The following is a 228,495-nucleotide window of genomic DNA, read 5'->3' as shown; positions in this document are numbered from 1 at the left end:
GCTGCTGATGGCATCCTAGAAAGGAGAAGAGTCCAATGAGCTCCCTGCGCTTGCTGCTGCCCTAGGGTTGGTCCTACTCTGGGCACAGATCAGGGCATTGTTGATGAGTGCGATGGCAGAAGACCTGGAGACACATCTCTGGTAATGCAGAAAGGTTAGGTTATTTGCAGACAACCAGCCACTCACTACTATTTATGAGTTATCCACCGAAAGTAACCCTGGATGCCAAGTTGTGTTTTGCTTTGCCACACTGGTAACTCCAGAAGAATTTTTGCAGCTGCTGCAATAATAACTTCTTGTTTCAAAATTTTTGCTCCTTTTTCTTAAGCCAAAAACCCAGCATCATTTGAGAAGGGAAATAGAGGCAGCATCTACACCAAGCAAACCCTTACAGAATTATTGTTTCAGCTTCTTGTGACTTGAGAGCTTGCCCAGTTTGGCCTGATTGCACCCAGCCAAAATTTTTCCAGCCTGGGTTTGGTTTGCCTGGTGAGAGTTTGGTGTGGTTTGACTTTTTGGTGCCACCTTTCGCCGGCAATACGCCCCTTTCACATCTGCTTCTGCACAGGCAAGGTGGTTTCCTGAGGAGCCAAGCTGATTGTTCCCCATTCATGCCTTGCATTTCTGAGGGATTCTGGTGAAGTTAGTGTTGTTTGGGGCAAGAAAGCTTCAATTTGAGAGATCTTTAAGATACGTATAAAGTAAAGTAACATAAGGACAACCTGCTCTCAAGCAGTCTTTATTGTTTGTCCTTCAACTGAAGATACTTCCCTATCTCACAGGCCTAAGCTAAACAGATAGCTTTCTCCTTAAGAGCTGACCTCCAATGCACAATTACCATAATTATTGTAGGTATTGTATGCTTCTGTCCGCAGAACTGCATCTAATCAAAATTATCCCATAAACTGTGTAAAGATTTGATACTCTTTACCAGCATTGAATGCAGATTGCCTTCAAAGCAAAGGTTTCTGAATACATTATCTACACTATGAAATTAAAAATAGCATCCAACTGCATAACATCTTCCTCTCACCCACATTTCATATCTTCAAGCAAGATATTTAAATTGGAAAAAGAGATAAAGCAGTTTAATCTCAGCATTCTAAAAAGTACAATTTACAACTGTGAAGCGTTAAGAGGCTCTTTTTTAACACTACTTAGAGATCTGCCACACTCTCACACGCACCCTGCAACCTCAAGGAGCCACTGTGAACTCTGGTCTTACAGCATCAGGTCTTCCTTGTAACAGCAAATGGGCCAAGATTTCTGTCTCTTCAGCTGTGAGAGTTTTGAACTAGAAAGTATATGCACAGGTGGAAGGCATAGCCGTGATGCAGGGAAAACACATGTGGTCCTCGCTTCATAGGATAGTACTTCCTCTGAAGTTTTACTGGGTAGTCTTTTTTTTTTTTAATTTTACTGTAGTTTTTAATTTTACTTTATTAGAAGTGAATAAACAAAAATTAAAAACGGACTACACAATCAAAGCTGAAGGCAGTCTTCTCACCACATATCCCTGGATTCCGCTCCTTACCCTCCTCCTCAATTTCTAAAAAGAAAAATGAGGGCACAAACTTAAAAGCTGTGTTAAATGACAGTGGAGTTAAGCATATGTCCAAATATTCTTTGGGATTAAGTTCCATACATGTGTCATCAGTCTATTTACGTGTAGCCACAAAATGAAAGCACACGAAGACTTTTCATGTATATTTAGGCTGAAGAATCAAATTTTAGGATGATTTAGAGAATAGGTTAAAAATGTATAATTTGAGTGGTGTATATTAAATTGTCTGGTAAAGGAGAGCAAGAAGAAAGAATGATGTGCAGATTTGCATCCCCTGTTGACAGTGTTTGGAATTCAGAGAAAAATAAGAGCCAGCTAAAGAAAAGATAAACTAAGTGCAGGTATCATTTAGAAATCAGAAACACAATAGGAATTACGATGTTTATATGCAGCACAAGCAAGTATCAGTTGAATTTAAATCAAGACATGGAAATCAATAGCTGTCTGTTACTGTAGTGACAGCAGCTGCCAAATTGGTTGAGCTGCTTTGGGTTAATTTATTGGGGGCTTATGGTTTGCAGCTAAATTAAAAGTGCAGTGGTGATGAAAAGAGTCTTTTAAGAAGCTGTTGCTAAGAAAAGAGGAAAGAAAAACACGCATATGCTATGAAAACAAACACGTACTTTAGTTATTGAGAAAATATCCTCTAGAATGAAAATAAAGGCTATGCCATGATATTAGTATGTACTTACAAAACAGACTTATTCAGAAAATTTGCAAACCACAAGGATACACTGTTTACATAGAATCATCATGTATGTGTGGACATTCTCTAAACAAGGCAACTAACTGGTATTTAGAAATTTTCTCTTTAGTGAGTTCTCTTAATTTATTGAAGCAAAGGTTGATTACCTATGACCATTATTTACAGTATGACAATACCTGAGGCAGCACGTCAGCCATGTATTCTTTCTGTCCCTTCATCTGCTCACTGATAAACAGGTTTCAAGAATCACTTTGTGAGTTAAAATTGATAATCTACTCATGATTTACATACATGAGCGGAATAGTGGTTCCATGAGGACCCCACTTTCCTACACAAACCTAGTAATGAGGCACATATCATCAGCCTGCCTAGCAATTGCTCCATCCTCCACCCCTGAAAGTCATCTCTTGTGAGGACTCAGTTGTACCTCCCCAGGACAGAGACACCCCATTCTGCAGCTGGCCCAGAGCTGTGCTGACTGGGTACCTGGTTGCAACTGCTGGTTTTTTCATAGAATCATAGGATGGTTTGGGTTGGAAGGGACCTTAAAGACCATCTAGTTCCAAGTCCCCTGCCCTAGGCTGGGACATCTTCCACTAGACCAGGTTGCTCAAAGCCCCATTCAACTCAGTCTTAAACATTTCCTGGGATGGGGCATCCACAGCTTCTCTGGACAACCTGTACCTGTGCCTCACTTCCCCCAGAGTGAAGAATTTTACCTGTCTCTTTCCCAGAGTGGGTATTTATGTCAGTCTACTTCTTCTAGTTGACTACCGACATTCAAAAACTTGAACAAATGTATTTACCTTTGAGACCTTTTCAAATTTCAGTGAATTTTTTCCCCAATCGCATACTGACTTACTGACTATTTTTGGTATTTTGTCAGGAAGGGCTGTGGAGGCAGTAGGCACAGTTAACATGCTAGCTTTATTTCCTTAGACAAAGAAGATAAAAGTGTTCTTTAACTGAGTGAGGTTCTTCTCTTTGAGTTGTCTTCACTGCTCCTGGCCTTCCTTTCTGATAATTTTCAATTCAGCCCTATGGCTACAGTTATTAAGTAAGATTTTTTAAAGAAACTAATGATTTTAGACACATTCTTAACGTCCTATTCAAAGCATATGATAGGGTCTGGTATTTCAGAACGTTGTTACTTCGATGTTTGTAAAAAATCTGTTAATGCCTCGTAAGCATGTTTTGCTCAGATAGAGCCAAAAAATTATAATAGTGGTTAAGGAAGATATGCAGGAGAGCAAACATCCAAGTATGATGTTTGGAGCTCTGTGATCTAATCCATGAGCCAAACATGAGCAATTAATCATAAATGGACTAGAGATATAAATGAAATATTGCCTACTTAGAGAAAGGATGACCAAAGGCAACTAGCTGATCGAAATTAAAGATAAAAAGCATTTGAATGTACTTACTGAGGACAGGCATTTACAGTCAATGAATTCAAGCTGCTGGATCAGCTGGGCCTCAGCCATTTTATCACCCCTGGTCGTGTTACACTTGACGTTTGTTTTCCTGCCTTATAAAGGCAATTCTTGTGATAAATTCAATATTAAGTCAAATAGAGTTGCATTGGTGGACAAGACCGAGAATGTGTGATTCTGGAAGAAGTGGGATGCTGGGATTTGAAACACCCCAAGGATCAAGCAGTTAGAGCAACTAGCTGAGGAGTCAGGCAACCCAGTGAGGATCAAGGTCTTGACATCTCTGCAATGGCAGGTGGCCAGTGAGACAGTGCAGCCACTTCACCAGAAGGAAATCAGAGAAAAAGCAATTAATGTGTCATCAAAGCCACAACACCATACTTTCAGGGAAATGAGAGGAAAGAGATCTACAACAATGATTCTAATAGATCCTGAAGTAATGAAATGCTTCCAGAAGTGCATTGCTTGGATAGAAAGTCAAAATGATAAAGTTTGTGCCATTTCTGTTATCAAGACAACTCCTTATGATGACTATAAATAAGTATTTAAAGAAACATATGTCATCTGATACTGTTCTTTTTGTTGTTATAGCACAGAAGATGTCAGAAGATGTGTAAGCACTTAGTGAGATCTATTTTTTGTAATGCCGTGGACTATCCTCTCATTTTGTAAGATTGGTGCTTTTCTGCATCATCTTTTTGAACAAATACATTGAGTAATTTGCAAATAGCTGGAGGAGCGTAGTTTGTGCTACCATATCTGTTGGGGTTCCACCCCCCTGGCGTGCGGTTCAGGGGGAGGGGATCCTGGAGTAGAGGCACGGGATTTCCCTACTCCCTGGTCAACCTCGTTCCCCATTGGTTGTTTTGTGTTCCCCTGCGCGGGAAAGGACCCTGCTGGTCCTGTGATTGCTCAGTTCTTTGGCAGATCCCGGCCATGCGGCTGGAGAATAAAGATCTCTAAAACATCTATCAAGAATCAGTCCCTAATTTTTTCCACAGGCCTTGCTGTCCTTTACATGCTGCAGAAGTCCCCGCTGCAACAAATGGTGTTGAATGCACGCATAATGATTCCCTGGAGTCAGTGACTGTGAAACAATCAAGATTTTGAAGATCCCCAAAAATTCGTGAGTAAAGAAACTTTCTGGATCTCTCTTCTTGCTTTTGTTTTGCTGCTCCATAAACTACGGAGGAACCGTGGACAAACTTGTGGCTTTCCGAGTCACATTGGGACATTTATCTTAAACTTGAAAATATTCTTGAACAACGATATGTAAATTTTAGCTTAATTCAAACTCAAAAAGAACTGCGACACTTCCTGGCATGGTTGTTTAAAAACTTCTTCTATGTTTCTTGGGACTTGATTCTTACTAAAGACTTTTGGAATACCGTTTGGACACAGTTAATATTGGAGTCAAAATATATGCCGATGGAAGAATATTTTCGTGAATATTATTTAATTACCGAGACTGTTGAGCAATGTCAGCTGTGTCCTGGCGAAGGGAAGCCTGGCGCAGGGACCGTGCGGCCCAGGCCCCGTGCACCGAGCGCTCTGCGAGCAGCAGCGAGGCAGTTCCCGCGTGCAGGCGGAGCCACGCGAGCCGCAGTGTCGGTGGCGGAGCGAGGCGCGGCGGGAGCGGCGGGACCCGGCGGTGCCCGCCCGGCCCAGCACAGCGCGTGGTGGAGCGAGCCCCGGGAACGCCCGACCGAGAGGGGCGGCGTGCGGGCGGCGATGGCGGCGATGGCGGTGGAACGGAGCCACACGAAGCCCAGGCACGTGCCAGGACAGAGCCGTCTGCAGGGCGCAGGGGGCCCGTCCGAGACATGGGCGCGATGCCAGGCGGCGGCAGCGCGGCTGAGAGCAGAGGCGGCAGCAGCGGCAGCGTGCAAGGAGCTGAGCAGTGCGACCCCGGGAAGCTGAAACCCCACGGCAGGAGCACACAGGCACGAGCAGCCCCGACGGCCCCGGCAGCACTGGCAGCACCCGCAGTTCCAACACAGGAGCAAGTGAAAACAGAAGTGAAACCAGGAACACAGCGAGACAGAAAACAGCAGCGACATGGTAAAAAGAAAAAACCATCGTAGCTAAAGTTTTAGGAATAGTAAAATGGTATAATGTCAAACAAAATTATGGGTTTATAACGAGATGTGACAACAAGGAAGACATATTCGTTCATTGTACTGCCATTATGAAGAATAACCCCCAAAAATATATCCCAAGCTTAGGAGATGGAGAAGTGGTAGAGTTTAAGATTGTCCAAGGAAGGAAAGGCCTGCAAGCAGCAAATGTTACCAGGCCTGGTGGTGTTTCTGTAAAAGGCAGTATATACGCTACAAATCATAGTCATGTCAGACAATATCCCCATTATAAGCAGCCCATACAGTCTCCCTTTCCTAATCCCACTTTTCCCTTTTACCCTATGTCCTATTACCCCCAATCCATTTTTCCACCCATGGTTTCCCTCACAAAACCATGCCTTTACCAATTGTTTCCCCAAAAATCCCTTTCCAAGGTCGAGTGGGGGATGACAAAGGGGGGAAAAAATTATCTATTGTTGTTTAGAGTTCCAACAGGTACAAATGGAAGAAACCCTCTCCTGCCTCAGTTTCCCCACAAAGCATGATCAGAGTGTCCAGTCTCCCTTCTGCTAGCCCTAAGATGTTCCAGAGAAAAAATCTGTTTGGACATTTAGAGACTCAGGAGGGTGGCTTGTTTTCTTTTGAAATTGTTCCTGTTATCTTATGTTTATCCAATTGTTTCCAATGTTAAGTTTTAAATCTCTTTCAGTTAAAACAAAAGGGTGAAATGTTGGGGTTCCTCCCCCCTGGCATGGGGTCCGGGGGCAGGGGCCCCAGGGTAGAGGTACAGCCTATGGGATTTCCCTGCTCCCTGGTCAACCTCATTCCCCATTGGTTATTTTGTGTTCCCCTGCACAGGGAAGGACCCTGGTTGTCCTGTGATTGCTCAGTTCTTCAGCAGGACACTGGCCATGTGGCTGAAGAATAAAGATCTCTAAAACTTCTGTCAAGAATCAGTCCCTAATTTTTTCCACAGGCCTCTCTGTCCTATACACATTGCAGAAATCCCTGCTGCAACACATATCCTCATTCTATTTCTGGGTATCAGATTCTTGTTGTGTATGTCTTGCTTTAAGTAATAACTATATATTACAAATAAATATGGTATTATTGGTATTTTATGAGAAAATTCATGGGTTAAGATGAAGTTCATTTATTAGGGGAAGTAAAAGCCATGCATGGAAGCAAAGCAAAATAAGGAATTCATTCCCTGCTTCCCATGGGCAGATGGGTGTCCAGCCACCCCTGGGAAAGCAGGGCTCCTTCACGTGTAATGGTCACTTGGGCAGAAAAACAACATTGCTCCAAATGTCTCCTCCTTTCTCCTTCTTGCCCCAGCTCTATATGCTGAGCATGATGCTGTATGGTTTGGAATATCCCTGTGGTCAGTTGGTGTCAGCTGTCCCAGCTGTGTCCGCTCCAAATTCCTTGTGCACCCCCAGTCTCCTCACTGGTGGGCAGGGATGAGAGGCAGAAAAGGCTTTGGCTCTGTGTAAGCCCTGATCAGCAGTAACGAAGACATCTCTTGTGTTATCAGCATTGTTTCCAGCACAAATCCAAACCACAGCTCTGCACCAGCTACTGTGAAGGGAATTAACTCTATTCCAGCCCAAACCAGCACAAATTTACATTATTTTATTGAGTAACTACACAATGATGTGCTGTTCTGTCCCATTACCTACATTTAGAAAAAAAAAATGCAAATAATGATTGTGAAACTAGAACAATAGGCTTGAAGTTCCCCTTATTGACAGCACTTCAGTTCATTTACAGCCAGGTGTAGCAAGAAAAAAGTGAGTAAAAGCTGACCAGTCTGCCGGCAGTGATTTTAAGGTATCCTTTCCATCCATCCTGAACAATTGCATAAAGAAGGTGCAGCGTAGAAAATGAGATCATTTCAGTTAAAGGTCACCACAAAATCCTACTAGTGTTTAAGGTATTCCATTCCTCCTTTTTTTTATTTGCTATTGAAGACTTCAAAAATAGGTATTTAGGGAAGCTAATAAAGTATCCTGTATACAGTGTTACATAAAAAATATTAGACTTCAAATGGGAAAATTAACATTTAGAGGAATTCAGCATGTTCATTTGGGATTTTTTTCTTTTTCTTTTTTTTCTTTTTTTTTTTTTTTGAGCACTGGAAGGGTTCTTTAAAGTATGTCAGATGTTTGTCACACATTGTTTGATTGCTAAACTTGTATTTGTAAGACTTCCTTTGATTCTTTAGTCATGTGTAAAAGCTTCTCATTTTGAAAAGACTGCTAGCCTTTTCCATCTCTGATATTTGTGATTTTTAATTTTTTTTTTTTTTGCTTTTTGTTTTACGAAATGTCTGTAAGGGCTCTATGTGGAGAAATGAAGGACACAAATAACAGCCAGTAAACACAGAGCTGTTTTCTTCAGCACTGACTGTAGTCATGGGGAAAATTTCAGAAATTACTAGCTGCGTGCAGGTTCTCTCAGAGCAGTGCAGAGATGTGTTGTTACATTGTACAGTTTGAGTAAACTTTTGATCTTCACAAGTTCCTTTCGTAACTGCAATCTGCAGCATGAGGTCTTTCTCACCCACGGCTGCAGCCTGAAAGCTGAGATGGCAGGAGAGAGCAGGAACACCTTTCCCTCATCTACACAGCAAGGACTTCCTTTCCACATGTAGGTGTTTCCAGTTTTCTGTGGTACCAGACTGGATTCCTGCAGATGGCTTTACACAGAGCCATCCTTGAAAATCACTAGAAAATTTGGCTAGCAGATGCTTCAGCTGCCATATTTCCCACAGAGTACCAAATCTGTCTCCATAAGGTATGGTGACTTCTTGTTAAATTCCTTGTCCTGTTAGTTACAATCTAATTAAGTAGACCTGTCTCATTAATCTGTATTAAATCCCATATATTCCAGGTACTATCTCTCCTTTCACACTTATATAAGTCCCTGTCTGGTGAGCTCAGCCAGAATGATTCAGACTGACATTTCCAAATTAAATTAGAAGTCTGGATTTTAAATGGAGGGTCTGAAGCTGGGGAACTGCGGACCTTTGACTTTGCAATGCACTTTTCTTTTTGGCCTGATGTAGTATAAGCTTGTTGGTATGCAAGTCCCAGCACAGATTTATCTGTTTAGTCATGTTGTTTCTCAGGGGATAATTTCAGGGAAACCAGGGGATTTCAGGGCAAGGGAGTTTTACCAAAATTAATTGAACTGGATAGAATTGGTGTAAGCAGATGTTGTAAACATTATGTAGTATCTTGGCCTAGGGGGCACCCTAAGTACATTTTTGAGGTTAAGAAATAAATACAGGAATGATTTTAAACATTATCCAGGACTGAACAGTCATGTTGTTTAGCAAAGAAGACATTCAGCTGACATCTCATTCACTCTTTGGGAGCATCCCCATTGCCATCAGATCACCAAAATTTGTCACTGGGTTTCACAAGGGCAGGTGCCCAGGAAACCTTCAAGATTTGAGACATGTGCCCTCTCTGTAGGGAATGGAAACCAGTTGCCTTTGACTATTGCATGCCATTACTTGGAGGGCACAGGCTTGTGGCAAGGAAACCATTTGTGAGATGAGTTTCCCCTGAGAAGAGACCAGGATCATTGTCTTCTGGACCATGTCTTCCAGTCTCTCTCCTTAGCAGTTGGCACAAAGCACTTCTGCTGAAAGTTTTTTTTAATATTGAATTATAAAATCAATCAGTTACTTGTTTTTAAATGTAGAAAGAATTACTCTTAGCTTATTAACAGTTTTGCTAGCCAGAGATGAAAACTGCTGAATGTCTGAATATATCTGCTCTATTCATCAATTCATGGAGTCTATAATCCTCAGAGAGTGTAAAACATTTACAAGACATCCCTCAATACTGAATTTTGCATTGACTTGGATCTCACATTTGTTTGAAAGACATCTGAAATCATAACCAGGCAGACACTTTCCTTCTGAGAAAGCCTCGGAGGAGGAACTTTTTTTAAAAGGATGTAAAATCACCTAAATCTGTAAAATATGCTGATGATATTGTGACTGGAGACAGTGGACAAGAGGGTGTTGGATGACTACCAATGCTAGTTTTCAAATTTCTGGGAATCCTTAGGTTTGAGGAGTGTCTATTCCTGTCCAAAAAAAAAAAAAAAAAAAAAAAAAGCAGAGAGGAAGTAACCCCATATAGTCATTGGTTTGTGTAGAAGCTATTGCGAGTTTCTAAGTATCTCAGAAGTGAGTCCTAAATTTCATGAGTTAATCCTATTTAATTTTAATGGCTCTACTAGTACAAGGAAGAGCTGAGCAATCAGACCTTTACAAAGCTCCATATATACAGACATCGATCCATTTATGTTCATTTCTTAGCAGTTGCAGCAAATAAGTGTAAGCAATCAAAACTTAAAAATGCTGTTGCTTTGTTTCTTACAGATAGGGCAACTTGAAAGCTTAAATACAAGAAAGGAGGTTAAAACAATGCTGTAGCTGGCACGTTTTAAACAAAAACCTATGAGAAATGTTTACTTTGCTAAAAGCAAAGGAGAAAATATGTTGAACATATTAGTAAGATTAAATCCCTGTTTTATCTGAACAAGCCTGATAGATGATGATGATGATTCTAAATCTTTGTTCACAAGCAAACTGTTCACTGTCTGTAACTGTGGGCTACCTATGCATGTTTTGCATGCACACTGTTTATATATAGCAGGTGGCTTTTGTAAATCATGAAAGGAAAGCAGCTGAGTGAGCAGAATAAAAAGGACTGGAGACAATTTATCAAATAGCTGCTATGTGTTTCAACTTACTTCAGACAGGAACACATGAGCTTTCTATTTGTTTCCAAGGCAGAATAAAATTGTATAATTTTGGCAGCATTGATCCTTGCAGAATAGCTTTATATCTCCCCAGTAATTTAGCTGGAGAGTCTGCACAACTAGACAGTCAATCTGACCTGTCTCTCTTGGCAGGAAGCAGATGAGGGAGTAGCCGTGTTAGAGAAACCAAAAGTGGAATTTCAACAAACCAGGTTTACAGGCTTCAACCATTGCTAATCCAAAAAAACCTAATTTCAAACCATTTTCTACAATATACTGGCCTTTTTTATAAGAACTGAACAGAACTTTTCCAGTAGAAAATCTTCTACTGGAAAGAGGTAATTCTGATGAAATAGGAATAGAAAAAAAGAATTTTATTTTAAGAAATACTGGAACATCCATTTTATGTTAATGATTGATTTTATCTGAAGTAAATACTGTTTGGCATTGTATAAAATGTTTAAAAAGAAAACAGAACACAACACTTTGGATGCCATCAAAACAGAATATTTCAATCAACCTCCAAGTGATTTTTAAACTGTGTAACATGGGAATATGAAAATTATTCACTTGTCCTTCATTTCAGAAAGAAAAATTATTCAACAGCAGGCAATTTCCCTTAGAAAGCAACCACTGCTTACAAGACAGCTCCAGCCCTGCTCTGCTTTTGCCCTGATTCCCTGCTTGATGGCAGCTCATATCTCTGCAAAAAATGCAGTCCCATGGAGTGCCTCAAGGATGGTTACCAGATGATAAAGGTACCATATGGTAAGAAATTTGTGAAGGTGGTAGGACTGGGGAGGTGGGCTGTTTCTGAGAGAAGAAATATTAGATCTGTGAGCCACAGCAGGATCAGGATGTGTAGGAGTCAGGGACAAAAGGCAGTGGGATGACTCTGGCCTCTTTGGTGAGACAAAGACAGCAGTGCTAGCAGTGCTATTTCCCGGTGGGGAAACCCTTTTCTTCCCCCATGATGGTCAGGGAAGATACAAGCCACTGCAGCCCCAGTGCTGTCTTTCCCTAGCCTTTCCTAAAGCCTCTTGATATCCCAGGTGTCTTCATATGAGCCCCAGACTTTTGTCCATTTCCACCTGCTCCCACCTGCTGCTGCAGGGGTTGGAGAGGCAGCATTTGCAGCCATGGCTGGGCATCAGGACCCAGTGACCTGCTTTCCCGTCTCAGCAAAACTCAGACCATCACAGAGGGAGAACAGCTCTGTGTGACAGCTCTGCATGAGCCTCAGCATAAAGACCAGCTGTCTTTGTGAGTGCCAGGTTAGAGGGGATGAAGGCTACGGGGTGCTATATGTTGGGAAGAACCAATTTGCAAATGCTTTCCCTGCCAAAGCCAGAGAAGCAGCCCCAAACTTAACCATTGGAATAATTTGCTGTCGTGCTGCAGGTTCATTGTGTCAAGGGCAGAAACTGAAGTTTAATCATTAAAACGTGGGTGAAGGGGAATTTGTTCCCCCTTTTTGTGCACATCTGAATGTCTTTCCACATCTGGCCCTGGCAGAACTGCCCTAGGCTGGCCTTGGGGAAGCTTCATGACCACAGGCAGAGGACAGGCAGCCCATCTGACCCTGGTTCCCTCCTTGGGAAACATTACCTGCAGGGAAAGGGGGCACCAGCAACCCCCTGGGCTGGGTCCTCCATAATAAACCCAGTTCATGGATAAACACAGTGCAGACAAATAACTAGGTGTGTGACAGTGGAAACGGCTCAGATATTGGCACAAGGAGAAGACACCCCTGAGGCAGCACTCACTGCAAACCCATCTCTGAATGAGCAATAGTTAAATGTTTGTCCTTGCCTCTTTCTTTCAAAAGTAGGGCAAATATCTATAGAGTTCCCAGCGGGGAGGTAATCTAACTTTAACTTCCATACAGTCAAGTAAAACACCCGAGACCTGTGTTAGGGATGCAAGCAGGTCGTCTGAATTATGATTATTCAATATGGTATTATTTTAATCTGGCATGCCTCTCACGTGCTTCATTTAGGTTCATCTTGACCTGAAAACTGCAATCTCAATGCCTTTTATGCCTTTATCCTTACAGGTGTTTTATCTTATTGCAGTGTATTTTTTTCTTTTTTGTTTTTTTTTTCTCCAAATATAAATATTTATTTCAGTAGTGAAGCCCTGCCCATGAGGCAGACCGGCACATTTCATTGTCTCGGGTCTTCCGAGGTTGGTCTGGGTCCTCTTCTATCAGCAGCCTCTTGCTTTAACTCTCCCTCTTGGTAATTGAGGCAGGAAGAATATGAAGTAAGAGCCACGGGAGGTGAGAGCAAACACCTCCCCTGCAGTCGCACCGTGCTCCGGGTGATGTTTCCTTACTAGTTTACAAGACAATAGCCGAAAAAATTAAGGAGGGGGAGAAAATGACTGATCCTTCTGTATGAGATAATGGATGAGCCCGGGATGACCTGTTTTTTTCCTTGCGGTGGAGCGGTGCTGAAGACAGAGGGCACCCGCGCCCAGCCCACAGCCGTCGCCCCGCCGCCAGCGCGCCAGCTCGGGGCGGCCGGAGAGCCGCCAATGCCCGCTCCCAGCAGGCAGGGAGCCACTGCCTCACCCGGCCAGGTACGTCTCCGGGGTGACCCTCCGAACCGACCGCGGGGTTCAGTCGTGGGACTGCCGGCGGGGCGGGCAGGGCAGGCAGATGGCACTGGGGAGACGGGTTGCGGGGCTGCCCGCGGGAGCCTGCTTCGGGCGGCTCTGCCTGCCTGCGGGTGCGGACGCGCAGCCAGGACAGCGGCTCCCCTCGGAGCGTCGCCTTCCTCGGGACCGTCTCCAGCGCCCCGCGCCGCTCGGCGGACACGCAGCCCCGCCGGCCCCGGCATCTCAGCCCGCCGGCACGGAGGGACGGAAGCGGCGGCCAGCCCGGGGCGGTGCGTGCCGCGGCGGTCTGCGAGCCCCGGGAGGGGCGTGCGTGTGTGTGAGTGAGTGTGTGCGAGCAGTATGTGTGTGTGAGAGAGAGAGCCACGGTGCTTGTGCGTGCGGGGACACCGCGGCAGCAGCGCCTGGCGGGGGGCAGAAGTTTTGGGGAAGCGCCCCGCAGTGCTGGCGGGCGGCCGAACCGGCGGTGGCGGGGCCGGGACAGCAGCACACTGGAGCACCGAGGCAGCGGGGTGCCGGGACAGCGCGACAGGAGGCTGCAGGCAGGGGCAACGGGACAGGGAGACAGCGGCCGGGGGGCAGCGGGGCTGGGCCCGCGGTCCGTCACTGCCTCGGCTGCCGGGCGCTGTCTCGGGTGCTGACGGCTCCCCGTGCAACAGGGACGCAGCCCGACCGCGCTCCCGGGCGGCGGCGGCCGCATCTTCCCTCCCAGCGCGGCGTTTCAAGCCGACAAGCCCTGTCGCCGGGCTCGCCGCTGCTCCCCGCCCGAAGCCTGTCTGCACGGCAGGCGTGCCGGTAAGGCACATCGGGGCTTTTGCCCGCGGTTGCCTTAGTAACTAATATGTATTTTCCCCTGATTTCATGTGTGTGTACCTGACTGAATTACAGTTTTGCCCCCTACACACGGAAAAGTTAATCTAAACTGTAGAGTGCTTCCTTTCTTCGTCCGTTCGCTGACCTTTAAATGACATTTCCCGTGGCTGGCAGGGCAGACTGCTCGCTTTCTCTTTTTACTCACATTATGGATGGAGAAAGGAAATGTCTAAACGGAGAAAGATGCCTTCAGGTAATCAGAATACAAAGGAAGAAGCTCTTGTCACCTGCTTTCAGGGCTGGGGCCGCTGGGGCCGGGCTAGGGCTCTTCTCCGACGAGCTACCTACCTCCTGAAACTTTTAAAACTTCCCGGGGGCAGAGGGGGTGTGTGTGCTGGCTGGAGGTGCGGGAAGTAGCCGCCTTGGCTTGAAAAGCAGACGCAAAAAGGATTGTAGACACTCAGCATATGTGAGTATGCCTGATCGTATATCAAGGCAAATAAATACATGTTTTAATCCCTCTTGAAACTTCTTGTTGAGAGGTTTATCGAAGCAAATTGCCCTGGGCATTTGCGAAGCAGCCATCTCTGTGCGGGATTGCTTTATCGAGCTCAGGTTTGACATCTATTTCCCGGTTAGCCCGTTTTATCCCCTATTTCTATGCCACCAGGTTAAAAGTCACTAGGATGATGGCCGTCTTGGCACCTTCAAGAGTGATGCTGTGAGGCTTCGCTGTGATGGTACTTGAAGCAACTTGGCCGTCGTCAGGGAGAAGCAGATGCCATTTCCTACATGTCCTTAAACCATGTGCAGGCAAGGGGAGCCCATGAAATTCGTAACCTGGGTCTGGATGACATCGTGCAACAAAATGATTGGTGTGCTGCTGGTCTTTTTCCCTGCTCTGCTCCTGGAGATGGACGTGCTGCCCAGGAGTGGTGGTCGGAGGGTTCTTCTCTCTGCAGCCTCCTCACAGCGGTCGGTGGCTCGGATGGACGGGGATGTCATCATCGGGGCCCTCTTCTCTGTCCATCACCAGCCGCCGGCTGAGAAAGTGCCCGAGAGGAAGTGCGGGGAAATCCGGGAGCAATACGGCATCCAGAGAGTAGAAGCCATGTTTCACACTTTGGATAAAATTAACGCAGACCCGGTCCTGCTACCTAACATCACTCTGGGCAGCGAGATCCGAGACTCCTGCTGGCACTCCTCCGTGGCCCTGGAGCAGAGCATCGAGTTCATACGGGACTCTCTCATCTCCATCAGGGACGACAGGGACGGAGGCACCCGCTGCATTTCCGACTCACAGACCCAGCCCCAGACCAGAGTGAAAAAGCCCATCGCGGGGGTCATCGGCCCCGGCTCCAGCTCAGTTGCTATCCAAGTCCAAAATCTACTCCAGCTCTTCGACATCCCCCAGATCGCTTACTCCGCCACCAGCATCGACCTGAGCGACAAAACGCTGTACAAGTACTTCCTCAGGGTGGTCCCCTCCGACACGCTGCAAGCCAGGGCCATGCTTGACATCGTCAAGCGTTACAACTGGACCTACGTCTCCGCCGTCCACACGGAAGGTGGGTATGGGGCAGCCCTCGCCTCCCCGGCCCGGCCCCGGGGCGCTGCGCCCTCCGCGGCGGCTCCGCACGGACGCGCTTGTGCCGGGTCATCCGCCGGGACCCGGGGCCGGGGCTGCGGCTCCGCCCCGGGAAAGCGCCGGCCGCTGCCACCCGCGGAGACCGTGAAGCGAACGTGGAAAAGCGGGGGGTGCGGGGGTGCCGTTCCGGCGGCGCGGAGGGGCCCCCGGCTGCGGGCAGCGGGAGCGGGGCTCGGCGGAGCAGCAATGCCCGCAAGAGATCGGGCGTCTCCCCGGCGGTCCCGGCCCTGTCCGCATTTGCACACAGAGTGGTTGTCGTGTTTCTAAATAAAAGTTAACAGATGTGAGCAGCTGGATCTGGGGCGGGCAGCCGCTCTCCTCCGGCTGGGCCCCGGCGGCTCCGTGGGGCCGGTCAGTCCGTGGGGCTTCATCTCGCGGGGGAGTTTGGCGAAACGGAATCAGGGGTCGGCAGGGACTCCGGGATAAGCTGCTGGCTTTGCTGCATGTGAACTGATTTTCTGGGTCTGCGAACAGAGAGGAAAGAAACCTGAAAATCCCTCCCCTGTCCAGGTAGCCCCTGCAAAACCAGGTGCTGTGGGAAAGGGCAGGCAGAGGCTCACCTGCCAGGAAGTCTGGGCAAGTGTGCTTGCATGCAGCTTGAGCAATAGTCAAAGCTATCACTCTGCACAATCTGTTCATAGTCAACAGGTCTTCTTCATTTTAAATATCAAAAGAAAAATAGCAAGAGTAAGGTTATTTTAAAGAGGAGACATTGGTTTATGGCCAGGCTAGGTGGACCAACATAAATTGCAGCAGTAATTGCATTTGATAGAAAACAAACTCTTGTGATATATTATTGTGATATTCCTGTAGTCCAGTTGTGGTCCTCAAAATGGGATTTTTAAGTATAAAAATGCAAATCTGACCACATTATTGCTATAGCTTTGCAACTATTCTGTTTATCTGAGTGTATCTCTTGTATAGATTTGATTTATGTTTCCCTCTGCTTACTGAGCTGACTCCACACCTTGCATTCTCACAGAGATGACTAAGTAAAATGAGGTAAGAATACATATTGTGACGAAAAAATAAAAGAATCTCCAGGAAGAGTTCCATATTTACATCATTCAGAAGGGAACTGGATTGATTTGGACACCAAAACCAGAAAGTACTGCAATTTGAGGGAGCTGGGGGACAAGTGAGAGCATGAAGCAATGACCTGACATTTGCAGTTAATTTATGCCCTGTTCAGATAAGAAAATGAGCTGCTAGTAAGACTCCAACATAAGCTATTAAGATTCTCTATTGTTGAGAGATATGATTAGATCCTGTGGAAGGCCAGGATGACGAATAAACATGGAAGGGGTAAATTCTTTGTTGATTTAAATAGCCATCGCTCCCTTCAAGGCACTCTGGGGAGCTCTGCTAACTCACTGTGCCTGAGGAGTTGCCTGGACTGGCTGCCTCTCTGTCCCACTCCTGTTAACATTAGTGGGCCTTACCTCTTTTGGAAAAGAGAACATCTTCTGAAGGTTCATTTTTAAAAAAAGATCAGTAAAAGTAGCAACCTCAGTCATTTCTTGTGAGCAATTTTAATTAGATACCTATTTTTATGAATGTTACTGACTGATGAAAAATAATTGTTGCAAGATTTTGAAGTGATACTTCTGAAAATAGGGATAGCCCACAAGGCAGCACTCTTCTCTTAGGAAAGGTCACAAGGATTTTGCAGATCATGCAGCTTGAGATTCAGATTTACTTTTTTTTAATTAATCTCTGTCTGTCATTCCCTTATTGTTAAATTCAAGCCAAAAATGTCACTGAAAATATGTAACAAGCTTAAACTTTTGCATTTCTTTCCAGAAAGACAAGTCATTGACCCCCACCCAATTGCTGTTCAGTAGATTCCAAAGATTATTTTTTCTCTTCTATTTAAAGTGAAATTAGTATTAATGAAAATCAGTGTAAATGGTTGCATTTCTGTTGTTTCAAACCCCGTGCATTCACTGTACTGTTAAAGGTGAAATCATTCTTTGCAGACAACACAAAGCCACTCCAAATAATAATCTGTGTGAGCAGAGCTGCTCCATCCACGCTATGTTTGGAAATACAGGGATAAAATGTAGTCAGAAACATTCCTCCTCCACAATTACTCATAGGCCTCTACACTGTCTTTACGGTGGGCAGCAAAATGTGCTGGGAGGAATTCTAGGGCATCACTGGTTGGAGAATCTCTTCAACAAGGACTGTGAGGAAGGGGTATGTTTCTAGGAAATGCATAAGTTGTCACTGTGAAGAAGTTAATTCCTTCCCCTTCCTGGTGCTCCAGATCCAGTTTGGCCCCCTCTCCAGAGAGAAAAGCTGCTTAGTTCTGCCCTGACCTCTGGTTCTCATGGGGATGGACAATGCTCAGCTCTTGCAGGCGCCCAGCCACAAGGGGTTGCAGTGAGACCACTGAGCTGACTGACCGCCTGTGTTAGCGAGCCACGCTCCTCAGTCCTCACTGACCCGGCGAAGGGCCACTGAAACTGCTCAGAGAGATGAGCCCTTTCCCAGCCTGAACCATCTAACTCCTCTGCTTACCCTTCCTCTACTCCTGCAGCCTAACTCAAGTTGGCTGAATGCCCAAACCAATACCTGGGTACACAATTACAGCTTTAATGAAAATCACAAATGAATACCACACAATTTGTTGCCCAAGTTTCTAAACATGAAGCCTACACGTGCCATAAGAATGAGCACAAAGAAGTCGTCCATATAGGAGGATGTCTTTAAGTAGTTTTCATTTGACATATAAGTTTATTCTTCCTGTGTCAATGTGGTAATTAATTAGTGATGACACTCAGTCTCTACACTCTGGTACATTAAGCTGCACGGAGATGTGCCAGACCTGTTGGGGTTTTTACACAGTGGTTTAAGATGTATAAACATTGCACCTGGGTAAAAACTTCTCAGCGAGTGAATAAAACCTGTTAAAGGTCCACATAGCATGGTGCTCCTTGTACATAAAAATTGACACATAAAACTCCACATTAAAGAAGAAAGAAAGTAGTTACTGTGCTTGGTTATTTTATTATGTATCTCAGGTGAGCATAGTTGCCCATTATGAGAGTCAGTGTTTTCCAGAGTGGGCAACAGTCATTAAATGCTGTAACAAATCTGTGCATCTGTCAGTGGAAGGCTGTATGACCATATAGTAGTTGCAAAGCATTTTCAAGGCTATTATTTTTTTAAGTTTTCTTCAAAGGTAATTCAGTGTTGGAGTTCTTGGTGAGTCCACATCTCAGGTTTTAGGCTTGAAAGTCATTCTTATCTTGAAATGCACGTAAGTGGATGCTTAACTTTGAGCCAAAGCTTCCTAAGGAAATCAAAGGCATCAGAAAGCACATATCTTAAGCTGGGCACAATCCTTAGTGTGATAAGGGCAGAAGGATCTATGCTTGCTAAGGGTAACTTTCCAAGTGAGATATTCTGGTCTTTTGCAAGATAACTTCAGAGTCAGGTATTATTCTCAAACCAGGCAGCCACTGGTGATTTGGTGAAGAATTACAGGGGACACTTTCTTCCTGGAGAAGAGCCTCCGGGCTGCCTGCGGAACAAGGCAAGAAATAGCAAGCACCACTGCTGTGCTGCTTTCATGCTGAAGGCACAGAAATTAATGGGGTTGCCCCCAGAAAATGCAGAATGGTTAGGAGATTGATGTAGGTTATGCTGACTTCCAAAACCCACAAGACACCTGCACCCTGGCTAGTGATCAGCATGAAGTCTCCACCAAATCCCTCACTTTTACCTGTTCCTCTTGTACATGGAGCAGGAGAGATGACGGTGTAAGTAGTCCTTTTATCACCTCTTCTTCTAAAGTACACCACTTCTGGATAAGCAAATAGAAATACTAGGCACCTGTACCTGGCTTTTCATTTAAATCATTACCTACATGTTAGCCACATAAAAAGTATGTGAGATTTTTGATTCTGTGAAAACAAATCTAAATGTACAGCACAGATTCCTTTGAATGCTGTTTGCAATGTATGGACCATGCTTACTCTTTATTGTACAAATACCCCTTTATAAACAAAATTTCCATTCCAACAGATTGACATGCAGACTTCGCAGAGGCAGCTTTGGAAATGGAATGATTAAGTTGCACCAAATTTGGACTGGTTAGAAATTAATTTTGGAGAAAAGTGAGATGTTTCTGGACTTGATTAAATTTTATCAGATTCGTATTGCCAGGCTGTTCCTTCTTCTTGAGTATAAGGCTTAAAATGAACTATGATGAAGCAGATGGCACAACTGTAAAGACTTTCACATCAAAGTAGATGCTAAGTATATTATATTCACAATGATTTTTGATAACCTGACTGCTGCACACTGTCCATTGTACAGGAAACTCATAAACATGGTTATATATGTTGGAAAGAGGGTGGAAAGGAGCGAGTCCTGCACTTTATTGCAAATCTCACGAGAAATAAATTCATTCAGTAGAACCCACTAAAGTAGCTTTAGATATGCTGGAAGATAATACTTCTTTTTAAAGGTAAGTGGGGCTATATTGATCAAATTGTTCAAAGGAATGATTTTCATAAAATTGTGTTTAAGTTCTCAGAAGGTGTTTCTAATGATGTTCTATTATTAGTTCTATGGTGTCACTCAGTGATTAATACTTTTTGGTAAAAATATTGTCAGGCAAGAGAGATAAGGAATTCCAGTTCAAATGCTTGAAATTTTAGAGTGTCCCAATATTTCTATAGACACCAACAATTACAAAAATGCTCTTAAAGGTTAAGTTCATGTAGTGGTATGAATTGTGCTGAGATGTGTGTTCATAGATGCATATTTCAATCTATTTTTTTCTGTGTTTAAGTTGGTTCACTAACCACCTTCAAAGGCTTTGTGACAAGAAAAAAGGGAGAGGCATATGTCCCAAGAAAAGCAGAAATTAGTTTCAAAACAAGTCTCTATACATTGGATGCATTAATTGTATTAATTAGAAGGTGCTGGGAGAATCATTTACATAGATTAAAGTTGAAAAAATTATGGTTGGTGACAAACACTGTAGAGACCAAGAGAAATTCCTTCTTGAAGATATATTGCTTTGCATTACTCCTAAATTCACAAATAGTATAACTTTTCAACTACACAACTGGCAGCTGCATGAGTTAAATAATCTCAAAAGGTTCATCGAACTCCTGTGCCTGCCTTCTCAGCAATACTGCTAGAGTTCATATTTATCAGTCAGCACAATGGGTTCATTTGTGCTTTACTTTTATTTTTTTCTACATTATGTCCTTGCCATCAGATTTCTATGTCCTATAATCCTTGTTAACTCTGGCAAGTTTCTTGTCTCACTGAAGACTTTTAAAAATCTTAAATGAACTTAGCTTTCTCAAAAAGCTATGAGAAAATGCCTCTAAAATACACCTTCAAACCTGTGGTTCATAACATGGAGGTGCTTGCACTAAGGTTTCTCAAACAGAAAACAGAAAGCTGGAGTAAAAATATAACTAGAAGCAGTGTCATCCATTGAGAAACATTCTTTAGGGGTCTGATATATCAGTGAGCTAGGAACCGCAGTGAGACCCCAGAAGTATTGCACCTGCCACATGCAGCCCAGAAAAATGCTGATCAAAGTTGTTACTAACTGGTGCTCACACAAAGCAATACAGGGATTTCAGTTTATCTTCTGGGTGGCAGGTGTGCTTGCTGCATTAGCCACTGTCACAGATGGCAGTAATTAACACCTGTGCCTGGAGTCTGAACTGGAGGGCCAGGAACTGACTGGACCTGATTGCACCTAAAGAATTGTCCTGTCACCTGTGGGTATCCAAGGGATGCTAAGGGTTATCACCAGAGATGGTTGGAGAGAGGTGTGCAAGGGACAAATGCCATCCAGCGGGTAACCAGCTCAGGTTTGCAGTCTAATTTTTCAATAGTGTTTCCTCAAACACTGTTATTACTATTAATGTACATTTTAACAATTTCTAAATCTGGTTTGCCATCAGAAAGTTGGCTGTTGAGAGAGAGGCTGAATATGAAAAGAAACAAGAGCAGGACAGAGCATACCTCCACAGTTCCAGTCTGTAGCAAGTTCCCAAGTCCTAGGTCTACCAGCCACCAGCAAAGGTTGCCTTTAGAAGTTTGTCCAATCCCATTTTGTATCATTTATACTTTGGTCTCTAGAGCATCACAGAATCACAGAATAATTAAGATTGGAAAAGACCACCGGAAGTCATCTCATCCAGCCTCCCTGCTCAAACAGGGTCCACTAAAGCGTGTTGCTCAGGATTTTGTCTAGATGGCTTTTGAATATCTCCTGGAGAGGAGATTCCACAATCTCTCAGCCTGTTCCCATGCTCAGTAACACTCACAGTAAAGTTCTCCCTCAATCTTATAAATTAATAAGTATCTTGTGTGAACAAATGTTTCCTGCTATTCACTTAAAACTATTCTTCAGAAGTTCATACAAAACTGTTCATCATTTGTTAATCCTGATCATTATTCTGTACTTCTAATTCCAGTATGTAATGTGGGCAAGCAGAGCTATTCAGTATTCAGGATGGGGGTACACCACGGTTAAACTCCCTTGTGAGGTAACAATTTCAGTATTGCTCTCAGACCTTTCCTGATAAACTTCCAGTAGTCCACTACTTTTTTAATTACCACCATGCACTGAATGGATGTTGTCAGAAAATATCTTAAAATTACCACAAAACCTTGTTCTTAAATGGTAAGGCTTACTTCAGAGGCCATCACACACAGGGTTATCCTCACGTGTGTTACCCTTAATTTATTAACACAAATTTTATTTCCTACACTTTGATTCCTATCTGTTAGCCAATTATTAATCCAGGACCTTCTGTTTTATCTCATATTACTTCTATTTCTGTCAGAGACTTTAGTAAGAGACCTCACCAAAAGCTTTCTTAAATCCTAAGTACTCTATAGTGATTGTATTATTCACAGGGTTACCTGCTCCAAAACAGAAGTCTAATTAGCTTCTGAGGTATGTGTTTTTTTCTGAAAAGTTATGTTAATTTTTCCCTGATATGGCATATTTATTTATTTGTACCTTAATACTGTTTTGTTGTTGTTCCTGCCAATTAGCTTTGTGAAGAAATATCTAAAGTCTGCAGAAATACCATGTCTGTTGTTCACTGGATTACATGCTATGCCTCTCTACTCTCCATAAATTCAGTTAAAAATGAAAACTGATACATGAATATATAAAATTGCTTTTTCTACTTTACCGCTTGTTTTTGTGCTAAGGCCCCTTTTACTGGTGTTAACATGCCACAATAGAAAATTAGCTGGCATTGGAAATTTGTTGAAGTCCACCTTATGAATTTGGATTTGTTCTAAAATACATTCTATTGACACTCTGAGACAATGGTTCATTTCTATCCTACATATGGAATGACCTTTGTGTGAGAACTGTCCTATCCGCCTTTTCAGGCAGTGCAGACTGAGAGAATTAATTTAACTTTTCTGTTGTGGTTTTATCTTCCCTGAGTGCTCTCTTTATATAATTAGTTATTACTGAATATCAGGCAAGTTTCCCATTTCTTGAATATTTGAAGAATGGTGGGTTACTAAATTCTATTCCTTTATGTCTCAGTATTGTTTCATCTTGGTTTTTTGTGGTTTTATATTTCAATAGTCAAGGTATACTCTATTCTCTTTCCCTCATTAGGACACAACTTAGACTTTTCAAAGTATTTGTTCTATTTATTTTGTTTTGTTTATTTTAATAGCATGATGAAATTTACTTTTCTGCTTTATCATGCCAGTTTTTTTGATCTTTTTGGAACTTTGGCTCTCAGCCTCTCATATACTCCTGACTAGTCTTCATGGGATTTGTTTATATTTCACTCTTTTGCCTATTTCTTTTAATGTCCTTGAAATTAGCTTTCTCATTCTGATATAATTTATTTTATTTTAATTAAACATTACTTTTACTGGGTTTTTTTTATGTCACGTGCAGCTTTTTTTTGTCGAGATATCACTAAAGTATAGTCAAAATTGCAGACTACTTTTTGGATAGTTAGGTCTTAACAATTTTTGTATGGCTTAAGACTAAATCAAGAGTTGCTTCTTCCTTTGTGAGTGCAATGAGCAAATGAGTAACACATGAAACACATAAAAAAGAAATCAATACTCAGTATGTAAGATTTGCCTTCGTTTTCCATTGTCTAACCTACAGTCTGGCAGTGCTACCTACAGAGCCAGAGTGTCTTAGTAACATTTTGTGGCATTGGTATTGTGCATCACAAGCCATCTTTTCCTCTTCTGCTGAGCCACTGCCTAGTGTCTTGTGTCTATCAAAAACCAAGGTGACAGATATTTCATTTTACTGAAAAGTCGTATTGTTATCTGTGGTGTTGCTGTCCTTTGTTCGAACAATTTTTATTCATAATCTCTCTTGAATATTTTTATAAACAAATGTATTTCTTAAAGGATATTTGAATTATGTTAACAGCCATCAATGATTTATAAGTCCCTTGGGAATTTGGCAATAATGTTGTAAGCATGGGCATTTGGCAGTTCTCGTAGACAAAGCAGAGAAGATCATGTCCCGTGCTGGTGCAGAGAGCAAGTGTAGCTGCAAGGCTCCTGATCCAATACCCATTGAAATTAATTGGTGGCCCTCTGTTGAGTCCAATGGATCCTGAATGGGGCTCAGCACGGACATCAGATGTTGTCTTTTCAGATTATTGAGCTGAAATTTCTCAGAAAGCCATAAAAATCCACAGGGGCTGTGAATCCCACATCTAGGTGTGTGCCATAATTAATTGAAAGTAGTGTAAAACTGTGCGAAAACAAACTGTGTTTATTGGATTTGCATAGATATTAGAGGATATTCAGATACATAATTTTTTCCTTCCAGCTAGAAGAAGGTTGAATCTAGTTCTTCCCATACAAGTTCCCCAGAAAATTTAACACTTGCTTCCCTTTGCAAAATGTTTGAGGAACAAACCTTCATTTTCTTAAATGCAGTTGTTTCACCAGCAACTTTCATCCTTATTCATCTGTGGATACAGATGGGTTTGTACAAGCTGGCAATTTCTCAAAAATTTATTCAAACAAAACTCATCCTGGAAAACAGCAATAAGAACCAGACATGAATATTGCTGAAATGACAACTATTGGAAATGTGAATAAGTGTCCATAAATACTCTCTTAAAATGTTTGGCCAGGCTCCATTGAACATTGAATATCTTTTCCTAGGTGGAGTAGAATATAAAAGATAAATTTGCAATTAATTGCCAGGAAGTGAGAAAACCTTTCAAGCTTGTTTATAAGCCTTTCTTACCCACCTAGTGTTGTGGAGCGGCTTCAGCAAATGGAAATTTGGCATGTAGAAGTTCGTGCTGGGTATTGAAATTGGTGATCCTCCTAATGAGAACATATTTCTCTGACTGCAAGATGCGCATGAGTACATCTCAGTCTCTTGCCAGAACAGCAAATATGTGAAAATGAATATTGGTAGTACTGTTAAGAAATGCTGTATTATGAGCACTGGAAAACTGTAGGATTATTTGAGAGACTGGAAAGTAAAAATCCACTCCTATTGAACTATTCAGAAAGGGTTTACAGTAGCAGGCTGACAGCATTCTTTTGGGGGATGCTCTTAGTTGCCAGGCCATGTTTCCTAGGAGGATAATTCAGGATCAAATTAAAAACTCTACAGCTATCAGCTGTATGAAGCAAAGTGCTGAGCTGGGACAGTTGCTCCACTGGAACAAAAGTGTTGAAGATTTTGAGAAGGGGGAATGAGCCAGACATCAGCCCTGACAGCAGTCCTGGCAGACTGGGTATCACTTAGTCCTTTCCTGTTCCTTTCCACCCTCAAGGCACTACACTTGTGGCTCTTAAGTGTCACTGCATTCCCTGTTAAATAGGCTTAGCCTTCCTCTTTTGGGTGGATACCTGCACAACTCAAACCATTCTTTGTCCACTGTCAAGTTTGCGCACCAACATCTGACAGCTCAGTCTTGGCATACTAAGTGACACGGTGCCAGTGTGTGTCACCTAGAGCCAGAATTCCTTCCCTTCCCACACAGTGCCAACCTGCAAATGAGATTACAATAACAGGAAAGTTCTCCAGGAGTTCCTTATGGATTTGTCACCAAACTCAGAAAGAGGTAAACAATACTCTATTAAACATATGCCCATAACCATGGCCCAATCATGTCCTTCAATGTTGGCATCCTGAAAAAGGGTAGGAGAAGAATGTAGTAAAAGTGGTGTTGAGACAGTAATGTGCAAAACTGATGCTGTGAAGTTGAGTGAGTCAACAAATATTGATTTCAATATATTACAGAACAGCCAAAAATGGACAGTGTTGAGTTATGCCAAAAATCCAAACACGAAAGATAAATGAGCTATGCCAGACAGCTCTGGCTACCAAGACAGCAATCCCCAAAAAAATAACAAGATGGTGATGCAGACTTCAGCTGACAAAACCTTGTAATTAAATTAAAACCAATCAGTGTGACACTGTGAAGAATAGCTCTTCTCAAACAAACCTGATTTTATTCCCTGATGAAAATGCAAACTTGGTAGCTACAGATTGAAAGTGCAGATGAAGTATCTTAGATTTCTTTTCAGGCACTGAATCAGTATTACAGAATATTTTTATTAAAAAAGCACTGTGCAATGTCAGAAAAACAGATGTCCCATAAATTTAAACTCCACACATTGATCTCAGGAAGTAAAGGGTGATCATCAAATAAGATTATGCAGAGAGCTTGACAAAGAGTCTAATACCTCACCGTCTTCATCAATGATATACTGAGCATAATTGCTGACAAGACATACAGATTTGTGAAATGGCAATTAATGGTGAGAAAAGGGAAGATTCAAATCTCTTGGCAAGGTAGGCCCAGTCTGGGAAAATGCATTCCAATGCAGTCAAATGTCAACCATAAATACAGAATAAAGCACATGTGCAGCTTACATAGGAGAATTGTGTCCTTGAAAGAAGTCCTAAGTACACTTTATGATTATAGAGGAACTACATAAAAATTTCCCTCATTTCCCATAAAAGCTAATGCCATCCTTGAGAAAGTGGGAACCTCAATCTAAGGATAATTACTTTTAATTCTGGTATTTGTTCAGTTCTGTTGTCAACTTTTGAAAACCAATATTAAAATATTGAAAAGAGATAGGGATAAAACGGAATGATTTGAGGGCTGAAAAAAGTGCTTAGTAGCAGGAAGCTAAATCAGCTTCATCTGTCTGGTTTTTCGAAAGAGATACAACTTGATTTATCAAAAATGCCTCATTTCCTCCAAGCAAACAAAGCCACTGGGAACTACAGGGCTCTTCATCCTAATGGCTACATGCAAAGCAAGCACCTATTGTTGGTAAGCCAACAAATTCCAATTAGAAAAAAGACCAGTGTTTTCACTCATGCTGGTGATTAACCACTGAGATAAATGATTGAGGAAAGTTCAAACTTTTGATGTTGTCTAATCAAATTTAGCTGCAGATATTCCAGAACAGTTTTATTTGAAATGCATCTCGCTGGACACAGTGCAGTTGCATCTGGAGCGAATGTATGGGCTGGGATTTGATTGGTGGTCAGATAATAAGAGCTGACAATTCTTTTGTCATTAAATCTTGGTCATTTGTGGATAGTTTTAATTATGTAAGGAGGTGAGAAAAATGTTTTATTTAAAGAGTAGCTTAATATTGGGCTTATTCAGCTGCCTAGGAACATCCAAAGTATCATGTGCTGTGGATACTGATTGTAGTGGAAGAGACACTCAGGACAAAATCATCCCGTAATTCAAATTCAGACCACTATTTCAGTTTACATGCAGTATTTGAAGTTAGTATTTGTCCTCTCATCAGCAGTTGGTGCCTGTAATGCATTTTGCCCTTAGACTACAGAGCCCCAGCTCCTATTGGTTTTGTTTGCTTGGGGGAAATTTCCATTTCCATGTGGAATTTATACTTCACTTATTCTCTTACTTGTGACATAGATGTTGGCCCCTGTGACTGAAGAAAACAGTAAGTCTTCTAAAAGGATGCAATGACATTTTCCAGTGGTCTCACTAATTAGCATACTGCTTTGTACCTAAAATGATTTAATTCATGTGACAGCCCATGCAAAGTAAATGAAAAAAGAAAAAAACCACTGTGAAAGAAAACAGGAAATTGATAGCTAGGTTAATTAACATTTTTACCCAGCAGTTTTTCTAGAAATTAATTCAGTGTTGAATTTCTGAATATCTGTTTTAATTTTAACAGATATAATATGAACATAAATATTTTCTGGTTGTTTCAGATCCCAACCAAGATGTTATAACACAATCCCTTCATGCAATGAACATCTTAATGTCCTTTTACAAGGCAACTTAGAGTCTAGCCATGTTTGTAAAATCCTTTGTCCTTGTCACATCTACTTCTGACTTTTCTACTGAGTCCAAATATATGTGAAATAATGCATTCTACATTTATCATAGATGTGTTGTTGTCTGTGAAGTGAGAAACCGAAATGTACTGGTACCACGAATATCCAAAGTCACATCACTGCTTTTTATAGTTCATATCCTGAGGACATCTTAATACTAGGAGTGTCTTCAAAGTTCTGGTAAAACATCTGTATTCAGAACTATGGTTTGGCTTTAACGAAGTCAATAGGAGCTATTGACTGAAATTTAGCTGTGATGATGCTGTGTGATGATCCTGTAAGGTGCAGAATGCTCTTGCTTGATCCCAAATGGCATGTGAATGTTATCTTAACTTTAAGCACTTGAATTATGGAGAGCAAGAATTAACCACACACTTAGACAATACAGTTTCTGGGGGTAGCTGGCATTGCAATAGTGCCCAGTGCTTTACAAGATGAGGCCTGGTGTGCTTATCTCACATTAAAGACAGGCTTTCTGCTGATAAAGCAGACATTTATAAGCCTTGTAAGGGACTCTGCAGTGGGTTAGTCTAGGGGGAAACCAAAGAGCCTTAGTACTTTGCATATCAAGGGATTATGAAAACTGATGAGTGGGCTAAATAAAGACAGGCTGCAACCCACTAGAGAAAAAGGGCAGGATTTTGGATGTGCTGTTTTGAAGTGACAGTTAGTTGCTGCTGTCTTTCTTAATTTAAAGTGGAGTGCCAAAATAACTGATTAGCTTGGCTTTCTAATTTCTAATTATTTTCTAATTTTATGAATAGAAGATCAAGGTAAGTAGGCAGCCAACTGAGTGTTGAAACTTAATTGTATTTAACCATGCAAAAAAACTACGATTTATTTTAAAGTATTTTGTTTGTTTTGCTCTAATTACTCATTTGCTATACTGGATTACACTACGGTAAATGCCACCTGGATTTTTTTCCTCTCTCTTTTATAATGAATAATTTTAGAGTGCTAATTTGTATGTGCTTAAATTTTTGACCTTAGACAGCTCTTCTATCATAATACATGCAGGAAAATAACACACAAAGCAGAAGAAGAAAGAAACTACTTCTGTGTCTCCATCACACAAAGACTTCTGACATAAAAGGCTATTGGCTTTTTGGTGTTGCCAGGCTTCTTTTATTTGTACGAACATTGACTTCCAAGGATACTATCTTAAATTGCCTAGCCTCTAACATATATGAATTTAAAACTCAGAACACACAATGTTTTGTGAAACAGAAATTTTAAAAAATATATATAGATCATATTTAGAATAAGCACTTTGTGTGCTTCATCTCTTAGTTGGGCAGGTTTCATTTTCTAGCCAGCAGCATGCAGAAGGTGACTGTGAGCTACCGTGAAAAGGCACTGGGCTGCCTTGTTTTGGGGAGAAATTTGTGGATATGATAGGATTTTTGTAGAATCATTTGGTGTTGCTGAATCAGCACCTTAGAAAAAGGAATATATCCTATAGGCATCTTCTAACTGGCTCTAGCTCTGACTCCTGGTCTCATCATCCTATCCCATAATACTCATAGCCTGTACCTTTCTGTATATTGCCTCCTAGTCTTTCCTACAACTTCCTCTCCCAGGCCTGTGTCTCAGAATCTATATTGAAACTTAGGACAGTCTCTCAACAGCTCAGTTGACTTTTCATTGTTTTCAGAATGTAGTGCTTCTAGAAAAGCACACAAGTACTGCAAAATCACTCATCTTCAGTGCTGTTCTTTTCATGTTTTTAACATAGTCCACCAGTTTGAAAAACTAGGCATAAGCATCTCTGAACCACACAGAATCATTCCCTAAGCCAATGGCAAGTGCATTTTCTTTAGACTGAAAAAAACTAAATGCCTGAGCTGACCTGCAAGATTAGTTTCCAGACAGGCAAAGAATTTGAAAAAAGCTTTGTAGTCATTACAATTAGATCATAATTAGCTTTTTATTTCTCTGTGTTATTTTAATATAAGAATAAAATTACCTTTCAATCTGATTTCGTTGATCATTGAAGATTTGCCACTGATTTCTGTAGGAAGAAGTTATGTTTTAATTATTATACAATTTCAAGGCAAATGTACATGCATATAAGTGAAATGTACATGTATATGAGGAGAGAGGGTTATAAAACACAAAACCTGAGGGAAGGTCTGTGCATCTTACTAATAGAAACAGTATTACTTCAATTTGCCTTATTCTTGTGGAGAAAGTCTTCAGGGATACATCCTAAAAATGTAAATCTTTATAAAGAATTGCTCTATCGTAATGTATATTTGAATTTGAAAGTCAGGGAAACTTTATGCTGCTACTAATGATCTTTGTGGTGACAAAGGCCATTGTTACTTAGAATAAAGGGAAAAGGGTGCTCTCTATACTGTACTCAGGAGCACCAATAGGCAAAAGCATACATTTTAATAAAAAGAGGAAAGGGGTGGAGCACATGTGCAAGCACAGATGCCTTACCCTTAATTTCTGCAACTTTGATTTTATTCAGAGCATTTAAGTTCTGTACGTAGCAAGAAGTTCTGCTTCACTGCTAATTAGGAGGAGACCCAGTAGAAAAGAGGGATCTAAATATGTGTCACAGTTACATGAAGAGAACAAAACAAAACAAGAAGTGTTTTACCTTAAGCCTAACACACCTTGAAATAGTGACTGTCTGCACCTTGGCTGTAGAGATAAATGATTCATTCATGTATTTATTATGGAAAAGTGCTTCGGACAACTGAAATTATTTCAACATTAAGAAAATGTTTTATCCTGGGGCACTCTCAAGAGGCAAGGAAGGAAACATAATAGGGGTTCTTATTATAAATGTTAACTCACATCACATTAACTGAAGAGGTTCTGGTTCAACTTTACCCTGAGAAGATGAGAATACCATTTTTTGAAGCATTACTGTCAAATGTGACACTGCTGTATTTTGCAGGAACTAATTCTGTGTTTGTTATTCCAAGTGGAGGATTGACCCTGAGCAGTGGCCAACCACCCACACAGTCACTTACTCCCTCCTCCCCCTCTGTACCAAGGGGACAAGGGGAGATAATAGGTAGAACTAGAGTGAATCCAAACAGCTGCAAATCCAAAACACAGCCCATACAGGCTGCTATGAGGAAAGCAGCCAGATCCAGTAGAGTCCAGCTCAAGAAACACCTTATTCAGTGATGTATTTTTTTACCCTCTCATGTTGAAATTGAAGCTATATTGCCCACTTCTCTGATGAGTGCTCTAAATGCTGAACTGCTTGATTTGAACTTTTATGTCTGCAGAGGCCTCATTGAGTTTGTAACATCACACTGAAACTTTCACAACTGATACCCTAGAGATAATGGCATTAGCATTTCAAACTCTAGCCACTCAAGGACTTAGAAGTGTAAAATTATTTAATCTTGATTTACAGCCTAGAGCACTCGTATGGACAATTCCTACATTGCATGCTTTGTGCTTAAGTAGCCTGGATACCTGTGTGACCAACTGTGCTGATGAGATATAGGAATATATTACAGATAAATGACATTTCATACACTTCAGTTGCAAAGTTTCTCCATTTTTTAAGATGTTCCCAAGCATTGTAGAAGTTGTGGTGTTACGAGAACTTCAACTGCTTTGAAATAGGAGACGTATTTTAGGAATGCAGAGTAGAGACAGAGGTATAGCCTTAGTGCCACTTGAGCAGAAGTTTCCCAAGACACAGTCCAACTCAAAAATCACACAGTTCTCCAAGCATCTTCTTCAAGGTTTCCTTACATTGTACAGTTGTATGTGTGCAACTTAATCCACTTTGAAATCATGCCTGGTAAGTTCCTTAATACCAGTAGTTCTCTTGAAATGCAGTTCTAGAATTTAATTCCTTTTACAATTAAAAGCTCCTTAATACTTTACTTTTGAATGTTGCTATGGAGTTTGTTTGGTTTTGATCTGAGAAGGAGACTCTGCCCTTGTATAGCTCACTTAAAGTCACATCTTCCTGTCTCTCATGATCTTGATAGTTGCTCTTTGAGATTTCACTATTGTTCCATTATCTTGTAATGCTGGATATCAGTGCAGAGGCAGTTGTAATACTGTGAAATAGAGTTAAGGTAGTATAGTCTCTCTGTTACTACAGTACTATATTTATTTACATAACTAAACCCCAATTCTATTGGTTTTTTAGCCACAGCATCACCTTTAGTGCTTATCTATTATAATTACCAAGCCAGTTATTGCATCCCATGATGGACTTCAAGATCCCATATGTGCAGCATTTGTAGTTCCTGAAAGTTTAAATTTATGTGTGTATTTAACTGTGCATTTCTTTGTCTATGTCCAGTTTACTGATTAACCTAGATCAGGCTGCATTGATAACTTGTCTCCCAATCTTTCGGTCATTTGCAAATGTTATTGGTAATGCTTTTGTATTTTTGTTTTTCCAGGTCACTGATTAATGTTAACCTGTAAAATCTAAGAACAGATCCTTATGGGACACAATAAAGAGACACCCACTCAATTAGTGTTCCTTTACTGCAAGTATATGTTGAAACCTACCAGCCAGACTTTAATCTGTTTTATATCTGCAGTACTGATTCTTGTCATTCCAGGTTCATAGCCAAGATGTCATGCAAGATGAAGGTAGATGTACTGTGGAAACTGAACCGTATTGCATTGCCAATATTACTTTTGATAACCAAGACTATAAATCCAGTGATGAAAGATAATTTGAATAACTGTATTGGAAACACCTAGTTTCCACATACACATAGTGATTGGCAACTCTTACATTGACCCATTGCCTTAATTTTTTTTGTAGACAAATTCCATGTCGGCTGACAAAATAACCTGTTTTTTTGTCCAAGATGGATGTCAGGCTGACAGACCTGTAATTACTCAGGTTAGCTCACTTATCCTTTTAAATATTGCACAACACTTTTTGTTGCAGTCCTCTGGCACTTCACAACTTCCAACAGCTATTGAAAATAGTTTCTAGTAGTTCAGAGGCTCGTCAGCAACTTCTGTCAGAAGTTATCTGAACACATCCATTTAAAAATGCCTGCCTTTTGGAGCTGCCACTTGATTTCCTTCTGAGTTGGGAAGGGAAATTGCCATTCATCATCCCCATCAACACCGTCATCATCTTCTGGTATGTATACATTATCTGTCTCTTTCCCAAGGTACAGAAAATAAAACCTATTAAATGATTCTTTCTGTTCTGCAGAATCCCTTCTAGCACTGATCCATCATCATGATCCTTTCTTTTTCTTTCTTTCTTTTCTGAAATTCCCAGCTTCTAAAGTTTCTCTGTTACCTTTTGGACTGCAATATCACCAACAAAATGGCATAATTTCATTTTTTCCATAAGAGGAAGGCCAGTTCAGATCTAAGCAAAGAAGGTGGCTGGGAGGGATTACTGGGAGACGCAGAGGAAGGCCCAGCTCTGTTGCCCAGTTTGACTATGCTTATTCTGGCAGGCAAAGCTGATTGATGTCATTAAGGGCAGGAGATGACACAAGAGGCAGTAGCTGCTGCTGTGGGAATGACAGCTCCTGAGAGTAGTGGTCAGGGCTGCTGGCATCCACATTTTAGGATCTGCCAGGGGCAATCAACCTGCTGCCCCAAAGCTTTCATCCTGCCCTGAATCCCAGGGCCCTTCCTCCCATCCACTAATGCTTTTGACTAACTTTGAGCCGGCTCCAGTTACAGAGCTCCCTGTGTAGCAGATGGCTCGTGGTGCTGTGTGTTCAGAAGATGGAAAATCTCTAATAGGGTTGCCCAGAAAGATTACCCAGTCAACATTTGACCACTTGAGTCATTGTTGTGCCTTTAGTTGTGCCTACAGTTGGGTTTTGCATTGGAGAAGCAATGGCATTTGTTTCCCAAGGATGGTAAGCACAGCAGTTTTCTCAGGGGAAGTGTCTATTCCAAGTGTAGTGTTCTGACATAACTCTATGAGAAAAGAAAGAAAAAATGGTCATTTGTGGTTAAAAAAACCAACTTCATAGCATCCCATCCCTAAGAGACAAAATCAGTTCATCTGTCTCTTGCTCTTTATACATACACGAACATACAGAAGTGCTCCAGATGCTTTTCATTAACACTGTGTTTTATGTTCATCAACATCTGTTAATATGAATATCCACTCAGAATAAAACATTGCTTAAGTGAGAAAGAACCCTTACTAATCCACTCAAATTAAGTTGTCAAGAAAAAAATGGTTTGCAGAGATCTCGAGAAACGTTAAGGAAACCAGAAAGCTTTCTGCCCTTGTCTTTTCTTCAGATTTGTTAAATCAGAGTGCAAGCATCATGTCGGATGAGCAGCAGTGCTTGTGAGAGTGCATTTATCAAGTCCTAACAAGAGGATGGAGGAAAATTGAAATGCTATTACAATCTTACTCCTGGTTAAAAGTGAACTACTAAATTTTGCACTAATTCATTTTGACAGATGATATTCTGACAGAACTGACATCTATAACAAAATGTGACTAAAGTGGATGCAATTCAGGAAGTGATGTTTCATTTTTTTTTCCTAGCACTGTGATGTCAAAGTAGTAGATAATTCAGAGTTGGATTTCTTTCGTCTTAAATCCATTTATCTTCAATCATCAATACTTTTTGTTATAGGCAGACATCTCCTTACAAAAATAGCAAAATCATTAGTTTCTTAGATTGTAAGAAAAATGAAGTAATTAGTCTGATTAATATTGCTAAGGAAAACTGTCACATCTCACCTGTATTCCTAGGTAATGTGTGTGATAACATTTTAAATTATGATATTGTTAACAGCCTTTCCTGTCTCAGGTTGGATTTTTTCATTGGAAATGCAAACATTATTTTATTTTACATGCTGATGAGACTTAAGAGAAGATCGAGTGCTGTGGGGGTGGGTAACTCTTGCAAGTCACTTTTCTATAAAACTTCAGTTACAGCTCTCTTTAGGGTGTAGGGTTGAAAGCAAGGCTGGCAGTGAGTGTTCCAACAAGATACTGCAGAGGTATTTCAGATATAATTATTACTCATGATTGTTTGCTGGTCATTGAGATAAACTCTAATCTTCAGCTGAAAGATGCCAAGTGAAACTCATCACACCAGGGTTTTAGTCCAGACAAAGGCTCTGCTGTTCCTGAGCTTTTCTTTAGATGCTATGATGAGCCTTCTCTAATGCTCACTGAGTGAATGGTTGCAAGGAAAGCATCACACACAACTACTTTTAGCAAGCAGTACAGGGCACAAAGCTGCCAGGCCAGTGCACTAGTTCAGAGGTCGATTATTGCTTACATGAAGAGAGGTAATTCTCCCTGGGCAGGTGTACTTGGAGTGTTCCACCAAACTTGGTCCCAGTGCCGCTGAGAAAGTAGCTACTCAGTTGTCTTTCTGAGAGTGTTTGCTTTTCCTCCACAACTGAACAATGAAAAAGTCTTAGTGAACAGAGAGGACAAAAAGGATAATCAGATACAGTTCCTTTGGCTGCAAACTGCTATGCAATAGATTATTTCAGAAGGTTCCTGTATGTGAATTCAGTAAGTAAAGTTTGCCTGTTTTTCCTTTTTAAAATAACTGCAGTAAGGTGTCAGATGATGCATTGAAAGTACTATCTTTAAATATCGTCATTAAATAAGAAGTTATCTTACCCCTAGCAGAGTCTGGTGATTTAAATTTTTTATCATATCCTATTACGTTCCCTCCCTAATCTCTTAATTTTGTTTTTAGCCTGTCTTATTAGTCTGATATGCCCTCTTTGTTAGCTAAGGAAGATGCAATAAGACAGTTTGGAAATACTGTCATTCTATATTGTAAGAATTCTCAGAGGCATTGTATAAGCCTGCAACCCTCATTTTTTTCAGCAATCATTTGCTTGAGACTCCGTTTTTGAAAAATAAAATCAATAGATATTCAGTCCAGATAATTTTAGACTTTTTTAAAAGGTGCACAATGGAAAAGTTTGTTTTAAATTTAATAAGAGCTTGAAATTTCTCAGAAAGCACTAACCTAAGATTAGGGCAGACAAACTATTTAAGTAAAAATGGAAATCCTTATGCAAAAATGCCATGCCTGTAAATCAGCCTTTATTATTGCTACAGAGTAAAGCTTTTTCACAGAATCACAGAATATTCTGAGTTGGAAGGCACCCACAAGGATTGTCCAACTCTTGAGTGAAAGGCCTATACACGGGTCAGAAACATTAATACATTGCTATATCTTTCACTTCAGCTGACCTTTAGCAACTTCAAAAGCTTTTTGCAGGATCATTTTTCTTTTCTGATTCTTTGGTAATCTTGCCTTGGCTCTTTCACTCATAAATAAGATGCATTTGATGGTTTTCCAGAGTTCAGTAACAATTTCTGGGGTTTTCTTATATTCCTCTTAGATTTTTCCACTCAGTACACTGAGGGTTCTTTTAATTAATCTCAGAAGATAATTGGTTTATCTCTTAGGTTCCCAAAAGCCTATAAGTGGGCCTTGTCAAGTATTCCTTTGTGCTTAACATGGCCCTGCTGTACTCTTCTATCTATCCTGGAAATACAGTCCCCTCGCATCTGTACAGACAACAGGCACCCAAGGAATATATAGAGGAATGTTGGAACCAAGAAAGGCAAAAGTGAGAAGACAAGTGTTGCTGATATTTATTAAAATCTCCAAACTTACACAACCTTCACCCTTTGGCCTTCCTTTGCATCAAATTGCAACAGCATTTGTAAAATTGTCAGAAATATAAGCCCCAACTCCCTGTTCTGTTTTTGCACTTGTATATGCATGTAACCCCAGATTCAATCAGTGAAATCTGCATCCTCAAAACAGTAGTTTTTTTGTCTTCACTCTGTCATTTAATATGCTTTCCAACATTTTATAAATAGTCATGTTATCAAAGCTGAAAATTGAGGTCTGCCTAGCGCATCTCCTTCTCATAATATCTTAATATGCATAACCATATGCTTTTCTGATTATATTAAAACCTGGACAGATGTATATGATAAGATTGTAGTTCATTTGGAAATACCATAGCGATGTAAAATATATTTTTGAGGATAAAGCTAATCTTAGACACAAAATCTCATACACATAAAATACAAAACCTAATTGTTGTTATGTAGGAGGGAGGATTATAGAAAAGTCTAACAAATGTATTTTAAGTTAATACAAATTCTGTCCATAATTTTTAGGTTCATTGTTGCCAGTGATTTTGCAGGAAAGGGCTTGCTCATGGTTGTGGCAGTAATTTCTGTCATCAGGCTGACATTTCAAGAGCAGCCTTCTGCATTTGTACCCACCCTCCCAGACGAACCAAAAACACATTCACACCCTCCCCTAAGCCCTGCCCCCGGTAAGGGGCTGCAGTGATAGTGGGAAAGAGGCCATTGCATTACCCAAATAGGCAGTCCAGACAGTCTTTGGTGGGCATCTTTCACACTCCATATGGGAGAGCAACAGCTTGGAATGAGCTGCTTTGCACTGCTCATGGAATTAGTGCATATTGCATACAAGAGGGAGTTTCTTATCTCCTTATTCCTCTGGGTAAGCATCCTAGAGGGGTTTAAGATGAATCCATGAAGAAAATAGGCTGAAATCTGTGACAACAATTTGTGTATGGTTTTATATAAAAGACTGACAGTCTTTTCTCCCTCCCTTCCCCACTGATGTTTTATCTGTGCAATCAGGAAGTCTTGAGCTGGATCCTGATGGCACCAAAGGAAATGAACAGTGGCTGATTTCCATATTACCTTCTGAGGCTCAAACAGTCTCAAAGGAGATAGAGAAAAATTTGCATTCAGACCACATTTTAAACAAAAACACTATTCAAAACCACTATTTTTTGAACACATGGATGGTGAAAAATATACCAGCATTTCAGAAACAGAGAAATACTGCTCATAAGGACACAGCTTAATGTGTTCTGCATCATCTAGGGGAATCCCTGTCATGTAAGTGGGATATGCCCAGTCCTTGAGCATCACTACTCTCACGTAGTGCAGACTCACAGATGCCCCAAAATTCCCTATTCCAAGCAGCTGTGAGTTTGTTTCCTTATACAACTACATACAGAAATATCACCCTTTTAATCCAATTTAATCATAGAGTCTAACAGGAGAGTGCTCTTCAAAATAGGGTAAGGCAAACCTCATTTAAAGGTGTCCTGTAAGATCACTGTATCATGATAAGCTTCTCAAAAGATAAGTGCATGCAAACCATAGAAACAAACTATTCAATTGCATGAAAAAGAAAACATTTACAATTAATAAAAGGGGCATATCAGTGCCACCCAAAGTAGTATATGACTTGTATATCTCTTAGTTACATCTTAAGAATCATTATTTTCTTTCTACAACAGCAGGTGAAGCATTGGTATTTTCTATGCTATTTTGATGAAATCTTGTTTCTGTACTAACAATCATCAAATCTAACAAATATTATGGAGGAGAGGAGATTATGTAAGACTTCTATAAAAGACTAACAGATCTTATTTTAAGTGCCAGAAATGCTTTGTTGGAGAGAGAAAGACTTTGTGTGAAACCTCAGTGGTATACAAAATTTGCAGTGGCCTTTGCACTGCTGATTTTTCCTCTAAGAAGACCCATTTTTTCTCTGCATCTATTTAACATTTTAATGAACCTTTTATGAGCTTGCTGTCATAAAGACCCTCTCTGTTTTTTTTGTTTTCTTTTCTTTTAACACTTGGCCAACTTAACACCTCTGCTTAAATTTGTGTTTCTGAAGGTTAATGGTAATTACATTAAATAAAAGAGAAAGTGAATTTTTTTTCTGGAATAAAAAAAAAGGAAAGAAAGGAACAAGAAAGGAAATTATAAAGTGTCCAATATAATAGAAACTGGAAAATTGTTTATTTCTTGATCTCACATGTGTTTTGCTATCAGCACCAATTCACTCATTTATATTTGGATTAGATACAAGAAGACGATGATATATGGCCTGAAAACATTCTATGCATCTGAAACATTCAGTATCTTCTCACTCATTGTTGCTCACATCTTGTCACAGAACATTATGTTATTTCATACCAAAGGCATGTTAGTGATGTCAGGTTATACAATGCCAAAATGGAATTGTAGTGTCTTGTGCTCTTGGATCAGAGAGAGAAAGAAACAGGAAGAAGAGAAAGAAGGTGGGGGAGAGAAATAAAAAAGTGACAGAGAGACAGATTAAGTAGAAAGATATTCACCACCCTTGTGGATCCAGCAGTGTCCTGTTTGTCCTTTTCTTCTGGTTTTGGTGGTGGGGGTACCAAAAAAACATACAGTTCAGTGGAATAAAGTATATTCAGCTATCTGTGGGAACGTGCCAAGCACCTCCCCTGTGCTGGGGAGTTTTACACTGTCTTTTTCAACACACCCTGGATCTGTTGCAATACTTGTGGATCAGGTGGAAGGCCTTAGGAATGAGTCTGGAGGACGTTTCAGGGGTCTTTGATGGTTTATGACCCTTTTTAAAACAAGACACCTGCCTCTTATGTGTATGTCCTGTGTGAATGTGACATTCCCAGGGGTTGGAGGAGTTTTACAACTGAGCCAGTTTGTGTGACGGAGGACTCTTTGTAGGGTCTGCTTCTTATCTGGCTTGTAGCCTCTGGTGATGGGTGTTCAACCTCTCTGTACCAGAAGTTTTGCCATCATACACATAAAAACTCTTCTCCTCCTCCTTGGTTGGTGGGGAGAGTGTGCAAACCTGACTTCAGCAAATGAGTCTGGCTGGGCTTGGGGCAGGCCTCCCTGCCCCAAGCCCAGCCAGAGATGATTTTCAGCACAGCTGCTGGGTTTGGCTTTCCTTGTGGATACATTCTCCTCCTTCAGCCTTGTTTAGTTCTCCTTAGACCTGAGATAATTGAACAATAGTGCCACCTTTATTCTATCTCAAGATCCCATCAGGTGACTCAATTCACAGTCCAAATTCCCAAAATCCAGGAGGCATATTTGGAGTGGGATGGTGGTGACAGTGATGGTGAGAAGGTGGACTTTGATGGTAGCGCCTCTTAATACAGTTTGCTCAAAGTCCTTTGGTCATCTTAATAGTGTTTAAGGCAATTATGGTTTTTAAGTCTCTTATATAACCATCCCATGGTGCCCAGTCAGCTTTAGGGATGAATTTTCTGACACTCCCAGTGGCAGAAGTACATCTGTTGAACTGCTCCATTCCTTCTTGTCAAAAATAGGTTTGTTGTTGGAGAGAAATATATGGAATACTTTAGCGTGCAGATCAGACCTACCACACGTTGTCCTAAGATCAAGAGGCACCTATGTCAATCATTTATTGGCAGAAACATTGAACGCACTGAAAATTGCTCCTAGATGAATATGTTCATCAAAACTCCTTGCACACGGCAGGCTGTGCTGTTTCCCAGTGCTGGAGCAACCACACAGACTGGCTGAGGAGTCCCCCATAATGTTTTTGCCAAGAAGATCACATCTGCACAGCTGCAGATGGATTTCTTCCTGGCTCTGAGCTGTGAGATCAGAGCCAGCCATGACAATGCTGCCCTTTTGGCCTCTGTCAAGGCTGAAAGCTTTGCTTCTTCACTGTCAGTGAAGTGCCAAAGCTGAGACCAGCAGGCCACCGAAATCTGCCTCACGCTCTGCCACCTCACAGCCTGCTTTGGCAGTAGTTAGTACAGGGCTCCTGGAGAGCTCGTACGCAGCCAACTGTGCAAGCACGGCTGCCTTGCCCTCCATGGCTGCTGCTTTTGGATGTGCTCAGGGTATGCACAGCCTTGGCCTCTCTCCCTCCATGTCACACCTGCCACTCCGACATCTGTGGTCACCTGCCTCCCTTTGCTCTCCTTCTCCTTCTCATCCTGGGTTTCCCTCTCAATAATTGGGACACGGTGTGGCAGAGGAGCCTGCCCCGCCATCAGCCTCCCCTGGGAGCCAGGGCCGCACAGCTGCCAGGCTGCCAGCAACCCCACCCTGGGCCAGCATGGCTGCTCTGCCAGCTCTGCTCTGTGCCCCGGGCATGGCACTGATGCCCTCTCCCCTTGGCCACTTTGCTGGTGCCCAGTTTCTTTGAGAGCTTTGGTCCTCAGAGGCGCGATTTGGAAAAAGACAATATGGTGGGAGCTGTGCCCAGCTTCCCTGGGACATGCAGGGGCCTGTGGTTATTTTGTGGGCCTTTGACAGAGAGCCACTCCTTGCCCTCAGTGCATCTTTCCAGGAACATTTATTTGAGGACAGAGCAGCTGAAGCCACAATGGAATGGCATGCTTGGGTTCAGATTGTTTTGAGCTGGGAAGAGAAGGCTGCTGGGACCTTCTGGATGAGATTACAATTTGTGAGTACCCAGAAGCCATTCCTCAGGAGGTGTCTGTAAGACCTGGCTGTAGAGGAGGCAAAACTTCAATGTCTGCACTATTTGGGAAAAAACCCCAATATTTTTGTCTTTCTCCATGAATTGTCTTTTTTTCTATTTCTTAACCCAGCAAAAGGACCTTCTGTTTTCCCTCCAATGAGCAATTTTACAGGCCTGCCTAGCAGCACTGCCCACATCTCCTCAAGGATGCAAAATGCTTTAAGAACTGCATCAGGAGTGCTGCAAGGGCCTCCTGCCAAGTCCTAAGGTCTCCCCCATTAGGTCCAGGAGCACAGGAGGTGACCTGGGAGCATTCCTGAATGTGGACATGGGTGAGGGTTTGGGAGGGCTCAGCCTGTCTGAGGTGTCATCCCTCGGGTGAAGCCTCACAAAGCTGCACAGATTCAGACCTGTGTGCAATATCTCACTATCTCACATGTTCAGGCTTATCACTTTCTCCTACTTGAATTTGGCCATTTTTTTCTAGCTCTCAAGCCTGTCCTAGAGTTTATTCTTCTGTATTACCTCTGTGGGATCTATTTAAAGTAAACTACGAATTTGTTCGTTACTTATAGTAATTCAGCTTTTACATTAATTTCCTGTACTAGCTCTGCCTGGATTCTCAACATTAAGTCACCTTTTCATATGCAGATACTACGGTAGCCTTTGGGAAAAGGTATTTCAACTGTTTCACCATTCAGCAGCAGACATGACATTTAACATTGTGTAACTCAAACAATTACATTGTGTTAATCTTTGCAGTTATGAACTCAATTGGAAATGCTGGAATGAGCATCTCTCCTCAACTTTATTACTGAGACAACCTTTCAAACTTAGGATTTGAATTTGGTTTTTGTTTTGAATTTATTTCAGATAATATTGTGAAATTATATTCATTTTCATCAAAACCTTTAATGGACAGGTAAAGCAAGGCACCCACTGTTTTTCTTAAACATATTTAAATTAAACTACAATTATTTCTAAAATATTATAATATTCTTTTGAATAATAACTCTACAGTATTCAGGGATTTTCTAAAGCATACATCAAAAAGTTTATCTTCTGATTTGTGAAAAACTGTAGGATTTATTCCAATTAGATGGACAGTTTCTCTTGTGATGGATAAGACAGGATTAGGTGTAATTTTTTAGTAAAAGGACTAAGAATTATTACTTAGATGTTATTCAAGATGCAGTATAATTCACATCTAGAGCTGTGACGCTCACAACTGGAATGTATCAGTGTGTAACAATCGTATATAAGCTAAAACTCCCTTAAAGGTCATGAACATTTAAGTCTGGGGTTGTACTTCAGTTCAGTAGCTTTTTAGATTTTTTTTTCGATGGTGTGTGATAACAGCCAGTAAAGAATAAAATTTAATAGTTATTTTGTCTCTCTTGAAACTTAATAAACATCTGACAGTTTAGCCTCTGAAATTGCACTTCAGTAGGAGTAGGTCCAAGCGCTAGCTCCTCTTTCATAAGAAAATGAGTACAAAATACTCCTCAGAAAGTAATCTCATTTCTAACATACTTTCCAGATACCTCCTGAAGCCACTGAGAGTGCAGGTTACTGGGAGGTGGTCATAGTATGGCTGACTCTTTATAGAGCATTTCATGATGTTTGGCCTTCTAAGTGCCAGCCCATGAAAACATACAATTTGTGATTATCTTGAGTCACTAAAATAAAATAGCCATCTTTAACTCTCAAAATTATAGGGAAAGGTCAGAAACTGATTATTGTATGTCCTCAGGTTCAGAAAGCAGATAACCAGTAGAAATATGTTTTTAAATTTTCATTAATTCCATTATGTTTAAATCCTCATGGTAGGATACTTGTATGCATGATTTTTGATTCCTCAAGGTTTTAAATCTTGTGCTTGAATGTGAGCTAACCTAATTGGAAGACTGCCAAAGCATGAGCAGAACCAAGGATATACTTCTTTCCTTCTTGAAATGTCTGCTCATATTAAAAAAAAGAAGCGGAATATTGTTCTCCTACTTTGATGTCACTTCTGGGTATCCTTGCTGTAACTACCTTTGCAAATGATTTTACTAACTGCAATATTCACAGAAAGCTTAAACCAAAAAGAGATTATTATGAAACTTTATTCTTACGTTTACTTTCCCCAGACTCATCATGAAGCATAAAAAAATGTGCAAGAATTTTTTCTACCTATGCCAACCAAGAGAAGCAACCAACAGTTAATGTTAGGCATTACTAGATTAATTTTAATACTTTCTGAAGAAAACTGGAAGTTCCTTGCTGATAAGTCATGATCAGAAAGATAAAGTTCAGCAAGCAAATTTGTTACAAGTACTGTGTGTCAGCTATATTTGGAGATGAAATAGTTTCATTAGAATATAAACCTCTCAAACTCCTCATTAGATACATAATAAATAATCACTGGGTGTATGCTTTGAATATATTTAGGGAAAAAAATGGCATGATACCACATTTTGGCATTTTTCTTATTAGGGAAGTGTCGTTTAGCACTAGTAGTCTCATTACTTCAGACTGACTTCACCTGTGGCTGTATTTCTGACAAGAATATCAATGAGTTGTTCCAGATATTGCACCTGCTGCTTTCAGGATGAAGGCTTAAATACAACCACTTTACTAAGTGGCAGAATTTTACCTTTTACTGTGTCCTCTTTACCAAGGTAACACATCACTATGGTGAGCTGTTAGTAAGATGTACTTACTTTGTAGTTAATGACAAGAAGTAACCTAGCATTTAATAAAATTATGTGCGTTTTCTTGTTTGAAATATAATCTCATTTCTCTAATTGCTTTAGGCACAGTGTATTGTTTAATGGATGTAATAATCATCTAATTCAGCATTTCAGCTTTTTAAAAAATATTTTTCCTTGTACTCAATTTTGCTTAACACTAGAAAATGAACAAAAGATTAGTCTGGCCTTAACAGCTCACTTTCTGCCTTTCTAGAAGGACCTGAACAAAACAGGCTGTAAGCACAGATGGCTGAGATCTGTAGTGTACCAAAGATGATTTCTGTCATTCATCTAATATATCCTTCTGGCCTTTGTAAGGCTAGCGTGCAGTTGCTTGGAAATCACGGATGAATCCAGAAACCTTTGCTAAGCTTGAATGAATACAGAGTGCTTACAGTGTAGTTTCAATTTTTAGTAATGAGCTTCCTTCTCCACAGCTAAAGGATGGGGAGGCCTCCATCCAATACAAGATCTTTTTGACAATGTCAAAGAAAAACAGCTAGGGAAATCTAAGGCAAATGCTGACTTCATGCTGAGAGCCATGGGTTGGTCTGGAAGACAAGGGATGGTGGTAAGGAGGACTTTGATACCTGTGTGTGGTAGCAGGCTAAAAGCAGCTTTAGAACTGAGGAGCTGGGTAGCTGGACCCAGTCTAAGCACCAAGAAGCAGTGACTAATCCAGTTGATCTTCAGGAGAGGAAGGCCTCTAGTGAGTAGTAGTAATGTTCAACCTCTATTAAAATGTCCTTAGGGGCCAATGTTTGCAGGACTCTTTTCTCTCTTCAAAGCCACTGTACTTTGAGAAATTGAAATAGCCACTTGAGCATTCTTTTTAAAGCAGTTTTTGGTTTGTTTCTTCCTCTGTAAAACACCTAGAATGAAATAAGAGGTTTTCCTTTAACTTTGCAGTTTTATTGGGGTTTTAGGTCTAGTGAAGTTTGTAATTTGGATGTTTTCTCTGCTGTTTTGTCCTGACTGGTAACAGATTCGGAGCCCATCACCATGCAGAATTCTACTTATTGTAAAGTAGCTAGTACTTTAGCGTTTGTGAAGTGCTCTCATAGTCTAACTCGCCTAATTTGAAGTTGTCCCTTAAAAACACCTGAGGTGAGATTTACTAAGTGAAGGAAACTTTCTCAATGTAATTTTCTATCTGAACTCTGAAAAGAAATTTTGTGGTAAAGACCAGCGAAGTAGGTAGCAAAGTCAACATTAAGTCTAGAGAGTTCACTGAAAAAGAAAAAGCAAATCCTATTTGGTGTAACTGATAACTGGTAAAATGTAGCTTCTCCTGACATCAGTGTGATAGCCTTGAAAAAGATATTCTGGGGAAACATGGAAGTGTTGGATCCTTGCCCTTTTCCCAGCAACAAAGAACTCTGGCAGGGGCTGCATGGTGTCAGTTCAACGGCCCTGGAAGCTGTGTGCCAGCAGGGCTGCTTTCTATGAACATTTATGTTTGGGATAGACCAAATTAACATACGTTGGCAGATCCATTTCTGCAACCTTTTTTTTTTTTTTTTTTTTAGTCTTCTACCTTCAGGGAATAAATATGGACTTTGACTTTTATTTGTCAAAGGTGAGGACAAATTTTTCTCAATCAAAGGTGTGGACAAATAGGTGTAAGTGGTTGAATTATTACAGCTTAGAAAGTGACTGCTTGTCATTTCGGATACATTAGCTGATTCTGTATGTACTCCCAGTTGTTGCTAATGTACTAGTTTAAATCTGATGGATGAACTTCTCTAGTTTGTAATTAACTAAGAGTATACACATGATTATTTTATACGGTTATTAAATTCATAAGAAATACATTAAAATTAGAGAACTTAATTTTTTCCTCTTGTTTACTGACCCTATTCAAAGATACTCCTGTGGTGTAGGGAAGCATACCATATTATAGGAGAGAAAACTGATGCTCTTTTTGCCTTTTTTTTTCTGTTCAAGTGGTCCAAAATTTTCCCGTCTTCTCAGACTTGTATTTGACAACTGGAAAGTTACTGTCTTATTTAATATTATTACTAGTTTTTGCAAATTATTTATTGCAATGTGTCAGGAACTAACTTGATAATCAGATCATGTCCTTGCTCTCCTCTTCCCAAATAATTTGCCTTTGCAGTAGCGAAGATTTTAAATAATTATTCTTTGCTGTTATGTCATGCAGCTTTCCTGTTCTCATCTTATTTTCTCTGCCAGAAAGCAGTTAATTAGCTGAATAAAAGAGATGTCTTGCTGTGAATCAATACTGAACACTGAAACAGACTTCATACCTCCAGCAATGTGTTTAGAAGCTTTGGAGAGGTGAGCAAACAGATCATAATGTTGAGAGAGGAAAGAAGAGGACAAAAAATAGTTTCTCACTTGTTAATTTGAAAAGGGGAACTTTCTTGCAATATGACTTGCCTCTATAGTACCCTGAGGTGAAACTGGATTTTGTGGTTGTCTTTTTTGGTGCATTACCTTTGTTGTGACCTTGCAAGGTATATGGGATTTTTTGTGTGTTCGCTTTTGATCCAGGTTGTGGTTGCCGTGGTTTAGAGGAATAAATGCAGCAAATAAGGCCCTAGTGGTGAATAATAGGTGACCTCAACTGAAGAGATTACTAATGGCCCAGGTAGGTGTAGTAACTCTTGCTCCCTAACTTTTGTCATTTTAAGTGCATTGGAGCATTCTTGCAGGCAGAGTTCTCTGCTGTGGGTTTTGTTGGTTTTGTAGGTGTTTCTCCAAATGTGTCTTAAAAGAGTAGTTGGTATTTCCTATCGACACTGAAAGCAGAGTGAGAAAGAACAGTCTCAGTCTTTCTCTTCAGCATTATGGTCTTTAAGATTTTTTTTTTAGACAGTTGTTAGCCTATATTTCAAGGAAATGTTCTTCCCAGCTCAAATATGAATGATTCATATTTCCTTAAGTTATTGCACAAATAAATCAATGACTGATTTAATTCAAAGATAGAGATTATGTGGGACACACACTTTTGTTTTTAAGCCCCCTGAAAACACACTGTTATGTGCCTTGGGAAGACCCACACAGACATTCTATGCATCCCTTAAGAAAACAACCTCCAGGATTCTCATAAGCACCTCATTGCTGAGCCACTTCTGCTCCATTTCATAAATGAAAAACTCTTGATAAAGAGAATGGGGAAAAATTTGCAAAACAGCTGTAATAATTAAAAAAAATAAATAAACCTTTTAGATGGAGCTCATGGGTTCTGCTCCCCACACTACTAGTGTGTTAATACAAGCAAGTAGTGCTAATTTCAATATAGCTGTGGCACAAATATAATACTGACTGGCTCACAGGGGCAATTTATGAGGCTGAATTTTTGTTAGTTTCTTCTTTTGTATGTCTTCTGTTGATCAAGATAACATGCTTGATTTTTACTACAGCATCTTCATGTTTTTGTTAAGATATTTAACGTATGGAATGCAAAGAGTGAGAATAATTGCCACTATATATAACCCTCAGCAGCATATTTAGATATTCAGATCCCTGTCAGAAATGGCCTTATCTGGAATTTTTGCAGTGGTGTAGCAAAGCTTCCTTTGGAACTGAGAGAAAAGTATTATGAAAATCCTCTTGGTAAAATTGCAGTCATGATAGGTTTAGAATTTACTTTTATACTGCTGTACAGACTCTACACAGATATAAGGAAAATATCTGTTTTTTTTGAATAAATAGTTGAAGAGACCTTAAAAAAAGTTAAAAAACTGCAAGGTATTGCGGGGCTCAAAGTATGTTACTGGCTCACCTACTTTTGGGTAGAGGTCAGAAAGAAAATCACAATAATAATTATTTTGCCTTTCACAGCTGATCCTGGTGGCAAAAGGCAGTTTCAGATAAGATTAGATCTTTTATTCAATGGCTCTTTCAAAGGAAGAAAAGGTCCTAGCCTGGGGCCCTGGCGTAACTCTTCACTGACTACAATCATGCAGAGATTTCTTTCATTACATGTTTCCCCTCTCAGTTGTTGTCTGTGTGTGGACTGAAATGGATGTACCCACAAAGCTGGTACAGATGGCTATGTTCTTGGCTGTTGCACAGACTTAATTGGTGTTTTCTATTCCATATATGCCCTTACATTGTCCATACCCCAGTATCTGAGTGCATTGAACGATCTATGTAACATATCTCACATGTTCTTTTTCTCCCTGATCCTTTTCCCTGGAGGGGAAGGATGTGCAGCATGTAGTCGTGCTCTGGGAGCATGGCAAACAGGTATTAAGAGAACCTCCTGGGTCACCAAGTCTCATCTCTGGCTGTTGCAGAAACCTACTTTATATAATGCTCTTGTGAGCTGAGAAAGCTCCAGTCAAACTTCAGACTTTGTGCTGCTACTGGAGAGCTGTTATGCTACTTTCGTATAAGGATTGGAAATCTTTCATTTTGAGCTGCAGATTTTCTGCCTTGTTTTTTGCTTATTCCATCTTGTGTCCTTGTTGATCTTGATCTTAATTAGCTTTTTTCCTTCTAGACTCTCTATCACACTTACTGAATTTATAGACACCAATCTTTCTCTTAGCATATGTTTTGGTAGGCTGTTGTACTGTTAGTACGGGTTTGACTGTGTTTGAGATAATCGTTATTTCATCAAAATTAAAGCTGAGAAAAATCATTCCAAATGGATTTAATTTTTCATTTCTTGCAACCATTAACTTGAAGTATAGCAGAATTAGTGCTGTACTTATGTATGACAAAATCCTTCCTTAAAGTTTGAGTAAGAAACCCAATATGTTTTTTAATATGCATTGCCTAAATATCTAATAGGATTCAGTTTAGTCTCCTGTCCCTCCTTAGGTAAGACTTTAAGAATAATCCTACTGGTTTAAAAGAAGTCTGTGTTGAACAAAGTTCCACATGAAATTGGGAAATATATCCTTCCAAAGCATTAAGTGCTTGCTAATGGCAAGTCAGTAATGAGGTTGTCCTGCCTCAGTCTGGGACCTGAGGCAAGTAATCAAAGCAGTACGGCTCAAACTGTACTGCTTTGGAATAAGTCCCTTGGTGACTGCAGGTCCTGGCCTATAAATACCTGGAAATGCCTCCATCTGTGACATTCTCTGCATATGACAAGGCCACAGTGTTTACCCAAGTACAGGGTTGTGGGATGGGGCCGCAGTGCTGAGCCTACAGGGTGGGCTTCTTGGTGGCAAGTTCCCACCAGGCACAGATCTTCCTCTCTTCTCTCCTCCCCACAGCCATGCAGGACTGCTGCTCCAGAGTATGTCTGGCTCTCAGAAAAAAAAAGCAGAATTGACCTAATTGCTGAATATGATGTTGAGTCACAGGCTAGAAAAGAGGCCATTCTGCTGCACTTCAAATTTATGAGAAACTAGGGCAGTTCAGTGCAAAGGGCTGGGGAATTTCAGTTTTGTGTTTGACACTGGACTTGTCAGGTTTGTCTGCAACTTAGTATGACAGTGACTGTCATAGTGTGTCTGCATAGTGTTGATCTGTGGCAAATGATCCATGTTTCTGGAAAAATGCACTTCATTCTACTGGATTTGCACAGAGTGACTAAACTGTCTCTTGCTGCATTTTCTTTCTGATGGCTAACTTTTGAGGAGTTTAAATTTTTTTTTCTGTGAAGAAATTTAGGCTGATCCAGAAGTCTTCCTCTTTGCAATTTGCTGTTTCAAACTCTTGCTGGAAACAGGGAACAGGACCTCTTCAGTCACCCCTCACTTGAAAAGGTCTGGGTCTAGAAGTGATCAGCATATCTGATTTTAGTCCCTCATTAAACTGGGGAAACATCATTGATATGGATAGCATCAAATTAATGATTCTTGTTTTGAACCATTTCTTGCTACTGTTAATAGATACAGGTTTTTCTAATCTATCTGTTCCTCTTGTGTGATGGGTGTTCATAAGTTCTGTGCTCAGGTCAGGCATAAAATATTCAAAGAAAACTTGGGGTTTCACCTGTCTCCATAGCAGAAGGCAGTTTGAGTTTTGTAAAACTGTTTTGGCTTGCATAATGTATAAACAGAAGCAAATTTGAGAATCAGTTTCTATATGTAGTTTGTATATAGTTTGGACCATACAGTTCAAATATTTCTGTCTTGGAAAGGGTTACTTCTGAAGTTCTTTCAGATAGGAAGTCTCCTTTTCTAAGAGAGACATCATCAATCCTAAATTTTAGCTGTCATGAACACTGCTTGGTCAAATTAGTATAAGTGATTTTGAAAATGTTACCAGATCAGTGTGTTTCAAATTTACATCCATCTTTCATTCACTTTTGTGGACATGGGCTGCATGTGATACAGATAGCTTGGAATTAAATCCCCTTTTCTCTTTCCAATGGCTGTTTTCCTAAAGTAGCTCAACTGCGGTTTTTGCCATAGAAATGTTGGTAAAACTTCATTCTTGCTGTCTGATCTGTCCCCTTTTCTTCCTATCCAACCCTTGTACAATATCCCCTTTACTATCCATTGTTAAGTCAATGTAAGAAAAGAAACTTGCAGTCTCCAGTTCTGTTAAGACCTACTGATACCTGGATATCCTTTTGCTCCACTGAACTCTGAGAGCATGTTCACTTTGATGGATCTCCTTTGCTCTTCCTTCTGCTAATGTGCTGATGCTACTTGATTTTGTGGGGAGAAATCTATCACTTTGCCATCACCATCCAACTGGTTAAATGCATGATATAATCTTTTTTTTTTTTTTTTTAACCAGGAAATTATGGGGAAAGTGGAATGGAAGCCTTCAAAGAGCTGGCTGCCCAAGAAGGTCTCTGCATTGCTCACTCTGACAAGATCTACAGCAATGCTGGGGAAAAGAGCTTTGATCGCCTGCTCCGCAAGCTGCGAGAAAGGTTACCCAAGGCTAGAGTGGTGGTTTGCTTCTGCGAGGGAATGACAGTGAGGGGAATTCTCATTGCCATGAGGCGCCTGGGAGTGCTTGGGGAGTTCCTGTTAATTGGAAGGTAAGGCTCTGAGTGTGATTTCTCTGCCTTTCCTCTCCCTCTCACCCTGTAGGTAGGCCTTTGATTTCAGAGCTGTGCAGTTCAGGCTACCGGTAATTTCCACAGTTACTCATCTAAGGACCGAAAAGAAGTGGCAAGATGGTAGAGCAGACTCTCAGGAAGGAGATATGAAGATGTATGCCAACTCGATCAATGGTGATAGCTTTTGCTGAAGTAAATGTTAATTACTATTTTATGAGAGTATGTAACATTACTGGTTTTGTGCTTTTGCCCACTTTAGAGGGACGTTTCATGGGCAGATTTTTAGACTTGAGTAGGGAGTGAAGAATTCTAGTTTCAGCATGTGATCTGTGACATGTGACAGAGTTTCATGTGTTTAACTAAAGATGGCCCCTCATAATTTGAAACCCCAAATAACCAAGTGTTTTTGATTACTGGAACTTTTTTCCAGTGTTATGATTACAACCTGGCATTCTCAGTTGTACACTGTATTTTACTGTGATCTTTGCTGTTGAAAGCTGGGGCACTGATATAATGCAAGTTGGTTTGTTTTTAAAGCATCAAACTTGCTGATGGCTAAATGAGTATGTATGTATGTTTTTGTATCACCAGAGTAACAGTGCAGATGTGTGTTGGATAGAAAAAGGCTGTTTTTATCAAAATGAGAATGGTTGTTTTCTTCTACTAGAGTTTATCTTCGTAGGTATTCACTGATATATGTTCATTTTAGTTCTACCACATGCTTTATCCACCTTTCCCTTTTTGTGATAATTCTTATTTTGAGGCTTCTTTGACTTTCACCTTGATTTCTGCAATGTCTTTGTCCATTTATCTGTCTTTATGGACCTTGCTCAGATGATGAGGATGGATATTTTCTGTCTTCTCTGTTAGACTGATGTCTGCTTTAATCCTCCTATTTACTCCCTTTCTTATTTGTAATCTTAACATTCCCTGAAGGAATGTTCAAATTAATTCCTTCAAGGCCTTTGACAGTTGTTTCCATGCCAACTTAGCTTCTGTTGTCACCTGATCTTATCAGACTTCTTTTTGTCCCATTCTTTCCCTAAAGTCTTTGTGCCTGACATTGTTGCGACTGGGATCCTCTCCTTTTGGTCTGTGCTATGGTATTGTCTTCCCCTGACTATATTGCTCCTCAAAACCCACAGTTAGGATTTCTACAAGTCAGACAGCTAATCTGGCCTAAGGAATAGACTGAAAGCAATCAGTCACTCTCATTATTTTTTTGTTGCAGTCTTTGTTTGTAATCTATTTGAAGCTGAGGTTGTATCTCTAGAAGGTTGTGAAGATAAGACATAGCACATTTGGAGAACCATCAGCACTAAAATGAAATAAAGAGTAAGGCTGTATTGAAAATGGTATGTTCTAGATCATGCACCTTGTGGTTCACATGCATCATTTAGTTTGCATCAATTGAAATGAATAATGGAAGGCTTCAGGAATGACATGTTTTAAGTATGGGTTTTCAGTGAGTAGAAGGAACTGAATATAATAAAATTAGTCTCAGTGACATCATCCCATGTGTTTTAGTAAAGCTTTAGGCAATGCTATGCTTTCTTCATGTATTGTCACTGTAGCAGTGTTTCATTGTACACTGATTTTGGTGCTCCCTCTTGATGCTGTCCATACAGAGAACCAAAGAAATTAACCCTGCTACATTAAGCCACAAACCTCAGTTTCCTATTAGACCACGTACTCCATCCCCTACTCCTTGGATGTGTGGAACATTTCAGCTTAAAATTGACTTCAAGCCCTTACCAAACATTACACTAGTCCATGAAGTTCATTTGTTTGTCTTAGAATTTGTCCAACAGTGTAGTTCTGAGCTTTTTTGGCAGAAATGCTCACCTATTAAATGCTAATAATGGAATTTCTTTGGAAATCACTATATATTTTTCAGGCAGATTTTTACATACCCTTCCTTCATGCTGGTAATTGAGTATGGGATACTCCTTTTTAGGGCTGAGTGGGTTCTGTCAATTGTAAAACAGGCTGCTTATTGCTTTGCATAGTCTGGATTGTGCACAACAGCTGGTTGAAATAAAAAGTATTATAGGGCTTGCATATATTCTTTTACGCTTGCAGAACTAAAAGAAAAGACATTTTCTTTGAATTGTCCTAATTAAGTGATTTTAAAAAATGGCAAATTTAGCAAACTTGTGAATAAGTAAGTTGCAGTGGAACTGCAGAGCTATGAATTTGGTCATCTATCTACAAACAGGAACCAAGGCACACATTAACGTTACTTTGATGTGCTATTTAGTCTTTTTTATTCAAGTACCCAGCTAAGCAAAAAGCTAAGAGCCTTTTAAGAACATTCTTTTAATTGAGGGAAGTGGGAGTGAATGTGAAATCAAGATTTTTTTTTTTTTTGCAATAATGAGCTAAACAAAGTCTTTAGTTTTTCCCACCGATTTATTATCAGCCACATGTTATCAACCTCATTCTCTGCTCTGACTCACTGTAAAGCGGAAGCCTTTGCAAAGGAACACCTGGCTAAATAGTTCTCTTTCTGCTACATCCCCAGTATTGCTTTTATCAAATCAGACAGGAACAGCTTAGCTTAACTAAATTCATGCTATCAGAAAGAGAGCTGGGAACTAAATTTGACTTCTGTTTAATCCGAAGTTCAGTCTCCTTTACTACTGCGAGACTGTTATCTTAGTGAGAAGGGAATTCCTCTTTCTGAATCTGGAGAGAAGCTGGAATTAAGACAGTACAATAGATGAGGTTACAATCCTGCCTGAGGCAGAATGGCAGATACCCTGAAATCTATAGTGTTGAAACGTAGTGGAGAATCAGTGAGAAAATTTCTTAAACTATGAAATTATGATGATAAATCTTAAAAGGGACTGATAATGAAAGGGAAAAAAGGCAAAACTTGTTCACGGCTTTTTGCATAAAAAGAAATACTAGAATAGAATTGGAGTAAGCAAAGGCAAAAATTATGCTAAAAATTTAACTGTACTCTTAAGGGAGTTCAGGTGATAGCTCTTTTAGCAGATATTAGTTTCAATGTGAAAAGATTATGTAGGAAGATGCTCAACCTCATGTGTCTAATCATGTTTATGCAGGCCACTGGGTTTTATATTACTTAATAAGCATCAATTAGATTTTGTGAGAATCTTGCAAGATGGATGAATCTCTTATATATCCCCTGAGAGAATGCATCAAGAAAAGGCATGTAATTTGACTTTACAGCATCTGTATGGGTAATGCAACGCAGATTAAAAACAAATGAAATAACTGATTTTAAGAGATACTCTGAGGTCATTGGAGAAGAGAAATTTTTAGATAAATAGTTGGAAATCAAAATGCTCTTTCCCAATTTGTTCTCTTAAACTCCTACACTCAATAGTTTGTGTGAAAGTATGAGGAACTTTATGAAGCAAGGGATATACTAGGGGATGGAGCACATGCTGTTTTTCAGCACAGCCCTTTTTAACAGACTAGGTAATGCTTCACTTCTGTAGGTTTTCTGATGCTTTATAGCCTCCATTAATGCTGCTATATGGGCTGTTGTAGAACTGTAAATTTTAAGTGTCAGTACAGTGATCTCTCCTGAAAGTTTGAATGCTTGGCAGTGAAGGTATGGTTGGATTCTCTGCTGCCAACCCAGGACATTACAGAGCGGAAGTCCGTTCTTTCTATGTATATAATAAAACTCATTTAGCATAGGATGACAGAGCTTTCAGGATGCATACTGTGGTGAAATTTTTTCTGACTGCCCTCCCTCCAAAAGCCAGTATTAGTAATGGTTTTTGGCATTTAAATTCACACTTTCTAAAATATTGACAAGGCGTTATCACTGTAAGCTGTTTGGTCCTGTTCTGAGGTGGCTGGATAGGTGGAACGTGATTGCATCCAAGTGCAAGAGTGAACAACTTGTTGGCAAGTTGACAGAGAAATGCAACCTGGTTTGGTCAATCCCTGGGCAGCACAGTTTGTGGGAGGATTTTGGCAGGTGACTAGGGCAGTTATTACCTTCCAAAGCCTGGGATTTTTTGGCGGAACAGACATGTAATCCCATTGAATCGGTATAGCACTTGGCAGAAGAATGCTTTGCCTACCCCAATCAGACCCATCAGTTCCTTAGCACTGAGACTACTGATCCTTTTTCAGCTCCATCACAGCAGAGGAAGGAGGGCCTCTGCACTTCAGGCCGCCATGCCTAAGGCAGGGACCCAAACTATCGCTATGTCAGGCACTGTGGCTTCTGTGCCATAGTGTGAGGTGCTGCGATCTTCCAAGAGTGTCTCCTTAGCGAAGCCACTCGGCAGGACCACCTCACGCTCACACACATGTGCACGCACAAACGCACTGATAGCTTCAGCAATATGGGTCGACAGCAAAGAGGGAGGAAGGGTCTCCATGTAGAGTTCCACGGACGACGGCTTATTGCAGCCGCACCATGAAGGAGTCCAGTGACAAAGACCAAAGACAATGGAGGGTCCAGGTTTAAGTACAGGAGCGGGGCAAGCATCAGAGACCAATGATCTGAGGGCATGGGGCGGTACACAGGCAGAACTAGGGAATGGGAACCAATGGGGAAGCTCTGGGGGAGCGGCAAGGGACAAGGGCCAATAGGGGGAACCTGGAGTGAAGAACTTTCTAGGGCATGGAACATATAAGGTAGCAAGGGGGGAGCCCTACACTAAGGTGTAGTGGAGGGGCCACAGGCCAACCAGGAAAGTGAAACTGGGGTACATTAACATAGCAGAACAATGCATGCTGGGGAAAGCCTTTTCTGTTCACCCTAACCTGGGGAGGATCCCTGATACCAGGGCCTGTCTCACCGCTGGACTTTCTTTGTCCCTTGTACCACTGGCTCACCGGCCACCACACCAAATCCTACAATAATTATATCCCAGTTGGCAGAAAATAGCAGAAATTGGCAGGTCCGTAACATCATTTAGTGAGGGAGGAAGAAGAATCTGATCAAGGAAGCTGGTCTTTCAGCAAGGAAGCAGGAGAAGGAAGTGACAGAAGTTTCTCACTATTTGAATCTATCTTAATTGGCAATAAATTGTTTTAGTTTGCCCCAAGTTGAGTCTGTTGCCTGTAATGGTATCTGTTAAGAAACCTCCCCTTATGCTAACTCGTGAGATTTTTTTCTCCATATTTTCTACCTTTGTCCTGTTCAGAGTTGTAGCTGGCAGGTGGCTGGGTGAGCATTTGGCTGCTGACCAAGGCTACAGATGACATAGTTTACACTGCCAAAAGCATGATGTTATGTATTTCTCTTTTATTCAGCTCTGACATCACAAATGGCATAAATAAGAGTATCACAAATACCACCTCACATATGTGGCTAACAAGACTGCCTGCCTCTTGCTCCCTGATGAGTCCCTGGTGCCAGTGGCTCATGCATTTCTTACAAAATGACAGAATATTCTACTGTTGATGGGAAGTTCTTCATAAAGGAGATGACCATTAGAGGATATGGCGGTTCTTTTAAGTTTAACTAGCTGAAAGAAAGATGCTGTATTCTGCTCTCCAATGCACAATGTCTTCATTTGTCACAGGGGCTGCCCCATATTTACAAAAAAATCAATGACAAATATCCACATTCTTCCAAAAGAGCTGAAATGTATTGCAGGGCCAATGTGTTTAATTCCATTGAGAAAAAAATAGCTATTTTTAGCTACTTAAGAGATTACAAAGAAATCAGTAAGAACCAACAATATGTTGTCAATGGGGGAAAAAACACTGCCTTGTGCTAGCACAGATTATCTAGGATAGGTTTGGGCCTTATAAAACTGACAAAAATAGTAGATATGGCACAGTGTTGCTCATGATACTGTTTTATCTCAGCTTTCTATGAATGGGAATGTGTTAAGAAAACTGGTAGTAATCCAGCACTGCTAAATGTATATGATTGAACCCAAATTCATATTCCATGTGCTGTTTTTTGAGAGGGCAGTCTGAGTGGTAAAACTCAGTGGTTCAAAGGTATAAAGTAAAGATGACAACATGATTGGCATGCTGAAAATAAAAAGAAAAATAGTAATTTAAGATCCAAAAGTTTACTTTCCATGCATTTTACTGCAGAAAGAGAACCATTTTTTCTTTCTGGTGCGTCCATGACCAAAGATGTTTAGAATGACTACTTTTAATATTTCTGTTGTTTTTGACACTCCAAGTTAGTGGAAGACTGTGTTTAAATAAGTGTTTAGATGTAATCAGAGGTTTAGCTGGGTTTGGATTCAAATTCCTGTATTAAAATTGAGGTAGATTCTGTGAAATGCTGAAATAATTCATTATAATTTTTCAAATGCTTTCAGAGTCTAACTGAAGTTGACATTTAAGCAAAGTATTATCAATTAAGATAGTCCCACCTGCCAACATCAGACCATTTCTTGAACATTATCAAGGTGTGTAATAGGATCCACTGCTAACTTTAAAGTCTGAAACCTCAGAACATGTCCCTAGGAAATTTTATACCTTATTCATGGTTCAGTTTTTAGTTGTAGTCTATCACCTGTTTACTATGACAGGAATTTATAATCTGTGTGGATGAAAACAGAATTATATGATGCAAGAACACTGAGCAAGCATATTTTGTTCACCTGCTAACCTACAATAACATCAATCCACGTAAAAATGTGATTGCATATTAAATGCCAATTAAACAGCAATATATTTGAGCAGAACTGCATTTTGAGCAATGTTCACTTTTGCAGAGACAAGAAAATACAAGAAGGGTACGTATTTTTTATGTTAAATGGGGTTTATGTATTACAGTGGGCAATTTTTTAAATATGGGGGTGTTCTTTTGTCTTTTCACTTGCTGCTATGTGATACGAGTTAAACTAAGTTTTGTATGTAATCAAACCTCTTTCATATGAGCATCCAGAATTAGTTTTAAAAACATGTATTAACCCTTAGCTTTCTGTGTATGCACTCAGTGCTTTAAATGAGGATGAAATTTACAGAGGTTGTAGGTGAGATACTGGTGCTTTTGTAAATATTACTCAGTTTTTTTAAAAAGCTGCCTTTTTTGGGAGGTTTGGGGTTTTTTTTGGTTTTTTGTAGCTCGAAATGAGAATTTCTGCTTAATGCAATAAAAACAGGTACAGAATAGTAAATTTCAGCCCAGGTATCTCTGTGCTATTCCTAGTTCTTCACAGAAGACTCTAACACGCAATTTTCAGTATGATGCTTACGAAAGTGAATCCACTTCAGAGGGAAGAGATCACATCACCAACAAGTGTGAGACTGTTCTATCAAGTCCATGTACATTCCTGCCCACACTTCCAAGAGAGGTCCCATACTGACAGACATAAAATACTAGGTCTCCAATAGCTTGAAGACGTAGGAAAAAGCCCAAACTATTCATCACCATCTTTCTGTGTTGGCTTTTCCTTATGATCTTTACAGTTTTCTGTCTTCAGGTTCCAATGTATCCAAAGACTTCTTGAAAGAATGTTGGTAGGGATTTAAGGTTGTAGGCAGATGTGAAATGGTGTGTTTAAACTGTACTTGAATGCTTGCAGACTACCTGTGGTAAGAAATAGAATATGATGTTTTTCTTCTTGGACAAGGGTTGTACATCACTCTGGGGTCTATACAGAAGCTTGGAAGAAAAAGCAATATCCAGGCTATTGTTCAGAAGACTAGATGTCACGTATTACAAAAAATAAATACGACATTTTACCAAAACCGGAATACATATATGAGACTAAAGTGGAAGCAGCATTGATTATTAAAATACAGATTTATAAATTAGGATGTTTTAATAAAGTAAATACTTACTCAATTTTTTAAAGTGATATGAAAGCTCAGTGGTTTAACAAACAGGATGTGAAAACATGTTTTAAAGCAATATACACTTTTTAATGGTAGCCATTAGTGTACCATTTTCATAAGCGAGAGGAGGTAATGGACTAGTGTTTCTGAACATGTAGTGCAATTGATTATCAATTATCACTTGCTTAAGTCACTGGAATAGGAGAGGGAACAAATGCATACAACTAGTGTCTTAAAAGCATTACAAAATGTGATGCTTAAACTTTATGGTGGTAAATCTTGTGGGGAAAAAACCCTCACATTTCTAGATTTCTTAAAATCTTCTGGATTCTAAGGCAGTTTATGCTCCTTACATAGCAAGGAAAGCTGAGTTCAGTTGAAATTTGAAAACACTTGGTTCAGTGTTTTCAAATTGTCTTGGCATGGGCTCTGCAGGAAGAGTTATCTAAGCTAGTAATGTCCATGTGAATTCAAGGAAGGACCAACCTGGACAGAAATAATTTACCTTTAGGTTTTTTGCAAAGTTTTCCAACACTGTAAATGTGCAAAAGTTCGAGATCTGCTTGTTGTCTATGAACTAATATGGATGTTAGATAATTGAGTTATTAAGTAGTGCTGTGTGTTGTTAATGGATTATTTATTAGGCAGAATATGTTTTATCATGCCCCTGTAGAAACAAGGTGCTGGATGGCTGCTGCTCGCCTGAAGCTGAAGATGATGCTGTACTTTTATGTGAATGAATCATATTGAATGATGTTATTTCAAGGGTCTTTGCATAATTTATGTAGGGCCAGGCTTTTTTCAGGCGTGTCTCTGTGAGGCTGGGATTCTTTATAAAGGGTTAAGAACCAAAGCAATGTTTATGTTTGTCTCACAACAGTTAAAATAAGACCCTAATACTCTGACCTTTCAAATTTCTGCAGTTTACTTCCGGTTCCTTTTAGTGCTCAAATAGAAATGAAACTTAAAGAAGTTCTGGTTAAAACATGGACAAAACCCTCCCTCAAAATATAAAACTCTATCATTTTTTGTCAGGTTTATTTTCTTAATTCTAAGCAGCAAATTAATAACTTTTTTTTTAAAGAGAAAAAAACAGAAATTGAAGAATAATCTTTCCTGGAATAATAATTATAATTATTATTCATTATTATTTAAGAGTAATTATTTTCATGTTTCCTGCCACATCTTGATATAAAAATAGATTTTCCTCTTGCAGTATTGGAATATATATCATCAACTGTTAGTAACAGTTCCAGTCTTTGGATCACTAGAAAAACATTGATAATAGGGTTAAGTTATTGACTGAAGTTAATGTAATTGTCTGAGCTGTGCCCATACAAACAACACTTATTTTGACAGGGACAAGCACATCAAGGGGAAAATAATTTAAGTTGCAATTAAAGCACCTTTCTACTGCATCCTGGAAATGAGGGAATGAAAAGCTTTAGAGCTCCTGTGAATAGTCAGTTGGCTGCACTTTCAGTGCAGAAACTTAGTGCTTGTTTAAACCTTTGGCTCATTGAGCAAAGAAGGTAAAATAAAGAGCAGGGTAGGATGCTGTGGAGAAAGGCCATGTATTTTCATATACTGCCTGATTTTCATTAATTTTTTTCTTTCTTTTTGCAAATGCCTTCAATCTAATGGCCTTTGCTGGAGAACCCTGGTACATTTCCAGGGCTAGAAAATGTGAAAAACTTTTAGCACTCTGAGGAGCTGAATTCATCTGAAGGGAGGCTAGCCCTGTATAGCATCTGTATGAACATGCACATGCTGTAATCTGGCAGCCAAATACATAATGTCTCAAAAGCAGAAGTTAAACTGGACTAAAGGCATTTGGCCCATGTTGGTAGATTATCAGTCTGTTGGTTTTCTGCTGAATTTTTCAGCCAAGAGAAATCCTTTCAATTTCTGAGGCACAGTAGTGCTTTAGGACCCAATGGTGTCAGGAACTTGTTTCACAAAGTCAAAGCTGGCTCTTTCTGTTTCACTATTGCCTCTTCAGCACCACTAGTCTGTTCTGGTGTAGGACTAAAAGACTGTGGAACTGGCAAGCTCTTGACCACATTTCCTGCCAGTCATTACTTACCTGCATCTTAGTTCAGTTATTTGTACCTCAGAGTGGGAGAATCAAAAGAAGAATTTTGTTTCAAAGCCTTGCAAATTCACTGCTGCCTGATAAGTGACCTGGCACTTATTTTAACTGACTTTAAACCATATGCATTATTCACTATGAGCTATTTGTGGGTAAGCTTTGATACCTAGGGCTCACACAGTTATTTTCCATGCTGGTGATTTGGCTGTATTCATTCATTCTGTGGGGAGTCAGTTTTAAGGTTTTTTTCCTCCTGGCCCTCTTTGAGGTTATACTGGAAGGATGCAATGCAAGTCAGAGCTAGAAAGAAAAATATACTACTGGTGTTTAGCTTAATAGAAATGGAGTGAGTTATTTTTTTTCTGCTTTGCAGAATAAAACTAAATTCTTTGGTTTCATTTCTAAGAAGAGGCTTAAAATCATCTCTTGCATGTCAACATGAGGATCAGGAAAACTGCATAATAGGTCAGATTTAAGCAATTCTGTATGCAGAAATAAGAACGTGAATGTGACTCCAGTTGTGGTTTCTGCTTATTTCTCACAGCAGGTTGAAACATTGTGAGTTGCCATTTATAATCTATACCTTTTCTCTACTCTTCCTTTAGTGTATCTCTGAATATATACTTTTAGCTGCTTCCTTTTTGTTATATATTACTTGCATTCTTCAGTTCCTTACATACTACATTTTGTTCCTTGTATCTTCACCCATCCTATCTCGGTCTTTCTGCCCCATTTACCTGAGTCTGGGCTTTCTTGAACTCTTCAGCACTTGCTATTTTTTTGTAGTAAAAAGTCTGCAGTGCAGGTGTAATTTCCTTTCTGTTAAGTCATGAAGAGTTTTAGCATTTCCTTAATCAGAAATGGAGATAAGCAAAACTTGCTGTTGAAAATCTTACTCACGTGAAGGAGATGCTTGAGGAACAGGTTATTTCATGACTCTTCTGCATCATTCTTTTGCTTCTTTTGTGTTAGACAGATGAACACCTTACACCTAAAGCCATAATTAAGTAAACCTACCAATTTAGGCATGATGTATCCTCTTTTTGTTTGTGGATGTGCAACAAGCATTCAAAGAAAAAAGGCCCTCCCCATCAAAAGTAGCTATGCAGCTGTGTAATACTGGTCCTTTTGTTGTTTTCAACTGTTCTTGATTGGACTTTGCATTATTGTTGCCCTTAAAAAAATACAGGATGGAGTATTTTTTATCATATTAACCACTGTTGCCTTACAGACCTGAAATACTGTAAAGGTAATCTGGTCTCACATGCTATCCCCAGTATTTTAAAACTAAGTTCTGAGAAGAGGCAATGGTATAAGGGAAAAAAACTAGGCCAGTGTTCTGACTTTGGAGGTTGGCAGTTGAGCACTTTAAGATTTGCAAACTGAGTACCTGTGAGGACTCACTAAGAGGTAGCATAATGTAGCAAACAACCTAAATGCCATAGTCTATTGAAAGTACCACTGCTAAGGCCAGCGCCCAGACTGATTTCCAGTGGAACACCTAGAGTACAAAACTAGGTGTTAATCTGCATGCATCTCAAAGGAATTTGTCTCAGCAGGGTGATTACACTGTATGTTGAAAGAACCTTGAATGGCAGTCGGGAGTTTTGAAGCATTTACAGGACACTCTCCACTGTCTCTAAGTTTAGTAAAAATGGAGGATGATAGAGAGCAATGTTTCTCGAGAGGTCTATGTCCAAGTATGACTGATTTCTTTTATCTGTTTGCCATTGTGTTTATGGGAAAACCTCTTAGATGGGAAGACTTAAGTAATTGCACAACCAGCTATTCCAGCAGGGTAAAAATTGCAGTTGTAGAGAGATGTAGGCAAAATTAAGAAGGAGAAAAGATAAAAGGCTAAGAAAGGAGAAGAGGTAGTGCTAAAATGCAAAAAAGAAAAACATCCATTATAGGAAAGCAAATAGAATGTGGAAGTGGGAGAGGATGAGTTGTGAGAGTCTGTATGTAAGACAGAGGTGGAGAGTGATAGAGTTTTGGTTACAGGTAATGATTATGTTTTTCAGGTCTAGACTAAGGTATGTTTTGATACATGAAAAAGCAGAACTGTGACTCCAAACTGAAAAAGTGGTGGACTGCTAGCCCATCAGGCTTCCATACAAGAATGCTTTTTTTGAACTAAACCTTTCCAGTAAAATATCAAGGTCTGAATTCCGTTTTCATGCTGCTGTGAATCATGAGTGACATTCTGGACAACAGTGCTCTTAAAACAAGTGTGAAATAAGAATGTCTTTCTGATATGAAGTGCTTACCTGTAAAAAAGAGAAATAGTATGTTCTAGGATCATGTTGGTCAGTGGTGAACATCCAGTGCCTGTGATTCAAATAAAGATATTTTACTTCCACTTTCCCCTCCCCCGCCCCCTCTGTGAAGCAATGTATCTCCTAGAATGCTGTCTGGCTATTTTGTTTTCAAGCAAGATGATTGACATTTCCTGTAATTTTCATGCTTGGTATAGAAATTCCATATGTTGTGCTTGTTTAGAGCTTCCTAAGCTTTTTTACTTTGAGAAAAACTAAGTGGTGTCTGTGAGTTCCCAACACTAGTCTGAATATAAGAGAATGTCTTTGTACTTTACATTTGCTGGCTTTTAATTGAATCAAGTCTTTCTAATGGAACGGGGAATATGAGTCTACCTGGATTCATTTTCATCATTTATGTTAAACATAGCATCATGTTTGTCCTCATGTCATTTTCTAACTAAATGCACTGGTTTTAAGGTTCTGCATGCTATAAATGCTTTGGGGAAGGGACAGTATTTTAGGTCTGTGAAGTGCCATACAAAGAAGGGTAACCTTGGTTCATAACTGAGTTTTCTGATCACTACTGCAACTCATGCAAAAAGTAACAATATTTAAAACTGAATAAAAATGTTTTAGGAAAGAATGTATAGGAAAGGCCAAACACCAAGCGGAAGAGAGAGATAATTTGTATGTACTTATGAAAATGTTATTTTAATGTTGCATGAGTGTCATGGCCCCACTGCTTAAGTGGAAGTGTTCAGCATCAGCATGAGCAGCTATGCCATGTGTCCTGATAACCATGGAAAGAGGTTGATAGGGAGCCTGGAGAAGAAAGTGTTTTTTTAAAGTGCTGTGGTTCTTTCAAACTGTATAGGCACACTGATAAAAGCTTCAGTTTCTCTGACAAAGCTCCAGAAACAGAGTCTGCAAGGCGATGGAGACCTACCTAAAGTCATACTCCTCCTTTTCCTGGCTTGAGGCAATGAAAGTTGTAGTACCAAATCTAGTTCTTCATCTTTTAAAAATCGAAGCTTTCCTTAAGCCAAAGTCCTTGGATTAGATAAAACTGGATTTGTGAGCCCCTTGTAATATTCAGAGTTCCTTGTAATCGTTGATTTTGAGATTGTAGTTTCCACTGAAGAACGTGGCTGTTTCATTGACAGGTGTTTTACCAGATTAAAGTTTTCTTTTCCAGTTAACCTCAAATCACTTCGAATCCCCAAACAAACAGACCTTCATATACTTACTCCTTACCTACCCAAATTCTCCATCTCTCTGCTCCTGGCAGCCTCTAAAATAAACTTCATAGATTGTTAATGCCTAAATCTGCAACACAGTGAAAGCTGAAATAGTGGAGACACTGCAAGAATAAATTTAATTTAACATGAAAATAAGACATCAGCTGTTGTATTGGCTGTGTTGTTACATGTTGTATGTAACTTAATATGAAGCTCTGGGATCCATTTAAATGAAACTGCCAGAAATTTTCAGACTGAGAAGCAGAAGGAGCCTTGCTGTGTAACTTAAGTATCCCCTTGAGGTAGGGAGTGATTTGCATACCTCTTGAAGGAGTCAGGTCTACTGATCCTTATGGAGTATATGGAGAGCTAAATGATAGGGGCAGATGTACAGGCAGAGAAACAGATGTACAGTGCTCCAAATGATATGTATCTGTTTTCTTGGGTTTATAACATAGGAAGTCAATTTATGCTGCAGTGGCAGGTAGCCAAGGAAAAACAAACCTCAGGTCCTTGGTCTTTGAAAGGTATGAATCTCCAGTTGCTTTTCACCCTGCTGTTCTTTCAAAGATCTGTACAAATGATCCATTTTATCATCTTTTTGAAAGTTAAGTGGCTGAACTAAACATTTGGGAAGTAATGCTTATAACAACCTGAAACAACTTTTAATGACTTTAATAGTTTGTTTTCTTTTCTCAGCAGGAAAGCATTGTCTTTGCCAACACAAACATTTTTGTTAAATGTAGAGCAATTTTGTGTCAATTTCAAAACAAATATGCTATTTCAAAATAGAAAGTCAGAATGCTCCTATTTTGAAAATGTTGAAACTATTTCTTCTAGAAAATGTCAAAATAAATTATCATAACATTTAACCCTCCATCATTTCCAAATTGGTGAATAATTTTGATCTCCCCACAAATGTAATTTCTAGCAGCTGTATTATTAATCCATTTTTTAAAGTTTTACTAATGCTTTTGAAATCCCAGCTGATAGCTACTCCACAAATCAAAATCTACTGCTGTTTTCACTAGTCTGAGACTTCATTCTGCTCTTATGGATAATGATAATAATACAAACCTCCTTTTTTTTTTTTTTTCTCTATAAACTGCACAAATGCAATGTAAGCTATGTAGACTCAAGTCCTTAGGAGCATGGGCCAGTGCTACATGCCTTCTCAGAATCATGGAATACCCTGTTCCTGGTAACCATCATCTGTTTTTTTGGCTCCCCATAGAATGGCTTGGCTTCAAAATCCTTGTGTAACGCCAGCTTTCCTTCCATCCTTAAGGAAAGTGTGGATATTTGAAAAAGCTATTTAGAAGATGTCTTTGGCCAAAATTCCAAAAGGGAGTGTTCTGTAATAGCATGAAACAGTGCTGTGAAAATACAAAACTTCTGTCTGAGACTGACCTTAGGAGATAGAGTATAAGGTATGCAGCTTAGCTGCTGGCTTCTCTTATCAATACTCATAAAAATATATGCATGAGAACACAGAAAGAACACTCTCTAAACTGCTCCCTAGAAAATAGCTGCAAACATGCACTGCAACAGGGAAGCTCCATGATGCATGCAATGCTCTATCAGCAAAAGGAGGAGAGACCCAAAGAGGAGTCCAGCTTCACAGTCCTCTTTTGAAAGGTTAGGATCTTCCTGCAGTATCAGAGCAAGAAGAGCAGTCATTCTGAGCTGTCTACACATGGCCAAGTTGACTTCTAAAGGCACCTCTCTGTCTGTCCATCCCCCTGTCTCCCTCCTCCCCTATTTCATTGGCTACAGGGATAAGATAAATGCAAAGTCATGCAAGGGAAATCCAGGAATTCCAGCATCAGGTAAGGAGGTGAGGAAGCATGTATACAGAAAGAAACAAAGGTTTTTTTTGTGAAACACTTCTGCCTTTCAGGACAGAAAATGATCCTGTGCTGGCACCATCCCTTCTGTTGTGGAGAAAATTTTGTCAGTAAAGAGACAATAATCTCATTTCTGTTACCCCTGGTTAATATAGAGGTCCCTGTGAAAGTAAATGAGAGCTGTAGGTCACCTTTTGGTCTAGGGTTTTTTATATCTTAGATTACTTTGGTCCTCTGGGATATGAGGTTGTTCTTCCCATGTAGGCTTCCCACTTTAGTCCTCATGTTTCTTAGTGAGGTTGTATGGGCAAGGGCAGGGACAATGTTTTGTTCTGCATAGATTTGCTTAAAAAAGGCAGTAAACATGAATTAGGCTCTGGCTTTAAATTATTATTCCAACAGTATGTGCTTATAATTTAACATTTTATTCTGGACTACTAAATAGCTATTTACTAGTATAGAATGTAAGCAGTAAGATTCTATTGCAGCTTAAGAAGTGACACAGAATAACATTTAATAGCAAAGAACGAGCATAGTTATTGTCAATATATCTTTAGCTTGACTCTAATCATGCTAATTAAAATGGCTACAACACAGAAGAGGATTCAGAAACAAGATGAGACTTGCAGGCATGTAAGTCAGAAAAGCAACTTGACTAAAAAGCCAATAGATGTATTTATAAGCGTTGTATAGAATAAAATGATGTTAGATGCAGTCATGGAGGAGAGTGACATAATTTTATAGCAGTGATAAAGTGTTAAAGACACTGAAAACCAGCATTCTTTGTGCTTTTGTTACCTGCATTTGTGCCTTGTTCCTTGTCTGGGAGTGCAGTAAGATTTTATTTGTAATTTTGTTTCTGAATTCAGTGTAATTGAGATAACAGTTCTTTCTAATAAATAGGCCATCTATTTGTGATTTTCAAGACAGAATATGTTCTTGCTCTAATCTTTATCTTATATTGTCTGTATAACCACTGACATACGTGATTTCCTTGTTGTAAGAGTCTGTTGTATCTTATTGTTATTTACTCACTCTATGCTATATTTGATGTTTTCTTTAATTATTTTTTTTGTCTCATGCTCTAAGAACTAATCTTTAATTGAACCACCACAGTTTCTCTTACAATTTCTGGAGCATATCTGGTAGCCAAAAAAGCTCTTGATGTTTTGAGAGGACAAAGGCATGTCTATACACCAAAATATTTGTTAACCAGCAGGTAAATTTGTGTCAATAGAATACCCAGCCAAACATTCAGAAGTGAGAAAGGGCCATTTAGTAGGTGTTTCCTTGCCATTTCTCTAGTCATATACTTCCTATTGTCTAGATTTTCATGCCCTTTCACAAAATAAGTTAAAGTTTGGAGAATACATGCTTATACAATTTACATGCATTTCTTTGTTAGAAGTAGCATCCAAACTCTTTACTCATACATAAAAAGAAGGTACATTTGTGGTGTTGAGGCATTTTTGTTCTGGGTAACTTTCCATTACCTGTGGACCTGTACTTGACAATTCCTGAAAAACTAGTTGAAGATGGGGCTCCTCAACTAAGAACTTGAAGAGTCTTCGTGGTTTCCCTTTTTAGGGAGAGAAAGGCCTGAAGTTGTCTCCAGTCTTTTTGGTACTGTTGGGGTGGGGACTACTTGACCTCAGGGTGGTGATTCAGAGAGCTATGGTTCATAGCTAGGGCCAGCAGTGCTGGAGGCTCGTTTGTTCTCACAGAACCTCAAGAAGGGGAATCTCTTGGGAGCGTGGTCTGTCTCTGGGTCCTTGGTCAACTGCTTTGATACATCTGGACTCCTTTTTGGTTTGTGGTTTCTGTTAAGTGGCACAAAACATCAGATTTCTCATATGTTGAAAACTAGATTTCTCCTGAAGCTTTACAGCCTGTAGAGATAGAACCTGTCACTTATGTAGTGCATTGAACTTTTCCTCAATTAAAAATTTTGTACTTTTAAGTGTTAGGCACTTTATACTGGCTTCTAAAAATTAGTATTTAGAGTTTCTCAAAGGGAATGAATGTCAGAAGGTATTTTTGGGCTATTTTAGAGAGAAAACAGGACCTAGATTTATGATTGGGTTTTTATCTATATTGAAGTTCAGGACTGTATCATATTTGTGATAATAGAATAGCAATTTGGCTTTACATCCACAATCAGTTTGGTATAAATACAAACTGCAAATTAAGCAGAACAGAGTCCTAACTTTTCAGTTTAAAATAAGACTAATTTCCCAAATCTATTGTTTGTATTGAAAAGTTAGATTATGTACTTTTCATTTACACCAGCCCTCAGACTAGGCATACATAATGCAATTGATACAGCTGGATGAAAGGGGGATAAATTTTAAAACAGAGATGTGAATTGGTGATTCTCTTTCACAGAAATATGTAATTAAGTAATCTGCTCTGATCTACGAGGGAAATGGAGCCTTGGCTGCAACATGTAAATAGCAGCCCTGTGTTTTGAGGAACAAAGGGTGATATGTACAAAAAAGACAGCATGCTATCAGTGTCATCATCTCTCTAGTTAACAACACCTGCTTCTGAAGGGTCCCTCAGTGTTACAAATTTTACCATATAAGATCTGTAGAACACTGAACATTTGCTTTTGTTTTCCTTTTTTTTAATAGAAAAATTCTCTCAATGGTCAGTTGTGTATTCTAGGCTGCCATCTGCATTAAATCTGCTGATGCCATTTTAAGTATCAGAGGCTGAGGTGTCAGGTAGAGCCTTTCCAGGTCCCACATCTCACAAGTGAGGTCTCCTGTCTCTGTTTTGGGTTTCTCTGCAGGACTAATGCACAGTCCTTTTTTCACTGCTAGAGCCAAAAGATATATTTGGTGGATACCTCTGGCTGGCTCACAAATACTTCTGAATAATCCTCTTCTACCCTGAGAAGGGAAGCCAGCACTATTTCTTCTTTTTCCATTTAATCAGTGTCACACTAGGTTGCACTAGTCTGGATTTTAGTGGTGCAGGAGAGCTTTCTGAACTGCTCAACATCCCTAGAGACAGGATTTTTTCTCCGTGTTCTCAGCTCAAGACTTCTCTATCTACTAAATTTCTTTTCTTCCATCTTCTTCCTTCTTGATCTCTCATCAGACAGCTCCTGTCTTTGTTGGAATTCAGTGCAAGTAAGAAAATCTTGCTGAGCACTTTCTTACCAACTGCCATGCTCCACAGCTGTATCAAGATGAATAACCCTGTTCATCAACATATTACAATTGATATTTGATACAAGATTCTTATTGGTTGGTTATTTAGTATAGCTACAAGGCTAGGATTAGGTTTATGTACTATGAGGTTACTCAACCCAAAAATATTCAAACAATGCCTCCCCCGTTGGGTACACGTTAATTTATAAGGTGAATTAACACTTATTTTCGTGTTCTTTTCCCTATGTGCTGAGAAAAGGAGCAGAGAGAACATACACTAATTAACATGTTCTAATAACAGAGTGAGCCTGTCAGAGTCTCAGGCACCGAGGTTTACATAACTATTGGTTTCTTTTGCAGTTGCAATTATTCTGCATCAGTTGTTCCCTACCTTTCCCTTTTCACCAGACCATCAGGTAGAAGCAGGACCTGATGCAAGGCTTGATCAGCCCAGAGAATCTGTTTGGTGTCTCAGTGTATGTGGTGAGGGAGGGGTTGCAATGCTGTGCTGGAGATACAGACACAGACTTGTCACAGTAGGTTATGGTGAAGTAATGGCTACTTACCATGCTTTGCTGACCAAATTTCAGGAACAACTACTGCAATGATCAGGCCTTGCTAAATGCATGTTAGATTCATAAAGAAAGTATATTTATGCCTTGCAGTCCGGGAAGTGTTTTGTTTATGGCAGGGTGGAGCACTTAGGTAGTGGACAACACATGCAATCAAATGACTCTTTTTGGCCTTTTAGTGTGTCAGGATGCACATTCTTTAGAGACTGTTTTTTGGGTTATGTTCACACACTGTGCCTTGTACTTGCTTAAAAGGTTAAAAGTCTGTGGCAACTGTGATTTCTGTTACTTCAGATCAGACTGAGAACTGAGACAAACTATATGAATCCTGAATTTTGTGGTTTTGGTCAGCTGCTGCTGAATTAGTACTGAATGTTTTTGAATCACTGTTTGACCTTTCTAATACAGCTGATTTTTGGAAGATTTAGAGTAAATTAAGATTGGTCACCAAAAATCATGAAGTAGGAGTTACTAAGAGAACAGAAACAAGTGTTGTATTTCATCCTTATTCCCATCAACACAAACACCTGTTTTTTATTTTTTCCAGCATGCTTTGAAATAATAAAGTTCAATGACTCTAGTTATATCAGGCCATGGGCTACATTATTGGCCTGTTTTTAACTCAGAGTTGTAAGGATTGTACTGCTACTTCTCGTTGACTAATTTTTCTGAGAGTAAACAGAGGAGTATTTGTTGTTTTCAGCTTAAAGAAGGGAAATTGTAATCTTTATCTAAAGCTTGATAGCAAGAAAATGCTGATTTATCACTATTATTTATGCTTTGTTACCCTGAACAGATGACCCCTGCAAACATCTGGTCTTTTTGTACTCTGTGAAATGAACATTGTAATGCTTTCTTGTCTTTTTTTCTCTGCAGGAGGGTTTTGAAAATTAACGTGTTGATGCTTTGCTGTTGTTTTATAGTTTAGAAGATCTGTGTATCCAGGTGTTATCTAGGAATACTGATTTTGAATGTATATTTCCCTCAGTTGTCCCAAGGTAAAAATATGCTAGAAGTCAAATGGTACTGTGGTTATATAAGGAAGATAACAAGGGACAAATGTGTACCGTCTAACTGGAATATATTACTAATTTTTAAATTATTTTGGGGCAAAAAGGGGAAGTTAGTTTTTGTATAGCATATTAGAGGGAAAACGGCAGAAATATACATCCTTTACAGGCTGAACAGATCTAGTGCAACACCCAAAAATATAATGCTCCAAATGAAAGAGGACAACTGTCTTTGTCTCCTGAATAGTGATACCAAGCGATATGTCAGCTACATTTGTGTTCTGATGTGACTGCTTTTTCTCATGAGAAACTGGATTCTCATCAATAACAGATGCTCACTGGTATGGTGATCTCAGTAATTCTTTATTTTCAGTTTTATGGCTGGACCTAAATACTGATAGAAGTCTTCACATCTCATTACCTGTTCTATAAACTATCCAGTTCTTATAGATATTGATTTTTAAAAAAATAAATTATTTGAAAGCACTGAGATGACTGTCTTTAACATAAACATTTAAGTGTTTGTCAGCTGTTATGTGGGTTTTTTGTTTGTTTGTTTTAATTTAAAAATCCCTTTCATCAAAGGAAAAAAGTGTGGAACTGAAGAAAAAAAGTATAGATATACAAGTTGGTTCTGAATTTGAAGTATCTGCTATTGGCAAGAAATGTACCATCAGTCAGTAATAAGAAATATAATGTAAAAAAAAATCTAATAAAAGCTACAGTTCTGAATAATGGTGAGAGATGCAAAAAGAAAAGAGGTCTATCATCCAGTTGTCTTTAAATATTACTACTACTAATAATATTAATAGGAGTTGGCTGTGTCCTGGGGAAGCTTAAGAATCTGGGACATTTCATTTGCAAGAATGATTACATTTCTAAGCTTGCTGAAGTTCTTATTTCACAGTCTTGCTGGAATGCTTTTAAACTTAACATACAGTTTGCTTTCACAAGGGAAAAAAAATAAGGGGGAAAAAATAGGAAAAAACTTCTGAGCGCACTCTTTAATAATGTAGTATAACTTTCTACTGGCAAGGCTAAATCTGGAAGAGCTGAACATCTGAATTCTTAGTTATTAAAATTTTAGTGTTGAAAATGAATATGAAAGGGAATGAATCTGGTCAAAATTCACTTTCCCTTACCCTAGCCTCTACAGAAAAAAAAAAGTGTAAAAAAGATTAAGTATTAAGACTCTTGGCCAATTTCAAATAGATTTGGCAGACAAGTAAAGTTCTTCAGAATTAAAGTTTCTATCAGTCTTACCAACAACTGACATCTGTGCAGAGGGGAAACCCCAAAGCAGTGTTCTTTAGATCCACAAGAGCTAAAGTGACCTCTTCTGCTTCCTGCAGTCAGCATGGACGGGGCCAGAGGGACTCCTGCTGAGTCTGAGGTCAAAGAAAGGAAGTGCCAAGTTGAGGGTCTGTGGTTATTCACTGGGGGTCTGTGTAGAAATGCAGAAACCAACTAGGTAGTGAATCAGTGCTTTCTTAGTTGTGGTACTTCTGGAATTCATTTGTTACTGAAACAAATTGGTATAAATGACTTAGTGCTGAATATCCATTAGAAAAGAATTCATTACAGTGAAATGAAAAATGCTGAGTTCTGGTGTAAGGAGGATGTAAGAAAACATAAAAGTGATACTGTTCTTTAATATAAGACAATTAGCATTGCACATGGAGTTTACTATTCCTTCAGCTTTTCAGCCTTGTATTTGCACTCAAACAAGTAAACACTGTTGAGAACACTTTTAACTCTTACAAAAAGTTAGATATTTCTTTCCTTTTACAGTTAGTATTTAAAGTCCTTAGTAAGACCTCTGAAATCTGAACAAGATTGGTTTCTGGACATAAGGACTGATACAAAGTGAAGTCAAATACAGTAACAGCCTTGGCCAAAGTAAAATAAAATTATTACTTTTGCCAAAACAAATGAGATTTGTTGGCTGCTCAGAAATTGTATTCACATGCTATGGCATAGTAAAATTAAAACATGATTTAATAAAGAAGGAGGTCTTGTATCAGAGAATTTTAGTTAAGCTTTTGGCTGAATTGCAGAGTGTAGTGCCAAGTGAATATACCAGAAAGCTGGTGGAACATACACATGCATGCACACATTTGGCATATACTAAGGCTGTACAGGAATTGAAATTAAATTCCTTTGAGCTAATGAATTCTGAAAGTGATGAAATGGCTGTTGTTTTGTTTGTTTTCTCTGAAGATGCATTGCCTTCACACACAGTGTTATCCTTGCCAAGTACCACAAATTACATCTTTTGCCAGTTTTCTTGGTGTGTTTCCATTAGTAGAGTAACCTACCAAGCAAATTCACATTGACTGTTGGATTTAATATGCTTTAGTAACTTATCTGTGAAGACATCTTCACATTGCACAAATACAAGTTGGAGAGGGCATAGTGTGATTAGCATGAGGTTACCTTTTATGGCACTAATAATACAGATGTGAAAAGTAAAAGTAGCTTCCAGTAAAAAAACAATGCATGGGAGTTTAGTTGCTTCAATAAAGAGTGTAGTTGACAATTTTGGGATTCTTTTTACCAGCATACAAGGACATGATAGATGCATCTAACAGATTTAAATGTCTGGCCATTTTATCAGCAGAGCTCAGATGTTGTATTTGGTATTTTATGTCTCCAGCTGCTCTCATGTATCAACAAGAAAAGATAGTGACCCGCGTAGCACCAGCCTTTTGGAAAATTTTTTTAAAATGGGACAGTATAGTTCCAGCCAAGCAGGGTGGTGGATGTCCTCTGCTCAGGACTGATGGGTGCTGTGGGCTAAGATCAACATGTGGAGTGCATCACAGATATGCCTTTTAATTTTGTATGGTGAAAATGAACCAAACTTCCTAGCATCTGTCAGTATGTGCTCTTGGTACAGCTACAAGCAACAAAATACTCAATGTTCTTCAATGTCAGAGGCCCAAATGATGCCTTGATGACATTTTTGACAAATTGTTGTTCAGTATGTTTAAGGCAGAATGAGTAAGATAGATAGATGAATGGAGCCTGGAGATGACTGCCCTATGTATCATTTATCTCAGAACATCTAGATGAGCCTCTTGCTTTATTATATAAAAAGGATTTTGCATGCCAGGCTATAACAGATACTATTTTGAGGTAAGGGGTGGTTTTCACTAATACAATTCTTATTTGATACTTGAAATTATATATTTGCACTTACAAGGTATCAGTGTTTTTGTTGTACCTGATACATTGTTACTTTAATGTCAGAATCCCCCACAGTGAAATTTCAGAAACTGTGTCAGGCAGAGAAGCAAAACAGTATATAAATTCTGTTCACAAACATGAGTAACTGAAATGATGTGGGACTGATCAGAAAACTACCTCTTTTCTTACTGCTTTTGAGGGAGTGGTAATTATTTATAATAATTTTTGGAAGAATTTTATCAGATCTATGTGACTTGGAAAACATATACCAAAGAGCATCCACTTTTAAAACTAATCAAATAACAGAGCTTCAAAATGTATTTTTGAACATGAATACACAATATATCTCACACTATCAATTCTGTCTTTGAACTATGAATGTCTTTTGTTGCCATACCAACAGTTTGGCTGGAAGCTGAAATCTGCTAGACATGTCTGTCTTGGGTGTGAAGGACTTTTCCTTTCAATAATTTTGGCTTCCTTTTCACTTTTTATAGGATAAAACTCATGTGAAATTCTGTATTATGAAGGGCAATATAATAATGTGAAAATAAACTGATTCTTTCATGTGGTATGAATAAAGGAAGGAACAAATTTGATATAATAATGAGTTGGGGGGGTTGCAGTGAACAATTTTTTTTTTTTTTACCCAGACCTCCCCTACATTCAAACTGAAAGCTTTCGTGAAACTTACTTTACGTTATTCTTACCTGATGACCTGTGGGTTTCCTTTCTATAAGGATTGCATTTTCCCTAAATCTCCTGCAGTCATCCAGTCTGTAAAGGAAAAGATGCTTCTTTGCTTAGCAACCTGGTGGATATACTAATCACAGCTTTCTTTTTTGGTTTCCATGATACCTATGCAACATCCATAAATATTTTAATCCCAGTCCTAGCACAGTGTGGGCTTGTTTTAAAATTTTATAAGTAAACAATGAAAATAGATATGGATGTAGATGGACGGTAGTTAAAACAGCAGGAAAGAAGTACTCATAGGGAAGAAATCACATGATGGTGTCAATGTGTAGCAATCAAGATAAGAAAAGCTTTGCATGAAAAATTGTAGATTTTGCCTGTCACACTGCAGAATCACAAAATCACAGAGTCAGCTGAGTTGGGAGGGACCCACAAGGATGACTGAGTCCAGCTTCTGGCCCTGCACAGCACCATCCCAATGAAAAGTCATGTGTCATTCAAGTGGCATCTTGCTGTGAAATGAACTGGTCTGTAAGGGACCAAATAGAAGATTAAAGTGTGTTTGAGACTTCTGAAGCCAGTGTTCAAAATTCTTTTTTAGGTTTTTCTTTTGGGATTTGGTCTGTTGGGTTTTTCATCTGAGCAGATGGATCAAAAGGGTTAGGGAAAGACTGGCATGTGCTTGAAAATATTATACATGTGCATCTTGTTACTCTGAAGTATAATATAGTCAACTGGACATACAAATACATCCTTGTGTATATCAGTTTGTAGGTGACTTACCTAATTTCCCCAATCTTGCATGGATGCGTAATTCAACCACAATAGACTTAACTTCAAGCATGTTACCCTCAGCTTTATCTCACATATGGTGTTCAGAGGTAGATTGCAGATGCACTTTTGCTGTAGAAATCTGTCACTGATTTTTTTTCTGTCCTAGAAACCACCAGCTAAGTTTATTTTTGTCTCTTCAAACGACATATGTAACCTTGTAGTCCAGTGAATTTGGGGACAGTTTTGCTTGTAATAGGCCACAGATCTTCCCCTAGGCTCCATCTTGGCCTTCCTGGAGATTTAAGTTGCAGCACTACTTACCTAATGGCCAGGTGACTATCACCTACTTTTTTTGGTGTTTGTTTGACTCTCTATGATTGTGTGGTTGTGATGATTATTGCTTTTTCTGCAACTAGTACACAATAAATAGTGTTAATTGTGTGTGGAATTAATTCCCTGTAAGGCTACAAAGAGCTGCAGCACAGAGAAATAAAGGCATGAGGTGACAGACACAGGTCTTAAAAACAGAGGCATAGATTTATTCTGGAGACTCTGGGCTGTTAAGTGGCTCTCCAGTCTCCAGCAAAGGAATGAAACCTTGGCAAGTTTGTTATATCATGGCAAGTTTGTTATATCAGAAACAGATTTACCAAAAGCAGTTAAAAAAAAGAAAACAAAACAACCCAGAGAATTGACTTGCTCTGTGGTCTTGCTGAACAATGAAGAAAAAACAAGGTGTGTAGAACATGTTATCAAACCTTAAAATTACTCTAAGTGAGGATGATAGCAGTCCACACTGCTATCCTCCTGGAAAAATTCTCTTCATACAGCAGACTCCCCTTCTTTCCTCCTCTCCTCTGCATCCCTTCATTTCCCCCCCTCTGCACCCCACCAAGTGTTTGACCTTAAGAAGGTCAATAAAACATCAAAAACATGAAGGTTTGGATATATATAATTTGAATTGTGTATAATATATGTATGTAATACATCGTACTACCTTTTATACCATATTATGTATGTAATAAAATTTTATTTGCAAGTAGGTTAAAAATAATGGATCAGATTGCTAAGGCTAATTAAGCTGCCAATAAATTCTTGGGTTTGCATATGAGGTATGTTCCTTTTGCCCTTAACAAAATTCTTTGTGTAACTGATGAGAATTAACAAATACTTACCTTCCAAACCACAAATGGGCACACACATCTAGAGAACATGGTATAACTGGTGGCATCCTCTCTGCACTGGAACCTTCTTCTAACCCTTTATAAAAGGGAAAATCTAAGTTCTGTGACTAAGGCCATGGCTCGAAGGCTGATTGCATTTCGATGGGATCTGAATCACTTCAGTTGAGTTCTCTATGGGCACAGGTGATCTCATGCACAATTCACTGCTAGTTCAGTTAAATAACTTCTGTTATAAATAAATTACCTGCACAATCCCATATAAATAAAAGATTTCAGCATTAAATAAATAATGTGAACAAATAAAAAGGAATGACTGAGATTTAGATGGCTTTAATTAAACTGGAGAGGAAATATGTTTTGCAAAAGGTTTTTAGAGGACAATGAATTATTTTTCACTGTGTCCTGCTAAGTCATTCAGTGCCATTAATTTTGGGAGATAGCATTGCTTAAATGCCATAGTAAATACATGGTTGCACAGAGATGGTACCACTGCAATTATGTGTGAGTTGGAATTTTCTCTAAATCTTTCTTCGGTAGTCACTTAGGATTTCCAAAAATATTTTCATTTGACAAAATTTATTACTTTCGGTGTCTAACCAAAACTGCTTATATTGTTAATTTTCATCATAGGAGAGTATACTAGACTATTAGCCAACAGATTTTACTTGTATTAATGTAAAAAGGAAAGGAAAATTAAATTACACAATCTGTCTCTTACTCATCTAGCTGAACACTTCATTGCTGAAGTTGGCAGGATGACTTCAGTGGAAACATTCATGTAACTGTTCACCAGTGCAAAAACACATCACCAATAAAATATAGGATATTGTTATTTGCATTTATTTGAATAAAAGCTCAGATATACTCCTTAACAAGGGAAATAATTACCTGATTCACTTTGCAGAATGGCTTAAATATTAATAATTTATTACAGACTAGTATACATGCATGCAAATCATACAATAATATATTTTTTGTTTAAAAATACTGATAAGTCTCTTTCTAGTAACTCAGTGGGTAAAAAAATGTAATGCTGCTTGCTCACTCTCAAAGTGGAGTAGTTCAACCTGGTACTACAATAGGAAATGTAGCCTTTCAACACTGCTGAGATAAAAAAAGATAGTGCAGATGTTCTAGGTTTGTTGTTGTGTGCAATTAATGAATGTTTCCTGTGGGTTTTGGATACATTTCTGATAAAAAGAGTCAGATAAAAACAGAGATAAAAAGCAGTGTCTGCTTTGGAGCTGTGTTTCTTCCTTAAAAAAGAAAAATGCACTTGGAAAATCTGTTTAATTTTTGTTCTAGGAAAAAGTACATTTGAATATTGTTATGGTAAAGTTTAAAATGCATTGTGCTTTTTTTTCCCACTGTTGCTCCTTTTTAAACTGAATTAAGCTATGGACATACATGAAATTTAACAAGGGCAAGGGCCTGATTCTGTACCTGGGATGGAACAATCCTGGTTGTGTGTACAGACTGGGGAATGAGATGCTGGAAAGCAGCACTGCAGAAAGGGACCAGGGGTTCCTGGTCGATGGCAAGTTGAACCTGAGTCAGCTCTGCCCTGGCAGCCAGGAGAGACAACTTGTCCCAGGGGGCATCAGGCACAGCATCGCCAGCCGGGCAAGGGAGGGGATTGTCCCGCTCTGCTCTGCACTGGGGCAGCCTCACCTTGGGTGCTGGGGGCAGTTGTGGGTGCCACAACATATAAAAGATATTAAGCTATTGGGGGGCATCCAGAAAGGGCCATGAGGATGGTGAAGGGTTGGAGGTGAAGCCATATGAGTGGCTGAGGTCTCTTGGTCTGTTCAGCCTGGAGGAGACTGGGGGGAGACTTCATTCAGCCTGCAACTTCCTCATGAGGGGAAGTGGAGGGGCAGGCACTGATCTGTTCGCTCTGGTGATCAATGACAGCAGGCAAGAAAATGGGATGAAGCTGTCAGGGGAAGTTTAGGCTGGATATCAGGAAAAGGCTTTTAACTGAGAGGGCTGTTGTGCACTGGAACAGGTTCCTCAGGGAAGTGGTCACAGCACCAAGCCTGAGAGAGTTCAAGGAGCATTTGGACAGCATTCTTGGGCACATGGTGTGATTCTCGGGGTGTTCTGTATGGGCCAGGAGTTGGACTTGATGATCCTGATGGATCCCTTCTAACTGACCATGTTCTATGTTCCTGTGTTTCTATGAATATGCCTGAGGTTGAGCTAAGCTGGTCTGTGCCATTAGAGAAGGGTGTAAGGACAGGAAGTCTCTCCAATAGATGATTTATTGCATGACAAATATTTCTTTAATAGCAGGGTTGAGTTGGATATTTTGCCAAGTAAATCCACCCCTGAGATAAGGTTCATTCCTTTGTAGGAGACCACACCAAGACCCTTTTACCTACTTTTCTGTATGAGCCTGGAGTTTCATATACTCAAAGCCAAGTTTTGGACTTCCAGATGAAAACATGCTGCCTTACTATGGAAGAGAAGAATAGTACCCAAACACAGCACTTGTCTTTGCTCCTACTGCCCTTACAACTGCCCCCTTTATTATGTTATTCTAATGTGTAATGATTATACTCTACTTTTCAGATACATGGTTGAGATTTATCTACAAATTAAGACATCTTAAATGAAGTGTCTCAGTTTAGGTGTCTTAATTGTGTTATATGACTGAGATCTCACTACAGTTACAGAGCAAGTCAAGACAATCTTTAAACCAGTCCAGTCCCCTGAAACAGACTCATGCTGCCTCAAACACCATCTAGTCTCTGTTGCCTGCATTTGATTATGTTTTCTTTGTAATTGCAACTTTGGCTCCTAACTCATAGGTATGTAAGTAAACATGCTTCCATGTATGCAAAGAAATTAAGGTTTCATGCTCTGAGTCTGAATCGTAACTGGTTTATCAGTTTTAAGATCATGTAGCATCTTGTGCAATGTGTGGCATATATTTTGCATTGATTTTAATAGAAGTATTTTTGAAAGATTTTTTTGAGACTGACAGTGGTGAAGTGACACTTTTCAGACCTTCTATGAAAGCATGGAGTCTTAGTTTCTCTTTCCAAAATAATCTTTAAATAACTGTTTCATACGAAATACCAAACCAAAAACCACACAAATAATTTTTACAGGATTGTTTTCATTGAAAGAGAACTTTTGTGTTTCTAAATTTCAAGCCTACATAAGTCAAAACCAAATTCTGAAATCTGTGTGATTGTCTTCTTTCACAACTGTGACAAAAATTTCTACACCAAAACATGCAAACATAAAGTGTGATTTCATTTATGAACATATTTTAGAAGGGGTAAACCCTGGTCTTGTAGTATCTTTATTGTGTCTTCCCTCCTGAACTGCAAATACCAAACGTTGCACACTCAGAATATGTGGCGTACTTAAGGAGTATAACCCCAGAGAATATGCAATGTGAGTTTTACAGAAATTCAGGGTCTAGTGTAGACTCAAATCCACAAAGATCTCTTAAGTATTTTCACTTTCATGTGAGATTTAAACAGGAGTCTATCTGCCTTGAATGCTTGCTTGGGGTTTTGTAAGGAATTGGAAAATATGCATGCAGCTGACAGCATCTAAATGTAAATGTGATGGAGAGGTATAAATACCACAACCCAGACTTGCTACTACAAGCCAGTGTGAGGATACTCAGATGTACTCAGTTCACTTCGTAGTAAGTCCTTCCCTAGCTGGCATCATGATCTGTTTAATATGGGTTGAACTGCAGAAAAAAACTATCATTTAGTAATGACCTTATTGAATCTACTCTTTTTGGGATATAGATGAACTTTGATACTTCTGTTCTCTGTCAGGTACAAGATTATAAGGTCTTACCCTTTGGCTGACAAGTCATGTATCAAAACCAGAAACATCTGCAGCTTTTCTGTTGCCTGGCCTGTAAAAAGCCCAGTTGTGTTTCTATAGCAACTGCAATGGGACAGTAATGATGTCATCACCCAACAACCAGCTAAAATGCATATCATCTTATTGCAAACACTGGATAAAGATAAACATTGAGTCATCTAATTGCTAGTATGGATAATTTTGCTGCCTTCTTTAACAATTTCCTAACAAAGAAGAAAATAACTCATACCTGACTGGTCAAAATAGGAACCACACAGAATAATTTGAAAGAGGGGGAAGGATTAAAGAAAAGAGTCTTTGTTGCCAAACTCTATTCTTTTCAAGCATGTACAATGCAGAAAATTACTGATAATATTTCTTTGTGTTTGTAGTCAACTTGAAAAACTTTGTGATACTAGTTATAAATTTTGGGAGATACTTGTACATCTTTGTCAAACTGAGTCATTGGCATACCTGTACCTGGCTGACACTGTAGAGTGGAGCTCTCTGCATGATGTACACGCCAAAACCAGGATACAATAGTTGCTGCTTGATATTCTTCTCTGCTGGCTAGGCTTGAAAGAAAGGACTTGGTGCATCTCCAAATTTTGGAAGGAACTATCATTTTCCTTTAATTATTCTCCAAAAGTCAATGAACAAGTGAAAAAATCAGTCAAAATTTCAAGCAGTGTTTATCATGCTTTATTAATTTATCATCAAGTTGATTGAATATTTTTCTGCTGAATTTGTATAGAAGAGGTGAATAACACTTTTGGTAGAAATTCTACCTTCTCTCCCCAAGTCATAGGCTTCACTGTTAGTTATATCTTGCTGCCTGATAAGGCTTCCACTGGACTGGATATCTGCAGGCCTCCATTTTCAAGCAGAGACTAAGACAAAGTTTCAGTCCTTCTGGTGGGAGTTGCTCACTGCTGTATGCCTATGCTTCTGGATTGGGAAATTACTACCTTTTTCTCAGATCTTCCCATAAATCTATTATGAAATATCTTGGTGTTTACGATCAAAGTCTGTTTGATGCTTCCAGACCCATCCTTCATTTGTATGTTAATTTCTAGAAAATTAATTTGTTACTTAATCTGTGGTGCCCTTAGCCTGCTTGGTAACTACAAATGATATTTGGCTCTCCTATTTGGACAGATTTTCTGTCCCCATTGTTCAAAGAACTCTGTTTTCTTTCATAGTGGGAGGAGAAGAAATGTGAATTATTCACTGGTATTTTTGTATTTCTGCTGACTCTCCCATAGAAGGTGATTTTGACAAGCTCTGATGCACGGTGGTACACAGACTTTCCTCTAACCACTGCAGTATATCTGCCCTCCTTCCTTGGTTCCATTTTTGGCCTTAGCTTCCTGATATTGCCTTTTCTTTATTCCTGCCTTTGATCCCTGCTTTGCACTTGCCTCATCTCCACAGCTCTTTACTTCTGTTCTAATCCTGAGTCTAATCAGTTTTCTCCAGCTTGGCTTTTCAGTGTCTTTCTCTAGCCCTGCCTTGACTCTCCAGCTGCCTTGTTCAGTTCTGCCTTGGTTTCTTTCTCTTAATGTTGAATGCAGGAACTATTGCCCTCTACATCCTCCCATTATGATTTAGAACTTTTCTTTATGATTATCTCAGAATTCCCATTATTGCACAAGTCTGAGGAAAAAATACAAGCAGGAATGACAAAGTGCAAATATAATCACATGATCTTCAATATAAAGGGCTTATTAAAAACAACCAGCCATTATGTAACAGGTACCTAGAAAAGATGTTCTGTAAAATTACAGAGATATCTGTAAAATTACTGTTTGTTTATCTAACTCATAGCATAGAGAGAGAGCTGCCTTATTTTCTGTATCCTGAGAATGTTGTGATTTGACCTGTGCAATTGCCAAGCCAGGGGCTTTTGTGAAAACAGACCCACATGGAAAAGTTGCTGCTTAGCAGGTGAATCAGAACTTGGGCTTTGTGAGCAGATGTGAAATGAATCCTTAGGAATGGTGTGTGAGTAGCAAAATAAAGGCAAGAGTTGAAAATAAACATAGACTGGCAACCAGGGCAGAAAAGAAATGTTGAAATACTAAATATCTTATGTTCTCACAATCTAAATTATAACATTGCTTCAGTTCTCAAAGTCCCAAGAACTGCTGCTTACAGCATGTCCCTGACCAAATCACAGAATAAAATGTAATCGTAGAATCATAGCATGGTTTGGGCTAGAAGGGAACCGTAAATATTATCTCATCCAATCTCTCCTGCTACCTCCTCCCAACAACTTCTAGATCAGCCTGCTCAAATGCCATTAGTATTTCACCCCTTACAGTACATCTCACATCTTCTATTTTCTTCCATATAGTTTTTATTTGAAAATGGGTGTTTTCTCTAGACATAATCCAATGCAGTTGCTCTTACCTTAAGAAGAAAATAGGTAAGAGGCATATTATTCCTAGTACTGATATTTTAATTTGGCCCTCATAATTGCTTCAGCAAGCTAAACAAACATTCCTCTGCCTAAGTGTCAGAGCCAGCTTTAGGAGAACTGTGAATTTGAGGATAAAGCTGAACATGTCTTCAGTATTAGATAGCCAAAGCTTGAATTGACTGTATAATTTTTACTGTTTCAGCTAAAAATATTGTCAGATGCTTTGTGCATTTATCTCTATGAGATACAAGGGGAGACACTGATGTATGTTCTCCCTCACTGTGGATATCTATGCTTGGGATCCTGAACCTTTATCTTCCTTCAAGTGGCATGTAAATCCCAGTTCAAAAGTTTTATGGATCAGAGCACAAATTCAAATTATATAAGTTTTCTGTACTTGGAAATTTTCACATGAATATCTCACAAGTCCACCCTGCTGTGAAAAAAAAATAGATCATCTAGAGATTGGGCTTCCTGACCTGTGCCAGAATTTTCTCTGTGCAGTCAGATACATCAGTGTTGTTCTAAGTTGAAGCAGAGTTAACCCAGTTGGTAAATTGAGAATGATTCTACCAATGTTAATTGCTTTTGCTAATTAATGTTTCAGTATTTTGAGCCAAAACACTTACAGGAATATTGATATGCTATTTTATTGTTATGGTCTGTATTGCATGAAGATTTTGTTTTTTCAGGTAAACTTTCTTATTCTGCTCCCATAAGAATCTAAAGAAATGAAAAGCCATGCACATCAAATGTCCATAATATGTGACATTTCCCATAAGTTCTTAAATGAAAAAAAAGCTGAAAATTATGTGCCTGGTAACTCATAACCAGCAGCAAGATCCTGTAATTCCTTCTTTTTCCAGAAATTCTCTTGACTTAAGATATTTAACGATACAAAGTGGAAGCTTGCTGCTTACAACATCCAGAACAATTTATAGTTGAAACGCAATTTTGATCAAAAATTATAGAGAAAGGATGAAGAAGTAATATGCGTCTGCATTGTTTACAACTGGACAAAAGAAGTAAGGATGAAGGATATTTCAAAAAACCCAAACCCAGTTTGTGGATTTTCCTCCACCCCTCCAATTCTCCCCATTGTCCTCCAGTTCTGCAGTCTTTCAAGGGGTTTTCAAGACAACTCTTAACGGTGTGTCCATCTATTTCTTAGTACTAAAGTGTAATTTCATCACACCTGGTAAAAGGGATACCCATAGTTTATCTTACAAGTCCAAAAGTTTCTCTCCTTTTCTTTTTTCCTTTTGTTAGAAAATTGTGGTCAGCACTGACTTATCCTTTACTGAAGGCAGAGGCCAGAAAAGTATTAGATGCCACATCATTTATTTGTTCTCTTTTGCTGTTTAAATAATGGTCTTAATCTTCCTTCAAATGGGCCTGTATAACCTTTATGTTTCTTTATCCTTTTTTTTTAAATTTTCATTTTTATCCCTTCATATCTGTGCTCCTCATTATATTTCCATATTTGACACCTGCCATTTATCTGTTTTTTCCCAGTTTCCACAGCACCAGAAGGTTTTGCCATTTTGTGTTTGATGCTGTCTCTCAGTAAATGGCACTTTTCCCACACATCTGTGCATTACATCCCCTTGCTGATACACCTCCGTGTTCCCTGAATTGACTGGGCGTCATTCGATGAGAGAGGCAGCTCTCGTTTCTTCTTTGTGTTGTTAGAGTGCTCTGTATCAGTTCATGAATGCTTGGTCCCAAGTTTATATCCCTGCATTCTCAAAAAATTCTTCATTTTTAGATGGAAACAACTTTAAAATGTCATTTGCTGAGTGACTTCATCCACTTTCCCAGGGAAAGAATACTACCTTTGCCTTCACCCTCAAAGAGTGTCTCAGCCACTATATTTTGTTCAAATGGTTTGTGGTTGTTAGGCTGTATCTGTATTGTTCAAGATCCTTTTATATCTATGCAAAATATTGGACAGTTCTTTCTCTCAGTGCATTTTGAATTTTACATACCATTCTCAGCCTGGCTAGAAATAGGAATTGTTTGTTGCAGTGAGATTTGCAGATCATTCCTGTAGCAGGTTTTGAGATTCAGCCATGCTACATCTTGACTATAAGTAGTTTAAAAAAAAAAAAAAAAGAGATTTTTATTAGCTTTTGAGCTGTTATTTTTTACTCACATTATAATGTCCATATGCATGAGTGTATTTGTTTACACAATGAAATAACACAGAATGGGAAATAACTCCCTCATTTCTGGAATACATTTTTCAGCTTAATCCCAAACCTGTCTCCATTAGAAATGTGAGATGTGGCAAAACTGATCAGGTATCACCTGTTTCAGTAGTTTAAATAAATTGTAGTTTCCCTTTCCCTACACAAAAAGCCCAAACCAAACTCCCTAATTTTGAACAGACTCTCTTTAATTAGTTTTCAGTAAATATTCAAACTTAATAATGCAGAAGTTTTAGTAAGCATGCTATGTTCCTGTATGCCAGTGACATTTATTCTAACCTGACATAATTTGATAGTTTTATAAGCTTCAACACAATGTCAGTCAGTTCCTGTTCTGTATTCTCATGTAAATGTTCCTGTCAACAGGAGAAATCCTTGAAAAGAGAAACAGAAGTAAGATGTTTTCTAATGGCTCATCCTGCAAAGGCAAAAAATACAGTAAAGAAAAACCTGTATGGTCCTTTTGCTGTATCATCTAACAGTGTTTCAAGCAATTAACTTTACGGGGGGGCTGAAACAGGAGAAATTCTGTTTCTCGAAGCACTTCAGCAACCTTTTCCAGGCAGGGATAGAAAAATGGCATTAACTGTTTTCTGTGAAAGATGCTTCAGGCTGGTCAAAGGCTAGTACTTTGCCAAGTTTTTAATTTTGATTTAAATGACTTACTTTCCAAATCTAGGTGCTATTAATCAATCATGCTGTTGTCCACTTTACTATAGGAAGGCTGGAGAGGGTTCACACAGCTTATTTCATGTTAGAAAACTGGTGCAAGTTTCTGATGTAGAAAGGAGGACTACAGAAAAGAAAAAACGTCCATGAAAGAGATAGCAAGAAGGAAAATTTCCTCTAGGGGTGTTTCCCAGTCTGGTCCAGCACTTAGAAGTCCTATCTGTTGTGGAGGCAATGTTGCTATGCCAGTATCCTGCTGTTGTCTGATGAAATACTAACCTGGGAGGCTGGAAACAGCTTTTTTTTGGCTTATATTTTATAGACAAACACAAGAGAGCTGACCCATTTCAATGGGTTGGATCAGCTCAGGCCTCTCCCTCCCCACTGCTTTATTCATTCATCATGTTGACTCAAGCATCTTTTTTCAGCACATGTTATTTTCATTATCAACAGATAATGCTAATTCCAACCTTTTAGTTTATACTGAACTACAAATCTGTGTTCAGTATAGGCTGTTACTGGAATGATAAATTTAACTGCCAGCTTACAGTCAAGGATGGCACTTCACTAAAAAATCTCTAATAAAAAGTCGGAATGTTATCCAAATATCAAAAGAGTATCAAAACACAAGTTCTTTATTTAAACCTCAGATGGAATTGCTGAGGTAGTGCAGAATGTGTTTGCTAATAGATGGGCCTCAGATTGTAAGAAGACTAAGTTAACTAAAAGTAATTAATAATTTTATATGAATGTTAATGTTTTGACATGTAGTACATATTGAGGTCTTATTATAATGTCAAAAATGATCTTTTGTAATTTTACTGCTACAATTTAGCTGCAATCCTTAGAACTAGGGAAGCCCCAAATGTTGATTGGTGATGCAGTTTGAGAGGTAATTGCAGATTTTTAAGCAGACAAAAAATGCTCCCTCAGTGAGAATGCAAAAAAAACCCAAACCGGAGTTCACACCTGTTATGGAAAACCAAGTGACTACCATTCTGTAATTTTTCTCCGTTAAAGTTCTGACAAAAAAAGAATCTTACATCCAGATATATTTTCTACCTCCAAAAAGGTGTCCCATGGTATGGAGAGTTCCATAATTTTTCTGATTTCCTTGTTCCACTTTAGTGAATATGCAATTGGAATGTACCATGCTGAATGGTTCTAATTAAGAATTTCCTGGCTTGTTTAATTTTTTGTTTGGAAAAAAAAACAGAAAAAGAAAGAAAAAAGATTCTTGCAAAATGTGTAAACAATCCAGGAAACAGTGAGTGAAAGCTACAAATTTTGCTCCTGACCTTGTAGCCTACTTCCAGGCTATGGAAATGGACTCCACTGCATGCTTTGCTTTTCAGCTTCTTTTCCACACTTTAGCCTGGCTGGGGCTACAAAAATTGAGACTGCCCTTTAAATTCACCAATGCCTTGAGACACCTGAGAAGGAATATGGGCCTTTCAAATTCCTTAAACAAAGAATGTAAACCCAAGTTTCTGGCTGTGGGAACAGCTTTACCAGTAAGTTAATGTGCAAAGTGAGCAATGTCCCTGCTTAATCAGGTGCTGCCATCCAAGTGCCTGCTGCCTGCCTTGAGAGGCCCAAAGTAGGTGCCCTCTGAGAAGACCAGATTGTCCGTTCCTGATCTAATGGCTTGGGAACCAAGCACCTTCAACTGCCCAACAGGGATGGTTACACCACAGCTGATAATGTTCAGATACTAACTTTAGAACTCAAAATCAGTCTGTTGATGGTTTTCACACCTTTTATCTTCTCTTCTGCAGTACAGAATTTGAATGACCACTATCATTGCTCTGAATCTGGCACTTATTATGTTGCACATGTGCTATAAAGGGCTGAGCAGTCTGAAGAGATGTGTATTTATTCTAATTCCAGCTCTGGGAAAAATCTTTAAATTGTTCAAGCTGATTCTGGCAATAATTGCAGTCTGAAATAAGTCAATAGATTGCTTTCTGAAAAAGTAACCACTGCACATATTACATGCTTCCTAATGGTATTGACAGTTTTAGGGGGAAAATGCATGTCTGGGGACTAAGGTGCCTGATACACAATTGGCTGACTCTAGGACCACATTGTGGGCTTTATTGGACTCAATTTTGACTTCTACGGAAGCAATACCAGCTCATTACTTCTCACCATATTCCCTTGTATATTGTTTTAGATTAAAAGAAAATTGAATTGAGACATGGTTGCAACTTTTCCATTGCTGTGTTGAGAGGTCTGGCAGTGCCCAGCTCCTAAGTTGCCCGTCTAATGGGTATTTGCCACCCCATTTTCTTAATGTCTCCTACAATCATTAAGGTCTTGCAAAACACCCCAGTAAATTAAAAGTTGGCTGAGATGATTACACATTCTGTGCTGTTAACAGTGTCCATGAAAAGTTTTTTCTAGTGCCACTACCACTGGTTCCACTGCTGGGGTTATGACAAAATTGTATAGGATCACAGCTGTAGAACGCCATGCATTTAGCTTTGTTGCTCTCTCTTGTAGTCACGAGACACTTATCTATACAGTGAGTTACAGAAAGTGATTTCTGAATGACAAGCAAAGGAAAAAATAATTTCCGCCCTTTTGGAATAAAATTGCATGTTTTACATGTGCTTCTTTTTGCTAGTGCTGTTAGGCATTCCTTTTATTTTTTCAAACAAAATGTAGAGACAGATCCCTAGGGCCATTAATTTAAGACCTGTTTTTAATGTATATAAGAAAAGATGTTTCTTCTTTTAGAGTTGGAACCACACCAGGAAAGGCATTTCACATAATCCATTTTCTGAGGTGAATATATCTTAGTTCCCCTCCTCAGAAGCAAATTTTATCCTAAAATGTCATCTCAAAATGAGAATATAAGATACTGAAAGCAAGCTCTGTTTTGGCGACCATCAAAGAAACTGCAAAATGCTTAAGCAATTATAGCTAGAACTGCTATTTTTTTTTACTGAACTTTTCCACAGGAAAATTACTTAAAAAAAAGATAAGAAAAATTCAATCCACATGCAGTTGAAGTGTCTTGTGCTGCTGTAGCTCGGGCTTGGACTTGAAAGAGATATAGATCCATCACTTGAACACAAATTTTTTCTGGTGCAACACAATTGGTATACTTAAGGATGCAAACTATTCAGACCTAATTGATGAGGTTTGGCCTCTTTATTGACTTATACATATGTCTTCATTTTTTTTTCTTTTTATTTTTGCCAGCTAGCAGATATTAAAATTCACTGTGTACAAAGCTTTCCAGGAAGATTAAATGAAACCTGCTAACTCTAGTCATACAGTGGTTTCAAGAGACTTAATCGTTCAGAAGATTAGTTGTTTTGTTTTGGCTTGGGAATCTTCACCATCTGCAAGGTATTCTTGACAGAAACCAGATTATTATTAACTTCTGTTCATCTGTCAGTATTAGAAGAATATTAAACCGCTGCATGGTCCATCTTCTTGCTAGTATATTTGATCCGTGGCCTGCAGTTTTAAAGTTCACTACTGTATTTACTCAGATTAATTTTTATTACCAATTTTTCTCCTTTCTATTTGTTCTGCAGAGACATTCATGTAGTTGACTCTTACCTCTGAGACAGTTGACTTACTTGCTTAGAGTAGACAAAATGTATATACATATGTATCTTTGAGCTGAAGGCCAGTTGAGGACATACATGCACCTTAAGAGCTTTCTTTTGAAATGTTTAGCCTCTGTAGTCTGAATTGGATCGCTGCCCTGAATAAATTTTCCTCCAAGAGAAGTAAGTATGCTTGTTTTATAAACCACACATTCTGTCATGCCAAGTTGCAACCCAAACTGCACATACCAAATAAATTTTAATCACTTTATGGATTTTTCAGTGTGCCTGGATTTTGTAATCTATCTGTCATTTTGCAGCTAAGTAATAGCTGATATTAATGATGCAACATAATACTCATTGTCTTCACAAAACCAAGACATGCAAAATTCAGCAAAAGCAGTTTTAAGATTTTGAATACTTGATAAGGAAGAAAAGGGAGGCAGGTGCAAGTGGTGGAATCTATGGACCCACTGTATTTTTGTCTTGAGCAGTCATTGCTAGCTTGTTTTTCTGGGCTTCAGTTCTTGAAAAGGTGTGAAAGTTTTCCAGATGGGGGATGTCCTCCTCGGAGCCCAGTGGTCCTGTCTCTTACAGCTCGGTCTCCCTAATTCTGCTCTGTGAGCTCTGTGGGCTTGGTGTTGCTGAGACTCTGCCCCTTCACAGCCTCTTCTAAACAGAGGATTAAGCAGCTGGGTTGGGGGGATATGCAGACAGGTTGTTACAGTTTTTCCCCAAGAGGCTGCTAGCAAGCACTTCTAAAAAAGAAAATTTTGAGCTGTTTTGACCTTGGTCTCTAACAGCTTTTTTCCCCTGTGAGATGCATTGTCTTGCATGTAATTTATTTTTCTGAGTTGGTATGAGATGTCAGTTCCATTTGGCTGTACTTCTTGTAGAAAACCACTTCTTTGCTACAGGTTCTCTGTTGGAAATCATATGATGGGGACGAGGAAGACCTTGCATGTCACCACTGTATGCATTTAAAGGAGCCATTTACATTAATAGATGGTGTAGTAATTACCTTTTTTCTTTCTCTTTTTTTTTTTTGTTCCATTTTTTCTTCTTTTATGTTTTTGTTTTAAAAGGCAAGAAATAACAGCTTGTCTCTTTGAGAGCAAATAGGACTCTTTAAAAGCAGTTGCCAAGCAACCTACATTTACAGTTTTACACTAAACTCTGAACAGCAAAGAACCCTCCCTATCCAGCCCCCAAAATAAAATAAAATTGAAATGACAGGCATACAGAAGACCCCCTATTCTAGTGCTCAACAGGTTTTTGGTACCACAAAGTGTCTTTTTTGTAGTGATATTCGGAGTGGAGTAACCTGCTAGTGTTTTGGAACAACACATTCAGGTCAATGAAGGAGGATTATTTTTTATTCCAAAATGCACTTGTTTACCACAAGTTTGAGAGGGAATGCAGAAAAACTGTTGATAATTTTCCAATCAAACACTCAGAAGGAAATTTCACACCAATCCCCAAGGAATGCTGTGAATCATGACTGTTTCAGTAAGGTATAGGTGCACACATTTTTCCCCAAGAGCCAATCTAAGCACCTTGCATGTTCTAGGGTGCTACAAGGGAGATGGCTGGAAGTCACCTGTGGTAGGGAACTGCTTCTCCCACTGTTTCACTTGGTTTTTTGGCACGTGAAATTTTTTAGTGAAGTTTTAGATGGAAATACAAACAGATATGTGAATAATGTGAGAGAAGTGTCAGGCTGAGGAAGTGCCAATGAACCCACGTACCCTAGCACAAAAATTGTCAAGATGGAGGTGCATGTACACACAAAATTCCTGTATCCAGTCTTTTAATTCTAGTGATTCAAATCTGTACATCACTGAGACATCACAATATGAGCAACAGATGTTAGTATGTGGGATTTTGCTTTTCCAAGAGCCAGATCAGAAGGAGTAAGAAGAGTTGTTAAGGTCAATTCTAGGCATTATCCCCACTGCAGAGTCAGCCACAAGGAGAACATTTACCTGAGCCCTGGAATTTTAAGACATTTCAGGACCTTGGAGTTCAGGTAGAGCTTTAAGTCTCATAGATTTATGACCTGATCTACCATTTCTCTGTTATTCCACGCAGAGTGGAATAAGCCTGTACAGAGCTCAAACTCTTCTTTGAACCTCTGTGTGAATCACAACATCATTTTGTGTAACTATAATACGCCTTTGGAATTTTGTCATTAATTGTAATTTTCCTTCTTAGTTTTCTCTTTTAATCTGCTGTATAATGCTTCTGTGTACAAAACTGTCTGTTGCATTCTAGAGGTACATTTCAGTTGGGAGGGAGTTTATTACAGCTCCTGACAAGTTCGTAGCTATTCTGGGCTGAGTGAGAAGTGAGCTCTCCAAAGATAATGGTTTTGAATGCCTTGAGTCTTCATACTGCCAGGAAAAAGACAATTAAATAAAAATATTGTAGGGGACTTTGACGGCTGAGTGCCAATTTCTTAATTTCATTTTACTATTAATTCTCTTTGCTTCCTCTTTACTTCCTTTCCCACAAGAGAAAGGTACACAGAACTGCACAGATTTTAGCGCTCTGTTGGATCGCTTTTGCCTTGTGGCTCAGCATTGAAGCTAAGGCTCATGGCCTCCATTTGGCATATTTTAAGATTAACAATACCTTGGGCCAAAGGGACCAGATGGACATAGTTCACGGAACTCTTCTTTTTTGAGACAGTTTTTTGTCTGTAAAATACAAGAAGCAAAAGCACATTTCTGTATTGGTGTCTCCTTTTGTTTCTGTCAGGGACCAGGAAGATTTTTGTTTTCTCAGTCACTTCAAGTTGAACTGCATTTTGCACAAAGCTTTCAAGCCTGTCACTGATGCCTTCTCCAAATGACTTCTCCTATGCATGGCAAATAACAACGGGATGGATCAAGACATGGGTCTGATAAAATATTTGAGCTTACCTGGCAATCTGTCAGTGAGCTCCCTTCAAGCACACAGAAGAGCTGTGCTCGCTTGCCTCTTGGTGTCAGCACCACAAAAGCCATTTAAGAGTTTGAGTGTTCCACATTCTTCATAGTATCTGTAGACTTAGGTAGCCTCTTGCTCAGGGGAAGAAGGAGGACATAAAATAGTAACCAAAGAGTGAATTTGTATTGTATGGCTAGGATTTTGTCCAAGAACTTTACAGGAAAGTTTAGTGGAATATTCAAAGTTAAAGAAGATAAGAGGAAAAACAATAAATTCAGAGTTAGCACAGAATCACAGAATGCCTGAGGTTGGAAGTGACCTCTGGAGGTCATTTGGTCCAAATCCCTTACTCAAGCAGGGCCACTTAAGGTTGGTTGCCCAGGACCATCCAGATGGCTTTTGAGTATCTGCAATGATGGAGACTCCAGAGCAACCCCAGGCAACCTGTGTAAGTGCTGGTTGAACCTTTTGTAGCACAACTCAGTCGTGAAGAGGACAACTCAGTGATTAAAAACTGTTGAATGGCACCTTTAACAACTATACAGCCTTGCTAATGCAAAGGCTTGGATTAAGGACAGCCTCTCAGAATTTCCTCTATCAAATGTTTGGTTTCTTCCTATATGTTATAATAATACTTATTAAAAAAAAAAAAAAGGGTCTTCTGAGAAGTTATGTGACATAGTTAAGACAAATAAATTAGTATTAATTTTATAAAAACATATCTCTTCTGTGCCTATAACATTAATTTTTCTATAATGATACATTTACAGAAAGTTCAAAATAAATTTAAACAGTGTTTTAGTTTGGTGTTTTTTTAAAGGCTTCCAGTGTTGCCAGTTCTATGTTAAAAATAATTTGAGGATATGGAGCTTTGACTGTCTTTTTCAGAATTAAACCAAATGTTATTATCAAATTTTCAACAGCTGAACTGTGTTTTATTTTGGCTAGGTTTTCTACAATTCTGGTAAGGCTGCCATAAGCACTGGTGTATTCCTCTTACCCTCGGTGGAGCTCATAATCAGCTGGCTACTGCTTTGGAGAACAGAGCCTGAACTTCAAACTGCTTTTGCTATTAATGTTGGTTAAAGTAAACTAAGGTTTTCCCCTCTGCTGTGAGTATAATATTGGCTGGAATATCAGATTTCTTCATGACTTTTCAACTCTACCTGCAGACTGCAAAGCCGATTATTAGCTCCACTGAAGCTTGCAGGGGTAAGAGGCTAATCACAGGGATTGTATCCTTCGCAGTCTGCATAATGCTTCTTGTTCTGAAAACACAGTGCAAAGTGTGCTGCCCTTATGTATAAATACAATCTACTAACCTAAAAGAAAAATGGAAAAGGTTTTTGCTAACATCACAATATTCTGTAAATATTTCACCCAAAGTTACCCTTCTGTTCTGTGGAAGGTGAAACAGCAGTTGCTGATACCCTCAGAGCAACATACAAGTTGCTGGTGGGGTTTCCTTCTGTCTTCTGGTAAGTGCCTTCAGTATGGACCCTGTGTGTCTCACTCAGATGTGACTGTCACACCAGTTTGTAACACCACTAGCAGTAGACACAAGAATATGACAACCTTCAACCTGCTTTAACTAGTTATGGGCCTTAGTTATTTCAAAATGTTTTTCTTTTCCTAGCTATTTCAGCTGACCCAGGTATTTATACGGTGTCATAAGAGTATCAGACAACTTGTAGTTCTGTGTGTAATTTGCTACTGCAAATACTACTGCAGCTGACATACTACCAAAACACAATCTAAACACTAACAATTCTAAATGTACAGAATTAAAAAGAGGCATTGAAATGCCTAATTGGATTTTAGGAATGACAACCCTTTCACTGGAAAGGATTTAGAGCAAAGAGAGATAAAACTGGCCTTTGGTTTGGGCTATGACTGACACAACTAATTTTTCTAGAGGCTTCAGCTATCAGATTGCATACAAGATGATAACTATTTTTGACATTTATTATGCACAAAGGATGGTTATTTTACTTTGTTCTACAGTTGGTTTTGATTTATAACAGAATTATCTTATCTTTCATTTTTTGTGATTTGTGGATTATTTGTCTTGAAAATTTTGCAGTATGTTATGTATCTTCCAGTTCCTTTACAAAGAGAAATAATGCTCTCTTCTTTCAACATCTAGATTTGGAGGCACAAATCTTATTTGAAAGACAATTTGTGGGTAAAGTTTTACCTAGCAGTCTGTTCAAAAGGAGTCATGTGAAAAATTAAAATGAAATATTTCACCTTTTTTTAATTCAGTAACTATCAAGACATAGGAAACACTTTTCAGGCTAACAATCCTAACTGTACTCTATTTACAGGTCCAGGTATTCTGCAGTTCTCAGAACAATTACTCTAGTTTAAAGCTAGTGTAAGTCACTATTAAATCAGCTTAAAACATCCTGATTTTTATTAATTTTTAATTATTTCCATGTAGTGCTAGGTTACAATGTAAGATGTAATCAAAAGTATGTATTCTATTATCTTCACAAGCTGTTAAAGCAGGTGGGGCAGTGTTCCTACCATGACTCATCCCTGATAACTCCCTCCGGGTGCTATCTCTATTAATGGGCAATCAAGGACCAAGAGCATGACTCATAGAATTACATCATCCCATTGTGAAATGCTCTGCCCCGGGGGAGAAGCCAAGCATTCCCACCTGGATATCATCTGGGGTTTGGAACAGCACAAGCAACCTTATCTACTGGGTTCCCAGAGGACAAGAGCTACCACTGGACCTTCAGGTGAAGGCCAGACCCTTTTCTACAGTATCACTGCTTCAACAGAACCACTTCATCTGGACTGCTACCACCACCCTGACAGGGTGTCAGGTTGTGTCCTGTCTCTGTCAGTGTTCTTGTACTATTGCACTTATTTTAATTTTCCTATTAAATCATAATTCTGATTTGCGACCTCCCACTGATTTGTTTCCAAACTAGTACACATGTACATTTGTCTCAAAAATTTTTGAGAGCTGGTGCTTGTTTTGAAGTGGGCAGTGAAAATAGGTGGGTCTTTCCATCTGTTTCTATCAAATTTGTCCAACACAGCAATGCAATAATAAACTTTATCATACTTGAGTCCTCTGAAAAATATCACAGAAATGCTGTATAAGACTTATGGTTCCAGCAAACTTTTTCAAAGGTAAAAATATAAATGTGTTACGTCAAATGTAATTTGCCAATTTTTTAACTACATCCAACAATTTAATAGTAGTGCGAGTCACAATAAATATTCTATATTCCTCGCTAGAGAAATGAGGTGTATATGGGCTGGCATACCCAGCCAGTGTCCCAGCTGAAATATCTACTCATAGTCAGTAAAATATTTAAGTCATATTGATTCTGCAGGGGTTTGAGTACATGCCTATAGTTGAGTACTCTGCTGAGTAAGTATGGATTTAAGTGTGCTCTTAAATATTCTGCTGAGCACGGACATGAACTTGTAATGCAGTAGTGATCTATTGAATAGGTCGCAGAGAAACTACTGAAATCAGCTAGACTCTGATGTGCCATAAAAGTCTGTCTTTGTGGAGGTTATTTGCGGGATTAGACCAATACCAGGAGTAACAAGTATTCAGCCTCAAATTAAATTCAAAGATGTTTTAATACTCATAATTTGAAATATGATTAAAATTTCCTCTAATAATAAAAAGCTATACTTGGAGAGAATTCTGCAACTGGACTCCTTAGAAATATACACATGTTCTAATTTTTTCTAACTCTTAAATTTGTTGATGTAAGGTGGGATTCCAGTTGCAGCTGTGGCACATCATTCAGCCAAGTCTCTTTTTGGTTTTAGTATTCAGCTTCTATTTTTGCATTCAACAGTTGTTAAAAGATGGAATGTGATATAAATGCGTCTATCTTTTAGCTACAGTTTTTGGTAGATGATGATATTTTTACCCTAATTTACAACTTTCCTTGGTTTTGTTTCCTTTTACTTCATTCCATGCGCTTTACCAGTGGCTATGTAATCTGAATATAACTTTCCATTCATTAGTTCTAGGTTGCTTCTCAGGTTGATCCAAACCTCTCTCAAGTGAATAAAAAAGTTATGTGAATTTTGAATCTGATCCAACATCTTCATGCTCTTTAAAGTTTGCTCCTGATTAGATGCTACTGTCCAGTTAAGATTTCCTGTACTGCAGGTTATTGCTAATCAATTTTTAAAAAATCATGACTTGTGTAAAGTAGGGAAGAACATCTGTCCAAAAGAGATATCTAATTTTCTCTCAATGAAAGTTGTCTAGAAAATGGCTATTTAAGTCAAATATTTCATGAATTCTAGCATTTCTATGATGAATGTTTTAAAACAGCTAATAGATGATGTTCCTTGTGCTGCAGGTAGTTGGGCATAATTATGCTCTGTTATATAATTGAGAATTATATAATAATTCTCAGGACTTCACTCAGATGAATTATTTATTTTTTTGGCATATGACGTTTTCAAACCTTGTGTATGGTGTATTTTGTATGTGCTCTAGAGTGTAATTATTGTTCACTGTTGTTTATTCCTTGTGCATTATAGTGTTTGCCAGCATATACAGTGAGAGCATTCCAAGGGAGGAGCAATCTCCCTACAACTGTAGGACCATATCAGTTTTCAAGATGTCCAAATTCAAGCAGAAGCAGATGATTCAGGCTTCTCTCTCCTTCACAAAAAGAAGTGATCCCCAGTTTTTCATGTAACAGTAGATTGCAAGGCTAAGTCCTCCTGGAAATCACTCTCTAAGTGTTCCTGGGACTTTAGTCTTTTCCCAGATAAAGAGAAGAATAGCTAGCAATAAATTTCTCTGTGCTGGTATTATCCAGAAATCATTTTCATCTGCTAGACAATTCTGTACATTTATCCCATTTGATAAATTGATTCTGGCTCACAAAAACCACTGCAGGGACTATAAAAGTGTTATGTGATTCAGTCATTTGATTGCTGAGCAGCAAGGGCGGGTCATAGAGGAAAGAGTTCCTATACTGGGGGTCATCCCAAGAACTAATTTTGTGGGATGGCCATTGCACTGGGTTAACTGTAATTTTGCCCATTCTAATTTAGTGTTGTAAGAATTCTTGCTCTACAAATAACCTTGAAATCCAGATCCTTTGCCAGATACCAGTGCTGCCCAGTCAATTGATGCTCATCCCAACATTTTCAAAGCTGTGCCCAAGGTATTAGCTCCTTGACTCCTGCTGATTTTAACTGAAGTACAATTGCTCAATTTCTCTTTACTTTCTATGTGTTTTTTTGAAAATCCATCTCTGTAGACTGAATGGTAAATATAAGACAAACCCTATTTGCTAGAAAATAGGCTATTCAAATTACTGGACATTGTTACTCTTGTTAGCAGGAGTGGGTTTGTGGTCATTACCATATGAAAAAGAAAAGATCAGTGTGAAGGGAAAAAAACCCGTAAACTCTGTTCTGAGTGGAACATACGCATTTTAGCCTGATATCTTTCCCTGACTTTTATCCACTTCAAGTGTTTGCTAAACATATATAAAAAATATATTAATATTGTCAGTGTTAGGTATGGAATGTACTGTTGGATAGTGTCAATATTTTTGCTTAGGAAAAAAGTTCTGAAGCTGAATATCACGTCTGGAAACTGACGTAGTTACCATTTAACTTGCAGAAAGTGTTTGGATTTTTTTTTGGCTGAGAACAAACAGAAAAAAAGTATTAAATTCTCTGGGTTTTAATGATTTCACTCACACATCTCACCTGAGAATCTGTTTCTTTATCATAACCATAAGCAAGTCCAAGGTGTGTATTTATCAGTTGTAATTTCCTGTTAAATCCCTCCCCTAAATATCCCCCTATTGAGGAAAGCAGCTGTGGAATTTGATATTCTTTTCACAATATTACTGAGTCAAGCCCAGCAGCTTTAAAATTATGCTGAGGAGGTGGAAGTACATAGCAACAGTGTCATGCAAACAGCCTGTAGCAGTCAATATAAGAAACAGAACATTCTTTCTGGACATTGCTAATTATTAATTATTTGGTATGAGTTTTATAAATTATCATACAAATTTTTCAGCCTAGGCATGGTATCAATTTTGCAGTCATTTACTAAAGCAAATATTTTACTCATTCATAGACAAAATTACTCATTAAGAACAAACAAAGCAGCAGAAAATAGGGGTAGAGTAACAGCAGATGCTGTAGAGAAAAATCTGAAAGCAAACTTCTTAATCCCATGGTCTATTCCAATAGCTAAGTTCTATTAAAAAAGAGAATCTGTTCGCTAGCATCTGCAGCAGTCAGATTTCATCTGAATGAGATAGGTCCCAACTGCACTGCCAACTCTAAGGTGATTTAAAAAACCCTGTAAGCTACATAAAGGATTGAAATAGTGTTTCCTTTTTTCTCCCTTACTGCACTTAGAATAAAAAGTTTGCTTATGTTTTTAAATGATAATCAAATTTCAACAATGAAAAGGAAGTCAAAAGAAGAAAATAAAACCCAACACAATTCTTTTTGTAATTGCTCTACCCTAAGCAATACTTTCTTTACAATGTATTTCTCACATGGATAATAAGAACCAACATTTTCCTAAACTGGGTAGATTTTCAGGAAAAAAAAAGCTTCCTTGAGAATTTTTGTATCTAGCTCAGAACATGAAACTAAATCTCCTGAGCTTAAGACCTGCATTTTGGTTTTGCACAGCACTGTTTTCCCATTTCATTTCACTTATATCTTTCAATCTTATTCTTTCTTGTCATCTGTGGCAGTCAGCACTGAACTTTTCTTCCACACTGTAGTGTTGAAAGCTTTGAAAGTGTCTCACGTGTTAGCAAAGACTTAAAAAATGCCTTTCAGTGAGGTGAAGCAATGAAGAGGGCACTAAGAGAACCTGCATTTACATAGGACCTGTCTTCCTGTAGGGACCTGTAGGCAGGCTGTGTATTCAAGGCTGGAAAGAACCCTGATGAGGCAATACATGACAACATTTTACACAAGACCAAATTAATGCACTTATCTATAAGAATACTTGGTCAGTCATGCTAGAATGGAACGCTGTCTGCTCAATAAATACCAAAATAAAGTGAAACCAAACCCAAGACCACTTGCTGGCCAGTGGGCAGATGCTATCTGTCAAGGGTAGGGATTAGCTACCCCCTACACCTTTCCCCAAGCATATCAGTACCTGTCGGCACTTCAGGAGGCATTTCATTCATGCAAAAACTTGAGAAAAGAACAGATATCATCATTATTCTATCCTGATAGACATTTTAATTGTACATGGACTTTCCATTTTAATTTTCTGAACTGCCAAACTCATCTTTTTCACCAAATTATTATATGTACAGATCAAATGCATTCCCCATGAAATATGGGACAAAATCTACATATTCAATGTTGTATACTTATTTATGCTGGCCTGCATATACTTGGCCTAATTTCTTGTTATGAGGACCTTTACTTTTTGGTGTAAAAATGATAGCATGAAAAGGATCTGGAACATAACTGTGTTAGGAAAAGAAAGATGCGTGAATCGTCAAACTTGTGTTCAGGTCCTTAATTTATTTTTTGCCTGATATAATTTCACGAGAGGAGATAACATACAGCTTATATTCTGTTGCAAGAGGTTGCTAGGAAAATAAGTTCTTAAAAAGAGAGGAAATAGTTGGAGGAAGAGGACATTTGTGATGCACACATGCATACACACACAGAGACGACTACTTCTTGACATTATTCCTAAAGTTATGAATAAATCACTTGGCATTTAAGAATGCAATGAAGCACTCCTTAATTAATTAACTGCAAGGTTCCTTCTTCATAAGACACTGCTTTATTCAGCACATGCTGCAGACCTCCTCTGGGTACAGGCAAGGCTGTGTCAGAAGGCAACTGCTGCTTGGAATAACTCTGCCTCAGGGAATACTGAAATATCACATATGCAGTAAACAAATCAGAGGGCAAGAGGACAAGAAGGACCAAGCTGGAGGATCATGACTGTAAGAATGATCAACTCCCAGTTGAACCTGAATTTGTTTGAGATCTACTGCTCCAGCTGGATCCCTACAAAGTTATGGGGCCTGATAAGATTCATCAGAGAATCCTCAAGTGCCTAGGTAATGCCATTGCAAGCCTCTCTCAATGATTTTTGAGCGGTCTTGGGAACCCAGAGAGGTTCCAGTAGGCTGGAAGCTGGTGAATGTTGTCCCAGTTTTAAAGAAGGGCAAGAAGGAGGACCTCAGAAACTACAGGCCTGTCAGTCTCACATCAGTAGCTGTTAAAATCATGGAAAAGATTACTGAGGGAAGTACTGGAAACACCTGGAGGACGACTCAGTCAAGGGTCACAACAAGCATGCCTGCATTTGGGCAAAGTCCTGCTTGTTTAACCTGATTTCCTTCTATAACAGGGTAACTGTTCCGGTTTGGCCAAATTTAGAAATATATCCTCTGAGAGAAGGCAGGTCACAACCAGCCCTCCCCCACCAGGTTCGGGAAAAAAATAAATTTTCCTCGAAGGAAAGTGAAGGAGATGAAAACTATAACTTTAACAAACACACGGGAAAAGGATAATAATGCTAAATAATAAAATCCCTCGCTGTGGAGAAAAAACCTGGGAAAGTGTCAGAGTCCTCCCTTTGGTCTCCTCAGAGCTGGGGCTTGGCCCAGGGCCAGGCCCTCTGTGCTCGGTGGAAAGTCCTCCCGATGTGCTCTGATATTGAAGCAGTCCAGCAGAAAAGGGAAAAAATCCGAAATTCCAGGGAAGGAAAAAAAAGTTCAACACTCAGTCTCTCTCTGGAGAAAAAGAAACTGAAAAACTGGCCAAAAGCTGACTGGAAAGCAGCCAGCCGGGTGCTTCCTCGCTCCCCTGCCGCAGCTGGAAAAAAGTCGCTATCTCTGTGTGACCTTGAACAAGCTGCAAACTGCTTTGAAGAAGTTTTGCTTAGGGTTTCCTCCCCCCTCTCAGGCTCAGTTTAAAGGCATAGAAAGGCACAAAATTAATTCCTGGGCATAGGGCAGCAATATGGGATACACATCATAAAGTAAGCCCAAGACAGTAACCCACCTAGTTGATCAAGGGAAGCCATTTGATATAATCTATTTGGACTTCAGTAAAGTCTTTGACACAATCTCTCACAGGATCCTTCTGGACAACACATCCAGCACACAGCTGGACTAACCAGGTTACACAGTGGGTGAACAGCTGGATCATGTGTCAGGTGCAAAGGGTTACTGTGAAGGGGGTGACATCAGACTGGCGACCTGTCACTAGTGGGGTTCCACAGGGCTCCATCCTTGCTCCTGTGTGCTTCAAAAAGGTTCAGTTCTTTTCATTAATGACTTGGATGAAGGACTTGAAGGAAAACTAGGTAAGTTTGCTGATGACACTAAACTGGGAGGTTTTTTAATGCCTTGAGGGCAGAGAGACCTCAAAAAATTAGAGGGCTGGGCAATCATCAACCATATGTAATTTAACAAGGGTGCGTGTCGGATTCTGTACCTGGGATGGAACAATCCTGGTTGTGTGTACAGACTGGGGAATGAGATGCTGGAGAGCAGCACTGTGGAAAGGGATGTGGGGGTCCTGGTCGATGGCAAGTTGAACCTGAGTCAGCTCTGCCCTGGCAGCCAGGAGAGACAACTTGTCCCAGGGGGCATCAGGCACAGCATCGCCAGCCGGGCAAGGGAGGGGATTGTCCCTCTCTGCTCTGCACTGGGGCAGCCTCACCTCGAGTCCTGTGTGCAGTTGTGGGTTCCACAACATATAAAAGATATTAAGCTGTTAGACAGTGTCCAAAAGAGGGCCATGAGGATGGTGAAGGGTTGGAGGTGAAGCCATATGAGCAGCGGCCGAGGTCACTTGGTCTGTTCAGCCTGGAGGAGACTGATGGGAGACTTCATTGCAGTCTGCAATGTCCTCATGAGGGGAAGAGGAAGGGCAGGCACTGATCTCTTCTCTATGGTGACCTGTGACAGGACCCAAGGGAATGGCATGAAGCTGAGTCAGGGAAGGAAGTATAGCTTGGATATCAGGAAAAGGCTTTTAAACCAGAGGGTGTTTGGGCACTGGAACAGGCTCCCCAGGGAAGTGGTCACAGCGCCAGCCTGTCCTGCGTTCTTGAACCTGAGTTCAGTATGTGTTTGGACAGTGGTCTCAGACACATGGTATGAGTCTTGAGGATGGTGCTGTATGGGGCCAGGAGTTGGACTTGATGATCCTGATGGGCCCCTTCCTAAGGAGAATGTGTCTGTTATTAAAACAGTTCAATATCACCATTTATGATAAATTTAAAAAAAATTGTGGTGGTGTTGTCTCTGCCACAACACCACGCTTACATCACATTCAGTGTGATGGTGACAAAGTCATTTCGCGTAAGGTTTTAGCAGGTGGCCAAGCTTTGAAGCCTTGAAGTATGATTTGCAAAACTGCTAAGTGTACTAATCTGTCATAAAAATTAATGTAAAATACATACAGAATCAATTAAATAAAATATTTCTAGGTAGTCTGAAAGACTGGGTTCTAGGTGTCCTTACTGGACTTTCAAATTAGTTTGTACTTACTGGTTTTCTCTCATGTCTCATTTCAGCTTCTATGAAGAAGAAATAACTAACCCTCTTCCCCCATCTTGCAAGTGTGTTCTGAAGTTAAATTCATTGTTAAGAAATTCATATTCTGAAGCTATGCAAGAAAATGCCTGTGTGGTGGCGAAAAGGTTGTTTCTAATTTTTAATACCTTAGCTGGCATATTGAAGGAACCAAAAATATATAGAAATTTGTGAGAGTGAACACTATTAGATAGTGTTTGTTTTGAAGACATAAAAGTATTTTTTGACTTTTCTAGCTGAAATATTTTCTCTAAAATACTGAATTATTAAAATTCAGATTCTTGTAAATGAAAATTCTATCTTTTGTACCTGAGAGGAATTTGCATTTAAAAAATGAACCATGTTAAAAAGGAGAAAGAATGAAAATGTTAACCTAACAGTGAAACAAATTATTTAAATTTGAACAGCATTTTAAGTTGACCTCACATAAGACTTTTGATCTTTTTGGTAGCCAAAAAAATCTGAGATCTGAGAGAGGAGAATGATAAAGTTTTAAGGTTTAGACACAACTGAAAAATGAATATTGTTGCTTGTGCCTAACCATTGGAAAAGTCACCATTCTGTCTTTAGACGCCTTGATTTTGCTGTTCTTGTCATAATTATTTTCCTGGGAAAAGGAAGTGTAGGTCTTAGGAATCTATACCAGCAATCTCTAGAAGCAGCAATAATGTCTAGGTAAATAATAGTGGCACTTTTGGAGCTGACTGTTTGGGCCAAAGAGATTTTCAAGCTGCCACAGGAGTCTCCTGTTTGATCTTGCTCTGACCCTGATTCCAACACTTTTTACCACGGAGCTCAGCCTGGTCTGACCTCAGAGCTGATCCTCTTTTGAGCATGAGGTTGGGCAAGAGCCCTTCCCTGGGCCCTGAACACTTAAAAGATGGGATGAGCATTGACTAAATATGCATTTTCAAAAGACAGTCTAATAAAAATTCTGTATGCCCTCACAAATTTCAGGATGGAGTTTGCAAGAACTTTTCAAAAGAAGGTCACAAGAGATTCTTTACAAAGGCAAAACAGTCTTTTGCTGCAGCTATGATAGTAGAAATTACAAAATTGTTCTAGATATTTTAAAAAGATATCAATAAAAAAGATCCTGAGGTAAACAGTAGGCAAAGAGACAGGTATTTTTCCAAGTTACAAATTACTGTAAACAAAATCTTACCCTAGGAAGTCAAAGGCAATTTTAGCAATAAACAGCAACATCCACCCAAGTTTTAGTAAATGTTTGGGATGTGCCAGCTCGGCAAAAATGTTAATTGGAGGCTGTTACCAGTGGGTTTCAAAAGTCTGAGATAATTCAAACAATCTGTATTCTTCAGTGGTGACCAATTCAGTAGGGTTTTCTTATGTTAAGCTTAGTCTCTTATATTTGGTTTATTTACTCATTTTTATTCAATTTATTATCTGTACGATTTGCCATATTTTTCATTTAAGCCTGGTCAAAATGAGACCTTGATGACTGGGGAGATTACCAATGACTCAGAGAGAAAATGAACTTGGTGTTCAGGAGAGAAGTGTCAGAAATGAGAGTCTGAATAAAAAGCAAAGGGTTAAGTAAAGTGTGGTTCCTAATACTAATACACTTATGATCTGGTGAATTTTTAGGAGGTGCTGTCAGGAAGCCATTAGAAATGTGTAACCACAGGAACTTTGCTGTCATTACAGCTTGATAAATTCAGTAAATACTTTTATAAATGTTCTTTTATAATGTTCCACTCATTAGTTATCTTCATAAATAATGGCTACTGCGTATCTGTGCACGCACCACAGTGCATGAAATCCCCAGGCAAGCATGGTGAACAGGGAAGACTTTTTTTCATAAACCCTTATTGAAATGACCATCAAAGACAAAAAAAAAAACAAAGCATCAAAGTACAAAGGATGTTTGTTATTTTTCTGTAAATTGAAAATACATTTTTATGGTCTAGAAAGGACAATATGGTTTTTCTTTGGATTCTTTTTTCCCTTAACACTTAATGTGATGGAAAATTACTTAAATTACTTGTTTTTCACTGTTCACAGCTCATATCTTTTTGATATGTCTACAGACCATTATTTTTAGAATCCACTATTATTATTGTTTATTTGCATCCTTTGTGTTTCATGTACTTGAAATAGGTTGGATGAGTCTCACATTCTGAGATCCCTGTTCTATTTTGCATCTTGCCAAGAACACTATATTTTGGTATGGCCCTCTCCTTTGCTTAGTGATGATGCTATCAGGTTCAGCTATGCAGCATTAAAAATAACAGTAATGTCACAATTTCTCTAACTCTGTCACATCATGCGTTTATTATGATGGATTTGGTCGGCAAACTTTCATTGTGTGAAGCTGTGGATGTCCCATAGTTTTATAATATTAAAACAGAAATAACATTGCTAATCTTTAAATATATGTGAGGCTTTTCCTCCAGCATCTCTCTCTATGCATGATTTCCTCTTTACGTGTTATTAATCTAATTATATTTGGTAACCTTGGGTCTACCAGTCCTGTTTTACTAACCTCTGTGATATGTAGGGTTGCAAAGCAAGATTCCTGGTGGTTAAAAATGACACTGTGAGTCAGTTAACACCCCTGTTTTTTAAAGGAAAGATCCAGGAAATTTTGTCTTTATATGTCTTTGTGATTATCTTGTTAATGAAACCCTGTTTATAAAAAATGGCAATATCTGAAAAATGTCAGTGACACTTGACTGTCTCAACACATTAGCACCATTTAAAAATCTTTACCTTGGCTTGATATGAACCTCATATTCACCTTAAAAACTTACAGATACTAGAAACAGGCCTTGTGTAGTTGTTCTCCTAATGGCTGACTGGCCTTCATTACCTTAGACTTGTGTAAGTTTTCTCTATGTTTTTTGGGGTTTTTTTTCAGAAATTACAGTTTTTCAGGCATGCTGTATTATCATCTTAGATACAGAGAGGGGTTTTTTCCTACAAAAGAAGTTCAAAGATGCATTTGTAGTTGATTTTTGAGTAGTGGCTGGTAAAGTAGTTCAGTTTAAATAAATTGTTATGCATTTTCATCATTCTCAGATTGGAAGTGGTTATTAAGTTTAACTGATGAATTATTTGCATGTTTCTGCAAATCTGCTTATAATATGAACATGTCAGAAAAGAGCGCTCATTTTGCTATATTTGCAATCAAACATATGAATAGATTCTGGAAAGTTCCTTTTCCTTCAGTAGGGCTTTGATACCCAGATTATAATATATACATTATTTTGGTAGACTTTAATCCAAGGAAGTACTGTATAACTGTACCCTCAAACTCTGCTGCTAGCATTTTTCAAAATTTTGGTTTTATTTTTTTTCATACAGCTAACAGAGATTTTAGTGAACTGCCATGTATATCAGCTATTTTCTGCTTGATCCTTGATGTGTCAGACAGGGATTTATCCTTGACTGTAAATTAGTGCAGTCTTGAAACTCACAGTGGTTCCCTGCACCATTCAGCAAAGTGATTACTACAGCTTTTCAGAAGAGTGTTCAGCATGAGATTGTATCTGGGAATAAATGAAGGAAGGGGAAAGAAAGAACACTAAAGCTCTCTCTAGCAAGATATCACACTTTTGCTTTCTGGGAAGTTAGTTCCGTTTAAAGATGAGTAAATGAATAATCATGTGGTGCCCCAGCATCTTGGATAAACTTGTGTGGGTGATCTATGTGTTTTAAATTCATTTCACTAAGCATATGTAACTGGTAACATGCATACATTCCGTATTTACTCCAGACTGTTTTAATGTTTCTTTCAGGAGTCTCTTCCTCTCAAGCATGCTTTCTATTTGATTTCACATTTCAGTGACTAGATTTAAGTACCAATGCAGTACCTTATAACATAATGTAATGTTTCTTAGGTCTGGGCAGGGCACAGTAGATCCTTATATATTGCAATTTTTTCTCTTCTCAGAGGGTGTATTTTATCTTCCTGTCCCTAGAATTCCCACTGAGAAAAGTTAAATAAACCAAGGTTTAAATTACCTAATTCTGGATTTAGTCTTTGTTCTTCAGATTAAAAGCACAAGGCTTTGCTTCCTTAACACAATAATTAGAAGTTTGGTTAGTCTTTTCAAACTCCTAACAGCCTCCATGAAAAAATTTTGGTTTTCTGATAGGAACACAGACACCTCTGAGACAGTGAATTCAGCACTGTCCCCTGAAAAGCAGCAGAAGTAAATTAGGCAGGCTCTTTCATGTACAAATAAGCTTTGAAAGATCCAGCTGAAAGAGAGAATGCAAATGATTAGGTTGGCTCACTCTAGAGGAATATAAAAACCTAGGATTAGAAGAAATATGCACATGTTTGAAAGATCTGGAAGTACAGCTATGGAGTAGCTCAAATGATGAATTCATGAAATTAAGTTAATTTGGTTTTGATCCACTACCTCACTTGTCTTTTTTTTTAGTTTGCTTCCTTTCATATGCTGTTACAACCTTCACTGGATGTCTCTAAGTGTCACAAACTGTCTTTGAATTTTATTTCATAAGGGAACAAAAATGCTGGAAGAGAGTTGCTTTCTCCTAATTTGTTGTATATGTCATATATCTTTAAATATAGCATCACTTCATGGATATTCTACCTGTTACTGCTGTCCTTTCACATCTAAAGCTTTTAAAATGGATTATGGCTTATTCTGTGAGTTTCCTCAGTCATGTATTTTAAGGTTATTAGTCCAGTACATACTCACTTATAGCTACATGCTGTCTTTCTAATCTTCAGTTACCTATGCTAAGATTTTAGTAACTCATCCTACAGGTCACATTCATAAAAGTGGGACACTTATTCCTGTAAGGTTATTCTGCTATTTTCAACCTTAGGGGATGGTATTTTTATCACTGATCTTTTATGAAGACTGGGTGGTTTTTTGACATTTAATCATCCTGACACTGCCCAATAAACCTTTATTCCTCTCTTTCCCTTTTTGTGTGTCTGGTTGCTATTTTTCATGATGCTGCAAGTAACACTGACCTGGATTCTTCTCTTGGCTTTTTAAGACAACACATTATTCTAACTTCAGATTTCATGCTGGTTTTATAACCTCAGTTTTATTCTTTTTTTACTTCAAGAACCGATGTAGTTCTTCAGGATGGCAATAGACATTTTCTCAAGATAATATCATTGTATCTCTCCTCTTCTACACATATTTGCCTCAGCACAGTATCCCCTAGGTAACCTAAGCTTATATTCTCCACAAAGGAAATTTTATGCACTTGGGGAAGAAAGGAGTTTTGAATGCTTGATCGGGCCCAAACAGCAGACTATCAGTAGCCATCGTAATCCAGCCCTGTGTCTCTTTAGTGTCTTCGAATACCAATTTCCTGCACTGTGCTACCCCTTGGCTCTGGGTTGTCCTGAGCAGAGACAGACTAGACAGCAGGTTAATGCTGAGTGCAGATGTATGCTGGGAGCTAATACCATCCTGGTGTATTGTTTCACCTTCATGTCAAGAAGCTTTTGGAACTCTAAAGTTAAAACAAGTCCAATTTTGTATTTAGATATAAGTCCTGATACAATTTCTTCTGGTACATGGTACTATAACTCTATTAGTTTCAGCTGCTTCTCATTGACTCTACTCTCAGCAAGGTGAGAAATCAGCTTACATGTTGGATACAAAGTTAAAATGGTTGCACAGATCATGGGAATTTTTCATCTCCCAGTATTTTTCAATGAGAACTGACTGTGTAATTATTGCAAGTTGTTTGAATCCAACTGGATTCACATTTCCACAGCTGCCTGATCCCTGTTGATTACATCACATCCATGAAGCTTGGTCAATGTACCCAATGGAGCTCTGTTGTACGTGGATGCTGGGGAGATTGTTGATGTGGTGGCAATTGTTTTACCTGCTGGGGATAAGGCATCTACTTGCAACCAAGGTCCAAGTGTCTCTGCAGCTATAGCTTTACACAAAATTATATGCTTATATTACATATTCAGCCCATGCTGGCAAGCCTCTTCCCTCCTGGTGTTTGGATGGGCCATATTAATAAGGACATTAGATAAGTATATTACTTAGCAAGCAAGCAGAGACATCACTGGGAAGCAGCAGAAACAGGTTCTTAAACCATCCCTCCCATTTTCATTGTTGCCTTAACACAGCTCATCTTCTTCTTCCCAAAGAATGGGAGTTGTTTACGCTTTCTCTTTGTGCCGGACTAGGGAAGAAATCAGGCTCAACTGGCAGCTGGCAACTAAAAGCCAGAAGATAATTGATGAAACTTTTCTTTGTCACCTCTTCTCTATCAGAGCTACTCTTCCCTATGAAATGTCACTGTATAAAGAGTATAAAGAGAGGGGGATCCAGATTTGCTCTTTTCTGACACTAACATGCTCAGAACTCATGGTTTCAATTTAATGGTTTTAGACCATACACTTTGTTATTTAACTCTCAAAGGGCCAGTACATAAATTCCTTAGTTTTCCTTTTCTTTTAGAAACCGAAGTTGATCTCACCCTAAATATTCCTTTACAGGGGTCATAAAAACCCCATTAGACCATTTTAGTAGTGCTCTACATATTCTCATTGGTCTTCTAAGAGCACTTCAGAATTTGTGCATTTTTCACCATTCTGCAATCCTCTAGTTCTTTATACAATTCTGCTTCCAGTTTGCTTTCAGGGTAAAGGAGTTTCTCTCTCCTCTTCTCTCCTCCCCTATCACTAACACATAGTCACAGAATATGCTGAGTTGGAAAGGACCCACAAGGCTCATCAAAGTCCAACTCCTGGCCCTGCACAGGACCATCCCCAAGAGTCACACCGTGCACCTGAGAGCATTGTCTGAACACTTCTTGAACTCTGTCAGGCTTGGAGCAGTGACCACTTCCCTGGGGAGTTTGTTCCAGTCCCCAAACACCCTCTAGGTGAAGAATCTTTTTCTAATATCCAACCTAAACCTCCCCTGACACAACTTCAGGCCATTCCCTCATGTCCTGTCACTGGTCACCAGAGTGAAGAGATCAGTGCCTGCCCCTCCTCTTCTGCTCATGAGGAAGTTGTAATTGCAATAAGGTCTCCCCTCAGTCTCCTTTTCTCCAGGCTGAACAGACCAAGTGACCTCAGCCACTTCTCATACAGCTTCACCTCCAAGCCCTTCATCATCCTTGTGGCCCTCCTTTGGACACTCTCTAATAGCTCTATGTCTTTCTTATATTGTGGTGCCAAAGGTGCCCCCAGGACTCGAGGCGAGGCCACACAAATCCAGAGTAGAGTGGGACAATCACCTTCCTTGCCTGGCTGGCCTGATGCTTTTTTTTTAATCAGAAAATCATTGTAATGGCTTCAAGCTTCCCATAAAATATGTTTCCAAGTTAATATAAGATGAACAAAGCACCGTTTCACAAGTCACTGTCCACTTGCATCCACTAAATGCCATTATGCATACAGTCTGTACCTCCAGGCTTCCAAAACTTTAAATATTCTAGAACTCCTGTCATACTATCATTGTATCATTTTATATTCAGAAACAGTTTTTTCTTTGATTTTCCTCCTAGTTGAGGAGGTCTGATCTTGATTTTTGAGTTAAACTAAATTTCAGCTACTGGTAGACAAATCTAGAGACAGTGCTCACACATTCATCAGAAGTAAGAATACATCTCTTCTAGACTTGCCTGTGAATAACCTTTATCTGTTTTAATGGCATTTTCCACCAGCCCATTCAGTTAAGGATGTCTGGAACTTGGCAGGTTAGGTGTTGAAATCCATAATCCAGTTCTGCCTATCAGGTGGTACACCAGGATAAGATCTAACAATTTCTAGGATATATCAGGCAAATGCAGATTTAATTCTTCCCATGAAAAAAATTGGAACAAATTTCTCCATGCAGCCTTATAGTAACACAAATAATAGTCCAACAATATAGTTTCTGAGACAGATTATTTTGTTACTGTTCCCATGTGCAATAACACACCTTTATTTCTGAGAATTCATCTTGTCTCTATCAGTATGTTTCCAGGTTCATGCTGTATTTTAAAATGGTATAATTGCAATTGGTAAAACCCTATTTTATTTTGTAGTTACACTTAACCAGTGACACCTTTGCTGTGAGCACAAATGTTATGTGATTATGTCTTGCTATTGCCAACTTTCTGTAAGTGAATATGTAAAACTTCTTTCACCTACCCTCTTCCTCTGCTAAAGCATAGGGACATTCTGATTTCGTAAGTGCTCTGTATTCAGCCTATTCTGTAAGCATCCTATCCTTCAGCAATTTTTCAAAGCACCTGAAAATGCCTAGGTCTCTGTACTGTTATCAAAATACTTAATAGGAACTTTATTAACCCTGTAAGCTTTGAAAGTCTCTGTCCAAGCTTGAATACCATTGTGCACTCTTCTTTCTAAGTGCTTGACAGCTACTAATAAAGACTGTCAAGCTTGGCATGAATTTTCCCACAGATTTTACCATCCCTCCCACTTTGCACACTCATTTGTCTTTTCATCTTTGAAGTCTAGAATAGCTAGGAATTGACTGTCTTCTTTAGGCCTTTTTTCAAACATTTCTGGAGCCTGAAGCTTTAAATTTGTTGTATAATTTGGGTCCTATTTCATAGTCCTGTCGAATGCACTTTTTAGTCTTTCATGATGTTCTGTTGCTGTACTCTCAAAAGTCAGAACATCATCTCTGTGCATTTCAATAGATTCAGCTCCTTCAAGAAATATGTAGCACTTAGTGAAAAATCTTAGGAATATATTTTAAGCCAAAGGACGCCTGTGAAACTAATACCTCCTGTACAGTGCATTGGAAGTGGCTTGCCTTGAATTCCTCTTATCTGGGGAGATTCGTAAAAGCGAAGCAGATATATATTTAAGTTAGTGAAAGATTAACGCATCACTTCATGGAACTTTTTTTCAATCTATTTAGTTCTCTTAGATCTAAACACAAACAATAATGCAGATTTTCTTTCAATGTTAGTGGTACATATTGAGAGGCCATTTCTAATACCTCTCATCACTTGTTAACTAAATGGTTCAGTTTCTGTTTCAAGCTTAGAGATCTGTAAATGATCAGGACCTATGGCCTGTGTACACATACCATTAAGGACAGCTGGTCTCCTACATTACCCTTTCTGGATTCTTTTGTGACATACAGCCTCTGCATCTCATGCTGGCTGCAGCACATTTTAAATTGAGTTTGGGCCAAAATATTTGTTCCCACTGATTTTAATTGAATTGTTTTAATTGTTGTTTTCAATTGAAATCTTCTACTTTAGCTTCCCATTATAAGGTCTCAATTGTGCTGAACTTTCCACTATGCATTTTTGTTTCTGATTCAGCTGTTTGGAGTGCCCCTTATATTCTGCTCTTACAAACTGACCCAAAGATTCTGTCCCATTACAAAGTCCATACAAGCACCTTCAAGATTACCTACCCAGACCTTGGGAACAAGTGCAAATTTAGAAAGCAGCAGGAAAAAGCCATATCAGATAACCAGCACATGTTCCAAAAGACACACTGACAAGGCACTGTAGATTAGGCCTATAGTGTATTTGAGTTTCACTGATTTAGCCTCCTGCTACACACACAACTGCCTAGCAGCCAACCCTGCAGAACTGAAAATGCCAGTGGTCAGTCATAGGAGGCCAGTGTAACCAGTGCCCTATATTTAGTGCTGCAATAACATCTTGGTAGCTATCACACCTGGCTGCTGCTTACTTGGTCACCTTGCCTGCCTCACAACAGAAGCCAGAACAGCCAGATGTACTCTGGTTTTGTTGTCATTCATAAAGGGACTGTGTTGTCCATAGGCAGGCATGCATGAGGGCACAAACTCTTAGCTAGAGATAAGGTAAACAAGAATGGACTTTATCTGGATAATCACTTTGCCCAAGATTGTCTCCCTTTGCACTACCTTCTGACCTTCTCTCGATTTCTCCTAATCTCTGAGTTGCACTGCCTAAATGCTGTGAAAAGGCCAAGTAGGTGACAGCCCCGCAAAACCCCGCACCTTGCTTTCCGTCTCTCTCAGGAAAGAGAAATAGACTGTGAGTGAGAAGGTCTGGGCTTCCTCCTGAATCCAGCACTACCCTAATGGGTTCTTTTCATCTCTGTGATCAAAGTTCTGAAGCGGAAATATTCAAAATCATTTTTTGAGGCCATTAACTCTAGCAATGACCTGGATCCACAAACCCCGTTTAAGGTAGTGATCTCCCAGTTCCCATGTGCAATACGTCTTCAACCAGGCATACCAAAAGTTCTAAGATACAAAAGTTCAGATCTTTTTCATCTTCCCCACCCCATTCCCCTATGAACCCAGACCTTTCTGTATTCATGGTGAGAGTTTAATGTATATTTTGAATTGACAGAGATGGGAACTGAGCTGGGTTGAAGTCTACAGCTTTGGCTGTCGCATGTTGTGTGTTGGAAATGCACTGCCAGAAATAATGTCCTGTAGTTCCTCTTTCCACTTCCCATATGAGAGCAAATCCATTTGAACACAGGAGAGGCATGGCAGCATGTGTGCTGGCACTCCTTCAGACATGGTGACTTTTCCTGCCAAGTCCAAGACAGGTACTGGGAAAGCTAACAGGAGCAGAGCTGAGTTGAGTGGTGAGGTCTCTGTGCAGCTGGGAAACACAGGGTCCGTAAGGAAAGAAATTACTATGGTAAATAGGTAACCAGTTTTTGATGTTTTTCATTAAGTACAGGTGCATAGGAATATGTATTCAAACATATATAACCATATAGAGAAATAGAAATATGAAAATTGTTAGGTTCTCTAAAGGCTGAAATGGATTTACAAAATTGGCTACTGAAAGCAAGCAATGCTTCTACAACTGTTGCATGCTCAGGATTCTCATCCCCTCAAATAGTAAGTAATATATGTCTGCCTGAAGATCAAATCAGGTAAGTATTAGAAGCACTGCTTCTGATTTGCATTACTTCAAATTATATACTGAAATTCCAAATATAGGTCTTTATTTTTTTCTTCTAGGAACTCACAGTATAAATTACAACTTTTTCAAAATTCATGTATGTAATGCATATCAATAAGGTGCTGTGCATAAAGAAGAATATGATTTTTTCAGCCTGGCTATTTGAGCATTCCTGTTTTCTGCCAAGTGGAAGGATATAACAGTAAGCCAAACAAGAACAATGGTGAAGAAAAGAAATTACAAATATATAAAAGGAGATAGCTGGTTTGTTAAGAGAAATCGGAGAGGCTTATACAATGAGAAAAAAAAAAATAGCAGGAAGGAAGTAAACTCATGAATAAAGATAGGAAATAATGAGTTTAAAATTACTAAACTAGATGCTGCTTAACTCTTTCTCAAGATAAATGAAGATGAGGCACACAGGCATCTAAAAAGTGTTGAACAACATTGCAAATACAGCTGCTGATATAAGAGAAAGAAAGCAAATATAGAAATGAACAAAGAACAAATAATGCCAAGGATGTAAACAGGCAGAAGAAAGATTCAAATTTATGTTTTGCATGTAAAGAAATTAGTCTAAAAGCATACTGAAGAAGATTGTTATATGTATAAAATTCTGGAAAGTGCATGTAAAAGGGGGGGGGGGGCGATGAAAAGAATTCTGGGTGTACTTCTATGTAGATGGGAAGTTTGAAACTAGAAGTAAATTTTCAGCATAAACTTTCCATCATGCAGCAGTAAGCAAGTCCCAGTAGTCTGAAGTGTAAATCCAATCACTAGTAATATTTCCATCTCCTTTTATTTTCTTCTGTCTTATTTTAGATATCAGATCTCAGATGCACTCTTGGTCCCAAAGACTTTTTGAATCAAGACAAAATAAATCCTTTGGTTTTTTTCAACTTCGGAAAAGAAATAATTTTACTCTTTATTATTTTTTTTAACTCTATCCCAAACATTCTTGGGATGTTGGAAGCTGTTTTCTTTCTGCAATACCAGGATAGCAGTGGCTGTTTCAGATGCATTCCCCAAAGGAGTAGACATTAAAGTGTTGAATAATTAGGGATTTAATATCTCACTAAGGAGTAGCTAGTGTCCTGTCTTTCTGGGCTACAAAATTCTCATGAGTCTGTAGGACCAGTCTAAGAACTCAAGAAGCTTTGTACTATAAAGATGTAAAGTTAAGATGGATTTTAAGTGACTTGATATTGCCAGTGCAGTACTGCGCAGCAGGTATATCTTGCATGAATATTTTCCAGTATTTTCCAGTATTTGTGAATAGTTTTTCTGAGAAATTAACTTGAACAAACTGTAGAATGAAACACGGTGGTTTCTCCTAGCCCTAGTGTCATGTGTGAACTTAGCTTACTAAATATGCTTCTCTGTCCTTGGAGGGGTGGGAAAGAGCAGCCTTTATTTTTTAAATTTAGGTTTTTTTCATTTTTGAATTCTTTTGTATTACTATTCAATTTTAGTTAGTGAAGGCATGCATCAACACAAAATCTTCATTTTCATTTAATATAAAGCAATTGCTTAACTCCTACAATTTCAAAGAAAGCCTCAATAAATGAAAAATGTAAGCAATGAAGGCTCTAAAAAGTCTCTCAAAATACTGTGTATTGTAATATGTCTTAATTTTTACACATCTTACAATTTTATAGCTTGTGATCATCAATTATTTGGTTTATTGGTAATGTAACAATCACAGGGACAACCTACTTGAAGAAGATGTGAACAGTCAACAATAAATGCTTTAACACTGCAACACTTCTGAGGATGAAGTATCTTGGTTTTGGGTACTGTGCTTTAGTTGGGGCACAGAAGAAATTACTGTTGTACGATAGGAAGTTTTCCTCACCTCTTTTTCTGAGGCAGTAAAAAGAGCTAATTTTTCTTGGTATTATTTCTTCTCTTTATAAATGAGAAAACAGAAAGTTCTTTGCAAAGCAGCTAATGACCAATGTGGGCTAATGTTAGTTGGTTTATGGTGATGAGTTGGTATGTGGTAAAGGTGGTGTCAGAGAGGAGAATGGAGCAGCAGTATCTATTTCCATTATTGTTGAATGGGCTCATTGGCTTTAAATGAGCTTCTGTTTCAATATAACAAAAAACTCCAGGCCTGGTTAATTAGACTTGTGATTTCATGAAAAAAAAAAAAAGAGGAAATTGAATCTGTCCCTATTGAGCTTCATGAGTTTTATTTTTATTTTCTTTTAAGAGAAAAAAGCTTTTTACAGAGAAGGTTGTCAAATGAATGCTGGTATAAGCTTCTCTAAGGATTTCCTGAATATAGCATTTTAAAAGGTTGTCTTGTTAAACCAATTCCCATCACACACTTCTCTGTCAAACCTGTCCTGAAAAATAATCCTTGCTATTTCTGGACATTGATTAGACAGGCACATAACAAAGTCATTCCTCTGCTTTCTTTGGATATTAGCAACACAGTCCTAAGCTGGAATTCATTGATGTCCACAGCTTTTGAGTCCTAATGCAAATACATCCCTGCCAAGGTAGTAAAAACTGACCAAATAGATATTACTTTCATTGTCTATTAGTTCAGTTATCTTTTCCCCCATAATTCTTTATTGCCTTCCTGTTTTCTTGGCTGGCAGAATTAAATGGCACACATATATATACCATATATAACAATTATATATGTACAAGACTAGAATATGACAGAATGTTATCTTTTTTTGGGAGTGATACTTTACTTCTATCATCAAGACATAGTTTCTGTTTCCCTTCTATTTTCTGTGCAAAAATATAGGTTGCAAGACATAACTGAATTCACAGTAAGAGTGTTACTGTGTTCTACCACATACATTTTAGTTCAAGCATCTCCGTGACAAATCCTGGCTTGAGTTCTAATTTTGCTAAACAGATGTATTTAATTTTTAAAAATTGTTTTTCAGAACACAGACGTGCATTTATATCTTATCGGTGTTTATGTGTGTTTTAGTACAATTAAACCCGATGCTGATGGAAATAAGTAACATTGTTGCAGTCATTTCATTTTTTGTACTGGGTCAAACTTCCAGGGATAGTTCTGTTCTTCCTCTGCCAAAACTATGTAGTTCCCACTAATACAATGCCAATCTTTCACAGCTAATTATTTTTAACTGATGCAGCATTCTTCTACTTAGTAGTATTTCGGTAGGGATTAAAATGTAGTTTTCAGTGTGCAGTCGCTGGCTGTGCATGCAGAGATACTGCCTCTCATGAACAAAATAGTGGCTGAGAAGTTTTATGTTCCTGTGTCACTTAGAGCAGTATCTAGAGGCTTTCATGGAATGAAATCCCAGTATCTAGACAGTGTGAAAGGGTGAAGGCTGTGTAGTGTAGAAAGGAAGAATAACTGGGGAGATAACAGACAAGCAGATGGGAAAGAGAAAAGAATGGGGTGGCAAAGGATTGCTTGGCCATAGTGGGGGTCACTGCCCAGGACAGAGTGCCTGGCCCTATATCACAACAAGGAAGACTTAGAGGGCAGGTATGACAAAGTGAAAATTGATTGGCAAATAGAGTTAATTCCCATTCATGTAAATTTCCTTTTAGCCTTTATCTGTGGTTGCTACATAGATGATACATAGGTTTCACATCTGCACAGCTCTCCCACCTCCTTCTTCTTCCCCCAATAACAACTGCAGAGGGAAGTTAACTGCAAATTTTTAAAAATATATGACTCTAGTTAATTAGTAAACAATTTTTGGTTTTAAATAATGTTTAATTTGGTGAATACTTATATTTTTACTCCATTTAAAATAAAAACATAACGTTATTTCATAAAGATCCTGTATCATTTTTTTTTCTGTTCTTTCCATCAGCATTGTTTCCTAAATATTGTCAAATGGACCATTAGGTTAAATATTTTTCCTTTCTTACAACTGGAAATAGGATTAATATGTATTGGATAGATTATGAACTGTTTATATATGAAATGACATTGACTGTCCTGTAGGAATTTACTACGTCTGCATTCTTTCCCAACAGTTGTGTCCTCTGCCTGCTATGGACTTTCTGAAAAGCACCATGATGTTAGTGACCTTGATACTATCCTCATATTCCTTCATTTCTCTAACTGACCAATGTTTACTAATCTTGAGCAATCTCATTTACTTCCTTTTGTATCCCTCAGATAAGTGGGTGTTACCAGACCATTGTTAGAGGATCCAGAATCAACTCCACGGTATTCATGAGGGATAAGTAATTTGCTCCATGTAGAACTGCTGGTCCCTCAAGGCTCAGGCTTCTATAGGACTGTCCTTTGTGTCCACTCCTCTTGACTGGGCACATTAAAATTCCCCATGCTTTAGTTCTCACTGGGATGGGAAAGAAGGAGTTTTAATGCATCAGAAATTGGGTAGAGAGGAAAGTATAGGACTAAGCACAGGTGCCCACCAGTAGAAGGTTAAAGGAAACTTGGAAAACTCAAACATTTGTCCTTTCTAAGATGGCGGGAAGCAGCTGAAAGCAGTCTGCCTGTTTGGCTTTTAATCACATCCCAGGTTTCTCCCAAGGTAGTACCAGCTGTGCAATCTTCCTTTACTTACAGCTCACAGGACATAATACAGTGTCTCGGTTTTGGAGACAAAACTTCAGGAGGAAAGGGCCTCCCCTTTTCCTCCACCAATGAGACAAGTGGGTCACAACAAGTGAGAGTGGAAAAAAACAGTTTATTAACACACAAACAAAACAGGGTAGAATGGAGAAAAAACCCCTCAAAATAAAACAAATTCCCAGAGAGGGAACAGACACCTGGGCTCAGACCAGCTGGGGCCACCCAGCAGGCTCCCCAGACCAGCAAGGAGGGAAGGGAGGCAGTGAGGCAAGGGGAAGGAAAGGGAAAAAAGAACAAGAAAAAAGCCAATAGAACCTTTTCCCAGCTAGCTGGAACCCAAAGGAAACCAAAAAGCAGCACAGCGCTCCCGGCGCGCTCCCTGCCGAGCCCTGCCCGGAGCCTGAAGCCCTTGGGCTGAACCGTTCAACCGCCCCCTCGGGCCCTGGCTGCGGCCCCGCCCCCGGGTCCGTCCTAAAGGCACAGCGTCCTTGGGCACTGAGCGGGTGGGTAAGGAATAAAGCGGCTTCATAACGTCAGCCCAGGACATATAGAAAATCTAGAGTGCTTTATCTGGCTCTCTCCACCTCCAACAATTTGTCTTCCTTTATCCCTTCTACTTTTTTGTGAGGAACAGTCCTGGTATTCAAAATTTCAAACTACTGTTCTTACATTTATCCCACAAGATTATTTTTATTGAAAAGGCTATTTTCCTTTTTCTCCCCACATTTTTCTGTTTGGGGTTTTGTTATTCTTGTTGTCGTTGTTGTTCTCTTTGGTTTTTTTCTTCTTTTCTTTTCTTTTCTTTTCTCTTTTCTTTTCTTTTTTCTTTTCTCTTGCATGTGACTTACCTTAAATTCTGTAGGTTTTGTTAGTATTTCAATGGATAAGAAAACATTTTTTATTTTGAATGCTTCCCCAGAAGTAACTGTTTTTTCTCTGATTTTCACATATAAACATGGATTTAAAACCCAGCTTTCAGAGCTTGTTGACAGAGGTAGAGTAGATTTTTGTGAGTGGTTTCTTTGAGATTTGCATATAATCCAGCCATAGAGTAAAAGGAAATAACATTACTGTGTACTTGTCACCTTCTCAGTGGTTTTGAATTTCCTTTTCTTTCTTACCTTCAGGAAATGGCAATGGTCCAGTTTGTTGTCATGAGGGTCGTTGTCTCTTCTGGCTGCACATGTTGCAAATTTGTGATGACTATAGCAGTTGAATTTGTGGGACAGAAACATTAAGAAGGCAGTGTTTCCTGTTGTAATGCTAGATTTAGTTTAACAAGCTGCAGCTTTCCCTGAGAGCTCAGCGGAGCTGCTTAGGGCAGTGCGACCATTTCGCCCTCCCGTAGTCCATTTTGGACTGCTCTGCAGTTTTGCTCCAAAAGCTATCAGCTCTACAACACAGTGATGACAAAAGAGGCAGAGAAGGGTCCCTCATTAGGCTTACGAAGATCTTTAATCTTGTCCCAGCGATCCCCAGAGGCAGAGACGCCTCGTGATCCGGGCACAGGGGGTCTTGTCAGGGGCTCAGGGGCGGTACATGGGTGGAGTTGGGGTACTGGAACCAATAGGGAGAGCCCAAGGGAGTGGCTAGGGCTAGGGATAAGGAAAAGCGGCGGGGAACAATATAGTATCAGAAAAGCAGTGGGTAAACAGATAACTACATCTCCCTCTTTCATATTAAATTGAAAAGGGAAGGGCATAATTTTTATACAACATAAAAAATGGTAAAACAATGCAAAACAGTTAAATTTAAAATGATGGGGCGGCTGGTTGGTGTTGACTTTGGAGATCGGTACTGGTTGAGTTCTCACACAGTAGCTGCTTTTGTAGCTTACCGCGTTCTTTCTTGTGCTCAGTCTGCTAGGATGGCATCTTTTTGGTTTGCTGTTTGTTTCACTTCTGGTCCATGCAGTGTGGCAAATGGGGGAGGCTATGCCACCGTTTCTATGCCGTGCAGCACACAGAGCTGCCGATACCCTCGGCAGGCCGGGGCTTTTCCCTGGCACAGCCGCCAGTCCCATGCTGATACTACTTGGGGCCGGGCTGGCCCCATGCCGTTTTCAGAGATTTTAAATCTATTTCACAGATTTTAAAAATCATCCAAAAAGCTGAAAACAGAAGGGATGCTTCTGTTGTGGCATCAGTCAGCTCTTCTACTGACACTCAGCCCACTGACCTAAACCCTTGGCTGAACTTGGCCATGGCACTTGGGTGTCCCTGGCTCACCTGGCCTGGGCACACTGGACTGAGCCCTGTCTGGCAAGGCCCTGTCCTGCCCTGCCCAGGGTTTCCCCTCAGTTCCTGGCTCCCCGGCCCTCAAGGAGTACCTGGCCCATGCAGCATCCTGACAGAAGGCTTTAGTTGATTCCATTTGGCTTTTACTCTTCCACCTTTCCCTGTCCATAAAGGCAGCATTTTTGCTCAAGACAAGTTTCTGCACATTGCCTTTCAGATTTTCTTTGCATATCCCAATACTGCATGAAGCAATCGACAGCATGTGTTTTCTGTTGGTCCATTCTTCTTCTCTGGCTAGATTCATGAAAGGAAAAGGAAAGAATTCTGTCTCACTGTATCATGTAGGAGGAAAGTCAAGTTAGCGTTTCACAGTTGTGCCTTTGTTTAAAAGCCAGACAAAATCAGGTTCTATTTTTAAAAAGCTTGCTTCAGTTTTCCATTAGTAAGTTGTAATATCATCACTAATTAATAGAATTTGATCCTAGGAACACTTTGATTGCTCTGAGGTCAATAGATTAATGAAATATAAAAGAAGTTTTGCCTTCCTAAATAAAAGTGTAAAACTTCATTTATAGTAGCAGATGTGTTGTCTCCCTAGTTACAGGACTCGTAGTTTCTCTAATGATCCCAAGAAAATGACAGGAATGAGACAAATCACTTAAAGGGAGATTGCATGGACCATATATCTTGCTAAACTGTAAGATCTCCAGGGGTCTCTTCCAACTTGAATTTTTCCGTGACTGCATAAACAAAGGGTACAAACATAGCTTCTACATCACAAGCAGAGGCTCCATATTTTTTTGGGACAGATGATCATTAAGACAAATTTCCATCAGGAAAATATCTGATATCAGATAAGATATTAATACATATTGCCTGGAAGAAATCTTCCAATTCACGTACAACTTGGGGCTTAGTAGGAAAAAAGATGCTTTCTCAATTTCCAGTACAGAATTAGCTAGGATAAATATTTGTTTTGTCCATTTTGAAATTAATCTGATTGTATTGTGCATTAATTTGGTGATTTGGTAAATGAGACATTTTGAAGAATGGAGGCCGTCTGAGTTGTGACTTTGATGCATTTTGGTATTTTATTTAGTCTAATGAAATGTCAGTAGTTTACTCAATGTCCATTTACTTAATTTCAGTTTGGCTTGTCCCTGTAAAAAGTATGTGGAGCTATTTTACCCCTGCAATTTTAAGCATGTTTCAAGTATCTATAAGAATACATCTAGTGTGAGCAAGATTTTGGCAAATCATTCTACTATTTCTAAATGTACATCTGTGCACAGTTTTTATTAATGTTTATAACCAATAAGTGAGTTTTATCTCTTTCTGTTCATAAAATCTTCAATATATATTTCTGATTAGCATAACTCAGTATGAAGCCTTTCTCTTTTAGTAAATCCTCACTTATGTTTACACTTGGATAAGTCTGCATATTAATAATTTTTTAAAAAGAAAAAGGCTTCAATAGCTGCTTTTTCCTATCCCTAGATAGTCAGGGGGGTAGGCAGGTATTGCTGCATGCAAATTCAGTATTTAAGTATGCATCTCACTATTGCTATTCCATGCCCCACATGCTACAAAATTAGGTTACTGTGGGATACAATATTGTAACATTGTTCTGCATGCTAGCAGCAGCCTGTGTGAACCTTTCCTTATGTCAGCGAGGATTTGCCATCCTTGCTTTCTCAGTGATGCAAGCATGACACCTGCAAGGAATAACACTTGAACAATCTGAATGATAAACTCATGATCTAATCTTTAAATAAGTACATTTAAACAAGATGGCACATTTCAGTGAGCAAGATATCTGATAATTTCCAGTTATATTCAGGACCTATTTGGTTTTAATATGGACTAGATACCTGAGACCTAAATGCCAAAAAGGCTGCTACTGTCCTACTCTAGTTCTGTTTGCTACAGCAGAAACTCTTAAGGTGTAGATGTTAGACAGGTGGTGTTGAACTAAATTTGGTTTAGACAAGAATAGGACTGTACTTAAATTTCTCATTTAATAAGTGTATAGCTGTAGGGATAAACATGACTTTAAGACATCAGTAATTGCAGAAGGGTAAATCAGTAATACTTTTATATATTTTTAAATGCTCTCTAGCATTTTGCTTCAGGTCAAGTATAACAGAATTGTCTGAACAAAGTGGTTTATAAAAAAAAATTCAAGGTATTACACCTGTGTAATGTTCAGCAATTGTTCATGAAAAGATTGGCTAATTTTCAGGTGAATTTGTTATTGGAATTATTCATTGGTTTCTTGGTTTCATAGCAGTTCATGAGCTTTTCTTTACTGACACAATACAATGCTGTGCTAGTAGGTTACTGAAATTTAACAATTTTATTTATTCTGTGAAAGCCTTCAAGTATTACTTGATTCTCTCCCTGGAATAGTTTAGGTGCTTAGGAGACTCATTAGCATAATATGAATTTGATATTTCCTATATCAATATGTTATTTCAAATGAATGACTCATAAATATTTGAGAGGAAATTATATTATTCATAAACATTCATAGTAATCTGAATGTTCAATTATCCACAGAAAGTGAAAAAGAGAACGGCAAATAAGGACAAATTTAAAATTGTTTTGGTGGAAGCAGTTGTTTAGGGAAATATTCTTCTAATATATGATAACTTTGATTAATATCTCAATGATTTTTGTGATTTTATCATGGGTTCAATCATACTTCATTTTTGTTCTTCATTTTATTCTATCTGATTTTCAAAGCCCATGTTAGTGTGCATTGGTATGGAATGGATAATGCACTCTTACCTGCAGCTGCCACTTCCTCTGCAGACACAGCTTCATTAAAGGGCTAGCAAAGCAAAAAGCAGTTCCTAAACAAATATGTGTGTAAAGGTTCAGTTTTCAAGCATGAGTGTGGAAAAGGCATTCCAGAAACCTTGTGCGGGTATGAAAAATAGTCTATATGCAAACCACGAATGGCAAGCTAATGCAAGATGTGGGATGTCCTCTTTAGGTCTTCATATTTGAAATTTGATTTATATTGAGAAAAGGCCTATAAATGCTGTGCATTTCTCTTAACTCGTGTAATATGAGATGGTTACAGTAAGGGATGGCTTGAGGGAATCACCTAAAAATGTAAACCCTAAAGGGAAATTTTGGATTATCCTGTGAAAATAAGGAAATATCTTGGAGAAATCTAAAGGCTGCAATTCATTCTGGTTTTGAAAGCACAGTTTGTATGGAAATGGAAACGGGATTCTAAGATGTTTTTCTGTTTTCCTGTTCCTCAGCAGGACCTCAACAAACAATGCAAGGAGGGAAGAAAGGAACTACGCTTCCACTTTTTCTGCTTGTGGTTAGGGAAGACATCTATGAATTAATCTTTTCATAAGTGCAAAAAATTCATATCCAAGCATCCAGAAAGATCTGCTGGAGTGGCATGGAGCAAAGAGGAATGTGTGTTTACCTCATCTCTCTCCTGTATTTATATATATATATATATATATATATACCTTTCCATGTATTTCCATACTGTTTCCCCTCCATATATTATCTGTCTTTCCAGTCCTTCAGGTCTGACTCGAAGATTGTAGTTGGCCAGAGCAGAGATAGGAAGGATTCTATTCCCCTTCATGCCTTTACATGCTTGCACAGAAAAGACCTCAGTCTCTAGCAGGAATATTCCTTCCTAATTATCCTTCCTGAAAAGGGATTACAGTTGGGCTCTTCATAGCAGGAATGACCATATCCTTACTATCCATACTCATTCTTCAATGAAGTCTTCTTGCACGTATTTCAAAGCAAAGCAGCAGCAAGGGGATGCAAAAAATCCCCTGGAACTGGTACAGAGATGCAAGGCTAAACCTTTCTATTTTCAAATTTATGTGTATTAATAAGATGTTAAAAATCTTGGATTTGACTCCATGTGACTGAAGTTGTGTCAGGGGAGGTTTAGGTTGGATATCAGAAAAAGATTCTTCACCCAGAGGGTTGTTGAGCACTGGAACAGGCTCCCCAGGGAACTGGTCACAGCACCAAGCCTGACAGAGTTAAAAAAGCATTTGGACAATGCTCTCAGGCATACGGTGTGACTCTTGGGGTGTCCTGTGCAGGGCCAGGAGTTGGACTTTGATGATCCTTGTGGGTCCCTTCCAATTCATCTGATTCTGTGATTCTGTATTTCCATGATATTGGAGCTCAGAAGCACCTTACATGAGGCACAATGCTAAGATTAAAGTTTCCTATTTGTGTGTGTTTGTTCAAAATTAGATACTCTTCTCTATACACATGCTTCCATTTGGAAAAGATACTGTGCTTTCATCATGATGCCTTGCGTTATGAATTTCAAACATGCAGTGCAAGGATTTAATCCACTTGTCAGTCTGTGGTGAAAGCATGTGTGTATCCCTTTTGAAAAATCAGCCATTGCTTTAGAGAATATGTGTATGGTTGCTGATTTTCCAAGATATGCAGCACTGTACACCCTTGAGAATGGTAAAAACTTTCCTGCATAAAAGCAGGAACTACATTTAAAAATGCCAAACGTATCAAGAATTTTGACAGTAAAGACTCTCCAAGATACTGCCTGCATGATAAATTACATTATGCAAATTGCATGCAAATATATGCACCACATATGATAATTAAAACCTTTGTAAATACATATTTGCAAAATACAATCCATCATGGTCCACAAGGTTATAATCTACATTTTTAAATGAACAGTGCAAAAACTTTGAACATTCACACAGAAGTGAATGATAATAATTTGAAACATAGTGAACTATCATTTATCAACTTTAGGTTCTTTACAGAGTGTCATCCATTCAAAAAAAATCCCTGATTGACTAAATAAAAATTTCAAGCCCTTACCAACATTTTTTGTTTGTGTGAAATATGATAACTAATGTGCTACTGTGACTGAGAGTTTTCAGTAATCATGAATGGGAAGCAAAAGATGTTGTATGCAATGTCATGAAGAAGAACCTGACAAGAACAGAAATTTTACCAAGAAATGTGACAAATCACTTGCAGGAAGTGGCCTTGGGAATTATTTTTAAACATCATTATGTCAACTTCTCTCAGGAAATAGCACCTCCTGTAGGACATTAGAGTTGAAACCATAATGGGTACAGAGCTGTCTCAAATGGAGCAGGGTTAACTGGTAAATCATACCAGTCTCTTCCTCAGTCACACTGATCCTCTCGAGAGATAACCATCCCAGGTTTGACACGCTCTTCAGTCTATAGTCCATGGGCGGTTTACAGCCCACAGTGCCATAGTAGCGCTGTGTGAGTTCTCAGTCTAAAATCTGCACAGTCTGGCACCAAATGCTCCTCTTGTACCTTCTCTTGCGTGTGTGTGAGATCATCAGAGCAGCAGTCTTCTTTTTAATTTCTAAAGCTTTCCCAGAAGGACCTTCAGTTGTTTTCTCTCATGCTTCCAGTGTCCAGAACTGATATTCCCATGCTTTCACCTCATTTTAGTCAAGACTGACCTATGGAGGTGAGCAAACTGGAGAAATCTAAAGGCTGGAATTCGGGGTACATTTGATCCCAGCACAGTTTGTGGGAAAAGGAAACAGATAGGAATCCCACAGTACCTTGTGATGCTGGTTGAAAAAGACCGGGAGCTCGGGAAGGTGATAACTCCTGCCTACCTCCATCCATACATGTAGGAGCCAAACTACTGGCCTCAACTGAGGCCTGTATTGAAGGAGGTGATTTTTCAACTCTATTCGCTTTTGTGAGACCCCACCTGGAGTACTGAGTCCAGCTCCGGGTACCCAACATAAGAAGGGCTTGGACCTGTTGGAGCAAGTTCAGAAGAGGCCACCAAGATGATCAGAGGGATGGAGAACCTCTCCTGTGAAGACAGGCTGAGAGAGTCTGGGTTATTAAACCTGGAGAAGTGAAGACTTCAGAGGCTACAGCACCTTTCAGTACCTAAAGGGGGCCTACAAGACAATGTAGAGGAAATTTTTACAAGGGCATGCAGTGATAGAACAGGGAGAAATGGTTTTAAACTTAAAAAGGATAGGTTTAGATTAGATATTAGGAAGAAATTATTTTTTGTGAAAGTGGTGAGACACTGAAGCAGGTTTCCCAGAGACCCTGGGAATGCCCCCTCCCTGGAAGTGTTCCAGGCCAGGGTGGGTGGGGCTTTGAGCAACCTAGTCTAGCAAAGTGTGTCCCCATGGCACGGGAATTGCAACTAATTGACTTCTAAGGTCCCTTCCAACCCAAGCCATTCTATGATTGTATGTTATCACCTATTTGTTTTCCTTTCAGCTGAGAAAATTTAGTGAACTTGATTCTTCTGGTTTTGAGGAGATCAGTCAGTTCTCAGCAGGCCTCAGGTTACAGAATGACAGTACACAGCCGTTCAGCCTGCTCCTGCCAGCAGTGACATACAGGCTTATCTGTAGCTGTGGGATTATTCTCCTAATATTGCTAGGATTTATAACACAGGTAAAAGTAAAACTACCCTTTTTAAAAATTCCTTGTTGGCAACTGAGGAAAGCTCTCCCACCCTTCGATGCAAGTGTGTAATACTAATGAATTAGCTAAATGACTAAGTGCAAAAATGGCCCTTTGTTTATCATGTTTGCAACAATACTCACTAGGAATAATGATCAGCTCTCTTTAGCTGACATTGCTGACTGCTGGGATTGACTGAAAATGCATATACCTAAGGAGGAAAGTCACTTCATGAGTTGCTGACTTATGAGTGTTGGACAGTCTCAATTTTCTTTACGTGGCATCTTCTGTTTAAGGCATGTATTACACAGACACTGAATATCTTTGGTAGTGTTCCTTATTGCCAGAGAACAGGCCCACCCTCCTTCACAATAAGGTAATCGTATTTTTTCTTCACATCAGGTGTGTGAAATAAAGAATTTTTTTAAAAATCTACTCCCAGAAGAAGGCAACTGAGCAGTCAGCTACGGAGCTGTTCATGAGTAACTCTGGGCCTGATTCTGCCACCTGTGATCATAGCATGTGGCAACACTGATTTTTTTTCTCTTTTTTTGGCCTATGAAATTATTCCACTTGCCACAGTGGTACTTTTTGGGTTAGTCTTATGCTGAGCTCTGAGTTCCCATCCATTCTGCCAGTAAAAAAGTGCAGCTGTATGACTCTTGCATGCAGACAGGAGAATCTGTGCTGGTTTTTCCAGTGGGGTGCTGTCAGAAAAAACTTCTATAAAATGAGAAAGTGAAATTTGCAGGCTTCCATGTCTGACCAGCTCTGGAAATCCAGAGCACTGGCATTTTCCAGAATCAAATAACAAATTATTTAAATGCCACTTACCACTATTTTGGATTTTGTGGCATTTTGAAATGCCTCTACATAAACAGTGTCTGAGCCTCTAAAAAATCAGTGTCTGACTACTACACAGAAAGTCAGTTTTGCAAAAAGTACCTTCCAATTACATAGTCCAGCCTTTAAAAAAGTATATGTATATAATCCTTATATAATAATTGTCTTTAAAAATACAGATATTGACACATAAAAATGTCATGGCACTTTACTGAATGTTGAATTCTCTGAGTGGTGCTGTCCTCATACGTAAATGCATTAGAAGTTTGACACAACAGCAGGCCAGCTGGGAGCCTTGGGAGGTGGCAAGAAGAAATTCAGCAGTGGGGTCTGCAGGGATGAGTATCAACATGACAGGGAAGGTGTACTGACATGGACTTAAGTTTTGTGGAAAGGAGACAAGGCAAGAAGGTAGATTCTGAGCCTTTTGTGTGACAATTATGGTCACCTAGTTCCCTGCTACCCTGTTTGAATAGGATATCTGCAGGGAGCCTCTGTGAAGGTTTAACACTGGAAACTAAAGAGATGGAAATCATGTTAGTATGACTGATTTATTTGGTTTTATAATGACAAGAATATCTGCTGTAGGCAGATGGATTATTGCAGAAATAATTCATTTAGCATTTTAAAAGGGCTTCTTGCTCTTAATTTCTTTTCTTTTATAACTTGTCCAAAGAAAAAGAAAATATCTTATCATGAATGAAAACTTCTTAAGAAAACATTACCTCAGCTAATGCAAAGGGAGTTGCAGATCTCCAGTCAGAGGAGTCAAAATCAATTGCCCTCTACAGCTTTGGTCAGTCAGATCAAACTGTTCAAGGGTGCAGGGATCAAATTGCCAGTCAGTATCCATGACTAACAAATGTCTTTCGTTTTCTTTACCTGTGAAAGTGTGCTAACTCCCACAATAGTCACAGGGCAAGCAATCCTCATAAGCATGTTTACTTTTGTGGGTTTGCCTGTTTGGAAAAAGCATCTGGACCAGTAACTCTCTGAGTGCTGTGATGAGAAGCAGAGCAGAGCTGCTGCTGCATCATTTAAGAGTTAAGCCCTGAAGAGATGAAAATAGAAAGGCTGATTGCTGGTTGTCTCATCAGCCCTTGTGAAAAGCAGCTGACATTATTCATGTTTGGAAGAGGAGAGGAAATTGGAAATCCATTCCATTTCTCCCAGTGTTTCAGTCACAAGAATATATGTGACTGTGGTTCAGAAAATTTAGGGAGGCTAAGACGCTTGAACCACAATTCATTGATGTCCGTTGTCACAGATGAACAGAACAGTAAATTGACTGAAAAAAAAAATAGCATCTGTGATAATGAGAAATAGGACTTGTGATGCTCTGGGGTAGCTTTGGGCTTTTGCCCTTTCCTCCAATTTTTGTTTGTGAATGAATATTGAAATTTGGATTTGCTATCATTAATGTCAGCCACTGGGACTTGGACCAAGAGCAGCTTGCGGAGTATCACTGACCATTTTGATTGTGATAAACACCACAAAACCATAACAAAAGCTGTTCTTTCTCTCCTAAGAGCAAAAAGAGTGGTTGCTAGTTTGACACCCACATGCTTTTCCCTCCCTCACTGTTTCTGTCATCACATTTTAAGCCCCCTCACAGAGCTTCAGATCAACAGTTGCACAAGACACCCAGCACATTTCAAGGCTGGATAGTCACTCGCATGGACACTTACCGGGGATGACAGTTCGGGTAATGGATATTGGGCCACCTCCTGAAATCTGTATTAAAGACACACAGAGAGATGGGCTAGCAAAAAGTGCTATGTGTAGTGCTGCTTGCTATTCAGAAGAATGAAAGAAGGATAGTAGGTGGCATGTACTTGTTCTGACAACAAAAGAATAGTATGTGCTTCCTTTTTAAAAAGAAATTTCATTTTTATATTGACTCAGCTATTGGTCATGTGATTCTGTCACTGACATTCTCACTGTCATCTGGACATCTGTTGCCCAGCAAAACACCATCATTTTTTTCCCCACCATCTTCTGGACCACTATCCATTTATTCATATGACACCAAGGGTGCAATTCTTCCAGCCAATCTTTTTTTAACATGTATATAAACAGCTAAAAGGAATACAAAAAGGTATTATAACAGGATCTTAGGTTTCTAGTAATCTTCCCGCAACTGGTGGTAGGGCTGCACATCCCCCTAGGGCACATTTCAGCTCAGTCAGCCTGTAGCTGCCAGGATGGCACAGATCCCCTAAGAAACCAGAGGACTCTTTTTTGCTTCCTTGACTTTACTGAAAGTAGAGTAAAGCTCCCATGTGAGCTCCAATACATAGGAACTTTTTTTCTCTGATTCCAGTGCTTTTTATTCCCATTTTGCTGAAGATAAAACTTATCAGACATATTTAACAATTTGAGGAAGTTGAAGAGAGAATAAAAAATATTTGGGGCCAGAAAGAGACAAACATTAGGTGAAAATCTGTGTTCCAGTTTAGGGGGACTCTTCAATGAGCTGCCCTCAGAGGACCCAAAGTACACTTTCTTTTGTCCTTGCAGATTTGCTCTGTTTTGCCTTCAGAGTGTATGTGGCAATTTTCCAAGCTAAACATCTTGGGGAAGAGGGGAGGAAAAATAAATAATTATTCTTTGGCTGGTAGGAATCCAAGCAGTAGTGAAACTACCTCATTTCAAGAAGTTCTTGTAAAAAATGGCTCAATTTACTTAATCTTTTTGACTTCCTAATGTTTCTGCTTGAGTCTATAGTTTGAAAGCCAAAAACATTGTGACACATTATGAGGTAATTATGCAATTAGGACTCAATTACTCATTCTGTAAGACTGATCTCTTTCCTACATTTCCTCCACATAAGAAAAAATAAGTATTGTGTCTTTTTGTCCTCTCTAGTGAAAATTTCCATCTTGAATTATGTTAGAAAGTTAGTTTTCATGGTTTTACCTTTGTAAGGTTATCTAGACCAGGATTATCTAGACTGTGGTCTGTCATGAAGTGGTCAGGGGTGCATGGTACATTTTATTATTTGTCCTCAGCATATGAACAAGTGAAGAGTCAGCGGATGCAGAGATGTTGAACTGCGGTTTCTTTCCCTCTCCAGAATTTCAGGCAGTCTGCTGGGGCAGGGAGCAGGGATGGACTGTAAAATTGTAGGTTTTTGACTCTGTGCACCCCTGTGGCAATTCAAGTGCAGCTGTCAGGCCAAGGCTGAACCAGGTGGGTATCACTTGGGCTGTATTAGTACAAAATACCATGTAACCTGCACCCCAGACTGTTGGAAGAAATGACCAGCAGCTTCTGTTCACCTTGACAGAGAGAGTCCCTTTGGGATACTTCCAAAATCACTGTCTCCCTCCTGTGACCTACACCCTGCATCTCCCCCAGCTCTCCGCTTTTATACACGAAATACAACATGCACATACTTGTATCTCATGCTGCAGGAAGATATTGGTCAACAGTTTGTAAACTCGGAAATTTTGGGCAGTTTTACTGCAAGGCCTTGGCAAAGGGGGAAACAGAGAGGAAATCCTGCCTTGAAGGTGCCATGTTAAAGTACAGATTTGTGAGTTCCTGAGACTAGGTTGAAAGGAATGTGTTGATCACTCTGCACTGCCATATGTCCCATGGCTTAAATAACTTCCATGATAGAGGTTGGCATTTTGTTTGCCATGTGGAAAGAATTTAGTACATGGTGTAGTGGTTTGGTTCAAAATATCTATCCATTACTTATTTTCCTTCTGTGAGATAAGAATTAGGAGAAAGCATTAAGAAACCTTAAACAGTTGCAGTACAAAGAGAGAGTTTTATTACTAATAGAATTAAAAGTAAAGAGAAATAACAAGAAATTAAAGCAAACCCCCTCCTCCTTTCCAGCACTTTCCTCCTTTTACCCAACTCACACAAAGGGTAACAGAACATGGGATTTTAGTCAGTGTTGCAGTTCTTGATAAGTCTCTTTCATATGCTTAAGGAAAAAAGGGTTTTCTTCAGCTGCACATGGTTCCCAAACTGCAGACCCGCCCGGAAAGAAACAATCTGCTGTGGTGTAAAACATCTCTTCCATGAAAATCTCACAGTTCCTTCACACTGACACACATGGGCCATCACATGGGGTTATTAATCTTGTTAAGGATGAATTACTTTGGCCTGAACACAAAGGCTTTTTTCGCCATAAGTCTCTAAAAAGCCTCTCAATACTTCTGTATAGCCTGGTGTAGGCACTCTTCACAATTTTCACAGGCCACACGTGAACTTTTCATCCCTCTATGTACTCCAAATGGATTAAAGAGACAAACAGTTTGTGGTATTACAGTTTCTTACCACGGCATGCAAGAAGGTTTCTTTTAAGCTGCCCGCCAGAATCGCGGCACCGCCCTCTTTTCTCCCGTCGCCATTTCCAGCTCCGTCCCACGGGACTCACTTCTCTTTCTCTCTGACTGACACCGCCATGCTGAAGAGTGTTTTTGTTCGGGCTTTACGGTGGGGAAAGCCTCGCTCCCTTTGTGCTGCTGGCTGTGTGGTGTCTTCTTCAGTTCAGCACGAAGTGTGCTGGCTGCAGACAGGAGGCTCTGCCGGCTCCCGTTGCCTCCGCCGGCTCCGCATGGAGAGGAGAGGGACCCGCCGGTCCCCAGAAGCCGCGCTGGATGGGTTTAGCTGTGAGCAGTCCATGGCTGGGTTTAGCTGCCTGCAGCTCTGGGACAGTTCCCCCCCAGTGACCCAGGGTCCGTGCTGCGGTGTTGGGAAAGGGGGGGAGCAGGGGCCCTGGCCCGGCCCGGTGGGGCCCGGAGGCTCAGAGGCCCCTCCACCTTCCAGCAGACCAGCTTGAACGAAAGACAATTCCTGCCTTTCCATGTGGTTTAAATATGTAAATTGTGAGAAGAGTAATTAGTCTAAAAGCCTGTCCATTAACTCAGGTTCAACCCACTACACATGGGTTTTCCTGTATTTTCATGGAGAAATGCCATTTTCTTTCCAGGTGCTTAGAGCACAGATACAGCAGTTAGTATGAAAGCCAACTAAACCATGCAGCTATTTAGTCTTGTGGTCGAGGATCAGAGGCTCACACATGCCCAGTGCATAGTCACCTTACAGCTGTTTGACTAGGACTGTGCCAGAGCTTGCTACTTCAAATCATGTCTGTTTTCCTTTGTGGATTCCCAGGCACCTGTATGCTGAGTGTCTCATAAATGCCTTCAGCTGGTAATGGTCTGCACCACAACACTCTTCTCAAGGCTGTGTGTAAGAGGCTTCTAACAAGGACATTGTTTCAGTCTGTCTGTAATTCAGGATGCAATCTTCTTTTGGGTGACTCTGAGACTTATCTCAGTGGTCAATTGCATTTTTCCTCTTGAGCTCTTTGCTGCTGGAAGTGCTTCATCTGTCTGGTATTCACAGAAGCAGTGCAGCTGATTTGATTCTGAGTGCAATATTCCTAGACCTGAGGTGCCAGAATAATCTATTTCTCTCATTACATGCCCAGCATTTTAAGATTAAGCAATGGCTGACTTTTATTTGCACTTAAATTATACTGTAAAAGCACTGTTCTTAGGGGACCCTAATAAGAACTGGAGAATGACACTAAATCAATGGACTCCTAAAGAAGAAGAAAAAGAACTAAGAACTAAACTAAAGCTCAGATGCTAAGCCCAATGGACTTCGTTCAAACCTGTTAAGATAGACTTTCCATGAAATAATGTTGTCAAGAGTTTTATCTTCAGGTTTTCAAAAGTATCTCATATATGAACAGAGAAGTAGAAAGCTGTTGTTTGTTAATTAAACCAAAAAGAAAAGAAAGAAGAAGAAGGAGGAGGAGAGGGAAAAAAGCATGTTGTAACAAATCCCATGCAGTGTGAGAATAGCATGTTGTTTTCTTTTTAGTTTGGTCGAGTAGTCTTACTCAATTCTCTTCCAACAGAATGCATTTCTCACTTCATGTTTGATTTGAATTGCTCTTCCAGCTGTATAATCCATGCATGCTGAGGTCTATTTTGAAAAACATCCAGGTTCCTGGCTCGTTTTCCTTTTCATCAACATTAATTTTCTCAGTTTCCACCTCTTACAGAACAGCAGAAATTAGGCAGAATCTCTTCAGTCACAGAGACATCACAGCACAAGCTATGCCAAAATAACCTTTCCAGAAGGACAAGGATAAATCCTCATTATTCTGGATGAGTTAATGAGGACTCTGCACGAAATCAGTCAGACTGCTCATTACAAGTTGCTATCACTCTGCTTTCTCTGCCTGAATTTTACATCTTTAGATTCCCCATTAAACACTTTCTTCCAAGGGTGCCAGCCTGCCTTTGGCTGGTCACTTTTTCAAAACAAGCTTTCTGTCTTTGTGTAATAAGTGTATTTTTGCCTCTTTTCAGTGACGGTTGGGCAGACAGAGATGAAGTCATTGAAGGTTATGAACCCGAAGCAAATGGAGGCATTACTATCAAACTGCAGTCTCCTGAGGTGCTGGCGTTTGATGACTACTACCTGAAGCTGCGTCTGGACACCAACACGCGCAACCCCTGGTTCCCTGAGTTCTGGCAGCACAGATTTCAGTGCCGCATTCCAGGGCACCCTCAAGAGAATCCTAACTTCCAGAAGAATTGCACTGGTAACCTGTCAAATATTTTAAATTTTTTTTTCCAGTTTTTGAATCTGTGCCCCGGCAAAAAATTGTCCTTGGTTCTGGTTTGGGTTTTTCTTGTGATAGTTTTGTTGGCTTTTTGTTTGGTTTTTTTGGTTTTGCTTGTTTGTTTTTAATTAAATGCTTGTTGTTGTTTATTTTTGTTTGTTTTTATGCAAAGAAAGATGATGACCTCAAATTGTACAGATAATAATCCCAGCCCTGGTGGGAGTATGTCTGGTGTTGGTTGCACAGCCTCCTCTCAATTTAGTTCTGCTCTGTTATAGAGTGACTTACCCCCTTTTCTTGTTTTAGGGCTATGCTAAGGCTGACAGGAGTGCCTAAGTTTGTAGTATGGCCTGTAAAAAATAAAGAACCATGAAATTTTAACAAAAATAAGAACAAATTTATGCTTTTTTTTCCTCAAAGTCAGCTTTTCTGATCAACTGAGTAATCAGGAATTTCATAGACAATATTACAGCAGAAAACCAATTTTAAGGAAAATTGATGAGTCTTAAACTTGGCCAGTAATCTGCTTTATCTTTTTTTTTCTTAACCCAGTAAAACATACACAGTTTGCTTCTACTATGTAGCATTCACATAAAAAACACATCGTACACATGGAAGTAACTCTTACCTCATAGCAAGGAAAGTGTACCTGTGCATAGACAGGTTTTCTCTTTCATTCAAAATCCAAGAAAATAAACTGAAATGTTTCAGTAAGATTAAATTTATTAGTAAATTGAGTGATGATTACATTTCTATGAAATCCTTGCTGAATGATTTTTGCATATATTTTGGTTGTAGTTTGTAAATGCTTAATTTCTAGTCAAAAGGGTATACTTGATATTAAGGAAGTTATTTCATTAGAAACAAAACTAATGAAGCCTTGCTTCCTGTCTATTTCAGTCATATTCTTTACATTTTGACCTCTTCTATCCCCTAGCAGTAATCTCAGTTGGTCTTCACATGCTTCCTGAGCTGCATTCCCACAGTTTCTAGTTCTTTCCTTCTCCATCAGTAATACTTCCTGATAAAAACTTCCACAGTACCTTCTGTTTCTCCCCAGTTCCCTTATTCACCGTTGAGGCACATTATCAAATACTGTCACTGACTTAAAACTGGGTTGATGTGCTGACCGGCAGGCAGGCTGGCCAGTCTGGGTGCTGCGGGACTAATGGCAAGCCAGACAGGCTAAATCCATGTTGATAATTTTTCCTGAAAGGAGTTATTAACTTTGGACTTTACCAAAATGTTGATTTTTGGTGTAAATATTTAATCGGCTTTAGGAATGCTGCAACTCAGACAAAGGAGTTAATATAGGCCAACAAGGGCAAAAATTGCTAAGGAGAGTTGAGTGATTGATGCACAGTGCAAATACACAACCTTCTTTTGTGAGAAAAGAAGCTTAAAATTGCACTGTTGCGTTCATTCCATTTACACAAATAAATTTCATGCTGATGAGAAAAGGCTTAATTTTCAGGCATCTCAGCAGCTGTTATAAACATGGGTAGTTTTTTATCCAGCCTCTCTTTGGTTATGAAACTAAAAACTTGGGTCTGAACTGGCATAGTCACCCTTCATCTGGTGGATCACAGGCAAGAGAACTCACCACGTGGTGAGTTCAAAATGGCCAGCATGGGGCAATTCTGCATAGAATGTGTAGGTGAGTTTTCAGACAGCAATCGCTGTAGATTCTAAAATTGTACTTAAGCAAAAAAAAAAAAAAAAAAAAAATTCACAGAAGAAAACAAATGGGAGCTGCTTTATTAAAAAATATCCCACCCGAACTTTTCAGGATGTCCCAGGTTTGAAGTCACTGGACATTGCAGAGGGTCTGAAGAGGTATCATTACATGCCTGCCTAGTGTTCTGGGCTTCTCAAGGTGTCAGGGACCACTACATTCTGATAATACTAGTGAAACACAAAATCATTTGTCTACATTGGTAGACTCTAACAGTTATCAGTGTCAAGTCAGGCATTCAGACAACTTTCCCTCCTCTAGAAAGCTGTAAATTTTTGCATGAAACCTCAAAATATGTGGTACTTCTTAGTCTTTGCTGGAAAGCAATCAGGTCTTAAATTTGGTGATGTACCACTGATAACCCTCAGACTTATCACACACAACTAAAAAGTTCATAAATGTCTCAAATCACCAAAGGGAAGCATCACAAGGTATCTTTCCCAATAATGACATACCTACAGAATCAAGAGATCTACATGTCCCCAGCAAATCTGGGGGCAATACAATATTTTATTTTTCTTTAACTACACAGATCTGACTGCTGACTTTCTGTCACCTCCAGAGCTTTCTGTGCATATGTCTTTATCTGACATTTCTGGAAGGTTAAGAATGTCACTTTAAATACTAGCAGCTTCAAAGCTGTTTGGTGGAGACTTTCTCTCCAAGGAAGTCTAGTATGAAAGTGCCAAGAAACCACGTTCTTTACTTCTCATAGATTTGGAGGCAGGCCTTTTCACAAACTCTCTGTTAATAAAATGAGTCTGGATTGCCTCTTTCCTCCTTCACAAAGTATCTCCATACACAAATTTGAAGGAGAAAATGCATGCTGCTCAATAAATAATAAGCACTAATATTTGAAACCCATTAAAAGTGCCAATAGATGATGTTCTGACTTTTTGTGGTACTACAGATTTAAGTACTGCTGCCACACCTATATCACCCTAGGAAAATAATCAGTATCCAGTACTGGTATCAATTCCAGTATATCTAAGAGCTTTTACTCCTACCTCAAGTATACCCTCAATATTCCTGTGAAAAGGCACACAGGGCCCTGCACCATGGAAAAAGCTGAGTCCCCTGTGGTCCCAGGAGTCCTTGCATATTATTAGCATGTGTTGTGACTGTCTCTGGGTCATGATCTCTTTTGTATTACAGAAGTGCACTGCTAGTCCTTACTGAGAACAAAGCACACCCATACTTTAGCATAGACAGCACTTATCAAAGGCCATACTGCTCAAGTTCATTTTCCATGTCTGGAGAGTTAACTTCTCGGGAAACAGTATAATGAAAAAGAAAACCATGTACAAAAGTTCTTGTGATAGGCAAGCATAGTGTAATTGTATTTACCCATCAAGAGGCTGCTAGGAGCAGCCAGAAACAAAAAAAAAAAACCCACAAGACAGCATTGTTCTTTGAATACCTTATTAAAAAATATTCACAATATTTGAACCTATCTGTTTTAAAAAGGAGATTAATAGCAAAGTTTGTATTTATTGAGAATCTTCAGTTACTGCCTGCCCATTATAATTTACTCATATACAATCTAATCAGTTTACTGAGTGATTTATTTAGAATTGCCACTGGCATGTGAAGTTCAATTTTTATCATTCATGGGTAGGCAAGGACTTCTCCTCAAGTAATTAAAGCTGCTGCATTTGCAATTTCTCACACCCTGTTACTGTTGAGTCAGCACTACCTTGGGATTGCATACTCTCTACCAAGCAAGAGAAAGCTAGTTCCTAGAAATCTCCGTTCTCTGAGATGAGAGGAATTACTGCTTGAATTTCCTCATTCAGTCTCTGAGAAGACTGGTGGTGTCCTTCAGAAACTCTCATGTTACACTGAGCTCTGAATGTACATGCATGTTTTGGGGAAAAAAGGTCTATCTGGTCTAAGCATTATTGGAAGGAAGAAAGTCCAAGTGTGTTTTATTCTGTGTAGGCTGTAGGATGCCTAACAGTTTGCCACAGTTTCAAAATAGCTCGTCTGGATTACTAGAACTATGTTGTAGTAGCAACAAATTCTTGGGAAGAGAAGAAATCCATCAAGACTGTTGCAATTACTGCTCTTTTGGATCATCCCTTCTTGCAAAAATTAAACAACTTACTTTTCCCACTTGGGTGGCAGCCAAATGAGTGGGAGCTATTTTTGACTCATTCTTTGCCATGTTTAAGCCAAGTGGGTCTTGTAAGGGAATGACTTTTCCTATCCCTCTCTCTTTCCTTCCCTCTTTCTCCAGCTGCTACAGGAGATGTTCTTCCTCAGTAGGGTTCAAGTATAGAAACTTTCTTACACGTAGATGCATTGGATCTGGCTGAGATGGGGCTAACTTTCCCCACAGCAGCCCTCATAGTGCTGTACTTTATATTGGTAGCTAGAAAATGGTTGGTAACACACCAGTTTTTTAGGGAACTGCTGAGCAGCTTTCATGCTGCAGTGAAGCTCTCTCCCACCCCATATCCCCACCCTCAAAGGCTGGTAGGCTGGGAGCGAACAAGAGGTCAGGAGGGGACATAACTGGGACAGTTGACCCAAACTGACGAAAGGTTCCACACTATATGATGTCATGGTCAGCAATAAGAGATGAGAGAAAGGATGAGAAGGTGGGAGAGCATTTGTTATTAAGGCATGTGTCTTGCAAAGCAACATACTGAGGCCCTATTTCCCAGGAAGCAACTGGACATCATCTGCTGACAAAGTTAGAGAATACATTCTCCTTTTCTTCTATACATGGTCATTGTTTTTTTAATCAAACTGCCTTTAACCTGACCCAAGGGTTTTAAAATTTTTTTATATATTTTTCTCCCATGTCCTGCTGAGGAGGAGTGAGAGAGTGGCTTGATGGGCACCTGCCAGCCAGTTGAATTCAACCTACCACAGTAGAAAACACATATTCGTATATGGATATTCTCCTAGAGTTTCCTGGATATCTAGCAGGCCAAAACCACTTCCAGTACAGAGTTGTTCTTAAATTGCCTGTGCCACTAAGGTACTTTTAATGTATCCCATGTAGCTGCTACAGTCTGTAGGAAACAAAGCATGTCCTACAGCTCTGCATGGACCCTTTATTCATAGTGGAATTCAGAAGTTCACATCATTCCTCATGCCCTTCAGATGAAAAGTCAGAACAGAACAAAGTGTTTTAACAGGAACAAAAAAGGCTGTTTCTGCATTTGAGGTACTGAGACACTATCTGACTCAGGACTGACCTGACAGAAGGTTCCCTTAGCACACAGCCTCAGGCACTGCCCCAAGGAACAGTCACTACTTGTCTCAGTTCATTAGAAAACTCAGCCCTTTCCACATTTTGAAGATTGTACACTGACAGCAAGGTTAGATGATAGACTGTCTATGTGAGGTAATAGAGTTCAGATATTTTTCTAATAAATTTGTAGGACGTTTTCTCCCTGATGGGATTGTTCAAATGTAAGGGAAGTGGTTTTTTCACACAAAATTTCACTGGCAAATCTTTCTCTGTTGTACATGGTGAGCCCACATTGGCCAAAATTAAATGCAAGTCATACTCACACAGAAATGGTGTAAAACTCAGTGCAGTGCAAACACTTGTAGGGATTTCTAACTGCTTTTTTACAGAATGCCTTATTTTCCTCCTGGCAGATAATACAATAGCTGGAGTTTATGTAAACCAGGTGGGATGAGTCCTCCTCTGCACCACAAGAGACAGTTATGAAATTGGTAATGGAACTGATGCAAATAACAGATTATGCTCACAGCAGTTCATCTGCTGGGACAACAAAATACATTGGCAGGCAATGAGCACAAACATTTTTCAATAGAGCAAAGTGGAACAAAGTGGGCAATTCATGATTCATTCATTGATTCAATTGATCTTTGTGAAGAAGGCTTATTTGTCAGTGAATGTATTTGTTGCAGACAAGAACAAGAAATGTAGATATTTTTTGTTCCAAAGGAGGCCATAGTCCAAGTTCCCTTTAGGATGCTTACTCATACTTCGGTCATGCCATAAGGATTGCTTTATCTGCTAATTCCTGTCTTGGTCCAAGAGAACTGCAAGCAATCAGTCTGAGTGCATCCAGAGTCACAAGGATCACAGGATCACTGTCTAGAAGGTAGCTCTGGCAGACTGTAGTCCAACTCCCTGTCAAAGCAATGCAAGGTATCGGTTCAGACCAGGTTGATCAGGCCTTGAAAACCTCCAGGGCTGCACAGCGTGTCCAGGAGGTTGCACAGTGTGTCTGGGCAACCTGTTCCACTGCTTGAATGTGAAAAAGTCTGGCCTCATATCCGGTCTAAACTTCTCTTGTTTCAAGGTGCGCCCATCATCTTTTATTCTTCCACCAGGCTTCACTATTAAAAACCTGTCCCTCTCTTCTTCATAACCAACCCATAGGTATGAGGGGCTGTTGTAAGGTTCCCCTGCAGGCTGAACAAGCTCAGGTCCTTCAGTCTGTCCTCAAAGGCAAGGAATGCAGCTCCAGATCATCTTGATGGCCCTCTGCTGCATGCACTCCAGGTTCTCAGTGTCTTTTTTTATTAGGGATTCACAAACCATGTGCAGTGTTCTAGATGCAGCCTGATGCATGCCAAGTAAAGGATGGTGGTAGTGGTTAGGTAACCACACGCCTCAGTCACTGGTTGTGCTGTTGTTACCATCCTGCTTACAGGATGCTGCTTGCCATCATTCCTACCAAGGATCTGTACGTCCACCCTATTCTTGTGTCAAATTTGGTGCTAAGAAGATGTATCTTTTTCCATCTCCTTTCTGCAGCAGACATAAATTTTCATCACACCTAACCAGTTCTGGATGACCACCATAAATCTTCCTAACATATCAAATCATAGGCAGAACATAATGATAGCAGAGGAATCTTGGGAAGAAGGCTAAATATTCCAGAAGAGGCATTTATGCTTTGGTATAAATAATGCAGACTCATACTTCTTGAGATGAAAATGTCAGGGAATATACATTATTTTGTCACTGGACTACATTTAGTATAGCCATACTCTGAAAGAGATGTGGAGCCCTGTGCAAAGGTGGTTTAAATATTAGAGACCCATACAGCAATACAAAAATCTGTGCAGTGTTACATGAAAATACCAGTTCAAGTACAGGAGTAGTGTATTTATGTCTGTGGAATATTATACCCAAACTTTGAAATCGACTCATTTCAACAAGTGGTTCTGATGTCAGGTGGAGTTGTTTGCCTCTAGTTAAGATTTCTCTGAAAAGCATCCCTAAGTGTTTGCCACCATAACCACCCACTCATTAAAAAGTAACTGGTTTTATCCCATCCAGACATGCAGTTCTTACAATTTTAGTGAAAGGTTTGGGGTTTTCTGACATAGGATATCTGTGGTTTAGAAATGGTACTCCCCAATTCAGTGCCTCAACCAAGACTCTCCCAAACCTGATGCGACTCACTCACTCACCCACTTTCCCCCCCACCCCTTCCCAGTCCAGGAATGGAGTAGAGAATTAGAGGCACAGAAGGTGAAAGGGGATTAAGATAAGAAAAATTTACTGGAAATAAAAATTAAATAAGAAAGTGAACAATAGCAGAACAACAAGAATGAAAAGACAAAGAAACAAAGAGATGGTTTACATGGAAAACTGCAACAAATACCAACCAACTCTTCCCCACCACACCACCTTTTCTCCCACCGGAGGGGAGTGTAAGAACAAGGCCCTTTCCCTCACCTTGGCAATGATGTAAGATGGTATCAAATAACATTACAGTCTTGTCTACAGCCCATTCCACTGATTTTGGCTGAAACAAGGGCAAGGATAATAACATCTTTTTAGGAGATCTACAGGGCCTCTGCTCATGCCTGTCATGATTGTTTTTCTGTTTTTGTTTGTGAAGTTCTCCTTGATTGCACTTACTGCACCAGATGGGAAGATAGAAGACTGATGGCTGCCTATTCCCATCCTGAGACACAGCTATACTTGGCCAATGCATCTTTCAGATTACATCCAGGCCACCAGTAATGTAGTTCAGAGGTTCTCTGAACTTCTTCTCAAGACCCACCCAATTTTGATGAATCTATATGAGATGACATGGGGTTTTCCTTTTCTCATCTCAGTGGACAATGCACTCCAGGATGTCTACTTGATTTTTCTACACTTTTCTGAAGGAGTGAATGCATTTCCAGTGAGAGTTGATCTGAGTTGTTTTCAGAGTCGGATAAATTAGACCCAGCAGACATTATTAGGGCTCATCCTGCTGTGTCAAACAAGCATGTAGGTGTTTCTCTGAGAACATTTTTTTAATCTCAACATCTGCTGGGCTCCCCCATGAAGCACCTGTCCCATGAGACTTTTTATCAGCAGAAGCACCTACAGTAGGAAGTACTGCCACTGCAATAATTCAGAAAAAGTAATTATAAGGCAACAGCCTGGTGTGCACTCTGCCAAGTCAGCCACTGCTTGTCAATCACCTTTGTGATATATAGGAGACATATTTTTAAGCTTTTGAAGAAGGAATTAAGCTACTGACATGCCATAATTTCTTTAAAATATGTATTTACAGTAAGTATCCTGCAACTTGTCCTTGCCCTCCTCTGGTTTGCATTCTCATTACATACTTAGGTGCTGTACCACACTCTTTTTCCTCAGCATTAGGCAGAATATCCTAGTGATCACAGCAGTGCTCAAAACTGATCTCAATTTAATGGGCACCTAGAATGAAGCCCACGGAGGACAACTTGTCTGAAAATATTCTAGTTGCTACCTTTCTTAGTCAAGGCTTTTTTACAGCAGATAAGATGGGAGAGCTGTAGTCTCATTTTATTTCCCAGGCAATGCTACAGGAAGCTTTTAAGGCTTGAAGATGAGGAGGATTAATAATGTGCTTATCTGTGAAAAATCATATTAATTATTTGGAGAAGATATTATGGCCAGGTTTTTGTTCATTTAGTTCTAGCTTTTTGTTTCCATGTTTGGAAAAAAGCAGCTATATTAAGCTTACATTTTTTATTTCCAAAAATACTTTTAAACCAGGCTGTCTATCAAGATACAATAAAAAAAATATCTTTCTTCTTTGGGGATCCATAACAAAAAAATGAGAACATCATGAAATAAAGGAGAGGAGCAATATACATGTGCCTTTGTAAACAGCATAGAAGACAATTTGCAGAACCATGCATATTACAGCAGCATATGACAAAAGTTTTCTGAATCTACGCCTGCATTTTCCATTTTGGATTTTAACAGTAGAAGTTAGCACTTCTGGTATTAAAAAAATCCTCAGGTAGGTTTGTGACATTCACCCTTCTGCATTACAGGGGTAAACTGATGGTGCTGCTAAGGAAGAGGACACCTGAATCATGCTCCCTTGTGCCTCCTTAGGGCTCCTGTCTCCTGTGCCTAGAGAGAGACAGGGCACTCCTGACTGTTCAGATTGCCATAGATGATTTTAACTTTTATCAGGAGCATGGTGAGGACAAAAGCACACAATTAAAATAAATTGTCTTGTTCCTAGAAATCAATTGTTTGTGCAGGTTGTGCATCAAAACAATTAGCAGAGAGATAACATTTAACCAAACCAGTAAGTCAGTCAGATGAAATAACACAAGTATCTGATCTGAACACAAGGCAAACTGCCTTCTGTCAGCACCCCATGTCTTTTATTAGATGATATCTTCCCTCTCCTCATTTACCTGTAGGTGGAAAGTTTTAAGTCAGCTTGCAATTTTACAGATTGTCATTACTGGCAGCTTTACCCCATAAATACAGGTGCAAAGGAGATGCAGTGGAGGCTATCACATGTAGGCACAGACCCACACACTCACACATGTCTAGCTGCAGCCCAGAGATGCTCTTTGTACACAAGGATATTTTCTGAAAAATAGCCAGCAGAGTTCTTAAAATAAATGTGTTCCTCTTAAAAGACTGTGGGCAAGCAGTGGCATAAAGAACAATAAATTATGAGCCTGAGTGGTAAAACCTAAACCATGAAAGCCACAGAATTTCCTAGTCAGAATATGCTGAATTAGTATACACAGGGAGAATAATCTGATGGAAGGTGTGTGCTCTGAAGAGTAGTGCTGCTAGAATAAATCTCTGTTTTCCCACTCATTCTGGGGTGTCTGGGGAAGCGCAGAAGTCTGCTTGTGTAGAGAGAGCTAGGGAAAAATGGTAAGATACTGAGGAGGTATCTTTTCAGCTTTTTTACTGGCTAGCACTTGTAGTTCAATGCCTTAGAAAGCCTCGAGCAGCCTAGAGAGGTAGCACGGGCAATCCAGCATTTTAGTAGCTCTAAAATCGGTAACTGTGTCAGCTGCAAAGCTAATACCACCAGCAGAAGCAAAGAGGGAGAAATATAGCTCTCGATTCGCCTAAGTTAGAATAGATAAGCCGCAGTTAGCAGCTTTCAAAAAGAAACAGACAACAAGAGATGTTCGCAGAAAGAGTTGCAAAGCCAGAGAGGCGGGGCCTCCCTTGATCTTTTTTATTCGGAGAAGGGGAAAGGGGAGGACTGGGGGCGGACCCGGGGTGACCGGCCAATGAGACACTGCTAAAGAGCTTGAGTTACATTTGGTTTTGCCCGCGCTTGGAACAAAGGGGTTCAGAGCACGTGGGCAGAGGCAAGTGCCTTGGGGAGGGGGAGCTCAGAACAGGTAGCAACAAGATACTGCAGCTAAACTGGGTTGCTGGCTGAGCCAGAAATCCATTGTAGCACAGCAAAGTACTAGACCAGATGATTTCAAAAGGTTTCCTTGAGAGATTTTTGAGATTCATACAGTAGAAAGTAGCTTTGGAGGAACCCGCAAGTTCAAAGCTTCAATTTAGCTCTGCACTGAGGCTCAGCTCTACAGGAATGAAAAAGCAGGGCTGTTCTCTTTAAAGCAGTAGGACTGTACACATCATGCTATTCAGTGAACTGTCTACTTTCTGCAAAGGCCAGGTTACTCTGCTCCTTTTTCTAGGCTTATTTCACATCACGAGGGTCCATTTTCTTGAGCAATCTCAAGTACTTCAGTGTTTTCTGCATTGTCACGTTTGGCTATGCCCAGGAAAAAAAGAGGTGGGCTAAAATGAATGCTTTTAAAATTCTTTCAGATCAGAAAGAATTCTGCTTCTGTTTTTTTGTTGAATTTAACATGTGAATACAGATTAGGACCACTTACTTTATCTTCTGATTTGCTTAGCTCTAGTTTGCTGCTAATCAGCGATGCATTGTCCTCGTGGAGACATTGTTCAGAAACTCCTAATCTTAGTTTAGCTTTAAGAAGGATAATTTCTGTGATACTGAACACAGCTCTGGACAGATGTCCAGTTAAGGGGAAAATAAAGTAGGTCTTTGTGATCTGCATATTTGTGATTAAATTACTGCATATCGCAAGGGTTACAAGGGAGTATTTGGATCGTCCTAACAATCATTTGAAAATTATGCTTAATTTCACCAAAAACTGTGAGTGTACTCTGTTAAATTATAACATGGCCCAGCTTGTTAGGGTGGCCAAGACCACTTAGCTCCTCAGCTCCAGAGCAGCTGCAGCATCTGGCTTTGGTCCTGGGAAGCCAGGAGTTTTTCTGGAAGCAACTGCATGGCTGCAGGGCTGCTGTGTAGCCTGGGCCTTGCACATGGGATATCTATCCCATCAGCTGCAGACATGTGGCTCCAGGAAGCCAGTCCTTCAGACAGAGGCTGTCTTGTGTGAGTATACAGACTATTAAAAACAAAACAAAATCCAAAAACCAACAGCAAACTTGGCAAAGGAGAAATTTGGAGTAAGTTATATTCCTGCAGAAGTAAGGCACATTGGTGTTCCTATGGATTTGTATTCTGACAGCTAATGCTGGTGGTTTTAATACCACCTTAGCATTAAGAACAGAAGTGAGGAAGAAGTGGTTTGTTCTCTTAGAATAATAAAAAAGAAAAAAGAAAAGAAAGAGAAAAGCAGTAGTACTGGCTGATGGGTGGTACACTGTCAGGCAAGAATTCTGAAGCCCCTCTGAAATCAATAGTGATTTAAAGCGCAATAAATATTAGATATCTTTCATGGCTGTTTTTCATACTCATGTAGAACCACTGGAATTTAAGATAGGCAAAGACCAGTTATGCCAGCTAGTCTATGTCCTACCATGAGGGGAGTATGTGGTCTGTTAATATGAGATTTTGACTCATACCTTTGATGTCCTCACAATCTCATGCCTGTACACTGACAACCACTGCCACTACTTAGTCGTTTACAAATCTAGATCAATGGAGGGAAGAGAGTTTGTCATTTGTTCCATTTTCTGTCTCCATGCCAGACAGGAGCACAGATGAATATGTGTCTTTTATTACCATCATCATATTTTTCCATGTGGACTTTTTGTTTTGGGTGTCGCGCTGCTGTCAAATATTTAACATACACTGAGAATGGATTCCTTGTTAATTCCTTTGCCCTATTTGGTGATAATACATTCTGTGGTCAATATGAAATTGCTTATTTTCAACTCTGAACCAGTATTTTCTGATGAAAATGCTCAAAATTAGGCTCCTCCAGTGCATGCTCTGAGACCTAGATAAATTGGCCTGATTTTCAAGGGTACTGATATCCCATAATTTCCATGAAAGTCAACAGCAGCTAGAGAAGTTCAGGCATTAATCAAGTCAATTAATTAGGTGCCTGAATATGTATTCAGATTACTAATTTAAGTATTGTAAGGTGGTTAATGTTCTGAAAGCTGCAGCACAATTACTGAGTTCCATCTCTTTCTTTCAGATAAGGTCTCAGGCTTCATATGAAAAGCGTGACACCTGAAATATAATCAGTCCTATTTCCTGAACTTTCCATTTTTCTACCATAGTGTGTTACAATACATCTACAAGGGTATCTGGCCTGACTTTTTTTCTTTTTATTAAGAGTGAAAAGCTTCATTAAAACTAGCCAAATAGCATAAAATCTGCATACATGTCTTTACATTTGTAAAGGAATTTGATTTTAAGTGTGTTCATTCCTGTCTCATGTAAGAGTAGCAGCAACTTATTATCTGCTAGACTTGTTCCAAATAACTGATCTGTTAAGAATAGTAGTTCTAAATATGTCTTTAATTGAGTGTACGAGTAAGGCTGCAAGATTAAATTGCTACCTGAGGGCAAGGGGAAAGCTGAAGGTTGGGGTTTCTTTCTTTTTAATTGTTTCTCCCCAGGAGTTCAGGTCATGTAGAAAATTGTCTCTGTGGAATCCGGTCCTTAGAGAATCTTGGTGAGGATCCACATGGCACTGGGAGAAGGCTGTAAAGAAAGCAAGAGACGAAGGCAGATCCAAAGTCTCTGCAATAATAACCACATTAAATAATAAGCAGATTAAAATGGTTCCATGAGGCCTTGGGAGTATGGACAGTTGTTGGACCCTGAGTCTGATAGAGGCTTAGAGACAGTTTATTGTTGAGCTCTAACTGACAGAAGAAGCTATGTGAGACACAGTAACAGCAACAAATTAAATTCCCTGCTGTCATATTCCCAAGAAAGGGGACAGAAGAAGAGAAAATAATAAATAACAACAACAACAGCAATAATAATAATAATAATACCACCACTCCCCAAAAATAACCCCCCAACAAAACCCATCCTAAGCCCCAAAAAGAAATTCCAAAGAATCAGTCAAAGAATAAATTGGTACTGGGGTATCATGATGCCAGATGAGAATATGGCCTCTTACCAGGCTGAGACAGATCAAAAGCCATTCCATTCCACTCCATTCCACTCCATTTCATTCCATTCCATTCCATTCCATTCCATTCCATTCCATTCCATTCCATTCCACTCCATTCCATTCCATTCCATTCCATTCCACTCCATTCCATTCCATTCCACTCCATTCCATTCCATTCCACTCCATTCCATTCCATTCCATTCCATTCCATTCCATTCCATTCCATTCCATTCCCCTGTTTGTGAATCTTCCATTAAAATAACTATGCTGCTGACTGAGACTGAGCTAATTGCACAAAGACTGAGCCTGACCGTTCAAATGCCTTTGTTGGCATTAAATCTTAGTTAGCTAATGAAATAATAAGATGGATTTCAAATGGTATATTAGGATTTGAAATCAGTGTCTTTGCTGATTACATATACAAACTATACAATCAAAGAAAAAAATCATCTGGCATATTTTATTCCTGATTATAGGATGCAATACTAATTTCTAAATAAAATAGGATCTGGGAGATAATATGTTGCTACAGAAGGTAAATAATAATTTCAAATAAGTAAAAGAACATGTTGTGGTCATTTTGCAGGCAGACTGCACACAGTCCAGCATTTAAGGAAAAAAAATTAATCACAGTAATTATTTGTCAAGCTCTCATAATAATTACTCTCTGTTTCAAAAAAAAGATGCTAGAATCACCTCACATTGTCTTCTACGTTGTTTGTTTCTAGAATGAATACATAATTTAATGTTACGTCCTAACTCTCTGAATTAGCGTAGATTTCTTTTAAGCCTAAACTGTTTCTGACTTGATAGATTCCCAAGTTCAGAATCACTACCAAAGTTTTATTGATTCCCAGTCTAAAGCCTTGCATATCATGTTTGAGTATTTGACCATAATAAGCCACTCTATTTCCATGTGATTTCCTGGTCAGTTCCATGAGCCTTCCAATACATGATCACAGTATTTTAATCAGGGATGAACTTCCATAAGCTAGAATGGCCAAATATTGATTATTTTTATGATCAGAAAGTAGATGAAATATCTTTACAGCTTGCATGCTTCACAATGGAGTTAATTCCAAACATTTTTGTTAGAGCGTGCATAAAAATGAACGTTCATAATTTTACTGCATTATGGCATTTTTAAGTATACTTCTGTTTTGGCACATGACTGCAGCCATAAAAATAAATACAAAGTCATGTTTCTTTTCAAACCATTTGAACTGATGCTTACTTGAGAGTACAAGATCCAGAAAGTAATTTGTTTCAAATAGGGGCAGTTATTTTCTTCTGTTGTTTTCCAGTCTGTTAATTCCAAAGAACAGGAATTAAGATAATAGCCAAAATGAGGCAATCAATAACCTTAAAACTTAGAATTTTGGGCAGTTTTTTTGTTATGTTGCTTCATTGTTGAATGTTCTGTGAATTGTACTTCTCAAGCTGATTTCATTGAAGTACACATACAAATATCACGGGTACAAATCTTTCTTTTTTATGCTTTGAAGTGGGTTGAGTTTTTTCACCTTGCACTGAGCTATACTTTGTAGATCCTTCAATTTCTTTTTCATTAAAAACCAGGCTTCACTGCAGAGCTATTTCATCAAGATCATTCCATTAAAAGCTAGGAACAAGGAGATGCAATACTAAAATTTCCTGCCAAGCCTTTAACAGTTCATAGCAGTGGATGTGTACAGAAGAGGTTTCAAATGCTGGCTTGCAGGCTTGTTTAGAAGGGAAAGAATCTCAGCATATCATCCTCATAGGGCCATAAATCCTAGGATTTTTTGTAAAAAAAAATTTCTTATGAGGAATTTTAGCCTAGTGGGAAGAAACACAGAGGCTTCAGGCTGTAATGTCATCCCCTACAGAAGCTTTATTAGGCTGATGAGCTTCTGTCAAGCCATCTGCTCTAAGTAGATTTCTCCAGACCTGCATTTAACAGCATGTTCCCCTGTACATGAACTTCTTGTGGAATCTCTCAGCTTGTTATCCAGTTTCTTGCTCCTTTTCCTGTTGCTATACGTAGTTTTGTGGACATATATTGCAACTTTTCAACTCTGTGATCAGTTTCTTTCAGCTCTCAGTGACAGGAGTTATAAATACATGGGAACAATCTGTGTAGATCTCAAAACCTCTGTTGGTGGAGAGCTACGCCTTGCCAGGGGCAGCCTAATGAAGGTTCCTGGGGTTCCTCTCCTGGGGTTCCTGGCATACAGACAGCTGTGCTGTTAGCATGGCCCTTAGGTGATGCATTATATTTCCATTCAAGTCCTTTCTTTTGCTGCTAAATAACTCAAGAGACAGAGCAGGCAATGCAGATTTATGGAGAAGGGGAAAAGGAACTTTTTCTCCAACACAGGCCTGTTTTTCCCTCACCTGCCTCCCACTCCAATGATGCAATTCTGGCAAAGCCATGCTGGCAATTGCTGCAAAGGCCTCCAGCCTTCCTGCAGCCTCTTCTGAAGGCCGACGGGGGTTGCAGCATTGCACATCAGCTGGGAGAGCTGGTGAATGTGTGTAGTGGTTTGGTCTAAAATACTCATTACTGTTTATCTTCTGTGAGATAAGAATTAGGAGAAATGCAAAGCAGGCACCAATCTTGAAAGAATATAAAGAAGTTTATTAACAGACCTAAAAGTAGGAAAAAAACAATTATACCACCTTCAGAACTCTTCTCCTCCCCCCCACCTTCCTCCCTTCTCCCACTGACAATGTAAAAAGACAACCCTTAAGGATGTTCAGTCTGTTTACCACTTTCATAATAACCTTGTTCAGTCCATTTAGAAAGAGAAGTCTCTTCTTGCTCATGCTATGAATGAAAACAGTATCACAACGAGGCAGCCGCCCACTTCCAAATATTGTTCAGTCCATTTAGGAAGAGGAGTCTCTCTGCCTGCGTGTGAGTCCTTTCCCCCGACTTGCAGCTTTTCCCGCAACTGCTTTCGAGGGTCCACTCTTGAAGTTTTTTGGGATACAATTTTAAGGTTGAGCCGTTCAGAAACAAAAACAGAGGCCCTTCTCCTTCCCTGGGAGCAAAGGGTCTTCATCATCTTCATCGTTAGGACTATCTCTGGGAGCATCTCTAGGAACTGAGGTTTTCTCCTTTCCCATTTGGAGCAAAAGTCCTCATCTGGTTCATCTCTCCCTGTCCAAACTTCTCATGAAATTACAGCCGCGTCAGCATCTGCCTATCTCAGTGCAGGTGCTTCTGCTCACGAGTTGAACACTCCACCCCCCAGATCTTCATGAAATTACAACAGGATACTCTGATATATCATAGCTTCACAACAGAATTTCAGCTTTAAGCATCTCCTCTCTCTCTTCCCTCAGGTTTTCAGCTCTTCACAGCAGTAAAAGGGTTAATCTCACCTCGGCTTTGCAGCTTTGCAGCTGGAATGTTGAATTTTTCTTATCGAAGTGGAGAGGGGGGAGAGCCAAGCCGCTCCAGCTGCCCACGGCAAGGCAGTGGGGGGGGGTTCCATGGCTGGAACAGGTCCATGGCTCCAGGATGGCCGTGGCCCGGCCCGGCCTGGCCCAAGCAGGGCCTGGCCGGGCCCGCTGGCCCCCACACGGGGCCCGCAGCCACCTGTCCCAGTGCCGGAAACGAGAGAGAGCTTGGAGGGGGAGTTTGCCTATTCTTAAATGTGGATCACAGAGGCGGTCACAACTTTAAGTGGCTTAGAGAATTGTCCATATTCAAACTGGCCAGCTGATAGGTTCTATCAGTTCCAGAGGAAACTGTAAGCACCCCTCAGCAAGGACATCCCTTCCGGGACTATGCTTGCTAACCTATGACAGTGTGCCATATCTCACCCAGATGTGCCCTGCCTGCTCACCCCTGCATTATTGCGTGGCATCAGGCACACAATCTTCACAATCACTTAAGGTTGCAGCCAGCCCTAGGAAAATTGACAGTCTTCTCATCCCCTGCTTAGCTTCTCTGGGTCACAGAAAGGAGATGCAAGAGGAAATCTTTCTCTGCTCTCTTGGACAAAGACACATTCGAACACGTCTTTATCATCCCCCATAGTGTAAGCATGAGTTATGTGCATTGTCACTTGTTGCCCCTCCTGGAGTCATATAGTTATGTGAGAGTCTGGAATGTCCATGGGAAGAGGCAGAGAGGGCAGAGGGGGGAGCAAGCTTCAGACTCTTGTATCTGTTTAGCAAAGTCTGCAGACTGGGAAATGAAGGAGGAGTTAGGTCAGTTTCCTTTTGCTTTGCTCCCAAGTTGTGTGGTGTATGGGTTGTACCCATGAGTTCAGACTTTGCATAGGGCTGGCAGCACTGCTGAGTCCACTTTCTCCTGCCCTGTACTTAAAGACTTTGACACTCCCTCTACATTAATGAGTGAGTCATCGACTTGTACAGTCATTTCTCCTCATAATGTTTCAGCTTCACTGTGGCACTCTTGTATTTGTGTGTGCCAGACTTATTCCAGAGTCTTTGATACTAAGCTCTTAAAGCCCTAATGTGCTTACATAACATGATGTGGAGAACCAAGAAAGTAAATTTAATTAAAATCTTTCCTCACTGCTTCTGACACATAGGGAGAGACAAAAGAAAGACACTTCTTTTTGAACACCGGGGAATAATGTGGCATACTCACAAAAGCAGACAAGGAAACCGAAGACACTGGTGGTGTGTGTATAGTATATATAAAATGGGAACTAATCTTCCAAGGTTTAGGTGTTAGATATCTGAAATGAGGGAGAACCTGTACCTTGATGGCTGAATTCACACTTTCTGGTTTCTTTTAGCCATGGAGTTGGCATCTGTAAAATATATGGTGGTAAAAAGAAGTTTAAAAACCCAAATCCTTTTAAATTCAATATAAACTTTATTCCAAGAGAAGAAATTTCATCAGTGATTTGACTAAATTTGCTAGTGATAAAAAATAACCCCTTGTATACAAACATTGCTGCAATCAATGTCTGTCATCCTGTTAATGCCTTAGAGAATTCTAGTGCAAATTTTTGAAGAGCTTTTGCTGAACATCCAGCTTTCAAATGGGTGTTTCTCTTCTCTCTAGTTTCATACAAGAATAGAAGTACACTAATCCCAGTTAAAAACAACATTCACCAGATGTAACAAAGCAGGAGTATCTGAGAGTCTTTCAGATTTTACCATGCTCAGAAAGAAAATAGCCGGGTATCTCACTGGTAACTGTAATTGTATCCTAGCTTTTCAGGGAAAAATACATCAAATGTAATTGCATGAATTGAATCTCTTTGCTTGGGGAAATAAAAACCATTTGAAGAATGGAAGCAAAACCTTTCTGATTTAATGACATCCTGAAAACAAAGTCTGAAACCCTGTGAACTCCGTTTATTGCTTCATGAGTACTGTAAGATGTCAAATGTTTATCAGCATGTTTTGAAATCTGGTGTAGAACCCACATATTATAAGCTATTCCTTCCTTTTCGCTGCTCCTGTGAAAGCTCTTCTTCCTCTCTTCTTGTCAAAAAGTGGAGAAACTTGCAGTTCTAGATAGAGAAATGCATTATTTCCTATAGAGTGGTGACATGATGCTCAGGGGGAAGTTAAGGAAATATCTCTTTTCTTATATAACAATAATACATCCTTCCTCAGCCTTACCTTACAAATAAAGGAGCTCTGTCCAACAAATAGTCAAACAAAAAGTTCACATACAGTGGGAATTTAGTTAGCTGTTTCATCTTGTGCCTTTTTGATAGCTCTATCCTCCATATATGTGACCCCTGTAAGGGATCTCTCCTCTCTTTCACTGTATTTAGCTTCCTCTTGGACTTGCCTCCCTGCTGCAAAGATACAGACATCAAAGTAGGAAGTGAATTGCACGTATCCTGTTCTGGTTGAAAACAGTCTAGTAACTGGTTTCCTGGGAGCAGAAGCCATAAAAGAAACAGTAATTTACCATGATGGGATCATTTGTTGTAGGTTGAATGAAACATTTATTATGGTCTGTGAGAAATTTTTAAGCCTATCAATTCTCTCTCACAAAAACTGTAAATGTTTTTTTAATTGAGAATGAAGCAAAGCCTTGTTTTTTCTGATCATCTTTTGGCTTGGAAAATATGCTTCGCCCCCAGATAATTTTTCCACAGATTGTTGGTGGTCACATTAGCATGCACATAGAGACAGCAAAGTCATTGAGACAGCCCACGACAAGCGGAACCTGTGGCCGTCATCCACAACTGCTTGTTTTGGTCACCAAATAATATCTCCTGGCCTTTGCCTCATAGGAAGACAGCTACAGCTTGAATTGCCTTTGAAAACAGGCAGTTACATAAGAAAATAAAACTTCAGAATTTCTTATTACTGTATATTTGATTGTGGGCTGGAAGAGGTTTTTGGATGTTTTCATATAGAATAAATTATTTTTTGCCTGTGACTTATTTTTGGACTTAATGAGTACAGTAGCATGAACAAAAGTTCACTTTTTACCCCCAAGATGTGCACATTTCATTCAGCCATACAATATTAATTATCAGAATGTTTTTGTTAACAAACAGGTGACATGGAGAGAAAAAACCAAAAGATGCACAGGTTTTAAACACACCATTGTTGTACTTATCACACTTAGAGACATTATAATCTCTGTTATTCATTTTGCAGTGCCTTGAAGTGAAATTTGTTAAATAATTTTATTGTTATCTTTGAAGTTAGATAATGTGAAAAGATGCTATAAATAGAATATAAGAGGGAGTGAACTGGCAATATTTCTAAAACATCTGAATCAATAATGCCAAATGAGTTAAAACAAATGAACCTCTTTGCAAAAATTATTTTATACAATCATAGTTTGGCGTGGTTCTCAGAGGATTAGCCACCATTGAATGTTCCCATGTGCGGAGAGATAAGCCAGGGAAGAAGACTGACCTGTCTGAACAGAGATCTTTGGCTGGAACCCAGGTCAAAACCGGAGAGTTTATGGTGTTAGAGTGAAGGGGCAAGCAACTCAAAAGGACTACAAGGATTTCATGAGGTTATGCAGGGAGAAAATTAGAAGCGCCAGAGCCCAACTAGAACCCAATCTAGCTATCATAAAAGATATTAAAGGGTTTAGTGGTGGACTTGGCAGTGTCAGGTTAATGGTTGGGCTCAATGATCTTAAAATTCTTTTTAAACCTAAATTATTCTATAGTTCTAAATAAAATTAAAAATTAAAGTTTTTCAAGGGATTGGTGACAACACAGAAATGTAGAATTGGTTACATTTTCTCTCCTATGTACACAAAGATAAAACCATAACTAAATACTTAACTGTCTAACTAAAACTGCTCCAATTTTTCTAATAGCCATATATCCTAAAAGTTTACAAAAATCACCATTAACTAAGTTTGTTCATCACCATTAATGTGTCATTTAGTTTCCAGAATAATCTTTAGTTCTTGCCTTTAGGGTCCCACATTTAAAATGACTGATCAGTTCAAAAATGCTGACCTCCTGCCCTGCTTCTAGCAAGATCCTATGACACAAATTTGCTGTGGTTGAAGTTTGCAGGTCTTCCCTAGCATGAGACACTGTAAGATATGTGACTTCCATTGTTTTGCAAGGACATGCTATGACAACAGCACATTTCAACACAAACCTGCACAGAGGAAGATGTGGAAATTTTCTCAGAGCTGCTGGGGGTTCTTTTGTTTCATTGGAGTTTTCTTAATTCAGTTTCGTTGGGCCTGAACCAGAGTTAAAGCAGGTTGTTAAGGGCTTTGTCCAAATGGTTCCAACTGCTGACAGGCTTGAAACATTGACCAGCTCTCTAGGCAGCCTCTTCCAGTGTTTGGCCATCCTGTGGTATAAGCAGTGTATGTTGGGACTGAAGGGGAGCATAAGAAACCTGCCTCCACAATTTGTCCAACACATATGGACATTTGCTATGAGCCTCGGTACTGCTCTACCAGTTCATCCATGGCATTTTTTGGGGGGAGCCCTGCCCTATTTACTCCTTGGCATATGCAACCCAAGTAAGGGAGATTAATTTTATTTCATTTCATTTTCCCAACGAAATTTTGCCCCAATTGTCCTTCCAGAATTTTTTTTTTTTTTTGCATAAGTTACCAACCATCACCATTGAATGCAATCATCACCCATGTTGTAACTTGCAACAAAGATAAAATCTCATTTGGCCTACCCATGAAGCATGGCAATTCTGGAAAGGACCACTACAAATAAAGAAGGCAATATATACAATTTTTAATACCTTCATACCTCTGTCAGGACCACCTGAAAAGAAGATAGTTTTCATACAGTTGCTAACTTTTTATGTGACGCTAAATATTCAGCAGGTGACCGTAGGAAATCATAAAACTGTCTGCCTATTCCACATGAAATATTACCCTTTATAACAATATTGCTGAAGAGATTTTGGCTTTTTAAGCTAATCAAGAGTCATCTGTGAACAGACTGTGTTCTTTATCAAATGTCTGTGTTTGCTCAAAATTTGCCAACTGGCTAGGTATTCATCAGATTCCCCAACGAAAATGTTTTTACATTTCTTTCCATCACAAATTCTCTCCTGGCCTAACCTTTCTAAGGACTGCAAACAAGTAATCCTTGGTGCTGAGTTTTATACTGAATATGAAGAGACATCTCCTAACTTTACTTTTACAGGAAAGGTAACTCATGTCTTGCCATAATTCCAATAGCATATTTTTTCTTTATTTTGGTTTGTCAAGTGGGATTTGCAAAATAGGCTCTCTGCTCTCAAGAGCTGACTTCACAGCAAAAGCACTAAAGTAAAGTCATGGCTGCTTCACACTCAGATCCTTCTAAGGACTTAGCTGAAGCTAGTATTAGTTAGCTGTGAGGTGCATAATAGTAAATGGAAAGATTAACAGTGAGTTTCGTGAAAATTTGGACTGTTTTCTCTTCCTTCCTTCCCCCTGTACTGTGGTATCACTTTTAGCACTATTGGGAGCATTTTTCAGTCGTGTGCAGCCAGGATGTGGTGTCTGGTTTTTTGTTGGGTTTTGTTTGTTGTTTTTTTCTTCTTTTCCTTTCCAATTTGTAGTGTATGTATGTATATGCCCTCATCCTCCGAGATGTACTGACAGGAATAAAGGCTAAAATCAAAACTGTGATAAAAAAAAATGACCCAGACTACTGAGAAGCTGTTAAACTTGAATTATTAAAGGAAGATTTGCATTACATCCAATACAAAATTAAGTAAGTTTGATATTTAGGACACCTGAATTCTTCAAGGTCATCCAAAAATTAATGGTCTAATTTGAGTGACTTCAATTAATCCAGTACTCATATGACTTAAGGCTTACAATTTTTCTTCGCTTAGTAAAAGCTAAGGTTTCAAAAAAAATTTAAAAAAATTAAAAAAAAAAAGGAAGAAGGAAGAAAGCTAACAAAATATTTTTCTATTAGTCTTTGTAGATCAATGATATTTTCTTCCAAGGGCTGAGAAACAAAGAAAAAATAAAAGCTTCACTGTTCCGAGTTCTGCTTTGCTCTTTGTTACATTTCAAAGACTTACTGAGGCAAAATACAAGTTATAGAGAAGCCCCATGACAAATATAGTAAAATTCTTGCATTTATCAAAAACTTGCCTTATGGAAACCTAAGTGAACATTGTTTTGTCTGTGGCTGAATGCAATTACGTGGTTTCTTTTGTTTTAAAAACATACACATTTCTTACTGATTGTCTTGAGTGAATTTTACAAATTCAAATGCATAATGTATTGATGACATAACAATGAAAATGAAATAAGTGGATTCTGACTCTAGGAAGTCATGTTTAGGGAAAGAATGACTTCTCATTCTGGATTTACCAGAAAATATCTTATTTGCATATAGGAATTTTTATATTGCTGATTGGGAGACAATTCATTCAGACAATTCTCATGTTGCTATCCACTACAATACAATTATTTCTAGAGGTGACATTAAGGCAGTCACCTCTGCAGTGTGGAAATATATGCTTGCAACCTTAATTTAGGTGTTCATACCAAAATAGTCAAAAGCAAATCCTTCCACCATCAAATATTTATTCTCTTTGGAAGTATGCATATTATATTGAAATATGATAATCCAAAGCATGTTTTGCTGAGCGAATGCATACTTAAGGGAAATGGCCTCTTTTTAAACATTGGCAAGCACTGTTACATTTCATTTTCTACCTCCAGCAGCCACATGAAGGCTTGCCTCAGGAAACACACAGATGCTATCCTTTTCTCCTGCAAGCCTTACTGATGTTTATGCTCCTTTTTTTTAACTAATTAAAAAGGAAGATCTGAGATAAACTTTCAGGTTCAAAAGAGTAGACTGTGAGTGCTGTGCACTATCTGTTTTTGTGATCTCTTCCGCAACCCACTGCCCAGAAGCTTCTCAAGAGAGGACTGCTGTGCCAAGCCCAGGTTCTTTCTGTCTTTCATTCACTTAGGGACCAAGAACAATTTCATTTTCTAGCTACAAGAAAGCAGAATCAGTGATAAATTCACAGTGTGCTAATCCTATGGGACAAATCAGCTGATAAAACACACCAACAGATACTTTGAGGCTATATATTAACATATACAGGCATACAGATGTCTAGGCTATGCTGTACACAAGTGAGGGTGCACATGCACAGGTGCACTTTCTGCTTCCCTGGGTAAATGTTCTGTCATCTTGCATATAAGGTTTTTATTCTTTCTGTGTTTCTCAGCATGAATCTGAAAGGTGTTGGTTTCATGATTGGTGGTTGGTGATTTGAATGGGAGCTGTGAATCTTCTCTCACAAAGAAAGAGGCAGATACCTTGCCTCTGGAAAGAATTTCTTCAGCTGCTCCTTGCTTGGTGGTGCTGGTGGTGAATATATAGCAGTGAGAAGCACATGAACTCATTCAGTCAGATTATGCTATATTCACAAAGCATTTTAAATTCACCAACACATCTGTTTGCTATGTTCAGCTCATCTGCAAAATAGTTACTGAGGCAAAATTTTCTTGCCCAGCTGCAATGCAACCCAGAGAAAGCAAGATAGACATCCCTGCATTTGGGATCTCTGCTGTCAGAGAATTCAGTGAATTCCCAGCTGAAATTTCTGAGTTTTAGGGCAAAGAAACTGAGAAGACCTACCAAATTAGAGCCTTTTCCAATGATAAATGTAAGGACAGTCTTCATGGTATGGTTTGAAAGCCATATCATATCTACAGTAGGGTAAGGAACTATTTTTTAACTTGAAAGTTTTGGTGAACTTGTAGATTTTTACCTCCTTTCACCATATTAAAATAACAAATATCTTCTTCAACCTGGATTCAAGGAGTGTCAGTTAACACCTAGTCTCTCACACATCCTACTTCCCTGGTATACACAAGGTGTTACTGAGACAAAATAACAGAGACTGGATTGCAATTGCCTGCTAAACATCGAGTAACGTGGGAGGCCTCCAGATAAAAGCGACTTGCAGTTTGGAGTACATTGTGACTGAATGACTAGGGGAAAGACAGAAAACAAGGAGGTTCCTTACCTCCAGCTGCCTCAGGACTACGCAGCACAGGTCTGCAGTGCCTTGGGGATGGCGCTGGCAGTGTTCTGCAGCAGTTTGGCTGGCAGATGGCAAGCAAGGCGCAGCCCAGGACCCAGCGGGGTCTGATGGGAAGTGCAGACGAAAAACAGCGCCCTCTGACATTGCCGGCCCACCTGCAGGTCAGAGGGAAAACCTACGTGTAGAGAAAACCTTCACTGCCACATTGTTTCTGATCAAAGGAAGGAGACTTCAATGTCCGCTCAGGCTGCAGTTACACAAAAACTCAGTACAACAAACTTTGGCTGACTTTCTGTAGCAGTTGCGTATCTACTACTACTTTTAACTAAAATGACTCTTTCTGATATCTCGAGAAGTGATGCTGATTTACATTGTTTACTTGTTAACACTGAAAGGGACATTGCTATCTTGAACCTCAAAAACATGAGATTTAGAAAAAAAAAACCTTCAAATGTAAAAAAAAGTCAAATTTGCAAGGAAATCACTTTTATAAATGCTTCCAGCTGAAATCTATCTTGATTAACCTTCCCTAAAATAAAGAATATTTAGGAATGACAAGCAAAAAATCAAAAAATAACAAACGAACGATGACAACGTGATTAAATGGGTGCTTTCTCATGGAGCATTTAGCTTTCAATGAATTCAAGATTTCTGGGGTAGTGGTGGGGAAGTGTTTTATTTATTTATTTATTTATTTATTTATTTATTTTAAATCCCTGACTGGAACCTTGCTTATGCCTCTAAAGCTTTATCAGAGAAATAAGGAAATCTCTTTTTATGTGTCATTGCTTTTTCATATTTTCATGTCATTTCATCTTTGTTTCTAACAACACTTTTTTTCTTACTGTTGTAGGCAATGAGAGCCTAGAAGAAAATTATGTGCAGGACAGTAAAATGGGATTTGTCATCAATGCTATATATGCTATGGCTTACGGGCTACAAAATATGCATCATTCCCTTTGCCCTGGACACGTTGGACTGTGTGATGCTATGAAGCCAATTGATGGCAGCAAGCTCTTGGAGTTCCTCCTCAAATCCTCATTCATTGGTGTTTCTGGAGAAGAAGTTTGGTTTGATGAAAAGGGAGATGCTCCTGGAAGGTAAAGAGGTTTCATCTCTACTAATTAAACCAGAGGGTGGGAAGTGGGAATGTTACTGCATTTGGTGATGTAGATTTCTTTGGCTGTTTTGCTGAAACATAAAGCATGGACCAGTCTTTCCCACAGCCAGAAATAACACTGGTAACACATGGTATCTTATATTGGGACAGGAACTACAGTATCGCCTATAAATTTCTAGTGTTTTAGGAGATGACAAACCTTGTAAAATCAATCTTGTAATCAATCCTTGTAAAAGGAGATGACCTTGTAACTCACAGACTTCTGGTGTGCAAGGTACTACTGGGGCTCAGCACCAGGGTTTTAGTATGTATAAAGCCTAATACAAATTATTGGAATTTAATGAAGCATTTACTTGCCATGGTTTTAAAGGGAGGAGCACATCCCTTTCCAATTGGAGCTCTGCTGAAACCTTGCCAGAGACTATTTAGTGTTGATTGGTAAGCTCCTGTATGATCTCCTTAACTTGTTTCACTCCAAATACATCAGACCAGTCCCAGAATTTAAAGATAGGTCTGTGTAGAGCAGGACAAATGATGGGGGGAGGGGGGTTGGTAGAAGTTTCTGTGTTTCACTCATCTGCGGTCTGGTCCCAGCTGTGGCAGCTGCTGTTGTCTAGCCCCTCTAGCAGACTCAGGATGTACCCAAGAAGTAGGTAAGGCAGCACCTTTGTGAACTTGGATGTCACCTTTGTTTCTCTTATGGGAGCAAACTGACAGAGAGCTGTCCTTTCATTTAGTTTTGTGGGTTCTGTTAAACTATTTTAACACGTGGATTTTTTGTTTGTTTGTTTGTTTTCTATTTTATAAATACATTTAATTCAGCTGCCGAAGTACAAAATTCATTATGAATTGAAACCTACTCAAGGATTGCTTCACTGAAGTTTGTTTTCCTACTGAGTTATTAGAGTGTTATAAAAGACTCTCTCACTCCATCTTTGGGCTTATTGCATAAGTGCATCTGAGTGCCAACACCACACCAAGGGAGGGCTCTGGACCAAACAGGAATTTTCATGTCTTTTCATGCCTCCAAAGAGTATTCATAAGACACAGTGGTCTGAAAGCAACTCTTATCTCTATTACTAGGCTTTATTAGCAAAAGCGGCCAATGTTTTACCATTTTCTATAGTGTTATATTTTTCCTATTGTCATATTTTAACAGTATATACATTTAAACAGTTCATTACATTTAATTAGTAATAAAAAGCTAGTCAGTGTTGATTCTTTTAGTCAAAGATACAGATCAGTTAGGTCAGCCTTTGAAAGCAGAAGCAAGCAATTCGCTTACATTCGAACACATACTTATTGACACAAATGCATAAATCAAGTCTTTGCACATATAATTTAGATAATACAGAGAAATTACTGCTTAGTGTAGCTTTATGCTTTTTGCACACTGTTTGTGTCCATAAAAGCATTACTCCAACTTTGCATATCTGCATTTTCTGTCTGTTAGCTATTTGGTTTGATATTTAGATGTAATTTTCTAATTTTAGCCTATTTCTTAGTTATTATTTTGTCACCCAAGAGCATTTTCACAACTCTCATCAGTACCAAGCATAGAATTAGATTGAACAGCTGCTGAATTCAAAACATATGAGAGTTTATATCAGGATATTTCTCTGAGTATGCCAGAATGATAGAATTTATTCGGTCCATCATTTTGGTCTACAGCAAGGTTCATTTTTCTTGATTCCCTGGCCTACCTAGAATTTGATAGGTTATTTTAGGTAGGGGGGTTTTTTTGTTGTTGTTCCTCATTTATATTTTCACAACTGGAGCTAGCAAGTTTGGGCAAGGAAACTCAATTAACCTTTTTGTTATTCATTCTGTAATCGTTGGATCAATCTGTGGCATTTATGACATGGGCAATATCATATCAGAGAATGGTTATGTGTACATGAAATTTGATCTGCAGTCTGCCAGATCATTGTATGCCAGCAGTTTAACAGAAGTGTCTGTAGCTTCAGATTGGCTGTAGTGTTTCCACAGCTTCATGTGGAAAGTCTCTTTGTGGATCAGTGAACAGACCATAGCACTGTGTCAATGCTCAAAAGAGTTTTTGAATCTCAGCAAAATGGAAAGATAAACACCACAGAAACACCTAAATATACCAAGGTCAGCCTGCTATGAAATTTCCTAGTTTTTGGCTATTCTATGCCAGCGCAATAATGTCACACATATGTGTAAAAAGTTTTTAGATATCCTGCCCTCGAATCATGTGAACAAAGCAACTTCAAAAGGTGGAATAATATTCCTTCTTAGAAGACAGCAACCTTTCTCATAATTTTCAAAATCTGTGAGGTGCTTCAAGCAGCTGACTTTCACAAACTCCTAATTGCAATCATGGGTGGAGCAGATAGAGTTACCTGTAGTTATGTTTGTCTGGCACTCCCATAATCTCCTGTTTTGAAACCCTTGCAGCTTCATGAAACCTTAACCATTTGTTTAGATACAACTCTTTTTCTCTCTCAGGCTCAATTAATGGTTTCAAGGTTTTATCAAAATGAGATTAGAAGACACAAAGCATGTTATCAAAGGTGTATTTCTTCTGTGAAGATACTTTTCTTTGAAGATCTCTTATGCAGAAATATGAAGCAAACTTTTATTGGAAGGGCACAAATGCAGTCATTTAGCTGACTGTGCTGCCTCTGGGAAAAAATGACGTGGATGTAACTCTGGAAATTCAACTGTATGTGCTTGCTCTACTGTCATTAAGAACATGCTAGTAAATTTGCTGCACTTTTTACTTTCATTGAGTAGCTCCCATTTCCTTTCTCTGTAGCAATCATATCACTCAAATTTCCAGAAATGGCTGGAGAAGGTGTGAAGGATGCAATAGTCAACACAACATCCTTCTCTGGGATACAGAGATACCTTTTTAGCTCTGGTCTATTCTAGATAATTGCCTCCTTTTACCTTGTGGTTGGTATGAAGACCCTTACCTCTCTAGAACAATGATTTGCATACACCTCTGACCATAAAATGCTTTTTGACAATACGCAGGAGAAATTTCAGTCCCTACAATGGACCTTTGATATGTGGAGAAATGCTGAAGTTCACAAACTAAGAGGAATATTTCACCTAACTAACATTTTGTCTTAACTAGACTTGAGCTTAGAACCATGTAAGTTTATTTAGTTCAAAATTTCCAATAACTGTTCTGGCTTCAGTCATGACAATGCTACCAACTCCAATGCTTTGAGTAAGTAATCAAATTTTGCCTTATGCAAAGCCTTCAAACTTGAACGTAAATGATCTCTTTTTTTTTTTCAAATATGCATTTCTGTTTTGGAGTTTGAATTCATGGGTGTTTTTTTCTTTCATTTACATCCCAGCATTGCTCAGCATTGCCCTTTTACATCCTGACTTCCAGGATAGCAAACATCCATACCAGTCTGGTATTATGGCTTTGGAAAAAGGTAACTTCAGCTATCTCAGATTAACTAGAGTAAGAGTGTGCCTGTGACCAGCTGACTAATATTCTGGCTTGCCTTACAAGTAACTTGTTCATATGACACTACCTAGTGGGTCACATCATTTCCCAATACACCAGAGAGCTTGCTTTTCTATTAAAAGGATTAATTTTCTTACCTGCCGAATATTTTAATGGCTTCTTTAAAATTCTGCCATGTGTGTGTCAAATACAACTGCCTCCAAGAAGTCTCACTCTCTGAGTGCTTCACAACTCTCATCAAACCCACTTCTTTTGGGATCATAATTTTTAGCATGGACACAGCTCAAAATTATTAAAGTTGTACATATGTGAGCAAGGGGATGGGAGGAGGTATCCCAGCACTGAACTTTTCCTTGCTCTAAGCACAGATTTTTCCTTAAGAAGGAAAGGATAAAGAACTTAAACACATCTCCATATACCAAGTGTATTTGATAGACCACATTTTTCCACTTAAAATTCAAGCTGCATATCAAAGCTGCAAACATTGTACTACAACTTGTCATAATGCAAGACTGTGTAAGAGCTTTTAATCTACCTACTTTATTCTTTGACAGGTAACCTATAGGAAGGAGAATAGTGTTACAAGAACACAGAAGAAACTCTTAATTGATATTGCATTAATGTCACTTTGTGCCTCATAATGTATTTTTGTAAAAACGAAAACAATGTGTGCAGGCTCAAAAATTCCATTAAGGGAATATGAGGTTTTAGTAATCTTCTATTCCACTTCCTGAATTAATTTTCCAGCCCAGAGTAACTGATTTTGTATCAGTCTAATATACGGTCAAACTAAAATCCAAGTACATTTTCCTTGCTAAGAAGAGGCATGTACATTTCTGCTGAGTTTTACTCCTGTCTGTTGAGTATCCATTATGAAATGCCTGACTCTCACTGCTTCTTGCTATCTTAATTCCTCACAAGCCTGGAAACAGAATTTCTTTTTTTAGGCACTTCCTTTAGAAGAACTGGGATACGAGAAGTAATTGTTCACTAATGAATTTGAAATTTGCCCTTTTCCTAAGCAATGCCTTGATTAGTGGCCAATTGCCAACCAATGGAGCTGCCTCCTGCTTGGAGCTCCATTGAACTCAGTGGCAGGGATCCGTTTTCACATGTGAACCAGTGGAGCTCTGCAGTGGCACTGGCATTAACTGAGCATGCATATTTGCAAAACTGAGGTCTAATTACAGCTGTAAATATGCATTTCTGTAACTCATCTTTAACTAGAGAAACCCAAAGACTTAGTTAAGAAAATTACTCTGCTCTACCCTAGAGAATAATTCTGGCACCTCTTCCCTCTGTGAAGTGCAGAGAGAGTTGAAATTTTGCATGTTTGAACCTCAAAATGGAAAAGAAAGAAATAGATGTCTCTCTTTGCTCACAACCAAACATCCCAATTTTATTTATGGCTCATAATTTGCTTACCTTACCTTTCATTCTTAAAGCATTCTTAATGCACAGATTAGCAACACCCATTATAAACAAAAGATTTTTATCTCCAGAGACTGAGGCAATCCATTACAGAAGAGCAAGGCAGTAAATCCCAGGCTTGGAAAATAGAAGATGCTTTGTTATTTTCAGTTCCAATGCTGATTCCTTGTTCTCCATGCTCTTTCTCTTGTCATTTATTAAACAAAGTCCTCCCCCTTCTCATCTTAAGAAACCAGGCTGTAGGTTTAGCCTCATTTTTTGTTCTTCCTCTCTGTGCTCCAACATTCATTCTTTCATTCTTGCTTATTTCATACTAAGAAACAAGCCACATTCTGTGGAGTAAAAGAATGAACAGAATAATTATCAATAAGGGATGTGCACACACCAGCTCCAACACACTGAAGGCAATGGTAGAGGCTGGATGTTTATTGTAGCAGTTCTTTATGCTTCCCTTACCTTAGCCTTGGGAAGTGCTCTCCTGCTTGCCTAGGTGAGGAAGTTACTGTAGTGACTGAGGTGCTAATTTTTCCTGACAGAATCACTGGGCTACATAATATGAATGGTTGAACTTAGAGCTTACAGTTAACTTATGGCAAACCAGTTCAGTTGGTTTGAGCATTTCTACTTAAGAGCATCCAGCAAGGGCTATACTACAACCAGCCTGCGTGGAGACACCAAGTGAAGGTTAAAGACCTATTGACAAATTATTTGAAAACACGGCATCCAGACATTGCCTACATGTGCATCTTTAGCAGAGTTTACTGTCTTTGGCGTGCAGTTCTTCCTGGACACACAAAATTTTTCCCACAGTTTTATGCAAGGCAGGCAATCAGCAGTTGTGTGTCAATCAGAGCTGACATTTCCTGTGATTCTGCTGCAAATCCTACAGGATCTGGGGTTTTTGTGAAAACCAAGTCCCTGGTATTAAGAGATAACATGAATATTTAGAGCAGAAGGAGAAGAGTGAAGTAAATTTTTGTCCTTTATGTTGCAGGAGAGTGACTCACTCTTTTTTCCTTGCAGGTATGACATCATGAACCTGCAGTACATAGAGCCCAACCGCTACGACTACGTCCTCATTGGGACCTGGCACGAGGGCGTGCTCAACATTGACGACGACAGAATTCAGATGAATAAGAGCGGAATGGTCCGATCGGTGTGCAGCGAGCCTTGCCTGAAGGGCCAGATTAAGGTGTGCCTCAGACAATTACTTTCTGCTATAGAAATATGAATATCTAGTCAGTGTTTTTCCCTAAACCCAAGCAAGCTTCTTTCAAGCCAATTGGTAGGACTTCCTTTCGTTCAGGAAAGCCAAAACTATAGAAAGACTCCTAAATTAACATCTTTCTTTAATGATACCATATCCAGGCCCATGTTTTCTAAAATTACCCTTTGTAGGGATGCAGAATCTTCTAATGTGACAGAATTTGAATTTCACCTTATGTGAGAAAGATTTTCACTTAGTCATTGCCTACAACATTCAGTAGCTGTGATTCACTTGGGGGCTGATCTTGAAAATATCATGACCCACGGGAATCCAGTATTTTGTTCCAGCAGTAACACCTGCAAGGAAAAGTTGAAAAAAAAATACCCCCCCCCCACACCTGTTTGTATCTCATGTTCACAACAGGAGGAATGGAAACACAAATGAAATCACTCTATGTTCACCAAAGAGTAGCACTTGCATCAGGCTATGAATAATTTGCTACCAGTCATGTCTGGATGACATATAGACATGTTTCACTACTATCAAAATGGTATGGATGCATTAAGTTTAAAATGGCAAGAAGCCCATTCAGCAAAATCTCATTAGAGCAGACCTCTTTTCTGTTTACATTTAATAAGCACATTTGCAGCTTTTTATTTCTATTTTGCTACTCTAAGCAATAAGCGATTGATGATTTGGCAAAGGCACAGTGACATACTCAACAAACTTGGAGGAGAAACATTATTGGTATTTACTACCCTCCCAAACATCTTTTCCCTGTTTTTGAGATTGTGCAGTTTGTGTATATGTGTATATGTAAACACCATGCATACAAAATGCCAGCTTCAGCTCTCTTTGAAGTCTATTGGACTCTCTCCACAGACTGCAGGAGGAAATGTTAACAAAAAAAAGCCCACAAAGCCAGTATTCAATAAAACAAACATTTGCATTTCACTACTGTACTTCTCTCTGCATATAGATGGATAGGAAGATCTGGAAGAGAAGGCTGGATTCCTCCTTCCTGGCAAACAAGGCCAGAGTCTTTGTCAGAGCCTTAGAAACTGGAGATATCCTTAATCTTCCTTTCAGCCTCAGGGTAATGAAACTAGGAATCAAGACAAGGAAATAATCTTCTCAGCATTGGATCATTACATTTAGCAGCCCTCACAGCAAAGAAAGAACATTTTCAGGGATATTTGTCCTTAAAAAAGCTGTTGTGAAGCATGAGGTTGGTCACCGCTTAATGTTTTTTTTCTGCTAGAACCCAATACTTTCGTTTAGCAGGATGCTTTGTAATCTGCTCTTGTCTGAATTTCTATTTACGCTTGTGTAAAGAGCCCCAAAGAGACTTCAACATAAATTGGAATTTATGTGTATGTGATTGTGCTTGTTTGTACACGTGTATATATATATATATATGTATTTATATGCATGAATTACTCTTTGTTCTAAACTTTGACTTTGTTTACTGCTTTTTACTATGCAATATATATTAAGCATGGGCTGAGCTACTTGTCCTGACCTCTGCCATCTCACAGAGAAAACCTGACGTTTGATTGAAAATATGACATTCACCCTGCCTCTGTACCAGAGGGAAAATGGTTTTGTACTTTCAACTCAGAACTGCTTTCCCCAAAACAAAATAAAATCATCCCCAGAGGTTATCCTTGAACTCCTAAGCACAAATTTTAACATGCAGGAATAGATACAAAATCATTATTCATGTTTTCTAGCTGTTTGAAATGTGCCATACACAGGAATCCTGTCATATTTTAAACAGTTGTATGTGTTATGTGTTTGCTGGGGGGTGGTGGTGTGTGCTTCTTTGTTGTCTGATAGAGGATCAGAACTGAGGATGTATTTTGGATTGCAGGTGATCAGGAAAGGAGAAGTGAGCTGCTGCTGGATTTGCACTGCTTGCAAGGAGAATGAATTTGTTCAGGATGAATTCACGTGTAAAGCCTGTGAGCTTGGCTGGTGGCCGAATGCTGACCTGACAGGTAGGGATGTGTCCCTCCAAACACATTCCCTTTCTACAGGGCACAAGGAGAATGCCGTGTGCAGGACAGTAAGATGGCAGCGTGCAGACATATTAAAGGTACATACTTGGACAAATGTTCCAGTGCAGTTTAGGGTGTCTTTCAGATTAGTGCAACAGCAGAGACAATACAGACAGCAAAATTTCTGCCAAGAAGAAATGTTATAGTCTGTCTGTTCCTTTCCTTCATTTAGCACAAGTATTAATAAAGCTGCTAAGACTGCTAATGAACTCAGCAACATTTGCTGCAATTTAGCAGTGACTATCAAGTGTTCAGTTCATTCTTGTCATATTGATTTGATATGCTTTTCTGATCATTTTACCATGCAGTTAGTGGCACTTTACCTGGGATTTCAGGACATTCAGTAACCGATTACTGGACTCTTGTTTGGTGTAAAGACCATTCTCACTGCACCCATCAGCAAGAGGAATTTCAACAAAATCCTGAGAAAAGTTGCCTAAAAAGGGTTAGAATTGGTCTCCCTTGTATATATGCTTTGGATGAGTTGCACGCTGTGGCATCCTTCTGTTTATTTTTTACTTGTGAAGGTCAACTTCCACACCTGCTCTGGGCTTCGAAGCAACCATTACCCCAAAAAAATAGCTACAACACATTGAGAAGCATCACCCTGACCTTAGCATTTGCTTTGTATCACTGTGAATGACTAGAGGCACCTCTGCCCCATGTCACCTCTGCAAATCTTGGATGCCAGCAGAGAAACAACCTGATCAACCTAGCCAAGATCAAATATGCAACTTATCACATCTTTGTCATTTACCATGACTAGCTGGCAGCTAGATGTTGCTGCAACATTTAGCACGTAGACAAAATCCTCAAAGTTTGATTAAATTGTTGTATGAGATACTTCAAGCTAGTCACTGAAGGCAAATGAGCTCTCAGAGGATGCATTTTGAGAGTGAAAGCTAGCCACTTCTCTGGGTAAAAATATTCCCTTAATCACAGGAGACTGGGAAACATGACCCATTGTCTGTCTTGCTTTTCTATGGAAAATAAGTTATGGTCATGGCCCAAAATGTATGTGTAAATGTCTATATCCCGTACCTCCCACTCCCACCACCCTGCCCTGATCCTGCTCTGGTGTGCAGCTGAACCTACAAACAGACTTGCCAGGATACAGAAATCTCAGTGATCATTCAGACCCTTCAAGTTTCATGTCAGTGGGTTGTAGGGAGAGGAGTTAATGAAAAATACATTCTGTAAGGGCCCAAATTACAGAAAAACATCTGATAATAATAGAAACCAAAAAATCCACAGAACCCTTCATAAGTGTCCTGACCATTGGAAAAGCTCATATTTAATTCCTGCCCCTAGGACACCAGTGTCTGCTAATTTTAAAGCAGATATCCATAGACAACCAGCTTTTGCTGATCTTGGAGGTTCACAGAATTGTTCATATCTACTCTTCAGGGAAGAAAAGAGAACTTAGCGATTAAAAAGAAGCCAGAACAAGAACCTGGTGAGAGATCAATATGCACTTGAGGTAATATGGTTCAGTGCTACCAGCTGCTCAAAGTGGCTCAAAAGGGGTCATGTCGAAATGACAGGCACTGCTGAAAAGAGTTGCGGAAAGAATCAGTGCTGGAAAAAATCTCCGGGGCATGTTGCAATCTATTAACTTTTAATGAAATCAGTAGCTGACCTGCTGATTTGTGTTTCTTCTCAGCAAGGAGACTGGACTGCTGCTGTTCTAAAATCACAGTAATGTCAGCCAAATGACAGCATAGTCATCAACTTGTTTCCTAGAGAACACTGAAATGGCAGTCTGCTCCTGCACAGCTTCTTCAGTCTCTCTTATTGAAGAAAAAACCTTCTTTTTTTAACCCCTAAAATTGATTTACTTGAACTATACTACAAAGTCCAAAGCTGTGAAGGGAAGCTGATGCCATCCTAATCTTTAGAAGAGGGTGATTTATCTAGATAAACTCTGTCTCTTGAACTTTGTGGGAGTCACCATTGGTATGATTTAATTTGGAATTCTCTCTTCTTGCCAGGACTCCTATCAAACATGTTTTTATAGCTTATTTTATGTGTTGTATTCATACCCTGACAGTCACCATAGCATCTAGACACAGACGGTAACATCTCACAGTGCAGATTGTTTTTCCCTTTGCCTTAAATCTTAAATGCTAAACATGTATGTGGTTTTAGACTCATTTTCCATTACAGATGGAGGCTCTAAAATCCTTAATCCCTTCAAGAAACGTGAAGCACATACTAAACTATTTTGTAAGACATGCACTTCAAGGTGCTCATTTTCTCCATTTGAAAACAGTCTCTGTTGCTCAGCAATCATTTCTTGACATTTTAATTTTATTTTTAAATGTACACAATTTTTTTTAGATGGCTTCCCCTAAATATGAATTCAGTGAAGTGGACTCAGCAGACACAAAGGATTTCTCATCACAGATGATGAAAATCTGACCTGAGAAATAGTCACTCAAGCTAGTACCTTAGACCTTGTGCCAAGAGAAATTTTTTATAGTACCAGAATATAATATAAAAAGGATGAATGTCAAGCTAGTAAACTCAGTTTACAAAAAACATCTTAAATAAGCAATAATACAAGATAGGATAAGAAGTTTTACAGACTTATGAAAATAATCCTAAGGTTTTGGGGCCATCAGTTACCTGGGATGTGCTAATGACCCCAGAAAACATAACAGATTCTCTTATTGGCTTTGCACTATGAATATAAAAATAAAAAAAATTATTAGCCTTTTGATCTTGGAAATTATTCATGGTTAAATGCAGGGAAAATAGTGCATGAAAACTACCAGACATATTTTTACCAGGAAATTTAACTGTGAAGCTTTTGCTCTGATTTTTTTGAGGTTTGGGTTAGTTGCTGTGGGGGCTTTTTTTTTTTTTTTTTTCTCTTTGTTTTGTTTTGTTTTGTTTTGTTTTGTTTTGTTTTGTTTTGTTTTTTAATGTGTGCACAATTTCCTGGGTATCCTCCTTCAGTCTCAATGTGGTTCCAGAGGCCACTTTCTCCTAGCTGGGAAAGGACCCACCTTCACAGGTGGTGACAAGCAACAACTGTTAGCTGATAATAAGCAGTGAAGGGAACTTTTTGCAGTTTGTACAATATGTTGTTCTTGGGAGCACAGGAATCGCACTGGCTTAATGAAACAGATTTCTAAGAAAATCTTGCACAGGATAAGCTTAAACCAAATGATAGGCTTAACTACCATGTTGGATATGGGCTAAGCCCCTGAAAATATAGTTTGAAGTGGAATAATGTGAGTATGTCTTGATGTTGTTAAGCTTAAAGCCCAAATTGAAACTTAACCCTTCCAACAACTGCTGACCAGAGCAGAAGCTGCTGATCCTTAGTCTTTTATTAAATCATAGAAGAAGACAGCTTCCGGTCAGGGCTGCTGAGGCCAATGGCCAAAGGTTCACACTTCTGATAAAGAGCTTTTCCTTCATATTTCACCATAAAAGTACTGGTTGGAAGTATAGGTTTCCTATCTGAGTCTTGAACAGACTACTGAGAGCAAAATAATTTTCTTTATAAAGTTTTCTTTGTATTTTATTATATTTTCTTTATAAAATAAGACCTCTGGTGCTACGGCTACAATTTCTACTGTTTTTGATGTTACAAGCATGTGTAACAACACCACCTGTACTTAAGTCAGCTTGGCATTCTTTGAGACAAAGTGTACAGAATCATAAGACCTTCTTTCAGTTCATATGACATTGGCAGATATTAAAAGTTCAGGCAGAAATTTTCCATGTCAGGACTTTGCCTTGGGCTGATTTTTTTATTTTTTTATTTCAACAAGAACCATTTTTTCTCCTTCTGTTTCTCAAAATGAGGTTACAGTAAAACTGTTCAACCCCAATCCATACCTTGGCTTACTTCTCTATTATTTGAAAGGAAGGACTTTACATTACAGTACAGGTACCTAAATTACAGCAGAGGTATCTGTTGGTAGTTTTGTGTCACCCCATGGAAGATGCGTATAAATTAGGCAAAACTATGGGACTCAGAAGCTTTTAGTTCATAGGTGGTTTCTGCAGATATACTCCACACTGAGGAGGAAGGGACTGAGCATGACTTTAGCCCATCACAACAGCAGGGCCCTTGTTAAGATTTAGCAGCAAAACTGAGAGGAAAAAATGCCTCTCTCACAAGCTTGCTGACATTACCATCTCCTCCCTGTTCTTTTCAGGCATGTCCAACAACTCAGGCAGAGTTTATGAGCAGCCAGGCCAGGATGAGAAAATCTGGACCAGCAGTTTTGATGAAGACATCTAGGTGGAGAGGTGGCTAGAAAAAACTGAACTATAAGGGGAACTGAGGTAGTGATGATGAGGGACTGGCAGGAAAGATACTTGAGACGTGGGGGAAAGGCAGAAAAGGTGAGCTGTGTCCTAGGGAAACTGGAGGAGGACAGAAACAAGAAGTAGAAGAGGCTATGGATACTTCCCTTGGGATAAAGAAACATTTTAAAAGCATTTTGGAACTACTAAGTGAAGAACAGAAATTAGAAAATGCTGGAATGAAGGTTTTCCATAACAGCGTCACAACCATAACATCTTATTAACACAAATGATTTTATTTTCTCTGTAATGTTTATTGCTGGTATTACTTCTTCAGCACAGTGAGGAAGATATCCAGAGATTCCTTAAACTTGAGCATGGGAGAGAGCAGTTAAGCACCATCTTAACAGATACCTATGTTTGCACATCTGTACTAGTCAGAAAGGAGAGTCTTTCCAGTTTTTATTTGAAGGCATGCATATTCTGTGGGTTTGGCTTTTCCAAGGGAATTAAATTATATTTTTCAGTGGAAAAACAAAGAGCAGAGAGGGTTTGACAAAATAAGAATAAGGTAATGTGAAGAGAAAAAAGGAAATGTACAAAGAAGGTATGGTATCTATGATACAGTTCCATTAAAATTTTGGATTTATTACCATTTTTCTGTCCGTAGACCTCTGATTAATTTATATTATTTATAAAATCACTCTCAAAAGAATGTAGTAGATCCAACAATAATGATTGTGGTAATGATCAAATAAGTTAATCTGAGGAGGTAAAAAACCTACCCATTCTGATTTGCAACAATGCTTTCACTGCTGAAATGAAGAGATGATGCTAAGTTTGTCTCTGTTCTGTTCCCAGCTGTGCCTTTGATATGCTGGGCTTGTAATCAGGTATCTCCAAAAGCAGGTATTTCCAAATCTAATTTCCTCTTGTAGGATCATGAAAAAATGTTTGGGACACCCAAAATGGATGGCTGATTTTTGAACATATTTCATGTGAACTTTTCCATGCTGCAGATCATTCCTTTGTAAAATGGTTTTATTAATCCATGTTACATAGCCATATGCTAATGTTTGTATTATATTGAGATACAGGAAAAGAGGGTTCTTCCAGGAGCTGCCTTTCTAACTCTCTGTTTCTCTTCTGTACACTGCAGGCTGCGAACCCATCCCTGTAAAGTACCTCCAGTGGAGCAATATAGAGTCTATTGTGGCTGTGGTCTTTTCCTGCCTGGGAATCCTGGTCACCATGTTTGTCACCCTTATCTTTGTGCTCTACAGAGACACCCCTGTTGTCAAGTCCTCCAGCCGCGAGCTCTGCTATATTATCCTGGCTGGCATCTTTCTGGGTTACGTCTGCCCTTTCACCCTCATAGCTAAACCCACCACGACATCCTGCTACCTCCAGCGCCTTCTGGTGGGCCTCTCCTCCGCCATGTGCTATTCCGCCCTCGTGACCAAAACCAACCGCATCGCGCGCATCCTGGCGGGCAGCAAGAAGAAGATCTGTACCCGCAAGCCCCGTTTCATGAGCGCCTGGGCCCAGGTGGTCATCGCCTCCATTCTGATCAGCGTGCAGCTGACACTGGTGATCACACTGATCATCCTGGAGCCCCCCATGCCCATCCTCTCCTACCCCAGCATTAAGGAAGTTTACCTTATCTGCAACACCAGCAACCTGGGCGTCGTGGCTCCCGTGGGCTACAATGGACTCCTCATCATGAGCTGCACATACTATGCCTTCAAGACTCGCAATGTGCCCGCCAACTTCAATGAGGCCAAGTACATTGCGTTCACTATGTACACCACTTGTATCATCTGGCTGGCCTTCGTGCCCATCTATTTTGGGAGCAACTACAAGATCATCACCACCTGTTTCGCAGTGAGTCTGAGCGTGACAGTGGCTCTGGGGTGCATGTTCACTCCTAAGATGTACATCATTATAGCCAAGCCTGAGAGGAACGTCCGCAGTGCCTTCACCACCTCGGATGTGGTGCGTATGCATGTCGGGGATGGCAAGGCACCTTGCAAGTCCAACACTTTCCTCAACATATTCCGGAGAAAGAAGCCAGGGGCTGGAAATCCAAAGTAAGTGGATTGACTGCAGGTACACATCTATCTGTATATGTTCCTCTCTTTGCCATTCTCTCTTGGTTGACTAGACTGCTGAATAGTAAGGTATGTAACAGTTTTTCATCTCATGTGTAGCAGAGAAGGTGGAAATGACCCTTTAGTTCCAAGCCTCAGATGGATATTGACATGTTCCTTATTATCTTCTCTCCTACTCTGAAGGCAGCCCTTTGCACAGCTCCCTGTACCACTGGGGCAAGTCAGGCAGTGGCAGAGTAACCAACTCCATCTGCAGCTTCTTGCATCTCTGTCACATGTGCCTATGACAGGGATCTCGTGCCCTGATGTGCAGTTGCTCTGCATTATGTTCAAACTGAGGTGCTACTGTAGCCTTTTAGAAAAGAAATCTCTGTCTGAGTGATTGTAAATCACACGTACTTGCCTAAGGCCACTGGAATGTGTGTGAAAGCTGGGGACTGAACATTAGTTTTTAAGGAGTGTATTGTGACAGCCCTCATGAATGTGATTCAAAAGCACTCTCCATGCTATCCCTATGCTCTATTTAATACTCAGCATTATGAGCAATACTCCTACTCATCATTCGTGTCAATCTCTCCATGTTCCCAAACTCAGCGTTGGTGTGAAAGTTGCAGAAGTCAACTGATGGTGAAAATGAACTTGCATTCACATCTATTGAACCTGTTATTTTCCTTGCTAATAATTAAAAGCAACCCAGATGCAGCAGAGCGGGAGAGAGAAATGTTACTTCAAACAGCAACTCCCTGTGAGAAGCTGTCTGAAAATTTGCATTCTTTATTATCTTATTGCTTTTTAGTCTTTAAAGAAGCACCACAGGGCTAGATATGAGCTTAGATGATTTTTGTCCCAATTTAAAAAAAAAAAAATAAAGCACCAGTGAAACCTACATTTCTGAGCTTCCCAATGGAATTGAAACTAAGTTAATTTCCAGTTTTTTGGGATCTGTAGGTTTCTGTGAGTCATTCAAGTTGGTTTTGATTCAGTTTGCATAAGAACCATTTTCATCTGTCCTGGTGATGGAGGTAATACTGTAGAAAACCCATGCTGTGATCAATTTTGTCTTTATGCTACTTCAATACATTTTATTTTTTTGCTTGACGGGGGGCCAGAAGGGAAGGGAATGGAGATCAAAGTGACCCAAATACACGGCTCAGTGTGCCACAGAGGCCACACCAAGGCTGCCAGCTTCTGGGCTAGACGGAGAAGGAGCAGGGAGTGGCAAGCAGTCCTAGCAGCCACCACCTCCAGGGAGATGGCCAAAAATCTCCGTAGCCCAAGAGCTTGAGTTCCATGCAAATAGAAAGATGGAGACTTCCTCTGACTCTGTGGTAGTTGGATGGGGACTCAGGCATCTGTAAGAAACTAGTGTGGTGTCCCTGCAGCGTGGTCTCAGGCTAACGCTGTTGGTTTCTTTAAGATGTTGTCTGTCAAAAAAAGAGGACTTTTAAGTATTTTTAGGTCATGAGAAACTTAATAACTAATTCTTTGTTCTGCTTGTTCTTCTTCTACTTTTATTTTAAAAAAAGTAATATTAAAATATCAAAAATTATTATTAAAATTATTATTTAAAATTACTAAAATATTAAAATACACTTAGATATACTTAGATATGCAATATACTTAGAACACAGTTCTTAATATGAGAGAATATTTCATCCCATTCAAAAGTTGAGCTTCCCCCTCATCATTGTCACCTTTAAAACACAATAAGGCTTACCTGAGCTTTTTAGCAATTTGTTTGTTACACAATTTTAGTAAGATTTTCTTGACCTCCCTGTTAAGCCTGTGTGAGTGTTATGAAGCAAAAAAGCTCTACAGAGTTTTAAGTTGCTTTTCTAAACTAAAAGCTCAATACCTAGTTAATATGCCTTTTTTCCTCAAGTTAAGCATCCCTGCCTTTTATACAGCCAAATTCCCACCCCTGGCCTAAACCTCTTGTACAGTTACTGCATGTTCTTCACCCAAACCAGCACAGGTGCAGAGGCACACTGGGATTGCTGATGGAAAAGGACAGCCCATCTCTCTGTTCATAGGCATGAAGAACTGAAAGAAGTTTAATACAGAAACATGAAGCCTTGGAAATAAAGTCACAAGGCAAAACAAAAAGTAATTTCAGGGCTTTGGAGGGTTTCCTTAGCTCCTAGCTGAGTCCATTGCAAAATTTCTGAGGACATTGTGACAACACAGATAAAGAAGTGAGTCACTGGGGAAATCAAGAAAGAAAAAGTAGAATTTGCTGCAGCTTTTGAAGCACCTAGATAACTCAAATGTGTAGTCAGGTCCTTCCTGAAACAGGACTTAAAGCTACTGGTACGTGCTCAGTGCCCACAGGAATGACTTCCAGACTGATTTTCTATGGGATTTTTTGTGGGGGCTTTGTTTTGTTTTATTTTTTGGTTTTGGTTTTGGGTGGATTTTTTAAAATTTGATTTGGTTGGTTTTTTTGTTTTAATTCCCTATCAAAACCTGTGATTTATTTGCCACGTTTTCAGTAATTCTAATCCCTGTAAGTATGTTGCTCTGTTTTAGAGTCTTCAGTAGTCTCTCCCCATGGCCACGTTTTTCTGTCTATAGGTGGCCAGCAGTTCTGAACTCAAAAGATTTCTCTTCTAGGTGTGTTCATCTATTTTCTTGTTTTACCTTCTCTCTCTTCCTAGTTTGCTTTTGTTTTTCTGCTTTTCAATTTTCATCTCTTGCTCTCTGTATCAAATCTCTTCTCTGCTTAATCCATTGAATTCCAGTTTCTAAACAGAAAAGTGGCATCCATCTAAATTAAATTGGTGGGGAGATATAGGGTTAAATTGAATTAGTTTTAAAAATGGAAATTTTTTTACATTTACAAAGGCAAATCAAACTTATATAAGCCTTCATAAAGCATTTTCATGCAATGTTGTGCTGTTAGTTTAACTAGTATAGCTTGGGGATTAGAGCAAGCCAAGGCACTCTTCCTTTCTCCTTCCTCAAGTAAAGCAAAATAATTAACCAGGGAAGTCTATTAACACAGGATTTATTAGTCAATTCAAAACCTTCAGCTGCCTCTGGTGCTGATCTAGAGGTTGGAAACATCATCTTGAAAAATGTCTGTCCCAGTTGCATTGCCACAGATTTTCAGTGAAAATAAATTGCTTAGTAACACTGGTCTTCACTTAAAAAATAAAACACACTGCTTTTACTGATCTGTTGCACTCTGAAGATGGTACGTGCAGCCTTGGGGATTTGAACTCTCTCTTACTTTGGCTGAGTTAAACTATGAGCAATTACAGCCAGAATTATTTTCCATAGAGCTGGTTGGGAATTTTCCAGTGGAATATATGTGTTTCCAGAAAATTCTGGCCTCTCAAAATGTTTCATCAAATCGGGCTTTGCTGGTAAGGATTTTCCCTGGTCCAGAGGGACTTCCTTTTTTCCCATGGAGAGAAGACATTGGAAAATCATGAGGGAATCTTACCCCAAAAGTTAAAGCACTCACTTAGGCTAAGAGCATCTCCTTTATTTCCCAGGTGGATGCTCTATAACTGGATTATGCACTGTCCCAGGGCAAGCCTCCTTTCTCTATGTCCTTGTCCGTCCAGTAGCATTTTGGAACAGAGAAAAACCATTGTAATGCATACACTAGGGAAATACTTTGTATTATTCTGTGAGAGAGCTTGAATCTGGGTCTGAGAGATCCCTCATGAATGTCTTCAGTACCAAGCAACTGTCAGTCTTACCCTCTTGTCAAATGAATACTTAAATATGTATAAAAAATGGAGCAACTCCATCAGGAGAGATGAAGAGAGACTGTTATCTGCTGCTTGTATTGAAGCTTTGTGGGGACATTCATTGTTAGTTTGCTACTTGATGGTATTACAAGATCCTGGCTGTTATAGGATGATGGCATAGCAGCTTTTATTAGGAGAGCCTTTTGCATCTATTTTTTATTTTTTCCAGATGCGAGATGAAAACTTTTGTGTATGGATCTTGCTGTGATCTTTAGCCTTGTTCTTGGCCACAAATGTTACTTTATTCTATGAGGGTCAATAAGAAGGACGTGTGTACAGTGCCTGTATGATCCCTTCCCTGGAGAAGAAATGCTCCCTTCTGTACTACATGCAGAAAAAATAGCCAGTGACACTTCAGATACTGATTCTGATGAGGTTTCAGGAAGTACCTTCTCCAGCCACTGCTTCAAAAGGACCCTACTCAGTGTGCAGGAGACTGAAGTCAGGCCTGCAGTCTGCAGGTCTGTTGTGTTGCTTTTCTGTGGTACACACACAATTCAAATAGAGTTGAGCCACACAGCAAGGCTCACCTCTTCTATCATGCTTCTTGTGGGTTGCAGTAGCCTGGAAGGGATCACTGCTGCAGGAGTGACTGCAGGGAGAAAGTTCATTTTTTATCATTGGGTAATTAGCTCCAGGTTTGGCAGTGATGCTTATGTGCTCCCTCAGTCTCCACGTATAAATTATTTTAAATTTACGGTTGAGAACCCAGGTCTGGACACCATTTTATTGCAGTAAGTAAGGATTTATTTGTCAATATACACTGTGTAGCAAAATCTGAGTTAATAGGAAGCCAACTAGCAAGACTCAGTGAATGGCCAAGACTCCACATTAATGCATAGGCCACCTGCTTTCCCTTTGTAATTTTAGTATATTTACATCCAATTATTTTTCATCCAGCTGTCTGCCCTTAGAAATGAATAGCTGATTTAAAGTACTTCCAAACATGTAATTTATCTTTTTAACACATTTCGGCAGTCCATGTCTCTAAACTGCTGTCACAGTCATCCACTCTAAGCAGTGTCCAGGCAGTCACCTGGCCCATGGATCTCTAAAATTTGGTTTCTTTTATTCCAATAAAAATTTCCAGACAACCCAACATCCCCTAGTAACTTCTTCCTGCTTCTCTTTGTCCTTTCTCCCTCTGTTCTGGATCCCTACGTACAGTTTTTTAACTGGGAACCAGGGTTCTCAGTAACCTCTAGTACCATGTCTGTTCCCTTAGCATGGCTTAGGGAACTACCTGCCTTTTTGTGTTGCCAGTTATAAAATTATCTCCAGTTATTCTTAAGTTAGTGTTTCTCTTTGAACTGACTTGCTGAGTTGGCATTTCATCTTGAGCAAGCTGTACTGACAAGTCATGCTTTTCTGGACTCATTTCCCTTGGCCGCTCGCAGTCCACAAAGGCTTTTGGGCTCTTCGCCTCTTTTTCCAAGCCTCCCACAGACACACAGTGAGAGGAATCTTAGCACAAGTATGTCCAGGAGATTTTGTTTCACTGGTTTTCGTGGTGGTGGGAGGAGGCAAATGCACAGTGCAGCATGGCAAGACTTGGAGCTTCCAGAAACAGAGAGTAAATGTTCAGCCTGCTCAGTTGCAGTTGTTCAAATGTAGATCTGTTACAGCCTGTCACTTGATCCAACCTGACTGCCCTGTCATAGGAATAGGTGCTCAGGAGTACTCCATGTACTAATAACATAACTCCAGTAATGTTATTACTTTGTGGAGTCAATATTCTATCTTTAAACAGGGGTTATGGAGGCAAGAGGGAGGGAGAAAAGTTTGAACAAAAGATGTGAAAGCACTTTTGATGTAAAACAATGCCTTTTGTCCTGATCTCTGTAGGCTAAAGTAGGTGAAATTGAACCAAACCAATCCATCTCAACCTGGCACAGCCACACAGGGAATATTTCCCTCTGTCTGACTGAAATGCATCAAAACATCTGAAACAAGTCAATTTAGTGGAAAATGCAAGGAGGATTAAAAAAAACTGGTCACCATTGTACCTTCTCCTGTAAAAAAAATATATTAAATCCTGTGCTTCAGGACACAACACCAACGTAAGAAGTATTTTCTTTGGTCTAAAGTGTGTCATCTAGCCTGCAGCACACAAGAATTATCTTTAAATGCTTCTTATATAGATTAACATCTGGTGTAGTTTTACCTTCATACAGCAGTGCCAAACCAGTATAGAGATGATTGCTGAATCCAACAGGAAATGATAGACTACCTTGCTTTGCAATCTAGAAAACTGATGCAGTGGGTAAACTTCTCATGTCCTGCAGTAGTATTGCAGACACAATAAGAAAGACCTTCATTTTTACCATTACAGACCTTGGAAAATACCACATTCCAAGGTATTTTCAAGAACACCCTTACACCTGCTTCACCTGCACAGCCATCCTACTGAAGCTTACCCCGGGGGAAATGGCATATTATGAAAGACAATTTTGGAACAGCAGAAAGGATGTGAGCTTCTGCCAGTGGGAAAAATTATACAGATTGAAAAGAAAAAAAATTGGCAAAATTGTACAGGACAGATTCGGTTGTTTATTTAAACAATTTGTTGCTGTATATCTGATCTTTTCATTAACCTCCAATAAACTGCTGACACCCACACTCTGGTTTTGGGGCTGACTCTCTAGGGCAGTGGCACCGTGGGGCACAAGGTGGTGCGCTGGTCCATGGCTTTGAGGCTCCCAGATCCCCATCAGGGCATGAGGCTCCAAAACCACTGGATATTTGGTTCACCCTTACATCACACCCAGGGCATATCATGGAGGAGTCTGCTTCCTTCACAGGTTGATGCAGATATGGCACCTCTAGAAAGGCTCCTGGTGACAGAGCTGTCACAGGGAAGGCAGGTAGCACCCTGGTCTGGCCTGATTCATCTTCGTATTGCAGCCCTCCCTGACATTTACCCAGCTTCTGCATTCAGTGTAGTCTTTCACCCTTTTCTGAGATTGCAGTGCCTTTTTGGGAAAGCCTCTTGCATGCTCACAAAGGACAGCTGAAGGTGTTAATGCCAAACATCTCTCTCTCAGCAGCTGGTATGTTTGCTGGCTTTGCTGGGCTGTTTACTGGTCTTAAACCGTGAATGATTTTGCAGACACATAGCGCTGTGACGTTGCAGCTCTTACCCTGTTCTCTTGTGGATGTAATGTGAATTTCATGTAAGAAAATACAACAAACCCAGTCAAGCTGTTCAGTCCATGTCAGTATATTGATTTAAGTGAATATTTGAAACTCTCAGAAGACAGTTACGTGGTTCCAAAGAGACTCTTAGAACCAATGTTAAAGAACTGGGAAGAAACACAAAATAACAGGGGAGTGTGAAACTGAACAATCCAATGGTAATCTCTTCTAGCTCTGCTGCAGGGTTGTCTATTAAATTTGATCTATGTAATTATATCTAATATTGTCTTCCATAGCCTTGAATTTGCATTTGCTTGTGATGCACATATATTGTAGTTCTGGCCCATAGACCAAAATTTAAATACAGAATAGGAGATAAAAGATTTTCAGATATTACTTCCACACCTACATTTCTTCTCAATTAAATAACTACTAAAACCCATATTTATTTAAAAATCAGGCATGGCATATGCATATATCAAATGATATACCAAATTGTCTATCTGTGTGTATATGTGCAAAATAACCAGTCTGGTGATAGTGCATTTTTTCATCCTTCTAATGAGAAATAAGGGACATAGCTGCATAAGGCAACATAAGTTTTCCTTGCAAATTATACCAACTAAAGGGAGTCCCAGCTTATGCATAACTGATCACATGCCATTCCTAAGGCAAGATGAGGAGGAGTGGGGACAGATACACACCATGATTGGGATGTTTGTGATCAAGCACAAACCAAAAGGCCTGGCTCAGTCAGTTTAAGCTCAGTCCTCTGGGTTTGCTTCCATGGCCAAACAGAGGCTGCCTGAGATTACATTTGGGAGAAATAACTTAGAAAAGCTATGAGGTTCTGCAGTGGCCTCTCAGTAAGAGTAGTGATTATAAACCACCCCCCTCCCAGGCAAAACCCAGGTTATATTGAGTAAGTTTACAGGATACATTGCCTGCACCCTGCCCTCCCATCCAGACTTCTGCTTCTTTATCACCAGTCAGAGCCACGTTTTATGTGCATGGTCCCTTTAGATGAGAGGGCTGTTGTGTAAGGTTTTGTGCAATTTCCTCTCTTTCTCAGAAGTTTCCAGTCCATGGCAGTTTTGCCATTTTCCTTTCATGGGCACTCACAACTTCGTTCTCCCAGGAGATTTTGACAGGATATAAATCTAAGGCATGGTCTCTGAGTCCAGCCTGGTTCTTGCCCAAGGACTGCTGGAGAACCTCACCTTACTACTCCTTTTCTTGTTTTGCAGCTCTCAGGATGCTGAATCAAAAAATGCTTTTCTGCTTGGGGGCACTGCTGTAGCTTTGTTAATGACTCTCAGTACTTAAGCACAATGACAAATAGATACACAGTCACATTAGAGGGGAGCTTTACAGTTATGTACCATAACCTCTGCTTCCTGACTGAGGGGAAGCAAAGGCAGCACTACAGAAATCCTGGGGAAAGCTAGTATCTTTCTTGGCATAAACCACAGGAATGAGGACACCACTTGTAATTTAATTTCTTGCTTGACTGGATCACTTATTACATTTCCTTGTATTTTAGTATTTATATACATTATTCACATCCAGTTAGGATGCTGCAAAAGTGCACCAACCCAATAGTGAGTGATACAAACAACTGCGTTCACATGTAGGGATAAGCAAGTGTTGTTTATCTGCTTAGCACCATACTCTCACATTGGTTTGGTTACAATTGTCTCTGTGAGAAAAATAAGGAAGAAAACGTCACCTTTTAAGAGTGTCAGGTACATAAGTAGGTGTTGAAGGTGACTACATCCAGTTAAGCACCTAAACCCCTGGATGTTTCTGTACATTACATGTAGAAATCAGATTCCAACTCTCCAATAAGCATATTCTCAGGAAACAAAACAATCCCCAAACCTACGTTCTCTGTGTAGTGCTCTGAAATAGAAAATGGAAATGGAATAAAGAACTAAAATACAAGTCTTCTAGAGGTCACTAACATTTTTAAAGTCAAGAATGCAATTTACCTCCCTTCTATTCTCAAAGTGTGATGTTTCAGCCATGCCACTGTTGTTCACCTCACCTCAGCAGAAGCAAAGAGAGCTGTGACATTTCAAAAACATATGTTAATTCATGTACAAATATTTGCTAGAATAAACATGCAGGGTGTTCTTTCTGCAAGCATTTATTCTGCAGGGGTCTCTGAGCCACCTTTTGATTTCATACATCTTTGAGCTAATTTGGAGGTGAAAAAATTTGGGTATTGAAGGATATCATGTGGATCTCTAATATTCTTTATGGAAGATCAAGACTATAAAACAGCACAAGTAGTATTCACATCTGTATACAGTTAATACTGGCGTTTGTTTTTTCCCTCAAATGAAGACATCTGAAAAATACTTTTGATTCATACCAACAATTTAATGCAAAGTTACTAATGTGAAATGAAGAACTACTGCTTATTTATTCAATCCTTTTCCTTGCTTAGGGACACATAAGAGGCACATAAGAGCCTAAGAAGGGGACAAATCTCTTTCACTGATGTGAAAGGCATTTTGCATTCTGGCTTGTTCACAAGCTTATCCCTACTTGTGATGAGCACTCCCCTTTGCTCAGGGGTGCCTCACTGTCCCGGTTTGAGACAGGTTTGGAGGAACGTCCAAAATGGATGTCCTCTGATAAAAGGCAGGTTACAGCCACCCCTCCCCCACCAGGTTCGGGAAAAATTTTCCTCGGAGGGAAGTGAAAGGAAACAAACCTATTTATTTAACAAACACAATGCACTCAGGCACGGGGAAAGAATAATGCTAAATAATAAAACCTCTCGCTGAGGAGAGAACCTGGTAAATTTCAGAGTCCTTTCTTTGGGTATGGTCTCTCTCACTCTTCTCCGGAGCTGGGGTTGGGCGTGGGCCCCTCCGGGCCTCCCAGATGATGTTCTGGTTTTGCTGAACAGTCCAGAAGAGTAGAAGAAGAAACTGAAGTTCCAGGGAAAAGACAGTATGCCTCTGCTAGCAGGTTGTCTCTCTCCTGAGAAAAGGAGCCGAGGGCAGGCTAAAAGCAGGAAGGGCGCTTCCTCCCTCTTGCTGCCACAGCAGAACGCAGGGGAGTGTGTATCTGCGTCCTTGACCAAAAAACCGCTTTGAAAAGTTGGCCTGGCTTTTTTTTCTTTCTCTCGGACCCAGTTTTAAAAGCACAGGAAAGCACAGGATTAATGTCTTGGCACAGAGCAGGTGATAGGGGATGCACATCATTAAGTCACCCCAAGACACTCACAAAACAAAACACCACAAGACAAACTGCAGATGCTATGATCACATGCTGACAAAGCATCTGATTTTTAGCCAGACTCTGTAATTCACAAATGAATCCTACCCCCTGAGAGAGAAGATGGTCCATCTCTGCTAAGGGAATGTAGGTGGGTATGGTTCTCCACCCTCTTAGAAATTAAATCTGCAGAATCAAGACATGTTCATTTACAAATACCTGTATAAGGATATGATGGATATGGCAAAGCAGAGGCTAACTTCTGCTGCACTACTGAGTCCAAAATCTGGATGTAGTTTTTGCTAAATGTCCATCCCTCAGATGTGTGTAACAGAGCAATTTGCTTTCTTATATTTTTGTTCTTGGTTATTTAAGAGTTTGTAAGAGTAAGGAATTTAAAAATCTCTTTCTTGGCTTTCTACTTGAATTAGATTTTTTTTTTTCGTTAGTATAGTGTGATGCTTTTTGCACTTGTCTTCTGATTCTGTTTTTCATCTGTCCCAAACACACTGAAAACTATTCCCATCCGGAGCAGAGGTGTGACAACATTCCTCTCTGTTCTCCCTGTTCTTAGCTCTGTACCCCAAAGACTCTGAATGGGCAAATTTGTCATTGTCAGATCTTTTTTTAGGGTTTTCAGACCAAGGTGCATCTGTAGAACAGACTCCACACACAGAAGACATACACTGTCAAAGACTCACTAATAAACATGGCCAGCATGAGAAATTGGGTTCTCTGCTGTGCCAAAAGAACTCTAAGAAACCACTTTAAGCGTGGGTTGAAAGTATATTGTATCAATAAAACATCTGCCTCCACATTAAAGTTGTTAGAGACTATTTAATTTTGAAATAACAAGTCAACTAATTCTTCAGAGTGTATATGTGTTCTGGCATTCAGCCTCCCACACCTGACAAGCATAGGTTAAAAGTCATTATCACTGAAAACTGCAAACAATTGTGCAGGCTGAAAGTAATCACACAATTTGTTACTTTAAAACCCACTTGAAAACTAAAAACTCCAGGTTTTTTGTTAGCGCATTATAGACAATTTACCATTTCTAGTTTACTGCTTCAGTTTATCTCTTCTTAAGCTGTTTCCCCTTCTCTGCTCTCTGGGTTTGGGTTTTGTTTTGTTTTTTTTTTTTTTTGTGGTGTGCAAGATGTGGCTTTCTTCCACGCTATAAAATTAACCTTAAAAAGAGTAAAAAAGAAAAGAAAATGAATTACTGTCTTCTGGATTCCTTGAGCCAGATTTCAAGGTCAGATAAACACTAATGTCAGCACAAGACAAACTGTCCCTAATGTCCATGGTTTGGGGAACAGGGGTGAGAGTTGTCCCTTTCAGCAGAAAATTATTAGTTTAGCACAGCTGTGCTGCAGCACCACAGCCAGAGATGTCAAAGCTTATCATAAACTCTATCAAAACAAGGGCCCCTTGATCTGATTATAGCAACCCCTCACTAGTAGATTATATGTAGGTGTTTGCAATTTCAGTCTGACCAGCCCCAGAGAATCACAGGTTCAGTTTAAATAACCATCTACAAGCCACCTTCTCTTTAGTATATCTTCCTTCCCTTTACCCAACACTATTAACCTTTCCTCATTCTTGGTGTATTAAAGCCAAGAATGTTCACGCTTTCTTACTTAGAGTTCTTGTTGGTCTTCCCCTCTACTTGAATGATTTTTTTTTTTTTTTAAATGTTATTTTCTGGCCATTTCTTTTCCTGGCACAACCTAAATCTTCAGATAGTTCCATTCAGCCTATTTTGGCTGGCTTGCAAGCCTTGCATTCCCGGAGAAAAGATTGTCTGGAAATTGGGACTTATTCCACATTACTAATTTTTTGCATCTCAAACCCTCCAAACAAGTTAACTAACCAGATAGCCAACATACCCAGGAAACAACCAATCAAACCAAAAAAAGCAAATCCCGTAGTCTGTGGAACCCCACCCCCCCCACCCCCCCCCCTCCCCCGATGGATTATCTACCTTGAGCAGACTGACAAGGACTGATAGGGAGCTATGCCTGAAAGCGCAGCCACAGCAGCGCAGCCAGCCGCAGCAAGTGCCCAGAGAGCAGACGAGGCGTGGGGGTGGCATTAGCCCCGCTGAGCCGCGGCTCTTGTGCCCAGCTGGCAGGTTCACTCGTGGGCTCACGGGGGTGGAGCGCGGGATTGCGTGGGTGTGCAGTCGGAGCTTGGCTGCCTGGGCAGTACAGGCTCTGGGCGTCACAAAGTGTGGCCCCAGGCATCTCTGTGCTCCCCAGTCAGTGAGCAGTCCTTCCTCCTTTCCCATATCCTCTGAAACATAAGGCTATAAACATTTCTTAATCCTTAGTGTTACGTAAGTTATCTCAAAAATCTCTCCGGCCACCATCCCAGACAGCCAGGAGATTTTCCTGCAGCTACTTTGGGCTATCATAGCCTGTCAATCCACAAATGCTTTAAGCTGCCCTAAGCCAGAAGTGACACTCAAAGCCTTCCTTTACCCCATGCCATCACTTCGTGTACGCAGGGACAAGAATCTGCTGTGAACTCAAATTGGGAAACAAAAGGGGCTTTTTTCCCTTTCTTTTTCTGGCATAGTTGTGACCCAGATTAGTTGTCCCTGTCATTCCCTGCCAGATGATTGAATAATTCCACCAAGGGTTGTGCTGACACAGAGGGGAAGGTGGAGCAGCAGAAGGGAGCAACTGGGGAGTGCCAGAGCACTCCCCCAGCACACATCTGGCTCCTGCTGCCCTGGGGTGACCTGAAGTACACACAGCCTTTGCTCCATATTCACTCTCCAGCTCAGTGCAAGGTCTTTCTGGGCATCCTTCTGGGATTATGTTCTCTTTGGTGACCTTGACCCTTCTGTCCTCTTCAGCAGATGCTCACACCTCGACAGAAAGGGTGTACCATGAAATAACTCCTGCTTCTCAGTCCTCCGTGGGTGATAATTATCCAAATGCCTCATTCTGCTGGGCAAGGGTGAATAACCCTATAGACTCCTTTCTACTTGTACTGCTCTTTGCACCACGGCTCTTAATTTCTCTCCAAAACCTGTCACTGTGCTGTTGATTAGCATAATTAATTTAAAGCCCAGAGCAATTATTTCCAGACATCACTTAGACAGGAATTCAGTACTTGTGTTTTAAAAATTAATTTGTACCAAGAATCTGTCCATCTTCCCAACTTCATCTATTGGCTTAGAAATCTTCTATCAGGTCCTAGCTCATATGAAAGGCATTGAAAATTCAGCTCCCCATCCTACAGGAAAACGACATGCGCTTGCTTCTTTTTGTGTAGATATCTTTTGATGCAGCCATGACAACCATACATAAAACCTGACCTTTCAAGGACACAAACATCTGAAGAGGGACATGCTTCTTCCTAGGAAGATGCTAGAACTGGAGAGGCAAGAGGATTTGGGGTGAGAGTTGAGTTGAACACTTTACTGGTCTGGCTCTGCACATGAGGGGTGCTTACCTTCCCAGTCACCTTGCAGACTGCTAGAGCACTGAGGAGGTGAAAAGCAGGCCAGAAAGTTTGTGGTGTTGCTGAGCTATTCCTTGGGAGTGCAGAGGCAGCCAGTCTGAGTGTTGGAGCAGGAACTGCTCTTGAATGTGAGGCAGTGTGCCAAGGGCACATGGTACAAGACTTCTGCTTTCCTGTATTAAATAAGTTCTTTAAAATGAGGAGCTGATTCAGGGCTATCACTTAACTTTCCTTGAATATCCTCCCCATTTTACTTTATTCCTAATGTTATTGATGGTCAGTTGTTTCAAATGAGATTGTACAAATTCTGGCGATGTGCTATTCTGTACTTTTTTCACATGGGGAATGTGAAAGATTTTTTTACAGCTTGGACTACACCTAGTGAGGAGGATCTCTGACCATGACTTCAAATGATAAGTAGCACAGTGTACTGCACATCAGTTTTCTTGGGCACCAGACAGATTCATTCAGTATGCATCTGTTTGGGGAGTCTGATTGAGCAGAGAGAATAATTCCAGAGCAGAAGGTGAACGTTTCTAGTTTCACAGCTGTTCAGATATAAAACATTGCAGATAGCAATTTACACTTCCTATAATCCTGATGCAGCTGTTTGCCTCATGGGATGATTCATTTACACTTAAGAGAAAAAATGGTAGCAAGAGTGACACTTCCCTTGTATCCTCATACTCCTCACCGCAAATTTCAACAGGCTTGTTACCTACCCTGTTCTGAATGACTAGCCAGAAGCATTTTTCTGCTTCAAAGAACATAAAGTAAAGCAATTAATCCACTTCTTTCAGGAACCCTCTGCACTGCCTCCCTGCTTCCTCTGCCAGACTCCCTGTTATTGCACCCAGGGGTTCGTTATAAAGCAACTCAGACACTTTCATGATGGCATGCCAGCTCCTTGTTCAAATGCACAGAAGATCCATCGTGCCTCTGGGCTCAGGATACAAATAACCACTCAGCAGGAATTACCCTTGAGAAGACTGCCCCCAAAATGACTCATTAATCCTCATATTGTAAAGATGGGCAGAGTATCTAATGTTTTATAACCAGAGAAATGTATGTGAAGTGCCATTACTGCCTGCAAGGCTGGGAGAAAGAAGTGGGGATACACTGTCATCATTAAAAATAAAAGAAAAAAAAGAAGGGTATAGAGATCTGGACATTAATTCTGAATCACAGCTCTGCAGTATTAGCACACACTACTAGGAAGATAAAAGAAAGCCTGCAAGGATACTTAATATTCAATGCAAAAGTGTTTATTATTATTTATGCAGTTAACATTGATTTCATAATTTCAAAATTGGAAAATAATTCAGTGAAATACAGTCAACACATGCACTACATTTCCTGTAACTATAAATCTAGATTTCACTATAAATTCAAATTCTACTGAAGCATGAACCTTGAGATTTAGGTGATTTCTGTAGAGTACAAGCTGTGCATTGCCATGTGGGGATCACCCTTGACCTTGACCAAAAGGTGGACAACTGCTGTGATGGAGCTTAGCATCACTTTAACAACAACAACCTCCTCCAGAACAGAAACCTGGCCAAGCATTTGGGGGTTGCATATGCTATTAGATTAATATCTATTGGCTGAGGAGCACAACTGTGGTCACAGTAAGAGAGGAGTTTGCTGTATTTTGAACATGTTTTGAGGCCTTTTGAACTGCTTGAGGAAGCAGGCTTCTTTCTTTTTTTCTTTCACTTAGGAAGATTTCATAACAAGACCTACAAATGCTCAAAGCCTGGAGAGCAAAATGCTCTGAACTCACTACAGAGACATGTATGAATAAGAAGAAATACAGAGAGGGTGCTGCTAAGCAAGCCATAAGTGACAGCAAACTGCAGCAGCCGAGGAATGATGGCTGGCAAAGCCTGTTGACTCAGAAAGATCCAAGTTCCAAGCAGTGCTCTGAAAGAAAAGTCTTTCACTTTTTCCACAGTCCCTAAGCAGGGCTGTCTGTGGCTGTGTGCCCTCAGTTGAGTGTACAGCACTACGTGTGTGAAATACATTTAGCTCTGGATTTTTATCTCATATAATCAACGGCATATTGCTACTTGTTTTGTAAAATTAGCTCCTGTGACTGAACAAAAAGTACAGGAAGTAGAAAGCTCTTATTCTCTCAATTGATTAAGAAAACTGGAAGACTGTAGAAATGTTGAATATTCTGTCTAATCAGAAGCCTAATAATCCCTGTAATTTTAATAGGGTGGAGGAGAGAGCATGGTAGCTTAGTTCCTAGTCATGATCACTTTTAAATTTTCAAATCTCAGCAATCTCATTACACCTGGTAAGGAATTTAATTTTTCTAGAGGCTTCAAGGTGATCAGGTTGGCAAAATTGCTTAGCAGAATGTCTTATTTGTGTTTTATTCATAATAGTTCAGAAGTCGTCTCAAGGCATTTACCGCTCCAAAATGGGTATGCATGTTTTCCATGTATGTCATGCTTTAGTATGTGGTGAGAGGAATGGCTTGTTTGGCTCATGTACTGAGTATGTAGTACATGCACACACCATCCATGAATCTGTTGTTTTGAGGTACACAGAAGTCTGGCAAGCATGCACTATGACTGTTCGATGGGGGAAAATGCTGAATTTTGATTTGCATTTTATTTGCAATACAATGATGATTTTTTTTTTTTTTTTGCAGAAATTCAGTGATACATTTCATGTCCAAAAATACCTGAGATTTTTGTCAAAGCACGCGTGTGTGTGTATATTATTTTTATAGATAATAGGGAAGACAAATGAGAATTTGCATCTGCTTGATAGGGCAAGGAAGAAAAGATAGGAAATCATCCTATGTTAATGACCCAAACTGCAATTTGCAATTCCGTACTGAATTACCATTGCAGATAGAGCGCTTAAGAGACTATTCATTTTGTGTCTATCTCAATAAGCCCAATGCTTCCCTTAAAAGAAAAGAAGCACAATAGTGAAATCACATATAATGAAAGATGGTGACTATTCAGCCAGAGCTCCAAAAGTAAAAGAAACATTTAGAAAAACAGATTAGGGGAAGAGAGACAAAGGAAAAAGCAGAAGCTGAGTATATATTAAAAACTCCACCAGCAAAAACTTTTGGTGATGCTTTTGTAAATAAGATATGAAAGGCAGATGCTCCTTTTTTCATCATTTCATCCTGTGTTGAGAATACCAGGGGCCAAGTTCCTCTGACAGCTAGATGCACAGCAGCCCTTGCCATCTGGTATGTAAAGTGCATCAAGGCTCAGCACAGGAAGCAGAATGAACATCATGAAAACCTATTTTAAACAGTATTGTGCTAGAGCCAAAGAGAAATCTATGTGGAAGTTAAGGTGACAAGAGGAGAAAAGATGGGAAAGCCCACAGACATAGGTCAGGGACAGGCACCTATTGAGTGGTATAGCCACCATGTGTGCACATGTGTATAACCACTCACTGGGTGTCTTTTTCTTTTCAATCTTCAGGAAGAGGCAGCCAGAGTTCTCGCCCACCAGCCAGTGTCCGTCGGCACACGTGCAGCTTTGAAAAATCCCTGCAGTGAATGTGTAAGAGAAGCTGCATGACAAAGAGTGGTTTTACCCCTTGCTTTCTCTTTCTCATTGGTTTATCATGTCTAATGATGGGACAAATGTGATGCATGCCATTAAAGATGGGAAATTTGCTTATGTCCCCTTGTTTCACACAATACTTTAAACATTGTCCAGATGTGATGAAGAGGACACTGAATAATTTTTTTGCAGCTTTTACTTTTTTATTTCTAAATGTCTACAACTTTGCAAATATGTCCTCTTTTTGGTACTAATTTTACCTTCTTTTTCCATTCAGCCAACATTTTTTCTCTTTTTTATAGTTTTTCATAAAGATGACATTTTCCTGTGTGCTTTACACGGCGAGACACCTTTGCTGTGCACAGCTCTTGCTACCTGTGTTTGTTAGCGAACTGCGGCTGCAGACCCAGTAGAGGGAACACAGAAAACACTTGTTTGGTGGGATTTACAGAAAACAGGGAAATCACAAGAAGGCACGTGTAAATAAAACCAGCAGGATTTGGCGTAGGAACAAACAGCATCTCAATAGCAGTGAATTATTTTTCTGTTATAATTTCTGAAAGACATTCAGATTCTGCATAATTCTGCATTCAGCAAACAATAGCGAAGTTCAGCTATTCAGATGCAAGAAGTGCAAATACTGCCCTCTCTGAGCAAACACAAACACGGTGGAGAAAACAAGCAAGCTGTTGCAAAACCAGAAAGGCTTCACCTCCTTTCTTCCAGATCCAGATCATTTCCATCTGATAAGCAGCAGATGTGAAACAGTCCCATTCCCTGCCGGAGGGAAGATTGTAGAGTGACTCAGTGGGAAGATGCTTGTGGTCCACTGACACAGCATTTTGAGCAGTGCTGCTTGCTGCAACCAGAGATGCTGTTGCACTGCTCTGAGCAGTGCAAAGCATTCTAGCTCTGTGTATGACTCTGAGAGTCTATGCAATTTGTGGGCATGTAGCAATTATGTTAATTCAATCCAGCCTGCCCCTCTTATTTGCAGATCAGAAGAAATCCCCAAAATGCATCATATATGCATTTGGAGCAGTAGCAATGGCTTTACAGGGCTTGTGCAGCAACCAGATTTGGCACCCTGAAAGGCAAACTGTGCACAGGCAGTGTAAGGAGCAGAGCAAACATATTGTTACTATCTTCTAATCAGAACAATATGCCCCTCTTTTCTGAACTGGAACAAGTGCTGCAGATTCTCAGGGTACAGATCACCGATTGTCTGTCTGGAAATTCAAATGGGAGTCTAACACAGGCATACTATTAGGAGGCAAAAGCAAATGCAACAATGGATTCTATTAAAAAAAGCATGGGCACAGGCTGTGAAACTCCTGACCACAGGGAAGGCTGAAGCTCCTGCTTTTTGCATGACAATGCTTGGGATTTTTTTTTCAATTTGGAAAAAAAAGAATCCTTATCCACATGAGCTCCTGAGAAACACTTCTGGTGGGGCTCCAACCTGTCAGCGGGTCTCCAAATGCTTGTGGCAGCTGCCCAGATAAGAAAGGCTTTAAGAAACAGTGGAGTTTTTCAGACCTGCTGAGCATGAAGCTTGCTATTTTGGCTTCTCTGCCCATCCCTTCCCCTCAGGCTTCCGTCTCCCTCCAGCCAGGGCTGATGTGTTCAGAGGCCTGGCAGTGTTGCACTGTGGCCCAGGGAAGGGCATGTCCTCCATCAGCAGCTGACTGCCTGAGCTCCCTGTGGCCACAAAGCCTAGTCTGAGCAGTAGATAAGTGTCTATCATATCATCAGCTGTCCATCAGCACCACCTTGTCTCAAGCCTCAGTCTCACTCACCAGAACTGCAGCAGTTTGCAAGTCCAGATTTTCCTTAGGAGGCCCTGCTTCACCACCCCAACATGCTAGAAATCACCATGCATGCTATGGTTTCCCTCAGCTCCCAGTTACAAGCAAGTAGATGTAGAGTCTTGAAACTGTCTTGTGTTTTGATGCATATAATACTTAGCAGCGTGTTTTTCACTAATGTTCGTCTCCATTTTCTGTATAATCCTGGAGATGGTTAGAAATGCAGAATCATCAAAATATAGAATCATAAAATTTTATTATCATGTAAAAAAACCCCCAGAAGCATAAGCTCTGAGTTTCAGGGCTCTTTTCTTCTGAAGCTGCACATTTGTTACCATGGAAACTTTTGGATACACCCAAAAAACCCACAGGCTTTATAGGCTGCTCTGTGTGCTGCAGCATATTAGGGAGAGCCATACACTACAGACAAGAGGCCTCATGACCAAACTTCCTGTTGAAACTTGGTTAAGTTTGCCACAGGGTGGAGCACTCAAAATGTTGGCATGCTAAGGCAAGTCTGATGGCTCTTTAAGCCCTGTTTAAACCACTGGGAGTTTATTTTATTCTCAAGCATACCAGAGAATCTGACAAGTTATAGTGGGAGAAGGACCTCATTGACTGCTACCCCTGCAAGGGTTCCACACTTTTTGGCAGAAAATATCCAGGGCAACAGGCTTTTCTGTTCATTAGGAATTTATTCCTGCTCTGATACAGCTACTGACTAGGAAATATTCTGGGTGTGCAGTATAACTTGGCCCTTTCGTAGCTTCATTTAGGGGTCTCAGTTGGGCATCTCTATGCCATGTGAAATACCTTTTAGTCTTGGTGCTAATGCCTTTGAGATGCTTGAAAAAAAACTGAATATATTTGGATATTTTAGTTTTATCTCATGCTCTCTATTCTATGTCCCCAGTGCTTTTTATTGCTGCTCGCTATACAGCTTTCAGTTTGTCAATATATTTTTTGGCAAAAAACATGGTGGCCCAAATAATTTTTCATCAGAACCACACAGGATTACAGAAAGCAAGGAAAAACCTCCAACTGTCTTAATTACTACCAAACTGCATTCATAGGAAAGACCTACTTGCACCATGGTGTGGTGCTTTTGAGTGGGGAACACAGAACTCATGGGCAATTTTTGTGGTTTTATTATATTCAAAGTTCATTAATGAGTGTTTCTTATTCAACAGCAACTCCATGGCATTTCTTTTGATGTAATGGTTTTTGAAGGTTGTTGATCTTCACAGCCTCCCAATCCTACAGACTATTTTGCCTTAGTTGCAACCACCTCCATTTTTTTGTACATGAATTTAATTCTAGCATTTTCTTCCTATGTTCCTAAGCTTTCCAGGTTCCTTTGCTCAAAACATTGTACTTTGTACTTTGCTCAAAACCTTGTACTTTTCAGTTTTCAGGTTCTATCAACTGTGCTCCCTTCTGAGCCTGTCAGAATAAATGCTTCAGGTCAGGCATTGGCACTGGCTGCACTGTCATATACGTTTATCTGAATGTGTAGCATGAGATACACCTTCAGATAACACAAATGTGCCTCTGCATTGATAACAGAGAGTCTTTGATGATTTACACCACGCTTTTCCCATGCATTATCTTTATTGTCCTTAAAATAATTACAAAAGTGATTCAGTAGGATGAAGTCATTCTGAATATTTGGTGGAGTTTACTTATTAATAAGAACAAAATAAACAGATTCAAAAGCTTAAGAGCACTTTTTAATTTCACTTTGATTTGCAGGTTTCTCATCTTCATTTCTTGAACACTGGATGAATTTTATTGCTGTTTCTGACAAATTGTTTCTTATCCTGAACTTCGCATTATTTGATTGTTTTCTCAAAGCAACACTTTCATAGTTATTTGATAACTTTTTCAAAATACCTAATGAACACACAGGTGAACCAAATCTTTTCACTAATAATTAGATGACTGAAATGTGACTCAACTTCTGTATTTCAGAGACTACAGATTTCTGGTAGTAATTATAATTAGTGGTCAGACCTTCATACACATTATCAGTGTAATATCCTGCCACCTCTGTTGAGCTAGGTAGGTTAGATCTGCGGTACATGCTGAAGCTGTGGGACTTCAACGACACTGAAGCAATGCACCAACCATTTCTCTCACCACCCCCTAGTGGCCCCAAATTCACAGCCGTATAAAAGCACTTATCTACATAAAAGTGTATGTAGAATAAATCTACTGATTTGGGGATATTTGGCTATATCTGAGCTGTTGGATTTGGAAATAATTCCCTGCCCCTACAGCCAGGTATGAGCCTAGCAGCAACCCTGTTCCATGGTTGCACAAACGTAAAGTGAGTGACCCCAGTCGTGGTTCCAGCTTTCCCCATCTGGGTGACCACAGCAGAGACGTGAGGGGGGTTGCCAACCTCTGATCCTGCCCAAGGGTCTGACCCCAACCTGGAGACCCTGTGGATGGAAACCAGGATCTCATCACTAGGGTACTCAGTCTAGACATAGCTACTGCATCCACATTACAGACTGTACAATAGTAAGATTTCAATTTAAAAAAAGAGAAAAATACCCCAATTATCAATAGAGTCAATATACATTAGAAAGCTTATGTGTAAGTCAGATAGATACTTAACTTCTGCATTAGAGTAACTTATGAAGGAAATGAGTATGTTACATTTATTTAACATAAACCAGTGGCAAGACAGAGAGTTGGAAAGGCAGCTCTGGACTTGAGCTCACTCACAATACCCCTAAGTATTATCAGGTTTTGCCCTGGCAAGACAGTGTAATAGCATTATGTTTTCCTGTATTTTGTGTAAGCAGTTTTCATCATACATTTAAAGCAGTGCTCTAATTCACATAGAGTATTGCACCCAATGCCCAAGGCAATTTTGTCCAAAAAAAAAAAAAAAAAAGGGAGGGGAGCAACAAGGAAAAGTTAGTTAAGTAATTTAAATTTCCAGAAACACAAGTGGGAGGTTAAACTTTGCTCTAATTATACAGCACTAACAAAAGTATTGGAGCCATGCTGTGAGAACTGTTTCTTATCACCAAGATAGAGATTATAGTGTAAACAAACTAAGGCTGAAATTGGGTTGTGATTCTCTTTTTCATTTAGGTGATTATGTCAGGCAAAATTCCTCAGCATACACCAGATAGGGACTGCAGTTGATGATGGCTCCCTCACTCGTGAGAGAGTGCAGAGGAGTTTTACCAACCCAGGTTTAAGAGATGAGTCCCTAGAACCAGTGTTCAGAAGCTAGGCTTGCAGAAACATGCAGACCAGCATGGCTTGCTTTGCTAATGAGCATCAGGGCTGGCTGTTGAAGCTCTGAGAGGACAGGCTGCTCAGTGCAGGGAGATATCACTACCCTGGATTAAAATCTGCTCACTCCCTTAATCAAATTTCATGCCCCGGTGGCCTTACTGAAATGGAAACAATAATGGAAGAGACCTTGGGGATACCAGCAAAGCACCTGCAGTGTCCTGCAGTGCAGGTATTAGCCTTAAATTTTAGGCTTGTTAGCTTGGTCTCTGGGAACAGTGAAGCACAGTGGGACAGAGTTTTACTCAGGCTCATTACCACTTACGTGACTGCAGGGCTGGAGAAAGCTTGTAGTTGACTGACTGCCTCTCTTTGGGCAGGGCAGGAATTCCTCCACTGGCTTCCCTAGGATGGCATCCATCAGCAAATGCTGTGTGGGTATGAGAAAGGTTTTGTCCAACGCACAGCTGTTGAACAGGACATTTCCTTTTGCCCTGTGTCCCACTGCCTCCAAAGGCTGGTCACCTCTGTGTCAGTGCTCAGGGACAGCCCCACATGTGCTGTGCTCTGGAGCCAGCTGTTGGGTGGCTGTAAATGTGCCCTGCTCTTTGAAGGGAGGAGCAGCATTGGATTACTGGGCAGTACCTGACACTGACCTCCTCTGGTTGCTAGTAAGATAGTTCAAGGTTTGTTTCAGAGTTAATTTTTGCTGACAAAGTTGATAGGCCTCTCAGTTTGCATTTTATGTTCATTCCTAAGATATTATTGTCATAGAAGGGACTGCCAGGTTATCCCAGTGCTTTCTACTGGCTGTGGCATTTCAGTTACTGTAGTGACTACAAGGAGGTAGGTTGGGCCAAATCATTGGTCTGGCAACAAAAGACAGGTAACATTTATTATTTCTCCTATAACTTTTCATCTGGTTAATTGCCATTGTTGCTTTTAAAAAAACAGCCTTATACATTAAATCTGTACTCTGTGTCTTGTCTAACACCACCAAGCTGGCTCAAACGACTGTATCACTCATCTCAGCAAGCTTAAGATTCTCCCTCAGCTCATGGCCACTTGGAGAAGACCACCACTCTGGCATCCTAAAAGGATGAAACAGGGGATGAACTCTTAATAGATCAAGGAATGTCCCTTCCTGTTTTAAGAGGAAGGGCTCTTTCTCAAGCGCTTTGCCGGACTGCGTCTGAAGCCATTTTCCAATTTCTGGGTTCCTGGAGTTAACGTCATCAGAACACATATCAGTCTGCTTAACAATTTCATATGCTGTCAATTAGGGATTGTTACACATAAAATATTCAAGGCAAAAAAAAAAAAAAAGGCAAAGTTGCAAGCACACAGGACTCAAAGGTGATTTAATTCTCTGTGCTCTGGATCTCAGGTTAAAACTTCCCTGGTGAAAGGATCAGAGAGTTGCACAGACTAACTTACCTCAGACCAATGGGACAATAATTTTTCACTTCAGAAGCATTCAGCCCCTAAAATGTAAAGGAACCTTTTCTATCCAATGTCTAAAGTAAGGCATCTTCACACTCCTGCAATGTGAAGAGGAACCAACTGTTGTGGGGTACTCAGACTTGACACTGCTCCAAGGAAACCAGCAAGGTCAGATCCTGCAGGAACTGGCAAGAGCAGGCCTCTGTTCTTGGTCTGAAACTGGACTTGAGTCTGGGGAACTCCTGGTCACAAGGAGGAGCCAGATTCTGAGCATCTGGAGATACTTAACAATGAACAGTGAGCCATCTGACAGGTTACAGGCATGTCCTACTGGTGGGCAGGCATATTTTGAACCACAGTCTCAGAATTATGTGCATCAGTTCTTTTAAAGGTTTTCAGCAAGTAACTATTATGATCTGAAGTTGTTTTCCATTTTGTTTAGTGTCTATAATAAACAGCTGAAAGTGCCTCAAAATGACTGCCCCAGAGTCATGCAGAGAGTATGTTATAAAGATCAATGCATGAATTAAAAGCAAAATTTTGAATTACCAAAAATAGCAACAGCTCTGCTCATGAAACTAATAAAAACTCACACAAAAAATATACTTCTATTTTCCCCAAAATACAAAGCCCATAGATAAAGCTGTGGTGAAAGTTGAGAAAAAACATCTAAATTCAATGTATGCTCTTGCTTATAAGCAAAAGCAAACCCATCCTATGTGCTGATAGGATATCCAGGAATCTGTCTGAACATGCAGACTAGATGGGAGGATTTGAAGAAATAGTACTTGGAGTGTTACACTGGGTATGCTCAAGTACAAACCTTAAGATCCCTTGAGACTCCAAGAAGTTCACTTCTATGCAGAAATTGTGAAGACTAAATCCTATTAGAAATTAACAGGAGAAAGGACAGAGATAGGAAAGACAAATAAATACCTGGTGGACATGAACTGGATAATCATCCTATTGATAAAATGAAGAAACCACCACTTGGTGCCATCTCATTGCTGTGCAATTGAACATCAGGTTTTCAATACCCCAACTGTGATCCAGCTTGGTGCCCTCTCTTGCCTTTGTGTGGAAAACCATCCCTTCTCCCATTATGCCAGGCAGATTATTTTGATCTTGACCTTCTCCAAGGGATGCTTCCTTCAAAAGAAGGGATGACAATCACTTAGTGAATGGTGACCACATAGTCAGGATTGTCATCGTTGCTTTGCACAAGTGAGACAACTCCTTCTCTCACTGAGATTCAGTTTAGGTCTGAGCTTTTGGAGACCCCTCTTTGCTTTTTGTCTAAATGTCAAATAATGATATTCAAGATGGCTGCTCTTCATTCCAGCATAACAAGTGCTTTTCTTGCATGTTAATTATGAATTCTTCCTGAATGTGTCAATCTCGGTGTGACTCCCTGCCAGCCATCCAGCAAGATAGAGCCCAGGTATTTCTGTGGCTGTCTTGAGACTCCATCTCAAAATGTGACTCATTAACAGGCTAGCAGTGCTTGGACATAGCAAACAGAGCAAGTAGAGGCAAAGAGCTGAAACAATAGTCTGAGGTGAATAATCAGTGGATATCATCAAATGGATCCCACAGAGAGCCACTGCAGCCCTAAAACTCTTGGTCATGAGGCCGTTGGAGCCATGAGCATTAAGGTCTGGCAAGCAAGAGGCAAGGTCTGTCAGCAGCAGCAGCTCTCCCTGAAGAGTAAGTTGATACCAGACATATCCTGATGAAATGGTTTGCTCATATTTGGATATTGCAGTCCTAGCACAGCTTAAGCATGGCCATTGACTTGGGACTATGGAGAGTGCTACAGAAGAAAGAAGTGAGAGGAGCAGAATTTGCGAGTGAGGGAGAGGGAAATGAACTAAAGAGGAGCAAGACTTGAAGACAGAGGCAGTGAGTTCCTTAAAATAGCTGTGCTTGCCTTTGATGTAAAATACAAAATCTTGGAAATAAAATGAGATAGAGACTAAACAGATGGTGTGAGGAGGGAATCAAAAGTGAGACGATGCACCAGAACTAGATATGAAGAAACAAATGATGCAGAAGTGGACTTAGCATAAAAGGCAGCAGATAATCATCATATTTTTTTAGAAAAGCCCTTTGCAGTATTTATAAGCTATAGCATCAGCAAAATACAATATGAGAGCACTTGACTTATTTTTCTCTCTACAAGAAGAGACTTGTTTTGAAGTTAAAGTAGACCAAATGTGTTTCTGTGTGAAGAGTTTGCAGTTCTTGGCATGTTAAAACATTACTTCAAAAATCTTTCACACTCCAGAGTTATATTCATTTGCTTATCTCTATAGCACTTTAAAAAAAAAGCCATCCACAGTTCATTTTAACCAAAACAGGAATGCTTCTAAACCTTCATTCTTATCTTTTCATTGATCACTATAATGTAGAGGTTTGTTTCTTCAGCTGGGAACTTGGCTTTTTTATTCTCTAGGTTAAAACTCTAAATCCAAACAGCTCCAGGTCATACCAACTACCTGCTTTGGGGAGTTATGAATTTTTTAGATTGGCCCTTTCATGTGCCCCAGTTCCCACAGAGGTGGTGAGTCACAGGTCCAGCATTTGGAGTCTGGAGTTGGAGATGAGTTTCCCAGCTTGGATCCACCTAAATTCTTTTTTTTTTTTTCTCCAGGAGTACTTAACTGCTCAGCAGAAAAGTGACACATTGTCATGTACATTTCTTTTCTGTTTTGACAGATTTACAACACTATCTGTGTTGTACCAGTCTCTTCCAGCTATGAAAAAGTCAGTCAATATGGGTTTTTTTTATAAAATTCAAGTGGCAATTATTTACTCCTTTAAAAGGAGAACCATGAGAGTCTGAGCAAGGAAAGCGAAATGCTTAGAAAAATACTGCAATACTGTAAGGGAAGGGATCTCCCCTGGTGTGTGCAGTAGCAGGAGGTGAGGCTGCTGTGCCAGCCTCCTACTCACTTTGTCTCCCATCTGCACCGCAATCACACGGTCTGAAATTTTAACTCTTTGTTTGCCTCTGGTCCCTGAGGGATGAAACCCTGAGACAAGGCTGCTTCGAATAAATCATCTCAGAATTTCTCTCCGTCTCTGGTTTCCACCCAGGTGATGTATTTTATGATTTGTGAACTGTCTGTACTGCCTGACCTGCAATTAAACAGTTTCTTGGTCCTCTAAAGCACTGCTCAGCTCCCTGTCCCACCAGCTGCTAACAAGATGCCACTCAGCTTTGAGTGCTGCTCCTTTCAAGGGTACAGGGAAATGCAAAAACCTACAGTTCCTCAGTGTCAGACCTGACCCTCAGATCCTCACTCAGCCAAACTGCCCAGCGTTTCGATGGGACCTAGGTCGTACGAGGAGTCAGAATGTTTGACTCACCATGGTCATGCTGCTGCTTGTTCCTCCTCCCACACAAACCAGCTGTTTTCGTCCCAGCATTTTTGCCTGGTTCGTAAATAACAGTCACCCGGGAAGAAGTGCATTTGCCTCCTACCTCATAGAAGCCCTGGGAGCCCTTCATTTCTCTGATAGCTAGTCTGTTTCTAAGTGCAAAAAGGGGGAGAGGGAATAAGAGGGAAAGGAGGGGTTAGCAACAATTTCTCTCTCTACCCAGTTTGCCAAAGGCTATGACTGTGGGTTGTTTTTCTTCCAACAGCTTGAAAATATTTCCTATAAGCTGCAAATCAGGCTTAATTAAAGCTTTCCTGTGACTTTTTTCCTGGTTTTTTTCTTCCCCCTGCAAAATGGTGAGCAAACCTAGATACCAAATGACAGCTCAAGTCCTCAAACCACAGATGGCTCTCCCGGAGCCCTTCCCGCAGGCTAGCCTTTTCAGGTTGGCTGTAGGATGGATAACCAACAGGAAGTAATCAGTTTTGGATGAAAATCACAGTGTTGTTTTCTCATGTAGTATTTCTGGGAGGACATGAAAAACTGGAGGGGGGAGGCTTACTGATGAGGCAAAGCAATCAGTATTTTTGTAGGCTTGTTTGTTATACTGCCTGTGTCTTTGTAATGTAAATGCAAATAAACCCATCTTTATTTTATTCATAGTTCTAATGGAAAGTCTGTGTCATGGTCTGAACCAGGTGGAAGACAAGATCCAAAGGGGGAACATACGTGGCACAGACTCTCAGTGCATGTGAAGAACCAGGAGACAGGGTGCAATCAGACAGCGGTGATCAAACCCCTCACTAAAGACTACCACGGCCAAAGTCTGACTTTTACCGACATCAGCAGTAAGACTCTGTACAATGTGGTGGAGGAAGAAGATAGAGAGCCCGTTCGCCTCAACCAGTCCAGCAGCCCTTCCATGGTGGTGCACAGGCGGGTCGCAATGACCCCCCCACTGCAGGCCACAGCAGAGGAAACCCAACTCTTCTTGCCTGAGCAGTCCCCCAAGACCCTGCCCCTGCAGCCACAGTCTCTCATGGACCAGCTGCAAGGAGTGGTCAACAAATTTGCTCCCAGCATCCCTGACTTCAACGCTGCCCTCCCCCCTCCTGGCTCAGGGAATGGTGTGCGGACCCCCTACCCGCCCCCGCCACCGCAGCAGCCGGCCCTGCAGCCTTTCCAGGTGGCTGCCTTCAATGAGGAGCCCCTGTCTCCCCCGGCTGAGGAAGCAGAGAGCGAGAAGGTGAAGCTCATTCAGGGATATGTGTATGAAAAGAACACAGAGGAGGAGGACGAGGAGCCGGCAACCAGCAAAATGACTCTAGAAGACTCTCCGGCACTGACGCCCCCGTCCCCTTTCCGGGATTCAGTGGCTTCAGGCAGCTCCGTGCCCAGCTCCCCTGTGTCGGAGTCAGTGCTCTGCACACCCCCAGATGTGACCTATGCCTCTGTCATCCTGAGGGATTATAAGCAAAGCTCGTCCACCCTGTAGATGCTGCAAGCGACAAAATGGGAAGGACTTTGGCAGCTGCCCACTGGGAGGACTTGCAGAGACAAGTCTCCCAGGGCTGTGGGGAGAGAGAGCAGAGAACAAAGTGACAAATGACAGGGCAAAAATTTCATCCTGCACTTAAATAACTAAAATGAAACAGAAAGAAAATAAAAAATCCATTCTGAGGGCTCAAGATTGTCTATCTGTTCAAAATAAAAATATTGTACTTTGGGAAAATGTTAGGAAACCATAACAAAAGCACAAACTAAAGGGACAACTTCTATAGCAAAAAAAAAAAGAATAAACGTGCAGGAAAAAAAAAATATAATCACACTTAGTCACACCCTCTCTTGGCAATGCTTGAAAAGGACTCTGGGAAGTGTGACCTGGAGAAGTCATTAGCACACCTCATGACTGCTGTCTGTCTGCTACGGGAGTAACACACCCAGGAGATGGAAGGGCAGAGTGTGGTGAAGGGGAACAAAGCTACTTGTATATGAGACATATATGCATAAATATTTTTTTCCTGGTTTCCACAGGTGGCAAAACTGTGGAATGTTGTTTAGGGGTGAGGAGATGAGATAATGTGAAAACACATGGCTCTTACTGACTCCTATCTGAATGACTTGTTCTTCATCCTGGGCTACTTTTTGGGGGATTTGGGCTTCTTTTAATGCTGATTGTGAACAGAGTGAGAAATATGATCAAGTTAAAACTCAAGAGGCTTCTGAAGAAAGCCTTGCTGTAGTACTTGTAATGAGATAAGGACTTAGAAAAACTGCCCTTTTGTATAAGGTTGCAAACCATGTGGCTAAACTGTTACACAACATTTCCTGTAGCAGAACAATATTTATTGACTATCTTTTCAAAAAACAACATATTTTGCCATGCCATTGAATCATTCCTTTGTGTTACTTTGGAATCAAATGCATTGAGAAACAGCTGTTTACCTAGAGCAACAACTGCTAATCTGGAAGAAAGGCAATTCCACACTGGGGGCTATGGAGCCCCCAGGCAAGAGAGTGAGCGTACGTTTGTGTATCTGTATGCGTGGGTACCGTATGTGTGAAGAGTAATGTCCAATAACTACCACTGGAAGATTGTCTTATATACTATGAATATTTTTATGTTTAAATCATGTTTTTATATGGCATTGTTACGAATATTCAATAGATCTTTGAAGGTTTGTATGCTGTGCTAACACATCCTTTTTTCATATACAAGCTGAGACAGTCGTTACCCTTAGAATAGGGTTTTGTTTTGTTTTGCAGATATTTTATGAAGTAGACATATGGTGTTAATAACCAGTGCATTGAGAACTTGCTATTTTACATGTTTTGAGCAAGTGTGGCTAACAAAAAAAAAAAAAAAAGACAAAACAAAAAGAAAAGGGTCTGTTTTAGAAATCTTGCAGGTGAGAGACAGGAAAAGTAATTCAGTCAGCTATTTCACTGCTTCAGATAATTTAAAATGAAATCACATCAGGACAGGAAATTTCATCAGTGCTTAATGTGTGCCTAAATTCCCAGGTTTTGCTATTGACAGTTCTTTTAAACACTTTATCATCTTTAGTTGCATGTTCTTTCCCTATGCTTTCACTTCTTGTATTTAATATACAATATAGCATCTTAAAGGTTGCTTCTAGGCGGTTGTAGTTCTGTCATTTATTCCTCCTCCTCCTCCTCTATCTTTCATGTGTTTCCTAGAGATGGGCCTAATCCAAAGCTCCCTAATGACTGGCATGGTCAAAGTCCAGGTCCAATTGCTGTGGCCTGAACTTAACTATAATGATCATTACCCTATTTATAAATGTGCTTATTATACATACACAGGTCAGGATTTTAGCTGCTATGATCTTTGGGCTGCTGAATTCAGCTGAGGATGAGGACCTGTCCCACAGTTCTACACTTCATTTAGAAAAATATTTTATAGGAATTTCTTCCTGTTAGTATAGTTACAAACCCTGATTTTAACCATGCTTCTTTTGAATATTCTATCAGAGTTTTTCTGAATTATCATAATTCTATTATTTTTCTTTCTTTTCACTTCAGTTTTAAGAAGTCCTGCTCGTTTATCAATCCTTCTCTGAAGATCCAAATCCCATAGTTTTTCCCTTAATTATGCAGCATTGGTATTGGAAGGTTTGGCTTATGCTCAAAACCAGATAGAGTCTTTTTTCCTCATTTTCTTTTCACAATCTTTGCTCCTTTCAATATTACTCGTGGCCAATGCTATCATCATGCTGATGTGCAAAGCATGAAACAACTTTGCCCAAAGACACATTTTTGTCAGCATATTGATGTCTCTATGATGAATTGAAGACACCTGAGGGTTAGTTGGTTGATTTTTTTTTCCACTTGGGGCTTTTAGGGGGATATTTTTTGTTGCTGTTTCTTTTATTTAAAATGCTGATTACTCATTAAAGCAGTGAGGAAAATGCTGTATCTTCTTTGCTGATCACTGCACTGGCAATGAATTCTATCTTCTAATAATTGTAGTACAAGATCTGCTGTGCTGTTTCCAAAAACATACGTTGTCAGTAGCACAGAGCTGATACTAAGAAGCCAGTCTTTGAAGACCTGAGAGAGATAAGGAAAAGAAATAGAACAGATTTGCATTGACAAGGAGATGGATATGTGGCAAGGTACTATACTGTTTTCATATCTGTCTGTTTTGAACATATTAAGCACTGATTTTATTACTGCAATGTAATTATATCATGAGTAGGAGTTTTCTTGAAATTCAGTATATTAGCTTTTAGTTCGTAACTGTTAAAACTGGAAACATACACATACGTAAATATATCTAAAGAGCAAGAACTCACCTTGTGTATGCAGCTGTATGAGCTATGAAGCTTTCTGTAGAAGTTTTTTTTTTGATCTGTCAAATGCTTGATGAAAACTGCCTTTTTGTCAAAATGATCTTGAAAATGCTGTAAAATAAATATTTTCTATTTATTATTTAAAAATGGAATGCCAAAATTTTAAAACTTTTGTTTCTTGAGTAGAAAATAGTCATGTTCATTGTTCCAGGGCTTTTCAGCATCATGAATAAGAGATGGTGGGATATTTAAATGGAGGTAGGTATCAATTGAATTGTGTCATGGAGGTGAGATGGTGGAGGGGTGGAGGGTTTGTGCTTGGATAAAAACCCCCAGCTTTTTGGCTTCCTAATAAAATTCAGAAGAACTGTAACGATGCATTCAGGCAGACAAGTTGTAGAAGAGAATTCAATGGGAAATGACAGGAAATTTTGCTTCCCAAGGACATGGGAAAACACCAGCCCTTCTCTGAAAATAGTCTTTGAGATGTCTGCTTCTCCCATCCGGGAAACTGAAATATGCTTTCTTGACAGCTATAAATGATAGGCATTGATCCATCCCAGCATTTTTTGTCCTACCTTTACTGCTTCTGTATAGAGCAAACTACAGGGACTCATGACTCTTCTCTGCAGCTCAGAAACACTGTGGCTTTTTGGTGACTCCTGAACTGCTCTGCACCCCAGCAAGATGTTTTTTGGAGTGCTGCTGAGATTTTCAGACATGAGTGGCACTAAACATAGAAAATCTAGATATTTTTGTCTTTACACTTGTGAATAGGTTTGTGGCTCCTTTGCTTGGATCTGGCCTTGCAAGAGCCCATGCCTGAGGAGTCAGTCCACCTCCAACTACTGCAATGCAGGAGTACAGACAATGGCATTGCATTCAGTAGTAAGTGTCAAAAGTTTGGTCTCTTGGTTCATAGAGGTTTTTTTTTCTTATCCCCTTATATTTGTTTTCAAAACCTTTTCCATCTCTGTCTTAGTAAAGGTTCTGCTGAACAATTCAATTACAAAAACATCCTCATAGAAACACAGCACTTAACTCCCCTCCAGAGTACCCAGTGCAATGTTGCACAAGCTGCTGAAAAAAACATCTAAAGCAACTTTTCAGTGGGTGAATGGATGACTGGACCAGAACCATGGAGCAGCAAAGCATACTTGAGATTTAGTCTTCAGCTTCCTGCCAAGGACAGAGTGTTGGCAGCTTCACCAGCTCAGTCCATGACTGTCCACCCAAGCTCTGCTCAATAGCTTGGGTCTCCAGACTGGTGTCATGTATGCTTTGCATGGAGTAAATGGCTACCAAAAGAAAAAGGCAATGGAAATTTGGAGTTCTCTTCATCACTCTTTAGAGCAAAACAGAGGAACAGGTTGCTAATATCTGTTCTACACAAGGTCTGAGTAACTGTTAAAAATGCTTCTTATATGGGAGTGGGAAAATGTGGGTTTGCAGATTGCATTGTTGTGGTCGTTTTTTTCCCAAATAAATGAGTCACTAGACACTTGGCAAGTATCTGTCTGCAAATCATTGGGAAGGAGAAGCAGACACTGTAGACTATTTTTATCTGTGTAAGATTCCCAACAGGGATATTAGCAAAAAAGAAGATAACAAGTCCCATGCAGCCAAGTGCGTAGTACTACCACAGGCCCCATATCTGGACCTGGACTCACATTTCAGCAAACCCTGCCAGCTCCCAAGCAGAGATAGTAGAAGAGAGCAGAAGTGACTTGATGCATTTCCAGTGCTACAGGTAAAATGTATCCAACTGAGAAACAAGCAAGCTATTCTTTGCCTTTGCTAATTCAACTTCCAGGTCTCAGTAAATCACACAAAAGGGGACTGCTCCCCACCTGAGAGAGCAGGTCACTCTTTGGTATCAAGTAAGAGCACTTGTTTTCCACTTGGTTTCAAGGTGGGTGTAAGCAATGTATCTCTACAGAAGTGAAATATCGTTGTGAGTTGTGGGTTTCCATAACCAAAAGGCCTCTAGGTAGGTGGAGAAGCAGCTGGCACAGATACCAGTGCAGACAGATAAGAGTTTAGGAGTGGTATGTATCTATGACATTTAATCCACCCACTTTATTTATTGTACACCGTGCAATGTGTAGGTGCCATGAGATCCATTCCCCCACCCACTCCACGGTATGGTGTGTGGGACTCCTACCTCCCTGTGCTGCTCTGAGGCTGAACCAGGAACAGATCTGCAAGACAGATCCTGGAAAGATGGTGTACCTGGAGGACTGGCTCAGGGAGGGTGAGTCTTTGGTCAGCCCCCTCTAACTCCCTGTTTTCCTGACACAGGGTGTCTTTGCAATGCACTGAGAATGTATTTTCCTTGCAAGCATCACCTACAGATGAGGGATTTCAGTGCTGTGGAGTGCCTCGAAATAAGTCAACAGTTGAAAAGGAGCTGTTTCCCCAGCTTCCCTCCAACAGCCCATGGTGAGGCATTCCCCACTACAGCTGAACAGACCTGTCAGTCCTACAGGCATAATCCAGGGGATGATGAGCTGTTGCTTTATGGAATGCCCAGCAGCCCATGCTGCCAAATGCCAACAGTGCACGTACAGCCCTGAGCATGTGCTTGCTGAAAACTTCACGCTGTTGCTCCCTGAGCTGCTGGTGCTCAGAGGTCTGAGGCACTGAGGGCTCGCAGTGGCCTTCACTGTTCTTAATGGCACAGAGAAAGAGGAAGAGCAAAAGGAAGACAGCAACTTGCCTTTTTATCTCTGTTGCAAGAAAGGCAGGCAGGATTGTGCTGTGGAGCCAGCAGTGTATCCCTTATGGCTTCTGACAAAGTCCTGACAGCTGCTCTGGTTTGTATTTACACAGACACAAAGAGTTGGCCCTTCATTCTTTAGCTACTCTTGTTAGGTAACACTAAAATAGGCAAACTGCAAAATTATCAAGGCAAAATGCTTAAGTACCACCACTGGGAGTGATGTGTCTCATGGAAGCTTGAATCTGAGCAATGTTTTCAAAACTGTATGGTACAGGAGTTTTTTAATATGTCTTTTAGAATTAAAAATGCACTGACAAACGGATGTCTTTTTATTTGGGGAAGGAAGCAAGAATGAGTGTGTTTTCCTGGGAGGTGTTATACATTTTGTTTGAACACTTACACAGAACAATTACACTGTATTTTAATTTGGCAGGTACCTTGGTAATTATTCAGGTTTTTTTGCTGTTTGGGGGTGGTGGGTTGATTTTTTTTCTTTTCTGCTTAAAAATAATGCCTATAATACTTAGCAAGATTATTAACTGTGCCAGGATTTTCATGTGCATCTGTGTGATGCTAATTTAGAAACTGAAGCCTCTAAGTGCCGAGATCCTCAATGTGTGTGAATCAGTGTTAAGTCCTGAATTATGTCATTTTCCTTGAGAAGCTGGCTGAATACCTATGCTATTAACTTTTGACTTTCCTAAAGATTCATTTCCCACCCCAAGCTCCATTTCACAGTTGTGAGGATCCTGTTCTTATCTCTCTTTCTGAGGCTGCTGTTGCTCATTGTTCTTACGATTTGATGCGATGCCTTTGCACCAGCCTTGGCACAATTGCAGGGGGAAGTGCCTGTCAGGCTGCAGTTCCCCAATAGTGCCAAGAGATTTTCCTTCTGAGCTCCATTTCCCTTTTTGAGAAGTGGTTATGCTGCATGGCCTGCTCTCCAACGTGCTGCCTGTGCTTGGGTAATATGGTTGTTCACTTTAAAAACAACAAAATGATAAAGTTTTGCCCTCCTGTTGTCCCTGACATCAGCATTTTCCCAGGTGTGTGTATCCAGTGCTCATACAGGGCAGTCTGGCACAAGTCACACTGTTGGGCATGAACTTGGTGCATCATAGCCCAGCCGTCACCTGAGTCCCCAGTTCAGCTCTTGATCCTTTTAGTGACTTCAGGACATTCATCTACCCAGGGGTGTTTCAAACCCGCATAAGGGAGCTGGGTGACAATTTACGATGGACACAAGCAAAAACTGGGCTTAGAAATCCTTTAGATACCTTTAAAAACTCAGCCGGTCTTTCCTTCCAACTCAGGTCTGGACACAAGAGAGGGGTGTATAAATAAAGGAAGATTTTCACAGCCCTTTTATTCTCTTTCTCACCTTGATCTCAATGCCAGTTCACTCCTGCTCATTCTTACCCAGCCTCTTTTTATCGAATATATCGCATAGCTGTGGAAGTGGCACCATCCAGTGCAATAATTTAGTCTTGGATCCCTCATTTTCCTTATTTCCAGTAACCTCATGATCAGTGTTAAAGGAATATTTGGGATGTCTGTCAATGCTTGTGGAATAAAAAGATCACACAATGAGAAGGCACAACAGTCACATCAGCTGGGGCAAGCTCAGGTGCTGCAGCCATATAAATCATCAAATAAGACCACAGTCCACAGCACAGTTAACCCTGAGGAGGACAGAAAAGCCAGCAGGTCTAAGGAGAACTAATTTTCCCAGCAAGGTCCAGGCTTTGAGCCTCAACTTCAGAACAATGATGTTTGCCAGATTGCAATACCATCATTTGCAAAACACTCAGACCCTTCTTCTACTTATTGCTGGGTTGTTTATTTGAGATAGCTATCATCATCTTTACTGGACAGACGTTTCCCCATCACTTACATAACATTCCAAGCCTTTCTCTCCTTAATGCTGTTTTTTAAGATAGGTGTCATCAACTTCAATGCGAGGCATACCCTGCCCACAGCAGACTAGGCATGGGGCAGTGCTGGAGCAGGATCAGGACCTGGGTAGCAAAAGCTTTCTTGCACAGTGCACTGCTTTTAGACATTTGTGTATTACTGTATCCCACAGCCGTAGGGAGGAGAGGAGAGAAGATCCAGCAGGCAGGAATTGTGTGGCAAGATTGATTTATTTAATTATTTTACAAACTCTTTTATAGACTTTTTCTTCATAGTCTAATTGAACAAAGGATCAGAAACCCCTTGGGGTGATTGGCTAGAAATCCTAAACATCCATTGTCAAAATATTTTTCTACTGTACTATAAACAAGGCTTTGCAAGGTCGCAGGTGTTCACAATTCATAGAACTCTGCTACTATCTTCCATGAGAGAGAAAAATATCCCAAGGGCTTAGAAAGAGGCAGGAAAATTTCTTGCTAACAGCATTTTTGTATCCACATTTGTGTTGTGCTTTCCTTCTGCATTTAGAGCTCAGTGAGGCTCAGCACCTCTGTTCACAGTGGCACGAACAACACACAGCTGGCAAAAGCACCACAGCAAGCAGTATTTACTTTTTGACCTCAGTTCCACAGGTCAGTTGCTAGGACTTTCCCTTACCTATGTGCCCCATCTTCCTGTCACAAACAGCTTGTCACCTGTGACACAAAGGAGCAAGCCTGAATGAAGAAACAGGGGAGACAGATACTTTTCTGTGCAAAGACCTCTTGGTGCTAAACACAGGTAGCCCTGGGAACGCTGATTTACAGAGGCCAGGCACATCCCACAGCAGAGTCCCCTATGTGCACAGGAGATAAGGTGCCCACACTGCCACACTGGCTGAGGATGTCAGGTAGGGCAGATGGAGCCCTCTCAGGTTCTTTGAGACCACAGGGAATTTCACAGGTGCTGTTCACCAATGCAATCAAGATGTATATGTGACCAGTTTGGGACAAAGAGCTTTGAAAAGGGCAAGGATGGGAAGTTCCCCCTTGACATTCTCCTCCAAGGGACTCAGGTCATAGTGTCTGTGTGAGTGTAGGACTTGCTGCTCACTCACATAGACACTTGTGTCTGGGACAGCCTACAGCCCACCAAGCCTCAGTATCCCTTCACCTTCAGACCCTCCTGAGCTCCAGCCCTGGCTCTGCACAGAGGTTTCTCTCCTTCCCCAGGGGAAGATGCCTGCAGGGGGTTGCAAGATTCTGGCTGCTTTTTTTGCTTGCTCCAGAGGTCTCTGCTGATGCTTTTTCATCTGGCTTCTAAGCAAAATGCAAGCTGAAATGGGAGCCACTGTTTGTTCCTGCAGGCACAGGAGCCAGTGGGTGGTCTGCTGTCCCTGTCCTGGCTGGGAAGGGAGAACAATGGTGCCAATACCCAACCATCTGGGTACCGCACACACAGCACACAGTGATAGAAACAAAGGGAGAGAAGCTGCATGAAAGGCCTCTGTGAGTTGTTTCACTCTGATGTCTATGAAATCCTGTTTAAGTCATGAAAATCCAGAGTTCTGACTGAGCTGGATGAGAGAAGTGGTGCATGCTGTCCATTAGACCTTTATGTGTTTTTCCTTATGGACCAAGCTCAGACATCCCTGTCAGCTGTGAATTCTCTCTGAGTCTCTACTTACTGTCCCAGTGGATCACACTGGCAAAGACAACAGAAGGAAAACACAGAAGAGAAGGAGCCCCATTAGGCAACAAGTGCATGTCTCAGCAAGAAGAGCTAATTCTTGAAAGAGCTACTGACTTAATAGCTGAGATGTTACAAGTTATTTCAGGATTCTTCTACTAATGTGTTAGGCTCAGACCAGCCAAAGGCTAGGAGTAATGCTTAGCAGAGTATCAAGAAATGAGAAGAGTCATAGTTCTGTTGTAGTAACACCATGACAAGGATTTCTCCATCTTCTGCTTTTCCAAGAAAATCTGAACCTTTTAAAAAAATTTTTAAGTGGTACTCTAACACCCAAGTTTCACAAGGATGGCTAATGTCAAGTGACCAGGACAGAGGAATAAGGATCCAGCCTCTAATATAAGAGTTACAGAATACAGTGGTAAAATGTCTTTTTCTTCTTTAATCCATATTTGAAAGTATAACTGCATCTTTGTAATAATTAAAAGGAAACTTGTATAATTTCCTACCAGGAAAGGTTCACTCAAGCAGTGAAATATTAATGTTATTATTTAGTTTACCATATTGTAAAAAATAAGCCTCCTGCAAACCATTGGGTCTACATAGAAATTGTATCACAGCTCTCACCTCAGCCAGGGGGCAAGTTAAGTCCTACCTTACTGAAAGAAGGAAAGGGAGAGGATTCTCCAATTACAAGGATTTTTCCTGAGGCACTTGGTCATGTTTTCTTCTCTACAAAAACAACTACATATAAAGATTCAGTATGCAGGCCTTCCATGTTGCCTAACACATGATGTGTTCAGCTAAAGCCTGATGCTAGTCATCCAGGCAGGCCAGTTTTGCTAACTTTTCCAAAAGCTCTCTCTCTTGCAGGGAACTCATACCTGACATGAGTGGCTAACATGTAGTTACCAAGGTTAAGAAAAAGAGTCCTTAACAGAAGGCTGGGTTTGATTTAATTCCTTTATTTTGAGAGGAAAGCCCTGCATAAAACCATAAAGAAATTACACTTTGCACCATATCTTTCTCTAGAAAGACATAATTAGGTGTTTTTCAACAAAAGATTGAACTACACTTGTCTTCATCATTGACAATCACATCAAACCATGATGAAAAGGTACTCAGTGATTTAAATCTAATAATTAAGAGACATGACTCCCCCTTTGAATTGTCAATAAACAGCACTTTAATTGGAAAACAGACAGTAAACAAATTTACCTTCTCATGCCTACTGAAACACTGAAGTTAGTCAAGAGAGATTTAAGCCTCATGAACATCTGCATTCTCTGTCACAAGTACCTCTAAGATTTTTTAAACAGATGTCATGGCATCTTGCAGAATATGTGTTTGAGCAGCTTGAGAAGCTTAGCCCCAAGTCCTTTCCGCCTCTGATATTCATGTCATTATTCATCACAGTACAAGACACTCCAGGTCTTCAAAGACTTCTGGAAGGCTATGAGCATCCTTTCCTAGAGCTTTACAGAGCATAAAATAGTTACAGATTCAGTCTCTCTGTAATGTAGCATGTTTGGGTGGGAAGTAGCACTGTCCTCCCCGTTTGGCAGGTGAGGAGGCTGACACATCATATACTAACACCAACATTTGCAAATATTTTCCTAAAGCTAAGCACTAAGTTCTTACTTTGACATTTAAAGAAAAAAAAAAAAAACCTGTTTCAGTTCTCGTCTTCTCCTGAAGTTAATGGCAGCTACAGATATTAAGCACATATATATAAAATGTGAGCTGTTGTGCTCACTTCTAATGGTTTTAGGTATTCTTCTGGAAAAATGTTTCAAACTATTGCTCCAAGGCAAGGATCCTCTAGCACAAATGAGAACTCATGGCAGTGAGCAGAAAGAGAAGAGATTCTTCTCTTTCTACCCTACAATTATTTATCAATACTCATATTGAACATGAAAGCCTGCACTAATGTCCCTTGGTATGATCTAGCCCCAGACCCGGCATTCTGGAATAGGGCATGCCCAAAGCAAGACTGATTATTCATCTGTAGTTCAGATTTTTTTTTTGACATTCCTTAGGTCAAAGTCTTCAATTATGTCACTACATGACCATCTTCCATTTACAGGAGCTCTTCCTCTCTTGCAGTGCTGAGATAGGGAATGTGCTGAGATAGTGAGTAGCTTCCCAATGCTTTACTGGTTTCCACTGATGAGAAGGCAAGCAAGCTTTCTTTATTCAAATTTTTTCAAATTAATCACACTAATTTTATGTTATAATTCTCCTGTGAGACATGGGGCTTATTCACAAAAAGATGTATTTAAAACTGAGACAGGGAGAGAAGGGTTACACCATTAACTGTGGGTCCTCATTTTGACCAAGCTACTACAATTTACATAAAATTATAATATTATATATAAGTCATCCATAAGATCACAGCTTTGCTACTTTGGCACCACATATAACTGCCCAGAGCTCGAAATAAAGCCTAACGTTTTAACTCGATGAAAGACAGTTGTCTGATGTCTTTCAATCCCCCTCTTCATTTACTACATGATTTTCATTTACCACATACTTTTCATTTACTACATAAACATCATTAATTCCTAAAGCAAGTTAATCCCATTATTGAATAGGAAAATAGCCCATAGGAGAATGGTGTTTGCTCCTGTCTTTAAAAGCTCTCTTCACTTCTCTATACAAAAGTAACAAAACAAGGTTATGGTTTTTAAACATGTTAGTATGTTCATATGGGGAATATTGACCATCTTTTTCAAGCTGTAACACGGCCTGGGTTTGCACTCAGCAGCAGAGCAGCACCACCCTCGTGGCTGCTGCTCACGGTTTGGGCTGTGTCGATTCATTGCTCAGTCCTTGCAGTGCCTGAGTGGCAACAAGGGATCCTCACCCCCACCACAGCCCACTGCTACAGGATGGTGGGGTGCTTTTGCCAGGGAGTTTACAGCATGTGCTGGGATCTCTGGCTCACTCTGGGAGAAGTGATCTTTGTGTCAGATGTGTCTGCTTCTCCACTGTTCTAGAACTTCTCTGCTCCAGGGAGAGGGTCCCAGTCTCTGTGCCCAGTACCTCATACCCCTTTGGCAGACACAGTATAGGCCCAATCCCCACAGTAAATTCAGACTGAATTTCAGCGCTTGTTAAAGAAAATGTTGGATGTATTTTCTTTTAAGTGACAAAAGGAAGTCTTTTATTTGAACTCTTAAAATATGAGATTGGTTGAACTGTTGGAAAATCACAGCCCAAATAATTTAACAATGTTTCAAGCAGCTTCAAGCAAAATCTTACAGCAGGAGATGATCTAAAGCTTTAAGGCAATGCCAAGCAGCATTCTTCAGTAACACATGTTGGAGCAGACCATCAGCCAAATTCAGAAGTAAAGGAAAGCACCTTTGCTGCTCTAATTCCTGTTCAATGGCATATTTTTTGCAGTCCCAAACTACCATCAAGCAGTCTTTCTGGTTGAAAATCTAGATGCATTCATTATCCCCTGACGTTTATTGTGACAGTGTGCTATTAAGATGAAAGAAAAGTTATTCATCTGGGAATCACTTGACAAGATAAATGGTGCTATTTTGAGCTTTTGTTGCCACTACAATTAATCAAGTGAGAAGCAGTCAGTTTGGTGGTTTGTTTTCTTTTTTTGCCTATGTTATAGTTAATTTAAGAAATCTGGCAACTTCCTTTGCTAAGTGGTGCTAGTTTTGATATTCCGTCCCATTATAAAGCCAGTTTTTATCAGTTTAGCAAGAAGGATTCTATTTGTTCAATCGTGTCACACACTCAGAGTTAATGGGCAAGACACAAAATGAAGGATGTAAAAAATGCAGCAAAGACCAATAAAGCTCCTTTTTTCCCATAGCTAGTTACACGTACAGACACTGGCAGCCATGGACACCCAGTCTGTTCCACCTGACAGCATTCCCATCCATTTCCCTTTGGTCTAGTTATGTGTATGTGCAGTGGGGCCCTGGTATTTCATCAGATCCTTTCAATGGAAGGGAGCATGAGCTGCTGGGGAATGATGTAAGAAGCCACAGAGGAGCCATCAGGTCTCTGGTGTCTCTGTTTCAGTGAAATAAATGGGAGATTTATGAGAACACCAGAAAGTGCTAATATATTACTTCATATTACACACTATTTGTGAGAATGCTACTTACCTAGTGCAGATAGATGTAACATGATATAACAGCCTCTAATGGATAATTTACAAGTGACAAATAATTGGTACTGCCAACTTCTTCTTTTCTAGAAATAAAAGTCAGTGAGCTTCTCCACAGCAAGGAAAAACTGTAATCTAAACTGAACTAAACTGTAGTTTAGTTTCGATTACTAACTGTAATCTAAAAAGAAATAAAAATCAAATAGTACTATGGTTCAAAAATGGGATAAAAGATATCCCATGTTCATTAAGACAGACAAGCATCTCAGTGAAGAAAAACAGGGAGAGAAAAAAGAGAAAATGCTGTAAATTTTGGTTACTTAGGCAATTTCCTTATAGCTTTAGCAACATATCAGAAGTAAGGGACAAAAAGCTCAGGATTTTTAATATTTTACTTAAACCTTTTGTCAGCTTCAAAAGATTCCATCTCTTCCCCCTTTCACTCACCTGAACTTAAAAGAAATGTATCTATCAACCAATAGGAAAATAAGAAATAAATAAATAGATAAATAAATAAAATGGCATTTTATGTAATTTGCAAGTACACAGCAAGTGGCACTGGGGGTAACCAGGAAGAAACAGTAGATGTGGTTTTATCTTTTTGCTTGGATGCCCCTTCCCTTCTTATCTTATTTTGTAATTCTCTCTGAATTGCAAATTTTATTCTATAGATGGAGAACCTGGCACATTTTTGGACTCCATTAATGCAGAGCTCATTATTCCTGAATAAATAAGTAAGGTTTCTGTTATTGGAAGGTAGAAAAGCAGAGCTTTTTGCACTAATCCATTTTGACTGCTGTATCCAACCTACAGGGTCAGTGGGATACCAGTCATACAGGTAAATCATTGATATTCAGTGGAATTCCTAAAAAGGTCATTGATCAGACTGTGGTCTCATAACATCACTAAGAAGGTAGTCTTTTATTATTCCACAGTGATGCATTGAGACTCCAGACATCCACAGGGAGTCCTTGAGCACATTCTCTCTGCAGGACACCAATGTACACATACACTTGAATTCCAGACCTCCTTTCATCTGGGGTTATTCACAAAGCATGGCTGGTGATACATAATGTGAGGCTGACAAAGCTGGCAGTATCCTCTTAAAAAAAAAGTAGTCTGAGGTGAAAAAAAATGAAGCATTTTCACAGTTCAAAATAGAAAAACTTCAAAAAGATTTCAGAAAGTATTATCTTGGCTGCACTCCCAAGCACTTGAGAGCTGACTGCCAAAGTATCAAGTCTCCAATAAGATAAAAATATCTGTTCATACACACACACACACACATTCAATATACATCTAAACACCTATTCAAATAATATTAAATGATTCAAACTGGCACAAGCATGAAGCCTGCAGAGAATATGGCAATCCCTTGTCCACAGAAACTTTGCCAGAGTGAGATTCTATAAAAAGCCAAGCTCCAAGCACATCTCCTGCCTTACTGCCACAGCACAGGAGGCATCTCTTCCAAAAAGACTTACAGCTTCTTTCAAAATTTAGGGCACCATGTACCCTGCAACACATTATCTCCCACACTAACAGGGAGACTACAAACACAGGTGAACATATTTTTCAGCTAATGGCTTTTAATAATTCTGGAAACTTGCTGTGAGTTCATTTATTAATTAATATTTATTTGCTAAGTTTGTTCTGAAGGCAACTGTTGCTTTTACCACTTTCCTGGCAAAGGAATACTATCTAAAGGCACAGTTCTAAAGTTATAAGGTTCTAATGGTTCTTTTCTTGGTAAACAAGAAGCTAAATAGCAAGTGTGACTGTAAATGTGGGAACTAATAAAATCAGTCTTTGACCACAACATACAATGAGCCCAGAAGCTTTGCAAGTGGTCACGTGGTCATGACCATAAACTTCACACCTCCTTAGTGTTTATTAAATGTCTTCTGAACCTAGGAGAGAGAACAGGGGTTTAATGAAGACAGGTGGGACCTGGAACTGACAAAGCAATATCTTTTCCTCCTGAATAAGTACTTCATTAAAAGCTCCATGCCAGTCAGCCACTTGTAAGTCAGGATGAGATAGGGAGGAAATATCTATTAAGTAGTTTAGTGTCTTTCATGTCTTTAATGTCTTACATTACTACCTTTTTATACCACAGGACACATCGTAACTTAAGGATAAGTAAACAAGAGAATTCTCTGTGCCTCCAAGCCAAGTAGTGCACCAGCTGCTCCATTAAAATGTCCAGGTAAAACTGCTCAGAACCGTGCAACTTGCTTAATGTGAGGAAGATGAACATTCAGCACATTTAAAAGAGTTCATATGGAATATTCCTCAGTACTGAGGAGCTATCATCATTTTGCATGAAGAAACTACAAGAGTGTTTTGTTTAGAGTGCTTTGGCTGCTAATCTGCATCTGCCTGTGCCTGATGAAAGCTATAGTTTGAAAGCTTTGAGTTTTATTTATCATCTGTAGGCAAAGCCTTGTACCAAGCCCTGTATCTTTCCACTATTCCATGGCTTCCTTTCTCCACATTTTCCATCAGAGGAAAGGCAGCATCTGATGCACATCTCTCCCCATCTGCAGCAGCAGCTTCCTATTTATATGTTTACGATTGCACTGCTGGTGCTGAGGTCAGGGTGGCTGTATGGATTTTGTAGAAGGAAACATTCTGAAAAAAACTATGAGACATAAGAAACTGTAAGATGTTTATAATCTTTGTGTAAACATTTGGAAATTGGGATTTATAATAACACAATTGACCGGGTATTAGCCAAAACACCTATTGAGAACAAGACAAATGACCAGTCTAGACTAAAGAGGAGGGTATTGCAAAAATGAGGGTTGATGTTACTGCTTTTGGAGATTAGCTTAGAACTGCTGAAACACCCAGCTACTGTTCATTGTATATCCAAATTGCTATGTGAACCTGATGGTGGGATACTGAGTCTACAGATTGCATAATTGTAGAAAGAAATACACTTTTCATTCTCTTTTAAGTGGAAAAAGTGAACTTTAAAATTATTGCTATCATTTGGACAAAATAATTCAAAAACTCTTTCAGTAAAAAAAAGAAGTTATTATTACCACTACATATTTTAATGCTAGAATAAGTGAAGGCAAGTGTTCTTTAATTATGTGCTGTAATTTGAAGCACAATTCAATCACTCAGTTTTTAATTCAGACACTCCACTATTTTGGTGTTTAGATGAAAACAAACAACCAAAAAACCCCAACAAATCAAACAAAAAACCACAAAAAAACCCAAACAAAAAATAAGTCAGAAATGAGCTTCTGTTAGATAGACAATATTTCACAGAAAGATTGACAAAGGCAAAGATGTCACTGGGTTATTTATAAAGCACAATATCATTTGAATCTAGGCTGAGCAAAATCAGCTGTCAAAAGCTTTTGTCCTCCCGATGTCAATTCAACAGACTGCAATATTAAAATGCAAAGGTCACAGATCAAAGTATACAATTAACAGTGACATTTGAACTGCCATTTTTATTAATGGCATCAGTATTCTTTGAAAAGCAATTCCAAACATAGGCACAGGAATAATTTAAGACGTGATTTAAAAAGCACAGGGTGGTAAATCACAATTTTTTTTATTAATAGAAAGAAGGCCATTAGCTTTTGCACACAATCTGCTTTCTTAAGAGTATTTGGAGGAATCCCCAGTCTGACTTTGTCCATGCTAATGTTCTTAATGATGTTTCTTCCATCTATATTACCCCAAAGGACAATTTCTTCTTGAGTTTGGAAGCTGGCTTTTCAGAATCACACCAACATTCCCGTAAGGATAAAGGCTTTTGCAGGTGAGAAGGCAGCTTGGCATTACAGAGCTCTCCTTGCAGACCAGCCTCTCTGATGGGAGGTTGAGACATTGCTGTGGGTTTGGTCTTGCTTCCTCCCAAGTGCACAAAGTTTACCAATACCAGGGAATTTGCTTTCTGGGTGCCTGGTACTGTATGACCTTTCAAATTCACTCCACGTGGAGCAGGTCAGAGGTGTTCTGAATACAGAGGCTGCAATTAGGCTGTTTGTAGAACACAGCAAATGTGACAAGGACAATTGTCAGGTTTGAGTATCAGGCAGCAGCAGGAAGGGGCAAGGCTTCTTCAACTCCACCTCAACGTGTGCTGCTGTATGCAGGAGCCCCAGTGGCTACAGGAATGCTAAAGAGAATAAATCAGATCTAGTATCTGGCCCTGAATCATACTGGAACAGCACAGCTTGAATATCAGCAGTTAAAATTCCTTATTCTTCAACATAGGCTTGTCATACTTGGATTACATTTGGGGATGGCTCCTGTCCCATGCTGGTGTTTTACCAACACGGAGGAACTGCTTGGGGAACTCCTCACAGGCATGTACCAAAAACTAAGATGGCATCTTCCTTAGTTTTTCTTTCATAAGAAAAAATACAAACAGCTCAGCTCATGGAGTTCCTTAGTCCTTGGAACTGGTTGGCTTAAGATCGACAAACTTAAGAAATGAAAAAATGTATATGTTAGAGGAACACAGAACTGCACTTGAGTGGTGGTGGGAGCATGATTCTCTTGAATTTGCTGTGTATTTTAGTGCCATGCACAAAACCAAAATTTAATTTTGTTCAGTCACTGGCATTTTTTAGAGGATACATGACAATAGGTATCAGCTGCAGCGAAAAATTCAATGAAAGCTTGCTGGAAGCCACAGCAGATAGAAACACCAATTCATAGATTAGCATTTCAGTGTTATTATTCTTCAGGCTGTGCAGATGGTGGTTTGCCTAGTGCCTGCTCTTTTCAGGCACTGGCCCTGCTTTCAGGCACTATCCATGCTTCATCTCATTTGCATCATTTTAATTTAAAACAATAGTCTTTAAATTTCACATTTTCAAGTCAAAGGTACCAGAATGACCTGGATAGTGGTAGACATCTGGAGAAAAATATGGACAGAATCTGGCAGTGCTATAGATTATGCTTACTCAAGGTCCAAGATTTCCAGTTGTCTTTGGTTTAAAACTTTCTTCTCTCCCCAGAGGAGGTATATACTTCAGTGCATTTCCATGCTTCTGAAACCACTGATGCCAAGAGCAACGCTGATTACTTTATCAGTCAGGAGGAATTGGGTTACTGATCTCAGTACTGAATGGCTGCTGTGACCTGCACTACATAGGACCAGTCTTGTTGATCAGACCACTCTTCTACCCTAAAAGTATGAAAATATTTTAATTTATGGAGACTACTATGTTGATTTATTTTTGTTGACACTACAGGATTTCAAAGTCTGCCAAGAGGCTGAAGTCCTGGAAATTGTGGCCAGCTTGATACAAAGCTCCTGGACTCAAGAGACAGTGGAGATTAAAGAGGGAGGCAGGTGCAGGAAACAAAGCTTGGCATGACAGATTATTCATCACATGTGGCAGGGACAGGAGATGGCACCGCCAAGAGAGCAGCAGCACCCAGCAGCTGCGGATGGACTATGCACAGGCCAGTCTGCATCAACCTGCTGTTGAGGAAAAACAGCTCTCAGAAACTCCTGATTTTCCTTGTGTTTGGATGAAATGCTCACCACGGCCCTCCTTGGGGTTAGTGCAGAAAACAATTCTCTGTCTGTTTCTCACCTGCCCTTTAACTCACCAGGATTCTTATCAGCATGATGTAGTTTTCAGTCCGAACATGAAATCACAGCCAGCTTCTGTGCCAGGTGTGATGGTGAGACTTTAAGCCCATGCCTGAGATTGCACTTGGAGGCAGCATTACCTGTAAGTGGCCAGACTGGAATGTGTTTCGCCCTCCTGGGGAGCACAGCCATCCACAATTAGTATTACTGTAATATTATACTGATTATGAACAGAAAAACCACTGTAGGTGCAACTACTTGCTCATGAAAGTTTCATCAGAACAGAAATACTGACTTCTTAGAGTTTTAAACAGTTAGTTTCCAACCAAAACTAATTTCTTAAATACCTTCTCAGTCACTCCTATCTAAAAATTAATATTATCAAGTTCCAGGTAATGCATGTATAAGCCTTAAAATTTGCAGGAAAACCAGGGCTGTAAGACAGCCTTGGACCCCAGGGTCAGTGTAGCACATTTAGCTCCTAGCTCTGAAGTTTACATCCTCTTAACAAATAAGCATACCTTATCTTCAAAAATATTTGATTGGAGTACATATCTATGTTATAAACACATACAAGTTAAGCCATTTTGCTATTTGTTCCAACAGAAAAAAGCAAGCAGAAATACTTAGGGGGAAAAAACCCAAACAAACCCAATCCCAAAGCATTTAAAATGATCTTTTTCAAGAAACTCCTAATTCTGTAAGTGCTAGTACTTTTCATAACATTCTCATAATTGTATGGTTTGAATTTCTGATGCAAAGGTCTTTTACCTAAATTTCCTTCTACTTAATTTTCTAAGCACTGAGAATACTCAAAATGGGATTTTAAAGATCTTTTTTATGTTATTATTTTTCTGTAAAACATTTTTCAATTTATCTAACCAGAAATGAATTGAAAATCCACTTTAGCACTGTTTGCTCTATTGATAACTGACTGTGCAAGTAACATCACCTGGCATTCAGTTTATCTTCTATCAGATGAGAACAATAATCCTTCATAATCCTGTCTCTGTCTCTTGGGTGGAGAGACTCCACTGTGCTCAGGGATCCCAGGGAATGCCTGTCCTCCAAGTGCTGTTGGACTTAATATAATAATAAATTTAATATCACTGAAGTGGAACCAAACAGTCTTTCTCTTGCCTAATATTTACATGCATGATCGAGTATTTTCAGAGAGTTTCTCAGTATATGTAAAACTGAGTAAAGCTTTCATTTTGCTCTTATGAGGTAGCCATTCCAGTTTAGAACTACTTTATTTTGATCTTATTTTCATAATTACATTAAGGTTTTGTTATAGTCACTTTCATTAAACTGAATTAAGTCTTCACTTTATTAAACTGTGATTCCCTTAGGTTAGGAGAGAGGAATTACAACAGCATGTGCATATTTCCATATTAAACTGACTTCTTTTTGCTCAGAGCTTTATTATTTAATAATTTTAAGATTCTTTCCAGTGATAAAAAAAAAATCCAGTTTCTTAGTATCATTCATGCCTACAAGATTTAACAGTAAGCTTCTTAAAAATAAAAGCAGCAACACTACAAAAGCACCAGAATGCATTTATACATGGTACTCACCTAGAGATACATGAGGGATGCCTAGCCTTGAATATTGTGATCATCCCGTGGCTACAACACAGGGCTGTGTCCTGCTCCTAAATTTTCTTCAGACCTGCTCTGCAAACTTTGTTACATCACTGTAGCTTTTTGAAAACTCATCTATTCATATGTGAAAAGATCAGACTGGTAACATCTCAGCTGTGCTTGTCGACTGTTCCTGAGTTCCAGCTCTTCAAGGTGTCCATTGCAATTTCCTGATCACTTTTAGACTAAAATGTATTTTTTGAGTTTTCAGTAATATATGCACAGTATGTTGCAAAATAAACTCCAAAAATGGAAAGGATGTTGCTGAGTGACCTTAATCACTAAGTGGATCAAAATGCCTGTGTAAAAACTTTTGATGAGGGTTACTTGGTACACAATTTGTCTATTTGGTCACAATCCAAAACTTATTTAGCTCAGTGCTCAGTGCAAAGACTGCCTTCATAGGATTTAGATTATAGTCTGCATCTCCATTAAATCCTTTCAGCCCCTCCCCTCTTTCAGACAATCTCAGCTTCATTTATCTGATACTTATTTCATGTCATGTCTTAGCTCCCCTTTTGCACTGAAGTGCCTGCGGGACATTGTGTCCTTATCCTCTTAAAATATTCTTGTTATGTTTTCTGAGTCCAGGAGATATTGAAAAATAAAAAAAGGTTCAAATATTTATTCTCACTGTAAGTGGCATGCCATTTTATTCAAAAAGTTTAAGTAATCATAGAGTCAAAACCAAAAGCAATGAATGACCTTATACAGATCTCTGACTCTCATCTTTGTGTGGTGCAGCCCCACTGAGGAAATGCCTTTCAGAGGTTCAGAGTTCTTCGCTGCACTGACTCCAGCTCCTGCCTCATTCCCACAGGGGCTGCTGCTTCGGCTCCTCGGAGTTCCCCTCCAGATGTGTGGGGCAGAGGCAGCTGAGCTGGTCTTGCACACCCCTTACCTTATCACTTGGGAGTGGTGTGGCAAAGATGTCATGCTTGCAGTACAGAGACTCTACTGTTGTAACTAATTTACCTTGTAGATGTCAGCAGGCTAGGGAGAAGTGGGGTAATATTATAAATAAGAATGATCACAATGCTTTGCTCTGAATTGATAAAAGAGGTGGAAAAAAGCTTATCAGAGCAGATGGCTTGATGAATACAAAAAATACTTTGTGAATACGTGATTAGACATGACAGTCCTTATTGTTTCACACACCCAGATTTTGATGGCAGAAGCGATACCAAAATTTTTGAATTGTGAACAAGGCTTTTTCTGCAAAGCTCCTGAGTGGAAACTTAGCATATATGAACAACTTCCCTGCGGGTTTGGTAGCGTCAGCCACATAGATAACATAATTGGGGCTGACAAAAGTTGCTTTTCTTCTATACATTTACATCTGCCAAGGGGGCCTGGTGGCACGATGTCACCCAGTAAGGTGACACAACTCTGCAGCACCAGCTGACTCTGTTAGACTGTGCAGCTCATGCTAGACCTACCCCCCAAAGAAGCAGCGTTCAGTCTGGACACACATACTCAAGATTCAGATCCATCTTTAACCTTAGTAGAGCACTGTAAAAGTTAACTCAGCCTGTAAAAACAGCAAACATAGTTGATCAGTCATTTTCATAAAAATTGTGAAGTATTTGTCCTGACTGCTACCTTATCCCTTAAAAAGTCAAATGATTTGTTCAAATGCTCTGTTCAGGCACTTCTACCTGAGAGCTGTTTAGCCCAGCAATGGCTGACCTTGCATCAACAGAAGATCCTTGTCCCATTTTAGTCAATGACAAGAATGTCAGGGAGGCACGATAATAGGAAGATCTCCATTAATCAAACAGAAGTGTTGGCGTCTTCCCTTTCTCAGAAAAACTGCTGTGCAGATAGAGTGAAAATAGTGATAGTAAGAAAACAAAGGACAAGGAACACTCTTTGTCTGACACATACAATAGGAAGTTATAAATGTGTTGTTTTTGCTAATGATTTGGTTTTGCTACAGTTGATCATAAAAGCAGAATCTTCCTCCTCTCTGGAGATCTTGTGTCTTTTTTAATGCAGGTGGGGATATCTCTTTGTCTACATTGTCAAAAAGTAGGAAAAAGAATCTGAACTCTGTACTCAAAATATCTCAAAATTGTCTAAAAAAGATAAAAGCTGTCCTGATACTTTCAGGAGAAAAGATGGCAAAGATGAGAGAAAACTGGAGTGTGGTTACAATTGCTTTTTGCATGAACATCATTTTGCTCTTGATAGAAAAAATCACAGAAATTACAGGTTTATAAAATACTGTCTAACGTCCTGTATTTCAAAATGCTTAGGGACAAGTTTGCTTTCACCTCTTTCAGAATTTTGAAAAATTATCACTGTCTGAGAGTCCTAACATTAAAACTAATTAGCAATACTAGGGCTCCCCTTGTCTGAGTCTTGACTACAGTTCAACAGGTGGACATGTGCACAAACTTTGAACACAAGTAATGAAGTGGCAATGTGCTACAATAACACAATAATTAGATAGGTCACTGGTGCTTCAGTCTTCTGTAAGTCAGGTCATAGCAAGAAGATGTCAGGTTACTGGAAAGAAATGTGACATTGTGAATGAAAAATTTTCATAACCCAGCCTTATGTTAACTTCAAAAAAGGGTGAAAAAACCCTGTGAGAACAGGGGACTTGAGCCATAAAAGTAATGATTTATGCCTCTGCAATTAGACATGGTACCCTTATGTTTGGTGAAAACTGTACCATAAGCAGTTTTAAATTGAGAACAAGTACTATCACTCTTTGGATTTAAGGCAGTAATTGATTCAGTCAAATAACTACACATTCTAACAAGTTAAATAGGGAAATGTGATTAGTTTACAGAGAAGAATTGTAACTGTGAGAAAAATTTACACTTCTATGTACTTCTTCTGCCTTATAAGACTAATCTTATTGGGATCATTATTGAATATAAGTAGGTCCCTGCAGGCCTGTTTTTAATTTAAGGGTGCCAAAGCTTAGAAACATGATGTACAAGCAAAAGCTTGCAAAGTAGAAATGAAGGATTACATAATGAAACCAGATCCGCTGGTGTGAAGTTTCTCATCTGCACAGTCTGCTCATTACATTTCACAGCAACCCTACAATTCAAGAAACTCATTGTCAAGCAACTAAGAATACATTAAGCAATGTTTGCAGTTCAACCAAAGAAGTAATTCCTAGTCATGCTTGTCCTTCCTAGCAAAAAGGGGAGCAAAAAAGAAAGGATGGCCATGTCCTGTTCATAATCTGTAGAATGGATTTGTTTCACTGCAAACAGGGAGAGCTGTCCTGGAACAACCTAGGAGCATGTCATGCTGTGTGGAAATGTTTTCAAATGCTTCCATGCCTATTGCATAATCTTTCCTGAAACAATATGCACCTTAAATTATTTGGGAACATTTTCTCTTTTCCCTTGTTAATATTACATCCAGGAGCCCAATTCACTCAAGGGAGTGAGGTTTTATTCATTTGTGATATAAAAACCAAAGCAAATAGACAATGTACTTCAGGTTAGAATAATTTTATAATTCTGCTCAACTTGGCCATTAGCCTTGTTTAGGTTGTGAAGTTCATAACATAGGAGAATTTCCTTCCTTGGTGTCTTCTCTATGTGCAAGTAAGCTGCAAGTTCTTGGGGTTTACAATGACAGTAATTTCCCTTTGTAACTGCAAATATTTCCACTGCTGTGAGTTGCTTCTCTACTCTTTGAGCTCTGTGGGTGTCATTACAGAGGTTTAATTATATGCCACACATATGCTACCATCTCTGCACTCAGATTTTATACATGGGCTGCATGAACTTAAAACCCAACAATTTAGGTATTTAATTTTGGGACTGTTTAAAATACTGTACCGGTTACCAGAAACTCCTAGATAACAGTTCTCACAGCTGTTCAGAGTTCTCATGGAGTGAGGACGCAAAATGGAAAACCCTGGTGTAATACAGTGATAGCTTAGGGAAGGCAGAAAAGGTGAGTTGTCATCCAAACTTTGAGCAGTCTCTAACGGCACAAGAAACACCCAATTCTCTTGATAATTTGGTGGCGTGTTTTGATCATCGTGAACTATTTGAAGTGAGCATAGCATGAGACAGACAGCAAATGCACATGCTCATCAATGGTGAAGTGGGAGAAGGTCCCCCAGGCTTCACTGCATTTGTTTCACAAAGACTTGTTCTGGTATTTCCCAACCTCCACTAAAGGCCAGAGTTTCTTTGCCTGCAACCACATTACCCAAAACGCCCATGGATCAAAGCACGTATGATCTAGTTTTAAATCTCATCTGAACATACACCCCATCAAGCCAAATTAACTGCTTCCAAAAAGATCAAGGTTTGGCTAATTATCTATAAATGTCCATTCTAGACAAGCCCAGGAAATGGGTCTGTTTTCTGAAATTCTTTTGAAAAATATGCACTCCAAAACATTCTGAGGAAGGCATTTTAGCAAAAAAATGGACAATCACCATGCATTTATCATACAGCAATTATCATGGGACATACTGCCTTTGTTCTTTAACAAGTTTAACTGAACTAAATTATATTAACCAAGAGGCATATTTTGTCAGAAA

General features: G+C 39.7%; 1 protein-coding gene across 2 annotated transcripts; it reads left to right on the top strand.

The window, feature by feature from the left end:
- Positions 1-14,803: 14,803 nt before the first annotated feature.
- GRM1 (glutamate metabotropic receptor 1) lies at positions 14,804-203,486 on the top strand (the record flags this gene model as incomplete). Of its 2 annotated transcripts, none has more annotated exons than XM_082302657.1 (8): positions 14,804-15,566; positions 50,662-50,911; positions 134,224-134,459; positions 160,157-160,403; positions 166,332-166,500; positions 168,389-168,515; positions 174,001-174,931; positions 202,655-203,486. In XM_082302657.1, 8 exons carry the CDS (start codon positions 14,804-14,806, stop codon positions 203,484-203,486), a joined length of 3,555 nt encoding a protein of 1,184 aa, XP_082158783.1. The 2 variants fall into 2 exon arrangements, with proteins under 2 accessions (XP_082158783.1, XP_082158784.1); XM_082302658.1 differs by lacking the exon at positions 202,655-203,486 and adding an exon at positions 192,018-192,078 and having other exon boundaries at positions 14,867-15,566.
- Positions 203,487-228,495: the final 25,009 nt, after the last annotated feature.

Source organism: Coloeus monedula (genome assembly GCF_965178545.1).
Source record: "Coloeus monedula genome assembly, chromosome: 2".
Lineage (NCBI taxonomy): Eukaryota > Metazoa > Chordata > Aves > Passeriformes > Corvidae > Coloeus > Coloeus monedula.
The sequence above is the reverse complement of the archived record's forward strand: the minus strand, read 5'-3'. Positions and strand labels throughout refer to the sequence as shown.